Here is a 288,358-nt window from a genome sequence, read left to right on the forward strand (position 1 = left end):
GTCACATCATCAAGATAGACCACTATGCTCTGTCCAATAAGCCCACAGAAGGCGATGTCCGTTGTACATTGAAATGTTGCACCAACATTGATTAGCCCAAATGGCATCCGTTGAAATGTGAACGTGCCCCACTTTGTTTTGAATGTAGTTTTTAGTCTGTAAAGCTCTGCCAATAGAACCTGGTTGTATCTTGAATATTCGTTAAGAAAAGAAAACATTTCAGACCTCGATAATGTTTGGAAGTATTTTCTCCATGGACGACACGAGGTAGTTATCCTTATCTGAGGCACGGTTAAGATTCTAGAAATCTACACACAGATGGATCTCCCCTAACTTTTTCCTCACAGGAACCAAATTTGACACCCACATTGAGTGTTGCACCCTGTATATGATACGAGCATCCAAAAATTTTCTCAACTCATTTTGTATGAGAAGCTCAAGCGTTGGATGAAATTTCCTTAGTTTATGTTAAAATGGATTGGCCCCTTCCTTTATTGGTATTACATGTTGGATGATTCATGTGTCATATGTTTTGAGTTCATCGTAAGTCCATGCAAAGACATCACAATACTGCTTGAATAAGTGGATGAAGGCTTACCACTCTTGTGGTGTGCAACAAGTACCAAGATTGACATATTTTAGATCCTTCCTAGTTCCCAAGTTTATTTTCTCATGTGACGGAGTGGAACTATGGGTCTTGGCATTGACAAGTCCCCGGAAGTGGTTCTACAGATCATACAACTTTTCCAATGATACCACACCCTTGGGGATGAGGTTCCCTTTACTTACATTGGTTGCATCTTGCAGTTCCTTTTTGTGCTCATCCTCATCAATTATTACATCTTTGAACATGTCAGCGTTCGCCATAAAATACAGTATATGTTGGTCATCATCAAAAACATGTAAATTAGTGATATTATTCGAGATGGAAGGTTTATATAGAATTTCAATAGAAAAGATGCCCCTTAATGGTGACATCCTAGTTGCAGCATTTGCCAAGAAATTCACAACTGCATTACGCATTATTGGAACGGAAATAATATTAAAAGCTTAGAAATGTGAGATGAGTTGCCATAGCTCTTGTTGATAACTTTTAAGATGAGGTGACACATAATGTATGGTGTTACGTACCTGATGCACCACAATTTCTGAGTCACCTACCACTTTCATAATGGAAACGTCAATGTCGATGGCCTTATGTAAGCCCAAGATGAGTGCTTAGTACTTTGCAGTGTTATTCATGCACTCGAATTCCAAGTGGATAGAGATTAAATGTTTTCTCTGCAGCAGGTCTATTAAAATGCAATCAGGTCCAGAGACCTCCTGCATTTTGGATCCATCGAAATACATATTCGACATATCATACGTAGAGGGACTGCTAACTGCACTACTACTACTATTACTACTAACTGTACAAAGTTTGTTATCACTAGTTGGACAAGGAAGGAGATTGAACTGTGTGTATGGTGGAACTGGGGATGGCTCTACGAGATAACACCCCAACTGAGTTTCCAAAAAGTAATTGCCAAATAATAATTATGCAAAATCCATTGTCTCATTGTTTCCATTCAAGGGAGTAACCATGTGATTCATGTATCTCTCTGATTCTACTCAAATTTGATTGTTCTCACCCCTATACAAAAGCCATGGGTGTGATTATTCTGTGGAAAAGTACCCTTGAAGCATGCTAGACTAGTCTTTGCTCAGTAACACTTTGTATTCTTCTAGAATGTCCACAATCATTATGTTGATACATTGGTGAGATCATCCATGATATGATAAATGGATAATGACATCTCTGAGTTCACCAATTTCCTGGACATGATTTCTATACAACTGAATAATCTTTGCATTTGTCTTATCCCATTTAGCATTGATTTTCTTGGCAACAGATAATGGCATGACATTCATCGATGCACCCAAATCAACCAAGAAATTGCGTACATTGAAATTGACAATTTCGAACGTTAACAATAAATGATGGGCATAGTTTGTTTGCATCCATCATGAGTGAATTAAGTACATATGAAAGAGTATCAAGAGACTTACTAGATCCCTTGTCCGAAGAGGTAGCATTACCTATAGAGGTTTTGCCAAGTGCCTGTAGAAGCATGTCCCGTTGGCTCATGATCTTTGTGAGTTTAAACATGGAGATTTTTGCATGAACCTTCTTAATATCATCCCTAATGTTATTATCCACAATAGGAAGACTAATCGAGGTGTCTGGGGATGGAACTTGGTTTGTCATTTCTAGAGAGATGGTTCTATCCTTACCGCTGTCAGAAAACTTTTTTATGGAGACTCTTTCCTGGACTTTCTCTAAGTGTTCTGCACTGAGTTATAAGGTGGATTGATTTTCCTTAACAAGTTTTCTTTGAATTTTTGCTTCGGAAACTCAATTATGGTGGTTGACCCTTGACTTCTTAGGTTGTATCGGTTCTTCTTCTTCTAGGCTAGACCATCACTCAGAGGTTTCTTATTGAAAATACTCTTTTGGGTTGTGAGAATGCAATTAAACATGTTCACTGCATGCCCAACACTTGGAGCTTCATCAACTACAATAGCTTCTTCCTTCCCTTCATCAGCCCCAGGATGCTCCTCATTCATGATTGAATCAACAAACTGTGAAACCATCTTTCTCATGATTTGTTTCCATTGTGGGAACATATTTTGTGAATGATGCTCTTCATGAAATGTGCAATATGAATCTGTGCCAATTTTCTCAATATTCAAGACAATGTTGGAACTTCAAGCATACTTTGCCGACTGGTTACTGCTACTGCTAGAAGTTGAGTTCCTTATAAACAAGTACATGGAGGGCTTGTTTCTCATGGTAGTCTCACTTGTCCTTTGTAAGATTTTTTCCATTTCAGTGGTCAGGGACTTGATGAGACAAGTCAGACTTTCAAGATCGTTTGGTTCTTTCTCCTTAGCCTTTCTCAAGAAGGTCTGAGACCTCTTGTTATAGACATTTTTGTGCCTTGCATCACTGAGCATGAAATGTCGATAATCAAGGGATCCAAAGCCCCTAAACATGTTGTTCCTACCCCTAGAGGAACAAGGCCAGCAAACCACAGCACTTAACAAAAGTTCTCCACCTGAAAACACTCAAAAACAAGGCAATTCTGGATCATGTCAACTGCTCCACTGAGCATCTGCGCTGAATGTCAACTGCTCCACTGTCTACCTGCGTTGAATGTCAACTGGAAAGAAGGCTACCTACGCTGGGTGAGTTTGGACATGTGGCAGAGTCATTCCTCAAGGTGTCAATGCCCAGGAAGCTTCCAAAATGACACTTGGATCAGGGAATTCGACTGGTGATGAGTAAGAGGTTCCAAATCTCCAAGTGGAAGCAAGAACCTCCAAGTGGACTCAAGAACTGAAGTGGGAGAGGACACTAGTCAGCTTCATGCCAGCGTCAAGCTGACTCATCCTTTCTCCAAAACTCCTATATATAGATCTCTCTCATGAGGTCTAGGGAGGCTGGAATTTAGTATTTGCAAAGAATTACTGTTGGTTTGTGGCTAGAAATATTGGGTGTGTTATGCTTTGAAAGGAGCTGAAGAGGGAATTCCATTCTGCTGGGAAGGAGATGCTGGGTTGGAGCCCTATGGTAGCTTTTCTCTTGTGATCTCCTGGGATTCAAGTAGTTGTTCTCTTGATCAAGCGAGGAGGCAAGTAGCTGTGGACACACAAAGAGAAGAGGATCTAGTTCGAGGGACAACCGGAAGATAACGGTAAATCTACCGATCTCCTCTCTTTCATATTTCATATAGGAAGAAGTCATGATAGCTGTATTCGTTTGTTGCTAAGGCGCTGTCACACCTTAGGTGGATAGGATCGTCCTAAATAGGCAATTTTCCCCACAACAAATTGGCGACTCCGCTGGGGAAGAACTTGTTTATTCATTTCATTTGTGTTTCCGTCATTTGTTTACTTCATAGACTTGACAGCAACTCTTGAACTGCATCTTTCCCGGATGCAAAGTAAAAGTTGCTGCTTTGATCCAGTATGTTGGACTTGTCTATGATTTAAACTAGATCCACAAATGATTTGATTGATCCTTGTGATAGTCTTTAGTACCCTATCAAAGCATCCCTTTGTTTATACCTTGCTTATGTTTCTGATTTGGCCTGAAACAGTTGATTTTTGAGCATTTTGTGACCCAGAAACCAAGGGAAACGAGAGTTTCTCTCTTCATTGCAGGCACTGTGAAGGCAGTCTGCATTTCAACGCAGGTCCCGAAGGGGCTACCTGCGCTGAATGTCAAACTGACAGTGTTATACCTGCGCTGAACCAGTGTGGCCTTGTGTAGCTGGGGTTTTTTGTCCTTTTTGCCCTGTTTTGATCTCTGTTTTTGCAGCCTTTAACCAAGTATAGGTGCTGGTCTGATAACCCTTTTCTTTGCCTGAATTCCGCCCCAATTTTTGTACAAAAAGATTGTGAATGTTTTTATGTGTTTGTGGCGTCATTTACAGTCTTCCTTTGCATGAGTAAAGTAGTCTTTCTGTAGCCTTTGATTCAGATCTGATTGAAAGTGATCTTAGAAGAGAGCTCATTGGCTGTTTGTTCAGATTGATTTTACTGTTACTTTTGCTTATTGGTTTGAATTTGTTCTTTTCAAAGTATCAAAACAAGTCTTTATTTCGAAAATCGCAAAGTGATTGTAATCTCTTCTACCCTTGTTGATTTCGAAGAAAGTGAACTTGTTTATTTTGATCATTGTAAAAGAGAATTCAAATTTGTGCAAAAAGCTTTCTTTGTAGGCATTTATACTAAGAAAGTGAAAACAAACACCTGCATTGTGCATTTTGCATTTGATAAGTTTGCATGTTGGATTTAGGGAAAGTGCATTAGAGTGTGCTGATTGCTCTTTGAGAAAAGATAGTCGCTCTCTTTTCCTTAGTAGCTAGGATTTTCAAAGTTGAAAGATTGTAAAGCTTGCTTATCATCTTAGACTGCATTTAGGAATTTGTATCATACATCTCGTGGTGAACCTTGAAAGGCAAACTTTAAAAAGATCAACTTAAAATATATTGAATGAACCTAACAACGCTTTGCAACATAACGCTCATCGTAGAGGTCTAGGTAGAGACGTGTTCCGGCGTCGTTAAACGTAGTGACTGTCGATCTCTAAGAAGGTGGGTGATTCCTCCTGAGGGACGATTGCACTAATACGGACTTGTGCTCCCACGTACCGTCGCGTATATATTGGGAGACCCCTATAGGCATATATCTTTTATCCCTAGGAAGCCGTGTCGGCCGCCCTACTGATCGCAATGCAGTGAACACAGCATTCACGAAGATCGACCACCCGTACCGTAAAACGTATTCTGTGGTTTTGCGAAAGGTTTGGCACACCCTCTGCCTAGATCTCTAGAGCAGTTTCTTTTGGCCTTTTTCAGACTCTATAACAGAAAAAGTCCATCTGAGCATTTGTCACTTCGGGCTCGTTAAAACATCGAAGGAGACTAGAGTCATCTTTAGCTTTTTCTCGACTCTTTAAAACTGAAAAAGCAAGTTGTGTCTAAAAGCGTCGTTAACAATTTATTTTAAACGGAACAATCACCCTTTATTCCTGCGTTGATCTTCGAAGTTAGTCTACCTTCATCACAAAGTTCTTGTAGAATCGCTAGGAAATCTTTTGGATAAACTAAATATGTCTGAACAACCGACGACATCCAGGACTGTGTCATCCGACATAGCAGCGGCAGAGCCTCCTGCTGCTACTCCAACGATGTTCGCTGGTATACCATCTATCCCGGCAAATTGTCAACAACAAGCTGGAGTCCAATCAGAGACTGTTTCGACGACATGGTTAGTTCCTATTTCTTCATCCAGATTATCATCTGGTATTTCTTATGTTGAAACTCAACAACTTGATCCAATGTGTCTTCAAAGGCCAATCTACCCTTTAAGCACTGGATTGCCACCATATGGAGGGCAGTATGCTTTTTCATTGTTCCCCCCCGGAGAACAACCATATGGGAGTTTACAACAAATTTCAGGTCAAACTGGAATTACATCCAGCGGATGGGTACCAATACTGCCTCAGCAACCAAGGGTTGCATATTCAATACAACCAATCCACCCTGTGTCGAATGTTGCCACTATACCTGGTATGTTGATTGCGTCGCAAGTACAAGCGCTACCTGTTGTATGTCAACCCCAAGTTTCTCAGGTTGCCATACAACAGCCTCTTGTCTCGACAACTCAATCACAACCTCCGGTTAGTGCCTCCTTATCTGGAGCGACTCAGGCTCAAACAAGTACTATGACTCCTCATCTTGGTCAATCATCCAGTATTGGACGACAGCAAATGGTCCAACAACCGGAGCTGGTTCAAACTCAACAACCGCAATTCCAGCAATCATATCAAGGACCCGAGCAACAAGTCTTTGTAAGTAATGGGCAACCGTATAATAATGATTATGCCCATCAAACTTGTCAAAGTTGCCAGCATCAAATACATTATGCTGGTATGCAAAGACCCACTGCTCAGGCGATTCCATCTTATCCTGGGTATGCTCCGCCTAACCTGAATCAACAGTTGCCCTTTGTAGAAACTCTAGAATTACCAGATCTAAACCGGCTGACGAATGATCCAATTGCTTATGCCCCTTGGTGGCCAACGATTCCGCATAAACTTCCATCGGACATTCCTAAATTCAATGGAAATCCAAGTGAAGACCCATCGAATCACGTCATGACTTTTCATCTGTGGTGTTCGTCGAACACCCTAAACGATGATTCGATAAGGCTTCGCCTTTTTCAGAGGACATTGACGGGTCCAGTGGCTAAATGGTATATTGAATTACCTAGAGCCTCTTTCGACAATTTCAGTTCCCTAGCCACGACTTTCTTAACCCATTTTCAATTACCGATAAGGTATGAAACTGGAACGGAAATCTTAACCAACTTCAAGCAGACGACGGCCACACATATATCCGATCATATACATGAGTGGCGTCATCGTCGCAGGATGGTAAAGACTTACGTTCCAGATCAGCTGTTAGCTGAATGGTTTATAAAGTCGTTACTTCCTGCCATAACGGAAGATGTGGCCAAGGGGGGAGTCGTAACGGAGGAGCAAGTTATTGCTCGTGCACAATATCTAGACTTAGTATATACTCAATCCGGCACGCTCTATGATAAAATACCTGACGCCCCTAGACCGGAATTTTCAATTCCTCCTCCTCCTAAATCAAATAGTGACTCTCATGCCGGCGATGGCGTGATTGGCGCAACAGACATGAAATCGACAAAGGCTATATCTAAAAAGGCCCGTATGATTTCCGGTCAAAATGCAAATGAGGAACTTCTTGCCTCGGAAGTAAGTGCCGTGTCGGACGACAAGGGCAAACGACTGAAGCAACCAGGGGGCAAGAAGAAAAAGAAAGGGAGAAAAAGGAAACCCCCTACGGGGTGTCATATATGCGATGAGGATCATTGGACAGCAGATTGTCCATACAAAGCTGAGCTTAAAAGATTCTTTAAGAGTTCGAAAACCTTAGCTGTGTTGACTGATCTGTTTCCAAGCCCGAGAACCGAACTGGTTGCTAATCAAAATGCTTCCCGATCCCAAGTGCTTATGTTGTCTGTATCAAAGCAGCAAAATGATGCTTTGACGAGGAATAAGGATTACAGGAATCCAAAGCTGTCGAACAACAAGGCTAATGAACAACCTAGTAGTTCGACAACAACTTTGACCGAAGTTGTGCCACCCATCGTCCCTGAGCCAATGATAAAGTCGCAAAAGGGAGCAGTACACAAATCGACATTTAATCCTTGTGCGAAAATAGCACAGATAGAGGACCTGGCCCAATCGCCGTCCGTTATGTCGACATTTGAGGTACCGCAAAATTGCTTCTCCCAAGAGCAAGCTTTATTATCAGCAATAGGTGGAATTGACCCAATGGATTCCAATCTTGTGGCCTTTGATCATAAAGGATATGACCCTCAGTTACCAGCTCAACTAGCTTTCCTTATTCAAGTGAAAGCCCTCAACAAAACTGTTCATCGAACAATTATTGATGAGGGGGCATCTACATGCATTATGTCGATGAGTTGCTGGAAAACTTTAGGATCTCCAACCTTGTCGAGGTCTGCGACGACGTTAAAATCATTCGACGGAAGGACATATACCCCATATGGTATACTAAATAACTTGAAAGTTGAACTAGAGGGAAAAACGGTAGAAATAGATGTTGAAGTCATTGATGGGAATCTTGATTACAACATCCTACTAGGAAGACCATGGATATATGCCATGGCAGCTGTTGTGTCGACCTATTTTAGGAAGATTGCATTTCCCTTCCAAGGAGGAATTACAATCGTTGACCAACAAACTTTTCTCCCCAACAGTTCGCAAGTTACGGGAAGCATTCCAATGATCCATGGAAGGAATCATTCGCTCCAAGATATCGGAGTAGGTCTCCTAAAAGACCCTGCCTTAATGGGTACTTTTGCCCTACCGCCTCCGAGTAATCTGGCGGAAGTGGCCACAGTGGAATATGAGACCTTCTACATCTAATGGATTTGGACGCCGAGGATGGTTCTTATCTTATGTCAACCTCGTTAAAAAATGAAACAAGGAATCATGAGGATAGTTCTTTTACTGTGTCAACCTCATTAAAAAAATGAAACAATCCCCTTTCCAAATCTCAAAGGTAAACCTTCATTCCAACCACCGAGTTGAATGCAATGAAGCTTGGGGGGCATGCACCGCGTTTTGCGTTGTTATGCTGGGGGCATGCAAACTTATCGAGCAGTTTTAGCATAAAGTTCATGCTCGTTAAAAAGTAAACGCAAGATCCGAGCAGTTTTAATGTGGTCTTCATGCTCGTTAAAAAATAAATATAAGCAGTGAGCAATGTTTCCTCCAGAGTTTAAGCTCATTTTTAACTAAAAAATGAACCTATCCCAGTAAATAACCGCTGTGATCGTAAATTTATCAGCCATAAAAGCCTTGGTCGTGTTTACACCTGCCACCTCCACTTTCATTTGGCCGATCGTTCACCTCCATATGATTGTTTACCCATTTTGAGGAACAGCTGCGAAGAGTGATTTCACCTAGCCATCCTTGTGACACTGCCGTGATTGGAAAATTCCAACCTGTACCTGGAATCAGTGGCTATCCCTATTTATCACTCGTTCCTCAAAAGACGAGTCTTCTTTAAGCTCTTTTCAACTGACTCGTAAAATATGAAAAGATTGCCGAGTTTTGGCCTTCCAGCTCGTTAAAGGACCGGAAGAGCTATCCCTCCTCTAGATTTTAATCTTTTTGGACCTGAGGGATTATTGCACAAAAAGGTCGAGCGCTTGTTTTATTCGGCTCGTTAAAGTTATCGAAAACTCATCCCTTCTGTATTGTTTTATACTTTTTCGGACTTAAGGGATTAGATGACGAAAAAGGAATTTTGGAGTTAACTTTATGTACCTTTTCAGACTCTCTAAAAATGAAAAGGACCGAGTTTTCCTTGTCGTTAGACTCGTTAAAATGATTAAATAGCGACAAACTTGTCTTTAGACGAGAACGAGTTTCCCTATCGCTAGGCTCGTTAAAACGTAGCGATGGCCTTTCCCGAAGGGCAGGTTATAGAACAAGCATATGTTATCCTCCTCAAGCTTGACAAAAATAAAGAGGTACTGGTCAGCAATGACTGGGGAAAAATTGGGAAAGATCAAGAAAACTTTGATGGTAGCAGGTCGCTCTTGAACATGACACTTTTCCTTCGTATCACATTCGGGTTGGGTTGTTTCATTCATCGGTCACATCACCATGGTCTTGCCATACCATCCATATTTGGGGTAATGCTACCGATCCATCGCATCAGTGTCGCCATATGTTCAAGAGAAGTCGTTCAGAAAGAGTCAACCGGGTCCCATCCACTGCCATACATTATCCTTCATCCATTCATGACCGCCACCCTGAATCATATGTCACAGATTGTTTTCACCTCCATTAAAATCATGAGCTCCGTTCCGTGTCACTGATGTGGGATTCATTAAGGCCCTCCTTTGACAGATTGCTCCTTGTCGACATCAGCTCATTATCCAAGGAGTTGATCTAGGAACAACCCCTTCAGTACTTTGAAGCTTGCATGCCTCAATGGCAAGTTTCTCACTTCCGGCGACAGGTATACATCAATGACCTTCGACCAGAAGATTTTGCGTGATGTTCAACGTCAAGTCCTTTATTCACACCACGTGAATTGTACTGCAGTACCTTGAGGGTCATTATCATTATCGGTGATTCCTCTCGCGCTTGTTAACGGTTTACATCATTGACCGGTAATCAAGCGATGTCTTTCCATGTTCGACTTCAGCGCAATTCTCACATGGATCGACTTGTAATTAGAGTGAAGATCGAACGAGTTTGAAGACCCCGGATCTAGTTTCATCCATCCGGGCTGCGATATATATTCAGGAAAAATAAAGACATTTGACATGTACATCATTGCAGCAGATGATCATCCTACTCAAAGGATGATAATTTTCACCAAAATTATCAGTCTACCATCAGACGATCGTTTGTTCTATGTACAAAAAATGAATTTATAAAGCTGAGCATGGGAATGCCCGCCTTAGCTAGATCATGAAAGTAGAATGAATCATAATGTATTGTATTGTATTTTATTACAGGTCTCCTCCCAGCAGATGGATGAACTTCGGACCCTCCTGGATAAAGCATTTCACCCGATAAATGGCCTCATACTTTAGGGGGCAACTGTTATAGACATTTTTGTGCCTTGCATCACTAAGCATGAAATGTCGATAGTCAAGGGATCCAAAGTCCCTAAACATGTTGTTCCTACCCCTAGAGGAACAAGGCCAGCAAACCACAGCACTTAACAAAAGTTCTCCACCTGAAAACACTCAAAAACAAGGAAATTCTGGATCATGTCAACTGCTCCACTGAGCATCTGCGCTGAATGTCAACTGCTCCACTGTCTACCTGCGTTGAATGTCAACTGCAAAGAAGGCTACCTGTGCTGGGCGAGTTTGGACATGTGGCAGAGTCATTCCTCAAGGTGTCAATGCCCAGGAAGCTTCCAAAATGACATTTGGATCAGGGAATTCGACTGGTGATGAGTAAGAGGTTCCAAATCTCCAAGTGGAAGCAAGAACCTCCAAGTGGACTCAAGAACTGAAGTGGGAGAGGACACTAGTCAGCTTCATGCCAGCCTCAAGCTGACTCATCCTTTCTCCAAAACTCCTATATATAGATCTCTCTCATGAGGTCTAGGGAGGCTGGAATTTAGTATTTGCAAAGAATTGTTGTTGGTTTGTGGCTAGAAATATTGGGTGTGTTATGCTTTGAAAGGGGCTGAAGAGGGAATTCCATTCTGCTGGGAAGGAGATGCTGGGTTGGAGCCCTATGGTAGCTGTTCTCTTGTGATCTCCTGGGATTCAAGTAGCTGTTCTCTTGATCAAGCGAGGAGGCAAGTAGCTGTGGACACACAAAGAGAAGAGGATCTAGTTCGAGGGACAACTGGAAGATAACGGTAAATCTGCCGATCTCCTCTCTTTCATATTTCATAAAGGAAGAAGTCATGATAGCTGTATTCGTTTGTTGCTAAGGCGCTGTCACACCTTAGGTGGATAGGATCGTCCTAAATAGGCATTTTTCCCCACAACACCTCTTACTTGTGTCCTTAGAGTCTTTTGTTGATTCATCATCTGAGATGACTCTAATAGCATGCAAGTTCTTCTCAATGGAAATAGCCTCTTCGTACTTTTCGGTCAATGGTTCTCTCATAGTTCGCTTTACAAACTGTGGAATGTTTGCTGGCAAGGAAAACGTGCAGTAATCTATAGTGATGTAGTCATGATGTTTTGTATTGTCAAAAAATTTGTTCAAGGTGTGATTGAACCTCTAATTGAAATCTTTAACTTTTTCCTTTTGATCCATCTTAAGATTACCCAACTCCTTTAATAACATGGCAGGGGTTTTGTCTTCAGAAAATTTTTCAAGAAAGATCTTTTTGAATCCCCTCCAATTCTAGATGGATTTTGGAGGAAGGATGTGATACCATACAGTTTCTATCCAAGGTACATGTAAAAATTCTACGTGCAACATCATTGTAACATAACTCATGTGTTTGGATATGTAGGTAAATTTTTTCCAAGTGATCTTCATCCTTCAATATCTTATCAGGGTCATACTTCATCAAGATCTTCTTTGCATGCCTTGACATATTGTGTAGGACACCTGAAAGTGCTAGTGGGCCCTAATTCATCCAGTCCATATTTTGATTTTTCGTGTCTTCTTATTCATTTTCCTCCTCTTCCTTTTCCGAATCTGATGGTTCTTCTTCCTCTCCACCTATCCCACTAAAAGTTGAGCCTGAGAGTAAGGTGTTTCTTCTGTTACCATCGTGAAAGAGTGGAGGCTCTTCTTCCCATTCCACAAAGTATGCTAATTCTTCAACAGTGGTGAGAACCACTTCTTCAATGAATGAGAATACTATCAGTGTGGTGTTGGTATTGTTCTTATTTGGAGAATATGGAAGACTGATTACTCATGTAATCAATCCAATGACTTTTGCAAACTGATGGGTGATGGGGTAGATAGCTCAAATCTGATCATACGAGATTTCACGTTCAGGCTTGAGTTGGGAAGAGTTTCCAAATTCAGAAGCACGAGTAGGGGAGGTGGAATGAATGTTGCTTCCTTGACCAGAAGATGGAATAGTGGGTTCGGTGGGTCTATCTGTTAGGATATTCTGACACATAGGATATAGTTAAGTTCAACTTGGTCTAGTGTAGAGTTAGGTAAAGTGTGTTTCTTTACCGTTGTACATTTTGTAACTTACAATCCGACGGTCACGATATGTAGTGATCTGACGGTTCACTCTCTCCTCGGTATTACCGACACTTGATCCGTGGCTTGACACCCGATTGGTCCATGAGTTCTATTTAAAGCGCATGGAGGGTCATTGTTCGGGTAATTCGTGCATGAGAGAAGCTTATGTAAATTTTTATTCTTTGATTAATAAATTGCCTGTAGTAGCCACGTTGGCACAGGCCGTGGACTGTTTCCCTCTTTAAGGGTTTTAACCACGTCAAAAATACTAGTGTATTGATCTGTGATCTGGTTGTGAGCAGTGTCCTTTTGGTGTTCTTTCTGAGGAACTTACCCTGTAAATTCCTACATGGTATCAAAGCTATTTGAGGGCCGCGTCCGTTGGTGATCCAAATCGGAAGCCGGTAGAACTGCATGCGGCTGCCGTTTCCTAGATCTGCTATTTCTGACTGCTTTCGGGCTGATAGGACTGCTCTGTTGTGTTCAGAGCATCTGTTCCAGTGAGGAACCCCTTTCGTTTCACGCGAAAAGGTTTCCGATAGCCCTATCTGCGTCATTTTTAAGATCTGGAGGTATACAGTCTTTATTTGCAGTTTACTGTTATTTTCTCTCTGCTTATTTCGGTTTCGGTTTATTTATTTATTTTTAACCGGATCTATACCTTTCATTTCTGCGTATGCTCTTTGCCCTGCTACTCTGTGCGATCTGGGCAAATCAGAAACAGAAAGGAAGGATTTTTCTCATGTGTATGCTCTTTTCCCTGCACCTTAGTGTGATCTCGAAAAATCAGAAACATTGAGAAAAATATTTAGTCTTTCGGCTAAAGCTAACTTCGAGCCATAAGGTTCGTTTTCTTTGCATGTCCGTGTTGGGTTTTGTGTTTTGTGTTTTGTAGGGAAAAAGAGCTTTCTCAAGGCAAGCACGCAAACCAAGCCCCCCCCCCCTCTCTCTCTCTCTCTCTCTCTAATTTTTTGTATAGATCAATTGGGTCAAAGCTATTTTAAGAGAGTAGAGGTCTTGGGTTCAAGTCTCCATTTTGTGGGGGCGGATTTTTTCATTTCCGCACATTCGCGCACTTTTCCGGCAACTTCAACAATTTTTTTTCAAAAAGCCATAACTTCTTCATCCAGAAGCCTTTTTCAGAGCCGTTTTTTTTAAAACCGCCTAATTTTTCGAGATCTATCCATTGGAACACTTACTTTCAGCATCTTCAGCTTTAGTTTTTTTAAAAATGGAAATTCCATGCCAAGTCATTCTTGACAGCACTAACTACTTCCAATGGATATCCTACATCGAAGATTTACTTAGAAGTAAAGGTCTCTACAGAATAGCCACAGACCAAGAGAAGAAACCAAAAGATGAAGACAAGGCTGCAAAATGGGAAAATAGACAAGATCAAGCACGTGGTTTGATAGGGATGTCTATTTCTCCTGATCTTAGATTCCATATTGCAGAACTTGAGACTCCTCATGAAGCATTGGAATAACTCACTAAAGTTTTTGGGATTAAAAATGAAATTAGAGCCCATCACCTTGAAAATGAGTTGCTTACATTGGATCCTAATAATTTTTCTTGCATTGAAGATTTCTTGTCCAAATTCAAGACCCTTAGATATCTCTTGGAAGGTGTTAAGGTTAAGAAAGAAGATAGTAACCTTATTAATTCCATCCTTACTAAGTTGGGACCAGCCTACTCTGTATTTGTTTCCACCTTCCATTCTACAAGGGAAGCTTTCATTTGTCAGGGAAAAGACTACAAGGCCCCTTCCTTTGACTCTTTTTGTGATTCTTTAATAAGAGAACAAGAAAAACTCTTACACCTTGGTCTTCTTAATCTTGGAAACTCTTCCAAGAAAGCATTATCCGCCCAGCAGCAACCAAATTCAAAGAATCCTAAGAAGTCATTTCCTAAAAAGAATGGTCCTAAACCACACAAGGGTCCTAAGCAAACTCAGCCTCAAAATGAAAGATCATTTCAGCAAAATGATAGGACCAATAAAAACAAATGGAAGAAGACTGATAGACATTGTAACTTTTGTAATCGAGATGGCCACTTAGAATCTAAATGCTTTAAGAAGATGGAAGCCTTGGAAGCCGCAATGAAGAAACATAACATCCATGTGGAGCATTCTTCAACTTCAACTTCAACTTCATCTTCAGGAATGGCACTTTCTGCATGTCGTTGTCAATCATCTCAGTCTGGTTATGCATTAAATGTATCTTCTTCTTCTCATTCTCATGAGTGGCTCATTGATTCTGGAGCCTCTTATCACATGGCCAAAAACAAAGCCATGTTTTCTTCTTTAAATGATTGTAACACCAAAAATATATATGTTGGTGATGATAGATCTCTTAATGTTGTAGGGACTGGAACTGTTCATCTAGACAATGGTCAGTTTAATGATGTATTATGTGTTCCAACCTTATCCTGCAACCTTCTATCTATATATCAGATAACTCATTCAGGTGAAGGTAAAATTGTTGAATTTTCACCTCATGATGTTGTAATCAAGGATCTAAGAGATCCTAAACAGATTCTAGCTACTGGTATTGCTGATGATTCCACAAGGTTGTATAAGTTTCACAACTTTGGGTCATCAAATCTTCCCTCAGTATTTGTTGCTCATAATGATGAAGTGAGCAAACTTTGGCATGAGCGATTTGGTCACTTAAACTATCGCTCCCTTCAGCATCTATGTAAAGAAAATATGGTGACAGGTCTTCCTATGGTATCTTGCAGAGATGGTGTTTGTTCCGGATGTGTACTCGGAAAACATCATCGGGACAGTTTTGAAAAACGTGCCTCTTGGCACGCCTCAGCCCCTTTACAGCTTGTGCACAGTGATTTATGTGGTCCACTTCCTGTTGCTTCATTCTCTGGCTGCAAGTATTTCTTAACTTTCATTGATGATTTCTCCAGACGCACTTGGGTATACTTCTTAAAACTCAAGAGCGAAGTATTTAACACTTTTTTGGCCTTCAAAGCCTTTGTTGAAAAATAATCTGGACATCAACTTATTAAGCTAAGAACTGATAATGGTGGAGAATATGTTAAAAACACATTCATCAACTTTTGCACCGAAAATGGAATTCAAATGCAACATACTGTTCCATACACTCCACAACAAAATGGTGTAGCTGAAAGGAAAAATCGCACCTTAAAGGAAATGGCTAATTGTATGCTGCAATCTAAAGGACTCAGTCTTAGTTTTTGGGCCGAAGCAATTAATTGTGCAAATTATATAATAAATCGCACTCCTACTAAGTTTCTAAAGAATATCACTCCAGAAGAAGCTTGGAGTTCCATTAAACCAGATGTAAGTCACTTTCATGTTTTTGGAAGTGAAGCATGGGCCCATATTCCAGATGAAAAGCATAGAGCTTTAGAACCTAAGAGTGAGAAATGTACTTTTGTTGGATATTCTGAAGATGTAAAAGGTTATAGACTTATTCCATTTAAGTCCAAAAATGTTATCATTAGAAGAGATGTAAAATTTGATGAAAATAAATCGGCCTGCGAGCCTATTCCGGCGGATGTGCCACCTCTTCCTATCTCTTCTACTTTTGAAAACATTTCTTCTTCAGATGATGAAAGTGAGGATGACAATCCTCCCCCACCTTCTCAGGAGCCTCAACTTCCAAGATGGGTCCGTGCTACTCGGGATGCAGCAGGTGATCTTGCCGGTGATCCTACAGATCAGCGACGTACACGTTCTCAGTTTGAAAGAGCCTCTTCTTTACTGGCTCAAGCTCCAGTAAATCATGATCCTGACACTTTTGCAGAAGCTTCAGGTCATCCACATTGGGAAGCAGCTATGAATGAAGAATATCATTCATTGTTAACAAATGATACATGGGATCTTGTTCCTCTAGCAAAGGGACGCAAACTTGTTAGATGTAAATGGGTTTACAGAACCAAGTATGGACCAGATGGGAAAGTTGATAAACATAAAGCTCGTCTTGTTGCTAAGGGCTTTTCACAGGTTGAAGGCATTGACTACACTGAAACCTTCTCCCCTGTTGCCAAAATGAACTCTATCCGCCTTGTTCTTTCCCTTGCTGCCTCTTTAAAATGGGAAGTCCATCAGATGGATGTTAAATCTGCCTTCTTGCATGGGGACTTGCATGAAGAAATCTATATGGAACAACCCATTGGCTTCATCCAAACAGACTCCAGCCTTGTATGTCGACTTAAGAAATCTCTTTATGGTCTCAAGCAAGCTCCTCGGGCTTGGTATGCCAAAATGGATAGCTTTCTTTTAGAATCTGGCTTTTCGAGGTGTTATTCTGACAATATTGTCTACACCAAGAAAGTGGGTAGCTCTCTTATCATCCTTGTTCTTTATGTTGATGATCTTATTCTTACTGGTAGTGATCCCAACCTTATAAACCATGTGAAGTCCAGCCTTAAAAAGAAATTTGAAATGACAGACTTAGGACACTTACACTATTTTCTCGGTCTTCAAGTCTTGCAATCCAAGGAGGGTATTTCCCTTTCCCAGTCCAAGTATGCTTGTGATATTCTTCGTCATTTTCACATGGAAGACTTTAAGCCAACCCCTTCTCCCTTTCAGTCTGGAGTCAAACTTTCAGTCTCTTGTACTTCTCCTGAAGTTGATGCTACCTTATACCGTCAACTTGTAGGAAAACTCTTGTATTTAACCCATACTCGTCCTGACCTTTCCTTTGTTGTTGGCCTTGTTGCTCGTTTTATGCAAAACCCCCGTGAAAGTCATTGGAAAGTAGCTAAAATAATACTTCGTTATGTTTGAGGTACAGTACAGTTTGGGATTCATTACAGTGCCAAAGCATCTCCTCTATTAGTTGGTTTCACTGATTCTGATTGGGCTGGTGACCCTGATGATCGGAAGTCTACTGCCGGTTATGTCTTCACTCTTGGTTCAGGACCTATTACATGGGCTTGTAAGAAACAGGCTGCCATTTCTCTTTCATCAGCAGAAGTAGAGTATCGTGGTGCTGTGGAAGCTAGTAAGGAAGCCTTGTGGCTTCGTCAGATCCTATCAGAGTTTGGCTTTGAGCAGCAGCATCCAACCGCACTTTGGTGTGATAATCAAAGTGCCATTTAGCTATGCAAAGATCCAGTCCAGCATCAGCGCAGCAAACACATTGAACTACACATGCACTTCATCAGAAATCTCATTCATGACCATGTTCTTGAAGTGCAATATTGTTCAACAGATGATCAGGTTGCAGACATCTTCACAAAGGCTCTCACAGAGGCGAAGTTCACTAAACTTCGATATATGCTTGGAGTTCAGGAAGTTGTCACTAAGGGGGGATAGGCTCTAGTGCCTCCTTCCTTCTCCTATTGTGTCATATTTGTAAATCCTTCAATCCTATCCCAAGTTGTTCTTAAGGGGGGATGTTAGGATATTCCGACACATAGGATATAGTTAAGTTCAACTTGGTCTAGTGTAGAGGTAGGTATAGAGTTAGGTAAAGTGTGTTTCTTTACCGTTGTACATTTTGTAACTTACAATCCGACGGTCACGATATGTAGTGATCCGACGGTTCACTCTCTCCTCGGTATTACCGACACTTGATCCGTGGCTTGACACCCGATTGGTCCATGAATTCTATTTAAAGCGCATGGAGGGTCATTGTTCGGGTAATCCGTGCATGAGAGAAGCTTATGTAAATTTTTATTCTTTGATTAATAAATTGCCTGTAGTAGCCACGTTGGCACAGGCCATGGACTGTTTCCCTCTTTGAGGGTTTTAACCACGTCAAAAATACTGGTGTATTGATTTGTGATCTGGTTGTGAGCGGTGTCCTTTTGGTGTTCTTTCTGAGGAACTTACCCTGTAAATTCCTACACTATCAGCCATAAAATACTGGTGACCCTCCTTCTAGCGCCAGAAATTTCAATGGTGATGGAACCGTCAACATTCAGGGGATCTCCCTGATATGGAGTCCCAATCAGACCTCACACTATTTAGTTTAGGAGTCCAATCTGGTATAAATGCCTGGTTTCCAAATCCTTAAAGATTTTCCTTGTCTCTAGCTATCAGCACAAGAGAGTGATTGTTAGGTCCCTATAATACTAGTGTAACCCCTTATTGTTATTAGTGCAACCCCCTTATTATATTGTTGTGCCCATGTAGTCCCCATATTGTTATAATTGTGCCCCATAGAAGCCCACTATTGTTATTTTTGTGCCCTTACATTATTATTTTTATGTTGGCTCTGATTATATTATGGCCCCTTAGACTCCTATATATAGAAAGGAGGTCTTGTCATTTGTATCATCCAAGAATTGTTCATCTGTGTAATGTAAAGGAGGTTTCCCCCTCGAAGAGGTTGAATTCTAAGGCATTGATCTTTCTTTTCTATCTTTTTGTGAGTTGGTTTCATAACATTTGGTATCAGAGCTTCGGATTCTAGGGTTTCGCTACTCCAAATAGGTTGTTGTGGAATTTTCGCTATAACTTTTGTTCTGCGACATTTAAGAAGATAAACCAAACACCCATTTGCAATGAAATCATTTTGAACCTTGGGTACGAATTTTAGATCTTGTCTCACTATATTTTCGAAGATATGATCTGAGGAAGTTAGGGTTTTTGCAAGCTCCAGAATTCCATCTCAAACAGGTCATCGTGGAATTTTCACTATAATTTGTTTTCTATGAAGTTTTATATACTGCAATTAAAACCCATTGGAGCCGAAATATTGGTGAAGCTCGGGCATGAATTTCAGATTTTTATTCACTATATTTTCGAAGATACGGTCCAAGAGATTTAGGGTTTCTGCAAGCCCATGAATTACATCCCAAACATGTGACCTTGGGAAAATCATCATAACTCTCTCTCGGAGCCTCTGATTAAAATTTCGTAAAAAGTGATAGAAATATGATAGACGATATTTTTTTAGGTATTAGTTTTAGAACCTAACGTCGAAACTGTGAAACATGGCACGTCGTATAATTTTTCTCTACTAAACTAGTTTATAATTAGATCATCGCAGGATATTGGGCATACTCTTTCATCGAGAATCCAATTGTGATCAGACTTGTAGGGTTAGAAATAGGACTCAGAGGGCTATCACATGCCGATGTTTTAGAACTTAAAGATATGAAATTATAGAGTTATAGTCATTTCAAGATCAAGCTCCTAAAATCAAGAAAAAACGATATGAGGAAGTTTGATGGCAAAGATCTGGTAAATTGGATACTACAGATGGAGCAATATTTTGATCTACATTAGGTGCAACTGTTACAAAAGGTACATATTGCATCTTTATATTTAGAACTGAATCAATTTTTATGGTATAAAGGGCTTTGTTCTTGTAAACCACTTGTCACGTGGTCAATTTTCACGAAGGAAATGATAGCACATTATAAGGATACAAAGAGCAACACCTTCTTTATCCAATTGATAAATCTCAAACAAACGGGTTCAATGCCAGAGCACATTGAGAACTTTCAAAAAATTGAATATAAGGGCAAATGATATACTAGAGAAGAATAGGATGGATGTCTTCATAAGGACTTTAAAAGATAACATCCAACATAAGGTTCACCTATGGGAACTTGATTCATTGGAGAAGGCATACAGGTTGGCATGAAAAGTAGAAATAAAAATTATGGAAACAAGGAAGTCTACCCCTCACAACTATAAGGACGGAAGTGTTTCTTCTCCTATCCTTACACAACATAGAAGGTTGACACCACAACAATTGGAAGAAAAAAAAGCAAAAGGGCTTTGTTACAATTACGATAGCAAATACATTAAAGGGAATAAGTGTGCTGAGAAGAAATTATTTTACATAGATTGTGAAGAGGAGGAAGAAAAGGATCAAGAAACATCAAAAGAATAGGATATATACCGGGAACCAACCCTAGAGAAAGAACAAGTGAATCCAACCATATCTTGTACTACATTTGCAGGACTTACCACTCGTCAAACTCTCAAGATAGAAGGACATATCAAGAAGAAGAAGGTTCAAGCAGTGAAATATTAGGAAGAAAAGGATCAAGAAACATTAAAAGAAAAGGATACTCACTAGGAACCAACCCCAAAAAAAGAAGAAATGAATCCGACCATATCTTGTAATGCATTGGCCGGAATTACCACTCCTCAAACTATAAAGATAGAAGGACATATAAAGAAGAAAAAGGTAATAGTGTTGATTGATTTGGGTAGCACCCATAATTTTATTCATTGTAAGATAGCCAAGGAATTTAATTGCTTCCTATATACAACACCAAAGTGTCAAGTGACGATTGCTAGTGGAGGAACCATAAATTGCTCTGGAAAGTGCCATAATATCAAGCTATCCATAGGAGAATATGTATTGAATAGCCCAATGCTTTCCATTCCAATGGGTGGTGTTGATGTTATACTATGAGTCCAATGGCTACAATCCTTGGGTATACTAGGTTTTAATTTTCAAGAGATGAAATTTTTTTTTAGAAGGAAAGGAAGTTCAATTAAGTGGTATCACATGGAAACTGAGAAAGATAATCAGCTCTAACAGAATGACAAAGCTTCTAAAGAAATAACAATGAGGCGTAATTGCATAATTATGTTCGCTAGAGGATTGCACATCGTAATCATCTATTTCTCCAGATCTCCAAAAAGTCTTGGACAATCATTCCAAGGTATTTGAGACTCCCAAACACCTCCCACCTATTTGTGATCATGATCATGCTATTAATTTTATTCCAGGAAGTGTTCCTCCAAACATAATGCCTTATAGATATCCATATGGCCAAAGGAGTGAATTTGAATGTATGATTGTCGAAATGTTAGAGGTTGGTATAATTATCCAATGAAATTCGATAAATGAAGCAAGGGATGAATGGAAGAATGACGAAGTAGGGTGGGAACTCATTCAAAAGTTGGAGAAGATCCCAGTTCAAACAATATTGCGAGAACTTGACATGGAAGGAAAAATTATATTGGAACCTGAAGTAGTCACAAAACCAAGAAATCGACAGCTACGAAATCGATCAATTTCAGAGTATCTCATCAAGTGGAAGAACTTAGCCTCTAAAGATTCCACATTGGAGAAGGAGAATTTTATATAGAAGCATATAGAATTACTCAAGCGTTGAGGACAACACTTTTTGAAGGAGATGGGCATGGTAGGTCCCTATACTACTAGTGTATCCCATTATTGTTATTAGTGCAACCCCCTTATTATATTGTTGTGCCCATGTAGTCCCCATATTGTTATTATTGTGCCCCATAGAATCCCACTATTGTTATTGTTATACCCTTACATTATTATTGTTATGTTGTCTCTGATTATATTATGTCCCCTTAGACTCCTATATATAGAAAGGAGGTCTTGTCATTTGTATCATCCAAGAATTGTTCATTTGTGTAATGTAAAGGAGGTTGTCCCCTCGAAGAGTTTGAATTCTAAGGCGTTGATCTTTCTTTTCCATCTTTTTGTGAGCTAGTTTTATAACAGTGATGCAACGCTATCTTTGAAAAGAAAGGGGAGCATGCCTGGTGAGTTTGCAATGAAATTGTGTCAAGGTTCTTCTACTTAAAAGTGGGAGAGAAAATTGAGCCTCTAAGTGAGAGGTAATAGTACCAACCAGGAAGAGACACACATGAACCAAAAGGACACGTCTAATATCTAGTGGAATAGTCCACAACAGATGTGATGGTTGTTATAGTCAACAAACAAGGAAATATTTGTCTAGTACCCCACAGAATAGTCCACAAGGATGGGACAATGATAATAACCATTACAACACATTCTCAATAAGATAAGCACTAAAATAACCAAAATAGTTCAACTATCTTAGTACATGTGAAAGAAAACATGAAATACAAACATCCACAGAATAGTATTACAAACATTCATAGTCCATGCATGAAGAACGTGTTGGCCTTAAAAGGCTTCTGTTATTAAGAAAAAGTTCCAAGACACATGTTTACAATGTACATCACTAGCCCCAGTAGTGGGACATTGGAGAAACTCCTTTCTCCTCAAAGAACTAGTTGATCTCTCTAATGCCTTGCAGAAGGAGCTCAAATGTCCTTTTCTCATACAATGAGGGGGTATATATAACCAAAGGGGTGATGCTTCCCCCTTGTGACTCTTTGGCTACCCTCATGACTGTTCAAATTCCTATCACTTTTCAACTTACATGACTCTTCATATTCATGTGTATGCTTTGGATTCCACTTTACAATACATTTGATTACAATATACATAGTCCACAATAATGATGTGGCATATGAAAACTCATGACATGACTTGACATGATACTACTGATATGGACTAGCTTGATGATGTGGCAATGCCAAGTCACTGTTTCTACTAAGTGCTAGATGTCTTCTTGGATAGGATTTCCATCTCCTTCTCATAGCTTGGTGATGAGGGGTCTTCAATGACCTTAAGTCTTGGATGGTAGTTGTAAACTTGTGTCCCTTTGATTTATCTTCATAGATCCACTTGTAAGTTCAACTACAAGAGAGTCTTTAGGAATGCTTCCCTCCTCCTTCTCCTTCTTCATCATCTCGTCATGACTTGATAATGTACCTATTCCTACAATTCACTCATGACGGGACAACATCAATCCAAAAACTACCTAGTCTACGATGATGCATTAAATTATCCATGAACTGAGCTCAGGACAAGTGACAGAATGGGAGATAGGCCCCAGTGATTACACATTGTGTAGTTCCAGTAGATAGGGAGAGAGATTGATCACTGAGATTACGTAGTGTGCAACTCAGGCTTAACTAATGAAATTTTTTGCCCATCTTCACTAAGGAGAAAAATTCTGTAGTGCCCATTAAGGGACATAATTGTGCAGTTCAAGCAGGTAGTGGATGTTGCAGGATGGAGTCCTGGGAGAGCAAACTATGTAGTTTCAAGAGGCAAGGGGGAATAGGCAGCAGAGAGGCCTGAAGGGCAGATCTGCGTAGTTTCTGAAGGAAGTGAGCTTTGGCTAAGGCAAGGGAATTGAAAGAAGCATATGCGTAATTTTTGAGGCCAAGGGAGGCTAGGATCTATGGTCATTGTGCAGTTCCAACAAGTAAGGGAAAATATTGAGGGTTGATGGTGTGAAGTGCGCATTTCAAGGTGGACTGGGAGGCATAAATGTGCAATTTTGGAGGTCAAGGGAGGTTGTTGGACTCTGGAATTATGCAGAACAACAATTCTAAAGGACAATAACTATACAGTGCGCTATTCCAAGAAGAAAGGTCACATCCAAGAGGGCTAATACTGCGCAATGCACAGCTCAGTTGGGGCCCAATGAAGCTAAGTTTCCTAGTCAGAAAGATTTTCCAAAAATGGCTAAGTGTGGGAAGATAGATAGACTTGAGATGAAATTCAACTATGATCACACACTGAACATACTTTTTCAAAAATATAGATAATTGGAACAAAGAAACAAAGAATTCCCTTCTGTGTGACTACCTCATGACAAGATGCGACAAGTGTGACACTTAAGGTAGACTTTGAGATGACCGTGACGACACTTGTGCGATAGTGCTCAAGACTTTGTGTATGAGTGCGACAAATGTTTACATGGTTGCAGTAACTCATATACACAAAGAACGACCTTTGAAAACACCAGAAAAGGCTCACAAATATTATACAACAGTCAAACATGCCAAAAGACGACAATTAATCCAACAAGCAAAAGGGGCCAAAGAACTTCAAGAAATCTCATGAAATGAGCTTGAGTGTTTGCAACAATCAAAGAAAAGACCAAGGAAGGCTCCAAAATTTGAGTGCAAGCCAACATTTTGGAGGGTGTTGCAGTATCTACAACACTATTGTAAATATCGCAATAAGCTAAGCTATAAAGCTCCAATAAGCAGTATGGTTGTCATGTTGTCATGTTTTTCATGATGGTTTTGCTTTGAGCATGATGTTATTGTAAATACTGTAATGAGCTAGGTTATAAAGCTCAATACGTAGTATTGTTTTTCTTTCTAACAATTTTTTTGGGTATAGGTGTGGTTTAGCACTATGGACGATGTTCCCCTAAGGGGGAGGGGTCTCTAATAGCCCTAGGTTAAAAGATCATGTAATAAAATTTAATAAAGGTAAAATAAGACCACAGGCAAGGGACACTTATTCCAAGTTGAATGTTGGGTAAAATATCCTAGTGGGAATCACTTGTTGTGTTTTATGGTTAAAGGGAAATTGACAAAGGAAATGGCTAAGGATTTAGAAAGGAAAAAAGGTATTTTTGGCACATTATTTATGAAAATAATGGAAATTAGGAGAAAATGAAGGTGAAAGGTCACATGTTGCATGTGAGGAGGAAAATAAAGGAAAATTGAAGAAATTAGAGGCCTCATCAATAAAAATACCTCAGAGCATCAATTGGTAGCCTTTTATCAGCTTATTGTCAGTTAGTGTTAGAATTTGTCTCAAGAGTAGAAAGCACCAAGAGGAGAAATAAAGTAAGAAAGAAAGGAAAGAAAAGGAAAATCTAGGAAAGGAAAGGAAAAGCAAAGAAGGACAAGTAAAGTAAAGGAAGGCAAGGATCAAGTAGCTTTAGCGGGGATACTTGCAGGTAGCATATTGCAGGTGTGATTTCCTAGTTGATTTTGGCATGCATGGTATGTGCATGTTGATATATGGTTCTTTTGTTGTCACTGGCATGGATTTTGTTAGGATTCCACAGTGGATTTTAGCCCAGCCTTGCCATTTCCAGATATCCATGGTGTGATGGGATTTTTCTTGGTTTTGAGCTTTGGATTGTTGGATGTTTTTAGAATTTGGGGTGAGGTGGTCTCAGGAAAATTCCCAAAGGCATAGGAATCCCTTGACTAGTAATGGCTGGATACACAGTAAAGCCTGAGGGTTGAGACATGTAAATTCCTCAAGGATGGTGAATAAATTCTGATGCATCCAAGTTTGGTTCGGTTTTGTGATCTCGGCACCGATTTAGGTGTGATCACGATATGGAGAGGGTGGAGGTGGTTTAACCTCTAGATTACCTTGGTTTTCTTTGGATTGGTTTATCCCATGAGATCCCACATTCATGCTTGGAATATGACACGAGGGTGATTGGCTGAAAGAAAGATATGGTTCAACCAATCTATGGTCAGGTGGAACGTGGGAGTCCCGAACCCGGTTGGTAATTTCCTATGTTTAATAAAAGTTAAGTTTCTCTTTCTTTTAGTAAGGGAATTTACTGGTTATTATGTGGTTTAATGGCTATTCTCTTATGGTTATTTATCTGGTTGTATGCTGGTTATAAGCATGCTTATATGACAGTTCTCATTCATGGCTCTATTCATGTTTTTACTCATAATTGAATAAATAATGAATGCAAGACCTAATTCATTATATGAGAGCTAATGTGAGAAGGTAGAGACCCTACTTGTTAAACCTTAGCTAATTTTCCAGTCCCTTATGTTCATACTTGCATTCATGACCTATAGGTGGCATATCTACCAAGTGTTTGGAAAAATCTCAGTCTCGGTTGGGGATGGTCATGTCAAGTATTGGTTCCAGTTTTGGTTTGCAAACATTGTCTTCATGTCTTTTATGAGTTCTGTAAGTTTCATGGATTTATGGGAAGAGTCTTAGCCCCATCCCTGGAAAGTATCCTTAATTTTCACTGTCATTGGCAGAAAAAGGCCACAGTTGCACTGATGCAGGCCTATGGGAGTGACTGGGAACCATAGTCGCATGGAGGCCTTGGCAAGGGAGTAAGTAGGGCTCTAGGTTAGTGATCTAGGTGGATATTGGTGGCTACCCACCTATTCCACCTAGACCTCCAGTCAGTTTCATTTGTTTCCTTGTTTATTTCAACATTTACATTTTTTAGCAGTTTTTTCAGTTCTCGAACTTTGAGAGTAGTTTTGACCCCCTAAACAACGTTTTTTGAGGTTTGCTGCAGGCTCATAACCATAGATAAGGGTTTTTGGAAAAAAATGTACTATCGTATGCGCCAAACAGAGATAATATGACCAAGTTATGACCTCGGGAAGTTGGTTGCCCAACTAACCCCAACAGGGCCCACAAACTCTTGGCATTACATCTCTTGGGGTTAGGTTTTAGTTTTTTAGGGTTTTCTCATGTTTTAAAATAATAAATAGGCCCTTGAGCCTCATTATAACACAGTTCAGAGGCATGTAAGTGCCACATCTCTTCTTAGAGATAAGCTACCATCGCTCAAGCTAGTCTTATTTCCATTCTATTTATAAGCATATTTTTGGTATTTGATATTAATGAAATGAAGTGTTATTTCTACTGCATCTTGTATTTATGGTTATATCTATAATTTGTTGTGTTCCTATTTAAATTTGGATTAGTGGTATCATAGCGGTCTGCTCTTTCTCTATTTTTCTTTTCATGTCCCCAACGAGGTCAGGATATAAGGAGTTAGGGATTGAACTGGTCGAATTGTTGCAAGACTAGGCTCACAAATCCTGACGGACTCCCATGGCAAAAGAAAAGAAATATGATGGGGCAGAATATCCTTGCAAAATCTTGCTCGAAGAATCCCTTGAGTGACATAGGAATGCGATGATGGAAAACTTTGCTCATATCCTTCAGCAACTACCCAAGGGCGACACATCTACTTCCAACAGCTACTCTGGAAGCGCCACACCCTTTAAGGTACAACTTAACTTTTACATTCCCATATTTGAGGGTCAGATAGATGAGGATGCCATAGATAAATGGTTAAATCTGCTAGAAGGACATTTTCCTGGTCATGATTTTTCCAGCTGGGAATATATTACTTTTTCTCTTCTCAAAGGTGCCCCCCATGTTAAGGACTAGTTGGAAACCTACTATAAGTAGAAGGATGAAAATATGCCCTCACTATTTTTGGCCACACCCAATTGGGATTCGTTCTGGGACTCCATCAAGGATAAATACTACCCTGTTGGGAGCTATGAGGATAAATACATAAAGTGGACTACAATGCAACAGAGAAGGGACCAAGACGTGCCACAATTTACCAATGTTTTTCATACCCTTCACATGAAGTTGGGTATCAAGGATTCTAAGAAACATTCGGTATTGAAGCACTGTGACTGCCTACATGGGTAAATCCAAGATGACATGGAGTTCCTGGACATCTCCTCGCTTGGCACGACATACCGATACACTGTCAAGATTGAGGAGAAGCTTAAACAAAAAAAGCGAGACTTTGGATCTGCGAATCTGAAGCAAGGGAAAGGTGCCCCCAAACCACAGAGTAAATGGAAAATCCAAGGCAAGGCAACCGAGGATAACCCGCCAAAGCTACAAGCAAAGAAAAACAACACGAAGACAAAGAAGGACATGGGAAAGGGGTGTGAGTTCCATAAGAGCTCCACTCACAACATACGTGAGTTTCAGGCCAAGCGGTCACTGGTGGCCGAGCTGAAGGCTTCTGAGTTCAATGCATGTTCCGACTCTGAGTCATAACCTAACAAGGGGAATGAAAAAGGTAAGAAGATAATTGATGTAGAGCCCAGTGCCACTGTGGCCACCACCAATATCCAAAAGATTGAGCTTGAATATCTAGAAGAGGGGGAGAGCCTATTCCACTCATAGATGTGGGTGAAGGGTTGTCTGGTGTATTTCATTGTCGACAGAAGAAGCCAAAAGAAGCTCATTTCAGTAAAGGGCATGAAGCAGTTGGGCCTATCGACTATAACACATCCGCAACCGTACACCATTGGGTGGCTTCAACAGAAACAAGATATTCGTGTCAGCCAGCAGTGCCGCCTTCCCTACAACATCAAGCCCTTCACAGATGATGTACTATGTGATGTTTCTCCTCTTTAAGTTTGTGATGTATTATTAGGACAACCATACATATGGAAGCGACATGCTATAAATGAGTCTAGATCTCAATCTGCTATTATTTATTTGGGTACTAAGTTATATAGGGTATCGGAGGTAGCCCCACCTACCGCCATCTCTTTGATATCTGCTAAGCAATGCAGTAAGGTCATCTCCCATACTAGGAAATTTGGTTTCTCTTTGATTCACTCTCAAAGTAAGGGGAAGGTCTTGGCCACATCCATGGCCCCCGGGAAGGGTTCCTCTAAGCAGCATAAGTAGGTGGATACGGTCGTGGAAGAATACAGGGACATCTTCTCCTCACCCACAAGGGTACCCTTGCATTTTTAGGTCAAGCATTCAATTGATTTGACTCTTGGAGAACCTCTACCCAACGGGTTGATATATTGCCGCTCCATTTTGAAAAATGAAGATATCAAGTGGCAAATCGAGGAGTTGTTGCAAAAAGGGCACATTTGACCAAGTTCCTCACCTTGTGGGAGCTTGATTGTACTTGTACAGAAGAAGGATGGGACCTAGAGGCTCTGCATTGATTATCGAGCATTAAACAAAATCATTTTCAGGAACAGGCATCCAATCCCATGGATTGATGAGTTGCTGGACCAAATCAAGGGGGGCAAGTATTTCAACAAGATTGATCTAAAGTATGGTTATCACCAGGTTCCAATATATCCCATAGACATATGGGAGACAACCTTTAAATCCAATGAAGACCTTTTCGAATGGTTTTTTATTCCCTTTGGGTTGACAAATTCCCCTATTACTTTTATGAGGCTAGTGGATGACATTTTGCGACCCTTCACCAACTCGTTCATGGTGGTTTATATGGACACTATCATTGTCTTCAAAAAGAGTTGGGAAGAACACTTACAACACATTCAGTAGTTCCTTCAAACCCTTTGGTAGAAAAAATTGTGTTCCAACTTGGAGAAATGCACCTTTGGCATGAGCCAAGTCCAATACTTGGGTTACATCATAGATGAGCATGGCGTGCATGTGGAGCCGACTAAGATCCAAGTCGTTCAGGATTGGCCAGCCTCGACCACTCTAATAGAGCTTCGCAACTTTTTTGGCCTTGCAAATTTTTATCGGAGGTTCATGTTGGGATTCTCCCATATTACTTAGCATTTGAGTCAGATTACTAAGGGTGGGGAGAAAACAAAGTTTTCCTGGTCCAAGTCCCAATAGAAGGTGTTCGTTGAATTGAAGCACTGCCTCTCCTCTACATCGATACTCACCCTTCCATACCTACAACAACCATTTGAAATCGAGACAAAGACCTTAGAATATGCTATTGGTGTGGTCCTCACCCAACACAGGCATCCAGTGGCCTATCGTAGTGAGAAATTTTTTGATACAATTCAGAAGTACCCCACTTCTGATAAAGAGATGTATTCCATTGTGAAGACTTGCTGACAGTGGAAGCAATACATTCTGGGGAAGGAGACGATCATCCACACTGATCACCAACCTCTTTAGTTCAGACAGACACAGGGGAAGTTGCAGAACGATCACTATCAAAAGTGGTCTACTTATCTGCAATGATTCCACTTGAACGTTAAATACAAAAAGGAAACACCAATCATGTTGTAGGTTGCCTCAGTCGGCCCGCAGTTGCAACACTGATTAGTGTTCTCAACTCTTGTGGTCATGAGACCTCTAGATGACCACAAATATACAAAAATGATCTAGAGTTCACCTTCACATACCAGATGCTAGTAGATGGAAAGAAAGTTCTAGATATCTGCCTCCATGACACATTATTATGCTACCTGGGCCATATTTGTGTTCCTTCAAGCGAGCATGCCAAGCTAATTTCGGAGGCACACTACAATCATGTAGTAGGACACTTTGGTGTGGAGAAAACTGTGGATGTCCTACAAAATTACTTTTATTGGCCTAAACTCCGACTGGATGTTGGGAAATATATCAGATCTTGCACTGCCTGCACCATCGCCAAGCTAACCATCAAGAAGAAAGGCCTACACACTCCTCTGCCTACTCCCAACCAACTGTGGGAATCCATCTCCATGGACTATATGTCTGGCCTCCCTTCTACCAAGCATGTTAATCATCGTGTATTCATGGTCGTGGACATATTTTCTAATATGGATATACTGGCAGCCTACAAGAAGAGTATCAATGCTAATGACATTGCCAAACTCTTCTTTGAACAAGTATGGGTACATTTTGGGATCTCGCAGACCATTATATCAGATTGGGATAGCAAGTTCCTGAGCATATTCTGGTTAAGCCTCTGGACGCTATTGGACACCAATCTCACCAATTTGACTGCCTTCCATCACTCGACTGATGGCCAAACAGAGGTTGTCAATAGAATGATAGTGCACATACTACGCATGTACAAATCCAATCATCCTCAAACTTGGGATGAGAGTATTCCATATGTACAAAATAGTTATAATAGAGCTCTCCATAGCTCGACTAGACGCAATCCCTTTCAAGTGGATATAGGATTTCAACCATTGTGTCTGATTGATGTTGCCATGCCTCACGTGACTACATAGACATAATCCACACATGTATTATCCGAGGCTGATAAAGCAACCATATTTATTGAATGCATCTAACACATCCGCTAGTAGGTTCACGACATCTTGGAGAAGTCAAATGGAAAATACAAGTAGCGTCATGATCAATGTCGAGTGCTACGCAAGTTTAAGGTGGGAAAAAAAGTTTGGTTGCATTTGCAGAAAGAATGCCTTACCGAGTGATCTGAAAATCACTTGTGAGTGATCTCAGTTAATTAATGTAGGTATTACAGACTCATGTGCTGGTGTGTGTGTCTATTATCTTAGGCAACAGATCGATAAGATTGCAAAATAAATAGACACTGGAAAACAATAAGAGAAACACAGCAAGCAAATGCAAAACACAAAAATTTAATAAGGAGTTCACCCAATCCTCCTGGGCTACATCTCCTGGTCCAGCTTTCAGTGGTGGCCTTATTTTATTGTGTCTTTAAGCAGATTTTTTACAATGAGGAGCTCAATTTGAGTCTCCTGGAACAGATGATGCTTAGTAGGGTGGTACTTGGATTCCCCAAGCCACTAGAGTACCAGAATCCCCCTTACCAAGTCTCAACCTCAACTGGTCTTAATGGGATGAGTCCAATCTGGTACTCAGTTCCCAACCAATATCCTCATAGCGATTGCTCGAACCTCTCAAGCCTTCTCGGTTCTGTCTACTTGATGTTGCCTTAGCTTTGCAGGACAGCTTGACTTCTGTTCTCTGCTTCTTGCTTCACTCTCTGTTCTATCTCTTCTGTCTCACTGTATTCTTGTCTTCTTGTCTTCTCTCTCTCTGTTCTGTTCTTCGTTTATCCATGGCTTAAAGCCAATTCGTCCCTTGACTGTTCACTTCCCCTTCCATCCCTTCGGTTGGCCTGCCTCTGTTCGCTTAGAATTCCCTACTTCTGTGTCATCTCCACTATGTAACTTTTCACAGGAGGTGGCCACTTGTCCTCTTACGAATTGAGCGCCAGCTCTTCCTCAAATGGTTGTTATTTTGGTTACTTTGTGAAATGATTCATCTGCTAGATCAGTGGTCAAATCGGACTTCAAACCTTTATGCACCGTAGCTTATTTCTCCCTCCAAATCTGGTCTCCCATCGGGTGCAATCTCTGTTGTTAGATCTGGGGCCTCCAGATGCTATGGTTATCATTCTTATCGCAGAGTTGACTTTCTCAAACGTTAGCCCACGATGAGAGCCATTTTTCTCTCTCATCTACTAGACACACGTCACTCAATGTATGGAATTGCTTGGTCCTCTGACAAATCAACTTACCACTTGAAACACCTCCGATATTCCATTGGTTTTGGAGCACGGAACCCGCCGATCATTTTAGCACCTTTCCCACGGTTTCTTGGCTTCCCTTGCGACCGAGCGCTCAGGGATTTTCCTTTTCGAGGGGTTTTGCCCAGCGATGCACGATTATCACGCATTAGAAACAACCTCCGTTTTCTAATCTAGTCTTCCCAATTGCTAGTTTACACCACTGTGTGGTCTCCATGGGCCAACGATCAGCACGCTTTGACCAAGGTCCTCGTTGTTCCATGCTGGCTACAAACTGCCACTGTCCAGAGGTCCTTCCTGATAGCTCGTTGTTCATAAGATCTTGAAGTCTGTCATGATTTGAAATAGTCATAGAACTCTGATAATTTTCATGGATCTAATTCAGATCATGGCCTTCCCATTGAAAAAGCTTTTGGACCACCAAAAGTTGGTTTTCAAGCATCGACTAAGTGAGGGTACAATTGTCTCACTTGTCCAATCTCTATCCACTTTTCACTGCTCGGCTTTGAACCCTTGAGCCCAACTCTGAGGTACTCAACATCTCCCTTGCGCGTCGTTCTCACCTTCCTATCCAGAACTGTGTCTTCTTGCAATTCATTAAGATATTCAGGTAGCAGGTCATCAATAGAAGGCAATTGACTCTCTTCTTCAAGATCGTCAATTAGTGAAGGTTCAAACAATCTCAAGCTATCTACATTTATGATTGAGTAGATGTGTATGTAAGCTGGTAAATCAAGGCGAAAAGCATTCTCACCAATTTTCTCAAGTACCTTGAAAGGTCCATACCTGATAGGCTTTAGCTTTTTACCTTCACCTTGCATTCTTTCCTTACTGATATACAGCTAGACTTGATCACCAACTTGGAAACTATGCTCCATCTGATGCTTGTCATGCCTTGCCTTGTATTTGGCCTGGCTCTTTTCCAGTTGTTCCTGTACTACCTGGTGGATCTCTTGGATTTTTTCGATGAACCTAGTTGCCCTGTCCACATCGCTGTGTCCCTCAACTGTTGTGTCCTTACCAAAGACAAAATCCAAAGGTGACCTTGGTGTGAAACCAAAACAAGTCTCAAAAGGAGATCTCTGTGTAGAAGAGTGTTTGGCTCTATTGTAACCATGCTGCACATAACACAAATGTTCATCCCAAAGCTTGAGATGCTTATTGCAATATCCCCTGAGTAACTGGATCACTATCTTGTTGGCTACTTCTGTCTAGCCATCTGTTTGTGGATGGAAAGCTATGCTTTTCTTCAGTTTGGTGTCCATCAGTTCCCACAGACTTGACCAAAAATTTCCCTCAAATCAAGTGTCTCAATCAGATATAATGGAAGTGGGTAATCCAAAATGAACCCATACATGTTGAAAGAATAGTTTTGCAGTTTGTTCAGCTGTAATTTGTTTATTACAAGGTATCAAAATACACATTTTTCTGAACCTATCCACAACATATAGATAATCATGACCTTTCCTAGTTTTAGGCAGTCCTCCAACAAAGTCCATGGAAACACTTTCCCAAGGATGAGAAGGAACTGGTAATGGAGTGTACAAGCCTAGTTTTCTATTGCTGGGCTTGCTTTTAGCACACATAGTACACCCTCTTACATATCTAGAAACTGTTTCATTCATTTTTGGCCAATAACAAAATATTTGCAGCTGTGCGACTGTTTTACTTACCCCAAAGTGATCTGATATTAGAGAAGTGTGTGCTTCTCGAATTATCTTTACTCTTTCAGTTTGTGGAATGCATAACTTCCCACAATGATATAGGAGTAGGTCCTTTACATGATAATCCAATTCTTCTATTCACTTGCCTTGACTTAAAGTTGCATATACATCTTTAAAGTCTATATCTTGAGCATATTGTTTAATGTAGCTCTCATGTAACACAGAATTATGCTTAAGTATAGTAGATGCATTTATAGTGGGTCTAAATAGCATATCTGTAACTTTATTGTGTATGCCCTTTTTATATTTGATGACTACATGAAACTGTTGTAGAAAACCCATCCATCTATAGTGTCTTGATTGTTGCAACTTAGTTTGGGAGTGTAGATATTGAAGTGGTTGATGATTAGTATGTATTACTGTCTCTTTTCCCATTAAGTAAAGTTTCCACTTTTTCACACTCTGTACTAATGCATACAATTCTTTATCATATGTAGGATAGTTAACTACTGCATAATTAAATGTCTCAGAATGATAACATATGGGTTTACCGTGCTGTATCAACACTGCTCCCATGGCATAGTCACTGGCATCCATTTGGATCTCAAAGGGTCTTTGAAGATTAGGCAGTGCTAGTACTGGTGTTGTACTAATCTTTTCTTTCAAGGTGTCGAAGGCTTTCTACTGTTTTCCTCCCCACTAAAACACCTTGTTCAATCCTATTAAAGCATGTAAGGGAGCTCCAATTAAGGGAAAGTTAGAAATGAACTTTCTCCAATATTGTGCTGCTCCAATGAAGCTCCTAACTTCTATAGCAGATTTGGGTTTAGTCCAGTTTACGATGACTGCCACCTTAGAGGGATCTATCTTCAATTCACCACCCCTACTATATGTCCCAAATAATTCAAAGATGTTTTGCCAAATTCACATTTTGAGAGTTTAACATAAAGTTTTTCTCGTTTAAAAACATCTAGTGTCTGCTTGACATGCTTGAAATGTTCTTCCCATGTTTTGCTAAATATTAGAATGTCATCCAGGTACACAATAACAAAATCATCAAGAAAAGGTCTGAGTACATCATTCATTATTCTCATGAAAGTAGCAGGAGCATTAGTTAAGCCAAAATTCATAACTAGCCTCTCATACAATCCCTACTTTGTTTTGAAAGCAGACTTCCATGCATCTTGTTCTACAACTCTAACCTGATAATATCGACTATGCAAGTCTAACTTGGAAAATAAACAGCTTCTTTCAATTGATCTAATATATCATCTATTTGAGGAAGGGGATAACGATTTTTGATTGTTATCTTATTCAGTGCTCGGTAATCAATGCACATTCTCCACAAGCCATCTTTCTTTCTCACCAAAACAATTGGTGACCCACATGGTGATGTGCTAGGTCTGATGAACCCCTTCTCGAGCAACTCCTGCACCTGCTTCTTGATTTTTGCATTCTCTAAAGTGGACAACCTATACATTCCAATGTTAGGCAATGGAGCATCTTGCTGCAAATTAATTTCATGCACTATTTCCTTTTTGGGTGGCAGACCTTTAGGTTCTTGAAACAAGATATCATACTTTGAAACAACTTTTTCTAAATCAGCTTGTTGTTTAGCATCACAACCCTCAAATACATTGGTTTTATCAGGTTTCTTTTCCTTTACAACCATCAGTAAGAATTGTTTGCATGAATTTATCATTCGTTTCATCTTCACTGAGTTTATGAGAGTGTAATTATTCTTGAGCTTATGAGCTCTTACAAAGTATTTGATTAACGAGTAAATATTTGTTCTCAGCTCTATAGAAAATAACTTTTCTATCATACAAGTAAGGACTTCCTAAAACAATTCCACATATATCCAAAGGAATTATGTCTAACTCAACCTCGTCTACAAATGCTGACCCAAAAGAAAAATTGAGTTTGCATTGTCTAGTCACTTGTAGTTGTGCTTTATCATTTAACCATCCTAATGGGTATGGTTTCTTGTGAGGTGTGGTTAGCAATCCCAACTTCTTTACAATTGCTTCAGAAATTAAATTTACTTGTGAGCCACTATCAAACAAAGTATCAATCTTTTGATGTTTGGAAATAACTCGAATATGGAAAAGCTCATGTCTTTTTCTCTCATTTTCTTCATCAATAGTAGATTGTGCAGAATTACTAGTAGATGCTTCAAAATTCTTACCTTTTATACCTGTGGCTGCAATGGTTGTTTCATCTCCTGAGTCTGACCCCAAATCTTTCTGAATAGCTGCAACAATCTTCTTCTTCTTGCCTTCAAACTTCTTAGGTCTCAACTCCGGATGCAGAATCTGATAGTGCTCATTGTCATGCCCATCCTTCTTACAGTGAGTGCATGAAGACTTGATTTTCTGTGTAGTATTGGCCTTCCTTGCTTTCCATTTCTGTTTTCTTTTCTCCTTATTCTTGCTTGCAGTGGGTTGGGATGATCACCCAACTTCTAGATTTCCATTCTTTCCTCTAGCTTCTAGATGCATAGCTTGAACAGATACCTCATCTATAATATTGGGATTAAAAAAGAGGATAGTGTGCCTCATGTCACTGTGTAGTCCACCGATGTACTTCAACAGAGTCTCAGGTGAGTCTAATGAGATTCCTAGAATCAATTCTCTCTTCCTAAATTCTTGGGTGTAACCTTGTACACTTCATCCTCTCAACTGTCGAAGAGTTTGCCAGCTCATCATGGTTTGTTGCATGTAGGCCAGTGGATAGAACTACTTTTTGATTGCAGAAACAAGTTCACTCCAGACAGAAATAGTCTTACCATGTCTCTTCATGTCAGCTTGGGTCCTGCCTTCCCACCAAACTAAGGTAATGCCTCCAAGGTGCAGGCTGGCCAGTTGAATCTTGCTCTGCAATAAACATCAATTTGTATAATCCAATTGTCTAGCTTTTCTTCATTCAACTCTCCATCATATATTGGTAAATCGAATTTAACATCTAGTTTAATCAAAGATGTCTTCTTTTTATGTTTAGGGCTATTAGGAGGTGTGAGAAAGCTTTCTTCTTTCCCCTTGCCTTTTGAGTGGTCATGGAGGAGAGACTCTTCTTCTCCTTTATCTTGTTTGGAGCCTGATGAATCTTCATCCTTGTGTTTTCTAAAATCTTTATACATTTCCTCTACCATGGACCTTATGGCCAGGAAACTATATATAAATTGAGGGCCTGACCCCACAGAACCTTCCTCTGACATTGTCTTCTGAGGATAAACTCTTCCAATCTTAGGATTAGTTCAACCAACTCTCCTTCTCCTAATTTGAGCTTTGATCTAGTTAGCATTCAACAGCTAAATCCAGCACAAGCTTGTCTAACCTTAACAACCTAGGCGCTTTGATACCACTTGATCTGAAAATCACTTGTGAGTTATCTCAGTTAGTTAATGTAGGTATTACAAACTCATGTTCCGGTGTGTGTGTGTCTATTATCTTAGGCAACGGATCGAAAAGATTGCAAAATAAACAGACACTGGAAAACAGTAAGAGAAACACAGTAAGAAAATGCAAAACACAACAATTTAATAAGGAGTTCACCCAATCCTCCTGGGCTACGTCTCCTGGTCCAACTTTCAGTGGTGGCCTTCTTTTATTGTGTCTTTAAGTAGAGTTTTTACAATGAGGAGCTCAATTTGAGTCTCCTAGGACAGATGATGCTTAGTAGGGTGGTACTTGGATTCCCCAAGCCATTAGATTACACAAACTCCCCCTTACCAAGTCTCGACCTCAACTGCTCTTAATGGGATGAGTCCAATCTGGTACTCAGTTCCTGACCAATATCCTCATAGGGATTGCTCAAACCTCTCAAGCCTTCTTGGTTCTGTCTGCTTGATGTTGCCTTAGCTCTGCAGGTCAACTCGACTTTTGTTCTCTGCTTCTTGCTTCACTCTCTGTTCTGTCTCTTCTGTCTCACTATCTTCTTGTATTCTTGTCTTCTCTCTCTTTGTTTTGTTCTATGTCTGTCCATGGCTTAAAGCCAATTCTTCCCTTGATTGTTCACTTCCTCTTCCGTCCCTTTAGTTCGCCTGCCTCTGCTCACTTGGAATTCCCTACTCCTGTGTCATCGCCACTGTGTAACGTTTCATAGGAGGTGGCCACTTGTCCTCTCACAAATTGAGCACCAGCTCTTCCTTGAATAGTCGTCATTTCAGTTACTTTGTGAAATGATTCATCCGCCAATTCAGCGGTCAAATCGGACTTCAAACCTTTATGTGTTGTAGCTTATTTCTCCTTCCAAATCCGGTCTCCCATCGAGTGCAATCTCCGCCATTAGATCTGGGGCCTCCAAATCCTATGGTTATCGCTCTAATCGCACGGTTGACTTGCTCGAACATTAGCCCATGATGAGAGCAGTCTTTCTCTCTCATCTGCCGGACACGCGTCACTCTATGTATGGAATCGCTTGGTCCTTTAACAAATCCTCTTACTGCTTGAAATGCCTCCGATATTCCATCGGTTTGGGAGCATGGAACCCACTGGTCATTTTAGTGCCTTTCCCACGGTTTCTTGGCTTCCCTTGCAATCGAGCACTCGACGCTTTTCCTTTCCGAGGGGTTTTTCCCAGCGATGCATGATTATTGTGCATTAGAAACAACCTTCTTTTTCTGATCTGGTCTTCCCAATTGCTAGTTTGCGCCACTGCGCAGTCTCCATGGGCCAACGGTTAGTGCACTTTTACCGATGTTCTCATTGTTCTGTGTTGGCTACAAACTGCCAATGTCCAGAGGTCCTTCCTGATAGCTCATTGTTCATAAGATCTTGAAGTCTGTCATGATTTGAAACAGTCATAGAACTCTGATAATTTTCATGGATCCAATTCGGATCACCGAGCCCATCGGAAGCTTAGACCACTTGGATATGGTCCTTACACCATTACCAAGGCTATGGGAGACAATGATTTTGATCTTAGCATTCCCCCATTCCTTGGCTTGCAACCAGTGTTCAATGTGGACCGCCTTCGGCCATACTTCCCACCATTACTGGACACATCAGACATTGTAGAACAACTCACACTAATAGAGTTAAAACCAAATTTCATGGAACATGCCACACCTAATCAAATTATGGACCCACAGGTCAAGAACACTCGCCAATATAATATCCAACTATATTGGGTTGTCAAAGCTATCCAACTCCTGCACCAAGGAAAGTGGCTCACTAGGGACCAGGTTGAGTAGAAATTTCCTCACCTCATGCAGGCTCTGCATGCAATGGGGATCATTTATTCCTAAGGGGGGAGAAATTATCTAGGTGGATATTGGTGGCCACCCACCTATTCCACCTAGGCCTCCAGTCGGTTTCATTTGTTTCCTTGTTTATTTCAACATTTACTATTTTTAGTAGTTTTTCAGGTCTCGAACTTCTAGAGCAGTTTTGACCCCATAAACGACGTTTTTTTTTTTGGTCCACTGCAAGAACATGCCTATTGCATGTGCTCATGTAAAAAATTGTGGTACTCAGAGATACCTTTTCAACAAGGTATCATATGCACCAAACGAAGATAATATGACCAAGTTATGACCCTGGGAAGTTGGTTGCCCAACTAACCCCAACGGAGCCCACAAACTCTTGGAATTACATCTCCCGGGGTTAGGTTTTTGGTTGTTTAGGGATTTCTCATGTTTTTCAATAATAAATAAGCCCTTGAGCCTCATTGAAACATAGTTCAGAAGCATGTAGCTACCACATCTCTTCTCAAAGATAAGCTACCATCACCCGAGGTAGCCTTATTTCCATTCTGTTTGTAAGCATATTTTCAGTATTTGATATTAATGAAATGAAGTGCTATTTTTGTTGCATATTTGTATTTATGGTTATGTCCATAACTTTTCGCGTTCCTATTTAAATTCGGATTAGTCAGGGAAAAGGTGAGTTGTCTCAGGGCTTAGATACTTGGAGGTCCCGTGGCACCTGAGGGAAGTGAGTAAAGTCTTGTTGTGTCGACTCCATTTCCTTAAGGTCATCTAGGAGGTTGATTCATATCATAGTAAGTAAGCTGGAAAGAGTGGGTATATGTGATAGGAGGCAATGTTACACCTAAATTAGTTGTACTTTTAAACAAATTTCATCAAATCACAAAGAAATTTTTAGCCTACGTGTACATGGAGTGATAAGGGTAATTAACATTGATAAAACATACTAATATTTTTTTAAAGGACTAATAATATCTTACATTTCTCATATATATGTGCATAGATATATTAAGATTACACCAGTGTTTGAAATCAACATTCTTTCCAATCGTTACATTTTTTCAATAATACAATTTGTGTCAAGTGACAACATGACACACACTCATATCCTAAGCATTAGAAATATCAACATATGTAATACTTTGGATAACTTAATGTGTGTAGCGTAGGTTTTTGAGGTATTTACACCGTTTATTTTTTCATCCTTGCAAGGGACATCCCATTTGATGGGTTTCATGGTGTAAGAAGAATTGGAATGGTGTAATAATTACAGTGCACCAGTGCAATTGTATTGAACATATTTTTATGGGAAGATTCATGCATAATTACATCACATATACCATCTTTTTCTCATGATTCCAACATTATATAGTTGATTTTAGATCTAGTTCTCCCATGATTGGTCATGAAAATCGCCAAGACAAATCACTTAAAGCAATTTTGTTTTATCTTACTCCAACAAACTTGGCTAAGGAGCATCAGAGGTAGGAGGGTTCATTTGTAGAACGATTGATTAACTGAAATAATATCCAAGATTTCTTCCAAACCAACCTAATTATTTTCACTTAGAACGCTGTGTACTTTTTCCACATGGATACATTTTGCTGCAAAATTGTTCACCTTGTATCTTCCTCTAGTATATCTTTCACATCAGCATAATAAAACACAAAAGTGAAACTTGTGGATCTTCACACACAAGTTGTGGATCATTGGATGACCATATACTTCTAATTTTTACGAGTTACATGCCAATAACAGATAGAAGGATAGGATGATAGAAAACATCCATCATGTATGTCTCTCCATAGAAAATATCGTAAAACACATTGATTAATCTCATTAAACACACTCCATGGTTCAAAGCTCACATCAGTTCGTATAGGCATAAGGTGCATGTGGGTGGTGAGATAAACTTATGTAGGGTAAATATGCAAGCCTACATATAAGAAAACCTTAAGGAGCTAGATGAATTTTTCTATAGTTAAATGAAACCTTCACACATCTAAAAATAACTAGGAAGTTGGGTAACTTATTTTGGAACAAAATTCAATATTATTTAGACCATTAGGATATCCAATTTAAATATCAAAAAAGGGAATTTTTTTAATACTCTGGATACTAGAGGGAGGAATCAATTATTCACTACTACTTCATGGAACATACTCAATGAAGTCAACTAGATCTCAGACTACTTGATTGTATAAGGTAAAATGATCCCTATTCAAGATCAAGGTGAAATAAAAGTAGAAATAGAATTGCCTATGCAAGAATGAGGGGAAGAATAAATGCCCAACCCTTTTTTTATATCTTACTCATGCACACCATGTAACTATAGTGCATTATCACACTAGATTTCCTAGATTTTCTAAACTTTAATCTAGAAAGTCCATTTTCGATATAGAATTGTAAACCATGCTATATGCTTAGCAATGAAAAAAACATAGGTGAACAGATGCCCAATTACAGTGATGGAGAAATCCAAAATCTGTGATTGTGTTGGCTCAACTTTATAATGTATGCAAATGTGAAGATGGTTGATGGAGGGCTTAGGAAATAGTGCATCTATTGGAAATAAGGCAATAGAACTTCACATGTAAAAGAACAGAGGAATAAGTCTAACTGATCATTAACACAAAGAATGTAACTATTATACAAATTACTTAGAATACTTGTAAGGTCAAACTCTCCTTGCACTTAACACACATCCAAGAACCCAAGAAAGAAAAACGATAATTAAAACCAACTAACTGAATGTTGCAATAGAGCTAGAATAAATGAAGGGCCAAAGCATAATAGTATATTTTCTTTTTTCCCTCTTCTTGGAATTTATATTATTGAATGGATGCAATTATAATTCATCCTAAAGGATTATACAAAGTAAGGATTACATAAAAATTCAAGATAAGCTTTCCCCTACCTACTTAAGCAAGTAGAGAAAGAGAAAGTGCATGTGATCTACCTCCTACATATAGTTTTTTACAGTATTTTATTGATGTAATGAAATGAGATAATCATCATATACCATATAGCTATATAATCAAAAAATTATAACTCTTATCAATTTATATAAACATTTCTTTGAGCATATCTTGAAACGTCGTGGCAACTATTTCAACACAAAAAGTGGAGAACGATCACTGTGAAAACTTGCCAAACATTATTGAACAAATTGGAGGTAAGACTATGGTTCATATTTTCATCTTACTGTAGAAATTCCCACTGTAGATCAACAGATTATGCAATATACTAAAGCAAAATACAAGATTTACTTCTACAACAAACTTGCGAAAGCTTAATCGAATATGAGAAAGATCAAATAGAACACATATAACTGAGAATGAGAAAGCAATCACACATGAACACAAAAGAATACTCTAGGGAAAGCCTCAGCTAAAAACCCCGCTATTTGTATTATCATACAAGTGGAAATATCTCAGGATTACACAAAGCTTTAGCTCACAAGCTATCTAGATCTCAGTACAATCCCTCACTGCTTCTCATAGACAAAATAAACAACACATATGCCTTCCTTCAGTCCTCCAAGCCTCCTATTTTCTTGTGCAGCTTCTCATGGGTCCTCCAGCTGCAACCTATGTGATTCTCACCTCACACACAACAATGACCTCTGAAATAACTGCACAGTCTTGAAGGAGATAATTCCTTCTGCATGGATGAGTTTCCTTTATAGGAAAAATCATCCAACTAATAGTACATTGTTCCTTCCTTTAATCTCAACTGGGTCTTTCTATGAACTGACATGCATGAGTTATTTATGAGAGAATATTCAGTTATCTGAAGTGCAGCAGTTACATGCATGCATGCATGCATTAACTAACTGAACTCACAATTAATTCCACAAACTGTTAGAACTAATCTAACTAGACTTAACTTAGTTAACTGAGCTAACTAATTACAACTCAAATTACAACTCATCCTTATCTCTTTAACTGAGGGATAAATTCCTCAATCAATGGAGAAACTGTTGCATGTCTTCACATAGACTTCATGTTTGATTTTCTACAACTAATTAACTCAAGATGAATTAATTAATTATTTTACAAACAACTGCTAAGATCAAATTCAAATTTTACTTCTCAATTTTAGTTCAGGGACTAACTAAAATTGGAATCCATCCCGAAATGTTATTTATAGCAATGCTATTTTTAGCACTTCCATTTTTCATTCCTTGTTTCTATGTCCAACACTGGTACCCGAACTGCTATTTACAGCAATGCTATTTTTATCATTTCTTCTTGCCATTTTCAACACTCCCTCTCAACAAGAAAGGAATTCAACTTGAACCCGATCCTGAACCTTTGGAATGTTCTGCATGCAACACTTCTCCCAAGTGTTATTGCTCCAACAACTCTAGAAACAAAAAAACTCCCAACTGACCTCCCTGTTGGGCTAGAAACATCCTCTGATGCTGAAGCTTCCTCTGTCGCTGATAAGTGCTCCCTCTCTGACCTCTAAGCTGCTGCAACACTCCATGCATCTCGCACCATTGCACACCTCTCTGTGCCATCCTGCACTGGTGCAACACTCATGTGCCTCTCGCATTGTTGCAGCCTACTAGCTTTGCACTGTCTTGGGATTCCTGCACTGTAGCTCTCTCTGCCGCTCCATCCGCATCTGTCTCTACCCACTTAGCCAGTCCTGCTACTCCAAATCGAGGATCCCATAGCAAGGTCTAATCAAAGAGGTTGGGTACCTCAATGATCTTTCCCTTATTCCATCCTTCTTGGGACTATCACTCCACATCGCCCCACCTCCCACTTGGAGGTATGGATGCATGTGATCCCTCTGCCCACTTGGCTCGAAATTTACCCCTACTGGAGGTCTCTACATGAGTGGATGCCTCCACTCAGTCTCCTCTCAGCTTCTCTAGTTGTGGCTGCTCCACAACCTCCTGAAGCCGCTTCACCAACTGTGGCTCCACAATTTTCTGAGACTTCTTCTGGCACTGCATGTTGAGAGGTAATGTACTCTCCCTCTTAACCACCAAGTCTCCATCCACTGCCTTTCTCCTCAAGGCTTTGTATGCATCTTGAACCTTAAGAGCATATAGGTTCTTGACTCATGAACCGATCTGCTTCACCTGTCTTGTGGTGATGTGTCTAAGGAAAAACTTTCCCTTACTAAAGATTACATCATAGCCTTTGTCTTCTAGCATTGCAATCGACACCAAATTTTTCTTTAGTCTTGGTACATACTTGACATCGGTCAAGATAATGCGAGCTCCATGCTCCCTCTAAAAAACAACCATGCCTACACCTGAGACACCATACTTTTCATCATTACCCATCGCTATTAGTATATGGAGATCTTTCTCCTCCAAGGTACTGAAAAAACTCTTATCACCAGTCATGTGGAAAGAAGCTCCACCATCAAGAAACTAGCCACATCCCACCATGGATGAAACCATGCATGTGAAGAGGGTGAAATCCAACTCGAACTATGAGGCCAATGCCTCACCTTCAGATCCTTCCTTGGATCCCATCTTGGATTTTTTCAGTGGATAATTTGTAGCAAAATGGCCCACCTCATGACAATGAAAGCATCACACTTTCGATTTGTCAAACTTCTTCCCACCATAGGAAGAAATCGATTTGGAATGAGAATCCTTCTCCTTCCCTTTCTTTGCCTTACTTGCTAAGGCACAATTTTCTTCATCCTCCTTGGATGAAGAACCATCTCTGGTGCTTCTCCTTATCTCATCCTGCATTAGATCAGACCAAAGTCGCTCCCAATCTGGTAGTTTCTCTCTTCCTTTAACCGAGTCTTGGTAGCTATGCCAACTCATAGGAAGACCGAGGAGTGAAAGACTCACCATGTCATCATCAGCTATCGTGATCCCTACACTTACAAGCTCATCCCTACAAGTGGTGAGCTTGTTCAGATATGTAGAGGTCGTGTCACCCTTTTCACACTTGATTTTCCAATGCTTGTCTTTCAGTGCCAGCTTCCTCTAATCGTTGTTGTTTTGATATAGATCTTTCAATGTTTTCCACATCGAAAACGGTATCTCCTTCCCATGGAGACTCGAGACTATGTGGTCTCGAACTCCGTCTAGAAGGATTCTCCTTGCTCTAGCCACACATTTCTTCCATTCTGCCAATTCTGTAGCATCAATCGGCTTGGGGACTTCTTGATCAATTAAGTCCTTTAGACCGTTATCCTCTAATATTGTTTCCATGTGATCCTTCCATGCTATATAATTCGAGCTACCATCAAGGGCATACTCGAGTCTTAAACCGTTGAATTCCATTGGTGAAATTGAGATGTGATAAGAACTTGATTTCTATATTCAGGATCCTCAAACTTCAAACTTCTCCCTTCTTGTATACTGTTCTTCACTTTGATCACCTTTCCTCTGATACCATATAGAAATTCCCACTGTAGATCAACAAATTATGAAATATACTAAAGCAAAATACAAGATCTACTTCTACAACAAACTTGTGGAAGCTTAATCGAATATGAGCAAGATCAAATAGAACACATATAATTGAGAATGAGAAATCAATCAAACATGAACACAGAAGAATACTCTGGGGAAAGCCTCAGCTAAAAACCCTGCCATCTGTATTATCATACAAGTGGAAATATCTCAGGATTACACAAAGCTTTAGCTCACAAGCTATCCAACTCTTAGTACAATCCCTTATTGCTGCTCATAGATAGAATAGACAACACATATGCCTTCCTTCAGTCCTCCAAGCCTCCTATTTCCTTGCGTAGTTTCTCCTAGTCCTCCAGCTGCAACCTATGTGATTCTCACCTCACACACAACACTGACCTCTGAAATAACTGCACAGTCCTAAAGGAGATAATTCCTTCTACATGATGCGTTTCCTTTATAGAAAAAATCCCCCAACTGATAGTACACTTCCCCTTCCTTTAATCTCAACTGGGTCTTTCTCAGAACTGACATGCATGAATTATTTATGAGAGAATATTCAGTTATCTGAAGTGCAATAGTTACATGCATGCATGCATTAACTAACTAAACTCACAATTATTTCTACAAACTGTTAGAACTAATCTAACTAGACTTAACTTAGTTAACTAAGCTAACTAATTACAACTCAAATTACAACTCATCCTTATCTCTTTAATGGAGGGATAAATTCCTCAATCAATGGAGAAACTGTTGCATGTCTTCACATAGAGTTCATGTTTGATTTTCTACAACTAATTAACTCAAGATGAATTAATTAATTATTTTACAAACAACTACTAAGATCAAATTCGAATTTTACTTCTCAATTTTAGTTCAGGGACTAACTAAAATTGGAATCCATCCCGAAATGCTATTTATAGCAATGCTATTTTTAGCACTTCCATTTTTCATTCCCTTTTTCTATGTCCAACACTGGTACCCGAATTGCTATATATAGAAATGGTGTTTTTAGCCTTTCTCGTTGCCATTTTCAACACTTACTTGATAACATGGTTAAATGCTGAAGGATATCACTTATACATGATAGTTTAGAACCAAGCCCCATGCTAGATTTTCTACTTTTGCAACTAGAAATAAGAGAGTGATATTTATTACATTCAACAAAACCCCAGTGAAGAAATGAAACTAGACATTGCATCATTCAGAACACCATGGGAAGAGAAACTCTTGTAACTCTTGTGAGCTACAATAGGTAATGGATAGATTTGTTTTGTAAAGAGCCTTCTCAGAAGGGTTGTAAGGTCTTGAAATGTCTTACATCAGGATGGCTTGTAAATTCTACATGATACCAAAGTGCTGTAATTCAAGGCATATCAAAAAAGGGAACAATAGTCTCAATCTCATTAGCCTCAATGGGTTTTTGGGAATATTTCCAAACAAGTTCCTAAACATAGAACATACAATGTACTCTACTAGGCCTACATTCTAATAGCACAATTAGTCAAAGTGAACAATTGTTCATGAGTAAGTGGATGCTAGTAAATAGGTATTTAAATACAAATTTAGCAATGGTAGGATTACATGGTCAATGGAACTAGGGCATTATTATAGCCCCCACAAAAAATTTATTCCTCAAAGAAAAATGTAGTCATCACACATTTGTGACAGGGCCATTGAACTGATTGTCCTTTAAGTATTCCCTAGTGGTTGTACAATATAAATAACATCCCACCTCTTAATAGATGGTATACATGGACACTATCTCCAGGTATGATAGAAACATCTTAAATATCAATAAATAAAAATATATTTATGTTTGAGTCCTAGGATTTGCTCACTGAACAAAATACCCATGTAGGGAATAGCTTGTCTTTAGGACAACCAACACAAAGGAAAGAAAAAATAATATGCCTTTACTATTCATCCCTAAGATTCATGTAATGGCAAGTCATTATCCCTATGGACACAACCTGTGTTCTCTCTCAAATGTAGAAAATAAAAAATAGAAGCAAACAATCATTGCTGGTCCTCTAACATGGAAGAAAGCATCACACTTTTCATGTAATTATTTTTTGAAACAATACATGTCACCATTAAAAATTCATAGTTAGAGCTAGTGATGGTATATTTTGGAAACACAAATCCCTACTTCCTCTTAGAAGGGACTTTTTTTCATTATGTCCTCCAGTGTCCGTGATCAAGGTCCATCTCGGGAACATTTCAATGATCATTTTATTTGTGTTTTTTTCAAGAATTTCTTGATTATTGATTTGAGGCTTCTACGATTTGAGTTTGTGGTTTTATCTTTTGAAGTTATCACATTCATGTTTTTGGAATCGACGTTTCGAACCATCCTCTATGGTTCATCATCAAGATAGATCCATGAGTGAATAAGTCAGAAATCAGAAGCATCAATAAATAAAGGTAAGGGTTATGATGGGATGAATGACAACCGACAAGTTCTGAAGAAGGATTAATAATTTAATTCAAATTTAGTTTAATTTGATAATGATTTTAATTTAGTATTAGTTTTATTTTATTTTAATTTTAAAGATTTATAAAAAATTTGTGCAAGCTTATTAATTAATGATTAATATTAATTGATTGTAATCGACTGAACTTATTTTTCATTCTATTAATAATTAATTTTTCTTTTTCTTTTTATTAATTATTAGAATTTTAAAATTATTGATTTTTTTTTTTAATTTCTCATGTTTATGAAATCCCATAAAATTCTTATTATGTGTAGAATATAATTTTGAATTTTTATTAGAATTTTTTTAATTAATTTATTTATTTTAATTAACAATATTAGTATTTTGAATTTTTATTAGAATTTTTTTTTTTTAAATTTATTTATTTATTTTAATTAACAATATTTACTAACGAATAGTAATTTTTTTCAAAGTATGAATGTTTGTAATTTTTTTTTAATTTCATTATGAATTATAATTAAATTAAATTTTAAAACTAAAATTAAATTTTAATTGAATCTTGAAATTATGATTGAAGTTTTGGTTAAAATTAGTATGAAAATGATTATAAAATCTTGTTAAATTCTTAAAATTAAAATTAAAATAATGTAAACCAAATAAAAAATAAAAAATTAAATTAAATTTTAAGAATCTTGTTAAATTGTGAATTATTTAGAATCTTGTTGAATGTTTGATTAGATTTTAATTATTAATTTTTAAAAATATTATTTTAATTAATAATATTTCCTCACTAATATTAATGATTTATCAAACTTAAAATGTTTTGTAAAATTTCTTATTTCATTACGAATTATGATTAATAAATTTTACTAATGTAGGTTTTTCCACAAGAACATAGAATCGAATAAACCACTTTGTGACACTTAGGATCAATGGGATCTTTTACCAGTTTTAGGCATCTACTACTGGTGTTCATAGGTTTGAAGGTGGTTTTTATATTGTTCTTCTTTAAAATATGAGCAATCTTATCAGTGGTGCCCAATATATAGGGGATGTGAACATTACCAGCATGATCATCCATAGGTTGTTTATTTTTAGGATTGTCCGCCTTTTTGAAAGCTTTGATTCCTTGATGTCTTTTATATCCATTCTTTTTCCAAAACCTCCATGAGATGGTTCTTTTCCTGTTTAAAATGATCATGATCATAAATGCGAAGAACCCTAGTTTCTAGAGTGTTGAGAACCCCAAGTTTCTGAGCGGGATGATGATGAGAGTTAGCATGAAGGTAATGCTCTGTGCGGGTTTTCTTACGATATACCTGGTGAGATATGTAACCATCTTAGTTTCTTATGATTAGGATATCAAGAAAGGGAAGACTTCCATAGTAAATTTGATAGAATTAGATTGACTGTTAAGGTGTTCCAGGAAAATGTCTAATTTTTCTTTTCCATGAGGCCAAATAATATAAGTGTCATCGAAAAATCTTTTCCAAAGTTTAGGTTTTAATGGGGAGGACTCAATGGCTTTAGTTTCAAAATATTCCATGAACAGATTGGCAATGATGGGAGACAAAGGTGAACGCGTAGCTACACCACAATTCTGTTCATATATATCATCTTTAAAACTAAAAAAGGTTGAATTTAGACAAATTTCAACTAATTTGGTTGTGTCAGGATCAATTATTTTATGGACGACTTCCATGGCTTCATCTATGGGAATGTTTGTGTAGAGAGATTTTACATCAAAGGTAACCAAGATGTCATTTTGGTCTAGTTTTATTTGCTTGATTTAATTGATGAAGTGATTGAAATCTTTGACAAAGGAACTGGTGTTCCCCACCAAGGGCTTCAATTTCTTAGTAAGATATTTTGCAAGATGGTAAGTAGGACCTCCAATAATGGGTCTGATGGGGATACTGTCTTTATGTATTTTAGGGGCTCCATAAATCCTAGGGTTGTAGGGATTGGTTTCAATAATATTTTTAATGATGTGTTCTTTGTTGGACTTTATCAAGTTATTAACATTCCTAAAGATTTTTCTTATTGGATTGTTTTTTAATTTTATGTAACAACCGGTGTTGGTCAGGTGGTCTAGAATCTTCTCATTATAATATTTTGTGTTCATTATAACAATAGCACCACATTTTTTAGATTTTAAGACCACAATATTAGGGTTTTGGTTTAGGGTTTTGAGAGCAAGATATTCATGTTTGGAAATGTTACTTCTGGGTGCTTGGGAATTTCTGAGGATGACAGAACAATCCTGTCTAACAATTTCTTTAATGTTATCCAGTAGATCCTTAATCCCATACTCAATGTTGTGAAATGTCTTCTTTGGGGATGGCACAAGGGGAAATGGAAAAATTTAAGCCTCTTTCAAGGGGGCCTAGAGTGACTTGGTCAATTTGGGTGCTAGAGACATTCACGATATGTTTACCTTTCCCATCAATCAATATCGTTGTCCCATTCTTAAGAATGCTGATTTTCGTGGATGAAACCTCATCTTGACGCAATGTTTTGTCATCTTCCCTGAGCTCATTAGTGGAGAGGCATTCATATCTAGAAATTCATTTACTTGAAGCATCATGGATGCTGGACCCGACATTTATTACAGAAAAACCGTTGATTTCTAGTTCTTGATTGTTTTTTTGTTTGGCCTCTTTTCGTTGTCATGCACCCATCCCATGATGTCTGGAAAAACTGCACCATCACTATATCCACTACTAGACCTAGTTAATTCACCAAGTCTTATACCCTCTATCCACCTAAATAATATTAAAAATTAGCCGCCCAAAACAACCACCATGAATGTGGCTATCCGTTAATCAAGAAATAACACAATTCCTTTCCATCTATGTAGAAAAGGGTTAGCTACAAGCACAAAGAAAAATATAAGGCTTATACAAGCTACTATAATTGTTAGAAACCATTGTTACCAGTAAATAAAATGTAAAAATATATAATTGAATTGAAGTGCAACATTAACAACTGATAGAGTTACAAGACCAATTATTTCCCCTCACCATCTTGTACTTAAAGAGTTCAGCCACAATGTTAAGTCCCACTAACACAAATGGTTGAGGATGGGCCTCGTCAACAAGGTGACCTAGGATCAAACCTCACAGTGGGTGGTTGTGCCTTGTGCTAGGGGGAGGAGCCTTGCTAAAAAATCCAGTTAGCTAAGGGATGGCATGGCCCAAGTAGGGTGCTATTCTCGGGTGACTTTGACGGATTAGATGCCCCTTGGTTGTGGCTCCTCAAGCCATAGGTCAAGCCTGGAGGATCATAGACAGCTTGAAAAAAAAAAGAGTTTAGCCACAATAGTGGCTAGTAAAACCATAGGTATTGGTGGGAATGGATCCAAAACCTCCTTGGGCTTCATGCTTAGTGGAAAGGGTTGAGCCAAGCAAGGTATCCCCTGTAGATTGACTATTTTGGTTTTATACAAAGTAATGTATGAAGCCAATATAATGCATCACTACACTTTTATAATAAATACATGCTCTCAAATTTGTCAACATGGGTTTTATCTGCAAAAATTAATGTTTGTTTTGTTTTTACATTCACTGGCATAACACCTTTTCTGCTCACATAATTCCAAGTAATAAGATCTATAAGCATAACCATACTCTAGGAAAAGAAGTTAAGTCACAATGTTAGACTGTGTTAAACTACAATGTAATGGGTTTTCTTTAAGATCTTTAACATTGCACGATCTCCATAACATAATGACATGTGAACTAGTCCAAGATGATACACTCGAAAACATTGATCACTCTAATTCAACTAAAGAATGACAAACAAATGCACATAAAATAGGATTTTACTTACAGTTCTAGTGACTACTTCCATCTCTCCAAGTATACATGACAAAAGTGTAGATTTTCCTCAGCCCACATCACTAGAATGGCTATGAAAGATGAAGGTTTTACATATAAATTTATATTCTTAAGAATCAAACCTTCATCTTTAGGATACCACTTGAATGAGCCATCTATAATTGACAAAGAACATTCAGCTCCATCAAAAAGCTTCTCAATAGCCTTAGAATTCACCTCATCACGTTGAAGATATTTTTCATGTTGACGAAGAGAAACAACAACCTATGTTGCTACAATTATTACTTGAGGAAAAAATATCAGAGGTTCTTGGAGAATGAAAATTTAAAAATTGTAGTAAAAACTCTACCTGGAGTAAGCACTATCCGCATCAATACGCATGAAGAAAATTCTATAAAAAAAGACTGCAATAAGTGATAACCACAGTACAAAAATGGTTATATCAATGGTATACATAAACATAATTATCCAAATGTGTTCTTAACCACAAGCAACATCAACTTTCCTATGAAACCATTAATGAAATCCCTGCAACTTAATAATCTTCATGTTTCTTATTTCTTCATTAGTGACTTTCATATGGCCATATTTGGAAGATATTACTTGTGTCATATATTTATGTTGTTTAGAGGCTAGGAATAGAAAAATAACCAACACAATTAACATAGTATCCAAGCTAGCGAGCACAACAAGTCAAATCACGCCACAAGGACAATAAGAAATGTAATGAATATCTGAATTGGCATTGACCAAAGGTCATGAACTTGTACAACCACTTGAGTCACTATCTCCACATCAACTGACATATAGTTCACAATTTTCCCAATTCCATGGCTTTCCTGAGAAGAATTTTAAAGGCAATAAACCCTTTTGGTAAACTATAGAAAACAATGACAATTGCACCAACAAGCTATGTTTTCCAAAAAAAAGGTTGTATTGATGATCTATAATCACTCATAAAACTTAGCTAGAAACAATATAAATGCACGTTCCATCCCATTGTACCACAATGCCTTTTATTTGTGGCTTCATCTATGAATCTCTATATTATACAAGGGCCCACATACATCACAAACAATTTTACAAAATACAAAATAGCGATGAGGCTAAATTTCTTCCGAAAGGACTATAATATAACATATAAAGAGAACATCGCCTTCATTGCAACTTCGGTTGGAGCAAAGAAAAAATGCTTTCATTTCTATCTTGAGGTCTAAGCATAGGTATATGTTGAACATTAATGACACACTTTTTTACAGTGGCTAGAAGATAATTCAACTAGGAAAAATTCAACCTGGTTGTAAATCCTAAACTAGGATAACTTGTGAGGGTTCCATAGTTATGTTTTTGGGGGAGGACTATTTTATCAGTTAACATATTTTCAGAAAGTGGATCGCAAGCATTTGACAACAATCACCAAAATTGTTGATATTAGTGGAAGAGTCACAAACAATATGCAAACATCAAATATGCTATAAAATGAATGGGAGTCGTCACTCATGAACAAAAAAGCACATGAAATCATTTCATATACCTACAAGATGAAGCTAGAGACCCACTAACCTCTCAAAATAAAATGATGTGAAGATTGTGCATCCCTCTTTTCAAGATTGATAAGAAGAAGCAAAACTGACCAAGTGACAATAATTAGGTTTTGAAATCTTCATAGTGATCAGGGTTTTATCCATTCAACATCCTTTATAATAATTTAGACCATTTGGAAATGTGCTCACGCATACATTACTTGAAATTAAAAAAAAAAACTCTAGGATTATTTTAGATTATAGCTTTAAATGAATGATCAGTGTGGAGGCAAAGAAAATCTGAATTTTTGAGGATGAAAAATAGACTTTTCTAGCTTGTAATTATAACATCAAAACCAACAAACAAACAACAATATAGAAGGGATTCCATAGATATCATATTTCACCCAAATATATTGTTGAAAAACATTACAATGCAACCTTGGAACCCATGTTTGAAGGTTTTAAATTAGTGTTGGAATGTGATGTAGCAAATATGAAAATACTTCCAGTAATACAAAAAAAATACAATGCAGAGGTACTCTGTTTTATATATATCACATGTAGAAATCCCTATATATATATATATATATATATATATATATATATATATATATATATATATATATATATATATATATATATATATATATATAGATATAGATATATTTCCAACAAAAAAAGGAACCATTTGGCTTTAATATTAATTTTGCACAATAGCCCAAAAAGTAATGAGTTTGACCTGAAGGCTTGTGTTTGAATCTGAATAGGAACATGGCTAAAACAATGATTTGGGGTTTGAGCCTCATGTTCTACCCACGTATATACAAGCCATGTATAACAAAGATACGTCATACTCATGCAATCATAGCTCTAACCATCATTGACGTCAAACATAGCTTAGTCTCTACAGACCAAATCTTTTGCAAAACAATAACATGCAAAGCATACATGACAATGGGCTCATACCCAAAAACAAAATAGGGGAAATGACTTGGTAACTCAATATTGGGAATGCACATAAGTCACCCTAGCTACCAGTCACATAATATGTTACACACAATTAATGAAAGTCAAATATAGGTCATTCCATGTTCAAAGCTGACCTTATCCTCAATACTTGAGTTTGGTGTCAAATAAGAAGTGAAAGGACACAATCAAACAAACCAACATAGCTTCTGAGAAATCTGTGAGGGCCATGCACATATTTCCTTCAGACATCACTCAAAACTAGGTAAACATACCAGTGAACTCTCATCTTTAAGATTCCATTCCAAACTAACTGATCTCAAGCAGGGCTCCAAAGAACAAAGTTGAAATGACTAGTTGCATTAGGTTAAGTGCCATTGAAACAAAGGCTCAAGTTCCACACCATCCAAATGAGATTGAGGGCCATGTGGGGTGACCATTTAACACGATCATAACCCCCTCATGTAGAATCATATGTATTTTTACCATGACATTTGGGAAATTAAATTTTACTATGTCATTACAGTAAGTTGCAACATGTTGGCATCATGTAACCGTAGGCAATTTCTCAACTTTTATGTTTTTATTTCATGATGGAACATGATTGGCCATCATAATTCTAATGCAGAACATAGAATCTATTTTAGATATATTGAATTGCTAGCAACCTCAACCGATAGAGCACATTCAATATATTGAGGTGTTGGTTACAAATGAGTAGACTCATCATATTTATCTAATTTCTTTATATAACGATTGGAGTCATGATATATTGTGTTGACTGTTGGGCATGGATTTATGGTCACGTGCAGTGGAAGGTGCTTAACCATACCACACTATAAATAGTGTCTGCTAACTTATACTGTCACATTGTCATTTTACAGACTAGACCTCTAAATATTGCCAGGGATATGTAATAAGATCATGTCTGCTAAATCAAATAAGCATGCATATGCAATAGGAAGAGGCCTTACAATAACAACAATTTTATGAAGATTTTTAGGCTCCTGTAGGATGAGACCAGATGGCCCATTTGTTCCAAGGAAGTTGGATCACTGAGTATCCTTGTTGTCTTAAATATACAATCCATTAATGAATTTGAATAGTATGATTGTTGCATTTAATTATGCAAGGCGTTATTACTCTGTGATATCATGCCCGATTGAGATCACCAAACAACAAAGTAGAACGACTAAGATAATTTAATAATGATCCCTAATCCAGATGCCCATGCATGCAGTTTTGATGCAATTTTTGATGCTACAAAGTATGAGCAAGTACCTTGCCTCCTTGTAGTATGGTGAAGGGTTTTGGGCCTGATGCAAAATCCTTGCACTCCAATCAAGCGATCTCTTTCATCCACTCCCGATCCAAAGCCTACACACAAACACAATGAAACAAAGATGATAGTGATATTCCACATAAGATAGTCAACTCGAAACATCTAGAAATCACACATATAAATTACTGTAAAATTGATATAAGGGGAAGGAACATAGATTTTTATTAACCATATAAGTGAAAGTACATCAATATACCTTCAAAAAATAAGATCCTCTCCTCTAGCTTGTAGTATGGTCTCCTCTCCCAATACTGTAGAGCTCTTGCGCTATAGTTTGGATACTTACCTCCCTACCCCCTTTCCTCTTTGTGAGATTCTAAAGTCTCATTCTATCCTCCAGGAGAATGTATATAAACGCTTAGGGGCTTGAGAATTTAGGAAAATTATACAATAATGGACTCCTAACCAACTCATACACAAGTGGGTCAAGTTGATCTCCTTGGGAATGACAAATTCTAAAAACCTTTTTCACAAATATGAGTTTTTTCTCAATTATCTCAATTATGAAATAATTGTTATCTCATAATTATAATATTTTGGAAAATTAATTATGATAAGTAACTCAATCATGTAATTCTATCATTTTTTCATAGGAGAAATCTCACATAAGTAAAAGAAAAGGTGAAGAGGGATGCATTTTAGCCAAACAACTGATATAAGTTGATATTGGGTTTCTCTAACTATAATGGAGTGGAAAATAGGGTTATAACATATGTCCCCCTAATGCATGAGGTCAGAAGAGAAACTGATGGCTGAAATGCATTATAATAATACTCAATGCTCACAATGGGAGGAGGGAACCAAGACTATGAAGTTGGATTGGAGTAACTCAATTGCTGAAGTGTCAACTTTGTTGATAACATCGTCGAGGAAGGTATAGCCATGCTTGGTCATAAGAAAATACTGAACATGGCCGCCATAAAATACACTGCGGATCCATGACATGAAATGCTAAAACATGGCCACGAATACATACATAGTGGATCCATGTGACTCAACAGATAGAGCATAACCACCAACAAATACAATGTGGATCTATGTCATAGTATACATCAGTAGGACTATGGAAACATAAAATACATAGAAGTGTCTCAAGATAGTCCTCAAAGTACATGAATTATAAATAACTCTAACACAGCCTAGGAAGGATGCCATATAAGAGTGAGATGTCCCTAACCTAGGGTCTTTGACATAACCCTGATGGTATGAATATATGTCATGCAAATAAGTGATTTGGTGTCAAGCATGGTATAAACTGTTTGATTACCAACCAATGAGGTAAAATAGTAATAGATGTGAGGGAATCCACCAATGAGGAAAATGGACCTTAAGTACCTAGTACAGTTCACCAAGTGTGAATAAATGAGCTGACGTCAAACACCAGTGAACTTGATCAATAAGGAGAAAATGATGTAAACTCACTGTCGATCGTAAGGAAGCATGCCATTGAGGTCTACAAGCTCCAAGGTACTACTGGTTCCTAGATCAAGCTCCTGGACAATGATTTGAAGTCGATAGGAGAAGATCCATCAAAGGAGGGCCTTAATGTATCCCTCATCAATTGATGCAGAATAGACTAGGATGATGTGATGAATGTATGAATTCATGAAGTGATGAAGTACAAATTAAATAGGGATGGCCAACCCAAAAAGGTAAACAAGCTACTGCAGATGGCCGACATAGGCTAGGACTTCCCTTGAACAAATAGTGGCACAAAACAAGAGTGACTTGGTAGCATGACTAATGAGCACCATGTGATATCATGCAATGACACAGGAGGCATCGAAGCATGCTCCATATGACTAGAAGAGTAACATGTCGAAGGAGTAAAGAGACTCATATGGATGGTACGACTCATATGCAAGCTAAAACCCAACTATGAGATAATGAAATAGATAGTTGTCATGTTCAAGGGTGACACAACTAACACTTCCATTTCGATGACTATTGGACAAATCTGTTCCCTCCCTTCTCTTTTTATAATTTCCTTTTTCGTCAATTTTTCCCCCTAGTCTAAAAAAGAGATAAAAGTATACAAGGGAGAACCTCCTAGCCAAGTAGACTAGGGTATTCCATTTTTGTAACTAGTCTAGCCCAATCTAGAAAAGGGTTAAAATTATAATGGGTAGACAACCCTTCAAGTACTTTCACAAGCGTGAAAGAGACAAGTTCACTCGACAATATTTTCTAAATTAAGGAGTTTGAAAAGAGATTAAAGGAAACTCCTCTTGGATGAATGAGTGGTATAGAGGGTAGAAACTAGTTCCAGTAGTGTTGGAACTTATCATGACATAAATAGGACAAGAGGCTAGCTAATAGGACCACTCATTGCAATGGTTCCTCCAACAAAGGGTAAGCATCAAGTGAAAGTAGATGGTAGGCAAAGAAGATCCTGATGATGAAAGAGACAAAAAAAGGTTCATCATGAAAAAGTAGGCTGATAAAAGGTGGCAATCACAAGGGATAAAAATGGTGGAATCCTCTTGGGGTATAGCCAGAAATGAGATGTAGAAGAGGACATGTGGCTCAGATTCTAGGTCATGGTAGGTCAAAAGGAGGAATTTTAAGAAGGACTAAAATATGAATGCATGGACACCAACTCAGCAAAAAGGTGCTAACTAGGGTATCCATGAGTAGGTAATCTCTGTCGCCAAGCTACGACATGCATAAAGGAAGTGGCTAAAGTTGCAACTTGACAAGGTCAGACCTAAGGCATAAAAATGGTGCTAATGGTAAAAATGAAATATCAGAAAAAATGACCTACCCTTATATGCTAGGTTCAGATAAATGCACCTAGGGTCCAATGGATGTCGCAATAGAAATGCCACCCTATCTTGTAAAAAGCATCCAAAAATATTGGACCCATGGTTAAATCACATAATGAAAGACATCGATGAGGTACAAACAGGACCATGTATGTATATATATATATATATATATAGATATATATATATATATATATTTGTTTGAGTTTTTTTTTTTTTTTGGATTTTTGGCATAAATAAGACATGACAAATACTCGCATCACACACCAAACCAAAAAATAGATAAAGGATCACACTCCTATGTACAATATGTACAAGTGCAACACAATCTAGTAGGTCATGCTAATGGGTGCCCACAATTGGGCACATGCCAAGGGTTTCTATATATGAACTCATGGAGGGTGAGGGGACCATATGGATCACCGATGTGGGGCCATGCCAACGGAAGTCAAACTGCCTAATCCAGAAAGGTTGACTATGTTAGGGACATTCTAAAATAGTCGAACTCTTGAAATTGACCTGAGGACATAAGGGAGGATCAAGACATAAAGGAGGCACAAGATGCTCATTAATAGGTGGAGAGGAGTTGGACAATTCATTAGCAAGTTCGGTAGTAGAAGCCCAAGACTTAACTCGATTCAAGGGTGGAACTTCTAAGGAAATCTGAGGAGATGCCCCCTAGGTCAATTCAATATTTATATTGCCAAGCTCTACTTGTTTTGAATCAGGAAGAATAGAGGCAGAACGAGGCATAATCTTCCTATAATTATCAATGGGTATATCCATTAACTCCATGTTGACTAACCGGGGAGGCTTGTCATCAAAGGAGTCATATGGAACAAGAGGAGGGGCGACTTGTTTGGGAAAAGGATCCTAATTGTATTCCATATTGGGATGGAGTTTCTTACTAGCATTAGGAGGTACTGACGAGAATGTCGAAGAGAAAATCTCTTCCACAACAGGTGGTGAAGAATTATCACTAGCTCGATCAACTTCCATAAGATCAAGCGACACCACCCAAGGATGAGGAGGTCTATGGGGTCCACAGATGACAAAAGATATCATATGACATCGAGAAGTGGTATGAGTAGAAGGAGTGTTAGGTGGAAGGAGTTGAAAAACTCCCATAAGAGATGAAATTTTAAAGAGTCCAACTCCAATACTCTTAAATTGACTAGGGTGATCTCCCATGAGTGGTACATAATTCCCTATGGTGGAAATCTTGGTTGAAGGCACACAATATTTAAGATGATTGATAGTGATAATTTTTCCTTAATTAGGAAGAAAAGTAAATAGAAAATAGATGAGACGACTATAGTCATCACATAAAACCAACTACGGCCAAGGAGTAGGTTGTAATCTAACGTGGCATTGACAACTTCAACATCAACATATACAATTTTCCGTCCTAATTCAATGGAAACTTTTGGAAGAACCCCCTTAGGTACAAATTTATGTCCATCAAAATATTGGAGTCGTGTTGGGTATGATGAGCACTAGATAGCAAAGCACCTTTTGGCAAGATACAAACATAACACATGTGGAAGAGCCTTCATCCATTGAAGTGCGATGAATATTCTGATGGGAAATACGCACAATGATTTGAAAGGAAATCTGATGGGAAAGGTAAGGATAATATTTGCTGGCATTAAAAGAAATGAGACTAGAGTCAGACAGGTTAACTCCACCGATGGCAGACAATAAGGCTTTGCATTGCTGAGGAAAACTTTGCGAGGCCTCCAAAGAAGACATGGCACAAGGAGCTTGGGCAAGATCTTTAACAATATTGTAATGCTGAGCAACCCTGGTAGAAGGATTGTGTGTCATCTTCCAGAGAACACCCTTGGGGCGGTGACAAACAGGTTCCACGAGCTTATCCAAAATTATAGGTCCAATGGAAGGTAGTGGAGATGATGAGTCCTTAGAGGGAGAACTCGACTTAGGAACATTGTAATATTTGGCTCACGTAGTCACTTTGACATATTCCTTACACATGAAGATAGATGAAATATGAGGAGGATGGGAAGAAGATCCCTCATTTCCCCATTATGGAGGTCGAGGAGGTTGAGAAACCATATGTTGTTGGGGTTGTGCAGGGAACGAATGAGTCAAAATGACAGGCTTTTGAGTAGACAGTGGTGAAAGAAGCCTATGGACTTCATCCATTCAAGGGCATTCGTGAGTAAGGTGGTGACCTTGACAAATTTTACAGGGGAACTTGAATTTGCGATGATGTTTACTAGTACCCCCTCCCTGACTTTGAGGGTTGGGTTGGGACTCTTGAGAATTTGGGTTCTTTTGTTTATTCCTCTTATTATTCTTTTTACCACCTAATTTCTTATTGTTCTTTGGGTGAGTGGACTTCACCATGAGAAAATCAATGGACTCCTCAGGAGGGGGTGATTTAGCAGAGCCATATGCACTTGCTGGGGCTTGAGATGTAATAATCAATTTCCTAAGTTGGGTAGAAAGTTGGCTTATAGAATCAGAAAAAATCTTGATCATGCCATCGACATGTGGGTCAGGAACAAGTTTTGAAGGGTTAAAAGAAGGCCTAGGGGCATTAGGAAACACTTCATAGAGCATACTCAACTGTGAATAGATGAGATCCAGCTATTAGGCAGCTAAAATGGCTTGTTCCTTGGTAACAACTCGAAACATAGACACATCCTTAGAAATATGAGGTCGGAGAGATCAGATGAACCATTTACGTAATATCTCATTAGGTAACTTGGTTCTCACCAACCTCTTACAACAACACCACTCATGAATATGATCAGAAATTAATGTGGCATCGTCTTGCTTGAAATTAGATAAGAGTTCAAAATTGATTCCATACCGACTAGGTAAGTGGAAGTGTGTTAAAAATGTTTGAGATAGGGAGGAAAAGTCATTGTAGGATGCAATATCTAACTCGATGTACCACTTTGCAGCATCCCCAATTAATGTACGTTGGAATAAACAAAGTTTAATAGAATCACCCACCAAAGAATTAGATGAGCACCAAAAATGATAAGTGGTAATATGCATGGATGAGTTTTCCCTAGGCTTTCCTTCAAACTTGGGAATATATGATGGTAATTTGGAGGGCATGGGTGGTCACCAAGGATCATGATGGATGGGGTCATTAGTCAATTTTGCCAAATCTGGTAAATCGAGAGAAGATAAAAATGGATTATGAAGCTGACTAAATGGGTCATAGGCAGAAGAAGTCCTTGACCAACTGTGTGGTCCCCCCATATAAGGAGTAGAATGATGTACTTGTTAGTGAGGAAAAGGGTTCACCCCGCATAAGACTACTTCAAGCCAACATGACTGGTAAATGGATGTTTCCCCCTAAGGTAAGTACCGCTAGAAGGACCACTATGAGCAGTATGACCAACATAAGGAGGATAACCCGTGTGACAAACGGTACTGGAAACAGGGTTTCCCCCTAGGTAAAATAGCCCCTCCAGTAAAAGTACATGTAGTTGGAAACCCTTCAAAGAGCGAACTGTACCAAGCTTGTGACATACTAGAAGCAAAATTGCACCCAGGTTGACCAAGAGAAACTAATGATCCCCTGCACATATTACTAGAAGTAACCATGCCTAACTAAGGAACAAGAATATTTGGTTTGGAATAGTGTTGGCTTAAGGGGGCTTGACCCAAGTTCAGATTTATTCATGCCAACCAACAAAACACTATCTGTTGGCCCTTTCGGCAACAACCTGCACAACACATGCTTCAGTCTCACCCAAAGCAGTATTGGGGGATGCTAGAACCAAGTTTATGTATCCAGAGGCTTGTGTGATGGTCTTCCCGAGGATCTATAGCTTAGATCAGCCTTCGCACAAATCTATTCCTTTTGACTTTCAACTACTACAAATCTATTTAAACGACCTTCAGACCTTCGCGAAGGTACTTAACTGTACTTATTATGCATAAAAGACACCGATTTACTACTTTCACGCAATGAACTGTATATTCTGAAGCCTTTATGACCTAGATCTGCCTTCGCGCAGATCTACCCTTTTCGAACAGTAAACTACAACAGATCTATCTTACATCTTTCCTATCTCCGCGAAGGAGGTTAATTATACTTATTATGCATAAACATTACAGATCTATCCTTTTCACGCAAAAATAAAGCACTAAGTCATATAAATCAAATCATTGAGTGAAGATGCATAAACTTAAACAGAAATAGGAACAAGGCATAGATGCAATAGATTTGATCCAAAACAATCTTTATTAGATTTAGCATTCAGTTACAGACTCTTTCCGTCCTAAGCACTTAGCTGTAGGTTCTCGTACACTCAGATGCGGACTTACCAAGGTCTCTGCTCACTCAGTTGCAGGAGCCTTCCCCTTTTGCCTAAGGACATGAAACATAATTTTCCTACCTTAGCACCTTTCCCTTACAATGATTCTATATCAAAAGTTATTATCATTTTTAAGACTCACTAAGACTTAACTATATATATCTTTTTCAGTACAATATCATGGCCCACAACCCATGTGTGAGTCTCAAAACTGACCTATCACCTACCATACAAAGGACCAATGCCCCTTTGAATCTTGCATAGCTTTGTGTTCTGCTTCCTTATTTCACGGTGACTTTACATTTTTTTACAAAACATTTTACAAAAATTGACAAAATTTGACCCTAGGGATCCCATCCCAATAGGCCCCCAACACAAATATGGTGACTCGCCCTTGAGTCACTCAGCTTCCTTCTCCATTTTGTGGTAGAGTTCATTGAACTCCATCTTCAAGACTTCAAGGTCCGTTATGCTTTGTACAATGTCCTACTGCACTTCTTCAACCAGCTTTTCTGTAGTTGGCCCCTCCATCATGAGGCACATGGTCCTCTGTGTCTACTGGAACACCTTCAACTTCTCTTGGATAACTAGAGTAACCTGGATTTCTTCCTTTGTCCATGGTTGAAGTATATCCTTCAAAAAAATTTCTTTGTGCTGCAGCTCCTAAACCTATGCATGTAGCACCTTCATTTCCTGTAAACACGCGAAGTGCTGGATTGGTTCCAACATGCATGCAGTCACCCTGATCTCGTCGAATTTTTGTTGTGCCTCTTTGACCTCTGCACGCAATATTTGCAAGTTAGAGTACTCCTGAAAAGTGGTCCATAACTCCATCACATGTTCAAAGTTAGAATTATAGCTTGTTAATGCACTATCCAAGGTAGCCATATGTTCCGTAATGGCTGTGTCGTGCTGCTCCCTAACCTCTGACAGAGTAGTCGGCTGCAGTTTCAGTTGCAATTCCTAGATCTTCATCTGAAAATTGAAAGTAACTCAACCTACCTCTTCTTTCAACTGTCGCACTACAGCAGCCAACTTTTGAACCTTTGTTGACGTAGCCGCATCCTCTAGAATGTGTATCTTGGTATTGAGTTACACTCTTGTGTAATGGATTCTTTTAGGCTCTGGTTTGCACTTCGAGCTCTTATTTTTCCTTAAGAACGTGAACCTTTCTCAGCGAATATTGCTCATTGTTCATTTTCACTTCTCTTATCACCAATAGTGCATGTTGTTCTCTGATTCAAAGCTCATCTAAGAGCCCCTGATGAAGCACATGGAGGTTCTGAAGCTCTAGCAGAGGGAATTGACTATCCTCTGGTAGTTGCCATGCAACTAGTACAATAAAAAATAGGAGCTAGGCATAATGAAATTCCTTTCTCTCCTCTTGTGCTTTGTGGCAGTTTGCTAGGAATTCCTTGCAAAGATATTGCACCGCGTTTTACTATACTCCTTTTTCACGTTACGCAACCACTGAAATTACGGGCACCAGAACCTCGTCCGTGTGACAATTTCTCATGATTTTCCCGGCCAAAATCTGAGCGGAAAACTGCACCGCTTGGTCGGTAATTGAGTGGATGGAGGACCTGCTCAACTTCTTGACGAGCCCAAAATCAGTTTTCATTCTATCCGCAAGCTCTTTCTCTTTTCTCTTACCTCCAAACTCCTTAGCAAGGTCCGCCCCTTTATAGGGAAACTTCGTAATTTGATGGATAGACATATCTATTATGGAGATGGGTTCACCTAACCATAGACACACATCATGCACCAACGCGAGAAACTAAGGCACACATAAAATATTGATAATTGATTGGTAGAAGTGTGGCACACACAACATATGCAACAATCTGGCCTGCTTGACGCCTTTTACCCATTTCATCGGTTCTAACCTTGTGACCCCAGTTTCTTCATAATAAATCTTGGTCATATATTTATTGGTGGCCAAGTGAGGGAATTTCTCGTGGTCGGCGAGATCCCAATCCTCCAATTTTAACATTGGGATATGTGCTAAGAGTGCACCTTCAAATACTACTTCTTGCGGTAACAGTGGCGTAGAGACCATGAATTTTCCTGAATCCGGGTCCTTGGTTATCTTTTCTTTCCCTTTCCACAGAGGGATATACATTAGGAGCCTCGTGATAGGCTCACCTTCATCAGAATTTAGTTCCTCAATGCCATTGTGGAGTTCTTCTGCTTCCAAATCCGTTGGTTCCTCTGGCTACTTTGCCTTGTTTTCCTCTCTTTTTGTCGACCCTCCACTGGGTTCTTCCTTGGTGACTGCCTCACTGGTATAGGTTGTGGTTTTTCTATTTCTCCTTAGCATCTGATTGCTTCAGCCTAGGTGACCTCGACACCATAGGCATAGAGGGCATAGCTTCCATGGAAACAAATTTAGGGGTCTCTTCTTGAGAGACCGTGGCTTCTGAACTTAATGGAGAAGACATTTGTTCTAGGATAAGCTTCTGGATATACTCAGGCAGTTTTGTGAATTCTAGGCTTGCAATGAATTCCTCCCAAGTTTGTCAATTCATAGAGCGAAAATAAGAGGGCTTAAACCAATCTGTCAAAAATAAAATTGTTCTTTAGTAGACCAATATGCCATATTTATAGGCGATTTTGAATTCAAATCTGATTGGTCCCTCCATTTTCTACTTATAATTGAAGCCTTGGTGGTAGATCCTCAAATATTTTTGCCATAAATAACACCTACCCTCTCCTCCTAACGAGATTTTTGCTATCCAATCATGAACAATGACTTCAACGTCTACATTTGGACCCGGATGCCTGACATTACCCCTCATGGTGCAACTCGTCCATCGCAGTTTCTTTGGTCGCATCTTCTTCTGTCGCACCTTTTCTGTCCATTGCGTAGCCCCCATATTGCGATTTTCTCTTGTTCGGGTAGTGTAGTTTATAGTCCTGTGCTCTCTTTCATCTACCTAGAGTGCTAAGACTGTCCTGCTACCATATAGTCATTGCGCAGGGGTAGGATCCCCTATATACAACTTCAATTGACTTCCATTCACCCTTCCCGGGAACAATTCACCATTCAGCTTCATGAGCTGAACTGTGCCACCATCTGTGATTTCCTTGACTACATAGGGTCCCAACCAGTGCATTTGAAATTTACCTGGGAACTTTGTGAGCTTACTATCATAGAGTAGAACCAAATTGTTCACCTTGAAAATGTGCAGCTTAATATGCCTATCATGCTAGGCCTTCTCATGTTCCTTTTGCACTTGCTAGTGAAATCCTGCAGGAAATTGGTCATCTTCAAACTCCAATTGTGAGAGTTATTACTCCAAGGTCTCATGATCCATCATCTCTATCAAAGCCATAATGCACAAGATTGGCAAAATATATTCCATAGGCATCGCTGCCTCGATCCCATAAACCAATATGAACAGGGTTTGTCTTATCAACTTCTTGCATGTTGTCTTGTATGCCCATAGAACCGTTGATGCATACATCCCAATCGTTTCTCTTCGTGTTACAAACCTTTGTCAATGGATTCTCCAGAATCTTATTGAATTCTTCCATTGTACCATTGGCTTGGGGGTGATAAGGCGTACTCTTTTGATGGTATACTTGGAATTCTTTGAGAATCGTGCTGACTGTTTCACTCAGGAAATGCATACCCCTATCACTCATTAATACTGTAGGGCACCCAAAATACGTTAAGACATTTTCAAATAGGAACTTCGCAATGGTAGCAGCAGTACAATCCTTCACTGGTTGCACTTCTGCCCATCTGGTTAAGTACTTTGCCATAGTAATAATGTATTATGCGCCTGTCTTCCTTACTGGTTGTTGTAATAGACCTACAAATTTAATTGCCCTTTTTTCAAATACTTGTAGCGAAACTTGAGGGTTTAGGGGAAATTCATCTATAAGCGAAGGCTTTCCGTCCTTTGACAAGAATCACATGCTATAGAAAATTTCTTAGAATCTTTATGCACTATTGGCCACCATAACCCTGCATGCAGAATCTTCTACGCGGTCGCTTTACCTGCATAGTGTCCTCCTGCCACTCCTCCATAGGCCTGAGCGAGGATACTAGAGTGCTCAAACTCTGGAACATATTGGTGCAATATTTCATCTGCCCCCATCTTATACAAATGTCCCACTATAACAGAAAAATTAGTAGTGCAGACCACTAGTTCCTTCTTATGCTAAGTAGAATACCCTTCGGAAGTTATTCTAGTAGTCAGAAACTAAATTATATCCGCAAAATGATCATCGAAAATGTGCACAACAAAGAGTTGTGCCTCTGACAATCCTTCATCTATATTAGTTGGTTCTTCGCTTGTCTTGATTTGGCTTAGGTGATCTGGTCTCTCATTCAACTATCTAAGCTTCACAATCACTTCAAAATCATATTCCTGAAACAACAACAACCACTGACAAAATTTCCCTCCCAACATAGGCTTATTGACCAGGTATTTGAGAGCAGAGTGATCCGTGTAAATTTTGAAATGTGTGCCCAACAAATAATGGTGAAGCTTTTGCAGTGCATAGACCATTGCTAGGCCTTTGCATTCTGTAGTGGAATAATTATTTTCAGCTTTTCACAGTTTCCTACTTGCAAAGGCTATTGGGTGATCAATATCACCCTCACTCGGCTAGGTCAATACCACACCTAGTGCAATATATGACGCATCTACATGCACATGGAATTATTTCTTCCAATCTAGGAACCCCAAGATCGGCGCAATCAACATTTTTTCCTTCAACACATCGAGACTTTGTTGACATTGCTCATCCCAACAAAAAGTCTCATTCTTCTTTATAGTTTCTCCATCAATGCAGTTATCTGGGCATAAGACTTGATAAACTTCCTATAGTAGCCTATGTGGCCCAACTTTTTGCGTAGTTGGGAGCCTCTAAATTCACAATCACTGCAATCTTTGTAGTGTCCACCATCAATCCCTGCTTGCATACTACATGGCCTAGCAAAATTCCAAAAGGCACACATAATATACACTTCTTCAAGTTCAGGGTGATCTGGTATCTACGCCATGTATCCAGCATGAGGCATAGACTTGGAACATGGCACTTTACCAATCCGAACACATTCCAGTCATCAAAATATACCTCCAATAATTTATGAATTAACTCTTTGAACACTGCGATTACTACCCTAGAGAAGATTGCAGGCGCTTTCTTTAATCCGAATGGCATCACTTTATATTGAAAGAAACCCCACTTAGTTTCAAAGATTTTCTTGCTTCGATCCTCTGGTGCAATCTTAATCTGATGGTATTCTGAGAACCCATCAGTGAATGAATAAGCCTCCTATCTGCCAACATTCTCTAATACTTCATCTGTAAATGATGTTGGGAATGGATCATGCACACATGCATCGTTCAACTTTCTCAGATCTATGCATATTCTAATTTCCCCCTGCTGTTTCTTTTCCTAGACAACCATTGGGCTCACCCAATCAGATTCTTCTACTGGTTCAATAATTTTGGCCTCTAGCATCTTATCAAGTTCCTTGTGCACCTTTTCTTTATACTTTGGATTGAGCCGATAAGGTCTCTACTTGACAGGCTTCACATCAGGTTTCAAAGTAATTTTCATTATGCCCAGATCTCCTACGATACCCTTTAGATCTGAGAACTTTTTTGGGAATAGATCCTGGTATTCACACAACATTTTAGCAACCTTAGCAGTTGTATCTTTGTCCCAATAATCTCCTATCTTCACAAACATAGGCTCTGCATTAGATCCAATATTTACTTGCTGGGTTTTCAATGGTTTTGTTACATCAGGGTTCTCTAACTGAGGTCCCTCAACTCTACACTATCCCTCTGATTCTAGAATGTTAATATTCCGTAGACCTTCTTCTTCCTTCTCTAACATTCTAGTGCATGGTACAATTTTGTACTCCAATCTGGCTGAGTCCATTCTACCGGTTCCTTAGGTGTCCTGAAGATAATGACTTTTATCTCTTGAAGCACTTCATCAATGCATTCGAACCCATCCTCAAATTTGAACATCAATAAAAATCTTTCTCTTAAGATATCCCATTCAACTATCCCATGGTGAAGCTTTGTTTCGAAATACTAGTTCATTGGGAGTGTATCTAAGGTATGATAGAAGATGTGCACCCATTCTTGTTGTGGCTCCATTCCCCAAGCTCTAGTCCACTGTGGCAAATGTTCGTGAGGATCACGTTTCCCACTGTACTTCTCAGTCATCCTGGTATTAGCATATCCAAACCTTAATTTCATCATCCTTCTATATTCCTTCCAACTAGCAAAGTTCTCTTTATGTGTACCCCACCAACGGACAGGAATAGCACGCAGTGCCAATTCAAGCGCTTAGAAGTGACATTCTTCAGGCACTTCCTTTTTCAAATTCATCCAAAAATAGATCAAAGTCGGTCAAACCATCATAATTTGGAATATTTCTTACCTCAGTTGAGACACACCGTAGTGATTTGGTCATCATATTGCATTAGAGCGTAGATACTTCGTGCAACCGATTCTGCCAGTGTGTTGGGAATGGGTTCCCCCGAGAGTTAGTTTTGGGGCTAAAAGCCCATGTTTTGGTGAAGAAAGCCCAAATTTTGTAATAAATATGTAAATTCTCTACATTTTTTGGTTGTGGAGTGTGAAGATGTCAAGAGTCGTAAAGGGTTGTCCGCCCTTGTTTTGTAAAGTCTCATGTCGACTGTAAAGATCTACCCATGGTCCGCAAACCATGGGATTGTATAAAAAGGGAGTCTTAGAAGAGTCTAAGGTAGTGAAGAAGTAGTAGTGGTAGAAAGAGTTTGTGGCTAAGAAGTTCTAAGTGTTCTTGGGTCTTAGCACAGGTAGAGGCTCTACAGCTGAGTGCGTAGACCCCTGTAGCTGTGTGTGTAGGGTGGATAGAGTCTGTACTGAACTTGAGATATCAATAAAGAGAAGTATTATAAAAATCATTGTGTATCTTGTCTCTGTTTAAATACATCTAATTATATTATGGTACGATTTGGGTTTACATTATAATGCTTATTTGATGCGTGAATGTATTTGATTAAATCTGTTAATTGAATGCAAGCAAGAGTATAGGTTTATGCGAAGATAACTATAAATGCATGGTAGAATAAGTAACACTTAAGATATCTTGGGTACTTATATAGTAATGTAGCCATAGAGGTGCGTAAGTGCCTGGACTTTTGGTTAAGGTTGTGCGAAGATCAGTGGGGTACCTTCGCAGAGGTACTGAAGGACGGAAGAGAAGGAACATCGATAAGCCCTAAAGGCTTATCGATCTGCACGAAGGTAGGATCAGGAAGTGTAGATTGACATCACGATTATATCAGGGTGCAGAAACTTGGTTCTTGCATCCCCCCCATACTGCTTCAGGTGAGACTTTGGTTTGCGCTCCATGGGCTGATGCCGAAAGGGCTAGTAGCGTAGGGATTTTCTTAGCTGACTAACACTGAACCTGGGTTAGGGACCATCAATCAAACAAATGGTTTCATTTTTGGGACTGGGATCTGCATGAGAGATGTGTGATGTCATATCATTGGAATCCAACAAAGAAAGAAATCAAAACCTGGATGGATAGAAAGATTCACGAATTCGTGGCGCAAGAAAACAAGAATATGTGATTGATGAAAGAACAATGGTTGGAAAGATACCTGTACATATAAATACATGAAACCTTCTTTTGTTCCTTCCTGGTTGAGTTATACGAGTGGATTTCAAAGATGGCAGACGGTTAAGGAAGGTGGAGTCTTGACAAGCCGATTGTTTAGGCACCGAAGCTAGTAAGGAGTTTGGAAGCTTATGAAGACAAGATGGCATGCGTTGTCGACCATTGGATCGACCACATCATAGGAGGATTTGTGACAGAGTTTTTGGTCAATACCTCTGTCAGTTACAACAAAGCAGAGCACCGTTTCTTTAAAGGACCATGAGGTAAGTATTTAAAATCACTGAATACTTGGATTGAGATGCTCTTGTGTGAAAAGCGGGTTATGCGGTTACCTTGATTTTTGGAGCTACGCGAAGTGGAAAACCTTTTAGGGATAGAGGAAGAAAAGGTCCTAAGTATAGCCCACTGATCGGACCTCCTTTAAGTGATGACAAAGGAGCACCACAGACTTCTCCCCTGAGCACTAGTCAGTTGATAAGACAAGGGTTCCCACGAATACCTACACTGCCTCCACCCTCATTCCATCCATCCACACTGCCTCCATCCTTGCCTCCACTTGTTAAGTTATGGTATGTTCTATGCTTATAACAATTTACTTCTTTTTCTTATTATATTCCACAGATTAGCAATCACATGTACATAAAGTAAAGTGCAGATAGAACATTAAACGATTGACAGAAAACAAGCCAAGACAAGAGACACAAGATGTGGTGGCTAGCCAGGGACAAACCCCACAATGTGTGGACAAACCCTTTGATCAAATATTCTTTTATCTTCAATAATTTAGCAGAGAGAAATAGTACAATAAATCTAATTCATATCAGTAGTAGCAAACCTTAGATCAACAGCATCAGCATTAGCGGCTTCATTATCAAACTAGGGCAGACGATATCTCACAAATCGACCGTCAGATTGACTTCATTCCACCACCAAAATTTGTGGCTTCCAGAGGAGGTTCAGATGAATCTACAATGCAGTTCAGATGAGGAGATCTTTTAGGCCACGCAGGTCAATCTTTACTTCTGTAGTTGCAGCTTCAGTTTCAGTAGTTTCTGGCTTCAATCGGGGCAGTTGATATCTTGCAAACCGTTCATCAGATTGACTTCATTCCACCACCAAAATTTGCGACTTTCAGAGGAGATCTAGATGGACCTACAGTGTAGTTCCAAAGAGGAGATCTTCTACACCACGTAGGTCAATATTTTCTTCTGCAGTTGTAGCTTCAGGTTCAATAGCTTCCGGCTTCACATGTGTGAGAGAGAGACCCATTTCTGCGCAGTAGAGAAGAGACTCATTTCTGCGCAGTAGAGAGAGAGAGATGTGATGAGAAGAGTGAGTGCAAATGAGGAAAAGTCCTCTTATATTTATACACAACGTTGGTGTTTGAATAGAGGCGACTGTTGGGCTTCTGAGCCTACATGAGTTGTAGGTCGGCTTGATAATAATTCCATAATCAAAATAAATTAATATCTCCATGAATACTTATCAGAATCGGATGATATTTATATCAATCCTACACCTCTCGACGAGAGGAATCTAATAAAAATATTATCAGCAATGAATAAGATGATCCACATGAAGTTTTTCCTTGGTTTCCAATTTTAACACCACTGCTTACCCCATCACCCACACCACTGCCACCTCTACTGTCCAATATGGCAAACTCCGTAAAACTACCTGTATTCAAGGGCGTATGGAATGAGGATCTGAACCAATTTTGGTGTTGGCATTATGATACATATGTTGTACTTGATGGTAACCCACTCATCTCAGATGATAAATTATAGTGTAGCAAAGTTCATGCACTTTCATGAAGATAAAAGTTTCTTTCATGTAGAGAAAAGTTCGCGCACTTTCATGAAGATAAATGTTTCTTTCATGTAGAGAAAATTTCATGCACTTTCATGAAGATAAAAGGTTCTTTCATGTAAAGAAAAGTTCACGCACTTTCATGCAGAGAAAAGTTTCTTTCATGTAGAGAAAAGTTCACGCACTTTCATGCAGAGAAAAGTTTCTTTCATATAGAGAAAAGTTCACGCACTTTCATGCAGAGAAAAGTTCCTTTCATGAAGAGAAAAGTTCACGCACTTTCATGGTTGGCTCATGGTATTAGTCTGACAGTTTTTGATCCTATGGTTTTGGTCTGTGGTATTGCATCCAAAAGTGTTGACCCCAAGTATTGGGTTCATGGTATTGTGTTATTATGGTTTTGGACCGTGGTATTGTGAAAGGCCTAAGACTATAAAAGAGGAAGGAGATCATTTGGCAAGGAAATCAATCTGAATGAATTGAATATCTAATAAGTGCTAGATCTGAAATATTTGTGATTGGGGTTATGGTGCAAATCTGGATCAGAATGAAGGAGGAACCGTAGCGCATAAAGAAGGATAAGTTCTATTGATGGGTCATAATCTTTAAGCTTGAATAATAGTATCTTTGTATGATTTTGATCTGTTATATGAGGGACATGCTTGATCTATAAATCTGATAATCTGGGTTAATTAGTGTCTGAATATTTGAAAGAATGAATTATTCTTTATAGATCTGTAAGCAGGTTCAGTGAAGTGAAAGAGCGTATACACACTGGTTCAGTGAGTGAAAATGGCTATACGCAGGTTGGTCCAAACACAGGAGCATATGCACGCAGGTTTCAGGTTGTTGAAGTAGCGTATATATTTTAAATTATGATCTAGCTGCCTCTGTTTATTGCTGCAGTATTCTGGGTTCAGAATTTAGTGTGTGGTTAATGTTACTGTGTTCTGGGTACAGCTGTCAGAGAAGTGTTTACTTGATTCAGTGCTAATTGGGGAAAAGGAGATTGTTTGATGCAGATATACTTGATGATTGATTAATGTTCATGGATCCAGTGTGAAAATTTATGAAACGTGGTCCCTGGAAGAAAGAGAAGGTTGTAGCCTTCAGTAGGCCAGCACCTATGTACTAGTATCTTGGCTAGTACAAGAGCTAAGGGGGTTGTAGCTCCCTTCCAGGAGAAGCTGGAAAACGAGAGAGGGTTGTAGCTCTCTGCAGGTTGTAGCCTGCGTACTGGTAAAGGACTGCACCAGTACATTGTAAAAGGAAGTTTCTAATTAAAGAAAGATAGAGACGAATTGCAGCAGGTGGTTTTCACCCACATTGGGTTTCCACCTTATATCTTGTGTTCTTGTGTGTGACTGTCTTCTGTTCTGTTTTACTGGTCTGGTTACTGTCTATTTCACTCAGATACACAGATTAATAATCAACATCTGAAAAATAAAGTAAATCATAAGTTTTCATTGTATACGCTGGTTTCCTTCTACATAGTTGCTTATATACGCGAGTTTTACTAACTGAAGTAGCGTATATCCTCTGAATTTTAAAAAGGGAATATTTGGCTTGATAATACTGATTCACCCCCCCTCTTAGTATTATTTCCAACAATTGGTATCAAAGCAGGTCCTTCTGAAGAAGCTTGATCGCTTGGAGGAAAATCCATCATCATGAGCAACTACGAGAGAGAAGCATCTATCAGGCCACCGATTTTTGATGGGACAAACTTCGTATATTGGAAGGTAAGAGTTACTGCCTATCTTCAATCTCTTGGTACAGAAGTCCAGGATATCATCGATACAGGGTACACTTTTCCATCGGCAACTCCTACAGATCCGGATGAGAAGAAGAAATATGAAACAAATGCAAAGGTAGTCAATACCCTATTAGGATGTTTATCTCAATCAAAATTTGTCAAGGTTATGTAGTATAAATCCGCAAAGGAAATATGGGACAATATTGTTCTGAGCTATGAAGGAGATGAACAGGTAAAATGAGCAAAACTTCAAACCCTCAGAATTCAATATGAAAATCTCAGAATGCACAATGATGAAAGTGTGGCTAACTATTTCCTTCACGTAGATGAGATTGTTAATTGTATGAAAAACTTGCGTGAAGAAATAAAAGAGGCCGTTGTGGTTGAAAAAGTTCTAAGATCTTTGTCCCCTAGGTTTGAATCTAAAGTTTCTGCAATAGAATAAAAAGAGAATCTATGAAACCTTACCATGTCACAGCTGCAGGGGATTCTAACTGCTTATGAAATTAGGAAAGGAGGACCATCAGACAATAGAGAAGCTGCTTTCAAGGCTTCAGGCAAAGGAGACTACTATGAGTCAGGACACGTGTCAGAAGAAGAAGAAGAATCAAATTTTGTCAAGAATCTTCAACGGGTTGCTGGAAGATTTCGAGGTAAGTTACCTTTCAAATGCTTTGCTTGTGGAAGAGTCGGTCATTATGCTGCCAAGTGTCCTCATAAGGATAAGATTGACAAAGGGAAGGAACCTGTTAGATGGAACAAGAAACATAATGCAACTAAGAAAAGTTACTACACTCATGAAGACAGTGATGGCCTATGAAATAGTGACGAAGATGAACGAGGTAATGATTATAAACTTTTAATGGCTTTTGAAGATGATGATTACATGGACGCTATAGATGTAGATGGTTTTTATGAAGATATTTCTAGACTCAAAACATGTTTAGAATAAAAAGATATGATCATTGATACTCTGCAATTCCAACTTGATGAAGAAGAAAAATTTCTTGAGAAGTTATAATGTGAAATTGTTGGTCTTAGAAAAGAAATTGAGAAAACAAAGGCTCTTAATCTTAAATTTGTTAAAGGATCTGAAACTCTGGATGAGATTATCAATGTACAGCATTCTCCACTAATCAAGACAGGTCTGGGATATAATGGAGAAGCATCTCAAGCATCCACCTCAAAGAGTTATCTTGATGCAACAAGGAGGAATGAGCAAAAGCCCAATGGAGATCACCATGTAAAACAGGGACGAATTACATCAAGAATAAACAAAGACTACTAGGTAAACCAGGGGCAATCCATCTTAAGGGTAAACAAAAGCTACAACCAACCACAGGTAAAAACTTCTCAATTTGCTTCAAGAATGGATGACAATAGAAACTACAATCATTTGGCTGGTAGATTTGATAATCGCAGAAGTTCTTCAATGGCCAATGTTTCTCTTGCCATAACTTTGGTCACGAAGCAACTCAATGTGTTGCCTATAAGACAATCATGACTAGAGAAGCTCAAAAACAAAGAAGTATGACTGGGATTGTGAAAAAGACCTATAACAACTTTTCGGCCCTTGAAAATGAAATTGAATGTTCTATTTGTAATAACTTCGGTCATGAAGATTCTAAATGCAGGAGTAGGTTTCGGCAGACAAAGGAACAAGCCTCAAGCACCAGAACATGGAGAATAAAGGAACCACAACCAGAAAGATGTGGGATAGCTTTTTATGCAGAAGGACAGGAAAATATATGGTACATCGACAGTGGATGTTCGAAGCATATGACAGGTGATAAAGAAAAACTTGAATCATATAGTGTTTTAGAAAAGGGAAAGAAAGTTTCTTTTGGAAATGATACCCCTGCAGTCATAAAAGGAAGAGGCACTGCTCAGTTGAAAGAAAAGGTCAAAGCTGGAAATGTTTTGTATGTTGATGGCTTGAAGCATAATCTACTAAGTGTCAGTCAGATGTGCGATCAAGGAACCGAGGTAATATTTCGATCAAATGGATGTAGTGTTCGTGATCTTGATCCAGGAAAAAAGTGATCAAGGGTAGAAGAACTCAAAATAATTTATACATATTTGAAGAAGGACAACAACAATGCTATTTGAGCAAGGATGATGAACACTGGCTATGGCACCGGAGGTTGGGGCATCTAATCTTTTCACAAATAAGGAAAGCATGCAAATACCTGACAGTTCGTGGTCTTCCAGATATCAAAATTCCAGACAACACAATATGCAAATCATGTTAGTTTGGTAAGCAAACCAGAACTAACTTCCTTGAGAAGGAAGGATCAGCTAGCAGGCCTCTTGAGCTAGTCCATACAGATGTATGTGGTCCATTTAGGACAAGGTCACCTCGAGGAGAAGAATACTTTATATTATTCATTGACGACTTCTCCAGGATGGTTTGGTTAGGACTTATGAAGCACAAAGACGAAGCATTCGAAAAATTCAAATCCTTCAAAGCCTTGGTTGAAAACGAATCAGATCACAAAATTAAGTGCCTCAGGTCTGACAGAGGTGGGGAGTTTACCTCAAATGAATTTTTCGATTTCTGTGAAGAACATGGAATAAGAAGGGAATTCTCTACAACTAGGACTCCTCAGCAAAATGGAGTGGTGGAAAGGATGAACAGAACAGTCCAACAAATGGCTCGTGCTATGCTTGATGAGTCTGGAACTATAACAACCTTCTGGGGTGAAGATGCATTTGTTGCGGTTGTTATTCTCAAAAAAACAAATGTCCGAGTGAACAGCACTCAAACTCCTCATGAGCTCTGGTATGGTGAGACTCCTTCAGTAAAGCATTTCAAAATTTTTGGAAGCAAATGCTATATTAAGAATAATGATGAACAGCTTGGCAAACTTGAACCTAGAGCAGATGAAGGCATTCTCCTTGGTTATTCTCCCCACAGCAAAGCATATAAGTGTTACAATAAAAGACTTGGAAGAATTGTTGACAGCATTGATGTAGTGGTTGATGAAAAAGGATACATTCCTAGGCAAGTAAATTATGAAAATATCAAAGAGGATAAAGACTACTCTCCAAATCAGACTGATGATGAAGAAGAACCTCAAGAGGCACTAGAGGAACAGATAAGGATAGAAGAGAAGACTCCATCCAGGTACATTCAGAAGAATCATCCAGAATCTCAGATTTTGGGGCAGAAAGAGGCAGGTGTACAAACAAGAAGAAAAATTGCAGAAGCCTCAAGCTATTTGGCATTTCTCTCCTCCACTGAACCTCAAAATTTAAAAGAGGCATGCAAAGATGAATGCTAGGTCAAGGCAATGGATGAAGAACTTGAGTAGTTCTAAAAGAATAACACTTGGGAGTTGGTTCCTAGACCAAAATATAAGAATGTCATAGGGACAAAATGGATCTTTAAAAACAAGTTGAATGAAAATGGGGAAGTGATTAGAAACAAGGCCAGACTTGTTTGTAAAGGGTATGCTCAACAAGAAGGTATAGACTTCGAAGAAACTTTTGCTCCCGTTGCTATACTTGAGGCCATTCGAATGTTCCTTGCTCTCTCAAGCTTTCAGAAGTTCAAAGTATTTCAAATGGACGTGAAATCAACCTTTCTGAATGGAGACTTAGAAGAAGAAGTGTACATTGAGCAACCAGATGGCTTCATCCTTGGGAATGATCCAAATCTTGTATGCAGACTAAAAAAGGCTCTCTATGGTCTTAAACAGGCTCCAAGGGCGTGGTACTACCGTTTGGAAAAATATCTTCATCAACAGGGTTTTTCAAAAGGATCAGCAGATAGCAATCTTTATATAAAAATTGAAAATGAAAAATTTCTAATACTTGTTGTGTATGTAGATGATATTATCTTTGGCAGCAATGAAGAAGCTATGAGTCAAAGCTTTGCCCTGGTAATGTAGAAAGAATTCGAAATGTCTTTGCTTGGAGAACTAACATATTTTCTTGGATTGCAAATCCAACAAAATGAAGGCGGTATCTTTTTGTCTCAAACCAAGTATCTCAAGCAGATCTTGAAGAAATATGGCATGGAAGATGCAAAACTAGTATGTACCCCTATGGTTATAGGATGCAGCCTCAATGCAAATGATGAATCTGCAGCAGTGCATCAACCAAACTATAGATCCATGATTGGAAGTCTTCTTTATTTGACAGGTACTTGACCACACATCATGCATGCAGTGGGAATAGTTGGAAGATTTCAAGCAAATCCTAAAGAAGCCCATCTTCAAGCAGTAAAGAGAATTTTCAAGTATCTTCAAGGAACTCAAAGCTATGGCTTATGGTATCCTAGAGATACAGATCTCACTCTACATGCTTATACAGATGCAGATTGGGCTAGAAGAGTGGATGACAGAAAGAGCACAAGTGGTGGAGCATTCTTTATGGGTTCCAGATTAGTATCTTGGTTCAACAAGAAACAGAGTTCGATTGCTTTATCTACAGCTGAAGCGGAATATGTGGCTGCTGCATCTTGTTGCACTCAACTTCTTTGGATGATGCAAACCTTGCAGGACTTTCAAATCACTTGTACACCACCTATCTCCATCTTATGTGATAATACAAGTGTAATCAGCATTTCAAGAACCCAGTCATGCATTCAAAAACCAAGCGCATACCAATCAAGTATCACTTTCTCCAGGAACAAGTGTTGGAACAAAAGGTCAAGTTGGAGTATGTTCCTTCTAAGGAACAAGTTGCTGATATTCTCACCAAACCACTGCCCAGGGAGACATTTGAATACCTCAGATAGAAGCTGGGGGTAGTTGATGCATCATCTTGCTGTTAAATCTTGTCTATTTCAGAGAAAAATGGGTGTACGCGAGTTGCCTGAGGAGGATCCGCGTACATACGCAGGTTTGTGCAGATATAGTCGCGTATATGGATGCTTGATGACAGGCTCTGGTTATGGTGGAGATAATCTGAATTGGGTCTGACAGAGACCTTCTGGCATAGGTTCAAGGGGAGCAGATAAACTTCTAATGATGCATTGTTCGCATTATCTTAGAAGCTTTTGGTTCTAGTTCACAGTTGTTGTTGGTTTCAGGTGGAACAAATGCAGAGAAAGAATAGAAGGAAATCATGGCTGCTGATCTGAATGGTGATTAACAGATGCTGCTGCTATCAGTTTTTGGTGTCTTTCATAATTATTGCTCTAGATATTTCGTCTCTATGGTGTCAAGGTCATGTAACGGCCTATCTTGGTTTCCCCACTATGCCTGGGATGAAGATGTAATGTTTTTGGTTGTCATATGTACATTTCTGATGTATCCCCACTTGGTTGGGTGGATGATCCCCACTTGGTTGGGTGATGGATGTATGTATTGAGTCTTTTGGTGATAGGACGGTCTTTTATGATGTATAAGTCATCGTTCTTCTTGTAAAACATCAGCTTTCAGACCTTGCTTATAGTCAGGGGGTTTAGCATGTACTCAGAGGAAGCATGGACAAAGTGGTACACCTTGGCATATACAAAGGGGGAGCTCATTCAGAGATTTCAGCAAGTACTCAAGGGGAGTATGGGAAGTGGAAATTTTATCTAGGAAAGAGATTATCTTGGTCTACCCTTTGCCCTTGATGACAAAGGGGGAGAGTGATTGGTTGTTGTTGCCATCAAGTCCAAAGGGGGAGATTGTTGGCATTATGATACATATGTTGTACTTGATGGCAACCCACTCATCTCAGATGATAAATTATAGTGCAGCAAATTTCATGCACTTTCATGAAGATAAAAGTTTCTTTCATGTAGAGAAACGTTCACGCACTTTCATGAAGATAAAAGTTTCTTTCATGTAGAGAAAAGTTCACGCACTTTCATGAAGATAAAAGGTTCTTTCATGTAAAGAAAAGTTCACACACTTTCATGCAGAGAAAAGTTTCTTTCATGTAGAGAAACGTTCACGCACTTTCATGCAGAGAAACGTTTCTTTCATATAGAGAAAATTTCACGCACTTTCATGCAGAGAAAAGTTCCTTTCATGAAGAGAAAAGTTCATGCACTTTCATGGTTGACTCATGGTATTAGTCCGACAGTTTTTGATCCTATGGTTTTGGTCCGTGGTATTGCATCCAAAAGTGTTGACCCCAAGTATTGGGTTCATGGTATTGTGTTATTATGGTTTTGGACCGTGGTATTGTGAAAGGCCTAAGACTATAAAAGAGGAAGGAGATCATTTGGCAAGGCAATCAATTTGAATGAATTGAATGTCTAATAAGTGCTAGATCTGAAATATTTGTGATTGGGGTTATGGTGCAAATCTGGATCTGAATGAAGGAGGAACCTTAGCGCATAAAGAAGGATAAGTTCTATTGATGGGTCATAATATTTAAGCTTGAATAATAGTATCTTTGTATGATTTTGATTTGTTATATGAGGCGCGTGCTTGATCTATAAATCTGACAATCTAGGTTAATTAGTGTCTGAATATTTGAAAGAATGAATTACTCTTTATAGATCTATACGCAGGTTCAGTGAAGTGAAAGAGCGTATGCACGCTAGTTCAATGAATGAAAACGGCGTATATGCAGGTTGGTCCAAACACAGGAGCGTATGCACGCAGGTTTCAGGTTGTTGAAATAGCGTATATCTTTTAAATTATGATCTAGCTGCCTCTGTTTATTGCTGCAGTATTCTAGGTTCAGAATTTGGTGTGTGGTTACTGTTACTGTGTTCTGGGTACAGCTGTCAGAGAAGTGTTTACTTGATTCAGTGCTAATTGGGGAAAAGGAGATTGTTTGATGCAGATATACTTGGTGATTGATTAATGTTCATGGATCCAATGTGAAAATTTATGAAACGTGGTCCCTGGAAGAAAGAGAAGGTTGTAGCCTTTAGTAAGCCAGCACCTACGTACTAGTATCTTGGCTAGTACAAGAGCTAAGGGGGTTGTAGCTCCCTTCCAGGAGAAGATGGAAAACGAGAGAGGGTTGTAGCTCTCTACAGGTTGTAGCCTGCATACTGGTAAAGGACTGCACCAGTACATTGTAAAAGGAAGTTTCTAATTAAAGAAAGATAGAGACGAATTGCAGCAAGTGGTTTTCACCCACGTTGGGTTTCCACCTTATATCTTGTGTTCTTGTGTGTGACTGTCTTTTGTTCTATTTTACTGGTTTGGTTACTGTCTATTTCACTCAGATACACAGATTAATAATCAACATGTGAAAGATAAAGTAAATCATAAGTTTGCATTTTATACGTGGGTTTCCTTCTACATAGTTGCGTACATACGCGGGTTTTACTAACTGAAGTAGCGTATATCCTCTGAATTTTAAAAAGGGAATATTTGGCTTGATAATACTGATTCACCCCCCCTCTCAGTATTATTTCCAACATTTGGTTCATCATGAAGGTTGTATGGGAAGCTCAGGGCATCATAAATGATCACATGAAGAAGGCGACGTTGGTTAGTGCTTTGCAGGATCGCGCGCTAACCTGGTACATCAAGTACTCTAATGATAACCAGGCAGCTATGTTGGCAAAGATCCAGACCACGCTGAATAAAGAATTCAGTAGGCATAAGTCTGAAGCGCAGGCGATTGTGGGATTCAAGGAAATCGTGATGTATCCAGGTGAGACCCCTTGGGAGTTGGATCAGAGATTGAAGTGTAAAATCCGCGAAGCTAATATGAATTTAATGGATGGACAGCACCACGAATGGTTCGTGGCTTTGCTCCTACCTCACCTAAGGATTGCATTGTCACAACAGAAGATTACAACTCAGGAAGAAGCCTCGGAGATTGTAATGAGACTACATGAAACTCTGATGTAAGATCAGAATCTGGGGGTTCAATAGATTCATGCATAGTTTCAAAACCTTTGTCTTGAGATGCAAAGTCTGAAGCAGGATAGAATAGCTCAGCCAGAGGCATGCGAAGAAGTTTGGTGCATAAAATGCAAGGGTTAGGGGCATGACAAGGATCATTGCCCAGTCTTCACGAAATATGTTGCAGCAAGAGGACCAATACCTCTATGACCGGAGGCTGCGGTAGGGCCAAGTGCAGGGCCTGTGCTATGGTGTGCTATATGTCAGGTAGCAGGGAAACATATGACTGATAATTTCCATTTGCTGCAAAAATTCGTGTAGACACTACAACAACACTTTTGCAATTTCTATCAATCATTAGGCCATGATGAGCGCAATTGTTGAAGTTACAAATTGATGATGGACAGGACATCTGCATACAGGGTGCAGAAAGAAACACAGCCTCTAAATCAAGGCATTGGGGGAACGCGAGGTGAGTATTAGGGGTGCAGCCGAAGCCGAGGTGGAGGAGGGCCTAGGAGAAGTCAAGGGAAGCTGATTTGTTACAATGGCGGAGGCCCAGGACACTACGTGAGGGGCTATCCAAATCCGATGTGATTGTCATGTTGCTGCTATACTCAATTTGACCATGCGACTAAGGACTGCCCACTATTATTGGCAAAGATTCGCAAAAAGGGGGCGCAGCCTCTGTAGCCGATGTAGAACCTCTAGATGATGAGGATTAAGCCCCTCTAGGAAGACCCTAAGGTAAACATTATGCTGCGAAGCGGAACTACGACGGGGAAGGATAAAGACAAGCAGCCTGCAGAAGGTGAATGGGTCTGCAAAGCACCAGAAAAAGATACTGGGTTTGATCTAGAGCACGCAAAAGAAACATTTGTGGAAGAAAAGAAAAGCTTCACTGAGGCCTCTACCTCAGGAAATCAGGAGAAATCATTGAAGAAATGGACCCATCCATGATTACCACATTCTTGGAGACCTGCATGAAGCTGCTCCGTGACAGTAAGGTTGTGAAGGGCCTGCATGAACAGATCAATCGATGCACTGGAAAGGATGGTGCTACTGGTGAACCACACATGGTCAGGAAGCATGGTAAGCATAAGGCAAGGACCGAGCAGGAAATGAGACTCACCGCACAGATAGGGGAATGCGAGATGGACCAAGTTATCCTGGATCTGGGGTCCGATATGAATGTTTTGCCAAAGCAGACTTGGGAAAGAATGGGGAGACCTGCACTCTAGTGATCTCCGATACAATTAAGAATGGCGAACCAATAGAAAATTATCCCAATGGGGAGGATGCAAGGGGTCACAGTTGACATCGAGGGCACAAGCACACTAGCAGATTTTGAGGTAATAGAGATTGTGGATGATAGAAATCCCTACACTACGCTCCTTGGAATTGATTGGGCCACTGACATGAATGGGGTAATCAACCTAAACAAGTTGAAGATGATATTTGAAAGAAGTTTTTAAGGCATAAATCTACCTCAGGCTGAGAAAGGTAGGATCTAGGGTAACATCAAACCAAGCTTAACTTGGTAGCTAGCCCTACCAGGTCGGGAGAGGGCTCTCTCCTGTCAATCTCAGCAAAAATGATCAATGAGGCTTGAGATGACTTGAATGAAGACTGATTTTAGGCTAGGTATTTGTGCAAAAGGGTTTGATTGAATTTGATGATGTTTTGTTTGCTCAAATGGAAAGACATTTTTTGGGTCTTGGGAACGAGGCTCAGTTTTGCAGAGGTCTCAATGGGGCAAGGTAGACAAGTGATTTGATACCTCAAATTGAATGAAATGGAAATATTTGGATAGGCAAGGAGTTGAAGAGGGCAATAAAACCTCAAGGATCCTCTTCAAACAGCTGAAAACATCAATAACTAAGCAAACCCTAGGTAGAGCACTGCAATTTCAATGGATTTTGCCTTTATCCTTGTTTGTTTTAGTTAAGAAGAAGCAAGAGAGATAATGGCATACAAAAAACACATATAAACTTACATTTACAGAAGGAAATACAATATCAAAGCAACATGCCACATGAATCCCATAGAGTGCTACAAATCCTGGTCTATTCCTTAGCCAAAACTGCTGAGAAAATGTATACAATGAAGCTCCAAGCTTTCTCAAAAGTCCAACCATGCTAATGACTGAAAGAACATAAGATATAGGAAAAAAACAACTCATCCTAGCCTCCAGGGGTTGAGCTCATGAGTTTAGGAGTTGTTCCAACTAATTCCAAATTGAGAACTACAAATTAGGCAGTGGAACAACATGCATCTAAAAACTAGGGAACTTATTCATTTAGTTGCAAACTAACTTTTCATGGATGAATCTACCTTCATGAGTGAAAATTTGACATAATTACATCAAGATCCATCAATTTACAATAAATTACATCATAAGTTTGACATTAAGAAAGAGAAAAGTCAAACTGTCAAGGAACTAGGCGAAAAACAGAGTATACTTGGTCAAACTGAGCAAAATTTCCCCTATGCGCCGCGCTGATTTCTCTATGCATAGTGCCTATTTGCAACCACTTTTGGAGGCCTTCCCAGTGTCCAAATTTTCTCCAAGTGTGCTTTTTGGAAAGGTCTACCTATCTACTTTCCAAAAAAATTGGAATTTTTTAATTTGGCCTCCATTTTCCCCTCAAAAACGGAGTTCTCCCAACACTGCTTCCTGTGTGTCAAAATAGGGGCAATAAGGTCATTTTTTGGGTGTTTTTGACCTTTTTGGGGGCTCAAAAACTGTGAAAATTTCTTGGCCATTGGTAGGCATGGATATTTTTCCAATAAAAATCCAAAAATTATGAGTTTTAATCATTTGGAGGTCCCCATCAAAAGCGAGTGCGAGGTGGCATGACGCATTGGGCAGAAAATTCTGTGTTTTAGCCCAAAAATTTCAAAAATGCAAAAAGTGTCCCAAATTTTTTGAAATTTGGGTTGAGTTCTCTCCATCAAGTGTTGTGTTGGGCCAAGGAAGCCTCAGCCAAGATCTGAAGTTTATCTTGTGCTTTTTGCCTCCTCGATCTCTTCTTCAATTTTTCCTTCAAGCTCCTGATTCTAGCTTGGCACACCATATTCCTTGAAAGATAATGATATGCCATGTTTCTCAACATATTCTTTTCATTGATGGCTTTCTCTAACGTCCTCTCCAAGTGGATATTAGTCCTCTCCAACCAAGACTCACGATCAGCATTGATTTCTTGCTCAAGCGTTGTGAACTTGACTCTCCTCCATTTGGCAGCTTGCCGGTTTTCTCATATGTTTCTAAGCTCCATTATGGTTTTCTGATCCTCTAGTTGTTGATTTCTTTGTTCTAGGTACTTTATTATCCACTCGGCTCTTTCCAAGTTGAGGGACAAAGCATTGATGTCCGCCTGTTGCTCTTGGATGACTTCCTTGAGCTTTTAGTTTTGTGGGCCCAAATTTGTGTCATCATCCTGAATGGCAATGAAATCTGCCTATTGACCTCCTAACGGTTCCTCATCATGAAAGGGCTTATTACCCTTGTCCTGTACCTGCTCTACTGATGGCAAAAACGAAACCCCTTCCACCCTGGGTGGAGAAAGTACTCATTTTGCTGCTGCTGCAACTCGGCAAGTGAAGTGGGTTCCTCTCGTATATGTTTACCACCCTTGTGAGGTCTCCTTGGTGCATGCATTTGTTCTAGGAGAATCACTGAGTGTTTCCTCATCTCGGTCATAGGAAGGATCAGACTTCACATTTGCCAATGTTTGAGTTTTTTTTTTATGAGTATGAAGAGATTTATGGTGTCTTTAGATTTTTGCTGACAAGCGTATGAAAATGTATGAGGGACTATGAAGGGAGACAGTAAGAGGGATTTTGGGAATGTTGCTGACTGGAATTTTGGGAATTGAAGGGTTTTAGGGACAATTTTTAGGCTTTTGGGATAGCAATTAGGGTTTGGGAATTTTGTAGCTAGGGTTTGGGATAATGGGAATTGGGAATAGGGGTGAATGAATTTAGGGATATGGGGGATAGTAAAATGGGTTAATGAAACTAGAAAAGAAGTGAGGGAATAAAAAGGTGAGGGAGTGTGTTATGAAACCAGCTCAAGAAAAGATAGAAAAGATAAATCCACGCCTTAGAATTCAGCCTCTTCGAGGGGGCAACCTCCTTTACATTACATAAATGAACAATTCTTGGATGATACAAATGACAAAACCTCCTTTCTATATATAGGAGTCTAAGGAGTCACAATATAATCCAGCCGACCTAACAATAATAATATAAAGCCACAAAAATAACAATAGGGGGATTCTAAGGGGCAGAGAAATAACAATATGGGGGTAATAGGGGCACAACAATATAAATAAGGGGTATAACTACAATAGTAATGGGGTAATCACTAGTATTATAGGGACCCAACATGCCCCTCTCCTTCAAAAAGGTGTTGTCCTCAACGCTTGAGCAGTTCTGGATACTTCTGCATAAAATTCTCATCCTCCCATGTGGAATCTTCAGCAGATAAGTTCTTCCACTTGATAAGATACTCTGAAATTGATCGATTTCGTAGCTGTCGAGTTCTTGTTTCTGTGACTGCTTCCGGTTCCAATATAATTTTTCCTTCCTCGTCAAGTTCTGGCAATATTGTTTGAACTGGGAGCTTGTCGCCTATAACCTTCTTTAAACATGAAACATGGAAAACTGGGTGCAATCGAGAAGCTGCAGGAAGCTCCAATTTGTATGCCATAGTACCAATCTTTTCCAACACCTTGTACGGACCATAATACTTTGGTGATAATTTATTATCCTTCTTAGCTTGCTTTAGGGACATTTGCTTATATGGTTGTAGCCGTAGGAATACCCAATCACCTACATCAAAACTTCTTTCACTGCGATGTTGATCTGCCTGTTGTTTCATTCTATTTTGTGCCAACACGAGGTTATCCTTTAAGAGTTGGAGGACTTGTTGTTGATGTTCGATGTGATGTTCCACTGCCTGAACCTTAGAATTTTCTCTTAAATATGATGTGATTGATGGTGGTTGATACCCATAAAGTGCCATAAATGGGGTCATTTTTGTTGCTGTATGGAAGGAAGTGTTATACCACCATTCAGCCAGAGGCAACCATTTGACCCATTGTGTCTGTTTATCAGATACAAAGCAACGAAGATATCCTTCCAAACATTTGTTTACTATCTCAGTTTTCCCATCAGATTGAGGATGATAAGATGAGCTATGAGCTAACTGAGTACCAAGACAAGAAAATAATTTTGTCCAAAATTTCCAGTGAAAATGGGATCTCTGTCACTTACAATAATCTTTGGGTTTCCATGTAGCTTTTGAACTGTTTCCATAAATGCAGTAGAAACTGTACTGGCTTTAAATGGATGTGATAATGCACAAAAGTGTGCATACTTGGTAAGTCTGTCAACTACCACCATGATGACACTCTTTCCCTCAGACTTGGGTAAACCTGTGATAAAATCCATTGAAACCTCCTCCCAACGTTGGCTTGGAATGGATAAAGGTTGTAATAGACCCGGTGTCTTAATTGTTTCAACTTTATTTTGTTGGCAAACCAAACATTCCGCCACAAACTTTTGAATATCTGATTTAAGGCCATCCCAAAAAAATTCCTTCTTAACCCTGTGGTAAGTTTTTAAAAATCCTGAGTGCCCTCCTAAGGGAGAAGTGTGCAATTCCATAAGAATCTTTTGTTTTAGCTGGGAATTCTTACAGAGGTATAAGCGATCTTTGTACCATAACGAATCATTTTGCCAGCTAAATGTATCAGAAGTACTGGAATCTTGTTGTAGCTTTCGAATAAGTGCCCACACTTCTTCGTCATTCTTCCATTCCTCCTTGCTTCGTTTATCCAATCTGGTTGGATAATAGAAATGGCACACAACAATGCTTCCACATCCTCATCCTTTCTTGAGAGTGCATCTGCCACCACATTTTGCTTCCCTTTTTTGTAGATGATTTCAAAGTCATAACCCAACATCTTTGTGACCCACTTTTGTTGCTCTTCAGAGGATAATCTTTGTTCTAAAAAGTATTTAAGGCTATCATGATCCGTTTTTACCTTGAAGTGTCTTCCCATTAGGTAGGGTCGCCATTTCTTAAGTGCATGGAGTATTGCCAACATTTCCTTCTCATAAATAGCTTTGCTTAAAAACTTTCCCTTGATTGGACGACTTTCAAAAGCAATGGGTCTTTCATCTTGCATTAGAACAACACCAATTCCATTTCCTGAAGCATCACATTCCACAATAAAGGTTTTTGTGAAGTCCGGTGTAGCTAAGACCGGTGCTTGGCACATTGCCTCTTTAAGATGTTCAAAGGCCTTTGTTGCTTCCGGAGTCCATGAAAATGAATCTTTCTTCAATAATGTTGTTAGAGGTGCTGCTATTCTCCCATAATTCTTAACAAACTTGCGATAATACCCTGTCAACCCAAGAAATCCTCGCAGATGCTTTATGGATGTGGGGATTTTCCATTCCTTAATGGCTTTAATTTTGCTAGGGTCTACCTTAACTCCTTCATGAGATACAATATGACCCAAATATTCCACCTCCTGGACTCCAAAGAAACATTTGGATCTTTTTGCATATAATTGTTTCTCCTCCAATAGTTGTAGCACCTTGTCAACATGTTCAACATGATCCTTCCAAGACTTGCTGTAGATTAGTATATCATCAAAAAATACTAACACAAATTTTCTAAGGAATGGTTTGAAAATTGAATTCATCAAACCTTGAAATGTTGAAGGTGCATTGGTAAGGCCAAAAGGCATGACCAAAAATTCATAATGACCCTCATGAGTTCTAAATGCCGTTTTCGGAATGTCTTCAATCTTCATTCTGATTTGATGATATCCCGAACGAAGATCCAACTTGGTGAAGTAAATTGATCCATGCAATTCATCCAGTAATTCATCAATGACAGGAATGGGGAACTTATCTTTAATAGTGAGCTTGTTGAGCTCCCTATAATCTGGACACATGCGCCATGATCCATCCTTCTTGTGCACCAATACTACTGGAGCTGAGAAAGAACTTTGACTCGGTTGAATTATACCAGCCTCTAGCATTTCTGCAACCATACGTTCAATTTCACTTTTTTGGACATAGGGATATCTGTACGGCCTGATGTTTGGAGGAACACTTCCTGGAATCAGATGAATAGCATGATCATGATCACGCATAGGTGGGAGACCTTTGGGAGTCTCAAATACCTTGGAATGATTGTCCAGACTTTTTGGAGATCTGGAGAAATAGATGATTCCAATGTGGAAACATCTAGCGAACATAATTGTGCAATTACACCTCTTTGCTCCTTTTTTAGAAGCTTTGTCATGCCATTAGAGCTGATTATCTTTCCTGGTTTCCCTGCAATACCCCTTAATTCAACTTCCTTTCCTTCCACAGAAAATTTCATGAAAAGTTCTTGAAAATTAAAAGCTATTGTACCCAAGGATTGTAGCCATTGGACTCCTAGTACAACATCAGCACCTCCCATTGGAATGGAAAGCATTGGGCTAGTCAATACATATTCTCCCATGGATAGCTTGATATTATGGCACTTTCCAGAACAATTTATTGTTCCTCCATTTGCAATCATCACTTGACACTCTGGTGCTGGATATAGGAAGCAATTCAATTCTTTTGCTACCCTACAATGAATAAAATTGTGGGTGCTTCCTGAATCAATCAACACTATTACCTTTTTCTTCTTGATTTGTCCTTCTATCTTGATGGTTTGAGGAGTGGTAATTCCCGCCAATGCATTACAAGATATGGTCGGATTTATTTGTTCTTCATCTAGGCTTTGTTCCTGGAATATATCCTCTTCTTTTGACCTTTCTTGCTCCTTTTCTTCTTCCTCTTCACAATCTATGTAGAATAATTTCTTCTCAGCACACTTATGACCTTTTGTGTATTTGCTATCACAATTGTAACAAAGCCCTTTTGCTCTTTTTTCTTCCAATTGTTGTGGTGTCAACCTTGTAGGTTGTGGAAGACTATGGGCAACAACACTTCCGTCTTTATAGTTGTGAATGGTATGCTTCCTAGTTGCCATAATTTTGCTTTCCATTTTTCTTGCTAACCTGAATGCCTTCTCTAATGAATCAGGTTCCCAAAGGCACACATCATGTTGGATATTATCCTTTAAAGACCCTATGAACACATCAATCCTATGCTCCTCTGGAATATCTTTTACCCTTATGTTCAATTTTTGGAACTCCTCAATGTGCTCCATTATTGAACCCTTTTGTTTGAGACTTATCAATTGGCTAAAAAAAGTGTTGCTTTTTGTATCCTCATAATGTGCTATCAATTCTTCCGTAAAAATTGCCCAAGTGATAAATTGTTTACGAGAACAAAGCCATTGATACCATACAAACTGATTTGGTTCCAAATATAAAGTTGCCATACGTACCTTTTGTGTGTTTTGCACATTATTGAGATCGAAGAATTGCTCCATCTGTAATATCCATGTGGCGGGATCCTTGCCATCAAACTTCCTCATATCGATTTTTGGAATATGGTGAGTCTTCGATCCAACATTAGCGTCTATGGTATCATGATTAACATTTCTTTTGTTCTCATCATGAGTTTCCTTTACTACCTTTTCACCATTAGTGACACTTTCTTGTAGCAACTTCTTCAATTCTTCCATATCTGTCTTCAAATATGCCATGTCTCTCTTCAAATCTGTCTTTGAATCATCCATCTTAGCTTCCATGCCCTTTATCTTAGATTCCACGCCACTTATCTTAGCTTCTGTTAGCTTTTGTGAGCGTGACATTTGTTGCACTTGTTCTTGTAATTTTGATATATCATGTAGCATTTCTTCTTCTTCTTCATGAGTCATGCTAGAGCTTTCAGGTTCCTTACTAGGTGTTTGCATTTTCTTTCCTCAGGGCATCAGTTACCGATAATAATGCTTTACTATGCCCTTTGAATTCCGTTAAACCAAGCTTACAAAAATTAAAAAAAAAAAACTACACACCTTTTTTCACTTTATAGAAGCCTGATATTGAATCTGATGTATCTCTGTAATTTCGAATCATCCAGTTCTGAAATTGCTACCTGTAGTAGCCCTCTGCGTCCTCTTTCCAATGCCACAAGTCTGAGCCAAATTGGATTCTCCAAGGAAGAGTTATGTGAAATCTCCCACAGTGACTTTCTTTTAGACTGGTTCAGTAGAGCGAACTTGTACGACGTGCCACGAGTCACTGTTTCAACCTTTGAATCTGAAACACACATAGAAGAAACTACAGTCCGTCCTCTTTCTGTACCTTTTTACGAAATTTCAATCCGATCCTCAGAGAGAGAGTTATGACGATTTTCCCCAGGTCACCTGTTTTGAATGTAATTCAGGAGTCTGCAAAAAGGCCAACTTCCTCAGATCATATCTCCGACAATATCGCACGAAAAGCTCTGAAATTCGCACCCAAGGTTCAGCACCAATTCTTCTCAAATGGGTTTTTTTTGCGACTTCTGAAATGTCACAGAAAAAAAGTTATAGCGAAAATGCCACGATGACCTGTTTGGAGCAGCGAAACCCTAGAATCCAAAGCTCTGATACCAAATGTTATGAAACCAGCTCAAGAAAAGATAGAAAAGATAAAATCACGCCTTAGAATTCAGCCTCTTCGAGGGGGCAACCTCCTTTACATTACATAAATGAACAATTCTTGGATGATACAAATGACAAAACCTCCTTTCTATATATAGGAGTCTAAGGAGTCACAATATAATCCAGCCGACCTAACAATAATAATATAAAGCCACAAAAATAACAATAGAGGGATTCTATGGGGCACAGAAATAACAATATGGGGGTAATAGGGGCACAACAATATAAATAAGGGGTATAACTACAATAGTAATGGGGTAATCACTAGTATTATAGGGACCCAACAGAGTGATGGCCACAAAAACAAATTTACAAACCCTAAGTAATCATGTCTTGAGCAAAAATTGCAAGGAAGTAGGGTTTGAATTTTTTTTTACTAAATCATCATAAACATCTTAAGACATACTTTCATTGGCATTTGAAGAGTTGTTGACTTACATTGGACTGGAGGAAACCAAGCAAATTGAGAATTTGGATGAATTTGTGGTGAAAATGGCTTGCAGCTCATGCGCCGCACCACAAACCCAATGCGCCGTGCCTTCTGTATGCGTTGCACTAGTGTAGTTTTTGCACTGTGGAGGGCGGCCCAATGCGCCGCGCCAGTCCTATGCACTGCGCTAGTGACCCAATGTGTCGCGCCCCTGAAACTTACCCAAATTGCTGCAGTTTTGCTCTTTACTTTCAACCCAACTGTTCTCTTGTTCACTCCTTCTCCTTTGGATGCAAATGAACTCTTTAAACATGACAAATGGTTTATATACAAAAGATTTTAATTTTTCACTTATCAAAAACCCACTTTGGAATGTTTACATTTGAATTGTTTTTCAAATCTGTTTTTGGGTAGTTTGCTTTATTTTTGCCTGTGATGAATTGAATGCTTTGATTTTTTGTTTTCCTTGTAGGTGATGGAGATGCTGAAGCTTGGCAAGGTGACCAGGGTTTCCACTGAAGTTATTACATATGGAAAAACTGAAATTACATCAAATTTATACATAAAAACATAAAAAAACTCTGTTTTTCCTCAAAACAGGGTTTTGAGGAAAAATCAATCACTGAACATGTGATTATAGAAATTATTGTTGTTGAAACTTTATTTGTCCTCCTCATGCGCCTGCTGACCTTTATTGAGCATTTTGAAGACCTTTTTGACGAAACCCTAGACCTAATGATACCTAAACCCTAGAAATGACTCTTGCAAATTTAAAGATAAAAAGTGACTGCAAATGATCTTGATGAATTGAAATGAGCCGGCAGGTAAAGGACATGAGGGAAAATGTATAACAAGCCACTATCGTCAAATGATCCATGCTCTTAATGGAATGCAGATGACTGAGCGAGACACCTAATATGCAATGCAACAAGAGAATTTGATCTCTGACGGAGGGATGAAGATATTGACACTAACAGAAGTCACTCTGCGTAGTGGTGCCACTGGATCCCGCGGAGGGACCGAGTTATGCAAAACCAGTCCGAGATTATGAAAGTGATGACAATCTAGACCAGATTTACAAGATAACAATGCGGGACCAGGATTGGGTGAATCCAACAGTGGACAGACATATTGCATGGGATCATGAAAGCTCCTGTACGTCAGATTCGAATGAAGAATTGGAGCATTGGAAGAATCAGTTGCATGAGGTATCTACACTGTGTTGTAATATGATGACCAAGTCATTGTGCTGTGTGTCATCTGAAGTCATGGATCTGCCTCATTATGGTGGGCTAACTGATGTTGATTTCTTTTTGGATGCATTTGAAAGAAAAGTGCTGGAGAAACATCACTTCTAGGCCTTGGACTGGGTACTACGTGCTATGCCTGCAAGATGGTGGGGTATGCACAAGGATAGTTTTGGTGATTGCACGACTATAGGAGGATGAAGAGAACATGTTTTGGGTAGCCAAAAGTGTGGATGACTGATACGTATGATGGAAGGGATGACCCACGTGATCACCTGGCCAAATGGACTAAGGCTTATGGAGCAGAGCCTAAACCTAAATGGGTGCATTTGTTTTGTCATACCTTGGGCATCATACCAATGGATTGGTACTTGGAAACCACGCTCCGCCATGGCACTGAAGAATGGGACATCTTGCACGAGGGATTTTTAATGATGTTCAATTTTGAGGATGGGTTTGACTGTATTGACGCGGTGCTATAGGAGGTTAAAGTAGCGATCTTAAGGATACTGCAAGATCCTTTGGACTTGATCCAACCTGATTGGACTACCCAGCTAAGACATGCATTGGAATGCTATAACGTGATCATTGAAGAAGAAGACAAGGATCCCCAAAAAAATAATATTCCAGAAATTAAAGGTCACCACGAGGTTGAAGGTCTATAGATAGAGGATCCTAACATAACCGCGCTGCTGAAAACTAGGCAGGTCAACATTTACACAGAGGCGGAACCAAAATTTGCAAATATTGGGGACTATTGGGATGATGCGACAGTAGACATGGTCATTGAGCTCCTCTGCAAATATCAGTATTTGTTACCCACGAATTTTTCAGATTTAAAAGGGATAATAGGAGACCTGGGTGCATGAAGATCACCCTGAAATTGGATGTGAAGCCCATAAAGCAAATACCTTGCCGCCTTAATTCTAATTATAAGGAAAGGGTTCGCGCTAAGTTAGATAAGATGATCGTGGCAGGAATTATTGAACTAATGGAGGAATATGATTGGGTAAGCCCGATAGTGGTTCAGGAAAAGAAACTGAAAGAAGAAATAAGGATATACATGGATCTCCAAAAGCTGAATGATGCTTGCTTGCATGACCCCTTCCTGACCCCGTTCACTAACGAAGTCCTGGATAATGTAGGCGGCCAAGAAGCATACTCTTTCACTGATGGGTTCTCTAGGTATCATTAGATCAAAATTGCACCTGAGGATAGAAACAAGACGACCTTTGTGATAGAATGGGGATGCTTTCAATATACTTTAATGCCTTTTGGGTTGAAGAATGCACCAGCAATCATTTTGTGTGTGGTCATTGCAGCATTCAAAGACTTCATTCATAAGTTCTTGGAGGTGTACTTTGACAATTGGACAATGTTTGGATTGGTCAAGTGTCATGTGGAAAGTTTGCGCTTAATGTTAGATACATGTTGAAGATACCAGATTGCGCTCAATCTAAAGAAGTGTCTATTTTGTGTCCCTTTTGGGATCCTTCTAGGTCATGTGGTATGCAGATAAGGATTGATGGTAGACCTCACGAAGATCGTAGTGATAATCAACTTGGAGGCGCAAAGGAATGTGAAATAGTTATGCGCAACCCTGGGGCATACCAAATACTATAGGAAGTTCATCAAGAGCTATGCCCAAATCATCGCGCCCATGGAGAAATTGTTGAAAAAGGATGCTACATTCTATTGGAGTGATGAATGCTAGAAGATCTTGGACGTGCTAAAAGAGAAAATGCTCAGTGCACCAATCCTAGTCTTCCTGGACTAGAAAACAAAATTTCATGTGCACGTGGACACCTCCTATATTGCGTTGAGGGCCATGCTGACACAGGCAAGCAAGGGGGAACTAGACCATCTTATAGCATTCATGAGTAGGAAGCTATCCAAGACTGAGAAGAAATATTCGACTACAGAGTGTGAAGGACTAGCCACGGTATACGTGCTCGAAATGTTCAGGCACTATTTGCTGGGTGGACATTTTAAGATCTATACATATAATTATGTGTTGAAATACTTGGTTAATAAGTATGTGTTGGCGGGGAAAGATCTGCAGGTGGTTTTTATTGTTCCAGGAGTATGATTTTGAAGTTATTGTGAAGCTTGGGTGATTGAATGTGGGACCAGATCATCTGTCGCGCATCGAAATGGGAGAGGAGCCCACTAATTTGGAGGAAGGACTGCTTGACACACAGCTCTTTGCAGTGTGCATTGCGGACAGTCACTTTGAAGATATCATACATTTCCTGACAACGAGGACTGCTCCATAAGGGTATACGAGCCAGCAAAAGAAGGAGTTAGTAGTGCGTGCAACAAACTTTTCCGTCATTGCACGACACTTGTACAAAATGGGGTCAGAAAAAATATTGCAGCGCTATGTACATGACTTTGAGTAAAGAAGCATCCTCGCGGAGGCTCATGGAGGAGCTGCAGGAGGATATTATGCAGGAAAAGAAACAACGCAGAAGGTTTTGCGTGTTGGATTATGGTGGCCAACTCTACATAAGGATGTGAAAGCATATTGTAGGGCCTGTGACGCATGTCAAAGGACTAGCAGGCCATTGCGGAGGGATGAACTACTATTGATACCGCAGGGGACGTTACAACCATTCGAGAAATGGGTGATCAACTTTGTAGGCCTAATTCAGCCTTTAGGAAAGAAGACAGGTGTGTGGTACATCATCACTACGATTGAGTACTTGACCAGGTGGGTGAAGGCGTAGCTTGTGAAGGAATGTATAGGCGTGACAGAAGAAAATTTCTTTTTGAATACGTATTGACAAGATTTGGCTGTCCAAAGATCTTGATGAGCGATCATGGTATGCACTTTCTTAATGAAACAATCAGCACGTTGACCAAAGAATTTCAGGTGTCTCATCAGAAGAGCATGCCTTATCACCCGCAGGCTAATGGGATGGTTGACGCATTCAATAAGATACTGGAGAATGCACTGAGAAAGGTTTGCAATGCTCAAAGAAGTGACTGGGATGTGCGCGTACTAGCATTGCTATGGGCCTACAGAATGACTTGCAAGAAGTTGATTGGGAAAATGCCTTTCAGACTTGTGTGTGGCGAAGAAGCTGTGATGCCAATGGAATACATTGTACCTAGTCTACGAATAGAGGCACTCAAAGGAATGGTTGACCATGGAGCCTTGCAGGAGAGGCTCGCGCAACGAGTAGATCTTAAGGAGGACCGATTTCTAGCTGAATTTCATCAACAAGTTCAAAAGGAGTGCGAGAAGGCATGGCATAATTGGCAAATTAAACTTCGCACCTTCAAGGTAAATGATCTGGTTTTGTTATATGATAGCAAGTTTGATAAATTTCCAGAGAAATTTAGGATGCATTGGATGGGGCCCTATGTCATCAAAGAGATTATCGACGGTGGAGCAGTTTAGTTGGTTAAGTTAAATGGGGATCCCTTCCCAGGAAAGGTGAATGGTAGCCAATTGAAGCCATACACTGGTGATCTAGCTAGGTGACTATATGAAGGTAGAACAGTCTTAGTGCTATAGGCAGCTAAAAGGAGGCGTGGGACTATAAACTACACTGCTCGGGTTTGGGAATTGCACGATGAGGAAACTGCATGGAACGAGGAGATGTCTCAAAGACCACAAAAGAGCACAAAAGGATGTGCTACCAAGGAGAAAACTGCGCAAGTCAGCCGAAAAGTGACTGTTAAAGTCGCTGTTCATGATTTGACGATGGAAAAACAGCCAAATGGAGTGGGGTGGTGACATTTAAGACAAAATTTATGGGTGAGATCCTTAAAATTTTGCTGCCAATTTAGCATTAATGAACCAATTTTTGGGGGAATGGTCCGATTTGAATTCAAAATGGCCTATAAATTACATGTGGTTTCCCAACGAAGAACACTTGGCATTTTGAGCATTGAGATGTTGAGCTATCAGGCACGTATGAACCATGAATTCTTTGAAGCTATGATAGCGAGTTCGACATTTGAGCAATTGCCAAAGGAGACACAAGAATTGTTGAATTGCGTCATGTTGACACCAACAAAAACTGTAGATATTGGGGAAGCAGTGATTAACAATACTTAGATGGGTGTGCAATGAGAATCCACCATCGCCTCCATGATGAAACTCACTGACACGAATCAGTGCATGATTAAGGCTATGGAGGAATCATGCTGAATGGTCCCTGAGTTGGCCATTCATGAGGATCAGCTAGTAGATGTGCATGTTCGCAAACTCACTACAGGCATGCACAACGCTCGCATAGAGTTGGAAAAGGTTCAGTTGGAGCTGAACCTCCAAATTGCAGAGTTACAGTTGAAAGCCCAGCCTTTGACTCCACCGGAAGTCAAGGAGAAGCACGCAACTGCTATAATAGAGGTGATAACAGCAGTAGAAAGTGCAGTGGCGGACTGCACAATGTTTTTCGAACAATCGTTCGAAGTACTAACTAACCTACAAGAAGACCCCGCTATGCAGAGGCTGGAAATAGAGGTGCGAGAGCTGTAGACGACAAGGTAAAAGGGACAGTGCGTACTGTCACCCTCACACAGAGACTCGTGAAGCTGCTGGAGGCCAATGCATTGAAGGAATAAGTAGATGCAGCTTAGCACAAAGAGGCAGTGCTAAAGGTGTGCTTGAAGCCTTGGTTGGACAAGGCCTACTTGATCGTGACCTCCATTAAAGGTAAGTTGGCTAGTCTGCAGGAGACTCAGTAGAAGCTTTAGGTTGACAGTGCAGGGCCAAAGACAGAGTAGTTGGTCAAGGAAGTAAATTTGGCGGCCGCACAATGCACCATTGAGGTAGTAGTCGTACAGGTTGAGCTGGGGGCTCTTCGCACCAAGATCTCTGTGCCCACAGAGTGACTCAAGGGCGAGTCACCATGTTTTTTTTGGGGGCTTGTTGGGAACAAGTTCCCCCAAGAGTCAATTTTGGGGTTAAAAGCCCATGTTTTGGGGCAGAAAGCCCAAATTTGTAATAAAGATGTAAATTCTCCGCATTTTGTGGTTGTGGATAGCGAAGATGTAAAGAGTTGTAAAGGGTTGTCCGCCCTTATTTTGTAAAGTCTCATGTCGGCTGTAAATATCTACCCATGAACCATGGACCATGGGATTGTATAAAAAGGGAGTCTTAGAAGAGTCTAAGGTAGTGAAGTAGTAGTGGTAGAAAGAGTTTGTGTGTAATAATTTCTAAGTGTTCTTGGGTCTTAGCATAGGTAGAGGCTCTACAGCTGAGTGTGTAGAGGCCTAGGGCAGAAGGCCACAATTGAGTGTGCGGATCCCTATAGCTATGTGCGCAGGGTGGATAGAGTCTGTACTGAACTTGAGATATCAATAAAGAGAAGTATTCTACAAATCACTATGTATCTTGTGTCCATTTAAAGGCATCTGATTATATTATGTTATGATTTGGGTTTACATTATAATTCTTATTTGATGTGAACATGTATTTGATTATATCTATTAATTGAACGTAAGAAAGAGTATAGGTTTACGTGAAGATAACTCTAAATGCATGGTAGAATAGGTAACACTTAAGATAACTTGGGAACTTATACAGTAGCGTAGCCATAGAGGTGCGTAAGTGCCTAGACCTATGGTTAAGGTTGCGTGAAGATCAGTCGGGTACCTTCGTGGAGGTACTGAAGGACAGAAGAGAAGGAACATCGATAAGCCCTAAAGGATTATCAATCTACACAAAGGCAGGATCAGGAAGCATAGATTGACATCACAACCATATCAGGGTGTGGAAACTTGGTTCCTGCATCCCCCCATACTGCTTTGGGTGAGACTTCGGTCTGCGCTCCGCAGGCTGATGCTGAAAGGGCTAGTAGTGTAGGGATTTTCTTGGCTGACTAACGCTAAACCTGGGTCAGGGCCCATCAAGCTAACACAGTGCTTGAGATCTTCATCTAAGTTTGAGGTACAAGAACTATCCTTGTCCCACACAATTCATCCATTTACCATAGGATTGATCCAACCTTCGTCGTGCACTGCGATTTTGTATATCTGATCTAGATCATCATCATACTCCACAAAGTTGGGAATAGGTTCAGTATAGCGCACTCCCTTAGTAGGGTCTAGTGGCACTATAACTATGAGCACCTTCCTTTCAAAATTCATCTTCTTTTTCTCAAGTTGATTACTGCGTCCATGTAAAAATCCCAATCAATTCCTAGTAGCATAGGATACATATTATTATCATATACTATCTCTATTACTTCAAAATCCGCTAGAGCACTTTCTCCTTCAATATCTACCATCACACCATATAATCGCCCCATTGGAATAATCTTCTGCTGATTGGCCATGCATAGCTGTATAGGAGACCATTGTAGTGCATGTCTCCCCATCCTTTCCCACATTTGTTTAGGCAACACATTTGCATCTGACCCCAGATCCAAGATTACCTAGTCCATTTCATACTCTCCTATCTGTGTAGTCCGCCTCATCTCATGCCATGTCCAATTCTTATGCTTACCTAGCTTCCATACATAGCGCTGCTCTGAAGGAAGCTTAATATTACCTGTGCAGTTATCTAATAGTTCTTGGAGCCCTTCAACTACCTTCTTATTGCGCAAAAAATTCATACAGGTCTTAAAGAAAGTGGCTAACAGTGACGGATCCACATCGTGTACTTCACTATTTCCAACTGATTTCTCTGGACTCCTAGCTGTAGAAGCTTCAAAAAAATTATTTTTAGCCTCCATAAAAGTTTCTTAGCCCAGTTGAGGTCAAACCCGACTTCCTTTTTGGTAGCCTTGAACACCCATCCTTCGGTCTCTGGCTATTTTCCCTTATCTTCACCAGTGGCCATACCACTACACGTTACTATATGAACATTGTGATATTATCTGCGTAGTTCCATCCTCATCATTTGGATATTCTACATAGGCTACTGGGGATGTGTCTTCTTTTCTTGCATCTTTTCTATAAGGATCAAGCAATCTTTGATCACATGGTCGAACTGTCTGCAATATTGACATGATGGATGTGTTGGGTTCTAACATTCATGTCTAAAATGTCTAGCTTCACCACAGTTATAACAAATCACTTGTCCACGACCTCTACTAGCCCCTACTCCTCTTCCTCTTCCATGACCTTGAAATCCTCCACAAGCTACCCCTGTGCCCTGATCTTGAGGCTGAGTTTTTGCCTGCATTCGGTAGGCCAGGATCTTATCCATCATGAGTTCATAACTTCGACAATGGTGCTCATCATGGCCTACAAACTTGCAGAAATTACAAAACAACTGCTGAGGGGTCTGTACAAACTTCTGTAGCAGATGACAATTGTTTGTCATGTGTTGTCTTGTAACTTAACATATAGCGCACCATGGTGCTACTCCTGCACTTGGACCAGCGGTATTTTCTAGCTTCAGGGGAATATGTCCTCCCCCAATAAGATAATTCTGATAAACTGGACAATGGTCCTTATCGTGCCCATGGCCCTTACATTTCAAGCACCAAACTTTAGCGCGCACCTCAGGCTAGGCTTCCTTTCCTTTCTTCAGGCTCTGCAACTCCAAGTGCAGGATTTCCAACTATGAGTGAATTTGTTGTACTCCAATGTTTGTATCCTATATTAGTGAGGCTTCCAACCTCATCACAATTTCAATTTCCTCTTCTTGGGTTGTTATCTTTTGCTATGACAGTGGCAATCTTAAGTGTGGTAAAAGCGACATGATATACTAGTCCTAATGTTGGGAATATGTAATCACCATATTGGCCTGCCTGATTAGGAATTTCAACCTCTGATCAAAATCCTAGGATGACTCAGTTACATTTTGTCGAATTTATTTGAACTCAGTTACTGACTGTACCTCTGACTTAGGCTTTCTAAATTCTTTATTCAACGCCTACTGGGTTTCTGCCAACATCGCGTTGGGGTTATCAGTGTAGTACTTGATGTACCATGTTAATGCTCAGTCTTGTAAGGCCATGACCAGCTACACTTTCTTGATGTTATCATCCGTAATATGTTGTGCTATCCACACAACACCTGCAATGAACCAGAATTGTTCGGGGTCTTCTCTCCCTACCCCTTTAAAAATCGACATCTTCATTGAGTTCACCATGTTGAATGGTGGAGGTGGAGGTGGAGGAGGAGGTGAAGGTGTAGGTGTATGCGGTGGAGGTGGAGGTGGAGGTGGAGTGGATGGATGAGTTATTTGTGGGATACCCTACCTAATCAATTATACCTCACTCTAGGGTGTACTTAGGACTATCCCTTCATCATCACTCGAAGGGGATCTAATCAACAAACTATACTTAGAGCCTGATTATTCGTTCCTTCTGAAAGGTTTTTCACTTTATGTAGTCCCAAACATCAAGGTAATGGCATAACCCATTTTTCACATAACAACATCTTAATCCAAGTTTTTAGATATCGTAAGTACTTACCTCATAGTCCATCGAAGAGCCTGTGCTCTGCTTCATTGTAACTGACAATTGTATCGAACACGAATTTAGTCACAAGTGCTCCAAGTGTTTGGTCAATCCAGTGATCAACGACCCATGAGATGTTGTTTTCTGAAGCTTCTAAGTGCCTCACCAGCTTTGTAGTACACACAATAGGGCTGTTAAGTCTCCACATACCCTGGCTATCCACTAATCTAGACAACCACTCGTACAATTCGCAAGGGAAGAAACATAAAAGGTTCTCGGTTCATCTGAGTATAAGTATCTAATCAACCATTACTCCTTGGATAACCATGGATTTTTTTTCTCCCTAGATGAAAATGCATGTTCCTTTCGATCGAGCAACTTCTCAATTTCCTTCTTGGTAGGGAACCACTTATTCGACATCACACATTCCTTAGATTGATCTCGGTCCCAGCAATGGAACCATTTTTTGGCTTAAGGTGGCCTGACCCAGGTACAGAGTTATTCATGCCAACCAACAAAACCCTAACTTCTATCCCTTTCGGCAACAACCTATGCAACGTAGGCTGTAGTCTCACTCGAAGCAGTATTGGGGGATGTTAGAACCAGGTTTCTACATCCAGAGGCCTGTGTGATGGTCTTCCCGAGGATCTATAGCTTAGATATACCTTCATGCAGATTTATTCCTTCTGACTGTCAACTACTGCAACTCTATTTAAACAACCTTTAGACCTTCATGAAGGTACTTAACTGTACTTATCATGCATAAAAGACACTGATTTACTACTTTCATGCAATGAACTGTATATTCTAAAGCCTTTATGACCTAGATTTTTCTTCGTGCAGATCTACCCTTTTTGAACAATAAACTACAATAGATCTATCTTATGTCTTTCCTATCTCCATGAAGGAGGTTAATTATACTTATTATGCATAAACATTATAGATCAACCCTTTTCATGCAAAAATAAATCACTACATCATATAAATCATATCATTGAGAGAAGATGCATAAACTTAAAAAAAAATAGGAACAAGGCACAAATGCAATATATTCAATCCAAAAATGTATTTATTAGATTTAGCCTTTAGTTACAGACTCTTTCCCTCTTGTGCACTCAGCTGCAGGTGCCTGCGCACTCAGTTGTGGACTTACCAAGGTCTTCGTGCACTTAGCTGTAGGAGCCTTCCCCTTTCACCTAAGGACAGGAAAGATACTTTTCTGGTCTTAGCACCTTTCCCTTACAATGATTCTATATCAAAATTTATTATCATTTTTAAGAATCACTAAGAATCAACTATATATAGCTTTTTCATTACAATACCATGGCTTGCGGCCCATGGGTGAGTCTCAAAATTGACCTATCACCTACCCACACAAGGGACTAATGCCCCTTTTGATCTTACTTAGATTCACACTCTGCTTCCTTATTTCGTGGAGAATTTACATTCTTTTACAATTTTTTTTACAAAAATTGAAAAAATTTGACCCTAGGGATCCCATCCCAACATAAAGTGTGGTGCAAAGATTCCTGAACCTACTGGCTGACTAGGTTGAGGCACCATGGTTGACATAGGAGATGGTGTGGGCATAGATATGTTAGAGAAATTTGTGGGAGTTATAGAAGAAACTGGTGGAAGGCCCTAAGAATAAGTGAGAGGCATGGACAGAGGAGTGCGTATAGCCAGGCTAAGAGGTGGAAATGATGCCATGGCAGTTGATACTGCCGATGAAGAAGGTAAGGAATTATCAGACTCCACCATAGGGTAAATCACAAAAAAATACACATAAGTATAGACTAGTGTAGAACCACCAGGGTTTAGCTGCAATAACTTAGGTCCTAATGGATCGGTCAAAGGTGGATTGGCAGGAGCATTAGAGTCATCCACTAAAGTCTCAGTAGAAATCAGATCGCTACCAAAAGGACTAGGTATAGGCTCCAAGACAATGTGTTGATCTAATTTTTGAGCACTGACAGACACTCTCCATGCAGGAGTAACAAGTCCACCTCGTTTAGGAGGTAAACCATGAAGATGATGTGACCATCGATGAACAAATTCATCCAGGGTGATAAATTATAATTTAAACACAATTATGTTAGTGAAAACACCGTAAGGCCAAAACTACTGACTTAGACCAAACAACACACACTAGAAACGTCCTAGAAGATATCACACACAAACAAAAATACAAAGAATCTGGCAGTGGAACAATTATACTAGTGACCTGCTTCCCAACCCTTTTAGCTGTGAACTCGGCACAAGTTCCCTCACAAGATGTGAAACACCCCTGAGAGGACTGAGAGAGTATGACTAATATCTATACCAGGTACAGAGAAGACAACTTCAACCTTGCACCTATGTATTAGCCCTAAGAAGATAGGCCACTATGGTCACCACCGACAATAACACGACTTGGGGGGATAGTCACAGGACAAATCCACACACAAGGGCAGGACACTTGAACCTAAAAAAGGAGCCAAGACCGAAACCCCCTTGAGAGTTACCTCCCAAGTGATCCCAAACTACTATAGAAAACACTAATCACACCATTTGTATGCATGAAAATTCCACCATATCGCGCCACTCGAAACTAATACAAATGTCTCATGTCACCCTACCTAGCCCAAGTGTGACCTCATGCTTAACCCTTTTGTGAGGAGGGATACCTAGACTGCACTACTACAAATGGATTTAACTCCCTACCACAAGTTTCTAAGTTGATTTTGTAGTCTTGGATCAGTTTAACTCACACTCGTATCTCCAAGACCCTAGCCTACGCTAGTGTTGGTGTACTAACAATAAAAATAAAAGATGAATCTAGTTAATTTTATTATCACGTTGATTTTAAGTGGTTGTTATTTACATAAGTGGGATGCGGCGTGAAACTGAGATGGTGCGAATGAATCTTAGTTAGCCACCCTAATGTAGTTATATGAAATTTTTTATTTTTATTTCGATGAATGCTAACTATAGGAGGGTGAGATCCTTCTAACACACCAATGCCTATTATGACGCACCTCTTCACTAAATATTTTTAAATGAAAATTATCCCAAATTTTGTGAATTAATGACCCAAAAAAAACCAAAAAGGAAAATCAAAGAATTGAAAATAAACCAAATAAAAATTTCCCAAGCAAGAACGCAAAGCACTCCACAAGCATCACAGCTAGGAAAACAAAGGCCAATCAAAGAAACACACTCAAAGTGATCAAATAGAAAGTCAAAAGTGAAAGAAGGAAGGCCATGCCTACAAGCTAGGGTTGTAGGATAATGGCTTAACCAAGGCCAATGTTCTACAAAGGTCGAATCCAAACCCTAGATGCAGGAAGGCCTAAACAAGATCAAATCAGGGTGATAGAAATCAGTCAAAACACACTCGAGAGAATGTTTCTAGATGAGAACTGCATAACCAATCACAACACCACCAAATGTGACAAAAATGACCCAAAGAGGAAATAAATCACTCAACAAGAGGCAAAAAAAGTGAGTGGGAGTGACAAAACTCTAAAAATAAGGTGTAGATCAGGTCTCAACAGTCGCTGACAACAACTAATCAGATCTGAAATTGAAATTTAGAGGCGAGACTCAAGCCTCAAATGAAAGCATCCAACAATACTTCAAGAACAATTTGAAAGGCTAAGAGAAATGGAAGACCTTGGACAAAATATATCAAATCAGACACACATATGAGTTGATCAACAATAGCAAACCATGAACCACTCCAATATATTAGCGAACAACGAGAGGGTCTAAGCCCAATCAAATAAAAAAAATGAAAAGTGGTCGATCTAAGGAAATTAAGCAAACAAAAGTAGATATGGACCAGATCCAATAGATGAACAAGAGGCCCAAATTGAGTAGGAATAAAGGTAAAAATTTCAGAAATGAACATTGGCTTTTGAATGGCTAAAATCTCGAACACTGACACAAAATTAAGATCAGAGTGTCTATGAACACTCTTAGGACAACTGCAAGGGAGCATCTGGGATCTCCCAGATGCACGAATGACTCCCAGTGGGAGTGTATAGGGAAAAAACTTTGAATAACTAATTCAATCAACCATAAAATCCTCATTTGGAATTTGTTTCCAGTGATTTTTTTGGACGAAATTGCGAGAGGAATCTAGATCTACGGTCAATTCAATCAAATTATGTACAGAAAATTCCATAATTTGATTTTAACTGCATGATCTATTCTTCTCCCATAGAAAAATAAAAAATAAAAGTCCAAATCTAAGATCAGCTTAGATATGAAGCAAGTAAAATCAATGGAGATCAAAATGAATCCAAAAAAGTATAGAGAACTCAATGCAAACAAGAGAAAAACAAAAAAGTTAAAGAAGAAGAGGAGATCTAAAACAAAGAGGGCAAAAGAAAAATGCTCTTATTGAAAGAACCACTTCTATTGCATTTAATTATTCAAGGATCTATTGCTCTACAATCTCATGCCCAATTGAGATCACCAGACAACAAAATAGAATGACTAAGACAATCTAATAATGATCCCCAATGTAGATATCCATGCATGCAGTTTCGATGCAATTTTTGATGCTACAAACTATGAGCAAGTAACTTGCCTCCTCATAGGTTGGTGAAGGGTTTTGAACTTGATGCATAATCCTTGCGGTCCAATCAAACTATCTATTTCATCCACTCTCAACCCAGATCCTACACACAAACACAACCAAACAAAGACAATAAGTGATCTTCCAAAGAAGATCATCAACTCAAAACATATAGAAATTACACATATAAATTACTGCAAAACTAATATAAGGAGAAGGAACATAAATTTTTATTAACCATATAATTGAAATTACATCAATATGCCTTCAACAAATAAGATCCTCTCCTCTAGCTTGTAGTATGGTGTTGGGACAGGGTCCCCTAGGGTCAATTTTGGGGAAAAAAGGTCAAGTTTTGTTGTATAAAATGTAAAGTCTCCGCAAGTTGTGGTTGCGGAGCGTGTAGATAGTAAAGTGTCATAAAGGATTTCACCCTTATTTTATGTAAGTTGGGTCGACTTTTATAGATATACCCATGGTCCACGGACCATGGGATTGTATAAGTAGGAGAGTCTTAGAGAGTTTAAGGAAGTAAGTGATAATAGAGATGAATGTAAAGGGTCAGTAGGCAGAAAAGTGAGGAAGTCTTAGAGTAGAAGAGAGGCTCTGCAACTGTGTGCTTAGAGGCCTAGAGTAGAGTCCGCAGCTGAGTTCGCGGACCCCTACAACTGAGTGCATAGGGAATTCTTGAGTCTGTAAGTAGAACTGAAGTATTAATAAAGAGATTATTCCAGAAATTCCTGTGTTTTTCTATTTACTTCTGTTATGAATGAATGCGCTATTATGTTATGATGAATGATGGGTTTATGAATTAATATTGTATTGATGCACAACTTTACATGATTTATATTTTCATATGAATGCAAGTAATAGTAATTATTTATGCGAAGAATATCTTGTTGCATGTTAAAGTTATCGAACACTTAAACCGATCTGGGTAAATATGGGATTAAGGGTAATCACAGAGGCACGTAAGTGGTTGATTCACCTATTTAGGGTCCGTGAAAGACAGTCATGAATATTCACGGAGGTATAGAAGCTAATTAAGGGAAGTTATATTGATAAGCCCTAAAGGCTTATCGATCTGCACGAAGGAAAGTTTAGGGCATAAAATGACATTACACTAATCTCTGGGTGTGGAAACTTGTTTCCAGCATCCCCCCATACTACTTCGGCTGAGACTTTAGTCCGTGCTCCATGGATTGATGCCAAAAGGGCCAGTAGTGTAGGGGTTTCTTTGGAAAAACAAACTCTGAACCTAGGTCAGGACCCACTAAGCTAACAAATGGTTCCATTTCTGGGAGTGAGATCTGAATAAAGAGATGTGTGATGTCACATCACTGGAATCCGACTAATAAGGAAATTGACGAGTGGTTGGGTAGAAAGATCAATGAATTTGTGGAACAAGAAAATAGAAATCTGAAACTGATAAAAGAACAGTGGTTGTATAGGTATCTATACATAGAGATACATGAAATTTCCTTATGTTCCTTCCCGATCAAACTATAGGTGTGGATCGCTAAATTGGCAAAAGGCCAGGGAAGGTGGAGGCTTGATGGTCCAATAGTGTGGACCCTAGAGCTAGTGTGGAGATTGGAAACCTCTAAAGATAAGATTGCACATGTTGTCAATCACTGGCTTGATCGCAGCATAGGAGGATATGTGACAGAATTCACGGTCGATACTGCGGTTAGTTACAACGAAGTGGAGCGACGCTTCTTCAAGGGACCACGAGGTAAGTATTTAAGATCTTTGAATACTTGGATTAAGATGCTCTTGTGTGAAAAGTAGGTTATGCCATTACCTTGATGTTTAGAGCTACACGAAGTGGAAAGTTCTTCAGGGATAGAGGGAGAATAGGTCTTGAATATAGCCCGTTGATTGAGCCTCCTCTGAGTGACGACGAAGGAGTAGCACAGGCTTCACCGCATGGCATTGTCTAGTTAATAAGGCAAGGGTTCTCGCAAATACCCTATCTACCTACACCACCACCACCTTCACCTCCAAAGAATACACCTTCGCGCACGCTGCCACCACCTCTGCCAATGTTCAATATATCGAATACAATGAAGTTTCCCATTTTCAAGGGCTTCAAAAATGAGGACCAAGACTAGTTTTGGTTCTTTGCGAAGGCTGTGTGGACAGCCTAGAATATTACAGATGATCATATGAGGAAAGTGTTGTTGGTTACTACTCTATAGGATTGCGCGTTGACATGGTACATTAAGTACTACACTGATAACCTGGTGGCATTGTTGGCAGACACTCGAGCCGCGTTGAATGAGGAATTTAGTAGGCCCAAGTCTGAATCACAATCAGTGATTGGATTCAAGGAAATCATGATGAGGCCTGGCGAAACACCCTGGGAGTTGGATCAAAGATTGAAATGCTAGATCCATGAAGCTAACATGAATCTTACGGATGGACAACACTGCGAATGGTTTGTAGCTTCACTCTTGCCTCACCTAAGGCTTTCTTTATCACAACAAAAGATTGGGACCCAAGTGGAAGCCCTAGAAATTGTGATGAGGTTACATGAGACATGGATTCAAGATGCTACTTTGGGAGTTCAGTAGATTCATGCGGAGTTGTAGAATATTTTCCTAGAGTTTCAAAGCCTGAAGAGGGATAGCGGCTTGGCCAAAGGTGCACGAAGACGTTTGGTGTCTGAAATGTAAGATTCAGGGGCATGATAAAGAACATTGCCCTGTCTTCATGAATTATGTTGTTGGAGGAGGGCAATGCCTCTAAGGCTGGAAGCTCAAGCAGGGCTAAGCATAGGGCCCATGCTGTGGTGTGCTATCTATCAGGTAGCTGGAAAACATGTGACAGAAAATTGTCACTTGATGTAGAAATTTGTGCAGACATTGCAATAGCTCTTTTGCAACTTCTACAAATAAGTGAGCCACAATGAGCGTAATTGTCATAGCTGTGAGTTTATGATGGAAATAACTTCCGCGTATTGAATGCAGACAGAAACTTGGCCTCTGGATCAAGGTGCTGGGGGAGTGCGCAGAGGATATCAGGGGTGTGGATGAGGCCGAGGAGGAGGAGGCCCTGTGAGAGGTCAGGGAAAAGTTATTTTCTACAATTGTGGAGTGCTCGGACACCATGCACAGGAGTGTATAAGTCCGACATGCCTATCGTGCCGATACTGTACTCAATTAGCCATGCAATAGAAGACTACCCTGTATTAATAGCTAAGATGTAAGAGAAGAGGGCATCGCCTCAACAGTCTACCCAGAACCTATAGATGATGAGGGCTGAACCCCGTGAAGCAGATCCTAATGTGAATATCGTGCTATGAAGTGGAATAATGACTAGCAAAGATAAAGGAAAGCAACCTGAAGGAGGTGAGTGGGTCTGCAAGGCTCCAGAAAACGAGGTTGGGTTTGATTTGTAGTGTGTGAAAGAAATGTTCATGGAAGCGAAGGAAAGCTTCATCGAGGCCTCTACCTTAGGAAGTCAGGATAAGCTGTCTGAAGAAATGGACCCCTCCATGCTTACAACGTTCTTGGAGACATGCATGAAGCTGCTATGCGATAGCAAGTCCGTGAAAGGATTACAGGAGTTGATAAATAAATGTGTCGGTAAGGAACATGCTCTTGAAGGACCTCACGTAGTCAGAAAAATCGGTAAGCATAAGGTGAGAACTGAGTGTGAGATGAAGCTCACCATGCAAATAGGATAATATGAAATGGATCAAGTTATTCTGGATCTTGGGTCGGATGTGAATGTTTTGCCTAAACAGACATGGGAGAGAATGGGGAGACCTGCGCTGTAGTGGTTTCCGATTCAATTGAGGATGGAAAATCAACATAAGATTATCCCCATGGGAAGATTGTAAGGAATGACAGTAGATATTGAAGGCACGAGCACGTTGGCCCATTTTTAAGTGATATAGATCATGGATGACAACAACCCATACCCTGCGCTCCTTGGGATCGATTGGACTATTCACATGGATGGGGTAATCAATTTGAAGAAGCAGATGATGTCATTTGAAAGGAAATTGGTCAGCATAGTAGTACCTTTGGACCTTGCAGAAGGATCACGCTATAATGAACCAGTCCGCAATTATGAGGAAAGCAACGATGATCTAGACCAGATTTATAAAATAACAGTGGGAGTTAAAGATTGGGTTAATTCGACAACTGATGGATGCATTGCTTGGGACCACGAAAAGTTCCTGTAACTCAGATTTGATGAAGAGTTGAAGCACTGACATAATCGTTTGCATGAAGTATCTACGCTGTGATGTAACATGATGACTAAATCGTTGCACTGTGTATCATCAAAGGTATGGAGTTTCCCTTATTATGATGGTCTAATTGACGTAGATCAATTTTTGGATACATTTGAAAGGGAAGTACCAGAGAAGCATCGCTTCCAAGCCTTGGATTTGGCACTGCACGCTACACCTACAAGATGGTGGGGTACAGATAAATATAGTTTTGATGGATGGCATGAATATAGAAGAATGATGAGGTTGTGGTTTGGTCACCCAAAATTTTGGCTAACAGAGAAATATTATGGAAGGAATGATCTGTGTGATCATTTAGAAAAATGGACTGACGCTTATGGGACAAAACCACAACCAGAGTGGGTGCATTTATTCTGTCACACTTTGGATGTAATACTGATGAATTGGTACCTAGAAATAGAGCTCCACCATGGCACTGACGAGTGGGATATTTTGAGACAAGGATTTTTGTTGACATTCAGCTTTGAGGATGGATTCAAATGCATTGATGAGGTGTTGCAGGTGGTCAAGGTAGTGATCTTCAGAATACCACAAGACCCCTTAGATCTGATTCAACCATATTGGACCACCCAGTTGTGCCATGCGCTAGAGTGCTACAATGTGACTACTGAAGAAGAAGAAGAGGATCCAAATAAAATTAATATCCCAGAGGTAGAAGGTCACCGTGAAGTTGAGGGACCGCAAATAGAGAATCCAGATATCACTGCACCGCTAAAAAATAGACAAGTGAACATTGGAACAGAGGTGGAACTGAAGTTTACGAAGATAGGGGACTACTAGGATGATGCTACGTTGGATAAGGTCACTAAGTTTCTCCGCAAATACCAGGATTTGTTTCCCATAAAATTTTTGTACTTAAAAGACATCATCGATGATTTGGTAGTAATGAAAATAACTTTAAAACTGGATGTGAAGCCTATTAAGTAGAGACCACGTTGCCTTAATCCCAAATACAAGGAAGAGGTCAATCTGGAGTTGGACAAGATGCTTGCATAAGGTATTATTGAACTAGTGGAGAAATATGATTGGGTGAGTCCAATAGTTCATGAAAAGAAGCAAAAGGATGAAATCAGAATTTGCGTAGATCTCAGGAAGCTCAACGATTCCTCCATTCATGATCCTTTCCCAACTCATTCACAGATGAGGTATTGGACAATGTTGGAGGACAGGAAGCATATTCATTCATTGACGGGTTCTCTGGGTACCATCAGATTAAGATCGCGCCAGAAGATAGGAGTAAGATGAACTTTGCGACTGAGTGGGGATTCTTTCAGTATACGGTAATGCATTTTGGGCTAAAAAATGCACTAGAAATATTCTCACGCGTAGTCATGCGATGTTCAAAGAGTCCATTCACAAATTCTTGGAGCTATACTTTGATTATTGGATAGTCTTTGGACTAGTGAAGCGCCATGTATCTAGTTTTCACTTGATGTTGGATACATGTGAAAGGTATCATATCATGCTGAACTTGAAGAAATGTTTGTTCTGCGTCCCTTTTGGAATCTTGCTGGGTCATGTGGTATGCAGACAAGGATTAATGGTAGACCCTGCTAAGATCATCATTATAATTAATTTGGAGGTGCCAAGAAGTGTTAAACAATTGCGCGCAACTCTAGGTCATACTAGATACTATCGGAAGTTCATCAAGAGTTATGCCCAGATTACCGCACTGATGGAAAAGCTATTAAATAAGGATGCTACATTCTGTTGGGATGAAGAATATCAGCCTAGATGTATTGAAGGAGAAAATGGTCACCGCGCCGATCCTAGTCTTCCCGGCTTGGAAGAAGGAATTTCACGTGCATGTGGATGTGTCATGTATTGCGTTGGGAGTAGTGCTGATGCAAGCCAGTGAAGGAGAATTGGATCACCCTATAGGATTTGCAAGCAGGAAGTTTTCTAAGGCTAAAAAAAATTATTCAAAGACAGAGCACGAAGAGTGTTCTATGGTGTATGTGCTCCAGAAGTTCAGGCATTACCTACTAGGCAAACACTTTAAGATGTACACAGGCCATTCTACATTAAAAAACCTAGTCAACAAGCCTTTGTTGGGGGGGAAATATGAAGATGGTTATTGTTGTTTCAGGAGTACAACTTCGAGGTCATTGTGAAGCTAGGATGATTGAATGCAGGACTAGACCGTCTATCATGCATTGAAATAGGAGAGGAGCCCACCAATTTGGAGGAAGGGTTGCCAAATGCATAGCTCTTTGTGGTGTGCATAATAGATAATCACTTTGCAAACATTATCCACTTCCTGACTACGGGAATGACTCCATAAGGATACACGAGTTAACAGAAGGAGGAATTAGTGGTGCATGCAATAGAATTTTATGTTATAGAAGGCCATTTGTATAAGATAGGCTTAGATGAGATACTGTGATGCTATGTGCCTGATTTTGAACGAAATAGTATCCTTGTTGAAGCTCATGGAGGAGTTGCGGGAGGCCATTATGCAGGAAAAGAAACAACGCAGAAGATTTTACACGCCGAGTTATGGTGGCCAACGTTGCATAAGGATTCCAAAGCATATTGTAGGGCATGCAATGCATGTCAGAGGAATAGCAAGCCATCGTGGAGGGATGAGATGCCTTTGAATCTGCAAGTACCATTACAGCCATTTGAAAAATTGGCAATTGACTTTGTAGGATTGATTCAGCCTTCATGAAAGAAGACTAGTGTGTGGTATATCATCACCGCGACTGAAGATTTGACCAGATGGGTGGAGGCACAACCCGTGAACGATTGTACAGGGGAAACATTAGCGAATTTCTTATTTGAATATGTGTTGACTAGGTTTGGTTGCCCAAATATTTTGATGAGTGATCGCGATACACATTTCCTCAATGAAACGATCAGCACGTTGACAGAAGAATTCCAAGTTTACCACTAGAAGGGTAAGCCATATCATCCTCAGGACAATGGGATGGTTGAATCATTTAATAAGATATTGGAGAATGCACTGATAAAGGTTTGCAATGTGCAAAGAAATGATTGGGATGTGTGCATACAAACAATATTATGGGCTTACAGAACTACTTGTAAGAAGCTTACTAGTCAGACACCTTTTAGGTTGGTCTATGGCATAGAGGCTGTGATGCCTATGGAGTAAATTGTGCCTAGTCTACGCATAGTGGCGTTCATAGGAATGGCGGACCATGAAGCCTTAGAAGAAAGGCTCGCACGGCTAGCAGAGCTCGAGGAACATAGATTTTTGGCTGGATTCCATTAGCAGGTTCAAAAGGAACATGAAAAGCCATGGCACGATTGGCACATCAAACTGTGCACCTTCAAGGTAAATGATTTAGTTTTATTATATGACAGTAAGTTTGATAAGTTTCCAGGAAAATTTCAGATGCATTGGTTGGGGCCATATGTTATCAAAGAGATTACCGATGGTGGAGCAGTTCAGCTTGTGAAATTGAATGGAGATCCATTTCCGGGAAAGGTAAATGGAAGTCGATTGAAGCCATACATCGGGGATTCGACCTGATGACTACATGATGGTAGCATAGTCTTAGCACTCCAGGCAGCTGCAAGGAGGCGCAGGACTATAAACTACACTGCCCGGGTTGTAGAGCTGGACGGAAATGGGTCTGTGTGAAATAGGAGGGTGTCAGAATACCAGAAGCATCATAAAGGGAGCTGTGCTATAGTAGGAGAGACCGTGCAACATAGCCAGAAAGTGACCATTACTGTCATTTTTCATGATTTGACTACGAGGAGACAGTTAAGAGGAGCAAGGGGTAAGAATTTAAGGCATTTAAGGCTGGATTTAAGAGTGAAATCTTTGGAAATCTACCACCAATCTAGAATTTATGGATGGATTTTGGGGGAATGGTTGAATTTGAATTCGAATTTGCCTATAAATTAAGCATGGCCATCCAGCAAGAAACACTTTGCATCCTGAGAATTTCTGTGTTGAGTTGTCAAGTGTTTATGAATCCTTAGTTTTACACGAATTTGGTCATCGCTTCTGTATTTGAGAATGTACTTGCATACACCCAGCAGTGTATCCACAACATAATGTCTGCACCAGCAGAGACCACTAGTACTTGCTATAGGGATTAATTCACATGTGTTTGGTGATGTAGAAAGCCTCAAGGATCTTTCCAAGATCCTTGGAAGACAGTTAGATTAGTTGCAGCAATCACAAAGATGCATGCATATCTATTCTTAACAAATGAATATCAAAGCGAGAAGGAATTATTACCTCAAACCTTAGTGTGTTGTTGCTTGAGAGTGCAATGTAGCTAGGCGAAATACCCCTGAGCTAGCTCTACATCAAAACCTGCACATAGAAAAGATATGCGTAATATCACAACATAAAACCTTGATAATCAATGCATGAACATATAAAGATATCTAATTGCATATATCTAAGCCACTCATGATAACAATGTTGCCTAAACATATAAACAAGTTATACTACCAACATCTAGGAGTGGAGAACACAATTGCAGTTTTATATTGATGTAGAAAGAGTGATTACAACCACTGGTTGTATCAGCCTTCCCTTACCCCTCCAGCTCCTCTCTCTCTCTCCCTTCTTAACCTCTTTTGATGCCTTAGTCTGAGACTCTGCTTGATAATCAAATAGGAAATCCTTTCAAATGGTTTGACCTCTTTCATAATGGCCCTAGCCTTGCATATATAGCATGTGAGGATAGGGTTTCCAAGTCCTTCATGAGTTCCATTGTGAAAAAGAAGTGATGTTTCCATGCCTTTGTTCTCTTTCCCATTTGCATACTCCATTAGGAATTCGTAATTCCCCCAAATAGGTCGAGTTTTAATGTTTCCCTACTTTCATGAGCTGACATAGGAGAGAATATTGGGATATTTGTCAGTAAACTTGTTCTCTTGACCCATAGAAACTCATTAGGGTTCACTAACGCTCTTCCTAAGGTAACAGATAGAGTTACTGTTATGAAACCAGCTCACAAAAAGATAGAAAAGAGAGATCAATGCCTTAGAATTCAGCCTCTTCCAGGGGGAAACCTCCTTTACATTACATAAATGAGCAATTCTTGGATGATACAAATGAAAAGACCTCCTTTCTATATATAGGCGTCTATGGGGTCATAACATAATCAGAGCCAGCATAACAATAATAATGTAAGGGCACAATAATAACAATAGTGGGCTTCTATGGGTACATCAATATAATAAGGGATACAACTACAATAGTAATGGGGTAATCACTAGTATTATAGGGACCCAACATGCCCCTCTCCTTCAAAAAAGTGTTGTCCTCAATGCTTGAGTAGTTCTAGATGCTTTTGTATAAAATTCTCATCCTCCCATGTGGAATCTTTAGCGGATAAGTTCTTCCACTTGATAAGATACTCCGAAATTGATCGATTTCGTAACTGTCGAGTTCTTGTTTCTGTGACTACTTCTGGCTCCAATATAATTTTTCCTTCCTCGTCAAGTTCTAGAATTATTGTTTGAACTGGGATCTTGTCACCTATAACCTTCTTTAAACATGAAACATGGAAAGCTGGGTGCAATCTAGAAGGTGCAAGAAGCTCCAATTTGTATGCCATAGTACCAATCTTTTGCAACACCTTGTATGGACCATAATACTTTGGTGATAATTTATTATTCTTCTTAGCTTTCTTGAGGGACATTTGCTTATATGGTTGTAGCCATAGGAATACCCAATCACCTACATCAAAACTTCTTTTGCTGCGATGTTGATTTGCCTGTTGTTTCATTCTATTTTGTGCCAACACGAGGTTATCCTTTAAGAGTTGGAGGACTTGTTGTTGATGTTCGATGTGAAGTTCCACTGCTTGAACCTTAGAATTTTCTCTTAAATATGATGTGATGGATGGTGGCTGATATCCATAAAGTTTCATAAATGGGGTCATTTTTGTTACTGTATGGAAGGAAGTGTTATACCACCATTTTGCCAGAGGAAACCATTTGACCCATTGTGTCTGTTTATTAGATACAAAGCAACAAAGGTATCCTTCCAAACATTTGTTTACTATCTCAGTTTGCCCATCAGATTGAGGATGATAAGATGAGCTATGAGCTAACTGAGTACCAAGACAAGAAAATATTTCTGTCCAAAAATTTTCAGTGAAAATGGGATCTCTGTCACTTATGTTAGTGTCAGTCTTTACAGCCTTCCTCCAGTGATCAAACATGCTCTTACAAAGTGATTTTAAGGTGTCAAGGTCAAATTTTGTCATTTCAGTGAGTCTTCCAGTAAAATTTGGTCACTAGGTATTAGGTCTAGGGTTTTCTTTTACTCCTGTCAAAGTTGTCCAAATGTTGGTCCATGTCACCATTCAGCTGAGTGTACCATCATTCAGAGGGTTGTCATCATCATGTCAAGTCCCACTGGGTCATTTTACACCTTGTTCATGCTTCAGTTGTGCCTAGGTAAGGTTCATTTCCCTCTCCTAGGGTTTTGAAGGAAATTTCTCTTGGATGGTCAAATCATCAGCAAAAATTGCATCCTAATGTTCATACACCTTCCCCTAAATGTACCTTATTAAACACTTCCCATCATTGAAATCCCTCAAATTCCTCATTTTTGCACAAACCCTAGTTTCTTGCTACAACTTGGCAATTTTCTAGGCTAGACCTGTGTTTTTCCCTTTTGGACCCCTTCTCCTCACTCAATATTTGAAATTCCACTTTCCCCTACTTCCTAACATCCCTCCCTACTTCCCAAAATTTTCTCAAGAATTTAGAAGCCCCTTATCCCCTTCATTTCGCTTCATTTCTGCAAATCCCCTGTTCCACACATCAGGATAGGTTTTACTACAATGATGTTTCTGAGCAATAAAAGATGAATTTGGGAAAATTGAGAGATTTTTTGTTCAAAATAGGCCAAGGAATAAAAAATTCTTTCACTTTTTACACAGGTGTCATGGTTTTAGAGAAATGTCAAAAATACAATTGCCTCGGGAGAATTGATGCACCTCTGAAGTGACCTTGGGGAAATCAAGTTTTCTCCTAGCTTGGTTGGCCAAATGACTTACTCGATGAGTCAAAGGATAACTAGACACAAATATCTTTCCAATGAGATATCATGAGCTCAATTTGGAATTGAGGAAGCCCTTCAAAAGTTGACTGCAACAGCACTTTGCCTTTAGGCAGCCTCATTTGGCACATTTTGACTAGTCTTGGGAGATTTGATTTTTTACAAGGAAAATGAACTCGAAATTGAAACATTCCAGTTGGGTTGGAAATTAGGCTCAAATAAATTTCCAACATGCTATCCCACACCCAATTTGGATACCGGAAAGGCCTCCAAAAGTCTCCTGCAAAAAGCGCTACTCACTGGGTGGTGGCGCGGCGCATTGGGTTTGTGGCACGGCGCATAGAGCTGCCAAGCCCAATTTCATCCTAAACTCTCTCAAGTTGCCAAAATTTCTTAAATCTTCGAATGTGCAAGTAAGTCACCATCTCTTCATTGCTAGTGGAGGAGTTTTCTTTAAGGTTTATGGTGATCATGTAAAGAAAAATCAAACCCTACCTCTTGTATCTCTCAAAGGAAATAGTACCTAGGGTTTGCACTGTTGTTTGGCTGCCAAGTCATTCCCTTACCTTTCCACTCCCTCACTCATTTTCCTAGTTTCTTCCCCTATTACCTAATTCCCATAATCCCAAAACAAAATCATATATCCCTATCCCCAATCCTATTTTTCCCAAACCACAAAAATCCCTAAACCCTAATTGCTTTCCCAAACTCTAAATATCATTCCCTAAAACCCCCTCATTCCCTCAAAAGCCCTACAAACAATCTACCCAACCTCTCATACACAGTTCTTCCACATTCCCTCCACAGCCCCTCATACAAACATACCTTTGGCAGCGAAAACCTAATCACCATAAATCTCATCAAGAAACCTCACACATTAGCAAGCATTGGGAGTCTTGGCTTGAAAGAGTCAACATTCATCTTAAGAAGCTGTTGCCGAAGGCAAACAAGGACAAGGACATGCTCAGGCACATGAAAAGCCATTATTGGGCATGAACTCATGTTTGCAAAATGAGGATCAAAATCCTGAAGGCAAGACTAAGGAGGGCACTAAAACGATGCAAAAGGCATGATAGGCTCCAAATCATGGCCGAAGATTCTTTGGCTGAGCATGGTACTTGATGATGGACCTTCAGTTCAAATTGCAGCAAATTTGAAGAAAATTTTGTCAATTTTGAACTTTTTGGGCTTCAAAATAGATTTTCCTGCCCAACGCGTAGCGCCACTTGGCACGCGCTTATAACTGGGAGATCCTCTCGAGGAAAACTTTTCATTTCTGGATTTTTTATGAAAATTTATGCATGCTCATGAATTACCTAAGGATTTCATCAAGTTCTGGGTTGCCTAAAGGGTCAAAAACACACAAAAAATGACCTCTCTGCCACCTTTTGCACCCACAGGAAGCAGTGTTGGGAGATTGGATTTTTGGAGGGGCAAATGGACACCAAATCTAGAAATTCCACTTGGGTTGGAAAGCAGACAGGTAGGGCTTTCCAACGAGATATCATGAGCTCAATTTGGACTACGGGAAGGTCCTCAAAATTAGCCTCAAAGTTGTGCTACACATACAGGTTTCAGGCGCGGTGCATAGGGAAATTTGGCCTATTTTTCACTCAGCAGCTCAGAATTTCGCCTAGTTTTGACTAGTTTCACATTTTCATGTAACTCTTGATTTATCTTGATGTAAATTCATGACTTTGATGTAATTTTGGCACATTTTTACTCATCCATGTAGATTCATTCACTAAAAAGTGAAAAGATAGTGAATGAATCAGTTTCCTTTTATATAGAGGCAAGTTGTTTCATTGCCTATTTTTTAGTTCCTTGTTTAGATATGGTCGAAACAGCTCCTAGAATGATGAGCTCGACCCCTAGAGGCATGGGAAGGAGTTAGGCTTGTCTATATCCTGTAATTGCTCTGTCATTTTCAGGGTTGGACACTTGGGATTGCTTGGCACTCCATTGTACATTTGATTTCTGCATTTTGGCAAAGGAAAGACTAGGGTTTGCAACACTTTTTGGGATCCTTGTGGTTGTGTGTTTTGATGGTGTTCTTCTCTATGTAATTTGTGAGTTCACTGATATTTATGTGTACCATTTCCTTTCTTTTTTGCTTCTGAAATTAAATAAATGAGTGACAAAGGTAGAATTCATTAGCTTGTTGTGCTCTGCCTTTTAGTTTTGTTTAATTTTCAATGTTTTCTTCAGTTTGAAGAGGATTCTTGATACCCTCTCGCCCTCTTCAGCTTCTCACCAGTTTGAGCCCTCCATCTTTACAAATCAAAGCATCAAAACGATTTCCTTTCTTGCCCCAATCAGAACTCTGCAAAACTGGCCTTCATCCCGAGACCCAAATTTTCCTTTCCCTTGATTCCAACAAAACCCCCAAAAAATCAAATCAAATCCTTGCACTTCATACCTAGCCTAAAATCAGAAGATATTTCAGTCATCTCAAGCCCCCATAGATCATAATTTGCTGAGATTGACCCGAAGAGAGCCCTCCCCTGACCTGGTAGGGCTAGCTACCAGGTTGAATGTGGTTTGACGTTGGCCCTGGATCCTACCTTTTCAGCCTGAGGTAAATCTAGGCACTAACAACTTACAATAATCTTTGGGTTTCCATGTAGCTTTTGAATTGTTTTCGTAAATGCAGTAGAAATTGTACTGGATTTAAATGGATGTGATAATGCACAAAAGTGTGCATCATTGGTAAGTCTGTCAACTACCACCATGATGACACTCTTTCCCTCCAAGGATAATTTTAGGGGCGAATGTTCGCCCTTTGGCGAAATTAAGGGGTTTTAAATTTTTAGTGGGCGAATATTTTGTATCATAGTACATTTTTACAAATCACCTCAAATAGCCCACCTTATTTTAAGGGAGAGGATAAAAAAGGTAAATTTAGCCCTTGAAATTAGGACTTACAACCTTCCGTTCGCCCATTTTCAAGAATAGGTTTTATTTAAGTGAATCCATTCACCCATTTTCAAGAATAGGTTTTATTTAAGTGAATCCTATGGGCCAAATACCATATTTATAAAAGAGGTATGGTAAATTAATAAAAATATAAATAAATGAGAGGTATGGTAAATAAATAAAACATTTTTTATATTTACTCCATAAGTCACCTTATATACATGTAAGGATGTAAACAAATAAAAATATAAGTAAAGTGGAGGTATGGTAAATAAATAAAACGTCTTTTTATACTTACTCAAAAGGTATGGTAAATAAATAAAAATATAAATAAACTAGACGTATCGTAAATAAATAAAACCTCTTTTTATATTTAGTCCATAACCCTCGTTCTATTTATGAAGGCTCAAGAAAGAGGTTTTATTTAAGTGAATCCTATGGGCCAAATACCATATTTGTAAAAGAGGTATGGTAAATTAATAAAAATATAAATAAACGAGAGGTATGGTAAACAAATAAAACATTTTTTTATATTTACTCCATAAGTCACCTTATATTTACCAACACTCAAAAAATAGATTATATTTAGGTGAAACCTATGGCCAAAATACTATGGGACAAATACCATGGACTAGATTGTTATTAATACCATGCAAAAAACCATTATTAACCCTAATTTTAGAATTAATAAAAATAAAAATGGCACATGGTATTGACCCATGGTATTCACCAAAATGGCACATGGTATTGACCCATGGTATTCACTTGGAATGTAGCCTATTTAAACGGGGGAATTAAACCAGCATGTAGCCTATGCTAAGACTTTACAAAGTTTTATTATTTAGTGAAAGACTCGCCAAGATCTTACAAGATTTTATAATTGAGTAAAATATTCGCCATGCCTGGTGAGAGATTCGCCAAAAAATTATATATACATATTATATTATTGATAAAATCGCCTTCCACTTTTCCTATATACCATGGAGATTCGCCCATTTATTATATTTATAAATTTAGGAGGGGTTCTTAAAATTTTCCCTGTTTCCCTCAGACTTGGGTAAACCTGTGATAAAATCCATTGAAACCTCCTCCCAACGTTGGCTTAGAATGGATAAAGGTTGTAATAGACCCGGTGTCTTAATTGTTTCAACTTTATTTTGTTGGCAAACCAAACATTCCGCCACAAACTTTTGAATATTTGATTTAAGGCCCTCCCAAAAAAATTCCTTCTTAACCCTGTGGTAAGTTTTTAAAAATCTTGAGTGCCCTCCTAAGGGAGAAGTGTGCAATTCCATAAGAATCTTTTGTTTTAGCTGGGAATTCTTACAGAGCTAAATGTATCAAACGTACTGGAGTCTTGTTGTAACTTTCAAATAAGTGCCCACACTTCTTCATCGTTCTTCCATTCCTCCTTTTCTTTGTTTATCCAATCTGGTTGGATAATAGAAATGGCGCACGATAATGATTCCACATCCTCATCCTTTCTTGAGAGTGCATTTTCCACCACATTTTGCTTCCCTTTTTTGTAGATGATTTCAAAGTCATAGCCCAACATCTTTGTGACCCACTTTTGTTGCTCTTCAGAGGATAATCTTTGTTCTAAAGAGTATTTAAGGCTATCATGATCTGTTTTTACCTTGAAGTGTCTTCCCATTATGTAGGGTCGCCATTTCTTAAGTGCATGGAGTATTTCCAACAATTCCTTCTCATAAATAGCTTTGTGTAAAAACTTTCCCTTGATTGGACGACTTTAAAAAGCAATGGATCTTTCATCTTGCATTAAAACAACACCAATTCCATTTCCTGAAGCATCACATTCCACAATAAAGGTTTTTGTGAAGTCTGGTGTAGCTAAGACCGGTGTTTGGCACCTTGCCTCTTTAAGATGCTTCAAGGCCTTTGTTGCTTCTGGAGTCCATGAAAATGCATCTTTCTTCAATAATGTTGTTAGAGGTGCTGCTATTCTCCCATAATTCTTAACAAACTTGCGATAATACCCTGTCAACCCGAGAAATCTTCACAAATGCTTTATGGATGTGGGGATTTTCCATTCCTTAATGGCTTTAATTTTGCTAGGGTCTACCTTAACTCCTTCATGAGATACAATATGACCCAGATATTCCACCTCTTGTACTCCAAAGAAACATTTGGATCTTTTTGCATATAATTGTTTTTCCTCCAATAGTTGTAGCACCCTATTAACATGTTCAACATGATCCTTCCAAGACTTGCTGTAGATTAGTATATCATCAAAAAATACTAACACAAATTTTCCAAGGAATGCTTTGAAAATGGAATTCGTCAAACCTTGAAATGTTGAAGGTGCATTGGTAAGGCCAAAAGGCATGACCAAAAATTCATAACGACCCTCATGAGTTCTAAATGCTGTTTTCAGAATGTCTTCAGTCTTCATTCTGATTTGATGATATCCTGAACGAAGATCCAACTTGGTGAAGTAAATTGATCCATGCAATTCATCCAGTAATTCATCAATGACAGGAATGGGAAACTTATCTTTAATAGGGAGCTTGTTGAGCTCCCTATAATTCGGACACATGCGCCATGATCCATCCTTCTTGTGCACCAATACTACTGGAGTAGAGAAAGAACTTTGACTCGGTTGAATTATACCAGCCTCTAGCATTTCTGCAACCATACGTTCAATTTCACTCCTTTGGGCATAGGGATATCTGTACGGGCTGATGTTTGGAGGAATACTTCCTAGAATGAGATGAATAGCATGATCATGATCACGAATAGGTGGGAGACCTTTGGGAGTCTCAAATACCTTGGAATGATTGTCCAAGACTTTTTGGAGATCTGGAGAAATAGATGATTCCAACGTGGAAACATCTAACGAACATAATTGTGCAATTACACCTCTTTGTTCCTTTTTTAGAAGCTTTGTCATACCGTTAGAGTTGATTATCTTTCTTGGTTTCCCTACAATACCCCTTAATTCAACTTCATTTCCTTCCACAGAAAATTTCATGAAAAGTTCTTGAAAATTAAAAGCTATTGTACCCAAGGATTGTAGCCATTAGACTCCTAGTACAACATCAACACCTCCCATTGGAATGGAAAGCATTGGGCTAGTCAATACATATTCTCCCATGGATAGCTTCATATTATGGCACTTTCTAGAGCAATTTATTATTCCTCCATTTGCAACCATCACTTGACACTTTGGTGCTGGATATAAGAGGAAATTCAATTCTTTTGCTACCTTACAATGAATAAAATTGTGGGTACTTCCTGAATCAATCAACACTATTACCTTTTTCTTCTTGATTTGTCCTTCTATCTTGATGGTTTGAGGATTGGTAATTCCTGCCAATACATTACAAGATATGGTCGGATTCATTTCTTCTTTATCTAGGCTTTATTCCTGGAGTATATCCTCTTCTTTTGACCTTTCTTGCTCCTTTTCTTCTTCTTCTTCACAATATATGTAGAATAATTTCTTCTCAACACCCTTATGGCCTTTAGTGTATTTGCTATCACAACTGTAACAAAACCCTTTTTCTCTTTTTTCTTCCAATTGTTGTGGTGTCAACCTTATAGGTTGTGGAAGACTAGGAGCAACAACACTTCCATCTTTATAGTTGTGAGTGGTATGCTTCCTGGTTGCCATAATTTTTCTTTCCATTTTTCTTGCTAACCTGAATGCCTTCTCTAATGAATCAGGTTCCCAAAGGTGAACATCATGTTGGATATTATCCTTTAAAGTCCCTATGAACACATCAATCCTATGCTCCTCTAGAATATTTTTTACCCTTATGTTCAATTTTTGGAACTCCTCAATGTGCTCCATTATTGAGCCCTTTTGTTTGAGACTTATCAATTGGCTAGAAAAGGTGTTGCTTTTTGTATCCTCACAATATGCTGTCAATTCTTCCGTAAAAATTTCCCAAGTGATAGTTTGTTTACGAGAGCAAAGCCATTGATATCATACAAACTAATTTTGTTCCAAATATAAAGTTGCAATATGTACCTTTTGCATGTTTTGCACATTATTGAGATCGAAAAATTTCTCCATCTGTAATATCCATGTTGCGGGATCCTTGCCATCAAACTTCCTCATATCAATTTTTGGAATATGGTGGGTCTTCGATCCAACATTAGAGTCTATGGAATCATGATTAACATTTATTTTGTTCTCATCATGAGTTTCCTTTACTACCCTTTCACCATTAGTAACCATTTCTTGTAGCAACTTATTCATATTTATCTTCAATTCTTCCATCTTATCATCCATGCCATTAATTTTAGCGTCCATGCCATTCATCATAGCTTCCATGCCATCCATCTTAGCTTCTACGTCTTTATTTAAACAATCCATCTTAGCTTCTACACCTTTCTTTAAACCATCCATATTAGCTTCTCCATCATTCCTTAAACCATCCATCTTAGATTCTGTTGCTTTTTGTGCAAGTGACACTTGTTGCACTTGGTCTTGTAATTTTGATATATCATGTTGCATTTCTTCCTATTCCTCATGAGTCATGCTAAAGCTTTTAGGTTGCTTACTAGGTGTTTGCATTTTCTTTCCTCAGGGTATAAATTACCGATTCAAACTAATTTTTCAAACCAAGCTTATGCAAAAATTAAAAAAAAACTACACACCTTTTTTCACTTTGTAGAGGCTTGATATTGAATTTGATGTATCTCTATAATTTCGGATCATCCAATTCTAAAATTGCGTCCTGTAGTATCCCTCTGTGTCCTCTTTCAAATGCCACTAGTCTAATCCAAATTGGATTCTCCAAGGAAGAGTTATGCACAATCTCCCAACATGACCTGATTATAGACTAGTTCAGTAGAGCGAACTTGTACGACGTGCCATGAGCCACTGTTTCAACCTTTGGCTCTGAAAAATATATACAAGAAACTACAGTCTATCCTCTTTCTGTACCTTCTTACAAAATTTCAATCCGATGCTCAGAGAGAAAGTTATGATGATTTTCCCCAGGTCACTTGTTTGGAATGAAATTCCGGAGTTTGCAAAAAGACCAACTTCCTCAGATCATATCTCCGCAAATATAGCGTGAAAAGCTCTGAAATTCAGACCCGAGATTCAATATGATTTATTCTCAAATTGGTTTTTTTTTAGCTTCTGAAATGTCTCAGAAAAAAAAGTTATAGCGAAAATGCCACGATGACATGTTTGGAGCAGCGAAACCCTAGAATCCAAAGCTCTGATACCAAATGTTACGAAACTAGCTCACAAAAAGATAGAAAAAAGAGATAAACGCCTTAGAATTCAGCCTCTTCAAGGGGGAAACCTCCTTTACATTACACAAATGAGCAATTCTTGGATGATACAAATGAAAATACCTCCTTTCTATATATAGGAATCTAAGGGGTCATAACATAATTAGAGCCGACATAAAAATAATAATGTAAGGGCACAATAATAACAATAGTGGGCTTCGATGGGTACATCAATATAATAAGAGATACAACTACAATAGTAATGGGGTAATCACTTGTATTATAGGGATGCAACAGTTACTTTGGGCACTAACACACCCTTAGCCTTGCTAGGAAGCTTTATAAAGTAGGTTGCTAGTGTTTAGACAACATTAGCTTGACAACTGGGCCTGTGAACTTGGTCAGTCCTTCAGTCATCATGTGTTTCTCCTTTGAGCTAATGAGGAGGTCATTTTCCTATATAATAAATGCCCCCCAAAGTGTGAGATCAGAAGCTATGACGATGGCCGAAATACTTTATATTTAACTATCCTTTTCTTTGGAAAAAAAGAGAGAGAGGATCGGATCTTCGGGTGGTATAAGAAACCTGATACAACACATATAAAAAACAACTAAAATCATGTCCTAAGTTGGGCATTCCCATGCTCAATAACTATGTTAGAGTGATTTTCTCAATAAAGAGATATGACGATGCTAGCCGCCAATAAGCACAATTCGGAACCTGTGTCATAATAGGATCATTCTGATGAACTGCCTTCAAAAAACAATAAACGCAACTTGGGAGAGGAAACAAGGCTGAGTGATGCAAGCCTCTACCCAAGGTATTGATATCTGTGTCACCGCAACAACATAGATCAATACATGTAAATATAGGCATTGAGGTCGAACATGCGCGAAATCGTCTGATTACCAGTCAATAATGGAGACCATTAACAGACGCGAGGATGGACACTGATAATGGTGATGGTCTCCAAGATGCACAGTACAATCTAGCGAGTGTGAATAATGTTTTTGTCATCGAACACTCATAGAATTGTTTAACCAGGAGCCAATAATGAAAACCCCTGACCAAACACAAGGTGACCTACCACTGATGTTTGCAAGTACCAAGGCACTAAAGTGTTTCTGGTTCTTATTCCTAGATAGAGTGTTGAAGTCGATAGGAAGAGACCTGTCAAAAGGTAGGAAATAAGGTGTCCTACATCAGTCAATACGAAATGGGACAAGAATGATTTTTTTTTGAGGAATCTTTTGAGCATTGGGTCAAAGCTATAGAGGGTGTGATGGTAGGATATGCTTAATGGTTTGATGGAGGAAATAGAAGATAAAGGTTTTCCCTTGAACAATAGAAGGCACGACAATGGTTTTAACCATGCAATGCTAGAGTCATGAACACCAAAGAGTGTTAGGATACAGAGATGCAAGAACATCGGGGTATATAGGCTAAAGTCATAGGATGGTAAGATTCATATTGAGAAGTCATCACAAGGAAGTTTTATCTGAGGGAGTGCCATGTTCAAGGGAGCGATTGCTGCCAAAAACTATTTTCACAATATGGAACACAAAGAAATTGTATTTTCCACTTCCCCCATCTGATTAGTTTAGTGAGTCTAGATGGGTAAACTCATCAATCTTTTCATTTTTTAAGATTCTGAAAAGGACCGTTAAAAGAGCGACTCTATGCCCTATCTGATTAGTTCAATGAGTCTAGAAAGGAAAACTCGTCGATATTTTCATGTTTTAAGAGTTTGAAAAGGATCATAAAAAGAGTGGCTCTATTCCTCGTCTGTTTAATTTAAAGAGTCCAGACGAGACAACTCGGTGGCCTTTTCATAGTTCGAGAGTCTGAAAAGATCGTAAAGAATGACTTTAAGGTGGTCCCTTTGTCATAGTTTTTAACTAGGTGTGACAAAGGTTTAATAGTATACCTGGAATAGATTCTTTTCTGTAAGTTAATCTACTGAGTCTGGATAAAGAGAAACCTATGCTCAATAGATGTTTTCCTCATTTTGTTACGAGTACGAGGAGACTGAGTAAACTCGATATTTGTCGTGAAATTTTAATGAGTCATGTGACGACAAACTCAATAGACCTTCATCAAATTTTAACGAGTCAAATGAAGAAAAATTGATGTATATTTTTTAGTTTAGTGAGCAAGGAAAAAGAGGTAAAAGAACTGCTCATTCCTTCTTTGTAGATTTAACAAGCCCGAAGAAGGGCAAAACTCAGCGTATCTTTTTCAATTTAGTGAGCGAGGAAAAAGAGGTAAAAAAAAATGCTCATTCCTTCTTCGTATATTTAATGAGCTCGAAGAAGGGAAAAACTCGGGGATTTTTTATTTAAGAGAAAGAATAGTCCCAAAAACGAAAGCGCTCATATCATTGTCGTAAGTGTTTAGCGAACATAATGATGAAAAATTGGGGTTATTTTGATTTAATGAGTGAGAAAATTTCCTAAAAAGATTTCTCAAAGCTTCTTCATAAGTTTTTAATGAGCCTGAAGAAGGAACTTGGGGTTTTTTCAATTTTATGAGCGAGAAAAAATTCCCAAAAAAGAATGCTCAGTCGATCTTTTTCAGTTTAGTGAGCTAGAAAAAGAGGGAAAAAGAGTTGCTTGGACCACTGTTATAAGTGTTTAACGAGCTCGACGATGAAAAACTGATGTATTTTTCAGTTTTAGAGGTATAAAACATCCCATAAAAGAAATCACTCATTGAGAATCGAACATGGTCATTTCTGTCATTCAATCCTGAAAGTTATTTCATCAAAACATGAGCAATTTTTGCCAATATGGGGTCATAGCACATGATAAATATCATTGGAAATGGACTACTACTTTAATGGCTTCAATTAAGATAATTCATGTCTCCAAAGTGACTATAAGGGAGTTCTTGAGCCTCCACTTTCACCATTTTAATTATTTGAGAGCTGTGAGAGTGTTTTTGGAGCTAAAGAGGAGCAAATTTTCCATGGACAATTGTGGGAGATCCAGATGACCATTCGAAGTGCCATTAGTCCTAGGTAGATGCCAAAAACCTGATCTTGCATTATTCAACCTTTTTTATCTACTTTCGGGGCGATTTTTTGGAGATTTGGGGAGCCCTAGATCATTAATTGTGCATAACGCCCCTTTCCAGGCCTGTATGGAGTGTTAAATGGCCTTTACGACCTGGGGAAGGGCATTAATCCTCCCTGTTTGTCACTAGGGGGGGCGTTAGTGCATGAGGGTGCACCCCAAAACCCCAGGCAATGATTAATGAGATTCTTTTCCCCATTTTCACTGATTTTTGGGTTGATTTGTGCACTTTTGAGTCATTATGACTAGTCTATGGAGAGAGTGGACCCATGATCAACAAGAATGACTGATGTGAAAAGATATAGCTTGCATAATTGCATTGCGCCGTTGTGGGTTGATGAAGTATGTATAGTTGGACTTGATGAAAGGTTAGGAGGACCTTTTGAGCTGGATTATTCAGTGTTGGGATGAACGCGAACAAGTGTTCAGTATTGGGGATCATGAGTTGGCCATTGACCGAGATGATATATATTTCTTGACAAGTTTCTCATGTAGAGGAGCACGGGAAAACCTGATCGATGGTAAGCCTGATCCCCGATCCACCCTAGAGATGGTTTGAGCTTACTACAACCCTGAGAGTGGACTCGTCAGCAACAGAGTCCCTATAGAGAGGATTATATCCAGATCTATGAGGGCCATTTTATGGGTGATTGTGCGCTTGGCGGGGTCGAAAAGTCCCCATGTTGCGACAAAGGCCCAACTATTGCTTGCCGCTGACTATATCTAGTTGTAGATATTCAACTGGTGTGAGGCAGTGCTTCGTCAGTTGAAGGAAGATTTGACCACATGGAAGACTCAAACCCAATAGAGTTTTGGGTATGGAATTCTAATTGTCTCCTTCATACTTGAGAGGGTGCCAATTATGCGCCTGCGGATGAGCTTACGTCCCCTCGATCTGAGGGAGCCTAGACAGAGGTGATGGGAATCGCTTGATCCTCACACAGGGGGAGGATACATTCGACATTCTTTTGAAGAAGATTTCTTCAAATGGCTCAGTGGCCAGATTGTGATGATCGACGACTATGCCTATGAGGGCATGGACTTCACAGGTGACCCTGACTTGATTTTGCCACCTGGTACAAATTGGGGGCCTCAAGGTAAGAATAATTTTGAGAGTACTTAAAGTATTTTTAAGCTTTTAAATGTTTATGTTATGTTTTTGTTGATTTTATGGGTGAACTAGTACTGACATGAAGCTTTTTTCTTGACACAAATGTAGCATCAGTATGACCTACAGGTGAGCCTTGCCAAGTGAGGCAAGGAGGCCAACTACCTGAAGGGGGGGTGATGTTGAAAGTCTTTGCGAGGTTCTAAGGAACCTGAAGGGCTTGAGCATGGGTGTGCCCCCCCTTCCGATGAGGGAGATCTCCGCTCATATGTAGTGACACACAGTGAGTGTGCCTGCGCGATTTCCAGTTCTTCTTCGGAGGATAGCTAGAGAAGTGTTATCTTTTCATGAGTAGTATGCTCTATTAGCAAACTCGTGGTATAGCCAGTGGGTGTTTATAGCTAGGCTTAGTAGCCATTTTGTACTTAAAACACCCAAGTTTTGGGAAATTTTATGATGTAAAAGATTGGATTCGGTATATATATATATCTACAGATATTTTGGTATTTTATGATGTAAATGTTTTTTATGTGTTTTTGTAAATTTTTAACTATGTAAATATTTACTTTCATACATGTATCTCTAATGAATGAGACAGATGCCAATCTAACACATAGTTTTCCAATGAATCAGCAACTGCATTAAATTCTCTAGGAATGTGTTCACATGTGATAACCTCAAATTGATGTTCCAACAATCGTACCCTTAAATAATGACGTAATAAGATTGGATTATGAATGTGATAATGATTTGTCAATTGCATAACAACAAACTAAGAGTCTAACCGGACCACCAGATTGGAGATGTCCCTTGATGATGCTTCAGTGAGAAGTGAAATTACGAACATGTACTCAAAAATATTGTTGGTGGCAGTACCAAGAAAGACTTCCTCAGAGCAAAAAAGTTCCAACTCAGGTGTGTAAATGACCCAATCAACTGATGCAATGCGCCGTGTGTGACGACTGGCATCATTCCCGTATCCTACATATGCTAAGGGTAATGAAGACATATACATAACGAGAAATATATATGAGACAAATACTTCAAGAAATACCAAAAAACTGGTGAAATCAAAAAGAAGAAAAACTTATAAATACATAAAATTACAAATCACATGCCTAGTGCAGTACTAGGCATCATACTTTTCCAAATAGAACCCATTTCGGGGCTCAACGAGTGGGACTCCTTCCCAGTCTTGAAGTTCATATGTCCCTTTTGAGCGGGCTTTTTTGATGACATATGGACCGATCCATAAGGGTTCGAGTGTTCCTTCCCCCAAGAGGTCATTTTTTTATTGTAGAGTAAACCAAGATCTCCCTTTCGGTAAGAATGAGGCTTGACCTTTCTTTCGTACTGGGCTTTGACCCGATGCTTGTGAGCTTTGAGTGCCAATTCGACATCTTGATGGGTTTCATTTAGTTGATTTAGGTATAGCAGGCTCTCTTCTTCAGTAGTGGTGTTAAGAAAGAGTTCAACGACGATTTGTAGGGAAGGAATTTGACACTCGATTAGTAAAACTGTTTCCAGGCCATAAGCTAGTTGAAAAGGTGTGAAGATTATAGCGATTTTTACTGAAGTTTGGTATGCCTACAGTGCAAGATATAACATTCGATGCTAGTGGGTTTTATGATTCCATACTAACCTGTGGATCATAATAGTTAAGATGCCATTGATGGCCTCTACTTGACCATTAGCTTGGGGGTGGTAGGAGGATGATTGATCTTAGCAAAAACTGAGCAACGATGTTAAGTCAGAAATAATGTGATTCTAAAAATGAGACCCATGGTCTATAACGATCGTGTGGGGTACACCGAAGAAAAATTTGACCTGATTAAATAGGAATAGTGCCATAGTTTCTCCGTCGGCCTAGAAGGTGGGAAGGGTTTCAACCCATTTCGTGAAATAGTCCACATCTACAATAATATAGTTATGTCCAACAGAGGAAGTGGGGTTGCAAGTTACGAAGTCTATCCCCCATTTGACAAAGGGGCTGATAGAGATAACCAGGTGTAGTAGGGCTAGAGGAGCACACATTTTCTTTGTAAACACTTGACAAGGGTGGCACTACCAGATAGCCTTAATACAATCTATGAACAAGGTTGGCCAGTAGTAACCTACGTGCAAAATTTTTTGAGCAGTAGATATGCTAGAAAGATGACCGCCACATGCCCCAACATTGAATTCATTTAAAACATGTTTCACCTCCTCATGAATGAGGCAACTTCGAAGAACTATATCAGTACCATGGCAATATAATGTGTCATTAAGCAATAAATAGTGTCATGCTTAGTGGAAGCTGTGACGATGGTCACCTGACGATAGTTCAGGGAGAAAACATTGCCCTCAGAGGTAGACAAGAATGTCACCATACCAAGCATCTGTAGAGTTGATAAGATAGACATATTCATCCACAAGAGGAACATGGGCTATCTCGTTAGGATCAACAATGGGAAGATCCAACAAAAGTTCGGCGAAGACTAAGGAATTTTTCGCCTTGGTAGCAGTGAAAACCAAATCAAATTGTTGGAGGATCACTATCCATTTGGAATATTTTCCTCCAATGACTTGACGAGACAAAATGTGTCTGATGGGATTCTCCAAGGTAATGATACTAGTCTGTCGTAGCAGTATGTAATGTTAGAAGTGGTTGAAAACAAAGACAACTACCAAGGACAAATTTTCCACATGTGAATATCTGAGTTCGAGCCCAACGAGGCCTTTCGACAGATAGTATATCACATTCTCACTCTAGTCATTGTGAGTTTGAACCAAGACCATTCCTAGAGAGGATGGCGAGGTTGTCAGGTATAGAAGAAAGTCACGCCCATAGTTGGGAGTGCTAAGGAGTGGGCCTGATATAAGCACATTTTTCAAGGAATCAAATGATCATTGAGCTTGATTATCCCATAGATACAACACTCCCTTATTAAGTAGGCACATAAAGCCTTTCATCAACTCAACATAATTTATGATGAACCGTCGTAAGAATTTTGCTTTCCCCAGCAGACGTTGGAGCTCCAAAATGGATTGTGGTTCAGGCAATTGAGTAATTGACTTTACCTTATCGGGATCAACCCTAATCCTGTTCCTGGAGACAATGCATCCATGTAAGCGTCCAGAATCGACAAAGAAAATGCAGTTACATAGATTCAGATGTGTGTTATAGAACCAACACCTAAGAAAGATAACTCTTAAATGATCTAGGTGCTGTGCTCCCTTCTTGGAATGGGATGGAAGGTCATCCAAGTAAGATTGAACGATATTTCTAATATCATGAAATGTGTAGTCCATGGTCCTTTGAAATGTTTCTCCATCATTCTTTAAAATGAATGGGATTTTTCGATAGGCAAATATTCACCACGGGAAAATGAAGGCGGTTTTGTGTTGATCTTTTGGTTTTATGGCAATCTGGTTGTAACCTGAGAAACCATCCATGAATGAGAATGATTCGCAACCAGTGCAATCATCGATGATTTGGTCGATGAATGGTATTAGATAATTATCCTTCGGACACGCGACATTCAAGTCTCAATAGTCGACAAATACACGGATGGTTCCTTGTTCCTTATCGATAGGAACCAGATTGGAAACCCATTCCATTAAGGGAACGGGATAGATAAAACCAACACATAATAAATTTTCCACCTCAGTCTTGATGACTGTCATTTTGTGGGGGTGGACTGGTCAAATCCTTTAGTGGACAAGTTTAGCATTGTTGTATATCTTGATCTCATGCTCGACAATAGATGGATCTATGCCACAAATTTTCTCGTAAAACCAAGCGAATACATCGCAGAATTCCTTAAAAAGGTAGGTGAAGCTTTCAATTTCCTCAGGAGTGCAATCTTCTCCAACCTGGATGTTTTCTACGATGCCTGTTGTGATAGAAATATCGATGAGAAATGTCTTTGAAATATTTCCCATGTTTCCCTTCGAGTCCAAAGTTTGGATAGTCGTATAAGGCAAATAAATGATTTTGGGTGCATCAAATGATAGCATTTGAAGAGGCATCATGTCCGAATAAGATATCAAAACACGATGGTGAGAGTCCTCCCAAGGTCGCTGTTCTAAACACATGATCTCTCTAATAGCTTCGTCTGAAGGTAGGACTTGATTGAGGAGATAGAAAGAAGGAGAAATTATGGGAGGGGAGGTGGTACCGTTGGCCATGACCAAAGTGACCAGAGATTTGGATGTATATTGAATGGCATGGTAGGCCAATTCAGCTGGTGACAACAACATTTGTTCTCTGTAAGTGTTAATGTCTAAAGGGGCTGGGAGGATCCAAAGATCAGTCGCTTCATGAGGAATGGATGAAACCATGTTGACCATTTGTGGAACCGTGGGCGACGGGAGAGGGAAACAACCCATTAGGGAAGAGCCCTTCAATAAACTGGTACCGACACTGATGTAAGAGTCAGGTACACCACCCACTAAGGGTACAAAGCCACTAGGTAATAGGGAATAATCAGGGGTGCAAAAGGACAACTGGTCCACTGTGACTATCTTTCCATCCAATGGAAATAGGATGATGTGAAAGACAGTAGACACAATGGAAGTCATGGCGTAAGTCCAACTGTGACCCAACAATAGATTATAGATAAGATTTCTATCTACAACTTCGATGTCCATCGTTATCGTTTTCCCATTTAAGGTGATGGGGTACCTAGCTAGGTAACATTTTGGGATGAAAGTGTGGTCATCGAAAGCTTTAAGGGAATTCGACGGTGGGAATAGGGTTGGAGAACCCAAAGCGAGCCAACATGAAGCTGACATGGCATAGGTTGAAGCACCTTCGTCAATGATAGTTCTATGTATTCCTTGCCATTTCAAAAATATTTGCACTTGAAATGCAAGCTGGTGTGAAAGGGAGATTTACATTTGTCCATGTCGAAAATTGCAAGCATGGAATCCTGAGGGTCGATACCACAAATTGCTGAAAGCAGAGCTTTCATTTGTGCTGGACAGGTTTTTAATACCTCTGATGCCGACATAGCTGATGGTGCTTGCACCAAATATTCTACAATACTGTAGTTCTGGGAAACACGTGCATATTTATTATGCGTTGTGTGATGAAGTGCCCCTTTTGGGGGGCGAATCACAAGACCAGCAACCGACCTTTCAATATGAATATTGTTAGACGGCAGCGGGTTTTGACTCGAGGAGGCTTCCTCAGCATTAGCGATTGGAGCTCCATAATATTTGGCTTTGGTTTTCAGATCTACTGTTTAAAAGGTGTAAATGGTAGATGGTCCCTCACCAGCTGAAGGATAATGTGAACTGTCATTGTCCCCTTGCTGGGGTTGGGGTTGGTTTGCAACAAGGTGTTGCTGCTACTGAGGAGGGAAAGGATTATTTAGGACCTCAAGGGTCCTATCGGTGTCCTTTTTAGCAATGAAATCTGTGCATTCCTAAAGACGTGGAAAACGATATGTCATGTGGTCTTCCGCACAAATTTTTCAAGGGAACCGGGCAGATTTGTCTTTTTCATTGTCAAAAGGCACAACATCCTTCTTCTTTGGTTTGTATTTCTTTGTTGAATGCTCTTCAGAAGGAGAGGTCTTTTTCTTATGCTTCTTGTTCTTAGCACTGAGTTTTTGTGTAGACTGCACAGAGTTTATCACGGTGGTAGGAAGAGCAGTCAATTTGGTAGAGAGGTCAACTGACAACTGGGCAATGTGATCACTGAGTTGTTTTACAATAGCCCTGGAGGTTGCACCGATAATCCCATTGGCATGCACTCTAGGTTGCTGAGTAGTGGGAGCATTGGAGTTGTGAAGGGCAGTGGGAATGATGTCATATAAAGTACCAGACTGCGAATATATCAAATCTGAGTGTTGGGCATGACAAATGGATTGGTCTTCCATGACCATACCACCTAAGGTGACATCTTTACCGATTTGGGGTAGTAGAGATTTGCAGAACCAATTGTCTAATAGATAGTCTAGGAGGGGAGCTTTGACTAGCCTCTGCCTACATCTCCATTCATGTATATGATCAGAGATGTGGGTGGCGGTGTCCTGACGTAATGAAGTGAGGAGTTCTGTCAGAGTTTCATAGTGGATGGGTAGTTGGAAGTGCTTTAAGAATTCCACCACTAAAGCACCAAAGGTATTGACTAACGCATGTAGTAACTCGATGTACCATTTGGCTGCATTACCAGTAAGCATGTGGGGAAAGATCCGTAGCCAGATACTATCATCCACCATGGAGTTAGAAACACACCATAAATGATAGGTGGTAATGTGTGTACCCAGATCCTCCCCTTATTTCCCTTTGAACTTCGGGATGTCGGTCAATATTTTATGTGGGATTGGTGGCCAAAATAAGTTGTGATAGATGGGGTCATTTGCGAGTTTGTACAATTTGGGTATATCAAGTGTTGCCAAGAAAGGCAAGGTGTTTTACGCCCCCAAATTGAACCAAGGCAATGACATATGGCTTGAGGAGCCTTGCGGTCCTCCCATCGTGTTGTTTCCAATATTATACACAGGTTGTGTTGTATAGTAATTGCCTTGGGATATAGTATTATACTGTGGGTTTCCATAGGGGTTGTTAGACCAGGGTTTGGAAGTGCCCCTAGGATAAGGAGTTTCCCCTTGACTCATTTTAGGTTGTGAGTAGGGTGCCCATATGGATTGATTGGGACCTTGTTGAGGGTTCCCACTCACCACATAACTAACTATAGGTCCTTGACTGACATAAGGAGGGTTCATGTCAATCAATGACTGACCCTGCATACTTGTAAATAGAGGGGGAACTGTTACGTTCCCAGTCGGTATATGCATATTGGGAAATTTGCCCCAGGCATCTAAACCTGAGGGTTAGAACTAAACAATGGATTCCAACCATAGGGTTCATTGAGAGGACTCGTGCCAACCATGCCATATTGAGCGTTATAAGGAGTGCTATTAGCACTTGTTGAAGGTCCAGGGGTTGACACAAAAGGGGTGGAACCCAGAATGTACTAGGTTCCACTCATGGTGGGTTTCACGATAGGGTTTGAACTTGGGATAGATGGGATAGCATGGTTTGCCATCAGAGGTGTGGTACTGACTCTCAACTGGGGAGGTGGTGGTGAACCAAAAGTGTCCACAAAAGCCCATGACCCATTAGTTGTTGATGGGATGGGTGGAAATGTTCCAACAGAAGACAAAGGAGGTACAAATGCAATGAGAATCAAGAATGGTCCCAATGGATTCATGATCAGAGGATTGTATGGAGGAAGGAATCCTTTAGTAAAGAAATCTTCCGGTAAGATTGAATCGTGGGATGTCCAAACTAATTCCATGTTAGATCTTGGAGTCTGATTGCCCAAAGATAGGGAATCTGGTTGACTGGGGCTCAGCGGATCCTACACAATGAGTGGGGGCAAACCTAACAACTGTCTAGATTGACAATGAGGGATGGATGTAGCCACGGTGACCAATAAATCTTATTAGTAAATTTTATAGTGATGTTTATTAAAGTCTTGGTGATAACAGTCTGGCAATTTAAAAAATAAAAAAATACACTAAGGAAATCAATCAACAAGCAGAGGGAAATGACCTTGTTTGATAAGAAATGATCATTGGAGATGAAACCCAGTATCACAATGAATAACATAGAGAGTTGGCCAAATGTACAATTATGATTACTCTTGAGCTTCGTCCAAACCTCAGATTAAGGGGCCAAGTACTCTCGTGAAGATGAGCACCCTCCCAAAACCGAAGACAGAGTAAGTTCGTCTCTTCTAGGTACCAGGGTAGCCCACCCCAGTCACCTTGTGTTCGTCCCTAAAAGTATGGCCACTAAGGATACCTCAAATCACAGATACTATTAAGGGGGGACATAGTTGTAGACAATACACTGTGTGGATGGGTGTGGATGGGATACCTGAGTCCTCGACTCAGCTCCGATATCCCTAAAGGGATCCCTGATACAAAAAATACCCAAAAGAGATGTAAGAAAAGGCAGGCTACCTTCACTTACAGTCTGATGTTGTCTTGTATTTAGCTCTGCTATTATTGGAGTGGTTCCGGATAGTATGAGTGCAGAAGGATTTTTCTCTTTAATGACACTAGTTTCGGTGTATGATCTTGGGAAGTTAACTCACACTACCTATCCCAAGATCCTAGCCTAAACTAATGTGTGTTTACTCTAAAAAGAGTTGTTGATTTATTTTATTAGGTAGATTTTAAATGTACTTCGTTAGAGTCTTTGGTAGGGGTGTTGATGTATGAATTTATATGGGATGCTGACTCAAATCATGCTAAAACAATACTTGTAAATTTTCACTTTCGATGAATAAGTTTTTTCTAAAAAGGGAGAGTCATTCATACATCAATATATACCATTAATCCTACTCAGTAAAACACTAGCATAATTGACAGAACTTCAATGCTCACTAACAACATTTTAAACCAAATAATGCAGATCTAACCAAGTAGAAAACAGTAAAAATTTTGTATTTTTTCTTTAATGAAAACAAAAACTTTAAGAAGTAAACATATTTTCTTAAAAAACAAATTGTTCAAGACACAAATCAGTCAAACAAGTGCAACTACAGATCCCTTATCAGTCTACAAGCAGATTTCCCAACCCATGAGGTCACAGAGCAAGTTGTTTATCAAGAAATGGTTGGCTAACGCTCTATACTAGAGGCTACAAAGAGTTAGTTTCAGCACTAATGCACTATTTTTGAGGATACAGTGCTTTATAAAGCATTATTTACACTAGCAGACAATGTTAGTGAGGAAAAAGGCTCAAAAAATAGGTTGTGGGGATCATATCTAGGGCTGAGCACTGAGAGAAGGGTGTTGTATAGTCCTGATTGGTCGGGAATGAAGAAGTAAAAGAAGGCCTGGAAGTGTAGTCCCCAGTGGAGTCACTAATTCTACTATACGGAATAATGCAAAGGTGTTTGGTGATATAGAAACCCTCAAGGATCTTCCTGGGATCGTTGGCAGACAGTCAAATTAGCTGCAGCTGTCACAAATATGCATGCATATCTATGCTTAACAAATGAATATCAAAGAGAGAAGGAATTATTACCTCGAGTCTTTGTGTGGTGTCGGCTGGAGAGCACAATGTAGCTAGGTGGAAAACCCCTTGGCTAGCTCCAGATCAAAACCTGCACATAGCAAAGACAAGCATAATATCACAACATAAAACCTTGATAAACAATGCATGAACATATAAAGATATCTAGTTGCATATATCGAAGCCACTCATGCTAACAATGTTGCCTAAACATATAAACAAGTTATACTACCAACATCTCAGAGTGGAAAACACAATTGTAGTTTTATATTCATGTAGAAAGAGTGATTACAACCATTGGTTGTATCAGCCTCCGCTTAACCCTCCATCTCCTGTCTCTATCTCCCTTCTTAACCTCTTCTGATGCCTTACTCTGAGACTCTGCTCGATAGTCAAATAGGAAATCCTTTCAAATGGTTCGACCTCTTTCACAATGGCCCTAGCCTTGCATATATAGCATGTGAGGATAGGGTTTCCAAGTCCTTCATGAGTTCCATTAGGAAAAAGCAGTGATGTTTCCATGCCTTTGTGCTCTTTCCCGTTCACATACTCCATTAGGAATTAGTAATTCCCCCAAACAAGTCGAGTTCTGATGCTTCCCTACTTTTGTGAGCTGACATAGGAGAGAATCTTGGGATGTTTCTCAGTTAACTCATTCTCTTGACCCATAGAAACTCATTAGGGTTCACTAACACTCTTCTCGAGGTAACATAAAGAGTTACTTTGGGCACTAACGCACCCTTAGCCTAGCTAGGAAGATTTATAAAGCAAGTTTCTAGTGTTTAGATAGTGTTAGCTTGACAACTAGGCCTGTGTACTTGGTTAGTCCTTCATTCATCATGTCTTTCTCCTCTGAGCTGATGAGGAGGTCATTTTCCTGTATAACAGTACTGGGGGAGCTATCACCTCTGAGGGAGTTGTTCCATAAGTGATGAATATGGAGGTTCTAGCTGCTGTGCCTATGGCGCTAAGGTGGAAAAGTCTGAAGCCTATGCCGGTCAGGGAGGTCCCCAAACCAAAGAAAGACAAGCAAAAGAAGTTGGTGCTAATGCGCGAGTTACCGTGGAAACATGCAATTACCCAAGCCCAAAGGAAAGAAAATCTGAGTGCGAAGGAGAAGGGGAAGGTGGTAGATCTGTAGGCTAAGGAGGGCATGAAAGATATTGAAATTGAGGGGATGGACCCTATTTCTAAGTTACCATAGTATATCCCTCCATGCAAGGGCAAGGTGAATGTCTCGAAGGACCCAGATGTAGGACAATTCCTCCTCAACACACCCTTGTTTTTAGAGAACATCACCTTTGAAGGTCTACACTTAGCTGGGATCTCGCACTTAAAACTCAAAGATTGGGATTTGGCATACCATGGGCGGTTCCCCCACCTTGTGACCAACACATTCATGCAGAGGGTCTTCTACAAAGAGTCTGGTGTCACCATGTGGGAGCTTGAACCTGTTGTGGGTGCCGCACCATCATCACTCAAATATAAACTTGATCGTCATTAAGCAACTACTATTCCTGGTGGATGATGGGTGCTTATGGTTAAAAGCATCGATCCCCATCATTGGCATGTTGATCCATCGAAACATGCTATTTCCCCATTCAGGATTGAATCTGACCAAGGAATTTGGCAGAAAGATGAGTGAGTGAAACCTCGCTAAGAAGATGAAGCACAGGTGCAATTTTGTGAAGAAGTCGTCTGGATACTTGATTACATCAATTAGTCACCCCATAGCCAAGACTTCCATGCCGATTCTAGCTGGAAAAGCTATGAGAGAGTGTCACGCGGACGAGGTGCGCGCTACCTGAGCAGTGAGTCCTCGCGAACTGCAGAGAGGCACATAATGACAGTAAGACATTCCACTATTTGTGGTTGTTGCTTTCGATAGTGCTCATCGCCTAGGATTTGCTAGAGGACAGATAGTTTCCTCCAGTGGAGAAGGATTTATCGGAAGCCACCAAGTTTGCATCTCTCTGGGCCACCAAAGATGTTGTGCAGGTCGCAGAGAGTAAAGTCTTCTGGGTCCTGATGGAGGCAAGCATTTGCATGGCCATCAACCAGAAGTTGTTGTTGCCACCAATCTTGTTTGAACAACTTTTAGGGTACATGGAGTTCAAAGCGACTTCCACCATGTCTACATCTGGGTGCAAAAGGACTGTGAGCAGAAATGGTTCAACCTACCATACCTTTGCTATGAATGATGCTATTGAAGAGGTCATCAAGTGTTGGCCAACAGAGTGGCATTCTCCTTCTGACCTAGCTGTAGGGACTAGCAAGTCCATGGAGAAGAAGAAAAAGGAAGCGCCTAAGTAGAAGGTTCATCAGTTGGCTGAGAAGAGAAAGAAAGAGGTTGAGGAAAAGGCCCAAGTAGAAGTAGAGCACGCCACAAAGGAATAGGAAGAGCATGGCTCTAAAAGAAGTCAGAAGTCTCCTTCACACCAAATGGAGGCAGAAGAACAGTCAAAGCAAGGCAGCAGTTAGGAGTAGGAAAGGACTCCATTCCGAATAAAGCAGTACAGGGAGGAAGAAAAGGAAGGACCAAAAAAAAAGATGAAAGCCACCAAGTCATCACTAGATCTGATTACTTTGATGAATGGCGACTTGGATGAAATTGGAGACAAGGTCTGAGATACAACATCAAAACTGCTACAATAGTTTTAGAAATAGAAAATTAGGCACTAAGCACCATCCAGACAGGTCTGCGTGAGCTACAGATCCAAATGACTAGACTCCAGGCAATTGTGGGATAGAGCAGTGCAACATCAACCAGTTTGGCACCGAGGACCACTCAAGTGGTAGAGATGGTTTGCTCATTGGATCTCTAGGTAGTCGCACTGCCTAATGGAGCTTTGAACATGGAGGCGGTTGCTAAGAAGGCTATTTTCAGCACTTAGAAGAATATTGGCCTCAACCTAGATGCGCTCCCTAACGAGTTTCTTCACACACTACAAGCAAGTGTGATAACATAAGTTAAGGCCTGGGAGCAGTGTGTACTGAGCCTGATCAGCGAATACAAAGTCAACAACGAATAGATGTTCATGGAGAAATCAATAGCACTGGAGGCCCAAAAGAAAGTTCAGGCATAGAATGACCAACTTGCAGTCGTGGTCTGAGGCATGGAGAACAATCCCTGAACTGCATATCCTAGAGGAAGTGCCATTGGAGGCGAAGATGAGGAAGTTGGTTGTAGGTGTGTGCAACGTGAAGATGGAAGTGGCCAAGGCTTAGTTTGAACTGAACCTGAAAATAACAGAGTTAGAGTTGAAGTCACAGCCTTCGACTCTGCTAGAGGTTAGAGAACAATGTGAAGCCACTGTGAAGGATGGAGTCGAAGCAGTGGATGCCACAGTGGTGGATTGCATCGCACTCTTTGAGCAATCCATGGAGGTAGTCATGGCTCTATAAGAAGATCGTAACTTGCTTAGGTTAAACATAGAGGCCCGTGAATTGAAGCAGCGATATGATGAAGCGAGAGAGACGACACACATCATCGCTATAGCATAACGATTGGCCAAGCTTCATGAGGCAAAACAGTTTCTTGAATAGGTGGAAGCAACGCAGAGGAAAGAAGTAGTCCTCAAGGCCAAATTTGGGCCTTGGTTGAATGAGGCCTACATTATCTTCGCCAACACTGAGGAGATGTTGGCAAGCCTATAGATAACGTAGTAGAAAATCAAAGAAGACAACATGGGACCAACAACAAAGCAGCTGGTGGAGCAGATCAAACAGGCAGCCACATAAAGTCCGACTGAGGTAGTAGTGGCACAAGTAGAGTTGGGAGGTCTCCGCAGTAAGATCTTCGTGCCAGCAGAGTGACTCGAGGGCGAGTCATGATATTTGTGTTGGGGGCTTGTTGGGACAGGGTCCCCTAAGGTCAATTTTGGGGCAAAAACCCAAGTTTTGGGGAAAAAAGCCCAAGTTTTGTTGTATAAAATGTAAAGTATCCACAAGTTGTGGTTGTGGAGTGTGTAGATAGTAATTTCATAAAGGGTTTCACCCTTATTTTATGTAAATTGTGTTACCTTTTATATATCTACCCATGGTCTGCGAACCATGGGATTGTATAAGTAGGAGAGTCTTAGAGAGTCTAAGGAAGTAAGTGATAATAGAGATGAATGTAAAGGATCAGTAGGCAGAAAAGTGAGGAAGTATTAGAGTAGTCTTGAATGCGCAGGGAAGTCTTGAGTCTCCAAGAAGAACTAAAGTATTAATAAAGATATTATTCCAGGAATTCCTGTGATTGTCTTTTTACTTTTGTTATGAATGAATGCGCTATTATGTTATGATGAATGATGGGTTTATGAATTAATACTATATTGAGGCATGACTTTACATGATTTATATTGTCATATGAATGCAAGTAATAATAATTGTTTATGTGAAGAATATCTTGTTGCATGTTAAATTTATCGAACACTTCAACCGATATGGGTAAATATGGGATAAAGGGTAATCACAAAGGCACATAAGTGGTTGATTCACCTATTTAGGGTCTGCGAAAGATAGTCGTGAATTTTCGCAGAGGTATAGAGGCTAATTTAGGGAAGATATATTGATAAGCCCTAAAGGTTTATCGATCTGCGTGAAGGCAGGTTTAGGGAATAAAACAACATTACACTAATCTCTGGGTGCGGAAACTTAGTTCCAGCATCCCCCCATACTACTTCGGGTGAGACTTCAGTCCACGCTCCATGGATTGATGCCGAAAGAGATAGTAGTGTATGGATTTGTTTGGAAAAACTAACTCTAAACTTGGGTCGGGACCCACTAAGCCAACATATGGTCTTCTCTCCCAATACAGTAGTGCTCTCGTGCTATAATTTGGATACTTCCCTTCATACCCCCTTTCCTCTTGGTAAGATTATAAAGGCTCATTCTAACTTCTAGGATAATGTATATAGACACCTAGGGGCTTGAGAAGTTAGGAAAATTCTACAATAATGGACCCTAGCCAACTCATACACAAGTGGGTCAATTTGATATCCTTGGGAATGAAAAATTCTAGAAACATTTTTCACAATTATGAGATAAAAATTATTTCATAATTGAGATAATTGAGAAAATTGAGATAATTTGATGTGAAATGATACAACTTGCATACTTGCATTGTGCCGTTGTGGGTTGATGAAGTATGCACAATTGGACTTGATGAAAGGTCAGGAGGACCTTTTGAGCTAGATTATTCAGCGCTGGGATGAACACGAACAAGTGTTTAGGATTGGGGATCATGAGTTGGCCATTGACGAAGATGATATATATTTCTTGACATGTTTGTCATGCATATGAGCATGGGCAAACCTAACCGGTGGTAAGCATAATCCCCAATCCATCGTAGAGTTGGTTCGAGCTTACTGCAACCCTGAGAGCGGACTCGTCAGCAACAAATTCCCTATAGAGAGGATTAGATCCAAATCTATGAGGGCCATTTTATGGATGATTGTGCACTTGGAGGGGTCGAAAAGTCCCCATGTTGCGACAAAGGCCAAACTATTGCTTGTAGTTGATTGTGTCTAGCCGCAAATATTCAACTGGTGCGAGGCAGTGCTTCGTCAGTTGAAGGAAGATTTGGTCGCATGTAAGACTCAAACCCAACAGAGTTTTGGGTATGAAACTCTAATTGTCTCCTTCATACTTGAGAGGGTGCCAGTTATGCGCCTGTGGATGAGCTTAGGTCTCCTCAATCTGAGGGAGCCTAAACAAAGGTGATGGGAATTGCTTGATCCTCACATAGGAGGAGGATACATCCGACATTTTTTTGAAGAAGATTTATTTGAGTGGCTTAGTGGCCAAATTGTGATGATCGACGACTATGCCTATGAGGGCATGGGCTTCACAGGTGACCCTAACTTGATTTTGCTACCTGGTACAAACTGGGGGTCTCACGGTAGAAGAATTTTGGGAGTACTTAAAATATTTTTAAGCTTTTAAATGTTTATGTTATGTTTTTATTGATTTTATGGGTGAACAAGTACTGACATGAAGCTTTTTGCTTGACACAGATGTGGCATTGGTACGACCTATAGGCAAGCCTCGCCAAGTGAGGTGAGGAGGCCAACTATGTGAAGGTGGGGGGGGTGGGGGTGATGCTAAGAGTCTTCACGAGGTTCTAAATAACCTGGAGGGCTTGCGCATGGGTGTGCCCCCCCTTCCGATGAGGGATATCCCCACTCATATGCAGTGACACACAGTTGGTGCGCCTGAGTGGTTTCTGGTTCCTCTTCAGAGGATAGCTAGAGTAGTGTTATCTTTTCATGAGTAGTAGGCTCTATTAGTAGACGCGTGGTATAGCCAATAGGTGTTTATAGCTAGGCTTAGTAGCCATTTTGTACTTAAAACACCCAAGTTTTGGGAAATTTTCTGATGTAAAAGACTGGATTCGATATATATATATATATATCTATATATATATATATATATATATATATATATATATATATATATATATATCTATATATATATATATATATATATATATTTATATATATCTATATATTTACAGATATTTTGGTATTTTATGATGTAAATGTTTTTTGTGTGTTTTTGTAAATTTTTAACTATGTAAATATTTACTTTCATGCATGTATCTATAATGATGAGACAGATGCCAATCTAACATATGGTTTGCTAATGAATCAACAACTGCATTAAATTCTCTAGGAATGTGTCCATATGTGATAATCTCAAATTGACGTTCCAGTAGTCGTACCCTTAAATAATGACGTAATAAGACTGGATTACAAACATGATAATGATTTCTCAATTACATAATAAAAAGCTGAGAGTCTAACCTGACCACCAGATTAGAGATGTCCCTTGATGATGCTTTAGTGAGAAGTGAAATTGTGGACATGTACTCAATAATATTGTTGGTGGCAGTACCAAGAAATACTCCCCTGAAATAAAAGAGTTCCAACTCAGGTATGTAAATGACCTAATTAGCTGATGTAATGTGCCGTGTGTGATGATTGGCACCATCCGTGTATCCTACATATGCTAAGGGTAATGAAGACATCTGCATAATGAGAAATATGTATGAGACAAATACTTCAAGAAATACCCAAAAATCCAGTCACATCAAAAGGAAGAAAAACTTATAAAGACATAAAATTACAAAGAGCATGCCTAGTGCAGTACTAGGCATAATAATTTTTCAGATAGAGCCCATTTCGGGGCTCAGCGAGTGGGACTCCTTCCCAGTCCTGAAGTTCATATGCCCCTTTTGAGAGGGATTTTCTGATGACATATGGACCGATCCATAAGGGTTGGATTTTTCCTTCCCCCAATAGGTCATGTTTTTTATCGTAGAGTAAAACAAGATCTCCCTCTCAGTAAGAATGAGGCTTGACCTTTTTGTCATACTGGGCTTTGACTTGACACTTGTGGGCTTCGAGTGACAATTCAACATCTTGATGGGTTTCAGCTAGTTGATTTAGGTATAACAGACACTCTTCTTTAGCAGTTGTGTTAGGCAAGAGTCCAACGATGATTTGTAGGGAAGGAATCTAACACTCGATTGGTAAAACTGCTTGAAGGGCATAAGCTAGTTGAAAAGGTTTGAAGCCTGTAACGGTTTTACTGAAGTTTGGTATGCCCAGAGTGCAGGATATAACATTCGATGCTAGTGGGTTTTATGATTCCCTACTAACCTATGGATAATAGTATTTAAGATGCCATTGATGGCCTCTACTTGACCATTAGCTTGGGGGTGGTAGGAGGATGATTGATCCTGGCGAAAACCAAGAAACGATGTTAAGTCAGACATCATGTGATTTTGAAAATGAGACCCATGGTCTATAATGATCATGTGGGGCAGACTGAAGCAAAATATGACCTAATTAAATTGGAATAGCATCGCGGTTTCTCCATCGGCCCCGAAGGTGGGAAGTGCTTTGGCCCATTTCGTGAAATAGTCCATAGCTACGATAATATAGTTGTGTCCAGCAGAGGAAGTGGGGTTGCAAGTTACGAAGTCTATCACCCATTTGAAAAAGGGGCTGACAGAGATAACGTGGTGCAGTAGGGCTAGAGGAGCACGCATTTTCTTTGTAAACACTTAACAAGGGTGGAACTGCCAGATAGCCTTGATACAATCTTTGAACAAGATTAGCTAGTAGTAGCCTGCACGCAAAATCTTCTGAGCAGTAGATATGCTAGAAAGATGACTGCCACATGCCCCAGCATGGAACTCATTTAAAACGTGTTCTGCCTCCTCAGGAGTGAGGTAATGTCGAAGAAATATATCAGCACCATGGCAATATAATGTGTCGTTAAGCACTAAATAGTGCCATGCTTAGTGGCGGTTGCGATGACAATCACCTAATGCGAGTTCAGGGCGGAAACATTGCACTTGGAGGTAGACAAGAATGTCACCATACCAAGTGTCCATAGAGTCGATAAGATAGACATCTTCATCTGGAAGAGGATCGTGGGATATCTCATTAGGATTGATAATGGGAAGATCCGATAAAAGTTCGACAAAGACTAAGGACTTTTTTGCCTTGGAAACAATGAAAACCAAATCAAATTGTTGGAGGATCACTATCCATTTGGAATATTTTCCTCCAATGACTTGATGAGACAAAATTTATCTCATGGGATTCTCCAAGGCAATGACAGTAGTCTATCGCAGTAGTATGTAATGTCCAAAGCGGTTGACAAAAAAGACAACTATCAAGGACAAATTATCCAAATGTGAATATTTGAGTTCGAGCCCAATGAAGCCTTTCGATAGATATTATATCACATTCTCACTTCAATCATCATGAGTTTAAACCAAGACCATTCCTAGAGAGGATGGCGAGGCTGCCAAGTATAGAAGAAAGTCACACCCATAGTTGGGAGTGCTAAGGAGTGGGGTTGATACAAGCGCCTTTTTCAAGGCATAAAATGATCATTGAGCTTCATCATCCCACAGATACGACACTCCCTTCTTAAGTAGGCACATAAAGCCTTTCGTCAACTCAACATAATTTACGATGAACCGTCGTAAGAAGTTTGCTTTCCCCTACAAATGTTGGAGTTGCGGAATGGATTGTGGTTCAGGAAATTGAGTAATTGACTTTATATCGAGATCAACGCTACCCCTGTACTTGGAGACAATGAATCCAAGTAAGCATCTAGAATCGACAAAGAAAACACATTTACGCAGATTCAGACGTATGTTATAGAATCGACACCTAAGAAAGATATCTCTTAAATGATCTAGGTGTTGCGCTCGCTTCTTGGAATGGGCTGGAAGGTCATCCATGTAAGATTGAATGATATGTCTGTTATCATGAAAGGCATAGTCCATGGTCCTTTGAAATGTTTCTCCATCATTCTTTAAACTAAAAGGGAGTTTTCGATAGGAAAATATTCCCCATGGGCAAACGAAGGTGGTTTTGTGTTGGTCTTTTGGTTTTATGGCAATCTGGTTGTAACCTGAGAAACCATCCATGAATGAGAATGATTCGCAACCGGCGCAGTCGTCATTGATTTGGTCGATGAATGATGTTAGATAATTATCCTTCGGACATGTGGTGTTCAAGTCCCAATAGTCAACAAATATGTAGATGGTTCCTTGTTTCTTATCGACAGGAACTAGATTAGAAACCCATTCCATTAAGGGAACGGGATAGATGAAACTAGCATGTAACAACTTTTCCACCTCAATCTTGATGACTACCGTTTTGTGGGGGTGGACTAGTCGAAGCCTTTGGTAGACAAGTTTAGCATTGTCGTATATCTTGATCTCATGCTTGACAATAGATGGATCTATGCCAAGTATTTCCTCATAAGACCAAGCGAATACATCGCGAAATTCCTTAAAAAGGTAGGTGAAGCTCGCGATTTCCTCAGGAGTGCAATCTACTCCAACCTGGATGTTTTCTAAGATGCCTGTTGTGATGGAAATATCGATGAGCAATGTCTTTGAAATATTTCCCATGTTTCCCTTCAATTCCAAAGTTTGGATTGTCATATAAGGTGAAGAAATGATTTTAGGTGCATCAAATGATAGGATTTGAAGAGGCATCATGTCCAAATTAGATATCGAAACACGATGGTGAGAGTCCTCCAAAGGTCGCTCTTCTAAACACATTATCTCTCTAATAGATTTGTCCAAAGGTAGGACTTGATTGAGAAGATCAAAAGAAGGACCAGTTATGGGAGGGGAGGTGGTACCATTGGCTGTGACCAAAGTGACCGGAAATTTGGATGTAGATTGAATGGCATGGTAGACCAATTTAGCTAGTGACAACGACATTTGTTCTCCATAAGTGTCAATGTATTAAGGGGCCAGGATGATCCAAGGATCGGTTGGTTCGTGAGGAATGGATGAAACCATATTGACTGTCTGTGGAACCATGGGCGACGGGCGATCGAAACAACCCATCAGGGAAGAGCGCTTCAATAGCCTGGTACCAATACTGATGTAAGATTTAGGTACACCACCAACTAAGGGTACAGAGCCACTAGGTAATGGGGAATAATTAGGGGTGCAAAAGGGTAACTAGTCCATTGTGACTATCTTTCCATCCAATGGAAATAGGATGATGTGAAAGATAGTAGACACAATGGCAGTCATGGTGTAAGTCCAACTGCGACCCAACAATAGATTATAGTCGAGCTTTCTATCTACGACTTCGATGTCCACCGTTATCATTTTCCCATTTAAGGTGATGGGGTAGCTAGCTAGGTAACCTTTTGGGATGAAAGTGTGGTTGTCGAAAGCTTTAAGGGAATTTGATGGCAGGGATAGGGTTGGAGAACCCAAAGTAAGCCAACATGAAGCTCACATGACGCAGGTTGAAGCACCTTCGTCGATGATAGTTCTATGTATTCCTCGCCCTTTCAAAAATATTTGCACCTGAAACGAAAGCTGGTGTGAAAGAGGAGGTTTGCATTTTTCCATGTTGAAAAATCAAAGCATGGAATCCTTAGGGTTGATACCACCAATTGCCAAAAGCAGAGCCTTCCTTTGTGTTGGACAGGTTTGTAATACTTTGAGCACTGACATAGCTGACAGTGCCTGCATCGAATATTCTACAATGTTGTAGTTCTGGGCAACATGTGAAGATGTATTATGCATTGTGTGATGAAGTGCCCCTTTTGGGGGGCGAATCACAAGATCAACAACCGGCCTTTCGATATAAAGATTGTTAGATGGCGGTGGGTTTTGACTCGAGGAGGCTTCCTCAGCATTAGTGACTGGTTTGTAATACTTTGAGCACTGACATAGCTGACAGTGCCTGCATCGAATATTCTACAATGTTGTAGTTCTGGGCAACATGTGAAGATGTATTATGCATTGTGTGATGAAGTGCCCCTTTTGGGGGGCGAATCACAAGATCAACAACCGGCCTTTCGATATAAAGATTGTTAGATGGCGGTGGGTTTTGACTCGAGGAGGCTTCCTCAGCATTAGTGACTGGAGCTCCATAATATTTGGCTTTGGTTTGTAGATCTACCATTTAAAAGGTGTAAACGGTAGATGTTCCTTCACCAACTAAAGGATGATGCAAACTGTCGTTGCCCCCTTGCAGGGGTTGGAGTTGGTTTGCAACAAGGTGTTTCTGCTACTGAGGAGGGAAAGGATTATTTAGGACTGCATGGGTCCTTTCAATGTCCTTTTTAGCGATGAAATATGTGCATTCCTAAAGACATAGAAAACGATATATCATGTGGCCTTCCACACAGATTTTTCAATGGAACCGGGCAGATTTGTCCTTTTCATCGTTAGAAGGTGCAACAACCTTCTTCTTTGGTTTGTATTGCTTTGTTGACTGCTCTTCAAAAGGAGTAGTATTTTTCTTATTCTTCTTGTTCTTACCACTGGGTTTTTGTGTAGACTGCGTAGAGTTTATCACTGTGGTGGGAAGAGCAGCTGATTTGGTAGAGGGGTCAACTAACAACTGGGCAATGTGATAGCTAAGTTTTTTTACAACAGCCCCAGAGGTTGCATCGATAATCCCATCGGTGTGCGCTCCGGGTTGCTAAGTAGCGAGAGCATTGGAGTTGCGAGGGGCATTGGGAATGACGTCATATAAAGTACCAGATTGTGAATATATCAAATCTAAGTGTTGGGCATGACAAATGGATTGGTCTTCCATGACCGCACCACCTAAGGCGACATCTTTAGCGATTTGGGGGAGTAGAGACTTGCAGAACCAATCCGCTAATAGATAGTCTGGGAGGGGAGCTTTGACTAGCCTCTACCTACATCTCCATTCATGTATATGATCAGAGATGTGGGTGGCAGTGTCCTGATGTAATGAAGTGAGGAGTTCCATCCCAGTTTCATAGTGGATGGGTAGCTGGAAGTGCTTTAAGAATTCCATCACTAAAGAACCAAAGGTATTGACTGACGCACGTGGTAACTCAATGTACCACTTGGTTGCATTTCTAGTAAGGGTGCAGGGAAAGAGCCGTAGCTGGATACTATCATCCACCATGGAGTTAGAAACACACCATAAATGATAGGTGGTGATGTGTGTACCCAGATCCTCCCCTTGTTTCCCTTCGAACTTCAGGATGTCTGTCAGGATTTTATGTAGGATTGGTGGCCAAAGTAAGTTGTGATAGATGGGGTCATTTGTGAGTTTGTAAAATTTGGGAATATCAAGTGTTGCGAAGAAAGGCAAGGTTCTTGATGCCCTCGAATTGGACCAAGGCGATGACATATGGCTTGAGGAGCCTTGCGGTCCTCCCATCGTGTTTTTTCCAATATTATACATAGGTTGTGTGGTATAGTAAGTGCCTTGGGGTATAGTATTGTACTGTGGGTTTCCATAGGGGTTGTTAGACTGGGGGTTAGAAGTTCCCCCAGGATAAGGAGTGCCCCCTTGAATCATTTGAGGTTGTGAGTAGGGTGCCCATATGGATTCATTTGGACCTTGTTGAGGGTTCCCGCTTGCCACATAACTAACTATAGGTCCTTGACTGACATAAGGAGGGTTCATGTCAATCAATGACTGACCCTGCATACCTATAAATAGAGGGGGAATTGTTACATTCCCAGTCGGTATATGCATATTGGGAACTTTGCCCCAGGCATCTGAACTTGGGGGTTAGAACTAAATAATGGATTCCAACCATAGGGTTCGTCGAGAAGACCCGTGCTAACCATGCTATATTGAGCATTATAATGAGTGCTATTAGCACTTGTTGAAGGTCTAGGGGTTGACACAAAAGGGGTGGAACCTGGAATGTACTAGGTTCCACTCATGGTGGGTGTCACGATAGGGTTTGAACCTGGGACAGATGGGATAGCGGGGTTTGCCATTAGAAGTACGGTATTGACTCTCAACTGGGGAGGTGGTGGTGGACCAAAAGTGTCCATAAAAGACCATGACCTATTATTCATCGACAGGATCGATGGAAATGTTCCAATGGAAGACAAAGGAGGTACAAATGCAATGGGAATCAAGAATGGTCCCAACAGATTCTTGATTAGAGGATTATATGGAGGAAGGAATCCTTTAGTAAAGAAATTTTTCGGTAAGCTTGAATCGTGGGATGTCCAAACTAATTTTGTGTTAGATATCTGAGTCTGATTGCCCAAAGATAGGGAATATGGTTCACCAAGGCTCGACATATCCTACACAATGAGTGGGGGCAGACCTAACAACCGTTTAGATTGACGATGATGGCCGGATGTAGCCACGGTGACCGATAAATTTTATCAGTAAATTTTATAGTGATGTTTATTAAAGTCTTGGTGATAACAATCTGGCACTTTAAAAAATAAAAAATACACTAAGGAAATCAATCAACAAGCAAAGGGAAATGACCCTGTCTGATAAGCACCGATCACTGGAGATGAAACCTAGTATCACAATGAATAACAGAGAGAGTTGGCCAAATGTATAGTTATGATTACTCTTGAGCTTCACCTGAACCTCAGATTAAGGGGCCAAGTACTCTCATGAAGATGAGAACCCTCCCAAGAACTGAAGAAAAAGTTGGTTTGTCTATGTTAGGTACTAGGGTAGCCTGCCCCAGTCATCTTGTGTTCGTCCCTAAAAGTATGTCCACTAAGGATACCTCAAATCACAAATACTATTGGGGGGGACATAGTCACAGATAGTACGTTGTGTGGGTAAGATACCTAAGTCCCCAACTCAGCTCCGATATCCCCAAAGGGATCCCCGATACACAAAATACCCAAAGGAGATGTAAGAAAAGGTGGGCTACCTTCACTTATAGTCCAATGTGGTCTCGTATTTAGCTCTAATTTTATTGGAGTGGTCTTGGATAGTATGAGTGTAGAAGGATTTGTCTCTTTAATGACACTAGTTTTGGTGTATGATCTTGGGTAGTTAACTCACACTGCCTATCCCAAGATCCTAGCCTAAATTAATGTGTGTTTACTCTAAAAAAGAGTTGTTGATTGATTTTATTAGGTATATTTTAAATGTACTTCATTAGAGCCTTCGGTAGCGGTGTTGACGTATGAAGTTATATGGGACGCTGACTCAAATCATGCAAAAACAATACTTGTAAATTTTCACTTTCTATGAATAAGTTGCTTCTACAAAGGGAGAGTCATTCATACATCAATGTATATATCATGAATCTTATTCAATAAAACACTAGCATAACTGATAGAACTTCAATGCTCACTAACAATTTTCTAAACCAAATAATGCAGATCTAACCAACTAAGCAAAAAACAATGAAAATTTTGTATTTTTTCTTTAATGGAAACAAAAAACTTTAAGAAGTAAAGCTATTTTCTTAAAAAAAAAATTGTTCAGGACACAAATCAGTCAAACAAGTGCAACTACAGATCCCTTATCAGTCTACAAGCAGATTTCCCAACGCATGAGGTCACAGAGCAAGTTGTTTATCAAGAAATGGTTGGCTAATGCTCTATACTAGAGGCTACAGAGAGTTAGTTTCAGCACTAACACACAGTTTGTGAGGACAAAGTGCTTTATAAAGAACTGTTTACACTAGCAGACAACATTAGTGAGGAAAAAGGCTCGAAAAATAGGTTGTGGGGATCAGATCTAGGGCAGAGCACTGAGAGAAGGGTGTTGTATAGTCCTGATTGGTTAGAAAGGGAATGAGGAATTACATGAAGGCTTGGAATTGTAGTCCCTAGTGGAGTCACCAATTTTTCTATAGGGATGAATGCACATGTGTTTGGTGATGTAGAAACCCTCAAGCATCTTTTCGGGATCCTTCGCAAACACTCAAATTAGCTACAACCGTCACAAATATGCATGCATATCTATGCTTAACAAATGAATATCAAAGCGAGAAGGAATTATTACCTCGAATCTTTGTGTGGTGTTGCTGGAGAGTGCAATGTAGCTAGGCAGAAGACCCCTGAGCTAGCTCTGGATCAAAACCTATACATAGCAAAGACAATTGTAATATCACAGCATAAAACCTTGATAAACAATGCATGAACATATAAAGGTATCTTGTTGCATATATCTAAGACACTCATGCTAACAATGTTGCCTAAACATATAAACAAGTTATACTACCAACATCTTGGAGTGGACAACACAATTGCAGTTTTATATTGATGTAGAAAGAGTGATTACAACCATCGGTTGTATTAGCCTTCCGTTAACCCTCCATCTCCTCTCTCTATCTCCCTTCTTAACCTCTTCTAATACCTTAGTCTGAGACTCTGCTCGATAGTCAAATAGGCAATCCTTTCAAATGGTTCGACCTCTTTCACAATGTCCCTAGCCTTGCATATATAGCATGTGAGGATAGTGTTGCCAAGTCCTTCATGAGTTCCATTAGGCAAAAGTAGTGATGTTTCCATGCCTTTGTGCTCTTTCCCGTTCACATGCTCCATTAGGAATTAGTAATTCCCCCAAACAGGTCGAGTTTTGATGTTTCCCTACTTTTGTGAGCTAACATAAGAGAGAATCTTGGGATGCTTCTCTATCAACTCATTCTCTTGACCGATAGAAACTCATTAGCGTTCATTAACACTCTTCCTGAGGTAACAGATTGAGTTATTTTGGGCACTAACGCACCCTTAGCCTTGCTAAGAAGATTTATAAAGTAGGTTGCTAGTGTTTAGATAACTTTAGCTTCAAAACTAGGCCTGTGAACTTGGTCAGTCCTTCAGTCATCATGTATTTATCCTCTGAACTGATGAGGAGGTCATTTTCCCATATAACAAAACTGGGGGAGATATCGCCTCTTAGGGAGCTGCTCCATAAGTGATGAGTATGGAGGTTCTAGCTATCGTGCCTATGGCACTGAGGTCACCTAGGCCGAAGCCTACATCGATGAGGGAGGTCCCCAAACCAAAGAAAGACAAGCAAAAGAAGCTGGTGCCAGTGAGCAAGTCACTGAGGAAACATGCAACTACCTAGGCCCAGAGGAAAGAAAAATCGAGCACAAAGGAGAAGCGAAAGGTGGTGAATCTGGAGGCTAAGGAGGGCACAAAAGATATTGAAATTGAGGGGGTGGACCCTATTTCTAAGCTACTAGAGTATATCCCTCCATGCAAGGGCAAGGTGAATGTCTTGAAGGACCCAAATGTAGAAAAACCCTTCCTCAACACACCCTTGTTTCCATAGAACATCATCTTTGAAGGTCCGCACTTAGCGCAGATCCCGCACTTAAAACTTGAATATTGGGATTTGGCAGACCATGGGTGGTTCTGCCACCTTGCGATTGACACATTCATGCAGAGGGTCTTCTACAAAGAGTCTAGTGTCACCGCGTTGGAGCTTGAACCTGTTGTGGGTGCCGCACCATCATCGCTCAAATATAAACTTGATCGTCATTAAGCAGCTGCTATGCTTGGTACATGGTGGGTGCTTATGGTTAAATGCGCTGATCCCCACCAGTGACATGCTGATCCATTGGATCATGCTATCTCCCCATTTAGGATTTAATCTGGCCAAGGAATTTGGTGGAAAGACGAGTGAGTGAAACATCGATAAGAAGATGAAGGATAGGTTTAAACTTGTGAATAAGTCATGCGAATACTTGATTACTTCAATCAGCCACCCCACAGACAAGATTTCCATGTCAATTATGGCTGAAAAAGTTATGAGAAAGTGCCACACAGATGAGGTGCCGACACTAGTGGTTTCATTGGCAGCTCATTGCTCGGAGGGCGTACAGTTCAACTAGGAATTCTACCTGTGGAGTGAGTTGCTCGCAAACTGCATAGAGGCACAGAATGATAGTAAGACATTCCACTATTCATGGTTGTTGCTTTCTATAGTGCTCATCACCTAGGATTTTCCGAAGGATAGACAGTTTCTTCCAGTGGAGAAGGATTTATCAGAAGCTACCAAGTTTGCATCTCTCTGGGCCACCAAAGAAGTTGTGCGGGTCACAGAGAGTAAAGTCTTTTGGATGCTGATGGAGGCGAGCATTTGCATGGCCATCAACCAGAATCTGTTGTTGTCACCAATTGTGTTTGAACAACTTTTAGGGTACGTGGAGTTCAAAGAAACTTCCACCATGTCTACATCCGAGTGCGAAAGGACCACGAGTAGAAATGGTTCGACCTACCATACCTTTGCTATGGATGACGCTATTGAAGAGGTCATCAAGTGTTTGCCAACAGAGTGGCATTCTCATTCTAACCTAGTCGCAGGGACAAGCAAGTCCACGAAGAAGAAGAAAAAGGAAGCGCCCAAGCAAAAGGTTCATCAGTTGACTAAGAAGAGAAAGAAAGCAGCTGAGGAAGAGGCCCAAGTAGAAGTAGAGCGTGCCGCAAAGTAATAGGAAGAGCATGGCTCTAAAAGAAGTCAAAAGTCTCCTTCACCCCAAACGGAGGAGGAAGAACAGTCAGAGCAAGGCAACAGTGAGCAGTAGGAAAGTACTCCCTTCTGAATAAAGCGGTACAGGGAGCAAGAAAAGGAAGGATCACAAAAAAATACGAAATCCACCAAGTCGTCGCTAGATTCGATTACTTTGACGAATGGCAACTTGGATGAAATTGGAGACAAGGTATGAGATACAACATCAGAGCTGCTACATTAGTTTGATCAGTAGCAAAAGCAGGCACTGAGCACCATCCAAACGGGTTTGTGCGAGTTGCAGATCCAAATGACTAGACTCCAAGCAGGTGTAGGACAGAGTAGCACGACATCAACCATTTTGGCACCAGGGACCACTCAAGCAACAGAGATGGTTTGGTAATTGGATCTCTAGGTAGTCATGCTGCTTGATGGAGCTTTGAGCGCATAGGTGGCCACTGAAAAGGCTATTGTCAGCACTTTGAAGAATTGGCCTCAACCTAGATGTGCTCCCAAACAAGTTTCTTCACACACTGCAAGCAGGTGTGATAACAGAAGTTAAGGCTTGGGAGCAACGTGTGTTGAGCCTGATTAAAGAGTACAAACTCAAAAACAAACAGATGTTCATGGAGAAATCAACAGCACTTGAGGGGCAGAAGAAATTTTAGGTGCAGAACAACCAACTTACAGTTGTGGTAGTAGAGGCATGCAGAACAATCCTTGAACTGCATATCCCAAAGGAAGCGCCATTGGAGGCGAAGATCAGGAAGTTGGCTACAAGTGTGTGCAATGCGAAGATGGAAGTGGCCAAGGCTTAGTTTGAACCGAACCTAAAAATAACAGAGTTAGAATTGAAGTCACAACCTTCAACTCTGCCAGAGGTTAGAGAACAACGTGAAGTCACTGTGAAGGATGGAGTCAAAGTAGTGGATTCCATGGTGGTGGATTGCACCGCTCTCTTCAAGTAATCCATGGAGGTAGTCACAGCTCTACAGGAAGATCCTAACCTATAGAGGTTAATCACAGAGGCCTGTGAATTGAAGCAATGGTATGATGAAGTGAGAGAGACGGCACACACCGTTGCTATAGCACAACGACTGGCCAAGCTTCATGAGGAAAAATAGTTGCTTGAATAGGTGGAAGCAACATAGAGGAAAGAGGCAGTCCTCAAGGCCAAATTTGGGCCTTAGTTTGATGAGGCCTACATTATCTTCACCAAAATTGAGGAGAAGTTGGCAAGCCTATAGAGAATTCAGCATAAAATCAAGGAAGACAACATGTGACCAACAACAGAGCAGCTGGTGGAGCAGATCAAATAGGCAGCCACACAGAGTGCGAATGAGGTAGCAGTGGCACAAGTAGAGTTGGGAGGTCTCCATAGTAAGATCTCTGTGCCAGGAGAGTGACTCGAGGGTGAGTCATGATATTTGTGTTGGGGGCCTGTTGGGACAGGGTCCCCTAGGGTCAATTTTGGGGCAAAATCTCAAGTTTTGTTGTATAAAATTTAAAGTCTCTGCAAGTTGTGGTCATGGGGTGCATAGATAGTACTGTCATAAAGGGTTTCACCCTTATTTTATGTAAGTTGTGTCAGCTTTTATAGATCTACCCATGGTCCACAGACCATGGGATTGTATAAGTAGGAGAGTGTTAGAGAGTCTAAGGAAGTAAGTGATAATAGAGATGAATGTAAAGGATCAGTAGGCAGAAAAGCGAGGAACTATTAGAGTAGAAGAGAGACTCTACAGCTATGTGCTCAGAGGCCTAGAGTAGAGTCTGCAACTGAGTGCGCGGACCCCTGCAGTTGAGTGCGCAGGGAAGTCTTGAGTCTATAAGCAGAACTAAAGTATTAATAAAGATATTATTCCAGGAATTCCTGTGTTTGTCTATTTACTTTTGTTATGAATGAATAAGCTATTATGTTATGATGAATGATGGGTTTATGAATTAATATTGTATTGATGCACGACTTTACATGATTTATATTGTCATATGAAAGCAGGTAATAATAATTGTTTATGCGAAGAATATATTGTTGCATGTTAAAGTTATCGAACACTTCAACCGATATGGGTAAATATGGGATTAAGGGTAATCACAGAGGCACGTAAGTGGTTGATTCACTTGTTTAGGGTCTGCGAAAGACAGTCGTGAATGTTCGCGGAGGTATAGAAGCTAATTTAGGGAAGATATACCAGTAAGCCCTAAAGGCTTATCGATTTGCACGAAGGAAGGTTTAGGGAATAAAAAAACATTACACTAATCTATGGGTGCAGAAACTTGGTTCCAGCATCCCCCCATACTACTTCGGGTGAGACTTCAGTCTGCACTCCGTGGATTGATGCCAAAAGGGACAATAGTGTAGGGATTTGTTTGGAAAAACTAACTCTGAACCTGGGTCAGGACCCACTAAGCCAACATATGGTCTCCTCTCCCAATACAGCAGAGCTCTCATGCTATATTTTGGATACTTCCCTCGTTACCCACTTTCCTCTTGGTAAGATTATAAAGGCTCATTCTATATTCTAGGATAATGTATATAGATACCTAGGGGCTTGAGAAGTTAGGAAACTTCTACAATAATGGATCCCTAGCCAACTCATACACAAGTGGGTCAATTTGATATCCTTGGAAATGAAAAATTCTAGAAACCTTTTTCACAATTATGTGCTTTTTCTCAATTATCTCAATTTTGAAATAATTTTTATCTCATAATTATAATATTTTGGCAAATTAATTATGATAAATATGTCAATCATGTAATTCTATCATTTTATCATGGGATAAATCTCACATAAGTAAATAAAAGGTGAAAATGGATGCATTTTAGCGAAACAACTGAGGTAAGTTGATATTTGGTTTCTCTCACTATAATGGAGTGGCAAATAGGGTTATAACACCTAATCCAAGGAGTACCATGTTGCATACTTTCGATGGACCCTACTACATGAAAAATGAGAAATACATGTAAAAACGTTATTTCAATCACATTTTTCATGTAGCGAGGTCCATAGAGAGTATGAAACATGGGTACTTCTTAGATGAGAAATTAAATTCTGCATCCAATGAGTGCTCCCACTCGAAATTTGAGTAAACCCGTAGGGAGACAAGTTAAAAATACAAGTTGAAAACATAGTTTTTTATTTTTTAATTTTTTAATCTTTTTACCTTTAGAATCCAAAAATGGTGAATCATCCCCCATGGTTGAAACCATCATATTAAAATCTTATTGGTTCTTATAAATTTTATTTTGGTTGTACATTTTTGTTTTGAGTCCCATTTTATACCTCAAAATTTCTCTAATGGGTATATAAGATATGGAAGACATTTTCACTACTAGATAATTCTCTTATGAGGTATTCATAAATAGAATCACTAAATACAACCTCAAGTAACATATTATGGATCCCTAAAAGCAACAAACAATGTTGATACCCATGGTCTCATTGGAGAAATATGTACAAGCCCTCTCCTAGAGCACATGATAATATCATGTCACCATGGAAAGGTTATTTCCCAATAAGATTAAGATTATTTACTCATTTTATGAAATTTGGGTATCTTATGTTTAGGAAGTGTTGAGGATCCATCTAGAAGATCCAATCACACTATAGTAGTAGATTCATTTTCATCACTTAGAGTTACAAAGAATTTTTATTAATTGTATTTGAAAATACTGAGAATTTAAACAGATTGTAACTACGAGTCATTAAAAGCCCAACAGTCCCTAGGGTAGTTACTAATGTCATCTATAATGATGTAAAATATTTTTAAGATGGACTTTTGAATGCCTAACCTTATTTACTCCTAAAATTTCTGGTCCTAAATAAAATTTTGCGAAATTTAAAAGAAAATACCTAAGAAGTGGGTGCACTCTTTATTCATAGATATATAATATTTAGAAGCCTTGAAGGCCACAACCATAATTTGTGACTCAGTGTACATTGTGCTTGTTCAATTAAATATTCTTAAGTACATTCATCTATGTGTGCATTTTGAAATATTTTATTGTTATTATCTAAGAGACTATTTTGTGAGCTTGATACATCTTTCTCATGTTTTTACTAATTATTCATTGTTTCTTTCTTGAATGAGCACTTGTTAGATTAAAAACTAACTATTTTTTATTTTTTATAATAAGTTAAACATTTTAATTTGAGGAAATAAACTAACTACATTATTGATACAACTATTGTTCTGTTTGGTCACTCATTTCTTCCTATCCTTATTTACATTTAGTTAGTTTACATTAGTTTTATTTTCATAATTAGAAGCCTTAGTTTAGTTTGCATACACCTTTTTTGTGATGATCATTCAATATATTGCAACATTAAATAAAGTGAGCATGGTTTCTAGACTAGATTCTATTTGGGTCTCTTATCCCAAATTATGTGAGGTATAATTGGAACCTCATACTAGAGAGAACCCATTGTGACTGTTGCTAAGTCATTCATCCCTATCGTCAATTAATTCGGTGCTAGAAGGAGGTATTAAATTTCATGGCTAGTAAGAATCCTTATTCGTACCAAGCAAACATTCCTAGTAAATATAACCATACCCAACTACTGCATTCCCCTCTTACCTATATTAAGCATATTCAAAGCAAAAATAGTTATGATGACATTCTCTGTTGGGTCCCTATAATACTAGCGATTACCCCATTACTATTGTAGTTGTATCCCTTATTAATATTGTTGTGCCCCTATTGTCCCCATATTATTATTACTGTGCCCCATAGAATCCCTCTATTTTTATTTTTGTGGCTTTATATTATTATTGTTAGGTCGGTTGGGTTATATTGTACTCCTTAGACTCCTATATATAGAAAGGAGGTTTTTTCATTTGAATCATCCAAGAATTGTTCATTTATGTAATGTAAAGGAGGTTGCCCCCTCGAAGAGGTTGAATTCTATGGCGTTGATCTATCTTTTCTACCTTTTTGTGAGCTGGTTTCATAACATTTTCTCTGAACATGAGAACAAAAAACCTTCTCACAAATATTTTCACTCGGTCTCTCCTACTGAAGTGAATGCCCTAAGGCATATTACTCATGCTTACACTAGTATATTGGAAGACTTATTGTAGCTTCTCAACTCCCTAAGAAAAAGTGTACCATAAGACCAATCATTAAAGACAATGTCCTAGTTGAATCTATTGAATATCAAGTTATATAAGGTCATTTTGATCAAATAACTCCAACTCAAACTCCATGTAGTTCTCCCCCTCTAGTCATGCATTATCATATACTAATGGTGAAGTTGGTCAAATTAACATAACTATTACTCCTTTTATTCTAAAGATGAATTAGAATGACTGAAAATCCCCAACCTAAATGGATGTTGTAAGCATCCCTTAACCTTGCAGGAAATCTACATGATCTCTATAGATGAACATAGAGGCTCCTGCCAAAATTTTATCCTAATAAGGTTGCTACTCTCGAAGACCACATAAATAATTTGTATCTATCCTTACATTTGATAAATGTGCAATACGTAATTTGATCTATAGGTTGTTTCCTTATAACTTTAATAACAAATTATACACATGGTATGATAATCTACATGCCACTTCAATAAAAAGTTGGGATGCCTTCAAAAGGGATTTCCTCAATAAATTAAGTAAAGAAGAATAACCTACTACTCTTCTCAAGGAACTAATTGAAATCAAGATGGAAAAGAAAGAAAAGGTGAAATATATTAATCAACATATCACTACTTCATTGAATAAGATCCCAAAATATGTCACCCTATAGATCCCTTCACCATAAAATATTGCACTTGAGCCTTAAAACCCTCTATAGCCATGTTTGTCTTGAGAGAAGAAAAGAACCCCCTAGCTCGAAACTATGAAGAAACTATAAAAATGGATAAGGAAATGATATCCCTAGTAGGTAATATGCCTAACAAATATCTTAATACTAGTGGGAAGAATCCTTTGGTGTTAAATAAGTTGGTAGAGAAGAGGTTATTGATTTGGAGAGTTTGTTCCAAATAATTAAGAAGCTATCTAATGAAGTAGCTAACTTTAATAAAAAATTAATGGGAATTTCATCTTGGAATGGACATATCCATATTTTTTAGAAGAAAGCTAAAAACAAACCAAAGCCTAGTGATAGTTCGAGTTTGAACCTAACCTGTATGTTTTTTGTATGGATGATTTTTTCTTCTATCATTATGCCAATCATTCTAAGAAACCTTCTATTATTGGGTAAAATCCATCACATTAGTTATTAATCGTCTCTAGGAATAACCATCAATATTTGATGACTTTGTTTAAGAAGTTGAGGATGCACCTAGACTAGTCGAAGAAGAAGCCAATGGTCAGTAATGAACCTATGGGATTGGGTAGTGGATTCCAATACATAGAACATTGGGAAAATTTCCTTAGGAGAAAACCAATCCACCCATGTAGCCCCAAGAAACTATAATCTTGTAGTAGGGGACCCATCTCTAATGTTACTCAAATTTCTAAAGGTGAACCTATATTAAGATAGTTGTTGGCACTTCAAACTCCTAAAAAAATAGCTAATTTTATGACAAAGACAAACCTTGGCCTTGCAGAGTGATGTGCCTCCTAAATAAGTACAACTTAACGCCCATCTAATTATCCTTATGTAGATTTAGCCTTTCTCTATGCTCTTAATAATGTATTTTTTAGCTTTAATATGTACTTAGGAGGGTTAAGAGATGATTGCCATATCTTGTTTTCCTAATGCATTTATTATGTGAGATATTGAGGATATATTATATAGATCACACAATAGTCTAGCTAGAGAAAGATGTGGATTTTGTCCCTTGCTAAAGGATAATCAAAACTTGGTTGGCTCAAGGAAATTATCACCTCCCTATAGCTGCAAAGTCATTAGGGAACTAAAACCTACTTTTTAGGGTTTTTTGAGGAAATTAGTCTTCTCTTCAACAAGGATCCCCCTCAACCATTTTTTGTATAAATAAGGAGCCTTAGTATCCCATTAGGAATTCAAAACTTTTGGAGAAGATAGTAAACAATAGAGAAATAATTTTTTCATGCTATTTTAGTTCTGTCATATGTCATGTATGAGCACATTTGTTGATTAATGAAAAGAACTCTTTGGTTTCTAATATGATTTTCCTTTAAGGGACCTAAGTATCCTTAGGTTAGGGCCCAACCCAGGTGCTCAAGCCCCCTTCTTGTATCTTTACTTTCCATGCATTTAGTTTAGTCATGCATTTATGCAAATCTCATCTCTAAAAAATATTTTCTTTGTAGGGTTAGTGAATAAGCTTCTATCTAAGTTTTTTTTATTTATTTATCTTGATTTGGCGAATTTAGAAATAGTTTCTTTCATGCAGTGATACTCTTCATTTAAAATTCAACTCATCCTTTCTATTGTTTTATTTTCTGTAGCTAGTAGTTTATCAACCATTCATGCACTTTGATTTTACTAGTCAATCATGCATTTTTATTTTAGTTAGAAAATCATGCTTAATAGGTATAATTAGTATTAATTTTTGTGCAGTTGGATCGCTTATATCATCAAATTTTCACTCATTGTTACACATTTCTGTAATCTATTAGCAAGTTAATTTTTGTTTAGATGAGCTATGTACAAGAAACCCTACATCTTCATGTTTGATACATGAATCATCCCATAAAGGGCACCCAATATTGGGAAAGACTCCTTTACCCTTATACAACCTCCTTCACCTTCTTCACCCCTAAGACCACATATAGAACATATAAATTTTATCTCGGTTGCTTCTTGTGGTAAAACAAGGGCATATTGTAGTAGTATGAATATTGTGCTAGAACACCTCCAAATTTGCACTCAAATATTGTTTATCAATCATTAGCACATCACAATGAACATCAAACCCATGAGATAGATTTTAGAAGTTGAGAGGCCCCTTAGAAACCTTACCCTAGTAGTTGTAGCAATAACTACTTCTTCTTTTTTTTTCTTTTTTTTTTTGTAATTAGGGTTTACTATTTGAATGTCCTCTTTCAGCTGTAGGTTGATTTATCATGCATCATAGATTAGACTTGATCTTGCTCCAAATTTATTGAAATGATTTATTTCCTTTCCTTTAGTTAGCAAAGGTTTATTTTCTATCCTTTTTCTTTCTTGCAAAAAATGTTAGGTTTATTTTCTGTCATTTACTTTTATGCAAATAGAGTAGGTTTATTTTGTGTCATTTACTTTTCTGCAAATAGAATAGGTTTAATTTCTGTTATTTATTTTCCTGCAAACTCAAGTAGGTCCATTTTTTGTTTCTTGTTTTTATGGGCATTTATTGTAGCCTAGATTGAAAAAGTGGTCTTTTTACATTTTATCTTCCCTTTAGCTTCATCAGATCAACCAAAGGAGAATACATTACATGTTGCACACACAATGCTAACCCCTCTTAAGTTTGTACTATTGGCGCTTGAAATTTCACCTCAGGCTGAAAAAGGTAAACTCCAAGGCAACATCAAACCACTTAGCCTCGTAGCTAGCTCTACGGGGCAGGAGAGGGCTCTCTCTGGTCTATCTCGATAGGGATCTTCAACGGGTGAGATAACCAATGAGGAAACACTGATTTTAGGCTAGTAAACTGATAAAAGGTTTGATTTTGGGATTTTTTAGGGTTTTGGTGGAAAATTGGGGAAAGGCAATTCTGGGTGCAGGGATTGGACACAGTTTTTGCAGGGGGTTCTTTGGGGCAAGGTAGGAGACTGTACTGATGTCTTTGAATTAAGTGAATGGATAGGAATGACCGATGAGTAGCTAAAGAGAGCAAGAAACCTTCAAGGGTTCTCTTTAGACAGATGAAAACTTAAATATTAAGCAAACTTAAAAGCAGAGCATGGCAATCATGAATTCTACTTTAACACTTCATTTGCCTAATTTCAGAAGAAAAAGAAAGAGGATGATTTCACATAACACACTTACAAGTACAAAGAGAAGCACGCCATCAATACATGTAACCACAGGAATCCCAAAAAGGACTGCAAAACCCTAGTCTTTCTTCCTTTGCCAAAATTGCAGAGATACAATGAATAATACAATAGAGCTTTCTCCCTCAAGAGTCCAACCATGAAAATGACCAAGAAAGTACATAATATAGGCAATATAACATCTTTCCTTGCCTCTAGGGGTCGAGATCATCCTTCTAGGAGCAGTTTCAACCAATTCTAAACTGAGCACTAAAATCTAGGCAGTCAAAACAACTTGCCTCTATAAGCTAGGAAACCAATTCATTCATTAAATGTTTGCTATTTCATGAATGAATCTTCTAGAATAGGTAAATAAGTGTCATATCAACATGAAAATACATTAATTACATCAAAGAGGGTGAAAAATCCCATCCCAAGTCAAAACTGGCCAAAGCTGGGCGAATTCCTGAGCTGTAGGTGAAAAATGATGAAAATTGCCTGATAGGTCGTGCCCTAATCCTGATAGGTCACGCTTCTTTGGAGCTCCGTTTGAGGCACTTCCAGGTGTCAAAATGAGGCAAAAGTGGGCTTGTTGGAAAGGTCTAGATGTCTACTTTCCAACCCAACTGGAATTTTTGAATTTGGTGGCCATTTGCCCCTCCAAAATTGCAATCTCCTAAGACTGCTCCCTGTTTGTCAAAAAGGTGGCAGAAAGTCATTTTTTGCATGTTTTTTGACCTTCTGGAGGCTCAAAACTTGATGAAATCTCTTGGTAATTGTTGAGAAGGTGTATCTTTGCATGAAAAATCTAGAAATTCTGAGTTTTCCCAAAATGAAGTTGCCCATCGAATAGGTCGCGCGCGGCGCGCGACCTATCAAGGAGAAAAACCTGTTTTTTGCCCAAAAATTCATAAGTGACCAAAAATGCTCAATTTTTTTTTGAAATTTGTGCTGCAGTGAGGTCATTTAATATCATGCTCCTTCAAGGAAGCCTAAGCCAAGATGTGGAGGGGATCGGGCCTTTTTCGTCGTTTTAGTGCCTTGGCCAACCGCCCTTGAATCACCTTCATTTTAGCCTTGCATATGTGCATTCGGGCCCAATAGTGGTTTTTCATATTTCGGAGCAGGTCCTTATCTTTGTTTGCCTTAGCCAGCAACCTCTCCAAATGAGCATTGACCCGGAGAAGCATAGCCTCTCGCTCAACGGGTACCAAATCGCCGAGTCTCTTTCGAGCCAAGTTGCGGTCCTCATGAATCCTCCGCAACTCATCAAGAGTGTGCTCATCCTCCAACTGCTTGTTGCGCTACTCTAAATATGTGATCGTCCATTGTGCTCCTTCCAATCTTCGCTGCAATGAATCATTTTCAGCTCTTAGGTGCTGAATGATCTCCTTTGACTCTAGACTAGGAGAACTGATATCAAGGTCAACAATCTCTATGTCTAGAACACCTGATGGCCCCTCATCAATCCTGGGCTGTTTGCCCCTCTCTGATACCTGTGCTGCTGTCGGTGACGAGGCCCCTTCCACCTAGTGTGGAGATAACACTCGTGGCGCTGATGAAGAAGGCGAGACCCCTTCCACCTGGTGTGGAGATAATACTCGCCTAGCTGATGCAAATAAGGCTCTGTGGCCTCTCTGATAAGTGACCAATGGAGGAGAGCTGACATGTCTGGTCTCAGGACTATCATGCTGCTGTGAAGGCCCTCCCTCCTCATGAACAACCTCAGGGGGAGATGATGCTGATGCTGTGAAAAAATCCCGAGAGATAAAATTCTCCCATGGGATACCCTGCTGAGCCAACTGATGCATGACCACAAGCTGGATCAAACCATAATGATAAATGCTCCTATGTTGCTGTGTTGGGCTCCTTCTCTGCACCAAGGGCACCATCCTCTCAATATCCCAGCACATGAACCATGGTATGTTCATCATTCGTACCCGTGTGAAATGCATCAACAAGCGAATATGGTACGAATACAAATATGCAAACCTGCCCTCACAGGTGAAATAGAGCATGATGAGCCTCATCAAGGGAGCATACTCATCCCTCAAAAATCTGAAAGGAAACATACCAGTTATGGACCTCATGTAGGCAGGTTTAACGAAGGGCTCATACTGAAATCTGTCCAACACTTTGCGTTTTTTCCACTCTTCTCCCACATTTGGTATTCCTGTTGCTTGAGCAATACTTTCAGATGACAATATAAAATCCACCCCTGCAAGATTTACATGCCCATTATGCAAATGCAAAACAAACAAGCGATCCAACTCCCTATGATGCTGAATTTGAGAAATCCTCTCGCAAAATTCATAACATGAGAGGTAGCGAAAACATGTGACCGCAAGTGGACAAGCCTGCAAATCGCTCAAAGAGGTGGGCTCCTCTCTCTTATGGTGACCACTCTTACCACCCCTGTGAGGCCTCCTTTGTATCTCAATTTCTGGTGTTGACTCACGGTCATCACTTTGCTCATAGTCGGTTTCAGTTTCTGACATGGTTTCAGGAGCAAAGTGGCTGAAATGTACTGCTGCTTCTGCTCAAATGACCTGCTGTTTTTCCCTATTTGTAATGTTGTTTCAAGGGGACAAATAGCACAAGGGAAATGTTAGGGAAGGGAGACTTTGAAGGGAAATTGGGAAAAATATATGAAATAGGGAAATAGGGAGTTAAGGGGAAGAATCATGACATACATATCATCATACAATTCCATTTGCAAGGATGTTATAGGAAGTAGGGTTTAGGGTTTGATTCTTGATTTTTAGGAATAGGGGTAGGGTTTTAGGGGCTTTTGATATTTTGGTAGGGAGATTAGGTAGAAATGATATAGGAGGTGGTAAAGAGAAGTGGGGAAAAAGTGGGGTGACAAGGATGACCTTGAAACAACAAAACAAACCATAGTTCTACAAGCATTTTGACATTTTTAAAGAAAATATACATGAACCTCTCATTTCAATTTGACGACATTAAAACACCTTTCCCATGCTCATTTTTCTTTATCAAGTAAAATACTTTGATGATCAGAGGCCTACCTGCAATCTTGAAGAATTTTGGGGTCGTTTGGGAGTTTACTGGCGGTTTTTGTAGATGAATTCCCAACAGGTCGCGCGCAGGTGCTGATAGGTCACGCGCGCTCAATAGGTCGTGCCAGTGTAATTTTTCAACTGGATGAACCCCCCTGATAGGTCGCGCCGGCTCAACAGGTCGCGCGCAAGTGTTGACAGGTCGCGTGCGGGCTCAGCTTGCCAATTTTGCTCAATTTCTCTCCAAATCGTCCAAATCGCTCTTCACTATTGCTTTGAGGAAAATGATGATCAAATAGAAGGAGAGAGGGGCTTTATAGGCTTGATTTAAATTAATTTCTCCTCAAACCCTCTTTCTAATGTTTTTAACTTGACACTTTTTCAAAATTTAAATGCTGCTGACTTTATGGTTTCCTTTTGTCCTGAAATTGTTTGAATTGATGCTTTGTCTTGAAAATTTTTGTAGGGAAAGCTTCTGAGGAATCTTGGCAAAGGGGACCAGGGCTGCATGCTGTCTTTGAAAACTTTTGAATTTTTACAATTTTTTACAAAAATGAGGAAAAAGACCTTGTCTTTAAAAACAGGGTTTTTAAATCCAAGGTTAAAATTAGTTGTACAAGATGAAATCTTTGAAGAAATCTTTGAAGAAAAACTTTGATAGTCATCCCTCTGGCCTGCTGGCCATTTATTGACCTTTAAAGACATGACCTCAAAGACAAATTGGACCTAAACCCTAGACCTAGGACTTTAACAAGACAAGGGACCTTGAAAGAATTTATAGACTGAAACAACTTGATCCAGCAGTGCCAAGAGGGGAATAAAGACACCAGCTCCTCCATCAGGGTTATGGCATGCCTAATGGAATGCAATGAAATGACACTGATGAGACACCTACTTATGCAAATGCAAAGAGTTTTGATCGCTGATGGAGGGCTACTAGACCGACTCTAACCTGTACGACCCCTGATTTTATAATTAAATTTTAGATCCTCAAGAGTTTCAACATTCTTGTTGTAATAATGGGTTTCAACACTTTTTAGTTCCATTGTTGGGGAGGTGTCAAAATAGGTATTGCTTTCTTCTCTAATTTGATTCACTTTCATTCATTTCCTAAAAAATACACAAGAACTTGCATCAACATTTCTATCTAAAAACAAAACAAAAAAAATTATTCCTTTCATGCCTTGTAGAGTTAGGGATAATGCAAGAAAATTTCTATTTAAAACCCCCACTCTTAAAAGCAACCAGTATTCACTTGAATACTTTGGGCCTCCCACTCTATCTGTGGATATATAGAGGTCTTTTTAAGTGAGCAAACCAATATTTTTGAGGAGCTTATAGGAGGAGAAGAACCTCCATCACCCACTAATACCATGGTTGGAAATACATAGCCTAAACATTTACTATCATGGAGGAAAATGTAGAAGCTAAAATGAAAAATATTAGCTCCACTACTCTTACACATTTACATGGAATGAATCCTTAGGTCCCTTAAACCTTCATGTTTGAATTTTGTGTAGTCTTCAGGACTTATGATTATACATCATATGAGTAGAAGCTCAAATTGTGTCCTTCTACCCTCAATGATGCATCCTTGTGTTGGTTCATGAGCTTATAAGGAGGAAACATCAATACATGGGGATAAATTCAATAAGAATTCAACATCAAATGCAAGGATTATTAGAGAGCAAGAGATATAGGGGATGAAATATTCAAAATGACCCAAGGGCTAGATGAATCACTAGAAGACTATGAGGAAAGATTTCAACTGAGATATAGGAGGGAACATAACTGCACTATTGATCTAAATTCATTGAAATTATTATTACTTTGTGGGGTGAGAGAAGAACTTATGCAGACCCTTAATATGTTGGCTAATGGAGATATTTATCAGCTCAACTATGAATACAATAAAACATTTTTAAAAACTATTATAGAGATGCTAGAAAATGAGGTAGATCCATATAGGGTTTGGTAAGTCCTTCATCCTTTAAGAATGAATTGGGAGGTATGTTAGAATATTTAATAGTGATATCTTACACAACATTTCCCTGTAGATGGATACACTACAGATTAAGAAGAAACAATAGGAAGCAGACAGGGAAATAACCATATTTTATCTTAGATGCACTAAGAGGAATCCTAGGAATGAGTGCCCATTAAATGTTATAGAAATTTTTTCTGCATGTGAAGAGAACCAGTCAATTGACAAATATTCAACTTTTCCATGATTGAAAGTAGTGTACCAAGGAGAAGGATGCATGGAGAAACTCTTCTTTGTTAACCAGAAAAGGCCATAAGGCCCTAAACCATATCGGTAAGGTATGAACTATCTCTCCTATTTCAATACAAGTTATAATTCGTCATTTCAACCTTGGTATCCACCTAACACCCCACCTTGTTCTATGCCTACTCCTTGGTCCTATCCTACCCAACCTTGCATTTCTCCTTCTAAACCATACCAACACCAACCTCCTCAATGGAGTAATCCATCATCAAGGTTGAGGCCTCAAGAATCCTATTATGAAACCAGCTCAAGAAAAGATAGAAAAGATAGATCAACGCCTTAGAATTCAGCCTCTTCGAGGGGGAAACCTCCTTTACATTACATAAATGAACAATTCTTGGATGATACAAATGACAAAACCTCCTTTCTATATATAGGAGTCTAAGGAGTCACAATATAATCCAGCCGACCTAACATTAATAATATAAAGCCACAAAAATAACAATAGAGGGATTCTATGGGGCACAGAAATAATAATATGAGGGTAATAGGGGCACAACAATATAAATAAGGGGTATAACTACAATAGTAATGGGGTAATCACTAGTATTATAGGGACCCAACATGCCCCTCTCCTTCAAAAATGTGTTGTCCTCAACGCTTGAGTAGTTCTGGATACTTCTGCATAAAATTCTCATCCTCCCATGTGGAATCTTCAGCGGATAAGTTCTTCCACTTGATAAGATACTCTGAAATTGATCGATTTCGTAGCTGTCGAGTTCTTGTTTCTGTGATTGCTTCTGGTTCCAATATAATTTTTCCTTCCTCGTCAAGTTCTGGCAATATTGTTTGAACTGGGAGCTTGTCGCCTATAACCTTCTTTAAACATGAAACATGGAAAACTGGGTGCAATCGAGAAGCTGCAGGAAGCTCCAATTTGTATGCCATAGTACCAATCTTTTCAACACCTTGTACGGACCATAATACTTTGGTGATAATTTATTATCCTTCTTAGCTTGCTTTAGGGACATTTTCTTATATGGTTGTAGCCGTAGGAATACCCAATCACCTACATCAAAACTTCTTTCACTGCGATGTTGATCTGCCTGTTGTTTCATTCTATTTTGTGCCAACACGAGGTTATCCTTTAAGAGTTGGAGGACTTGTTGTTGATGTTCGATGTGATGTTCCACTGCTTGAACCTTAGAATTTTCTCTTAAATATGATGTGATGGATGGTGGTTGATACCCATAAAGTGCCATAAATGGGGTCATTTTTGTTGTTGTATGGAAGGAAGTGTTATACCACCATTCAGCCAGAGGCAACCATTTGACCCATTGTGTCTGTTTATCAGATACAAAGCAACGAAGATATCCTTCCAAACATTTGTTTACTATCTCAGTTTGCCCATCAGATTGAGGATGATAAGATGAGCTATGAGCTAACTGAGTACCAAGACAAGAAAATAATTCTGTCCAAAAATTTCCAGTGAAAATGGGATCTCTGTCACTTACAATAATCTTTGGGTTTCCATGTAGCTTTTGAACTGTTTCCATAAATGCAGTAGAAACTGTACTGGCTTTAAATGGATGTGATAATGCACAAAAGTGTGCATACTTGGTAAGTCTGTCAACTACCACCATGATGACACTCTTTCCCTCAGACTTGGGTAAACCTGTGATAAAATCCATTGAAACCTCCTCCCAACGTTGGCTTGGAATGGATAAAGGTTGTAATAGACCCGGTGTCTTAATTGTTTCAACTTTATTTTGTTGGCAAACCAAACATTCCGCCACAAACTTTTGAATATCTGATTTAAGGCCATCCCAAAAAAATTCCTTCTTAACCCTGTGGTAAGTTTTTAAAAATCCTGAGTGCCCTCCTAAGGGAGAAGTGTGCAATTCCATAAGAATCTTTTGTTTTAGCTGGGAATTCTTACAGAGGTATAAGCGATCTTTGTACCATAACGAATCATTTTTCCAGCTAAATGTATCAGAAGTACTGGAATCTTGTTGTAGCTTTCGAATAAGTGCCCACACTTCTTCGTCATTCTTCCATTCCTCCTTTGCTTCGTTTATCCAATCTGGTTGGATAATAGAAATGGCACACAACAATGCTTCCACATCCTCATCCTTTCTTGAGAGTGCATCTGCCACCACATTTTGCTTCCCTTTTTTGTAGATGATTTCAAAGTCATAACCCAACATCTTTGTGACCCACTTTTGTTGCTCTTCAGAGGATAATCTTTGTTCTAAAAAGTATTTAAGGCTATCATGATCCGTTTTTACCTTGAAGTGTCTTCCCATTAGGTAGGGTCGCCATTTCTTAAGTGCATGGAGTATTGCCAACATTTCCTTCTCATAAATAGCTTTGCTTAAAAACTTTCCCTTGATTGGACGACTTTCAAAAGCAATGGGTCTTTCATCTTGCATTAGAACAACACCAATTCCATTTCCTGAAGCATCACATTCCACAATAAAGGTTTTTGTGAAGTCCGGTGTAGCTAAGACCGGTGCTTGGCACATTGCCTCTTTAAGATGTTTAAAGGCCTTTGTTGCTTCTGGAGTCCATGAAAATGAATCTTTCTTCAATAATGTTGTTAGAGGTGCTGCTATTCTCCCATAATTCTTAACAAACTTGCGATAATACCCTGTCAACCCAAGAAATCCTCGCAGATGCTTTATGGATGTGGGGATTTTCCATTCCTTAATGGCTTTAATTTTGCTAGGGTCTACCTTAACTCCTTCATGAGATACAATATGACCCAAATATTCCACCTCCTGGACTCCAAAGAAACATTTGGATCTTTTTGCATATAATTGTTTCTCCTCCAATAGTTGTAGCACCTTGTCAACATGTTCAACATGATCCTTCCAAGACTTGCTGTAGATTAGTATATCATCAAAAAATACTAACACAAATTTTCTAAGGAATGGTTTGAAAATTGAATTCATCAAACCTTGAAATGTTGAAGGTGCATTGGTAAGGCCAAAAGGCATGACCAAAAATTCATAATGACCCTCATGAGTTCTAAATGTCGTTTTCGGAATGTCTTCAATCTTCATTCTGATTTGATGATATCCCGAACGAAGATCCAACTTGGTGAAGTAAATTGATCCATGCAATTCATCCAGTAATTCATCAATGACAGGAATGGGGAACTTATCTTTAATAGTGAGCTTGTTGAGCTCCCTATAATCTGGACATATGTGCCATGAATTATACCAGCCTCTAGCATTTCTGCAACCATACGTTCAATTTCACTTTTTTGGACATATGGATATCTGTACGGCCTGATGTTTGGAGGAACACTTCCTGGAATCAGATGAATAGCATGATCATGATCACGCATAGGTGGGAGACCTTTGGGAGTCTCAAATACCTTGGAATGATTGTCCAGGACTTTTTGGAGATCTGGAGAAATAGATGATTCCAATGTGGAAACATCTAGCGAACATAATTGTGCAATTACACCTCTTTGCTCCTTTTTTAGAAGCTTTGTCATGCCATTAGAGCTGATTATCTTTCCTGGTTTCCCTGCAATACCCCTTAATTCAACTTCCTTTCCTTCCACAGAAAATTTCATGAAAAGTTCTTGAAAATTAAAAGCTATTGTACCCAAGGATTGTAGCCATTGGACTCCTAGTACAACATCAGCACCTCCCATTGGAATGGAAAGCATTGGGCTAGTCAATACATATTCTCCCATGGATAGCTTGATATTATGGCACTTTCCAGAACAATTTATTGTTCCTCCATTTGCAATCATCACTTGACACTCTGGTGCTGGATATAGGAAGCAATTCAATTCTTTTGCTACCCTACAATGAATAAAATTGTGGGTGCTTCCTGAATCAATCAACACTATTACCTTTTTCTTCTTGATTTGTCCTTCTATCTTGATGGTTTGAGGAGTGGTAATTCCCGCCAATGCATTACAAGATATGGTCGGATTTATTTGTTCTTCATCTAGGCTTTGTTCCTGGAATATATCCTCTTCTTTTGACCTTTCTTGCTCCTTTTCTTCTTCCTCTTCACAATCTATGTAGAATAATTTCTTCTCAGCACACTTATGACCTTTTGTGTATTTGCTATCACAATTGTAACAAAGCCCTTTTGCTCTTTTTTCTTCCAATTTTTGTGGTGTCAACCTTGTAGGTTGTGGAAGACTATGGGCAACAACACTTCCGTCTTTATAGTTGTGAATGGTATGCTTCCTAGTTGCCATAATTTTGCTTTCCATTTTTCTTGCTAACCTGAATGCCTTCTCTAATGAATCAGGTTCCCAAAGGCGCACATCATGTTGGATATTATCCTTTAAAGACCCTATGAACACATCAATCCTATGCTCCTCTGGAATATCTTTTACCCTTATGTTCAATTTTTGGAACTCCTCAATGTGCTCCATTATTGAACCCTTTTGTTTGAGACTTATCAATTGGCTAAAAAAAGTGTTGCTTTTTGTATCCTCATAATGTGCTATCAATTCTTCCGTAAAAATTGCCCAAGTGATAAATTGTTTACGAGAACAAAGCCATTGATACCATACAAACTGATTTGGTTCCAAATATAAAGTTTCCATACGTACCTTTTGTGTGTTTTGCACATTATTGAGATCGAAGAATTGCTCCATCTGTAATATCCATGTGGCGGGATCCTTGCCATCAAACTTCCTCATATCGATTTTTGGAATATGGTGATTCTTCGATCCAACATTAGCATCTATGGAATCATGATTAACATTTCTTTTGTTCTCATCATGAGTTTCCTTTACTACCTTTTCACCATTAGTAAGTATTTCTTGTAGAAAATTAGTCAAATCTGTCTTCAAATCTGCCATGCCTGTCTTCAAATTTGTGTTCAAATCTATCTTCAAATTGTCCATCTTAGCTTCCATGCCATTCATCTTAGCTTCCACGCCATTTAGCTTAGCTTCCACGCCATTTATCTTAGCATATGTTAACTTTTGTGAGCGTGACATTTGTTGCACTTGTTCTTGTAATTTTGATATATCATGTAGCATTTCTTCCTCTTCTTCATGAGTCATGCTAGAGCTTTCAGGTTCCTTACTAGGTGTTTGCATTTTTTTTCCTCGAGGCATCAGTTACCGATAATAATTCTCTACTATGCCCTTTGAATTCCTTCAAAATAAATTTTCAAACCAAGCTTAAGCAAAAATTTAAAAAATCTACACACCTTTTTTCACTTTGTAGGAGCTCGATATTGCCTCTGATGTATCTCTGTACTTTCAAGTCATCTAGTTCTGAACTTGTGATTTGTAGTAGCTCTCTGTGTCCTCTTTCCAATGCCACAAGTCTGACCCAAATTGGATTCTCCAAGGAAGAGTTATGCGAAATCTCCCACAGTGACTTGATTATAGACTAGTTCAGTAGAGCTAACTTGTACGACGTGCCACGAGTCACTGTTTCGACCTTTGGATCTAAAAAACACCCAAAAGAAACTAAATTCCGTCCTCTTTCTATACCGTTTTACGAAATTTCAATCCGATCCTCAGAGAGAAAGTTATGACGATTTTCCCCAGGTCACTTGTTTTGAATGTAATTCAGGAGTCTGCAAAAAGACCAAATTCCTCAGATCATATCTCCGAAAATATTGCGCGAAAAGCTCTGAAATTCGGACCCAAGGTTCAGCACAAATTATTCTCAAATGGGTTTTTTTTTCGACTTCTGAAACGTCACAGAAAAAACGTTATAGCGAAAATTCCACGATGACCTGTTTGGAGCAGCGAAACCCTAGAATCCAAAGCTCTGATACCAAATGTTATGAAACCAACTCAAGAAAAGATAGAAAAGATAGATCAACGCCTTAGAATTCAGCCTCTTCGAGGGGGCAACCTCCTTTACATTACATAAATGAACAATTCTTGGATGATACAAATGACAAAACCTCCTTTCTATATATAGGAGTCTAAGGAGTCACAATATAATTCAGCCGACCTAACAATAATAATATAAAGCCACAAAAATAACAATAGAGGGATTCTATGGGGCACAGAAATAATAATATGAGGGTAATAGGGGCACAACAATATAAATAAGGGGTATAACTACAATAGTAATGGGGTAATCACTAGTATTATAGGGACGCAACAAATCCCAACCACCTCCCCTAATTCCTCCTCCTCCTCAACCACAAATACCCCAAAACAATCCTTTGAAACAACCATAAATTCCTACTCAACCAAATCTTAACCCCAATAATAAGCAATCCCAACTAGTCTACATTGGAGAGACTTATTATCCTACCTATACTATAGAAATCCAAGAAATCAACCTTAGGTTTGGGAAGGTACTTCCTAATGCTCACCCAACTTCTTCGATAGAAAATATTGAAGAAGAGAATGAAGAACTCACTCCTCAAGCAAACAAACTTCCCTATCCTGAATTGTTGATCCATCCTAAAACACACCCAAAAGAAGCTAAACTTTTGGGAGAATTGAAAAATATGTGTGTAAAAATTCTACTCTTACAAGCCATCAAGGATTTTCCTATATACAAAAAAATCATTAAAGAGGAATGTGTTATGAGGTCAAGAAGGAGAAGGAAATATGCCCATGCTATCAATGTTATAGGGGAACTAGTTGATCTCATGCTTGGGAAGGTCACCATCCAAAAGTATTTGGATGTTGGTAGCCTGGTAATAGATGTGCACATTAACAGCATTGTATTTCCTAACACCCTCATTGACTTAGGGGCTGAAATCAATTTCATGACCAAGGATACTATGCTCAATCTTAATCTACAAGGATCCCTAAGGAAAACCACCATGACATTGCAACTTAATGACATATTGACAGTAGCACTAGAGGGCACCATTGAGGATGTCATGGTTTCCATTGATTTGTGGGAGTACCCTACTAATTTCCTTGTTCTTCAACTAGAGACCAAGTTTAATGGCTATCGTATTATCCTAGGAAGACCTTGGTTGAACACTATTAATGCCTACATCAGTTGTAGGGTTGGAAATATGACAATCACAAATGAGTAGTTAAGAAAACAATTTGTAATATATCCCCATGCTCAACCCCTTATTGAGCATGATTTTCATGTGTGGGTAGAAGAAGAATAAGAAGAAGAATATGAAATTTATCATTCATCACCCTACCCCATATGTACATTATAAAACACTAATGGTAGCATACAATTGGATGAGGACAAGTTCATTAACAAATTTATGCAAAATAAATATCTTGCTCCCATGAATATTGATGGTTTACAAGAATAATATTTAGGTCTGACAACCTTCTCTCTCTCAAGATATATCATGGGAATATTTAATCATTGTTGGTTTTGACCAAAGTAATGTAAAAATCATAGAAACCATCCCCTCTAAAACCTTGAAAAGCAACCCCTTTATTTCAACTGTTTAGGAAGAAAAATTGGTCATTGTCTTGAGGCGGAATATTGATGCCTTTGCATGGGATTACAAGGATATGAAGGGATTTCACCCCTCTTTATGTACTCATCATATATACATTAAGGAAGACCATAACTTTTCTCACCAACCTTAGAAAATAATGAACCCTACACTAAAGGACATTGTAAAAGAGGAATTGTAGAAATTTTTAGATGTTGGTTTTATCTGTCCAATTTCAAACAGTGAGTGGGTGTAACCTTTAGTAATTTTCCCTGATAAGAATGGAAAATTGAGAGCCTACATTTATTACATATAACTTAATAAAGTCACCAAGAAATATCGTTTTCCCTTGCTTCATTGACTATGTTTTGGATGTTCTTGCAAGGAAGAAGTTCTTTTCATTTCTAGATGGTTTCAATGGGTATAATAATATCCAAATGAGTCTTGAAGACTAGGATAAGAGTAATTTTACCTACCCATGGGGGACCTTTTGCTACATGGTCCTTCCATTTGGCCTATGTAATGCCCCTCTACCTTCCAAAGAGTGGTATTGAATATTTTTTCTGACCTTGTACCTAACTCATTAGAGATTTACATGAATGATTTCAAACCTTTTGGATATGATTTCCAAGAAGCTCTCTCCAACCTATGTAAGTTTTAGCAAATATGCATAGAGATGAATCTCTCCTTGAGACCTATAAAGTTCCATTTTTTTATGAATGAAGGAATTTTTTAAGGGAACTTCCTCTCTAGAGAAGGAATTCGGGTTGATCCCAATAAAATAACCACCATTTTTATAAAATCATTCAACACTCTTGTATGCCTGATGCTCCTTTATGGCCCTAGGCAGTCCCTTTTTCAATGCAGACTTGACTTTATACTAAAAAAAAATATTTCAAAATCCAAAAATGACTCTTCCCATACAAAAACGTGTACATACATGGGTCCCATAATACTATACATGTGTATACATTTTTAAATATGAAAAAATAAAATAAAATGCTATTTTTCGAGTGGGGTTTATAGGTTTTACTAAGAGCCCACCTACAGGAGTTTGTCACCTAACTAAAATAACCAATTTGAGGTGGTATATATACACCCCTTGGGTAGGCCTAATTAACATAAGAAGAAGGATATCTAAATTATACTTGATTTCTCCTAGATCAAGTCTTCTTTTCCCATGCCTCTTGCATTCCCAGTATCTAGGAAACCCCTGTTTCCTTTGCAGAGATGATCAACATCCTTATCTAGCATATTCTTGCACTTATTAGAGACGTTTTCTTTGTGGCTCGGGCTGGATGGATCTGGAGGAAGGATTCATCAGTGCCTTTCACCTAGATCAGGTTGTATCTATCTTGTACTTACTATTGTTAATCAATAAAGAAGCTCATGTATTATTCTTGATATATATTATCGTCTTATGAATGTAGTCTAAATGGTTATACATGATGATGTAACATATTATTATGTATGCACATTGAATTATATATTATGTATATTTATTTGTGATTGATTTGTAGGTCTACACATCTTGGAGGAAGCAAAGGGTTTGGACCCTACAAGAACATCTTCAAATGTAGGACCCTTGGGTATGTATCCAAATCAAACTTTGATAATTCGAATGTTTGGCATGCTTGATAGAGTGTTCTTTGTTAATTATTTTATATTTTTTTGTTGAGGTTTTCAAGCCTTGCCTTAGGAAACTTTTCCCACCAATAGAGTTGGCGACTTCACTGGGGAAAACCATTAAGTATTTCATAGAAGGGTTATTTTTATTTGATCTAGGTTTATTTTGTTGTTTATTGGGTTTTTCTAGCCTTCTTGAGTCCTAAGTGATTTGGTCATTCAGCCTAATCTTTCATATCTATACACAACTGATACACACGTATACACAACTGTGTGTGAAGAAACACACGTATGCCTGAATTGTGTTCCAAATCTTATTGGTGAGGTATCTAGCTATTCCATGGCTCTAGAAAAGATCTTGTTTCTCTTAAACTTGTTGATAACACAATCTTTGATTTTCTACTTTTGTGACTTAAAAGTTGGCTTTCTTTTGCATTCTCTTTCTTGTTTTCGAAAAGGGGCTTGTGATTCTTGGATGAATGAGAGATTTCAATTCTCTGGCGTCTTTCTAATTTCCAGTATTTTATATCTTTCTAGCCAAATTATTGAAGCATTTAGTCTCTTATTTGCACTAGTCGTTTAATTGTTATGATCATTTGTGGTTAGGTGAATTTGAGTCTTTTTCATTTCTTTGGTCTTAAGATCATTGATTGTTTTCCATTTCTGAATTTTAATTTCTTTAAATCTTTAAAATATTTATTTATTTATTTGTTGTTTCTTTTCTTTTGTTTCTTGGTTTTGTAGTATTTCGGGTTTTTGGCAAATGTGTGAATTCTTTTTATAAGGTTAAAAGTGTTTTTGCTTTGAGGAGTGCCTTTTCTTTTAGGATTTGCTTCTCTTTGCTTGTTGAATTGGACTTTACCTTTGTGATCACATTTTTTTACCTTTAAGACTTTTTTTTGAATCTTTCATTTACATTCTAGCATGAACTAGGTTAGATGCATTTTATACATCATGTAGTCCTTTTTGTTAGATTTTGAATCTGTGAGTGCTAAATTGGAAAAGAAAAAGAGTTTTTTTCTTTCTTAGGTTTCTCGTAGAACCTTTGTAGAAATCTCTTTCATTGAAGAAAAATAAGTGTTGCATTCTCATGTAACCTAGGTTTTATACTAATTTCTTTTGCATCAGAACACCATCAGTTACACTTCTACTTCCCTTGTATTAAATAACAACCAACTAAAATGAGTGCTTAAAATTAAAATGAAATAGACTTTTTCTTTTTTCATAGAAACGTCAACTAGTCTGGGGCATTTAGGACCCATGAATAGGTGTGGAGAGTAAACTCTCCAAGGTCACTTAAATTGAAAGTATGTAAGTTTATTAATGAGTGGAAATATAGTTTCGTTAAGTTGTCCAGGAAAGTTCCTCTAACACAGGAGTCAAGCACGAGGACATGTGAAGATAACGAAGAGAGATACCCCCTCTCCTACTTTTTGGATCACACATCCACGACTATTCCACCTGGCTTATGATCACAAGATGGTGACCTTAGTTGATTTTCCTAGGGACCACACAGGTCACTGTGGGGGAAAATGCCCGTGGTACTTGAGGTAGACATTGCATCACTTTCATATTACTTTTGGAGGGTACCCTTTCGAATCTTGGGTACTTGTACCGAGAAATGCTATCATCTGGAGGTCATTGTAACTGCTTCCAATACCTTCGCCGATAATCGTGGGCCCTCATCATCCCAAACTACCTTTAGGAGGTCATTTTCTTCACTTAGGACATTTTTAGAGAGTTTTCTTTGCTCCTAGCTTGCCTCAGGTGATTTCAGCCTTTAATTTTTATTTATATATAAAGGTGGTTGATCGACTAGTTCGTTGGTCTACAAGGCTTCGTGGAATTTCACTGATAGGTGAGAGGTTTGTGGATGATTGTTGAGAGAATTATGGAGTGATTTGTGGAGTTATTGATTAAGAAATTTGTGGATTTGACAAAATCCCAATACCTCTCCTCATTTATAAATATACCTCTATGTTAATGAAATAAATTGAGTTTCTATGTGAGAGTTGTGCATTATTGTTGAATGTTTTATGCTTTATAATTTATATTTTACAGTGTTGTTTTATCTTTCATTTGGTATCAGAGCTTGAAAATTATGTCTTAAGACATTTCACCTCTTGCTACAACTAATATCAAATGTAGTTGTAGAAAGAGGTGAAATGACTGAAGACAAAATTTTCAAGCTCTCCTTTCATTCAATTAATTCACAAAGTTTGAATACAACAAAAGAAGAAAATAGTAAGCTTTGGAACTATAGGATGGGACATCTAAATTTTTAGAGTTTGGTGTTGTTAATAAAGCAGAACATGGTGAATGGTCTTCCTTATATCAATTTGGATGATGATGTATGTGAAGGGTGTATTTTTGGGAAACAACACAGGGAAAGTTTCTCATATAGAACATGGAAGGATAGAGAACGTCTAGTGTTGGTGCATTCAGATTTGTGTGGTCCAATGGAGATTGTGTCTATTGGAGAGGAACTCTATTTTATCACTTTCATTGATGATTATTCTAGGAAGACATGGGTGTATTTTCTGAAATAGAAGTCTGAAGTGTTTTCTCATTTTCTTAAGTTTAAGGCTTTAGTTGAAAAAAAAAGTGGTCTACAAATTCTCACCCTAAGAATAGATAATGGGGGAGAATAAAATTCAAAAGAGTTTTTGAATTATTGCAGGAAGAATGGAATAAAGTGAGAGTTTACTAATTCACGTTGGAAATAATACTGGGGGGGGTGAATCAGTATTTGCAATTCAATAATTTTTCAATTCCCAATTAGATTTATATGCGCTATTTTAGTGAAGTGAACTTGCGTTTGTACGCAACTGTGATTAAGGAAACCAGCATATACCCAGAGAACTTTTGATTTAGTAAATTTATCATGTGTTGATCTTTATTTAATGCATCAGTATCTTAATATACAATAACTATGTGCAGTAATAACATAATAAACCATCACACATAAAATACACACATGAACACCAAGATTTAAGGTGGAAACCCAATGCGGGAGAAAAACCACCTATTGTTGTCATCTCTTTCCTCTTTTAATATAAATAAAATTTGTTTACAATCTTGTAGTAGTGCGACTCATACCAGTACGCAGGCACCCACCTACAGAAGGATACAACCTTCTCTCATTTTCCAGATTCTACTGGAAGGGAATTACAACCCCCTAGCTCTTATACTAGCCAATGTGTTTACTAGTACGTAGGCGCCGACCTACAGAAGGCTTCGACCTTCTCTCTTCTTCCAAGGAACACGTTTCATTAATTTTCAGATTGGATTGTCTTGGTACACAACAATGCAGTATGAAGGCCTCGTTTCATCAAATTTTCACACTGGAGCCATCAAAAATTTGAAACTCAAATTGCATCAACCAACATTCAGTTAATCTAAATAGTTAGATCACTGTCACCAAAACACTGTGCTGAATCCAGAAACCTACATCATCATTCAGAACTAGCTGCAACCTCAAAATTCATACATCAGAATGTATACACTACCTTACTGAACCTAACTTGCATGTATACGCTACTTCCTTTAACCAAACCCGTGTATACCTTCAAAACTACTAAAACATTAAACTTATGAATCAAGTCTGTACCAATCGGAAATATTCTGAATATCTACTTTCAATTTACAGAGCTCTAGACAATTAGTAGAAGAGATAACCCTTCTCACTTAAACAATCAATCAATCAGGCACAAAACTCCTTATGCATTCAGTTTTACATTCAAATCTAAGAAGACTTCATTGGCAGATAGTAGTGAAATAGTAGCACTATCAGATAGATCAACCATTTATGAAGAATAGGCTTTTCCTTTGCATACACTACTTGGAAGAGTCGAACCTGTGTGTATACGTGCCTTTATTGAGGCAAAAAAGCGTATAGATCTACAAATATTAACTCCCAACTTCGCTGCTATTCCAGACGTCAGACATTTTTTTTCCGGGGAAAAAAGCAAAACTTTCTATTATGGTGATAAAAAGTTTTTACACATTTGTTCTTAAGCCATGCTGGGCTCATTTTTACAATCACAGCTCAACCCTCAGGGAGCTTTCTGCGGAGTCTGTCCTGTATATGTCTTCCTCCCGGAAGGAGGAATTAAAACCATAAAACAAAAGTACACTAATACATGTGATACCCGGGGTCTCCTTCAAAGAAGGAAAACAACCCCATTCTGTCAAGTATGTCCACCAGTCATTTTAGAGCCAAAAAAAAATTATAGAGGTCTGAAAGCTATGATCTAAATGCCGAAAGTTCACCCTGCTATGGATAAATATGTACAAAAAGTAAACAGAAAATATAGAAAAACTGTAATATTTGCCGACAAAAATGGAGCCAATCAAGATCTGTCATTACTGTTGCTGCTCATAAGGAGGCTGTTCTGTTCGGTGAGACTGTCCCTGATATATCTCTTCTATCGCCCAGCTGCCCGAATCCTGTTGAAGACCAGCCTTAGATAACTGATCTGCTTCTTCGTTCTTCTCCCTGTAGATATGGCATAGTGAGAACCTGTTAAAGTATGTCTTCAGATATAGAATCTCTTCAACAATTGTCATCAAAATTTGATTTTGACAAGCAGCTAAACCATTGATCCAATTTATAACATTAAGAGAATCCCCAAAAATCTGAATGGTGTTGATGTTTTTGTGTTGTAGCCAGCATAATAGGAGACGTAAGGAAGAGAGTTCCGCAAAATTATTAGTTCCTGTACCCAACCCAACCGAGGCTTTTAGAGTATGTTCTGAGTTGATATGTATGCACATGCCTGCACCAGCCCTATTGTTTTGTGATGCCCCGTCAAAATAACCACAAGGGATATCCTCCTGTATGATGATGTTGTTTTGTTTAGGTCTGGATTTTTTTTCCTCAGGGGGAGGTAGAGCAGAGTAAATGGCAATAATATTAGATGCAATAACAGAAATCGGTGTATTTTGATCTTGGAACAAACTCCAGACGTCAGACATACCTAGATCATGACATTTAAATAATAAAACATGCGTAAGAAATTAGATCTAGCCCAATCAATATTAGATCATACAATGATAAGTCAATTTAGGTTTCATGACCTTGATCCAACATTGTATCCAAGGTGCACAAAATATTTCAGTTCATATCATAACCATAGCCCCTGCAACATAAAATATACTTCAGATAGAATTATTCCTCAGAAACCCTTTCACTTGCACACCTAGCCCTTTGATATTCACCTCCTTATATAGTTTTGGCCTTCCTCAATACCTCGGACTAAAACAACACTTAGAGCCTGTGGTCTTCTTGGACGGGATCAAATAGTCGTTACTTCGCTCAAACTTGTGGGCTAATACCATGGTATTGACCCTTGGTATTCTGTACTCTTGAATTTTCTTGATTTTCCAACCCATACGTGCATACGTATACTCACTTTTTGTTCTGTGAACCTGCGTGTATATGCCTCTTTGTCGAGCTGAACCTGCATATACAACTTAAACTATCTGAAAACATCCTTTTCCTTCAACTTCTTGATTCTGATCAGTAGAACTTTGTTCCAACTACTTGCTCTTCTGCACTAATGCCCTGTTACCTCTGAATTGACCTATTACACTTTGAGTTTCCTTTTATGAAATCTGAGTTGATCTGTGAGTGAGTTGCCATCAAGGACAACACCTGTATCAAAATGCCAACATTCTCCTCAACAAAATGGTGTTGCGGAGAGGAAAAATAGAACCATAGTTGAAATGACTAGAAGCATGTTAAAAACTAAGTCACTTGGAAATGAGCTTTGGGCTAAAGCAGTACACACAAAAATATACACTCTTAACCGATGTCCTACAACGGTAGTGTTGATTTTGACTCTAGAAGAAGCATGGTTAGGATACAAACCAAGTGTTGCACATATGAAAGGTTTTGGCTATACTTCTTATGCATATGTTCCTAAGGATAAGAGGAAGAAATTTGATGATAAGAGTGTGGAGTGTAGCTTTATTGGATATAGTATTGAAACAAGAAGTTATAGGTTGTTTGATTTTTGGGGCTTGGTTTTGCCCAATTTTGATTCCCTTTTCTATACTTTACCTCTCCCATTTTGAATTATCTTTAACCCCTATTATGCTTATTTCGGTTATAATACTTAGGTTTTTTCCAAAAGGGTTTCGTATGCTAAAGGTATGCAAATTAACATAAAAAATCATCTTTTACCTTAACTCTAAGTATTCTTTACAACTAACTGTTCTTTATTTAATTACCATGCCAACTAATCTAGAGTTCTTGTGCAGATTTGTTTTGATTTGAAAACAGGCCCGCATTTCTTGTAGACATCTCTGGGATCCTATTTCCTGCAAGCACTCCGGAATTCCTGCAGCTACAGATTTCATGTAACCACCCAAATTTCCTACAACAACTTCAATGATTAGCTATTGTCCACGAATTTCTATGTCAAATGGGAACATCGGTTTTGTGGGAAATTTATCACATATGGATGCTATCATGTTGGCCATTTCAGATCTGCCAACGATATCACCCAAATTCATAAACCTTCTCTCGTTGTCCATATGGAGGAAAACTACAACCATGTAACGAATTTCGTCTAATCCATGCTTTCAGTCATGGATTAGACCCAGTATGGCTAAATTTGATATTTTGTAACAGGACTGTTAGCCAATGGCTTAGATTAGTAGTCTTCCTTAATTCGAGCCATATATGGGCTTTTGTAATTGTATAAATTTTGTTCTAGTTTATATGATAGGGGGTTGTTAGGTTGGTTTCAGCTAAGACTATATATCAGATTGTACTTGACTATATCTTTTTCAGATTAATACAATATTATATGTTCTATCTATTTCATTGAGAAAGCTCTTCTAATTTGAAGGGGTTGTGAGTAAGGGAGGGCCCCCTTTGCTCACAACTCTCGTAGTTTAGTGTTTATGCATTTTATTTATGTTACATAATAATAATTTGTTTTTACCGCTAATGCACCCCTTCTGATATGTCAGTGGAAATTGATTGAATGAACTAGTTTCCTATTAATGTGTGGAATTTATTTAATTAAGATTTGATTTATAATGTTGAGTGAATTTTTGAGTTTGTTGTATGTTTATTTCTGTATCTTTTCCTAATCATCATCAGCAATCTTAAGAGTTGTGGAGGGATGTTTGATCCACTCTATATCCTTCTCTGCTAAGTGATTGATGTAAGAAAGAGTCATTAGTTTTGTATGATTGACTAGCTAGATTAATCAGCACTCATAGTGTTAAGCCTACATATATTTTGTGCAGCATCTCACAAGCTTACCTGCCCTGGGTTGATGATTTATGTTAATCAAATTATAAGGTTATAATTTGACTCAACATTTTGGTGTCATTTTCAAGGAGGTGTTAAAGGGATAATACTAAAGTGTTTTTTTATTACATTCATTGTTTGGAATTTTCAGGACTGGGGGAGTCGAAGTGGTAAGACGAAGGGCAAAGCCTACACGCCAGAGGAGGTCATAAATTCGCTAAAGTTGTGTCATAATTGTTTGGTAAGTAATTTCTTTTAAATTTGTTTGTATAGTATATGATAGGGTCCAACATATACAAATGTCTTTTGTGGTGGTGTGAGCACCACTTCATTTACTAATACACTGGAAAGGAAAAATGAGTTTGCAATATATAAGGCAGCAAGAGAAGAAGAGTCTAGACAGGAGATCTATGGTCCTGAAAAGAGCTCAGAACATATTCCTGCTTCTATAGTAGCAGCTTCTGTAGGAAAATATTCTGTTGCTGCCCATTTTGAATCTCCTCTCACAAGGAAAACAACATCTTTGCTTAGTGGTCAGCCTGAAAAGGAATTCCTTGTCAATCCTATTCAAGAACTAGAATTTCAAACCATTGATTCTGCAGAATCTATAGTTTACAAAGGCCCCACTTCATTTTGGTCTAGAATGGCTCATGAAGAGGGGACTGGTCACACATATGGATATGATGAGAAGGAAGAAGAACTGGTCACATTCGAATTCCCTATCAAGGAGGCTAGTGGAGCTACTCAGATGAAGAATATTCCTCCTTCAGCATTGCCTAAATTTTGTGGGGTTCCCAATGAAGATCCTGATGCCTTTTTATTTGAGTTTGACATGTTATGGAGAAGCTATGACTATTCTTCCAATGCTCAAAAGTTGAAGTTGTTTCCTGCAACATTGAAGGATGCAGCTCTCAGGTGATTTATGGGGTCGGCTTCAAACTCCATTACAACTTGGGAGGAAATGACAAAGGTATTCTTAAGGAAATATCAAGATTATTGCAAGACTAGGGACCTCAAAGAAGAAATTTTTGGCATGACTCAGAAGGAGGGGGAGAGTCTTGAGGAATTGGTTGAGAGATTTCCATATAATATGCAGAGATCCAAAATGAATGAACTTAGCAAGGATACTAAGAGAAAAATTTTCTTAGAGCAATCAGACTAGAATCTTTGGAGATTTTTAACTTAATGGGAGGAGGTGACATATCAAAGTTGGGCTATGATGAGGTATGTGAGATATGTCAATGATCTTTAAGAGAAAATTCTAAAGTTAGAGGAGGAACAAGAGATACTTCTTCCAGGCTTGTCAAGTTAGTTGCTGGAGCTGGAGTAACTAGATTTGAAATTGGTAATTTATTTGAAAATTTGAAAATTGATATTCTTAGCACATTATCTTCTCAATTGGATGTTTCGAAGATTAAGAAGAAACAGGAAAAACAAGAGGAACTAGAGAAAGCCATGGCAGTGTTCTGTTTGAAATGCAGGAAGAAGCATGTTAGGATATTCCGACACATAGGAAATAGTTAAGTTCAACTTGGTCTAGTATAGAGTTAGGTAAAGTGTGTTTCTTTACCGTTGTACATTTTGTAACTTACAATCCGACGGTCACGATATGTTGTGATCCGACGGTTCACTCTCTCCTCGGTATTACCGACACTTGATCCGTGGCTTGACACCCGATTGGTCCATGAGTTCTATTTAAAGCGCATGGAGGGTCATTGTTCGGGTAATCCGTCTATGAGAGAAAGCTTATGTAAATTTTCATTCTTTGATTAATAAATTGCCTGAAGTGGCCACGTTGGCTCAGGCCGTGGACTGTTTCCCTCTTTGAGGGTTTTAACCACATCAAAAATACTGGTGTATCGATTTGAGATCTGGTTGTGAGCGGTGTCCTTTTGGTGTTCTTTCTGAGGAACTTAACCTGTAAATTCCTACATGGTATCAGAGCTATTTGAGGGCTGCGTCCATTGGTGATCCAAATCTGAAGCCGGTAGAACTGCATCCGACTGCCGTTTCCTAGATCTGCTGTTTTTGACTGCTTTCGGGCCGAGAGGACTGCTCTGTTGTGTTCGGAGCATCTGTTCCAGTGAGGAACCCCTTTCGTTTCACGCGAAAAGGTTTCCGGTAGCCCTATCTGCATCATTTTTAAGATCTGGAGGTATACAGTGTTTATCTGCAGTTTACTGTTATTTTCTCTCTGGTTATTTCGGTTTCTGTTTATTTAGCTTTTTTTTTATTATCGGATCTATACCTTTCATTTCTGCGTATGCTCTTTCCCCTGCGACTCTGCGCGATCTGGGCAAATCAGAGACAGAAAGGAAGTTTTTTTTCTCATGCGTATGCTCTTTTCCCTACACCTTAGTGTGATCTTGGAAAATCAGAAACATTGAGAAAAATATTTAGTTTCCGGCTAAAGCTAGCTTTGAGCCGTAAGGTTCGTTTTTCTTTGCATATACGTGTTGGGTTTTGTGTTTTTTTTTTGTAGGAAAAAAGAGCTTTCTCAAGGCAAGCACGCAACCCAAGGCCCCCCCCCCCCCCCCCCTCTCTCTCTCTCTCTCTCTCAAATTTTTTGTATAGCTCAATTGGTTCAAAGCTATTTTAAGAGAGTAGAGGTCTTGGGTTCAAATCTCCATTTTGTGGGGGCGTTTTTTTTCATTCCCGCACATTCGCGCACTTTGCCGGCAACTTCAACAATTCTTTTTCAAAAAGCCATAACTTCTTCATCCGGAAGCCTTTTTCAGACCGTTTTTTTTAAAACAGCCTAATTTTTCGAGATCTATCCATTGGAACACTTACTTTCAGCATATTTAGCTTCAGTTTAAAAAAAAATAAAAAATGGAAAGTCCATGCCAAGTCATTCTTGACAGCACTAACTACTTCCAATGGATAGCCTACATGGAAGATTTACTTAGAAGTAAAGGTCTCTACAGAATAGCCACAGGACAAGAGAAGAAACCAAAAGATGAAGACAAGGCTACAAAATGGGAAAATAAACAAGATCAAGCACGTGGTTTGATAGGGATGTCTATTTCTCCTGATCTTAGATTCCATATTGCAGAACTTGATACTCCTCATGAAGCATTGGAACAAATCACTAAAGTTTTTGGGATTAAAAATGAAATTAGAGCCCATCAACTTGAAAATGAGTTGCTTACATTGGATCCTAATAATTTTTCTTGCATTGAAGATTTCTTGTCCAAATTCAAGACCCTTAGATATCTCTTGGAAGGTGTTAAGGTTAAGAAAGAAGATAGTAACCTTATTTATTCCATCCTTACTAAGTTGGGACCAGCCTACTCTGTATTTGTTTCCACCTTCCATTCTACAAGGGAAGCTTTCATTTGTCAAGGAAAAGACTACAAGGCCCCTTCCTTTGACTCTTTTTGTGATTCTTTAATAAGAGAACAAGAAAAACTCTTACACCTTGGTCTTCTTAATCTTGGAAACTCTTCCAAGAAAGCGTTAGCCGCCCAGCAGCAACCAAATTCAAAGAATCCTAAGAAGTCATATCCTAAAAAGAATGGTCCTAAACCAAACAAGGGTCCTAAGCAAACTCAGCCTCAAAATGAAAGATCATTTATGCAAAATGATAGGACCAATAAAAACAAATGGAAGAAGACTGATAGACATTGTAACTTTTGTAATCGAGATGGCCACTTAGAATCTAAATGCTTTAAGAAGATGGAAGCCTTGGAAGCCGCAATGAAGAAACATAACATCCATGTGGAGCATTCTTCAACTTCAACTTCAACTTCATCTTCAGGAATGACACTTTCTTCATGTCGTTGTCAATCATCTCAGTCTGGTTATGCATTAAATGTATCTTCTTCTTCTCATTCTCATGAGTGGCTCATTGATTCTGGAGCCTCTTATCACATGGCCAAAAACAAAGCCATGTTTTCTTCTTTAAATGATTGTAACACCAAAAATATATATGTTGGTGATGATAGATCTCTTAATGTTGTAGGGACTGGAACTGTTCATCTAGACAATGGTCAGTTTAATGATGTATTATGTGTTCCAACCTTATCCTGCAACCTTCTATCTGTATATCAGATAACTCATTCAGGTGAAGGTAAAATTGTTAAATTTTCACCTCATGATGTTGTAATCAAGGATCTAAGAGATCCTAAACAGATTCTAGCTACTGGTATTGCTGATGATTCCACAAGGTTGTATAAGTTTCACAACTTTGGGTCATCAAATCTTCCCTCAGTATTTGTTGCTCATAATGATGAAGTGAGCAAACTTTGGCATGAGCGATTTGGTCACTTAAACTATCGCTCCCTTCAGCATCTATGTAAATAAAATATGGTGACAGGTCTTCCTATGGTATCTTGCAGAGATGGTGTTTGTTCCGGATGTGTACTCGGAAAACATCATCGGGACAGTTTTGAAAAACGTGCCTCTTGGCACGCCTCAGCCCCTTTACAGCTTGTGCACAGTGATTTATGTGGTCCACTTCTTGTTGCTTCATTCTCTGGCTGCAAGTATTTCTTAACTTTCATTGATGATTTCTCCAGACGCACTTGGGTATACTTCTTAAAACTCAAGAGCGAAGTATTTAACACATTTTTGGCCTTCAAAGCCTTTGTTGAAAAAAAATCTGGACATCAAATTCTTAAGCTAAGAACTGATAATGGTGGAGAATATGTTAAAAACACATTCATCAACTTTTGCACCGAAAATGGAATTCAAATGCAACATACTGTTCCATACACTCCACAACAAAATGGTGTAGCTGAAAGGAAAAATCGCACCTTAAAGGAAATGGCTAATTGTATGCTGCAATCTAAAGGACTCAGTCTTAGTTTTTGGGCCGAAGCAATTAATTGTGCAAATTATATAATCAATCGCACTCCTACTAAGGTTCTAAAGAATATCACTCCAGAAGAAGCTTGGAGTTCCATTAAACCAGATGTAAGTCACTTTCGTGTTTTTGGAAGTGAAGCATGGGCCCATATTCCAGATGAAAAGCATAAAGCTTTAGAACCTAAGAGTGAGAAATGTACTTTTGTTGGATATTCTGAAGATGTAAAAGGTTATAGACTTATTCCATTTAATTCCAAAAATGTTATCATTAGAAGAGATGTAAAATTTGATGAAAATAAATCGGCCTGCGAGCCTAGTCCGGCGGATGTGCCACCTCTTCCTATCTCTTCTACTTTTGAAAAAATTTCTTCTTCAGATGATGAAAGTGAGGATGACAATCCTCCCCCACCTTCTCAGGATCCTCAACTTCCAAGATGGGTCCGTGCTACTCGGGATGCAGCAGGTGATCTTGTCGGTGATCCTACAGATCAATGACGTACACGTTCTCAGTTTGAAAGAGCCTCTTCTTTACTGGCTCAAGCTCCAGTAAATCATGATCCTGACACTTTTGCAGAAGCTTCAGGCCATCCACATTGGGAAGCAGCTATGAATGAAGAATATCATTCATTGTTGGCAAATGATACATGGGATCTTGTTCCTCTACCAAAGGGACGCAAACTTGTTAGATGTAAATGGGTTTACAGAACCAAGTATGGACCAGATGGGAAAGTTGATAAACATAAAGCTCGTCTTGTTGCTAAGGGCTTTTCACAGGTTGAAGGCATTGACTACACTGAAACCTTCTCCCCTGTTGCCAAAATGAACTCTATCCGCCTTGTTCTTTCCCTTGCTGCCTCTTTAAAATGGGAAGTCCATCAGATGGATGTTAAATCTGCCTTCTTGCATGGGGACTTGCATGAAGAAATCTATATGGAACAACCCATTGGCTTCATCCAAACAGACTCCAGCCTTGTATGTCGACTTAAGAAATCCCTTTATGGTCTCAAGCAAGCTCCTCGGGCTTGGTATGCCAAAATGGATAGCTTTCTTTTAGAATCTGGCTTTTCTAGGTGTTATTCTGACAATACTGTCTACACCAAGAAAGTGGGCAACTCTCTTATCATCCTTGTTCTTTATGTTGATGATCTTATTCTTACTGGTAGTGATCCCAACCTTATAAACCATGTGAAGTCCAGCCTTAAAAAGAAATTTGAAATGACAGACTTAGGACACTTACACTATTTTCTCGGTCTTCAAGTCTTGCAATCCAAGGAGGGTATTTCCCTTTCCCAGTCCAAGTATGCTTGTGATATTCTTCGTCATTTTCACATGGAAGACTGTAAGCCAGCCCCTTCTCCCTTTCAGTCTGGAGTCAAACTTTCAGTCTCTTGTACTTCTCCTGAAGTTGATGCTACCTTATACCGTCAACTTGTAGGAAAACTCTTGTATTTAACCCATACTCGTCCTGATCTTTCCTTTGCTGTTGGCCTTGTTGCTCGTTTTATGCAAAACCCCCGTGAAAGTCATTGGAAAGCAGCTAAAAGAATACTTCGTTATGTTCGAGGTACAGTATAGTTTGGGATTCATTACAGTGCCAAAGCAGCTCCTCTATTAGTTGGTTTCACTGATTCTGATTGGGCTGGTGACCCTGATGATCAGAAGTCTACTGCCGGTTATGTCTTCACTCTTGGTTCAAGACCTATTACATGGGCTTGTAAGAAACAGGCTGCCATTTCTCTTTCGTCAGCAGAAGCAGAGTATCGTGGTGCCGTGGAAGCTAGTAAGGAAGCCTTGTGGCTTCGTCAGATCCTATCAGAGTTTGGCTTTGAGCAGCAACATCCAACCACACTTTGGTGTGATAATCAAAATGCCATTCAGCTATGCAAAGATCCAGTCCAGCATCAGCGCAGCAAACACATTGAACTACACATGCACTTCATCAGAAAGCTCATTCATGACCATGTTCTTGAAGTGCAATATTGTTCAACAGATGATCAGGTTGCAGACATCTTCACAAAGGCTCTCACAGAGGCGAAGTTCACTAAACTTCGATATATGCTTGGAGTTCAGGAAGTTGTCACTAAGGGGGGATAGGCTCTAGTGCCTCCTTCCTTCTCCTATTGTGTCATATTTGTAAATCCTTCAATCCTATCCCAAGTTGTTCTTAAGGGGGGATGTTAGGATATTCTGACACATAGGAAATAGTTAAGTTCAACTTGGTCTAGTATAGAGTTAGGTATAGAGTTAGGTAAAGTGTGTTTCTTTACCGTTGTACATTTTGTAACTTACAATCCGACGGTCGCGATATGTAGTGATCCGACGGTTCACTCTCTCCTCAGTATTACTGACACTTGATCCATGGCTTGACACCCGATTGGTCCATGAGTTCTATTTAAAGCGCATGGAGGGTCATTGTTCGGGTAATCCGTCTATGAGAGAAAGCTTATGTAAATTTTCATTCTTTGATTAATAAATTGCCTGAAGTGGCCACGTTGGCTCAGGCCGTGGACTGTTTCCCTCTTTGAGGGTTTTAACCACGTCAAAAATATTGGTGTATTGATTTGAGATCTGGTTGTGAGCGGTGTCCTTTTGGTGTTCTTTCTGAGGAACTTACCCTGTAAATTCCTAAAAAGCATGCCTTGAGGGAATGACCTATAGATAGTATAAAGGTATGCTGAATTTGTGAAGCATAGCATTCCACTAATCAATGTCCTTCACTTCCTAAAATCAAAGTAGCATATCTAGTAGACCGAGGATTTGTCAATGCACTTTATGCAATGGCACCTCAAAGACCATGGCAACCATGTGTTGCAGGTATGTCTCAGTTGCATTATCAAGTTCCTTATACTCAAAATTAGATGTGGAATATTCCAATGCCCTGGCAGCCTTGGCCTCCACAACAGCCTTGGCAGGGGAACTTTTCTTACCCTACCACTCAGAATTTTCCTTCTCAAAATTTTTATCCACCACAGCCCACACAACAACAAATGGTTTAACCTCAACAACAGCAACTTCAGTTTCCTGCCCCACCAAATCTACCTCGTCCTATGCAACTTCCTTCCTAGCTAGTGTCTAACCCTAACAATAAAACCATCCAACCTGCTCATAACATTGGATTTGTCACTTATCCCACTTTTCCTACCTACTGTATTGCACCACAATCACTGCAAGAAATTTTTGTTCATGTGTTACAGGAATTTCCTGTGTCACTGTAAGAAATCCAGCTTCTGTCCAAAAAAGTGGTGACTCAACCCAAAAGAATTGAAGAGATTGTAGAGGAAGATACTTTAGAAATTCTTGAAGTTGAAACCACACCTGAACCAATAGAACAACCTACTTCAAGGTTACAAGAACCTTCCTCATCCCATACGATCCAACCTCCTTTTCCAAAGAAGTTGGAAATGAAACTAAAACATCCAAAGTTTGATCTTGCGTCTAAATTGAGAAATGTATGCATTAAGATCCCATTTCTCCAAGAAATTAAATATATCCCAATCTATGCCAAAATAGTAAGGGATCTATGTACCAAGAGACCAAGAAGACAAAAGAAAGAACTCTCTACAATTCAAGTAGGTGGGAAGCTTGCAAGTTTAATGTCTACTTGATTTGTTACTGAAAAATATGCAGAGCATGGAATCCCTGTGGTTACCACCTTTATCAATGGACGGCCTATAAAAACAATTTAATTGATTGGATGCAGCCATTAATGTGATGACTATGGATACCTTATCTAGAATAGGAACCATTGACTTATTGCCTACTCATACCATGTTAGAGCTAGTCGACAGGTCTAAGGTAAAGCTAGAGGGGGTATACATTGTCATCTCATTGGATTCCTAGAAGTATCCTCCAATTTTTTACATTCTTCAACCCAAAACTAACTTAGGAGGGCATCCTTTGATCTTGGGGAGACCGTGGTTAGCCACAACATGTTAGGATATTCCAACACATAGGAAATAGTTAAGTTCAACTTGGTCTAGTATAGAGTTAGGTAAAGTGTGTTTCTTTACCGTTGTACATTTTGTAACTTACAATCCGACGGTCACGATATGTAGTGATCCGACGGTTCATTCTCTCCTCGGTATTACCGACACTTGATCCGTGGCTTGACACCCGATTGGTCCATGAGTTCTATTTAAAGCGCATGGAGGGTCATTGTTCGGGTAATCTGTGCATGAGAGAAGCTTATGTAAATTTTCATTCTTTGATTAATAAATTGCCTGTAGTACCCACGTTGGGACAGGCCGTGGACTGTTTCCCTCTTTGAGGGTTTTAACCACGTCAAAAATACTGGTGTATTGATCTGTGATCTGGTTGTGAGCGGTGTCCTTTTGGTATTCTTTCTGAGGAACTTACCCTGTAAATTCCTACATGGTATCGGAGCTATTTGAGGGCCGCGTCCGTTGGTGATCCAAATCTGAAGCCGGTAGAACTGCATGCGGCTGTCGTTTCCTAGATCTGCTGTTTCTGACTGCTTTCGGGCCGAGAGGACTGCTCTGTTGCGTTCGGAGCATCTGTTCCAGTGAGGAACCCCTTTCGTTTCACGCGAAAAGGTTTCCGGTAGCCCTAGCTGCGTCATTTTTCAGATCGGGAGGTATACAGTGTTTTTTGCAGTTTACTGTTATTTTCTCTCTGCTTATTTCGGTTTCGGTTTATTTAGCCTTTTTTTAAACTGGATCTATACCTTTCATTTCTGCGTATGCTCTTTGCCCTGCGACTCTGTGCGATCTGGGCAAATCAGAAACAGAAAGGAAGGATTTTTCTCATGCGTATGCTCTTTTCCCTGCACCTTAGTGTGATCTCGGAAAATCAGAAACATTGAGAAAAATATTTAGTTTTTCGGCTAAAGCTAACTTTGAGATTTTTTTTAAAAAATTTCTAGTTTTTTGGCTAAAGCTAACTTCGAGCCGCAAGGTTCGTTTTTCTTTGCATATTCGTGTTGGGTTTTGTGTTTTGTGTTTTGTAGGGAAAAAGAGCTTTCTCAAGGCAAGCACGCAAACCAAGGCCCCCCCCCCCCCCCTCTCTCTCTCTCTCTCAAATTTTTTGTATAGATCAATTGGTTCAAAGCTATTTTAAGAGAGTAGAGGTCTTGGGTTCAAGTCTCCATTTTGTGGGGGCGGATTTTTTCATTCCCGCACATTCGCGCACTTTGCCGGCAACGTCAACATTTTTTTTTCAAAAAGCCATAACTTCTTCATCCGGAAGCCTTTTTCAGAGCCGTTTTTTTTAAAACCGCCTATTTTTTCGAGATCTATCCATTGGAACACTTACTTTCAGCATCTTCAGCTTCAGTTTTTTTTAAAAAAATGGAAAGTCCATGCCAAGTCATTCTTGACAGCACTAACTACTTCCAATGGGTAGCCTACATGGAAGATTTACTTAGAAGTAAAGGTCTCTTCAGAATAGCCACAGACCAAGAGAAGAAACCAAAAGATGAAGACAAGGCTGCAAAATGGGAAAATAGACAAGATCAAGCACGTGGTTTGATAGGGATGTCTATTTCTCCTGATCTTAGATTCCACATTGCAGAACTTGAGACTCCTCATGAAGCATTAGAAAAACTCGCTAAAGTTTTTGGGATTAAAAATGAAATTAGAGCCCATCAACTTGAAAATGAGTTGCTTACTTTGGATCCTAATAATTTTTCTTGCATTGAAGATTTCTTGTCCAAATTCAAGACCCTTAGATATCTCTTGGAAGGTGTTAAAGTTAAGAAAGAAGATGGTAACCTTATTTATTCCATCCTTACTAAGTTGGGACCAGCCTACTCTGTATTTGTTTCCACTTTCCATTCTACAAGGGAAGCTTTCATTTGTCAAGGAAAAGACTACAAGGCCCCTTCCTTTGACTCCTTTTGTGATTCCTTAATAAGAGAACAAGAAAAACTCTTACACCTTGGTCTTCTTAATCTTGGAAACTCTTCCACGAAAGCGTTAGCCGCCCAGCAGCAACCAAATTCAAAGAATCCTAAGAAGTCATATCCTCAAAAGAATGGTCCTAAACCAACTCAGCCTCAAAATGAAAGATCATTTCAGCAAAATGATAAGACCAATAAAAACAAATGGAAGAAGACTGATAGACATTGTAACTTTTGTAATCGAGATGGCCACTTAGAATCTAAATGCTTTAAGAAGATGGAAGCCTTGGAAGCCGCAATGAAGAAACATAACATCCATGTGGAGCCTACTTCAACTTCAACTTCCGGAATGGCACTTTCTGCATGTCGTTGTCAATCATCTCAGTCTGGTTATGCATTAAATGTATCTTCTTCTTCTTCTCATTCTCATGAGTGGCTCATTGATTCTGGAGCCTCTTATCACATGGCCAAAAACCAAGCCATGTTTTCTTCTTTAAATGATTGTAACACCAAAAATATATATGTTGGTGATGATAGATCTCTTAATGTTGTAGGGACTGGAACTGTTCATCTAGACAATGGTCAGTTTAATGATGTATTATGTGTTCCAACCTTATCCTGCAACCTTCTATCTGTCTATCAGATAACTCATTCAGGTGAAGGTAAAATTGTTGAATTTTCACCTCATGATGTTGTAATCAAGGATCTAAAAGATCCTAAACAGATTCTAGCTACTGGTCTTGCTGATGATTCCACAAGGTTGTATAAGTTTCACAACTTTGGGTCATCAAATCTTCCCTCAGTATTTGTTGCTCATAATGATGAAGTGAGCAAACTTTGGCATGAGCGATTTGGTCACTTAAACTATCGCTCCCTTCAGCATCTATGTAAAGAAAATATGGTGACAGGTCTTCCTATGGTATCTTGCAGAGATGGTGTTTGTTCCGGATGTGTACTCGGAAAACATCATCGGGACAGTTTTGACAAACGTGCCTCTTGGCACGCCTCAGCCCCTTTACAGCTTGTGCACAGTGATTTATGTGGTCCTCTTCCTGTTGCTTCATTCTCTGGCTGCAAGTACTTCTTAACTTTCATTGATGATTTCTCCAGACGCACTTGGGTATACTTCTTAAAACTCAAGAGCGAAGTATTTAACACATTTTTGGCCTTCAAAGCCTTTGTTGAAAAACAATCTGGACATCAAATTCTTAAGCTAAGAACTGATAATGGTGGAGAATATGTTAAAAACACATTCATCAACTTTTGCACCGAAAATGGAATTCAAATGCAACATACTGTTCCATACACTCCACAACAAAATGGTGTAGCTGAAAGGAAAAATCGCACCTTAAAGGAAATGGCTAATTGTATGCTGCAATCTAAAGGACTCAGTCTTAGTTTTTGGGCCGAAGCAATTAATTGTGCAAATTATATAATCAATCGCACTCCTACTAAGGTTCTAGAGAATATCACTCCAGAAGAAGCTTGGAGTTCCATTAAACCAGATGTAAGTCACTTTCGTGTGTTTGGAAGTGAAGCATGGGCCCATATTCCAGATGAAAAGCATAAAGCTTTAGAACCTAAGAGTGAGAAATGTACTTTTTTTGGATATTCTGAAGATGTAAAAGGTTATAGACTTATTCCATTTAAGTCCAAAAATGTTATCATTAGAAGAGATGTAAAATTTGATGAAAATAAATCGGCCTGCGAGCCTAGTCCGGCGGATGTGCCACCTCTTCCTATCTCTTCTACTTTTGAAAACATTTCTTCTTCAGATGATGAAAGCGAGGATGATAATCCTCCCCCACCTTCTCAGGATCCTCAACTTCCAAGATGGGTCCGTGCTACTCGGGATGCAGCAGGTGATCTTGCCGGTGATCCTACAGATCAGCGACGTACACGTTCTCAGTTTGAAAGAGCCTCTTCTTTACTGGCTCAAGCTCCAGTAAATCATGATCCTGACACTTTTGCAGAAGCTTCAGGCCATCCACATTGGGAAGCAGCTATGAATGAAGAATATCATTCATTGATGACAAATGATACATGGGATCTTGTTCCTCTACCAAAGGGACGCAAACTTGTTAGATGTAAATGGGTTTACAGAACCAAGTATGGACCAGATGGGAAAGTTGATAAACATAAAGCTCGTCTCGTTGCTAAGGGCTTTTCACAGGTTGAAGGCATTGACTACACTGAAACCTTCTCCCCTGTTGCCAAAATGAACTCTATCCGCCTTGTTCTTTCCCTTGCTGCCTCTTTAAAATGGGAAGTCCATCAGATGGATGTTAAATCTGCCTTCTTGCATGGGGACTTGCAGGAAGAAATCTATATGGAACAACCCATTGGCTTCATACAAACAGACTCCAGCCTTGTTTGTCGACTTAAGAAATCCCTTTATGGCCTCAAGCAAGCTCCTCGGGCTTGGTATGCCAAAATGGATAGCTTTCTTTTAGAATCTGGCTTTTCTAGGTGTCATTCTGACAATACTGTCTACACCAAGAAAGTGGGCAACTCTCTTATCATCCTTGTTCTTTATGTTGATGATCTTATTCTTACTGGTAGTGATCCCAACCTTATAAACCATGTGAAGTCCAGCCTTAAAAAGAAATTTGAAATGACAGACTTAGGACACTTACACTATTTTCTCGGTCTTCAAGTCTTGCAATCCAAGGAGGGTATTTTCCTTTCCCAGTCCAAGTATGCTTGTGATATTCTTCGTCATTTTCACATGGAAGACTGTAAGCCAGCCCCTTCTCCCTTTCAGTCTGGAGTCAAACTTTCAGTCTCTTGTACTTCTCCTGAAGTTGATGCTACCTTATACCGTCAACTTGTAGGAAAACTCTTGTATTTAACCCATACTCGTCCTGATCTTTCCTTTGTTGTTGGCCTTGTTGCTCGTTTTATGCAAAACCCCCGTGAAAGTCATTGGAAAGCAGCTAAAAGAATACTTCGTTATGTTCGAGGTACAGTACAGTTTGGGATTCATTACAGTGCCAAAGCAGCTCCTCTATTAGTTGGTTTCACTGATTCTGATTGGGCTGGTGACCCTGATGATCGGAAGTCTACTGCCGGTTATGTCTTCACTCTTGGTTCAGGACCTATTACATGGGCTTGTAAGAAACAGGCTGCCATTTCTCTTTCGTCAGCAGAAGCAGAGTATCGTGGTGCCGTGGAAGCTAGTAAGGAAGCCTTGTGGCTTCGTCAGATCCTATCAGAGTTTGGCTTTGAGCAGCAGCATCCAACCACACTTTGGTGTGATAATCAAAGTGCCATTCAGCTATGCAAAGATCCAGTCCAGCATCAGCGCAGCAAACACATTGAACTACACATGCACTTCATCAGAAAGCTCATTCATGACCATGTTCTTGAAGTGCAATATTGTTCAACAGATGATCAGGTTGCAGACATCTTCACAAAGGCTCTCACAGAGGCGAAGTTCACTAAACTTCGATATATGCTTGGAGTTCAGGAAGTTGTCACTAAGGGGGGATAGGCTCTAGTGCCTCCTTCCTTCTCCTATTGTGTCATATTTGTAAATCCTTCAATCCTATCCCAAGTTGTTCTTAAGGGGGGATGTTAGGATATTTCGACACATAGGAAATAGTTAAGTTCAACTTGGTCTAGTATAGAGTTAGGTATAGAGTTAGGTAAAGTGTGTTTCTTTACTGTTGTACATTTTGTAACTTACAATCCGACGGTCACGATATGTAGTGATCCGACGGTTCATTCTCTCCTCGGTATTATCGACACTTGATCCCTGGCTTGACTCCCGATTGGTCCATGAGTTCTATTTAAAGCGCATGGAGGGTCATTGTTCGGGTAATCTGTGCATGAGAGAAGCTTATGTAAATTTTCATTCTTTGATTAATAAATTGCCTGTAGTACCCACGTTGGGACAGGCCGTGGACTGTTTCCCTCTTTGAGGGTTTTAACCACGTCAAAAATACTGGTGTATTGATCTGTGATCTGGTTGTGAGCGGTGCCCTTTTGGTATTCTTTCTGAGGAACTTACCCTATAAATTCCTACACAACAGATGCTTACATAGGGTGTAGGTCTAGAAACATGACCATCACTCATGGGACTGAAATAAAGAACATTAATTTGTATCTCCCTGCTCAACCTCTTTGAAGATCAGAAAATACACATTGGGTTGAAGAAGAAGAGCATGATTTAGAATGTACCTGACTAGTTTTGACAATCACCCAATCCATGAGCCTTAAATAAAATTTAGAAGAAAATTTGATAAATTGTTGTATTTCTAATCCTAATTTTTTGCAGCAAGAAGAAGGGCAGTCTAGTCATAATTAATATTTCTTTACTAATCTGCAGGATTTCATGAGCATAGTACAACAGTCGAAATACATTTGGCCTTATTATCTGCATTTCCTGCATATTCCATGACTGAATGGGGGAGTAAGGTAGTTGAAATTTTTCCTGAAAAACATTTGAATATTAATTCTGCCTTAACCCCTGAACAGGAAAAATAGTTAATTCAAGCATTGAAAATTTTTTCAGACACTTTTGCTTGGGAATACATAGATATGAGAGGAATTCACCCAGACACATGCATTCATCATATTTATATAGAAGAGAAATCCAGGCCTATGAGATAGCCACAAAGGAGGATGAACCTCACTTTAAGGGAAATTGTGAAAGATGAATTGCAGAAATTGTTAAATGTAGGGTTCATCTATCCTATCTCGGATAGCCAGTGGGTATCTCCGTTGGTTATTGTCCCCAAGAAGAATGGTAAATGGCAAGTGTGTGTGGATTACATGGAACTAAACAAGGCTACCTTGAAAGATCACTTTCCCTTGCCTTTTATAGACCAAGTACTGGACACTTTAGCAGGAAAAAAATATTTTTCCTTCCTAGATGGGTTTAGTGGGTACAATTAGATTAGGATAGCTCCAGAAGACCAGGAAAAGACTACATTCACATGTCCCTAGGGCACCTATGCATATAGGGTATTACCATTTGGTCTATGCAACACACCAGCCACATTCCAGCGGGCGGTCCTTGGTATTTTCTCTGATCTTTTGCATGATTGCGTAGAGGTTTATATGGATGACTTTATAGTCATGGGTGATACTTTTGAAGAAGCTTTACATAATCTTGAGAAAGTTTTGCAGAGATGTAGAGAAACTAATCTCTCATTAAGTAATGAAAAATGTTTTATGATTATGAATGAAGGTATTTTTTTGGGTCATCATGTTTCTGCTGCAGGAATTAAAGTTGATCCAACAAAGATTGAAGTCATTGAGAAGCTGCCACCACCAACCAATCAGAAGGGAGTCCTAAGTTTCCTTGGACATGCTACAAAGGTAGCCTCTCCATTATTTAAATTATTGACTAAATAAGTTGCATTTCATTGGGATGATGAGTGTCAAGCCGCATTTGATACACTCAAGGAACTTCAACACCAGTCTTGAGAGGCCCAGATTGGAAATTGCCTTTTCATATTTCCACTGATGCCTCTGATTCAGCCATAGGAGTAGTACTAGGACAATATTGTAACCCATGCTACTTACTATGTTAGTAAAAATTTAACTCTTGCAGAACTAAATTATATGGTAACTGAAAAAGAATTCCTTGCTATGATTTATGTTATTAATAATTTTAGACATTACACCATGGGCTATGAAGTTTTTGTACACACTGATCACTCTGCCATTCGATATCTCATGAATAAACCAGTTACTAATGGCAGGATTACTAGGTGGATTTTGTTGTTGCAGGAATTTGACATCACAATATTGGATAGGCCTGGAAAGGAAAATCAGGTAGTTGATTTCTTATCTAGACTCAACCATGCAGATGAGGATGTTCTCGTTAATGATAGCTTTCTTGATGAAAATTTGTTTGTTATTTCTGTTTAAACACCTTGGTTCACAGACATGGCTAGTTACCTTGCTATAGGAAAGTTGTCTCCTTACTTTTCATCTAATCGGAAAAAGAGAATTATTAGGAAAAGTGTTGATTACTCTTGGATTAGGGGAGATCTTTTTTTCACTGGACCTGATTTGATTATTCACAGGTGTGTCAAGGAAGATGAGATCTATGAAATTTTGAGAGCCTGTCACGATGAATTGTGTCAAGGACATTTTGCAGACAAGCGGGAAGCTTACAAGATCCTTCACTTAGGTTACTATTGGCCAAGTCTTTTCAAAGATGTAAGAGAATATGTCTGGAAGTGTGACAGATGCCAGAGAATGGGGTGGCCTGTACAATTAGACGAGATGACTTTGCAGCAACAGGTTCTCATAGAACCTTTTGAGAGGTGGGTTCTTGATTTTGTAGGTCCCATCAACCCTATGTCCAAAGGTAAGAAGTATATTTTAGTTTGTACTTATTATGTTAAAAGTGGGTGGAGGCAAGAACATTGACTAGAGAAAGAGAGAAAACAGTGGTAGATTTTGTTTTTTCTAATATTTTTGTAAGATTTGGGGTACCTAGGGAAATAGTCATTGATCAAGGTACTCCGTTTTTGTCAAATATTATGTAGGGAATTGTGCAGAAATATCAAATTACTCATCGAAAGTCCACCCCTTACCATCCACAGGCCAATGGCTAGGTGGAATCAGCAAATAAGGTGTTGGAGACAATCCTTACCAAGATAGCACAATTACATAAGAAGGATTGGTCTGACCAACTTCCTGAAGCATTGTGGGCCTATAGGATCACATGGAGAAATACCACTGGATTTTCTCCATATGAATTGGTGTATGGAAAAAAAGTTTTATTGGCCATTGAATTTCAGATAAAAACTTTTAAAATGGTAGCAGATTTGGGTATAGGCCTTGATGAAGCTGAGTAGCAAAGAATCCTACAACTCAGTGAGTTGGATGAAATTAGGCAAGATGCTTTTCGGCATACTGACTTGATTCAACAACAACGATCTAAATGGCATGATAGATACATTAAAAAGAATAAATTCAAAGAGGGAGACTGGGCATTGTTGTACGATTCAAAAATTAAGAACTTTAAAGGAAAATTTAACACACATTGGATGGGCCCCTATGAAATTGAGAAATTTTTTGATAATGGATTTATTGAAGTTAAAACCATTGATGATGGGAATGTTACCTTCTTGGTGAATGGGCACACACTCAAGTTATATCGAAAACCCCAATCCAAGGAGGAATTTGTGGAAGAAATTATGAAGAAAAGAGAGCTGGAGATGGTGAGAGAAGGGATCATTCCTTCCACCATCTCTTCCTAATTTCTTGTTGACACAACGAGCTCACTCTGTTCCTCCTCATGCTCGGTAAAACATGAAAGGAATGTCTATTGGGTATAGGTTTATTCCTTTTTCTGGGCCCAATGGATTAGTTACAAAAAAGAAGCCCCCTCAGAGTCTTCTTTTCCAAGTGTTTTAGACTCTCTAAAATTGAAATCTGGAGAGCATGGAATGCCCTGGGCTTGTTAAAATTATAGATTAGTAGGTTATTTAGGATCCTCTCAATAAATTTTGTTTTCAGTTAAATCTAGATTGCTCGTGTTTCACTGATGTGGGATTTCTTAAGGCCCTCCTTCCAACAATCTTGGCCCATTAACATTAGCAAGTTATTTGGGTGCAAGATCAGAGTCTTATGATGCCTTGAAGCTTATATGCCCTAATGACAGGCTATCTCGCCAAGAGAAATGGGGAATCACTATGGTTCCTTGATTGCTGGATCTTACAGAGGGGTTCGACAACAGTTCATTAATTCACACCCAATAGGATGCATCAGGGTACCTTGGTCCTCAGTCTCATTAAAGGTGATGGGCCTAACAATCATTAAAAAATGACCTCAATGGCTGGTGATCCAATGAGCTCATTACACATTCGACATTAGCACCTTTATTCATGTGTAGTGAACTGTACACAAATGAGGGAGAAGTGTTGATTGATGGTTCGATTTCCTACAGAAGCTCCGCAAGTCATGGTCTGATTTCCTACAGAAGTTCCAAAAGTCATGGTTTGATTTTCTATAGAAGGCTTAGTAGTCACGGTTCCATTTCCTGCAGAAGGCTTAGCAGTGTCGGTTCCATTTCCTGCAGCTTAAAGTACTGACAAATTTTAATTACTAGTTGAGGCCATGAATTATGAAGTCATATATTTCATTTAACTATTAAGTGGGTTATCATCTCAAGGACAGGCACGTGTCATCCAAAGGACTAGACCGTTGGAAGGTAAGAATGGTAAAGTACGGTTGACAACAGGACACTTGAGGTAAAGGGTAATTAACGCTTTAATTTTTAACATTTGTATGATTTTTCGACTATGGTCAACCTTGCGGCAAAATGAGGCCATAATTCGATGCATTATAACTCTAGCTCCATGCTCGATCGCTGTGATTCTGACATGATGAGTAGACATACTCCCCATATATTTCTGCATGTTGGATCATGATGATAATCATGATCATGAACTATCTCTTGAAAAGCCCATGCTTTTTGATAACTTTCTATAATAAGCCCTCCCTTGTTGCGTGAGTCTGTTGCAAAACGTAACCTGATATTTTCAAAGAAGTGCATGCATCCTGTCTTCCAGTTTTCACCATGTCGAAATTGCATGCCCCCGTCTGCTTCGAGCCACAAGGACCTGAGTTTCTGGAGGTCGACCCTCACAGTAAGGTGAGATTGGAAAAAGCAGGGTGGCTGCCATTTTTCCAGCGATTCAGTAGCCACAACTCGGAAGTAACAAAGTCTTTCGCCCTGAACCTGAATGGTGATAAGGCTCAAGTTGGGGATGTCCAATTCAGGTTGACCGAGGGTTTGGTAGTGTGGGCATGCAGAATTCCATAGCTGGGAGAACGTTGGTTTAAAAACTAGTGTTTCAACAAGGGATTGTGCATGTTTTTCCTTCGTAAATAGCATTCGGACCCCGATTGGAGTAAGGAAATTTTGTAGGATTTCTTGAAAAGTAAGTACTAGAACTTATTGTTTTTCTTGCAGAAATACATAACATGTGAAGGTCACTTCGGGCTTGTATTATTGTTTCACATTTGGCTCCTCATCCATTTTCATGACAAGTCGTTAAATTTGCCATATTACTTGATAATGTCTCTAATGAATATGAAGATGTCGACGGCTGTGGGGGGGGGGGGGGGGCAATTTAGAGGAAAATCTCTATCACCACGGGCTAGTGAAAATCATCTTGGTGGAGGTTTTGAAAGACAAGAAGCAAACATGGGAGGAGTTCTTGGCCGAAAACTACTTTGTAGAAAATGAGGATTTTGATTCCTTAGATTCCATGGAGGAAGCACCAGCAGAAAAACTGAAGAAAAAGCCATGGACATGTGGGCTACAAATAAAGGAAAAAGAGGAAGATAAAAAATCTGACCCTTCAGAGTCTACAGAGGAAAAACCAGTGGAAAAATTGAAGAAGAAGTCACAGACTCATGGGCCACTGGTAAATAAGGAAGGAAGGGATGACCTTGACTCTCCGAAGCCCACCGAGAAGAAGCCTGTAGAAAAACCAAAGAAGAAGAAGCCTCAGACCCTTGGGCTACAGACGAAGGAAGAAGAAAGAGATGAGGAAGTGGTGGTGACAGGGGAGACTGTGGGAAAACAACCTAAGTCGAAGAATGGCACTTCCACCTCTGCAAAAAGATTTACCAGAAGCCAGGTTGTTTAGCTGGCTATAAAGGATACTGCAGATGCAGAAGTGTTTCCCGAGACACCAGACAAGAAGAAGGAGAAACATCATGGCCCACCCAAAGGTAAATAAAAGATAGAGTCAACCAAGTTCATCGGTGAAGAAGAAATTTCCTTTTAGGACTCCCCACTGCATGGAAGCAAGAATGACACAACAAGAGAACAACAAGTAGAGGAGGACCTTGGTTCCCCTCAATCCCTCCAAGGACATCAGGAAGGGGAAGTAACCCCCCAGAAGAGACAGTCTGCAGGAATTGGAAGAAATCATCATCGAGCTCACCATTTCGGAAAGAGCATTGAGAAAGGAAAAAAAGACCCTGAAGAAAAACAACATGTGTATACAAAAAGAACACAAGGAGTGGGTTCAGAAGGTAGCCTAAATTATGAAAAAGAAGCAGGCTAGGATCGATCATTGAAAAGAAGAATGAATTATATAAGGGTGAAATTCCTGTAGAATCTAGTGGTAACCAATTGGACTAGTTGGAAAAGGTAGCAGATCAGTTGGCTGCAGTAGTTGCAGCTTAGGGTAAGGAATGATTTCCTTTTTCTTTTTCTTTTTGAGGAAGACGCAACATTTTTTCTTGCATAAGGGGCATGCAAGAAGCTAGGTGTGGGGGAGATGTTTGGGCTTGGTTTTGCCCAATTTTGACACCCTTTTTCATACTTTACCTCTCCCATTTTGAACTATCTTTAACCCCTATTATGCCTATTTTAGTTATAATACTTAGGTTTTTTCCAAAAGGGTGCCATATGCTGAAGGTATGCAAATTAACATAAAAAAGCGTCTTTTACCTTAACTTTAAGTATTCCTTACAGCTAGTTTTTCTTTATTTGATTACCATGCCAACTAATCTAGAGTTCTTGTGTAGATTTGTTTTGATTCAAAAACAAGCCCACATTTCCTACAGATAGTTGTTCAATCCTATTTCCTGCAAGCACTCCAGAATTCTTGCAGCCGCGGATTTCCTGTAACCGCCCATATTTCCTGTAACAACTTTGGCAGTTAGCTATGTTCCATGAATTTCTAAATCAAATGGGAACATGGCTTTTTTGGGGAATTTATCACATATGGATGTTGTCATATTGGCCGTTTCAGATCTGCCAACGATACCACCCAGATTCATAAACCTTCTCTCGTTAGCCATATGGAGGAAAGCTATAGCCATGTAACAAATTTCATCTAATCCATGCTTTCATTCATGGATTAGACCCAGTATGGCTAAATTTGATATTTTGTAACAAGACTGTTAGCCAATGGCTTAGATTAGTAGTATTCCTTACTTCGAGCCATATATGGGCTTTTGTAATTGTATAAATTTTGTTCTAGTTTATATGATAGGGGGTTGTTGGGTTGGTTTCAGCTAAGATTGTATATCAGATTGTACTCGACTGTATATTTTTCATATTAATACAATATTATATGTTCTGTCTATCTCGTTGAGCAAGCTCTTCTAATTTGAAGGGGTTGTGAGTAAGGGAGGGCCCCCTTTGCTCACAACTCCCATAGTTTAGTGTTTATGCATTTTATTTTTGTTATGTAATAATAATTTGTTTTTACAGCTAATGCACTCTTTCTAATATATCAGCAGCAATTGATTGAATGAACTAGTTTCCTATTAATGTGTGGAATTCATTTAATTAAGATTTGATTTATAATGTTGAGTGAATTTCTGAGTTTGTTGTAAGTTGATTTCTGTATCTTTTCCTAATCATCATCAGCAATCTTAAGAGCTGTAGAGGGATGTTTGATCCACTCTATAGCCTTTGCTACTAAGTGATTGATGTAGGAAAGAGTCATTAGTTTTGTATGATTGACTAGCTAGATTAATCAACACTCATAGTGTTAAGCTTGCATATATTTTGCGTAGCATCTCACAAGCTTATCTGCCCTGGGTTGATGATTTATGTTAATCGAATTATGAGGTTATAATTTGATTCAACATTGATCCAGAGGAAAAGAAGGTGATAATAAGAAGAGATGTTGTGTTTGATGAGAAGCGAATCTATCATCCAGAACAAGTACAGTTTGAATTGAAGAAAGATACAGTGAATATTGGTGATGGATCAAATTCCAAGTTAGTAAAAGAATATGAAGTTAAGAATAAGCCTAAGTGGCTTCAAAGGAGTCATTCAGAATGCAGTATGTTGGATATAAATTTTGAAAGAAGGGTTACTATATCTCAAAGTTCTCTAGTGAATTATGCACTTATGGGATAGGTAATGAAAATGGATGGACCATAGGATTATGCAAAAGCATCAAGAAAGAAAGAATAGAATGAATCTATGGAATCATAAATGAATGCCTTGGTGAAAAATGATGCATGGGACTTGGTCAAAATATCGAAGGGAAAAGATGTAATTGGCACTAAGGGCATTTATAAAACCAAGTATAAATTAGATGGCACAATTGATAAGTATAAGGCTCATTTAGTTGAAATGAGCTATGCACAAAAAGGAATTATTATAGTGAGACATTTTACTTAGTGGAAAAATTGGAAATCAGGATGGTTCTTGCATTCGCTGCACAATACAAGTGGCGAATTTTTCAAATGGATGTTAAAACATATTTTCTAAATGATTATGTGGATGAAGAAATTTATGTGGAGTAGGTTTAAGGTTTCAAAGTGCTAGGAAAAGAAGATTATGTTATTAAGCAAGCGCCAAGGGCATGGTATTCAAGAATTGATAAGTATTTTTAGGACCATGTCTTAGTTAAATGTTTATCTAAGCCAAATCTCTATATCTTTCAGTTAGGACATGACATTCTGATAGTTGTATTATATGTTGATGATTTGATCTACATAAGGAACAATACAAAACTATTTCAAAGGTTTAAGTCACAAATGATTGCTGAGTTTGAGATGACAGATCTAGGTGAATTGCATTATTTCTTGGGTATTGAAGTTTGTCAAAAGGAAGATGGTATTTTCATGTCACAAGCCAAGTATACTTGGGACATTTTAAAGAAGTTCAGAATGTTGAGTTGTAAGCCATGGGAAACTCCTTTGGAAGTTGGGTTGAAGTTATACAGACATGATGACTCTAATTCAGTTGATGTTACTTTGTATTGTCAATTGGTTGGTGATATACTTAACTACAACTAGACAAAATATTTCTTTTGCAGTCAGTATGGTATCAAGATTTATGGAAGAACTAAAGGAAATACATTGGAAATAAGTAAAGAGGATTTTAAGATATCTACATGGAACAATTGGTTATGGTTTGGTATACAGGTCTACATAAGATTTCAAGTTGATTGGTTATGCAAATTTAGATTGGGTTGGATGTATGGATGACAGGAAATCAACTTCAGGGTATTCATTCAGTATGGGTTCAGCGACAGTTTCTTGGAGTACTAATAAGAAATCCAAAATTTCTCTCTTGACAATAGAAGCAGAGTATAAGGAGGCAACGACAATATCATGTGAAGAAGTTTGGTTAAGAATAATTCTAAAGGATCTACATGAACAACAAGAGAAACCCACTTAGTTTATGTGTGATAATCAAAGTGCTATTCAAATGTCCAAGAATCCATTTTTCCATAATAATACCAAGCATATTGATATTCAATATCATTTTTTTCGGGGTCTAGTTCAACAAGGAGTGATCGAGATCGAGTATTGCATAACAGATATACAAGTAGATGATATATTCACGAAAGCACTGTCTAAGGAAAAGTTCTGAAAATTTAGAGATGATCTTGGAATATTTCCAAATGACCATTATGGGGGAGAAATGATGGAATAATGGATAATTTGTCAAATATTAAATAATTAAAGTTTTTGTTTTTTGTGAGATATTTATGAAGAAATTAGTGGAATGACAAGTGAGAGATTTGTGGATGATTGTTGAGATAATTATGGAGTGATTTGTGGAGTTATTGATTGACAAATTTGTGGAGTTGACAAAATCCCAATACCTCTCCTCATGTATAAATATATCTCTATGTTAATGAAATAAGTTTAGTTGGTATGTGAGAGCTTTGCATTATTGTTGAGTGTTTTATGCTCTCTAATTTATTTTTTATTGTGTTGTTCTATCTTTCATTCACCTACCAGTTTCGAGCCTTCACTTATAAGGCATAGAAGTACTTCTACTGGTTCTTTTAAAACAGTACCAGCTAATGCAATGGAGACAAATCCTTCACCGAGGGCTCTTATTTCACAGGGTGAACCTAGTCTACTCCATAATCTGGGTGGAAAGACACCAGTCCTCGCTAGAGTACTCTTCTAATTGGAAGAAGAAGTAGAAATTGAAGATGTTTTAGAGTCCCATACAAATCCTAAGAAACCTCTTCCTTATCATCTTCCTTATGTTGTATTATACATGGGTGCTCTGACTCATAGGATGGCTAGATTTGTTCGCTCTCCTTCTTTCTTCTTAATGGCCAATGTTAGTGACACAAGTATGGATGCCAATATGGTTGGTGTGCATACTCCTTCAGATATAGGAGGAGTTATTATTTCTATCTCTATTCTTACACCTAGTACAGTTTTTGTTGGCTCTACCTCCATCCTAGGTTCGAGTGGGGGCACCCAATCTTCTGCTCCTTTCACTAGTGCTTATCCTTTTGGAATTCCATTTAGTGGGATTACCTTAGTATCATCAACCTTAACTTCTGTTGATTTCATATCTATGAATTCGATGGCTAGTAGTTCAACATATTTACAAGGTTTTACATTTGGAAGTGGACATATTCCCCCTTCTAATCCGTCGTTGAATGTAGGATCAATTCCTTTCTCTGGCTATGATCAACACATTAATCCTTTTCAAGGGAGTCAAGATTGGTACATCCTTATGTTAGTGGTTTTGGGTCTTAGAATCTCTCTCATTTTTTTTTTCAGCAAGGGAGTATGCCCTTACCTACTACTAGTACTTCACAGGTTTTTCCTCCTTTAACTAGTGCTTGGAACCCTTACCAAGGGATCTCCACTTCATATAATGTTCCACTAGGAGGAAGTTTTCCTATGACTAGAAATCTTGCAGTAGGGGGTGGATACCCTCCATATAACATTGGACTAAAGTTTTTCCCTTATAGTTCAATTGCTTCTATGAGTAATCCTTGGTAGCCTGGTGCCTCCCAAAATCCAAGGTACTCTTTTTCGAATGTTGGAAATTCCACTCTCAAAGCCTGGAATTCTGCAGTCTCTCCATGCTTACCATTCCTAGCAACTCTTAAGTTTCCATATCTTTTTAAATTGACTAATGAACTGATCCATTACAACTAGGCTTGGCCTTCGGTCCCTACCAAATGTCCATCTAATATACCTAAATTTGAAGGAAAGTATGGTGAGGATCCAACAAACCATGTAATCACTTTCCACTTATAGTTCTCATCAAATTCCTTGATTGATTATTCAATTAGATTGGGACACTTTCAACACAACTTAACTGGAAATGTGGCGAAATGGTATATCTAATTAAATGGTGGGTAATTTTCTACGTTTGGTGGGTTGGCCACAATTTTTCTCAACCATTTTCAATTGCATGTATGTTGTGATGCCAGAACTAAACTTCTGGCCAATATTGAGCAAGACAAGGCCACCCATATTTCTAACCACATTCAAGAGTGGCATGGAAGGAAGAGGTTGATCAATTATTATATCCCTGATGAATTTCTTTTTGAATGGTGTTTGAAATCATTACAACCGAAGATATATAAGGATGTGTCACTTTCAGGAGTGTTCAGAAAAGAACAGACTATCTTATAGAGGAGACATCCTATGCTGATGAAGTTGTAGGATTGATCAATAGTAATACGAATGATTTGTTAAATCAATTACAACAATTGTCATTACAATCTAATTTTGTGACGCGGACTATGTTGTCAGTGTCTCCTCCTTCTAAACCTTTAGGGATTAATGTTGTTAATTCCTCGAATCCTAAAGGAAATAAAAAATATGATGGGAAGAATAAAGGGCATGGGAAGAAGAAATATAAGGGAGGGAAGGGGAATACGAATAAGCTTAGGGAGGAAACTGGTGAGGGAAAGAAGGAGTCTAAAAAGAAGGTTAAATTCCATGCAAGTTATGTAGTGGGGATCATATTACTCATCTTTTCCCCAAGATTCAATATGATCAATGCTTGTTAGCCCAACAAGGTTCTTATAGTTCCCATGTTGTGCTTACTAACCCTTTTCCCCAAGGGAACCAGTGAATTTCTGGCGCAAATTCTAATACTCGAGCCCCTACTATGGGAAACCAAGAAGGGGAATCCACATCAAAAGTGTATATGGTTAAGACTCATGTTGATATTTCAACTAGATCTCATGCTTATGGAGAGCCAAAATGTTCTAAGGCTAAAATTGCTTTTGATACTCAAGAACCTTTTCATATAGAGAGGCTTGCAGTTGAATCTATACCATGGATGTTGAAAGGATCCTCAAAATGATTGACTTATAATCCAAATTCTAAGGCTGATCAGAAATAATCCATTGTTGAAGATGTAGCTTAGAGCCCCTATGCTATGTTAGCGTTGGAGGTACTCCAGTTGTGTCCTACGCAAAGGAGTGTTTTTCTCATTGTGATCAGAACAATTGACATGAAAAACTATCTGGTGATTACATTTGATATGTCAAATGTAAAAAATAGACTCCCTCATCATATGGATTTTCATATTAAATCTATGTATCATAAGAATGCCATATTTCTAATCGTATTTGATGAAGGGGCTTCTACATGTGTCATGTCTCTTTCATGTTGGAAATTTATTGGGTCCCCTAAAGTTGTTCCTTGTCCTACTCTTTTAACCGCATTCGATGGTCATTCTCATAGGCCTCATGGGATTATGCTTGCCTTCCCTATTTGTGTAGGGGCCAAGGTTGTTAACGTGGAAGCAGAGATAGTCAATGCTAATCTTTATTATAATATTTTGTTGGGTCGGAACTAGGTTTATGTGATAAATGCCATAGTATCATCTTTATTTTGCTTCCTATGTTTTCCTCATGAAGGGAGAATTGTTACGATTGATTAGTTAGCCTATTCTCCCAATGACCCTAATGCATTTGTTGACTCCACTATTCTTATCACCAAAAAATGATCACCTAGCCATTTCTAACTAGGTGGATTGAAATACACTATGTAGGATTAATTTTACCATACAAAATCACTTTCACCATAGGAAATAATTTAGTAAACCATTTTTCTTAAATTATTTTTCTGATCAAAATTACAAAACCCGATGAGAATAATTAGATAAATCATTATTTATTTAATTTTTTATAGGAATAATTATTAAATCATTGTTTAAATAATTATTCCTTGTCACATTTGACTAAATCCCCTAGGAATAATTAAATAAATCACTATTTATTTATTATTCCTTATTTCCATTATTGGAATAATTGTTAAATCACTATTTAATAATTGTTTCAATTTCACACCATTCTTAATCCTCACAAAATAATTAATAAATCATTTTATTTGTTAATTATTTCTAAATAAAGATATTTGACCATTTTGAATATATTTTCCCTCTCCAAAAAATATAATAAAGTATTCCTAATGGTTAGATCTTGATTTGGTCAATATTATTTTATTATTCTTGATTTTCAAGATTAACTCAACAGTTTTGTTATAAATATGAGGGTTTTCCATTCATTCTTCACCATGATCATTAGCATTGTCACCATTATCGTCTCTTTTCTTTTAAGCTCTCATGTGAGTTCTTCACATTGTTCTAGTTTTTTCACATATTGAGATAGAAGATTGATTACTGAAGCATCAAGAACATCAAAGGACCCATCCCACAGAGGGGGATTTGCATACCCTTTTGTAGATCTCCTTCATCAAGTGTCATCAATAAAATAATTTATTCATCTTAAAGTATTTCCATTTTGGTTATTGCATTGGATATCGATATCGTTTTTTGTTGTTTTGGATCGTATATATTATTTTTGTTGCAGGTTTTTCCACTTTGTATCGCAGATCTAAAGCGTAAGAAGCCACAAATTGTTGTTAGTGTCACGTGTCACCTAGTGACTTAAGTGACGTGTTTTTGGTACACCTTCCAAGAAATTTTACACTAACAAATGGCGACTCCACTGGTGTAATAACAACATTCTTGGGTGACTGGAGTTTCATAAAATATCAGGGTTTTTTATAGCTATTTTTAGTGTCTCAATTTCTATTTATAGTATTATTTCCTTTTTTGTCAAATTTTTGGATTCTACTGGTTTTCTGGTTCTTTCTACAGGTCACAGGTACCGACCGAGTAGGATATGACAAAATCTATGCATGATCTGTCGACTGAGAGACCCGGGAGAAAAAAAACTTTTCAACCCCATATATGTGTTCCAGGGCACACGTTTTGGCCCAAAACCTGTGTTTTCTACTGTTCTAGGTTAGAACCTACATTTTGGAAATTTTCTGGATTTTTTCATAAAAAATTCAGATTTTCCGAGAGTGTTGTGTGTAACCTCTGTTTTTAGTCTTCCCTAGGCCTAGATTCTCTTAGATTTTCTCTTTGAGGAAGGAAAAATCCCCCATGGGTTTAAAGTACACCTCCACATTGTTAGGAAGAGATTGGTTGAGTCAGGAGTCTAGGGTTTCAAAATTTTCAACCACTGGTTTTCAGAGTCTGATCCATTACTTTTCAAAAAAAAATTGATAAGTTTATTTTACCTTTTCTCCCTTTAGAGTTTGGGTTTTGCATTTTCCCCCTTAGGATGCCCTTGAGCATCCTAGGTTTTAGAACTCCATACCTATCCTTTGCAACATTTTCCACCTTTGGTTTTTGTTGTTTATCTGCACCATTTATAGCAGATTAGTGCCTCTAGATATTAGTCCCTTTAACATTTGGTATTTTAGGAATTTTATGTCTCTTTGAGTAGCTTGGTTTCCCTCTCTTGCTTAGCTGCTTGATAGCCTTTTTGGGTGGGGTTTTGTGTGCTTGATTGGTTGTTTATTTTTTTGTTGTTTCCAACATTATTTACAGTATTTCAGCACTTTATGTTCAGTAGCACATGGCATCATAAAACATGCTCAATTAACTCATCCACTTGACACATTATTTTTACACACTCACATCCTAAGCGAACTTGAGCTTGGTTAACACTACCAACCCAAGACTTGAATAACTACACCTTAATAACTCAACATACATAGATTGAGCCCACTTGGGCACTAGATCCAAACAATATTTGTAGTTTGGGTGTAGGATCAGTGGGATAAGCTTCCAATAACACACATTGACCGCTTTCATTGAGACATAGAAGTTTCCATATTAGGGAGCTTAAAATCCTTCACCATCCCATGGTCTAAAGCCATAGTCCATCAAAAACTCAATTCAAAGGGGGTTAGGTTAGGTCATCATGCGAGAGGTTCTCCTTGGGGCTACCCAACTTGTGGCAAGGAATCCCATGCGTTGGTTGATCACCAAGAAGCTCAAGCCTCAACCACCCCCATGGGATGAAGGTAACTATAGAGACCAATATTAGGAAAACACCTTATAGGACTAGTTGTGGGAAGCAATTGGTTCTCAACCCTACCTTTCTTTGGACAACTCTACTTGTGAGGATGAGATTATGTCAATTAAGAAGTTCTTTAGAACGGCATCTGAAACAATATATTTAGGAATGTTTGAGGATTTATACCACCTAGAGGCTAGAGATATTTTTTCTTTGATAGGATGTGTTTGCTTGTTTAGAGTAACATCATTAATATAGCTAGTTTACACTTGGCAGCATTGCACTTTTTATTGCTTGTTATTTATTGCTATTTTATTCCTATCATCATCTTTTAGTCCTTAGAGTCATTAATGTATTTACATCATTGTGCCCCCTAGGCATTTGTCGCGGAGAATTCAAGGTATTCACCCTCAGTTCCCATTAGGACACATTACTCCTCCCCATTGAGTTAGATTACATCCTCCCAGTCCTCCATCGAGTCGTCTTTCTGATTCTGATTATACTGATTCATCTAGTTCTTCCTTTGATTCCGTGTCTTCTCAACCCCTTACTGCCACCATTCCATGAACCAATGTGGGTGCGGGAAACCAAGCTGGTAACCTAGGTACTGACCAGGGTAACCCCACTAGTGGAATCCCCACAGGTGTGGTCACTCCTCCTCCATTACTTCCTTTTATGGCTGGTTTGAGTCTCCCTGATTCTAGCCAGCTCATCAACGATCCTCTTCTTGATGATCCCAATTGGCCAGCTATGCCTACTAAACTTCCTTCAAACATTCAAAATTTTGAAGGCAATCTTGGAGAAGATCCCACTAATCAGGTTCTCTCATTCCACATGTGGTTTTCATCCAATTCTATAATTGAAGACTCCATCCATCTTCGCCTGTTCCAACACACTCTTATTAGAGCTACTGCTAAGTGGTATGTCAATCAACCTAGAGCCACTCATTCCACTTTTTTGACTCTTGCCAAATCATTTCTTACCTATTTCTAGTTACCTCTCCATTATGACATTGGTACTAAACTATTGACTTCTTTCTGTGAAACTTTTTCCACCCGCCTATTCGACCATGTTCGGGAATGGTGTAGAAGGAGAAGCATTTGTAGAGCTCCTAAATTCAAAGGCTGTGTCTATATGGATTGGTTCCTTAGATTTATTTTGGTCCCCATTACTAAATATGTCATGTCACACTTCCCCCAGTTTGAGGAAGATGTGCTCCAAATAGCCTTAAATTTTGATCTGATTTATGCCCAGTCAAGTTATGTTTATACTATCATGCCTAATCTGTGTCAGCCTGGTGCTGCTAATGTGCTGAGGGCATGTCATGCCAAAGACGACATAGTTGGAACCATTCCAGACCCTCAACCATGTTAGAAAAATTATATATATGAAAAAGAAATGCAAGACGTATAATATGTGGAAAAACACAAACACATAAAAGTAGAGAGACACAAATATACGTGGTTCACCCAGTTTGGGCTACGTCCACCTCAAATAGCCAGTCCTTCCTTTCTATTATCTAGCAAAATGAAGAGACACAACCTACAACAAATCTGCTGTAATATCCTCTGTTTTCTCTCACAGTCTCACCTCTCTGTTTCTCGCTTAGAGAATACACATCTATTACCCAGCCTCAATACCATGCCCTCATACAAAGAGAGGGGTTGCCTTCTAGGGAAAAAAACCTAAACTAAACATAAATTCTACTGTCAGATCATCCGCCTAATGAATGGCCCAAATTGACTAGAAATTACTATACTTTTACAAGGCAATTTCAAACCCCCGAACCCCCGCGGGGGGGACAAGTCCCCCCCGCACCCCCCTCGCATGGAGGGGTGTAAAATATTCTTGGGATATACATCTGGCTGAAACAAAGACCTCTAAATAATCATGCTCCACACCCAACAAATCATATGATCCACCTATGATGAGTTATGGTCAACCTCAAGGAGGGACCAGTTCCTCTTCATTTATCCCTAATCCTCCACATGGCAACTCTTATTCAAGTCCCAACATGCCATACACATATCCCCATCCACATCAATAGATTCCAAATACATCTATTGCTCCACCTATTTATCCCAATGTTCTCCCTTATTATATGTATGCATCACCTAGCACTCTAACCCCTCTGGCACCAACACCCCAACCCCACATGTCTGCTCCCGCTCTACCACAACAACAACCTTCTCCACATGGAAACTCTTATTCATGTCCCAACACACCATGCACATATCCTCATCCACATTAATAGATTCCAAAGCCATCTATTACTCCACCTATTTATCCCAATGTTTCCCCTTATTATCTATATGCATCACCTAGCACTCCAGCCCCTCTGGCACTAGCGCCCCAGCCTACCATCCCTTCTCCCCCTCTACCATAACAAAAACCTCCTCCACAAGGTCAAGTGTATGTTCAGCAGAGCATACCCAATCCCCCTAAATCCAAGAAAAGGAATAAGGGGAAAGGTAACTGGAACCAACAATCTCAAGGTAATCAAGGTAGCCAAGGTCCACCACCTAATGCACCTCAGGGAAAACAACCTAATCCTACAATCCAGCAACAGGGCGGACAACCCAAGAAAAACAAGGGTCTATATACAAAAAATTCTTGTGCCTGTTTCAGACTCTATGGCCATTATACTCATGAGTGTCCCCTTTTACCTCAGATGTGTCAAGTATGTGAAGCTCAAGCAACTGCTTCCCGAGGACTTCAACCCATAACTCCTCCTCCCCCTCCTCCTTCATCTCAACTAGTAGTGCTTACCTATCCTTTTCCTCAACAAGGATATATTGTTTCCCAACCTACACCAGGTCACACAACTCCGCTAGCTCCACCATCTGGGGACCATGATTATCATATTCTTATGATGAATTTTGATGATAAGCCACCTGCTAAGTAAGTGACTGAGTCCCAACCTGAAGTTTCCACTGAGCCTTTGTCATCATCCAATGGTATCTTATAGATCCCTCTGCCTAAGGTAGAGGTTATTACTAAGATCCCTAAAGGTCCATTACATCAAAACACTTCTTCCGCTAAAGCCGCCCATACCTATAGCATAGTAGATGACTTAGCATAGTCTCCTACTGGCATGTCAATGCTAGAAATCCTCCAAACATGCCCATCCCAATGGAAATCTCTACTCTCTTATTTTGGTATTGTGGATCCCAAAGACGATCATATGATTGTCGTTCACATTGACAATTTTGAAAATCCTCCCCTACCTACATCCATTGAATTTCAAATACCTGTCTCCATTAGAAACGCCACTATTCAGCGGTGTATCATAGATGAAGGCACCTCCACCTGTGTGATGGCTGCTAGTGTTTGTAAGCGGCTTGTGTCCCTAGATATATCTCTGTCCATCATAACTCTCTCTTCTTGGGATGATCATCCTTCACAACCCCTTGCTTTATATCATAACTATCCAATCACTGTTTCTCGCAAGACTAGCTCTATTGATATTGAAGTCATTGATGCCCCTTTAGATTACAACATCCTTTTGGGACATAGTTATACCTATGATATGTCAGTTGTCACATTTGCGGTTCAGCATAATATGTGCTCTCACCATAATGGAAAGTTCGTCATCATTGATCATTTGACGTACTATGATCCCAAATCTCAAACTTCACCTCAGTCCAACATCTCCTCTATGATTGATAATAAGACTATCTCATCCCTCACCAATGTTTGTCCTGGAGTCTACAAAGATTCCACTCTACTTGGTTCTTATTATGGTCCACCATCTATGCCTTTTGAGCCTAGATCATCTAGTTTTTGTATGCTTCAACAATCATCGACCTCCCACAAATGGTATGGTATTCCCTCACAGTAGCCAACACCTCTAAAACCTATTGTTCCTAACTCAACCTAGCCTTTCGGTACTACTCCTCAAGGGCCTTTTCCTTCTGCTGGTATCTCTCCTAATCATTTCCTGCCTGGAACTGTTCCCCCAGGTATTAACCATCTCAAATAAGTCCCCCCAGGCCATTACCCTTCTAGTCAGATATCATTCTCATTTCCACCCCCTGGAGTTTATTCTACACTGGTCATGTCCACGTTGAGTTTTCCTAGAATTACCTTGGGGATACTAGTCTCGATTATTGATTTTACCACAAACACTCCCCCCAATCAAATCAAACCTTACACTGCTTTGACCCTGGTCCAAGCTATTGTTCCTACCCCTATCTTTGCTCCAGTTCCATAACGACCTCGACAAGAACCTACTCCTATTATGAAAGCATTTGGTTGGGTGGGAAAAGCCTAGAAAAAGGGAACCAAAGACAAGGCACTCCTTGCAACTCCAGCTCCTCCTAAGCTGCCAAAGCCTATTCCTCCATGCACTTTGTGTGATGTTGTTGTACATGCCACCAATAATTTTTCTAAACTCCCTCATGTCAAGAATTTGGTCTCTGATACCTTCCCTGATTATAGTATTCCTAAGGTCCATGTCACCTTACTCATAAGGAATCATTACGCACGAATCACCCCTATGGTTTATGTGATAATTATGGAAATTATTCTCATCATTGTCCCCGTCTCAAATATTTTTGTGATACACTTCAAGTACTTCAAAAATTAGAGGCAACTCGTAGTGATTCCACCTCTCCTATACCTGTAGATTCTGGTTCCACTCCTACACCAGAATAGGATGTCTCTCAACCACCCATTGTGATCCCTCCCCCTAATGTCGAGATGATAGATAGTACCACTACCATTCTATACCTATCACCATCCATGAGATCGATGCATTGGAACTCCCTTGACGTCTCCTATTATGATTCTATTGAACCTTATTTGATGAGAACCTTGGCCTCAAATTAGTAGATCTTCCATCTACTAGTCATATGTCTCCCAATCCTCATGATGCATATGTGAAACTTGTCTGTCATGAAGATTCCTTAGGTATCTCTTCTTCATCATGTGGTCCCTCTTCCTATAGTCCCCCCATCTTCCATTCTGATGAAGACATCACGGAAGACATGACCACTCCTGATTATCCTTGGGATGATATGCACCTGGTCATGCATACTTCCTTCCACAACAAACTGATAATCAATATGCTATGGATTCCAAAGACTTCATTCATGGTGAATTCGATTGGTTTAGAAATCCCATTCCTACATTAGATGCTTTTGAAGAAGGAAATATGGCTAACATTTCCCCTGCCTTCAAAATCAACATTTCGAATAAACCAAGGATCAAAGAAAATATCATATTGGGGGCACAATCCACCCCGAAAGAAATTGATGCCTACACCATGTTATTCAAATAATTCTGTGATGTTTTTGCTTGGTCTTATTCTAAGATTCCTAGACTTGATACTACAGTTTTCGAACATCACATCGACAGTTGGCCTAATGCCATCTCTGTCCACCAAAAAAAAAGTGTTATCCATCCTTCCAAACATGAAGCTATCAAAGCTAAAATCGATAAGCTCAAGCAGGCTAGTTTCATCTATCCCATTGAATACACCACATTAGTGTCCAATCTTGTTCCACATGGGTGTGCACAGACTTTCACGATATAAAAAAATCTAGTCCTAAAGACAACTTTCCCACACCTTTCATAGATCAAGTCATTGATGAGTGTGCAGGGCATGAGGTTCTCTCCTTTATGGATGGATTCTCTGGAAATAACCAGATACATATTCATTATGCCAATCAACTTTAAAATTCCTTCATTAGTCTGTGGGGAACTTTTTCTTTTAAGATCATGCCTTTCGGTTTAAAGAATTCTTGGGCCACTTTTTAGCATGTGATGTCCTACTATTTTCACAACCTTGCTCATAGTATCCTTGCATATCTAGACAATCTCACCACTCGTTCCAAACTTTGGTCACAACACCTTCATGATTTGTGTACCATGTTTCTTCGATGTCGCAAGTATAACATTCGCCTTAGAGCCCTTAAGTGTGTCTTTTGTGTTCCTTCCAATTGAATTTTGGGCTTCATTGTGATCAAAGACAATATCGCTCTTAACCCTCTCATAGTTCAATCCATTCTCAAACTTCCTCCTCCTCGCACCCTTTGCTAGTCATAAAGCCTCCAAGGCAAAACTAACTGTCTTTGTAGGTTTGTTTCTGACTATGCCACCACGACTCATGGTTTTCTTAGACTCCTTCGATCTAAAATTCCATTTTTTTGGGATGAACAATATCAACAGTATTTCGATACCCTCAAACGTGCTCTCACTTCTTCTCCCTCGATTAATCCACCAAACTTTGAGATGGATTTCGTCTTTTACATCTCTGCATCCACCTATTCAGTTGTTAGGGTCCTCATAATGAATATTTTTAAGGAAATGAGCATGTCATATATTATTTCAGTAAGAACCTTAATGGTCCCCCTGCATCCTATTCACATGAAAAAAAGTTGGCACTAGATGTTGTGTTCTCTGTTTAAAAGATTCATCATTATATCCTTACGCGTACCACCAAAGTTGTGACCAATTCCAACCCCATGGCTTTCCTGTTGAGTCGATAGATCATTAATGGGAAGTATGCCCGTTGGATCATTATCCTTCAATAATTCGATCTTGAATTTGTCACACCCAAGAGTAAGAAAGGTTTATCCCTTGCTGAACTCATTTCTGAATTTCCCACTGGTATGCCTGATCCGCCGGTAAATGATGATCTTTTGGATGAACACTTATTTTCCATTACCTTGGATGATCCTTGGTATGGTGACATCCTTACCTGTTTGAGAGCCCAGAAGTTTTCCCCCCACCTCACTCGTGATGACCGATGACGTATTCAAAATCAAGCCCCTAGCTACCTCTTCATCGGTGACAATCTTTATCATCACGGCATCGATATTTTCCTCCGTCATTGTCTCACCCATGTTATATCTAAGCAAGTTCTAAATGCCTTCCATGACGGCACTTGTGGTGGTCACGTCTCTGAGATGGCCATTACCCAAAAAATAATGTGTGCAGGTTACTTTTGGCCTTATCTCTTTAGCGATTGTATTAAGGCAGTCAAACACTGTCCCAATTGCTAGTTATACACACCTAAGGTGTGAGATCCACATGCTCCCCTCCATCCCATTGTCGTAGTCGGTCCTTTCTGTAAATGGGCTATTGAATTTATGGAGTTTCGAACCCCATCTACTAATAACCACAAGTATATTATCGTGGTCACTAAATATTTCACAAAATGGATTGAATCCATGCCAACGTTCAATAACACCGTGACTAATGCAGCCCTCTTTTTATTTAACCATGTTATCGCTCTATTTGGGGTTCCAACTCTAACCATGGTCGACACTTTGAAGATCAGATATGGTGTGAGCTATGTTCTTTCTTGGGCTTCGAACACCAATATTCATCGTCTTATTACCCCAAAGGAAATGTCCAAGTTGAAGATGTCAACAAAATCCTTAAGACTATGCTTCAGTAGACGGTGAATAAACACAAGACCAACTAGCATTTAATTCTCTTCCTTTCTTTTTGGGCCTATAGAACTTCTATCAAGACAGCCACCGGGTTCACTCCCTTCCATCTTGTTTTTGGAGAGGAGGTAGTCTTACAATTCAAGTGTGAAACCCCCTCCATCCACCTTATCGTCGAACTCCTACCAGACACCCAACCTTTAGAAAAACAACTTATCATGCTTGAGCGTGCCAGTGAAGACCACCGTGTTGCATTGCAAACCATTGAAGCGGCCAAAAATCACACCAAAGCTCAATATGACCAAAAATTCCACCCTCGTACCTTCCATGAAGGTGACCTTGTTCTTGTTTATGACCAAGCTCATGATGTCCTGGGGCATGGGAAGTTTGAACCATTATGGCTAGGACCTTATATCATCTGTAAGTGTTTGGGAAAAGGGGCATACCTTTTAGAGGGTCCAGAAGGAGAAATCCTTCCTAACCCTCGCAATGCACTCTACCTAAAGAAATTTTACCCATAGAATTTCCCATTGAAATGTGTGTATCTCTTTCCTTTTTCTTGCATTTAGGTAGTTTTCATCCCCCACCATCTTATACATTGTCTTCTTGCATCTTTTAGATGGATCCATCATCCACACCTTATATCGGTTATGTCGATGGTGTAAGTCACTTCACCAGGAATCTAGCCTCGACAACTTGGGCCATTTTCACCCCCTTGCATTCATTAGTCCATTCCAACAATGCTTGCATTGGATCCGGGACCAATAACCAGGATGAATATGACGCTATGATAGGTTTTTTAGCCGATTCCCTTGATAGTCTCATCCTTCACCTTCATGTTTGTCTTGATTCCTTGCTACTTTTCATGTAATTGAATAGTGTTTATCATGTGCATAATCATGTCCTATTTAGAAAATATCTACGAGTTAAGGTTTTGGTGCTTGAATATGAATACATTACATTCAGTCATGTTCCTAGAGCCCAAAATTACTATATAGATACCATTGCAAATAAAATTCTAGATTGGCATTTATCACATGCATATACAATAAGACATCCATAAACAAATGGTGAACCACAATCATCATAAAAGATGCATAACCATAAATATGTATCATAATATAGTGTTTTGAGTCCACTACTCTAAATACATCTAAAATGCTCATTCACATGTTATCATAAGACAAAAATGGGGACCCACATGTCCCTATGCCTAATCAGTATCATCTGGAGGCTCCCGAGCCAATGGATCCATCCCACTAGCCCATAGATCTCACACTGCCTTACTGACCATAGCAATGTGTTATGTGATTCCTCACCACTCTGAGGGAAGACAGGTGCACTCATCTGTATATCGATATTCTAACTCATGCCACTTATGCTCTGTCACCCTAGTCAGTAACATGTCGAATCTACATCAGAGATCCTCTAGTAGAGCATCACTACTTGATCTTTGTTGTGATGTGGCCCCACCTTGATCTACAACCCCAGGCACTACAGCTCATCTTGTGTATCATGTCAGCCTCATCGTTGTTGTATATGCATCCCAAAAAGTTTAGAAATCAGTACCACATACACATATTTATTAAACTATAAATGCGTCAAATATATATAAACTTTCACTTACCATCTAGACCCCATGCTCATCCTGACAGAAGAGGTAAGCCAGGATCCCCTTGATAGTTCATGCCACTATATGGATATTCATTTATGCATAGTGGCATATGGTCCTAATGAGAAAAAAACTTAGGTTAGAACACTTGTCTGAATCCCCTCCCCCACCTCATCGCAGTAGCTACCCCTAGTGGCACATCTTGGGCTCCTGTGGACCCCCATCACAGATTTGTACCCAACATCAGATAGTAGGGATCTTCTCAAAGAAGAGGGAGCATACCATTGTCACAAATGAACAATTATCATTGGTCCTCCATTTTCATATTGTTAATTGTCATTTCAACGAAGACAACATCATCTGGGCCCACCCATAGTAAGTCCCTACCAACACACTCTCCATCAGCATCATCTGCCCCTAGTGATATGGTGGAAGGCATGACTACCCAATATCTAAAACACTGTTGTGGTTGTAGCTCGTGTCTCAAGCCTCTCTAGGCCATTGAGCTAGATAGTCATGCCCTTTGCACAAACCCCTAGTACACAGTGATGAAAATAAAACTCACCTATATGCCTCCCATGAGGCAACACTGGATGTATCTCCCCTACCACCCCCAAGGGAGGAAATCATATTTGAAAATATATTCCTTGGATCGTGATCTCGATCATATTCCATTTTACTACAAAGGCCTCCTGATCTGGGTCCTAGTAACTCACAATCCTTGACAAAAAGGGCTCACCAACCCTCATCATAGGGTTCTCTAAGAAATTTAGCATGCCATATCATGCCAAAATCCCTCTCACTGCTTGATCCCCCTAAATCTCAGCGTGGAGGGGTTCCAAATCTTGTTCTCGCCATACAACCTTTAGCTCTGCCATACCTACAAAATACCATTATGTTTTTTTAGCTCAAAGTCAAAGGCATGCATGTCTAGTACTTAGCTTCATCTCACCACATACCACTAGTCTTGCTTCTCTCATCCCAGAGTGAAGTTTTTTCCCTCAAAACTGCATTGGACACACATATGAGCTGAGTTTATGCATTTTAGAATGCATAATGGGCCCCTTAAAGTGCGTTGCGACCATGAGGATGAGCAGGGGTCCCCCACAGTGAACTGAAGCCCTAATTTGAAAGTCTAATCCACAAAAAATGATGAGTAAGGTTAGGCCACCTAACTCCAACTTGCAGATCCTAATTCTAATAGTCGGTTTCTCTGCTATGATCTCCACAAGATTAAGGACCTTCTCCTCCTCTCCAAATTATTCACAGCTCACTATGCAAATGAATTGGATTTGGGGGAAAAAAGCCCTTTTATAGGAAAAACGCTAGTTATTCCATCGCCCATTGTGAAAAAACCGTAGCTCTGTTTGATGAAACGTCAACACCGTTGGAAATATCTCACCGAGTTATATAATGGGTATCCATTTATTTTTGGTAATTTGAAAATTCACTAGGAAATCATTTTTTCCATGAAGTCTCACTTTGCTACTTATTAAAATTGAATTTCTTCATTTGAGCCACACGTACTCTAGTACCACTTTACTCCTGCACTAGTTGAATCACGCATTAATCTTCTTCATGAGTGACCATCATTTACTCATGTTTTCATGGTCCCCTCCGGGCCTCCCCTATGTGGTAGCATCGTTTAGTCACCCTATTTAGAGCATGAGAGATGAGTCACCCTTGTATCTATGGAGTCTATTCTGAGTCCCCTTGAGTCCAGTTACAATGTTCCATACGCCATTGTATCACATCCACCCCATTATATTCATATTTTTCCTCCAGCTCTATTGCTCCGTCTTTTCCAAAACCTTGTTTGGGTCATTGATCACCCCCTCCATAATCGAGTCAGTATTTTCCCGGTCAACCATACATATCATGCTCACAAGGGAATTCATCAATTCACCACTCATCTTGTTTTCCTCCATCATCATCCCTAGTGTCAGTCCATTAGTCACTCTACTATGATACCTCATGCCTTTGTTAAGGATTCCTTATTACCTTAACTTTGGCAGGCCTTCTTTGTTGGCTTGTTGGGGCCTGACCCAGGTTCAGAGTTAATTAGCCAAACAAATTTGTGTACTATTGGCCCTTTTGGCAACACTCCATGAAGCGCGGACTGAGGTCTCACCCGAAGTAGTATGGGAGGGTGCTAGAACCAAATTTCGCACCCTTGAGATGTCTGAGAGGTACAACTAGTTCTCTGTTTGTTCCTGCGTGCAGGGCCCTTCGTGCATTTCTTGTTCCTCGCAGCCTGATACACTACCTTTGCGCAACCCTAACCAGGGGCTGTGCCATGCTCTACGCTATTACCCGAGATCTTAATTATCTTTCAGTGTTAATTAATTACCTTTGCCTACTTGAATGTCTTAAGTTACAATTAGCAATACACAATATCATACACGATCATGCAGTAAATAAACAATATACTTGCAAATTATATCCAATCATGCATTAAACCAGGAAAATATACACAGAATTATAGCAAAACTTCTCTTTATTGATTCTCACTCGACCTTCCCTCTGCACTTAGCTGTAGAGCCTTCTCCTACTCTACGACCCATAAAGACACTTTACACTTCGACTCAATCACTTAGACTTATCATACTTTTCTTCTATTCATTTCTTCAGTTTTGTTAATTTCTACACTTAGAGCCTTGCTCTATTTATACAATCCCATGGTCTGCGGACCATGGGTAGGTCTATCCATCCGACATTACATTACAAAAACTAGGGTGGACAACTCTGTGACTCTATTATACTTTCACAACCCACGACCGCAATTCACAGATCTTTTACAAAAATATTCGATTAAAACTTGGGCTTTAAACCCCAAAACATGCCTTGGGGGGATTCCATGCCCAACAGGCCCCCAACACAAATATCGTGACTCGCCCTCGAGTCGCTTTGTTGGTGTGGATATCTTTGAGCAAAGTCCCTCCAACTATTCTCGAACTGCAGAAAGGTTAGTAGTGCACTGAGCTGCTGCATACGTTGTTCCGAGACCATTGTGTTGGAAGTGCTTCTCTACATCAGTGCATGCATCCCCTACATATGTGCAATCTTTCCTTCAATTTTTGCTGTGATTGTGAAGGCCTCATCGATCCAAGGCTAAACGCATGCCTTCAGGACTGCTTCCTTGTGTCGTGTCACGTCCACCTACTCTTTTAGCGCTTTAGCCTATTGCATTCATGCAAGCCTCTAAGTGAGGGCCACCATCTATGTAGTTCCTTTGACGTTGTCATACTACTATTGGAGTTCTCGCGCCTCTGTCTCTAAGTGCTGGATTTTGGGGTCCTCTTGCAGATTTGTGAGGACCTCAAAGGATTCTTCCCACATGATGGTGCAATCTTGCACTGCACTGCCAATTTCGTCCAATCCCACTGTGATAGTGCTAGTGCGCTATTCTCTGACTTCTGGAGGGGTGGATGGTTGTGCCTTTAACTGCAACTTGATGATATGAAGGTTTAGCTCTAGCTAAAACTTTGTCATTTCCTTCCGCACCTCACACACCCCTGTCGCTAACCTGTGGATGTGTGCCTCTACTGGTATGTCTATTTGGATGGCTAGCTCCGGGATGCTTTAGCAAGCTTTGTCTATTACCTGCACCAGCTGTTGATTTTGCAACACCACTTTTTTGTGCTGCAAGCTCAATTGTTCCATATTGATTTTCTACTCGCTGAGGACTTGTAGTGCATAGCTCTCCCTAGCTTGTAGCTACGCAGTTATCCCATCCTACAAAACATATAAGGTCTCTCATGGGAGTGCAACCATATTGATACTGAGACCCTTTAGCCCGCTAACCATAGGCCTGTCAACCTCATTTGTTGTCACTAGTGCCCCTTTCGGCAACCCTATGGTATTCATCATCTGTGCATGCAACATTTGTTCTATTGTCATTGTGCCGACTGCGAGGCTGGTCAAAAGGGTACCAACTTGAGGAGCGTGCACCTGTAATTCCTAAAACTGTGCTTTGAGGGTCCCCAACACAATCTGGTTCTCCTACATGAAATTTTGGAGGGCCTCAGAGGTGACATCACGCACTGTCTCGCTGATGTCATGCAGATCACCCTCGATTAGGGTGATCAGGTCAATAGACAAATTCAATGCCTTTAACTTCTTGTGCGACCCTGTCCGCTCAGCTGGGTGCTAGTGCTTCAACTGTGCTGACACGATTTGCGGGTCTGCACCTCCCTCTTCTTCCTCTGCTTCCTGCCCATGCGAAGGTGACGTATGGCCCTTATGCGCCTTTGTGGCTACCTCATGTGCTGTTGCTACTACTGCTGTGGCCTTTTCTTGTTCAGTTGCCATCTGTGCAACGTCTTGCACCGCCCACACTTCTGCTGCCGCTGCCTCCTTCCTTCTCTTTTCTTCCAACTGTGCGATGTGTATCTTAGCCTCAGTTTTCTTCCTTTGTGCCACCGACTTCTCTATCTCCACGATGTCTAGAGCGTGCCACTCCAACGGCCATGCTTCCAGTATGTTAAAGATGACGTCGTTCATGGCTACAAAGGGTAGCTTTCTCCATTGTTTGGTTGGGTCCTTGTGCACTTTAATGTAAATGCTATGGATGTTCACTTTAAATTCCACAAAAATCTGAAGGCTATTATAGACAGTGGGCGACAAATGCAGCTTATGGTTGATCCCCATTCTAAGGTTCATCTCCATGAACACCCAGAATATTTTGCTGTCGCAGATCCTATTGGCATCCTTTGTGGCCCAGAGCAAAGCGTACTTCGCGGCCTCTGGCAGATCTCTATCAATCATGGGGAATTGACTATCCTCTGGTAATTCCCCTGCCACGAGCACTATGGATAACAGAAGCCATGCATAGTGGAACATTTTGCCCTATTCTTGAGCTTCGTGGAAATTCTCTAAAATCTCCTTGCAGAGGAACTCGGACCAGTTAAACTGGACCCCCTCCGTGCACTGCTCAGCCAGTGCTACCACCGGCGTGGGTACCTCGTTTGTGCAGCACTTGCGCATAACCTTACCAGCCAGTATTTGGGTTTCCACTTTCACTGCTTTGTCACTGATGCTGGATATGGCATAGCCCCTTTTCTTCTTCACCAACTTGTATTTTTTCTTCATGGCCTCCGTGATGGCCAAGTCACTGCTTTTCCCTTCCGAGATGTCCGCGGGGTCCTCTCCTTTGCATGGAAGCTGGGAAATGCAGTGAATCAAGTCTATCGTGATGGGGATGGGCTCCTCTAGCCACAAACACCCATCATGCACCAGGCAGAGTAGCTGCCTGATGACAAAAATGGTTATTGGGGCGTGGTGGAAATGCAACACCTAGAGCAGGTTCAGTAGCCCAGCCTTTTCCACTTCATGCAACCACTTTCGTAGCACTAATTCTGTAACCCCCACTACAGTGTTCTACTTGGGCTTTATGAGGTCCGAGGTCCCAAGGTGAGGGAACTTCTCGTGGTCAGCGTGGTCCCAATATTTGAATTTTAAGCTTAGAACACATCCCAGGTGCGTGCCCTCAAAAATAATATTATCTGGGAGGAGTGGGGTTTAGAGTGAACTCTTGGTCTCATCAAGGTCCTTAGGTACTCTAGCCTTTCCTTTTTGCGGGGGGACATAGGTGGGCAGCTTTGTCGGGGAGTGCACAAGCTAAGTTTCCTCCTCCATGCCTTCATCCTCGTCCTCTGTGATGCTAAGATCCTCCAGTTCTTCTTCTTCATCATCGGTCTCTATGGTAATGCCTTTCCCCTTCTCCTCCATTGACAACTTGGTGCACAGCAGGCTCGGTGGGGACACACGTATGGGAACCATTGCTTGTTTGTCCTTCTTGGGTTTTGGTGTGCACAGTGACTTCGGGATTTATGCCTCAATCCTGGCACCTTCCAGATCATCCCCCACAGTCAGGGCCTACGCAGCTTCTTCGGTGGTCAATTTTGTTATCTCGATAATGTCCTTAGCTATCGCCATCATGTCCATCCAAAAATCCAGCACTCACAAACTCAAGGGCTCAATCAACGCTTGACACACAACAATCAGGCCTATACTCAATAGCTCAATTCGCAAATGACCAAGTGTTGTTTTTTGGGCAGCCCTTTGTAACTTATAGTGCTTTTTTAATTTTAATTCGACCATTGCCCCCAAATCTGGTTCATTAATGCTCCATTGGCGGCAATTTTTTCCAAATACTTCCCATAAATTGTGTCTTAAATGCATCCCACCCACTCCATTTGGTCTCAAGTTGAGCATCCCATCATGAATAGTGACTTCAACGGTCACTTTCTGACCAACCCGTGCAGTAGCGCAGCCCCCCTGCGTGGTCGTAGACCTTGTTACTCTTTTCTTCTGCGTGCAGCTCCAACATCGCGCAGCTCCCAAACATAATAGTTTATAGTCCCATGCTTTCTTTCAACTACCTGGAGTGCTAAGACTATACTTCCTTTGGCTAGTCAGGTGGTTGCACCACCCGTGTGAAGTTTCATCCTATCATCCATCATGTTTCCAGGAGAATACCCACCTTTTGTTGTTATGGTTGGCATCGTGCACTTTACCATATGAAATGCGCTACCCTGGTCAATAAGCTTAGCGATGTGCATTCAAGCCAAAGCTTCAGACTGATCAATCTGCGGCGATAGGCCTTAAACCTGTCATCGCGATTGTATGCATCCTGCCTTATCACCCTAATCTTTTTACCAAGAAAATATTCCTTTATCTCGTCCTCCAACTTCTTGACTTCTGTGTCCACCAGAGCGCTTTTCTTCCTTAATCGTACCCTTTCTTCTTCAAGTTCTTGGAGTCTAAAATTTCTCTATTGGATTTTTGCTTCCAAAGTTCTACGAATCGTTGTATCTACCAGTGCTATCATGCGTGGTCTAAGCTCTCCAAGTACTATAGGGCTTATTGCAGTTGCTTCATACTCTAGCCTTGGTAATGCCTGCACTATCATGCTTTTGCACGTGGTTCTATAAGCCCAGAGAACTGCTGGTACACACAGGTCCCAGTTAGTCTGCTTCACATTGTGGACCTTGTTCAATGCTTCACATACTTTGTTAAAAGCTTCTGTGTTGATATTCTTCTACGCACTTGGTCTTTCCATACTTTGTGGTCCCAACTGGAGAGGTCGTTTGCGCCATTTCCTTACCCGTACCTGCTTATTGACAATGTCCCCTACCGCAAGGACAATGTGCATTCGTAAAGGTTTCACACCATATGCTTGTATCCACCTGAATAGGTGGGTGCGCGAGCCGGTTTGCTCAATAATTTTGTCTGTTAATCACATCGGAGGCTTCCCAAACCACATGCACATCATCCTTCTACATTCGCACCAATTCTCAAAACTTCTTTGGTTCGTACCCCACCATCTTGTGGGTGTAGCTCGTAGTACCCACTTCAGAGCATCGAAGCACTACTGTTCCGGTACTCCTCGTTCAAATTTGTTCAAGAATTCATCCACCTCTCTTAACCTGTCATACGTATGCAGATCTCTTACCTCTATCGCTACGCATCATAGTGGTCTCGTCATCATGTTACAATTGAGCATGGTTACCTCATGTAATCGGTTCTGCCATCGTTCTATCTCCTCGTCAGAATCTGATGTGCAAGAGCTTTCGTGCCCCCAAGAGATTCGGCCATCCACGGTTGGATTTACCTAATCTTGCTCCCACGCAGTTATTTTGTAGATGTAGTCCAAGTCATCATCGCTATTGTAGTCACGCACCGGCTCCGTGTAGCGCGATCCTTTTGCAGGGTCTAAGGGTACCACTACGCGCAGTGACTTTTTCTCAAAGATCATCTTGCGCTTCTTTAGATTTATCACTCCATTCATGTCAATGGCCCAATCTATTCCCAATAGCGTGGGGTAGGGATTTCTATCATCAACAATCTCTATTACTTCGAAATCCACTAGTGCACTTGCTCCTTCAATATCTATTTTGATTCCCTCTAATCTCCCCATAGGCGGGATCTTTTGCTGGTTCGTCATTTGTAGTTGGATAGGACACCATTACAGTGCAGGCCTGCCCATGTGCTCCCATGTCTGCTTTGGCAGGATGTTTACGTCCGATCCTAGACCCAGAATCACTTGGTCCATCTCATATTCCCTGATCTACGCGAACAATCTCATTTCCCTTCTTATTTGCATCGTGCTTCCCGAGTTTCTAGACTACGTGAGGTTCTCCTGGCGTGGTCCCAGCGCATCTAGTTATAAGTTCTTGCAACCCCTTTACCGCCTTGCTATCATGCAGCAACTTCATGCATGTCTCCAAGAATGTAGTGAGCATCGATGGGTCCATTTCCAACTTTAGTCTATCTTTACTTACCAAGGTGGAGGCATCAGTGAAGCTCCTCTTAGCTTCCATGAAGGTCTCCTTAGCACGCTCCAAATCAAATTCTGGTTCCTTTGTTGGAGATTTGCGAACCCAAGTACTTTCTTCAGGTTGCTTGCCTTTGTCATCCCCTGTTGTAATACCACTTCGGAGCACGATATTTACATTAGGGTCTTCCTCTCACACCTCAAACCTCATCATTTGCAGCTTCTGAGTCGGGGGAGGTTGGAGTGCTCCTTTATTGTGCAACCTCGCTATCAGTGTGAGACAATCCTCTGTCTCATGGTCAAACAACGTACAATACAAGCATGATGGTCGCGTTGGATTCGTACAATCATGGGCATAATGCCCTAGCCCTTCGTAATTGTAACATATCAGTTGTCTATGACCTCTTCCCAGCCCCCCTCCACCTCAGCCTCATCCGCGCCCTTGAAATCCGGTTCATGCCATCCCTACATTCTAGTCAAGGGGTCACGTTTCGGCCTGAACTCTATAGGTAAGATTCTGATCCATCATTAGCTCATAACTTCTACAGGTGCACTTGTCATGGCCTACTGATCTACAGAAATTACTGAACAACTGTTGTGAATTCTGCGTATACTTTTGTAATAGATGGTCGTTATCTGTAGCATGCTTTCCTCTTATTTGACAAATCTCGCACCATAATGCAGGCACCGTGCTTGGTCCTTCTTGTGCCTCTGGTCTAAGTGGCATTGGCCCTCCTCCCACAAGGTAATTCACGAACACCAGGCAGTGATCCTTGTCATGCCCCTAGCCCTTTCATTTTATGCACCATACCTCATCGCGCATCTCTGAGCAGGTTGTCCTGTCTTGTTTCAAACTCTGCATCTCCAGGCATGAGTTTTTCAACTGCGCATGAATCTGCTAAACTCCTAGGTTAGGATCTTGTATTGGAGTCTTTTGTAATCTCATCACAACCTCCAAAGCCTCAGCCTAAGTGGTTAGCCTTTGTTGCAACAACGCATTCCGTAGATGCGGCGTTAATGATGCTACAAGCCATTCATGGTGTTAACCATATGTTAATGTCATGTTCGCTTCACAGATTGTGCACATCAGTCTTTGATCTAATTCCCACAGGGTCTCGCCTGGTAGCATTGTGATCTCCTTGAGTCAAATGATCGACTGTGCCTCGGACTTTGGCCTGCTAAATTCTTTGTTTAGCACAGCTTGGATATCTGCGATCCCTACATTTGGATTGTCATTGGAATGCTTAATGTACCAGGTCAGCGTGCGATCTTGCAGAGCACTGACCAATGTTTCCTTCTTTATATTGTCATCCATGACACCCTGTGCTTCCCATACAACTTTTATTATGAACCAAAACTGGTCTAGATCTTCATTCCCTACTCCCTTGAACACTGGTATCTTTATCGCGCTTGCCATACTGCTTCGTGGTGGTGGCGGAGGTGGTATGGGTGAAGATGGGGGTGAAGACAGTGAAACTGGTGGTGGTGTGGGTGGGGGTGGTATGCACGGAATTCTCTGCCTTATCAGATTGATCACACTTCTTGGAAAGACCTTCATGATCTCTTCTTCACCCCCTCGTAGAGGTGAAATCAAGAGGCTAGTCTCTAGTTCTGTGCTACCTTCATTTCTGTAGATTTTCCCACTTCACGTAGTCCCAAAAATAAATTTATTCACATAACCCGCTTTTCACACAGTAGCATTTTAATCTAAGTGTTCAAAGATTTAACATACTTACCTCGCGGTCCCTTGAGGAAGTGTCATTCTGCTTCACTGTAGTTGACTGAAGTATCTACCAAAAATTCAGTGATGAATCCTCCTATGATTTGATCAAGCCAGTGATCGACAGCACGCATGAACTGATCTTCTGATGCTTATAGTCTGCGCACCAATTCTGGAGTCCACACAATAGGTTTGTCGAGTCTACACCTTCCTTGGCTATATACTATCTTCGTGATACACTCGTACAACTCAGTGGGGAAGGATGCATAGAAAATTTTCATGGATCTTTGTATACAAGTAGCAATCTAACCACTCTTCCTTTGATAGTCGTAAATCCCTGTTTTCCTGCACCACGAACTCGTGAATCTTCCTGTCTAACCAATATTCAATTCCTTTCTTTGTCGGATTCTAGTGATACGACATCAGACACCTCTATGTAGATCTTGGTCCCAGCAATGGAAACATTTGATGGATTGTTGGGACCTAACCTAGGTTTGGAGTGAATTAGCCAAACAAATCCCTGTACTACTGGCCCTTTCAGCAATAGTCTGTGGAGTGCGGACTAAGGTCTCACCCGAAGTAGTATTGGAGGGTGCTAGAACTAGGTTTCCGCACCCTTGAGATGTTTGAGAGGTACAACTAGTTCTCTGTTTGTTCCTGTACGTAAGATGCTTCACGCACTTCCTGTTCCTCGCGGTCTGATACACTGCCTTTGCGCAGCCCTAACCAGGGGTTGTGCCACACTCTGCACTATTACCCAAGATCTTAATTATCTTCCAGTGTTAATTAATTACCTTCGCTTACTTGAATGTCTTAATTTATAATTAGCAATACACAACATTCATACACGATCATGCAGTAAATAAACATTATGTTGGCTTGTATGGGCCTTACCCAGGTTCAGAGGTGATTTAGCCAAGCAAATACTGGTACTACTAGCCCTTTTTGCAATAGTCCATGGAGTGCGGACTTAGGTCTCACCCAAAGTAGTATGAGAGGGTGCTAGAACCAGGTTTCTGCACCCTGGGGATGTCTAATGGGCTTCTGGAGGTTCACGGTCCGACCTGTCGCTATGCGCACTTGCTATTCCTTCGCAACCTGTTTTTTTGTTTCCGTGCAGCCCTACTCGTAGCGCGACCCATATAATACCTAAGTTCCTTGCTAATTAACCAATTACTTAACTTGTGTGTGTAATATTAATGGTTATTACAGCATATTCAACAATCATATCAGTGCATGCAATACATAAACTAACATAAACATAAAGAAGACAATGCATAACAAATACATAGAAATAAGAATCAACTTCTCTTTATTAGTCTTCAATCCTGATTACAGACTCGACACCACCCTATGCACTCAGTTGCAAGGGTCCGCGCACTCAATTGTGGACTCTACTAGGCCTCTGCACACTCAGCTATAGAGCCTCTTCCTACTACTATGACCCAATACACTTAGAATCCTACTCTAAGCTCGAACCGTTCCTTCGCTACTCCCTTCTCTATAAACTTAGAGCCTCGCTCTATTTATACAATCCCATGGTCTGCGGACCATGGGTAGGCCAACATGACTTTACATTACGATACATTACTTTAGGGCAAACAACCCTATGACTTAACCTCTACTTCGCACTCCGTGCCCGCAATTCGCAAAGTCTTACAAAACCTTTAACCAGAACTTGGGCTTTGAGCCCCAAAACACACTGTGGGGGGATTCCATGCCCAACACATTATACTTGAAAATTATATATAATCATGCATCAATCATTTCACAGTGCACGTCGCCTTTCCTGCTGCTGCGCTTTGTTTTGATTCCCTCTTTTGGGGCTGGTGTGTGCTTGTGCGGGTTTTACAGTATATGTTTGTACCCATTGAGAAAGGTGGGCATGCAAGTTGTTCTACCCCTATTGATTGACTTGCATTTGAAGCTGGGGTTTTCCAAATTGTAGGTGCATCATCCTTCTGCATCCACACCAGTCCTTGAAATTTCCTTGATGCGTACCCCACCACTGTGTGGGTGTTGCGCATAGTGCCCATTTCAGTGCATGAAACCGCTGTTGTTCTAGTACTACGCTTTCAAATTTTCTTAGAAATCCATCCACTACTGTTAATCCATCATATGTTGGCAACTCCCTTGCATCTGTTGTCACACAGCACAATGATCTAATCGTCATGTTGCAGTTCAGCGTCGTTACTTCGTGCAGCCGATTCTACCATCGCTCTATCTCTTCATCTGAATTGAAAGTGCATGAGCTTTCACAATCCCATGAAGTCCTTCCATCTATAGTTGGATTCACCCAACCCTCTCCTTGCATAGTTATCTTGTAAATACAGTTGAGGTCGTCATCACTATCATCGTCGTGCACCGGTTCAGTGTATCACGCTCCTTTGACTGGATCTAGTGGTACTACCACACATAGTGACTTTTTCTCAAAGATCATTTTGTGCTTCTTCAGATTTATGACTCTGTTCATATCAGTAGTCCAGTCTATTCCTAGTAGCACGGGATATGGATTGTTGTCATCGACAATATCTATCACTTCAAAATCCACCTGCGCGCTCGCGCCTTCAATATCGACTGTCACCCCTTGCAATCTTCCCATGGGCAAAATCTCCTGTTGGTTCGCCATTCATAACTAAATTGGGGACCATTGGTTTTCTTTGGTAGTACATTCACATCTGAACCTAGATCCAGGATTACCTGATCCATTTCGTACTCACCTATTTGCGCAGTCAACCTCATTTCCCTTCTTGTGCGCAATGCATGCTTCCCAATTTTTTGGACCACGCGCTATTCTCCTAACCCCGCGCACCTAGTGATAAGTTCCTGAAGCCCTTTGACTACCTTTCTATCACTTATTAGTTTCATGCATGTCTCCAGAAAGGTAGTGAGAATTAAAGGATCCATCCCTGGTTCTAGTTGATCTTTACTACCTGAAGTGGAGGCCTCCTTGAAGCTCTTCTTAGCTTCCATGAATGTCTCCTTCACGCCTTCGAAATAAAACTCAAGTTCCTTTGTAGGAGCATTGCAAACCCATGCTCTTTCTTTTGGCTGCTTCCATTTATCATCTTCTATGGTCATACCACTCCTGAGCATCATGTTTACATTTGGGTCTTCTTCGCGCAACTCATACCTCATCATTTGTAAATTCTGGGTCGGAGGGGGCTGGAGTACCCCCTTTTCGTGCATCCTCGCTATCAATGAAGGGCAATCTTTTGTGTCATGATAAAACTAATTGCAGTACCAACATGATATTCTAGTCTGGTTTGTACAATCATGGGCATAATTCCCTGGCCCTCCGCAATTGTAACAAATTATTTGGCCGCAGCCCCTTCCTGGTCCCATTTCGCCTCGACCTTGACTGTGCCCCTGAAACCCAATGTGTGCCATCCATGCATTTGGGTCAAGGGCCCCCGTTTCGGTCTACACCCTGTAGGCAGGAGTCTGATCCATCATTAATTCATAGCTTCGACAGGTGCATTCGTCATGGCCTACCGACCTACAGAAATTACAAAACAATTGTTGGGATGTCTTCGTATACTTCTGCAACAGGTGACAATTATCCATGGTGTATTTTCCTCCTATTTGGCAGACCACGCACCATAATGCAGACACCGTGCTCAGCCTTGCCTGTGCCTCTGGTGTTAATGGCATTGGCCCTCCTCCTACCAAGTAGTTTGCGAACACTGGACAGTGATCCTTGTCGTTCCCTTGGCCTTTGAAGTTTATGCACCATACTTCCTTGTGCACCTCCAGCCGAGGTTTCCTATCCTATTTCAAAATTTTCATTTCTAGACATAGATTTTGCAGTTGCACATGGATTTGTTGGACTCCTAACCTAGGGTCTTGTATATGGGTCTCATGCAATATCATTGCCATCTCCAATGCTTTGGTCTGGGTGGAAAGTTTTTGTTGTCGCAGCTCCATCCTTAAGTGCTACGTGAGTGAGGCCACAAACCATGTGCGATGTTGTGCATCTATTTATGTCATATTGGCTTCACGGATCATACTCTTTAGCCTTTAGTCCAGATCCCAGGGGGTCTCGTCTGGGAGCATTGCGATCTCCTTAAACCCGATGATTGATTGTGTCTTTGATTTTGGCCTGCTAGTGCGGCCTGGATCTCTACAATTACTATGTTCGAGTGGCCATTATAATGATTGATATACCACGTTAATGCGCGATCCTACAACACGATTACCAGTGTAGCCTTTTTAATATTATCATCCATGATGCCCTGTGCTTCCCATACTGCTCTTACCACAAACCAGAATTGGTCTGAATCTTCATTTCCTACTCCTCTAAACACCGGTAGTTTGATCGCACTCGCCATACTGAACTATGGTGGTGGCAGAAGTGGAGTGGGTGGAGATGGAGGTGAGGGGGGTGAAACAAGTGGTGGTATGGGTGGAGGTAGTAAACGTAGAATTCTTTGTCTTATCAAACTGATCGTGCTTCGTGGAGAAACTTTTGTTAGCTCCTCCTCACTTTCATGTGAGGGTGAAATTAAGGGACTGTTTTCCAACTCTTCACTACTTCCGCTTATGTAGATCTGCTCGCTTCGCATAGTCCCAAACATTAATTTATTTTCATAACCCGATTTTCACACGATAGCATCTTAATCCAAGTGTTCAAAGATTTAATATACTTACCTCATGGTCCCTTGAGGAAACATCGCTCTGCGTCACTGTAGCTGATGGTCATGTCTACCGCGAACTCAGTGATAAATACTCCTATTATTCAGTTGAGCCTATGGTCCACAGCTCGCTCTATCTTATCTTCTGATGCTTCTAGTATGCACACTAATTTCGGAGTCCACACTATTGGTTTTTCAAGCCTACACCTTCCCTGACTATCTACTAACTTTGCAATCCACTCATATAGCTCAGACGGAAAATATGCAAAGAAAATTTCATGGATTTCCATATACAAGTAGCGCTCCAACCACTATTCCTTAGATACTCACGGATTTTTGTTCTCTTGTGCTATGAACTCGTGAATCTTCTTGTCCAACCACTCTTCAATGTATTTCTTGGTTGGATTCCAGTGGCACGACATCAGACATCCTCTATGCAGATCCCGATCTCGACAACAAAACCATTTGCTAGATTGTATGGGCCTGACCCAGGTTCAGAGGTGATTTAGCCAAGTAAATCCCGGTACTACTGGCCCTTTTGGCAACAGTCCACAGAGCATGGATTGAGATCTCACCCAAAGTAGTATGGGAGCATGCTAGAACCAAGTTTTCGCACCATAGGGATGTCTGATGGGCTTCTGGAGGTTAGCGGTTTGACTCGTCGCTACACGCACTTGCTATTCCTTCGCAACCTGTGCTGTTGTTTCCACGCAGCCCTACTCGGGGTGCGACCCATATAATACCCAAGTTCCTTGCTAATTAACCGATTACTTAACTTGTGTGTGTAATATTAATGGTATTATAGCATATTCAACAATCATATCAGTGCATGCGATATATAAACTAACATAAACATAAAGAAGACAATGCACAACAAATACACAGAAATAAGAATCAACTTCTCTTTATTAGTCTTGAATCTCGATTACAGACTTGACACTGCCCTGCACACTCAACTGCAGGGGTCCACGCACTCAGCTGCGGACTCTACTAGGCCTCTGCGGACTCAGCTACAGAGCCTCTTCCTCCTACTACAACCCAATACACTTAGAATCCTACTCTAAGCTTGAACCATTCCTTCGCTACTCCCTTCTCTATCAACTTAGAGCCTCACTCTATTTATACAATCCCATGGTCCGCGGACCATGGGTAGGCCGACATGACTTTACATTACGTTACATTACTTCAGGGTGGACAACCTTATGACTTAACCTCTACTTCGCACTCCGCACCTGCAATTCGTGGAGTCTTACAAAACCTTTGACCAAAACTTGGGCTTTGAGCCCCAAAACATGCTGTGCGGGGATTCCATGCCCAACACATTATACTTGAAAATTATATCCAATCATGCATTAAACCAAGAAAATATACACAGAATTATAGAAAAACTTCTCTTTATTGATTCTCCCAATGGTTACAGACTTGACCTACCTTGCACACTCAACTATAGGGGTCTGCGCACTCAAATGTGGACTACTAGGCCTCTGCGCACTCAGTTGTAGAGCCTTCTCCTACTCTATGACCCACAGACACACTTTACACTTCAACCCAATCACTTAGACTTCTCATGCTTTTTTTCTATTCGTTTCTTTGTTTTTGTTATTTTCTACACTTGGAGCCTTGCTCTATTTATACAATCCCATGGCCATGGGTAGGTCTATCCAACTAACATTACATTACAAAAACTAGAGTGGACAACCCTGTGACTCTATTATACTTTCGTGCCCCACACCCACAATTCGCGGAGCTTTTACAAAAACATTCGGTCAAAACTTGGGCTTTAAGCCCCAAAACATGCCTTGGGGGGATTCCATGCCCAACACTCTTCTATCGACTTCAACACATTTTTTCAGAAGAGTGGTCTAGAGGGAAACATACTTTGGTTCTATCCTTCATTCTTGTTCGGTACCTCATATAAACCAAAGGGAATCATCATTTCCCTTTGAATTTCTTATTTCTCACATGCTAAACTCCAACTTGTTATCACACGATTTAAAATTGTACACTTGGTGGTTCGATGATCATCCAGACGATTGTCCTGGTGATTCCCAGTTTTGTGTGAGATGTTTCAAACCCCATGAGGGGATGGCCCTTTAGGTAGACCCCCACATGCCTGTATGTTCGCCGATGTTGATCCAGCCTCAGATGTAGTTTCATAGATGTGATGGGCTCAGTTTTAGCTACTTGCAACACTCACATCATGCATGTATCCTTTAGACGATCCATTCAGATCTTTAGAGACATTTCCTATTCCCCAGGGATTCTTGGGTTTTGATCCCCCCTCGCCACGTCAGCTTGAGGGACATTATATCTCATGCAATCAGATTTTATTGTATATAGTCCTAACTTACATCTTTCCTGACGCATTATGTATATGGGATCCATTGTATTATTTTATGGCCCATTGATGCCAACATATCATGTATCATGTACTTTGTACTCATTTATGTCAACGGGTACGGGTATGCCTCCCCCGCCTAATTTGAGAACATGTACTCCAAGATAAAATGAGACTTCTATCATTTTAGTAGGTATTGCCCCCTCCATTTTTGTCCTTCCTTGCATTTCTTCATTTATCTCCCTTTATCTCTCTTTGACTCCCCTTTGGTGTCTCGTGGAAGTGTAACCTACAACGTATCTCAGTCATACTATTTTCTCCTAACACTCATATGTTGGGGGGAAATCTGTGATCACCAAAAATTGATCACCTAGCCATTTCTAACTAGGTGAACAGAAATACACCATGTAGGATTAATTTTAGCATAGTAAAATCACTTTCACCATGGGAAATAATTTAGTAAACCATTTTTATTAAATTATTGTTTTATCAAAATAAAAAACCCCATAAGAATAATTAGACAAATCATTATTTATTTAATTTTCTCTAGGAATAATTATTGAACCATTATTTAAATAATTATTCCTTGTCACATTTGACTAAATCCCATAGTAATAATTAAATAAATCACTATTTATTTATTAATCCTTATTTCCATGATTGGAATAATTGTTAAATCACTATTTAATAAATTTTTCATTTTCACACCTTTCTTAATCCTCGCGAAATAATTAATAAATCATTTTTTTTTGTAAGTGTAGGTGGTGCCTTCCTTTTCTATTTATACTATCCAATATAGCTAAATACATCATTTTGGTGGCCTCAACTTGCCCCAAAGGGAAACCAAGTATGTTGGCCACCTGAGTTTGTTATAAGCAGTCCAAGAACAAAATTTCACCAGTCTTTCCATCTAGGCTATATGCACTAAACAATTGAAAGTACTTAACAAACTAAGAACTATCATATAAACAACTAAAAAAAGAGTTGTCCGCTAAAAGCAGAAGAAGCATTGAGGGATTATTCCTTCTGGTCATCAATAATCAGATCAACATTGGTAGGGATTGCCATAGGTTTCGTGGGAGCTTGAGTCATCTGAGCCAGTCTCTGTTGGAACTCATCCAACTTGCTATCCTGCATAATCATAATCACCTACAAATTCTTCATTTCCATTTTGAGAGTTGGCATCCCTTGGGAAATTTCGGCCATTTCCCCAGCCACCTGCTCTAGCACCTTCGCTAGAAGTCGTTTTAAAACCCAGTAGACATGAAGAGCTTGCTAGTAGAGCGTCATCCATCCACGAGTGTTGCCAGGATCTTGAATTATGTTTGCCCACTCCTCTATCTCAGGGTATTACTACTCTTCCATCACATTTGCCTCCATTTCTTGTATTATCTGGCAGATGTCTTCATCCATTCCCTCTTTGTAGGCTCTCACAGCTTCCTGGACAGCAGTCAGCATGGATCTCCTCCCCCTCCGTTGGCTAGCAGGCATTGCAGTTGACGGGTCAAATCTATTCTACTGGCTTGGACATCCTCTGCCTCCACACCCCCTTCCTCGGCCTAGGCATGCCATCTTTCCTTTTATTGTTTCCTGTTTACAATTTTCATCAATAGAAGTTAGATTTCGAGGATTTACAAACTTGCCCTCCTTCTTAACTTTCTTGGCTCTTATCCCACCTCCCCTGCTCTCATCACCTTCATTTCTCTGGGGTTTCCGGTTATTATCTTCTCTCGGATGCAAGAAGGTAAGTAGACCTTCTGTCATACTAACCAATGCCTGAGCCAGGTGCAGAGTTTTCATGTCTTGCCTCTCTACCTCCCTCGTACCATTCGTCATGGGGTGAGCGGTTTGGTCCTCAGTATTTCTCCCCAGAATATCTTTTGGACCACACATTCTCCACCCTTCTTGTGCCACTCCCTACTTGAACCCCATTTCTGCTACACAGTGCATGGCAGAGTAAAAGGCTACCCCGCGTCTGCTCTCTTCTTCCCTGGAGGCAGCTAGCATCCCTCTTTCTTCTATCATACCATTCAAAACAAAGAGAAAATCAGAATAAGGTCCAGAGATGACATAATTGAAATCGCAATTTCCCGTTGAGGCTCCCACCGGTTGCGCTACTCTCTGCTCCTCTTCCTCTCAATGTGGCTTACCTATCCTTCTCCACTTTGCCTCCTTCAAATAATACAACCCACCTGTCCCACTTCCTATCCCACTTCCGCTGCCAATTTTGTGTTTCTCTCTCATCCCACTCTTTCCACTCCATTTTCTCAAAATTCACACTGACATACAGTACTCTACCGTGGCATGTTGGGCAGTGCTACGCATAGGAGGTGATCTCTCTCTCCTACCACACTCATGATTTTTCCTGCTGCCCTCACCTGTTCTCCTCCTCACCCCAATTGGGGGCCATCTGTATCTGTTGTCTTTAGATCATGTCTTCATTATGGTCTTGAGTTAATATCAATTTAAGTGGTTCTAATTCTGGCTTCTCTGAGTGAGTCGTCCAGATACTATCCAATTTTCCTCCTTGTTCCTGACTTCCCCAATTTGCGAGAAAATCCGCTGCTCTGTTGCCTTCTCTTCTTACATGCTTAATGATCATGTACTCGAATCTCTTTAAGATAATTTCCAGATCTTGGATCAGGCTAGCCGTCCTCCAACTTTGAGTAACTTTGTCCCATGAAGTCCCATTAATAAGTTTTTTAATTATGTGCATGACCATTTGGGAATCTCCTTCCACTTCCAGATTGTTGTAGCCATTTCTGATTGCTATCTTCAGTCCTTGATGTACTGCCATCAATTTGGCTTCATTGTTGCTCATGATGCTGCCATTATCTGAGTAAATCCATCTTGTTCTGCCTTGGTCGTCTCGGAAGAGGCCGCCAATCCCCGCCAGGCCCGGGTTACCTTTGGATGCTCCATCAAAATTTAACTTTATAAATCCTGCCGAGGGGCGAGAGAAGTGAATGGGGTTGTTGCATCCTATACTGGGTTGTTTCCACATTTGCGGAGCAACCATTCCTTGTTGCAGATTTAGTTTTCTTAGAATTTGGTCTTCTTTCAGAGTCATTTTCCAATCCTTTGTGCTCTAAGTTTCCACTAATATGGTCTCTCGAATATGACTCAGTGTTTTTCCCTAGACTTTCTCTTTGGACATCTCTTTATTTTGAAAGATTCTCCAGTTTCGTTCTTTCCAAATCATCCACATATTCATGCCTACTGGTAGACTCTAGGCTCATCTAACCATAGGGCACATAAATTGGCCTCATCCCCATTGTTTAATTGTTTCCCTAATGTTCTGTTGATCTCTGTTTGTCCTTCCAAAGAGTCTCCTTACTTCTTCCCATTGCTGTTGTGCTCCACTACATGAATTTAAGAGATGTTCTTGCGTTTCCTGATATTGTTTGTAGAGACAACATCTGGGGGGACCCTGAATACTATGCTTTTGAAGTTGGTCCCAGGTTAGAATGCGGCCTTTACATACCAGCCATAGGAAGTGGGTCACTTTTGGCCACCAGTTTCTCCTCCAAATTTGTTTCCATATAACTACCATATCATCTTGTTCTTGCTGAGTGGAGAGATGGTATGCTTCTTTAATCGTGAAGTTTCCCTTCATTGTATAACCCCATCTCAATATGTCTGGTCCTATTCTTATAGGTATTTTCCTTGTCTGCATTTCTTTTATATATATTTCTCTTTGCTCCCTATCAATATGTCCATTCCATTCTTCTGAGTTTTTCCAGTTTCTCCATGATTCTTCTTGGCACCCTTCATTCAAGAAATCCCTTACATAATTCATCCCTTCCTCTTTTGCCTTTTGACATATGTCACTTAAAGCTTGTAACCCATTCAATATTTCTCTTTGCTGCCAGGCTTCTTCCCAGAACTTGGTTGAACTTCCATTCCTGATTTCCTAGAAAGCATGTTTAGTTATTATCTCCCTGTTTTGACTGGCCAGATTCCATATTGTAGAACCTTTCGGGGTGTCCCTTATTCTTAAGATTTCCTCTGGACTTGTTGGCATATTGTATTTTTTTGTCCATATTCTTTTCCATAGGTCATCTCCTCCCTTCATCCATCTCCACCAAAGCTTAGCCCCCATTACTTGGTTCAAGGAGTAAGGATCTCTGAGGCCTAATCCTCCATCAGTTTTACTTTTCACCAAGCCCTTCCAGGATACCAGTGCCCATTTTCTTTGTTGCTTCGGTCCGCCCCAAATGAATTTTTTAAAAATCTCCACCATTTTGGCACACACACCTTTAGGGGCAGCCATTGCCGAGAGTTGATAGATCGGAATCGATTGTAGGACTGCCTTGACCAGTACTGCTCGGCCTGCTATATTCAGTGTTCTGAAGGACCAGTTGGCTAGTTTGCTTGCAATTTTCTCAATGGTTTGTTGCCAATTCATCATTCTTAGCGGATTCAAAGCTAACGGAGTGCCTAGATATTTTGTGGGTAGCTCTCCTGAGTGAAAACCCAATATTCTTGTTAAAAAATTTCTGATGTTTCCTGTTGTATTAAAGAAATAGGTACAAGACTTTTCCTTATTAATTTGTGTACCAGAAGCTTCCATAAAGAGGTCTAAGATCTCTTTTATTCTTCTAGCTTCTTTGAGAGACACAACACAAAATAGCATGATATCGTCAACAAATTGCTGGTGAGTGATTGGTATGTTACTGCCCCATATCTGAATTCCTCTAATCTTCCTTTCCCTCAATTCTTTTTTGATGTATCTTCCTAAACCTTCTGCTGCAATTATGAATAGGAAGGGAGACAATGGATCTCCCTGATGGAGTCCTCTGGAGGCCTTAAAAGTTTGAGAAGGAACTCCATTCACAAGGATGGAGAAATTGGGTGAGGAGATCATGGCGGAGACCCATTCGATCCATTGATTACAAAAACCAAAGGCCCTTAAAACTGATTTCAAATAATCCCAATTCAAGCGGTCATAAGCCTTGGAGAGGTCCAGTTTAATCATCATACCTGCTTCCTTTTTTGTTTTCAGAGAATGCACTACTTCTTGAGATACAACAAGACCATCCAAGATTTGGTGACCTTCCACAAAACCTGTTTGTTCAGGGGAGATAATACTAGAGAGAATAGGCTTAAGTCTTTTAGCCATTAGCGTAGCTACAATTTTATATATAACATTGCACAGAGCAATGGGTCTAAAGCCTTGGGACTCTTCAGACTTAGCATCTTTAGGAATAAGAGATAAGAGAGTTGAGTTTAAGCCTGTACTTACCTTCTGATTTCTTCTTGATTCTTCCACCATGTCCAAGATATCTTGGCCCAAAAATTTCCATCCTGCTTGGTAGAATTCCACTGTAAACCCGTCTGGTCTAGGGGCTTTATTCTTCTTCATCCCTTTCACAATCTCTTCTACCTCTTCTAGAGTAGCTGCCCTCATGAGAGCTAGATTTTGATCCCTTGTAATCATGCTTGGAATCTCATTGCATATTCTCTCAGTGGCTTCTCTTCGATCTACATTAGATTCTGTAAGGAGTTCTTTGAAGTGATTTACCAGAATTTGTTCCATTTCTTCATGCTGAGTTACTCATAGTCCTTCTTCATTTTTTATGGAGAAAATTCTATTTCTCTGTCTTCGCTAGATCATTTCCTGATGGAAGAACTTTGTATTCCTCTCCCCTTCTCGTAGCTAGTTCACTCTAGATTTTTGTCTCCACAGAATCTCTTCTTGTTTCCTTCTTTCTTCCATTTGTCCTATCAGGATCCCTTCTTCTCTAGCTAGATCCTCACTTTTGCCTACAATTATAATTTCTTGTTGGATTTTCTTCATCTTCTAATCTAGAAGTTGTTGGTCCTTAAATATGTTTCCAAATTCCTCTTTGTTCCATTTTTTGATGTTTTCTTTTAGTTCCTTTAATTTTAGCTGGAAGGTCTACATCCTGTTTCTTCCCCTTTGTTGACTTTGTTTCCACCATTCTTCTACTTTCATCATAAAATTTTGATCCTTGAGCCAGAAGGCTTCGAACCTGAAGGGCTTTTTCTTGGGGCTGGCTTTGATGCCAAGTTCTATTTTGATCAGCCAGTGGTTCGATCCAATTCCAAGTAGAATAATTGCTTCAATGAAAATATCTCGATTTATAATCTGTTATGACAGTAGAAATCTATCTAGTCTGGAGGCGATTTGGTGTCTACCTCCCCTTCTATTGTTCCATGTGTAGATCCCATTTGTTGTCTGAATGTCTACCAGCCTTTGTTCTGCTATCATATCTCCAAAGGCTTCCATATCTGCATCTGTTCTTCTGAGGCCTCCCCTTTTCTCCTTTAGGGATGTGATCATATTGAAATCTCCTCCTACAATCCATGGAGAGGCTGGAAACATGGAACGTATAATTTCCAGGTTCTGAAGGAAGTTCCTGCGTTCACCCGGTATATGAGGACCATATACATTAGATAAAAGAACCCATTCTTAGGATCCTATATTCCTGAATCTTCCTAAAAGAATTTGAGATATACTGATCTAGTCTTCAAATTGAACCTTGTCCGAGTTCCAGAGGATTGCCACACCTCCCATGCTACCTATAGCATCCTGACCAATTATCTCATAATGTGGCTTGAAGTTGCTCATAACATCTTTTAGTTTTTGTTCTCTAATTTTTGTTTCTTGAACTAGCATGATATTGGGTTTATCTTTTTGAGTCTCTCTTTCAGATATCTTTGTTTCCCCTTACTATTCAGCCCTCTAATATTCCAGGTTGTGATGATCATTTCAACAATTTAAGGGGTTGCTGGAATACCTCCGACAATGGCACCACTCTTCCTGAGTTTACCAGCATCTCTCCAACCATTTGGATGGTCTCGCTCATAGGTCTTCTTCCTCTTTTCCTTCCTCCTTTCCCTATAGTACCTACTTTTGTGCTTTGTCCTCCTTGCGTCCCTAGCTGTTCTGGCTGATTTGTTATTATTGTCCCTCATTTCTCCTTGTATCTTTGGAACATGTCTTTGTATAGTTGTTTCTAGTCTTCGGGTATGAATCTTTCATCCAAATGCCACCATTCTTGCAGAAGTCTCTTCATAACCTGTTCTTCTTCTCCTTCTTTGTCCTGTTGTGGGTCTATCTCCATTTGGTTCTGTTCTTGAGGTCGATCTGTCTTCTCCCCCTCCTTTTCTATCTCCATATTGTTTGGCACCTTATTTTTTCCTTTGTTTTCTTTTATATGCTCCACTGTTTCATCTTCACCATCCTCACCTTCCGCTTCCATTTCTTCTTCTTGTAATACTTCAAACTGGTTCTGACTTTTTTGAGTGCCTTCTAGAGAGGGTGGGTTTTGTTTAGTTTTTTCTCTTTGGGGTTTTCTTCGCCTCAATACTTCTGTAAACCCTTCATTGTCTCCTTTGCTTTTCCTTTCCTCCTGTTCAATATTCTCCTTTCTTCCCCCCAAATCTGTTGGTGTTTCATTGTCAATCATCGGAAAAGATTTATACAGATGGCCATATTCATGGCACCGTCTGCATCTAAATGGAATATGTTCATAATCTACTGGTTGTTGCCATACCTCATCATGGTATTCCACTTCAATATAATCTGGAAGAAGTTCTATTATATTCATGTAGACACAAATCCTGGCATATGACGTATATCTGCCTCTTTTGGTAGTCTCTGCCACCTTGACGAAGGTCCCGATTGAATTCCCAATCCCCTCTAGAATCTCTGGATCCCAGAACTCTATTGGAAGTCCAAAAAATCTAACCCATATTAGTGCTGCTAGCATTTTCTCTTTGTCTGTATTATAGCATTCTTCCCATTGCCTCATAAAAAGGCCTGCATTATTGAAGAAGTATGGTCCCTCCTCAAAGATCCTCTCCTTATCTTCCAGGTTTGCAAATATTACCGTGAAGAATCCTTTTTGTGCCTAGTTTTAGGTCAATATCTCCCTTGGGCTTCCATCTCTGTTGTATCCATTCAGTCAGGTCTTTCTCGGATGGCCATGTGCCTACAAACTTACAAATGAGAGCATGGTCTTTCATATATCCTCTGTACTCCTCAAGTTTATTGTTTGGAATAACAAACCTAGGTTTTTTTTGTTGCTCTCGGCAGACATTTGTTCCCCGTCCTTGCTTACCATATTGCCCCCATGACCGCGTATCCTTGCTATGTCTCCTTGAGCCGCCGCTCGATCCATTTCGGCTTGTTTCTCCTGCTACTACATTGTTATAGGAGGGGATCTCTCGCCACCCCCCCGCCCAGTTCTGTCATCTCTTTTGTTAGTCTTGTCTATTTTCGGGGTTTCTTCCTTCAATCAATTAATAAATCATTTTATTTGTTAATTATTTTTAAATAAATATATTTGACCATTTTGAATATCTTTTCCCTCTCCAAAAAATATAATAAAGTATTCCTACATCTTTGATGGCTTGTAAGAAGGGAATCTTAACAGAAAAATTAGTTCTCCAGAAGTTCAACTTCTTCTGGTGTGTGTGCTTTGTGAGTGGTCAACCTTTCATGATAGGGAGGTTTGTTGACTTGAGGTGTAAGGTATTCCTTCTCTTAATTTATATTTTCCATTGGAGAAGGTGGGTGAGAATTCAAAAGAAACTTCCTAGACATAAGGTTGATTTCTTGAATTTATACAACATAATTTGGATAAGAGGTTTCTCCACTGTAGACAGGTTGAGCCTGCTTACTCTTACGATTTAGGTTCAATAGCATAGGAACTTGAGGTTTTTTTGGAAGATTATTTTGGGGCAATTCTGTTTGATGAGGTGGAGGAATTAAGGAAGGTGGTTGGGTTGCCTAAGGCCTACATCCTAAATATGGATTACTCGATTGAGGAGGTTGGTGTTGATATGGTTGAAAAGGAATAATGGAATTTTGTGGAGGATAAGACCATGGAGTAGGCATACACCAAGGTGAAGAGTTAGGTGCATACCAAGGTTGAAAATGTGCATTATAACTTGTATTGAAAGAGGAGGGGTAGTTCATAGCTTCTTGACATTGTCTAGAGCCTTATGAACGCTTTTGATCGACAAAGAAGATTTTCACCATGCTCCCTTATACTCCTTGGTACACATCTTTCAATCTTTGGAAAGATGGAAAATTTTCAGTTGGGTGATTTTATTCACATATAGAACGCATCTCTATGAAATCTAAGGGGAACTCATTCCTATGATGTCTTTTGGTGCATCTAAGGAAAAATATAGCTAATTCCCTTTCTTCTTCTTCTTGTTTTCTCTTAATTTATAGTTTGTTCTTATGAATAGAAAAGGTGTTTAATATCTCAATTTTTAAATCCACTAGCATATCTCCTATCTCATTCTTTTTAATTGTGGTGGAGGAAGAGGAACTTACCACAACCTTGTTTATTCTACCTCTTTTTCTAGTAGCTCTAGAATGCTTTTTTAATTTCCTTTAGATGTCTTCATAGTTGAGCTAATGAATATCTCCATTGTCCAACATGTTGAGGGTATTCATTAGTTATTCTTTGACTCCCAATAGCAATACTAATTTTAAGGAATCAAGATCTAGAGTGAAGTTGTGTTCTTTTCTATAACTTAGCTGAAATATTTCCTCAAAGTCTTCTAGGGATTCATCTATCTCTTGGGTCATTCTAAATATCTCATTCTTTGTGTATCTTTCTCTACAATATACCTTTTACTTGGTGTTAAAATATTGTTTCATCTTTCCCCATGAAGTGATGCTACCCCCTTCTAGGTTCATGAACTAATGAAGGGTTGCATCCTTGAGGGTAGAAGGGAACAATTTGATCTTCTACTCATCTATCATGTAATCATATGTCCTGCAAACTACAACAAAATCAAACATAAAGGTGTTAAGGTCTTCAGTAGTGAAACCATGGAAGTGTGGGAAAGCAGATGGGCTGATATTTTTCATTTTGACCTCCCTATTTTTCTCCTTGATAGGAAAAACTTCAGGATGCCTATTTACATCCATGGTATTACTCGGTGATGGAGGTACTTTTCCTTATACAAGCTCCTGAGAAATCTTCACTTTCTCACCTAAAGAGGTTTCAATATCCTCTATGGAAAAAGTAGGAGGCTCACAACTAGCAAGAGAAGGTTGGGTGCTTGTGGAATTGGGGGTTTTTAATAAATAATTATTGTGTCATCCAAAATCCTATGAGCCATAAATAAAGATATATTTTTTTGTTTTTTGTTTTTCTATTATTTAAATGAGAATGCTTATGTAATGTCTTATTTGTTTTTGAAATGAAAAATTCCTAATGCATATATATATATATATATATTTGCAGAAAATAAAAGAAGTGAATCAATTAGGAATAAAACAATGCATACTTTGACACCTTCCTAATAATGGTGCCAAAAAGTGATGTCCCTTAATATTATAGCAAGAATGTTGCAACTCCCAAGGGTCTCGACTTTAATTATCAACCTAGGGTTTGTACAAACTTAAGAGGGATCAACACTATGTGTGTAGCATGTATTATCTTCTTATTTTGTTGATCTTATGCAAGTGAAAGAAACTAGGGAGAAATTGAGTTACACAAAAACCACTCTATTGGATATGCTACAAGAAATATTCAAAATTGTAGGAAATGAAGAATAATAAGAAAACCTGCACTACTTGTAGAAAATGAAAATAAGGAAATTCAATCATTATGAAATAAAATCAAGTCTACTCTATTGTGCATTGAAAACAAACTTGCATTTGAAACAAAGCATATATAACATCAAATCGTAATTGACAGAAAAAGGCATTTTTTCTACAACAACTAGATCAAAGGATCTATGAGGTCTCTTGGTTTCAAAATCTCATCCTTAGGGTCTTAGGTATGTTGTAACATGTGAGTGAAGGATAACCATGCTTTGGATGTAAATCTAGATGAGTTTTTGATGTAAAACATGGGATGCTACATGAGTCAATATTTTGCTATAGGAGACAGTCCAATGAGCAACAAAGTGTGCCATGGAAGGCTGAAGTATGGTCAATAAATATTGTGCATGTTCTTATTCCTCTAATGGAAAATTTTATTCAGTGAACGAGAAAATCTATGGTTTCTTGTAGCTCTACAAAATAGGAAGTTGTGAAATTAAAAATATATCGAAATTCATGAATAGTAAATAAAGAATAATAATAAAAGTAATATAATGCATGGAAAGGAATGCTAGCTTCATAGAATAACCATTACTAATGTCTACTAAAACATGATGTAGAAAAAGACCTTTACGAAAACTAGTTTACTAACCCTGCGAGAAACAATGTTCATAAATTACATTAAAGAAGTGACTAACTAAACTGATGCATGAAAAATAAGAGTACAAAGATGGGTCTTGATCATCTGTGGTTGGCCCTAACCTAAGGAAGCTCATATCTATGAAGAGATAGTATTCTAGAAACCAAAAATGTCTTTCATTGATCAGAAAATATGCATATACATGGAAAGTTACAAAACTTGAGTTCTTGGGGTAATGCCTCTACTTGAATACAACTCACTTTCTACTTCAAAACTTGACTCCTAATACTCAAGCCATTTATTTATACAAAATAGATTATGGTAATACTCCTTGAAGAGAGGGATACTTTCCCTCCAAAATCCCTATAATGTAGGATCTTTCTCCTTAAGTGACCTCACAACTACAAGGAGGAGTAATGATTAGTCAATCCAGTCAAGTTTTGTCATCCTATAGCAAAGGAAAAGTCCCATAATTCTCTCTTGGTTGGATTTCCTTGTGATTTGTACCAAATATCCTCAATATCCTTCATAATAAACATATTAGGTAGACAAATTATGATAAACATCTATAACATTCCTAATAACTTATTAAAGTTGATAAACAATTTTTAAAGTACAAACGTAGAAGTTTAATGTGCATAGGAAATTTGAGATAGGCCTTATATTGTACCTAATTTGGATGTCCATCCCTATTATATTTCGAGAAATTTCCAAGGGTCTTTCACATGTCCAAGATCATGACCATGTTATTCATTTGCAACTTGTAAGTGTACCACCTAACATCAAGCCTTACAAATATCCACATGCACAAAAGAGTGACATTGAGTGTATGGTTCAATAAATTTTAGAGGCAAGCATCATTCAATATAGAAAAACCACTTTCTATTCACTAACGGTGATGGTTATCAAAAAGGATGGTTCATGGCATATTTTTCCATATTACAAACAACTCAATAAAATGACAATCAAAGATAAGTTTCCCATTCCTATCATTTATGAATTATTAGATGAATTACATGGAGAAATTTTATTTACTAAGTTGGATCTTCGTTCTAGATATCATCAAATTAGAATGATGCAAGAAGACATTCCCAAAATGGCCTTTATAACACATGAATATCATTATGAGTTTTTGGTTATGCTATTTGGACTTACAAATGCACCTTCGAAATTTCAAATCTTGATGAATTCTATTTTCAAACCCTTCCTTACAAAATTTGTGCTAGTATTTTTTATGACATACTAATCTACAACAAACCTTGGGAAGATCATGTACAACATGTTGACATGTCCTTGACTCTTTTGGAAGAGAAACAACTATATGTAAATTCATCCAAATGTGCCTTTGGTGTTCAAGAAGTGGAGTATTTGGCTCATATTGTATCACAAGATGTTGTCAAGGTGGATCCTAACAAAATCAAATCTAGGAGGGAATGGGAAATCCCTAATACCTTGAAAAAAATCGGAGGTTTATTAGGATTGACATGATATTATTGCAAGTTTGTTAATAATTATGGTCAAATAGAAACACCTATAACAAAATTATTAAGTAATGAAGCATTTCCTTGGACTAAAGAAGAAACTAAATATTTTGAAGAACTTAAGGAGGATATAAGTACAAGTCTCATCTTGGCGACATGTGACCTTAAAAAAATATTCATTGTGGAGTGAGATGCCTCATCCCATGGCATTGGTGTAGTTTTAATGCAAGAAGGAAGACCCCTTTCCTTTAAAAGCAGTGAAGTTAAAGGAAAGAACTTACTCAGACCCATCTATGAAAAAGAAATGTTGGTCATACAATATGTAGTTAAGAAATGGCATTCATACCTAATAGGAATACACTTCAAAGTAAAAATAGATCATGATATTATAAAGTACTTCTTGGATAAAATACTATCTTAAAAATAGTAACAAAAATGGGTCACAAATATGTTAGGTTATGACTTTGAAATTATCTACAAAGGGGGGGAAAATGTGGCAAATGCACTCTCAAGGAAAAATTAAGGTACAAATGGCTTACTATGTGTTATTTCCATTCCATAATATATTTAGGTGGCAGACGCAAGGATAGAATGGTAGCAAGATGAAAATATATGCAATATCATGCAATAGATACAAGAGGACCCCTACACAGTATAAAAATTTACATGGAAAAATGATTTGTTATGCTATCAAGATTAGTTATACTTATGTAAGAATTTTCAACTCAAATAAAAGGTCCTTTTAGAATTACACACTTCTCCTATAGTAGGAAATTTATGGTTCTTCAAGACATACCATAGGATAGGATAAGGATAGGATTTTTTTTGGAAGGTATTAAAGCACATGTGAAAAATTTTGTGGTGGAATGTGTTGTGTTCCACGAAATAAAGGAGAGACTATCAAGAGACCGAGTATCCTTCAACCATTAGTCATACCAAGCTAGCATTGGGAAGAAGTTTCAATGGATTTTATCACAGGTTTACACAAATTTGATGGAAAGATTGCCATTATGGTAGTGGTAGATCAAATGAAAAATTATGCTCACTTTTTTTTCTCTTTCTCATCCTTTTAAGGAAATTATTGTGGCAAAATCATTCATGTAAATAATCCAAAAGCTACTTGGAATACCAAAGATTATTGTAAGTGACAGAGGTTTGATTTTCACTAAAAACATTTGGATAAAATTAATTTCTTTTTGGGTACTTAATTGGCTCATAGGTCATCCTACCATCCTCAATCTGATGGGAAAATTGAGATTATGAATAATTTTTTAGAAATATATCTATGCCGATTTACATTTGATAAACATACACAATGGTTCAAATTTGGAAGAATAGTGGTACAACACATCCTTCTGTACTTCATAAAAAATGTCACCATTTATGGAACTTTATGGATATCATCCTCCGTCCATCACATCACACTTGAAAGGGACTATAAAGGCTCAAGTAGTAGATTACCACATACAACAATAATAATAGGTTCCAAAAATAGTTAAGGGGCATTTATTTATTACACAAAATAGGTTGAAGCAACAAGAAGATCAACATCATAGTGAAAGGGAACTAGAAGTGGGGATTGGATGTTTGTGAAACTACAACCATATAAATAGATTTCCCTCAAGCAACAAAATAACGACAATAAATTAGCTCCAACTTATTTTGGCCCTTATGAGGTATTCCAAAGGATTGGAAATATGAATTCCAAATTGAAGTTGCCTCCATCTTCACATGTGCATCCAATATTCCATGTTTCTTACTTAAAGAAGGTAATTGGTGACAATATGCCATTCCAAACTATTCTACTAGATATAAGGAAAATAGTACTAGAACCATAATTTTTTTTGGAAACAAAGACTAAGCAAATGACAAAGCAAGCAATTACTATGTAACTCATTAAATGGAAAAACCTACCAGTGGAAGAAGTGACATGGGGAGATTAATTATTCATGCAGAAACACCCATAGATAGTCAATTATTGAGAACAAAACTTATTTAAAGGGGAGGGGCATGCTAAGACCTATATAAACCCCATGTTGACCCAAAAACCCCTTATTAAGCCTTATATATTGAGTGATTAAATTTCTATTGTTATGTAGGCTAGAACCCCTCATGGTCACATTTTATTACAATTGTACCCTTTCTCTCCTACATATACACTAAGGAGACCTAGTCTTAAGATCAATGAATATTGTATTTTGCATTGTATTCATTGTAAAAGGATTTTTCCCCCTCAAAGAGGACAATAATTATTGGTTTCTTATCATTTTTAAGGTGCAAGGATCATAACAACCTCATTTATTTAGTGTTATTGAATGTCAAGGGTAGTATAGTATAGAGGGACTCCCACATAATTTTAAAACTTTTATGAGGGAGGGTGTTATCCATGCCTCCCTCATATATTGCATGAGGTCACCTCCTCTTTTGATGGTCTCATCTACACCATCCTAGGCTATGATGCAACTTTTATTTGCATGAGTACCCCACTCCTTTTGTAATAAATATATATAAACATAATTCAAATATATATCACCTCATAATCCCCTTAGTAAATGGAAAGTATATTAACTATGTTCAACATTTCACATGCATATCTATAGAAGTGTGCACATGATATAATCTCACTGCCTAAATATACATTTATTAGCACTTATAGATTTATAACATCAACTACTCATTCTGTTAATTATACTAATACATACATATTGCAAAACTAATTATATGCCTCAATGCATCTATTCACTATAGTGCATAGACAACCTCTATTTTTATTTGTTTGGCCAAACTTGGCTCCTTACTACAAATTCTCTCACAAAATCTATTTTTCTCCATCTCCTTCCACATTGTTTTATTTATCTTGGATTTTTCTACAATGTTCTATTTCTTATCCTTTTGGAAATCCTCACTCATCGCCATCCCTATCACTATTGCAATTTTACATTCCATTGTTGTATAATGCATAATAGTTCATGTTCTAATGATTGGTGTTATATACCATAGGTTCAATTCAGCATATGTTTGGCCTACTTCATGTCTTCTAGTACTCCAAATCACCTACCCATGTGTGTCGCTTCATAATTTTATTTTCTCATATATGCAAACCTTCATTGGAATAACATATACCCATTGAAAATAATGCCTTCCAACATTAACAAAATACAACAACAAATATCCATTCTCTTTCTTTGTACAATCAATTATAAGGGATCTATTTTGTTTATCATAAATTCCATTTCCTCAAAGTACCTAAATCTATAAGAATAATTTGCTCATGCTTACAATGTCAATTGCATTTCTTTCTTTTTTTCCTTCATCTTCCATGACTGTTATCTTCTCTCTTTAGTTCATCCCTATTATCTTCATCTAAATATCCTCTCATATTCATGCAACTTAGCTTTTATTTCAACTCAATCTCAATCTCATGTTCACAAGGCATAACCTCTCAATCTATAAACATATGAAATATCTATATTTATTTTTTTGGCTAAAATTAGTTCTCTATTATAATTTATCCCACAAAATCAAGAGTTTCATATATCATTTTGTGTTCTTATATTTATCTTGGATTTTTTTTGCAATGGTCCATTTCTTATGCTTTTGGGTTCCTTCCTTATTCACTTATCTATAAGTAATATAATATTCCATTCAATGGTTTTATGCTACATATATTTTATGACATAATAACTGGTATTGGTTACTACAAATTCACTTCAATTTATGCTTTCCCCTGTTCATGTATTTTGGTACTTTAAATCACTAATCCATATGTGTTGCATCATCATTCTATCTTCTTGAATATGTAAGCAGACATTAGAATAATGCAAATCAAGTAAAATAAATTCTACCCAAGGTTAACAAAATACACCAACAAAAATGTTTTCTCTTCATTGACATGATCACCCTGAAGTATTTTCTTCAATTTATTATATATGCCACTACATCATACTAACCAAGTTAATTTCATGCCTTATCCTCATGCTTACAATGTTTTTTCTTTGATAGGTAAGCACCCACGGGGGATTTGAACCAGTGACCTATCGCAAGAAGTGCCTTAACAGTGCACCTATTCACCATCAATCCAAATCCCCATGGGATGTCATGATTACAATGTTAATTGTGTTTCTTTCTTCATTTCCATCATCTTCCACATATATTATATTTTTTCCTAAGATCATAATGACTATGTTCACTCAACATCTTCTCATGTTTGTATAAATTCATTCTTGTTGCAACCCACTTTTTCTACTAGTACCATCTCTATCTCTCCTTCTTCATAATCATATCATCATCATTTCTAAGAAATTGTTAGCACTTTAGTGTTTCCATTTATGTCACTTGATGTATGCTTTGTAATCTTGAGATTTATGCCTTGTACTGAGTCCTATGTATGCTTTCAAAAGGTTGTCATGGTGTCTAATTGATTGAATAATTTTGTCATGATGTCTTAAGTTTACTCATGAAGTTGATCCACAAATTCATTTGAAGACGGTTTCCTTATATGGAGTAATGTAGGTGATCTATTGAAGACATTGTTAGAAATTAATTAATAGAGAAAAGAAATACAAAAAATATTGCGAAAACACAATTATAGAAATGCATAAAATAAGAGAGACACAAATATATGTGGTTCACCCAATTTGGGCTACGTCCAGAGAAAATAAACTAATCCTTCCTTTTATATGATCCAAAAAAAATGAAGAGATACAACCTACTACAAATTCGTTGTAATTTCCTCGTTTCTCTCACACAGTCTCCTCTCTCTTTCTCGCTCAGAATAATAATACACATCTACAATACAATTCCCTCATATAAATTGAGGGGTTTCCTTCTAGGGAAAAAAAACTTAAATTAAACATAACTTCTACTGTCAAATCATCCATTTAATGAACGACCTAGATTGACTATGAAATTACAATATTTTACAAGGAAATTTCTCATCTCTTTTTAAGGGGAACTGCCTCGAAACCCTTCCAAGGGGGGCTCCAAACATGTATCCTCCCCCCCTGGACTCCCCAGGTAGCAATAATGGGGGGAAATCCCTCCACACCCCCCGTTGTGGATTGGGATCTAAACGTGGTTGAAACAAGACCTTTGAATCAAGAAGATAATCATGCTTCACATCCAACAATCTCCCACTTGGAGATTGATTATATCAACTCCATCGTTGCTTCACTTGCTGGAAAATGCTTCCACTTTGGACTTGGTTGTTTCTCATCTTCATCATCATTCTTGAAGGCCAATTGAAATTGAGTAGCAACTCAATTTCTCCTTGGTTACAACCTTTGTCAACATATCTACAGGATTTTGGCTAGTGTGTATCTTTTCTAGCTTCAATTGTCCATCATCCAAAACTGACCATATGAAATGATACCTGAGTTATATATGTTTAGTATTAGAATGAAAGGTTGAATTCCTTGCAAGATGAATGGAACTCTGGTTGTCACTATATAACTTGTTCATCTCCTACTTATTTCCCAAACCATCCATAAACCTTTGTAACTAAATCATTTCTTTACTAGCCTTTGTAGCAACAACATACTATTCTTCCATTGTTGAAAGTGCAATAATGTTTTGCAATTTTGAAACCCAACTAACAATTGTTCCACCTAGAGTAAAGACATACCCTGTGTTGCTCCTCCTATTATCTCTATCACCTGTCATATTCGCATCAATATCCCTGTAGACCAATGTTTGAACCAACAAATCATAATTCTTGATTGGTGGTACCTCTCAAATACTTGAGAATCCACTTCATTTCCATCCAATGCTCTTTTCCTGGATTATTCATATACCCACTTACAACTCCCACTGCATGTGCAATATAAATCCTTGTGCATACCATTCCATATATTAAGCTTCCAATTGTTTATGCATATGGAGCTCTACACATATAATCCATCTCTTCCTGGGTCTTGGGACACATCTCCTTACTTAGTTTGAAATGGCTAGCCAAAGGTATATTAACTGGTTTTGTATTCATCATATTAAATATTTCCAACAAATTTTCTATGTACTCACTCTGACACAATTCTAGTTTGCGATTTTTCCTCTCTCTAGTTATTCTCATACCAAGGATTTGTTTTGCAGAACCCAAATCCTTCATTGCAAATGAATTTGCCAATTTTCCTTTGAGCACATTTATTCCTGTATGTTAGACCCTACAACAAGCATGTCATCTACATACAATAATAACATAATGTAGTTTCCATAATTTTTGTTTTTAAGATAAACACAATGGTCAGAGTAACATCTAGTATAACCTTGTTCAGACATAAACCTGTCAAAGTTTATATACCACTGCCTCAGAGCCAATTTTAATCCATACAAGCTCTTCTTCAATTTTCACACTAAATTCTCCTTCCCTTTGACCACATACCCATGTGGTTGTTGCATATATATTTATACCTCCAAATCCCCATGGAGAAAGGCTATCTTTACATCTAACTGCTCAAGATGTAAATCTTCTGCTACCACTAGACTTAAAATAGTTCTGATTGAAGTCATTTTAACAACATGAGAAAAAATCTCATCAAAGCATATACCTTTCTTTTGTGAAAAACCCTTCAACACAAGTCTAGCCATATACCTTTGTTTACCTCCATATTCTTCCTTCAACCTATAAACCCATTTATTCTACAATGATGTTTTACCTGTAGGTAACTTGACTAAGTCCCAAGTCTGGTTATGCATCAAGGAGTCCATCTCTTCTTACATGGCTTGCTCTCACTTCTTCTTGGTTTCTACTTGTATTTCTTCTTCATATCTTTCTAGTTCATCATAATTAGTTAACAATACATAATATAATGAAGGAGAGTATCATTCAGGGGATCTACTTATCCTGGTAGATGTTTTAACACCTGTTTCAAGTGTTCAAGGTGCATGTTGTTGTTGTCGTTGTTTATCATTCTGATTTTTTAGGCACCTTTACTTTTTCTGTGATCTCATCAAGCATTGTGTATTCTTTGTTTTCCTTTTTTTCGTTTCTTCCCCTGCATCCGATCCTTATACAAGACCTTTTCATTGAACATAATTTACACCATATTCAATAAAAGTACATTTCTTTGATTTTTCTTCAAGCTTTGTTCTATTTTCTTTATTGATGTGGACAAAGTCTTCACAACTAAAATCCTTCAAAAATGATTAGTTTACCTTTTTACCTATCCTTCCTCCTCTGAAATACCGCCACCCAAGGAACTTGAATGCCCTCCATTTATTAGATAAAAAATAGTAGCTACAACATCTACCCAAAATTGTAAGGGAGATCCTACATGAAATTTCATGCACCTTGCATGCTCCATGATTGTCATGTTTATCCTTTCTGACACACCATTTTCATGTGTTGTTTCTGGAATTGTCTTCTCTTTGCAAATTCCATGCTCTAAACAGTAGTTATCAAACTATTTTCTACAGTATTCACCTACATTGTCTGGTATAATACACTTCAACTTATTTCCTATCTCATTCTCAACCAAAATTTTCCATTTCTTGAAAGTATCAAATACATTATATTTATTTCAAATATAATAAATACAGTTTTTCCTAGTTACATCATTAATAAAAGTAACATAATATCGAGAGCCACCAAGAGATGATACCTGAGAAGGTCCCCATACATCTGTATGCACAAGCTCTAATTTTTTTCTCTTCTTTTCCTTCCCAACTCTAATAAATCTGACTTTTTTTTCTTTTCCATAAACAGAATTTTCACAAAAATCCAAATTAACATGCTTCAGACTTGGCAACAAATTTCTTGAGTGAAGAATCAACATCCCCTTCTCACTCATGTGCCCAATCCTATGATGCTAGAGTTTTGTATTTTCTCCTGTGGATTTTAAAGCATTAACACAATTATAAATACTATTGCATAAATACAATGCACCAACCTTTTCTCTTTTTGATATTACCAAGTCTCCTTTAGTGACCTTCCAGGTTTTTTCTGTAAAATTAGATACACAACCTTCACCTCCCAACTTCATTATTGAAATTTGATTTTTCTTTAGATATGGAACATGCCTTACCTCTTTGAATAGTCATTGGTTTCCATTATGTTTCTTTATAAAAACCTTACCCATTCCAATGATTTTACAGGGTTTATCATCACCCAGATGAACCTCTCCAAATCTCCTTGAACATAGTCATGAAAATGTTTCTTATCAGGTGTGGCATGGGATGAGGCCCCTAAATCTACCACCCATACATCAATAACATTATGTAATGAAAGAATCAAAGCATCTTGCAACACATCACCTATCACATTCTCTTTATGATTGTTCTCTTGTTGTCCATATCCTTCTTTTCCCTTATGAAATTTGTAGTCTTTCTTCAGGTGTCCATTATTCCCATATTTCCAGCACATTATCCCTGATCTGGATTTGGATTTGCCTTTTCTTGACTTACTGTGATTTCCTGGAATCCTTTCTCTTTCCATTTTTCTTCCCCTAGTCTCTGCAATCAAAGCAATACTTGATGTATCATTAGAGATTTTTCGTCGCATTTCCTCACTAAGGATGGCACCAACAACATCATCAAACTTTAAAGCACTAGATCTAGAGACAATGTTACTAATGGTCGTAACCAAACCATTCCAACTTTCTAGTAATGAGCACAGAAGCAATAGATCCCTAACTTCATCATAAAAATTTACCCCTACAAAACTTAACTAACTGGTAACTATATTAAACTCATTTATATGATCAACAACAATTCCACCTTCTGACATATTCATATTAAATAAATGCTTCATAAGAAATACCTTGTTTTAGGTTGAGGGGTTTTCATATATTTTGGCCAATGCCATCATTAAACACCATGTTTTCGTTTCCTTTGAAATGTTGAATGCCACTGACACTACAAGGCATAGCCGTATTGTTCTTATAACCTTTCTATTGAGAAGATGCCATTCTTCATTCGACATATTCATCGACTTCTTTGTCTTTCCACTCAATGGTAGGTAAATTTTCTTTTATTTTATTTATTTATTATCTATTTATTTATTTATTTATTTTTACTTTTTTTACAGATAATCTTCCATCTGCATCTTCCACAATTGCTAGTTTTGGCCATCTTTTGTCACTTCTCTCACTCAAACCAAGAACCATTCTCTCTTGCGAGTTTATCAACCAAATAAACCTTCAACTCTAATACTAGTTGTTAGAAATTAATTAACAGAGCAATGAAATACATAAAATATTTTGGAAACATAAATTTAAAAAAATGCTTAAAACAAGAGAGACATAGATGTAAATGGTTCACCCAATTTGAGCTACATCCACATAGAAATATCTAGTCCTTCCTTTTATATTATCCAACAAAATGAAGAGATACAACCTACAACAAATCCGTTGTAACTTCTTCTTTGCTCTCACATAGTCTCCTCTCTCTTTGGTGTCTTCATGTGATGTTATTTGTGCATGATTATATGCTTATGTTATTGAATTTTGAATTCTAAAAAGTTGTTATTTTTTAGAAAATTTGAAATATTCATGCAATATTGATTCACCCCCCTCTTCATATTGATAGTTCCTAACAAGTGGTATCAGAGCCTACTTCTTTGATTGCAGCTTAACCATTGAAAGGAGAAATAAAACGGGGATCATTGTCGGTCAAGAGTTTAAACTTCCTATTTTTGATTGGGAGAACTATAGTTTATGGAATATCAAGATGAAAGGGCATTTGATGAGCCTAGGTGTTGATTTCTATGCCACTGCAGTGTTAGGATACACTATCTCTGAAACTCTTTCTATAGATCTAGATGGGAAGAGAGTTTATCAAAATAATGGCAAGGTTAAAAATTCCATTTTGGCTAGATTTTGTGAGAATGAACTTATTAAGGTGATGCATTGCAAATTAGCAAAGGATGTACGAGACAATATATAGAACAAATATCAAGGAAATGAAAAGGTGAAGAAGGTGAAGCTTCAAACCAACATAATGAGGTTTGGGAACCTAAATGTAACAACCTTGGTGAAAATTCCATGTAATAAAAGTAAATAAAGGAAAAATAATAACTACAGATGATGGGACACTTATTCCAAGTTAAATGTTGGGAATAATCCTAATGATGGGGATCACTTGTGATTGATTATGGCTAAGGAAAATGGAAAAGGCAATGACTAAGGCTTTGGAACGACAAAATGGAATGTTTGGCAAATTTATTTGTGAAAATAATGGAAATTAGGAGAAAGGGAGGTGAAAGGTCATAGGTTTCATGTAAGGAGGAAATTTAAGGAAAATAATGGAAAATGAAGAAAATAGAGGCCTCATTCATAAAATGGCTTATGAGGATATTTTGGTAACCTTTTGTTAGTTTAGTTTTGGAGATCTCTCATTATTCTCTCTCTCTCACATACTCTTGGGGACTTAGAGTTTTCTTGTAGCACCCTTGGAGGGCGTGGTATACTCAGATTCTTGGAGAAAGAAGGCAAAGGAAGAGAAGGAAATCACAAGAAGGCATCAGGATCAACAACTACATCATATTCGCTTGTAGGTGTCAAGTTTCATGTATGTATCTTTCACAAGTTTTGGCATACATGGCAAATGCATGTGGATTTTTGGTTGTGATCTATCATTGGCATGGAGGATGGCTAAGATTGATAGTGGATTTCCTAGCCTTGTCGTTTCCTAGATAGCCATGGTGATTTTGGGGTTATTTTCATTGTTGTGTTTTTTCTTGGTTCTCATGTTTCTTTAGCTTGGGTTGAATTACTAGTCTTGGAGCCTTAGTTGGAAAAAAGCTCTAGAGCCCTAGAACAACTTGGGTTGAGTTACTAGTCTTGGAGCCTAGGTTCAACAAATGCTCTGGAGCCCTTGGTAGGTTGGTTTACTAGTCTTGGAGCCTTGGTTGGACAAATACTATGGAGCTTGGTAAAAGTTGTGGGTTGAGTTACTAGTCCTAGAGCCTTGGTTGGACAAACACTCTAGAGCCCTGAAAGGGTTGCATAGAGATCGATCTGATGATGGTTTGTGATGTACGACCATGAGTTGGAATCAATGTTTGATGGGTTGAGGTGGATGGCCTCTAGAATCCATGGATGGTTTTTATTGATGTATTCTATGAGATCCCACATTCATGCTTGGAATATGCCATGGGGGTGAATGGATGAAGAGGGATTTCACTCAGCCATTCTATGATCGAGTGGAACATGGAAGTCCCGTCCTGAGTTTGGATTTTGCATCATTAATGAAAGGTTATTTCTCCTTGTATTTCTATGAGCATTTTGATGGATTATATGTGGTCTATATGACTATTCTTTCATGAATATTTATGTTGCTATTATGTTGGTTATGTATGTGTTTTATGACAATATCCATGTGTGGCTTTCATCATGTTTTTACTTGTAATTGAATGATTAATGTATCTATGACCTAATGGATGGAATGCCAATTTATGTGTTGAGGTATCAATGGTTCTTAGCGATTCTCAACTAAGTATGAGACACCTATGCTCAAAATGTTAATTACTCTTGTAGATTACACATTTGCAATATGTTTTACAAAATTCCTATCATGGATAGTAGGGGTCCAGTCAAGGTATTAAACAAGTTATTTCTTTAGTACTGTCATTTCCATGCTATTTTGCTAATTTTAAGATATTTTTCAATTTTGGGTAGTGACCTAGGCTCTGGGCCTGAAAAATTAGATCAAATCCTAGAGTCGATGGCATAGCACTAACAGTTTTTTTCTCTGGTCACTGGCAAGAAAGTCTGTGAGAGTGAATTTGGGTTGTTGGTCACCCTCATGCCTATAGCATGGGAGTGATTGAGGCTTAAGTTGTCCAAAAGATCAGTGGGACCCCAAGGAAAGTTGTCTAAAGTATTGGATTGGTTCATGGGGTCCTATAGCTGATGATTAATGTCTGTATGGTGTGTTTATGTCAGTTCCACTTCCCTAACGTGACTTAGGAGGTTGAATCATATCATAGTGGCCTCTCATCGCATGTTTACCCTAGCTGATCGGTTGCTTGGGTAGATTTGGGATGAGGGTGTTATAGAGTGGTACCAGAGTATGGTTCACCCATCGACTAGATGGGCTATGTGTTGGTAAATCATGCATGTCAGTTGCATGTGTGCTTCTCATACTTGCATTCCATGTGCATGTTGCATTTACATGATGTTGATCATGGTTGTAGTGATGTCATCATGTGGAACCTGAGGTTGTTGTACTAGAATGCAAAATTGTGAGTGTATGATTGGTTACATGTCAATTTATGTCGCTTACATGTATTGTTGTAGTATGTGTGGTTACATTCTTTCATGTTTGGTTACATTCTTGTATGCTTGGTTGCATGTATAATTCTTGTAGGTTTGATTTCGAGTATCGTTCACTCATGCTTGATCATATGTGCTTATGCGTATGTGTGGATGGTTATGAATTGCTTATGCATGTTCATGTTTTCATGTGGTCAAGTGTACAGTGATGTAGTGGTGGTTTTCATGCATGAGGTTGTGGTGTGTGTTGTTGTTGAGGTCATGCATTAATGACTAGACCCTAGCTAGAATGATGGTTGCATGGTCATATGCTTATGTTTCATGTTTCTATATGCTGTCATGTTTATGTTATACATGTATCATGCTGATTTGTTGTTCTTGTAGATAAGGTATCCTCCCCGAGCTATACTAAGGTATGTTGGTTTATTGTGATTTGGTTTAGCTGACTTGATACACCTTGCAGGAATAAATATCAAATGGCTAGCAAGATGGTTGACTACAAAGACTCCCCCTATGAATCAGAAAAGAAGTATGGTGTTGGGAACTCTTCTGACTTGGAAATGACATTGAGAAGTTTAAAGGAATAAATAAGGAGTTGTAAGGAAGATCATGACATAATCATACATGCACAGGAATAGTTAGTAGAGGTAAATGCAATCATAATTCAAATCTTTAGATTTACTGTGACAGGGACCGCTTCAGATCAACCATGAGCAGGAGGATAGAACTAATGGGGCATATGGCAGTAGATTACATGGTGGTCACATATTAGATAGAGATGACACAATCAAATATGGAAAATTGTTGGACACTCCGGATAGGAGAAGGGATAGACATAGGTATGATTCTAGTTCTGATTTAGATAAGAACTATGATCGTCATCGGTATCATCCTTATAGGATGAGTGATAAGGGGTATTTTCTAGATGAGTTTAAGAAAGCAAAGACACCTACTTTTGAATGAGAGGTAAAGTAATCACAAGATACAGAGGCATGGTTGCTAGGAATGAATAAGTTATTCAAATTGTATGACTATTCAGAGAACATGAAAGATAGAGTGGCCACATTCAATCTCAAAGGAAAAGAATACATTTGGTGGGAAGACATGAAGAGTGTTAGAGGTATAAATGAGGAAGATTTGACTTGGAGTGAGTTTGAGCGGCTATTCAAGAAGAATTATTTGTCGGAAATATACTTTGACGACAAGGCGAAAGAATTCTATGAGCTGAAGATGGGATCCATGACAAATGATGAGTACACTTGGAGATTCTTGGAGTTGCTAAGGTATGTGCCTTACCTCAAGGAGGAGAAGGATAAGATTTAGAGATTCATTTGTGGGTTACCGGTTGCATTCAAAGATAAGATTGAGTTCGACGAGCCTAGATCATTGGAGGAGGCCATATGAAAACTGAAGCATTTCTATGTACAATCGAAGTGTAGAAATGAGACTAAGCCAGACTGGAGAGGTAATGCAAAGGAAAGTGGGACAAGAAGAGTGTATGACCACATGACATAGGTAACAAGGAGAATTATGCACCAACTAAAAGAGGTTCAATGCATCAGATAGGGGACAGGGACACAGATCTAAGGATCAGAATAAGGATCCCATGTGGTGTTGGACTTGTGGAGGAGATCATCACAGGAAGAATTGTCCATAATACTAGAGTGGTAGGCCTAAGATATACAGTACAAAGAAGGCATAAACCGTTGGAGATGTTGGTAAGAGTATTCCACGTATCTATGTAGCATTAGATAACAAACAAGAAGAGCATTAGGCATCTATCATTGAGATGGATGGTAAGCTTTGTGATCAAGTTATTTCTATTTTGATTGACCCTAGATCTAATTATAGATATGTTAGTCTTGACTTGGTGGATAAGTGTGGTTTGAGTAAGGAATTTCATGTAGAGTCTTGGTTAGTGTAGTTGGCTACAGGTATGAAGAAGCGAGTTCATCATTGGGTGAGAGCTTGTGCATTTGATTTAAATGGTATACCTACCACATCACCTCTGAATGTATTACCATTAGTGTTATACAATAACTTGTCACACTCCCAGTCTCATATCCTAAGTGTCACACTTTCTGTCATCAACGTCACAAATATAGAAAAGTAACGAAAACTATGAATTGTATTCATTATGAGACACATACTAAAACATCCCTGAAGAATGGAATAAAAACTTCCCTGAGTCAATTCTGGAGAAAGTTGACTGAAACCATAAATTTTAGACCAACGCTCTTTCCTCCTTTGCATGCCTGTGCTGATGGCAGGCTGCAATTTACAGAAACCTTTCGTTAGGGGGGAACGAGCTTTCACCCGTCAAATAGATTTTTTTCTTACTTCAAATAGGCATTTCAGGAGCGAATCCTTAGCCTGCGTATCGGTACTAAATCCACGGTTGCTGTTTGGTGAATAGCAGTTAGTCCTATAGTGGCTATAGTCGCAGTCAGAAGTACTTTGAGAATTCTAGCTCCAACTACGGAATATGAAGCGTTCTCTTCGACCCCAAACCCAAACTCTTTGACCGGGTGACTTGTCATGCTAGGTTCATCCAGAGCATGCATGGGACGATCGAACCAAGAGCATGGATAAGCTCACGCACGGCCAACTTCTCTATCTACCTGTGCAGCTCACTCATTCCTTTCACCTGTATTCAATGGTCGCATGGAATTTGGTGTGGCTCTGGGACTGTATTCGGCGTGACTCCAGCCGGCATAACTACAAATCTATAATCCATCCATCGGGTGGTCCCTCGACACGACCAATGGGCTCTTTGACCTTGTGCTACCAAAGCATGGGTTTTGACATGAAAAGTCACATTGAACCTATTATGGCAAGTTTTCTCAAAATGGAGGAGAAGCTTCGTATATTGGAAACTTCAAGAAACAACAAGTTGGATGTTGTTGGGTAGAAGTATGGTCGAGCTCTCCCATCTGGAGCTCTTGATCCTAACTTTAAGGGCCTTCCCCTTGAGATTTGGAACTTCCTCCCCCTTTAGTGGATGCCTAACTCCCTCTCCCATCCTATAAATTAAATCCCTTCCATCCCCAAATGGTTGGTCATTGATTTCCTACATTCCTATGCTGAGATTATGCCTAAATGTTGCCCATCTAACTTGGAGAAGGAGTGCTTGAAGAGTCTTGGCTTGGACTTGGACATCCACCAAAAGGAGGTCTCCAACATCAAGGCATTGGTTGTATGCTTCCCTTTTTAGTTTATTAATATATACATATGATGTTCACTTTCCATAAATGTGTAAATGTTTATGCATTTAGCTTAATACTCCTTGATCTATTAAGTAGTTTATGTTTGATATATGCAATTTATGATCTTGTATCTTGTATTGCCTTTTGATCTCTCTTGTAGGTATTCATACGTAAAGAACAAGCAAGGAGAAATCCTAGAAGCTAGGAGGTTGAAGCCATCACCAAAGGACATCTTGCATGAAGGATTCCTATTAATATTCACATTTGAAGATCATTGGTGGGATACTATTGATGATGCGCTACAAGAAGTAAAAGAAACTATCTTCAAAATACCCCAGCAGCCAATGGAAGTGCTTCAGCCGAAATGGGTGACACAACTGAGCTGCACATTGGTGTGTTACAATGTAAATATTGAGGAGGATGATGAGGACCCACAGAATATTAACATTACCGAAATTGAAGGTTGTTGCAAGGTTTGAGGACCCTTGATCGAGGATCCCAACATCACCACGCTGTTAAAAATGAAGAAGGTAAACATTGGGACGGAGGTGGAACCAATGTATGCAATGCTCGGTGACTATTGGGATGATGCCACGGTGGATAAGGTCACTGAGTTACTCCGCGAATACCAAGACTTATTCCCGACCAAAATTATAGATTTAAAAGGGATCGTTGGCGACTTAGGGATGATGAAGATCACCCTAAAACCCGATGTGAAGCTGGTCAAGTAGAGGCCTTACCGCTTGAATCCGAAGTACAAGGAAAAGGTCCACATAGAATTAGACAAAATGCTCGCAACAGAATTATTGAGCCGATGGAAGAATCCGACTGGGTGAGCCCTATGGTAGTATAGGAGAAAAAGTAGATGGGCGAAATAAGAATATGTGTGGACCTTAGGAAGCTAAATGACACCTATGTACATGACCCATTCCCAACACCATTCACAGATGAAGTATTGGAAAACGTTGGCGGACAAGAAGCATACTCATTCACAGATGGGTTCTCAGGGTACCACCAGATCAAAATAGCGCCAGAAGACAGGAGCAAGGCAACCTTCACAATAGAATGGGGCTACTTCCAATACACCTGTTGAGCCATGCAATAGGTATGTATTTACTCTTTATCACTATCTTTTTCCTCTTTTCTTACCCATTTTGTTCCATGATATAATAACATAATGATAGGATTTTGATAAGGAATGAATGAATTGCTCTTTATACAATTTGACTGTCCAAACTAACTCTCATTGCTTTTTATGTAGAAAAACAGCAAATGGAACAACTGTTGTTCCAAAGTCAGAATAGAAAAAGCTAATCAAGGGAAATGAGACATGTCGTGTGCGGTCGAACCAAGGAACGAATCAAGAAGATCAGCGCAAGATGAAAGAATTGTCTGAAGATAGCATTTAGTTGTGAATCCCTCAGGATCTCCTGATCTTGAGGGATCACATTTATCTTTTTCCTTTTGACTATAAAGGGGAAAACTGAAGAGGGATCTCTCGTCTTTTACTTAAATTGTAATTTTAATTCACAAAAGCATGATTCTGAAAAACGAGATCGTATTGTAATGACAAGTGACTTTGATGATTAATATATAACTTTCGTTGTTGTTCATTCGGATATTCTGAAGTAGCTAAGCAGTATTCGTTGGTGGCTAGGGCCTGGTCTCTAGTGGATCTTACTACTATTCCTTGTTTTATGCTTTTTTCATTTCTTGCAAGTTTATTCTGCTTTACATCTTTACAGTTGATTTATTTTTGTTAATTCGGATTTCTGGTGTTCATTTCAGTAATGCGCAATCCTAGTTGGTTTTATTTATTGATGTCATGGATTGAATTATTTATCAGTTAAAGAATCATTTCTAGTTAATTAAAGAATATAGAGTTAATGATTAAATGCTTTCCTTCTATCCAGTAGTTTAAGTCCAACTGAAAGAGCTCAGTTAATGCTACAGTGCTCTTGGTTGATTATCATTCGAATTGGTTGATTAAGATTGAATTATGGTTTTGTTTGAGATTGAGTCATGATGCTTAGATGAATTGTTTCCCTTAAAGTTACAAGCTTAAGATTTATGATTGCATCTGTTTACTCTTGTATTTAATTTAATAAATTATTTTAAAGCATTACTCTCTAGAGTTATAGCTTGCACATATTGTGTACACTCTTGGAATAAAAAAACTTACCCAGGTTGATAATTAATATGAGGAAATTAGGAGTTTTAAAAGACACCTTTTAGCACCAAACATTTTGGTGTTGTTTCTAGGGAGAGTGTTGCCATTTTACAAAGAGTGATGTATGTTTGATGTTTGTCTGCTGAGAGAGAATTGGGTATTAAAAATGGAAGGTAAGAACCTACGTAACGAACAAGTAAAATGCTTGCTCCTTCGCTCGCTTTCCAACAAATTGCGTAGGAATTTAAAGTAGAAATGAACATTTATATTTTTGTATGAATGACTAAGAAGAAAAGACCAGAAAAAGATATAATTCCTCCCCCCAAACCTGAAAAATCTAAGGGATTGGTGACCCTTGGACGATCAACCTTTATTGACGAAATCATAAGAAAAGCTGAGTCTCAGTCATCAGTAGGACCCCGAACTATTGCTACCAGACATCCTATTGTTTCCCTTCAGGCCACAGGATCACCATCTATAGCTAATGCTGAGATTCACAGTAAGATTGAAGGGTCTGAATAGAGTTTTCAAGATATTGAAAATTCACAACCACACCCTTCACAAGAAGGGAATTCTTGCAACCTCTATGAAGGAGAAGGAGAAATAGGTAATCCTGAAATTAAATCATCAAAACCTAGATATCCTAAAGTAGTGATTGAATAGAGGACACCCAATATTCTGGATAGAGGTAGCGCTGTTAGAATCATTACAACCTCTTCTGGACATCCCAGGAACAACTCTCTAGCTCTAGAGATCCCTGAAGGATAGTGACATATTTTTGACCAAATGGCCAATAATTAGTGACAACCCCAAAAATATAAATTACAATACCCTCTTGTGGACACAGTTTTCAATGCCCCCATGAAAGCTATCCCATTACAGAATATTCCTACCTTTCATGGGCTAACTTCAGAAGACCCCGATGCATTCCTTTTCGAATTTCATGTCCTATGTAGGGGTTATGATTACACCACCGACCCCAAGAAGCTGAAACTGTTCCCCTCTACTCTGAAGGGAGCAACCCTGCATTAGTTTATGGGACTTGGTGGAGGTACCATCAATGACTAGGAACAGATGAAAACATCCTTCCTTAAAAAATACCAAGATTATTTCCGGACTAGAGAACTAAAAGATGAAATCTTTCAAATGGTAGCTAAGCCTAACGAGACTCTGGAAGAATATGTGGAGCATTTCCAATATAATCTGCAAAGATCTCCTTATGCAAATCTACCTGATAATGTTCTAAAAACCACAATGATTAAAGGTATGAAAGACCAATAGGTATAAGCACTGAATATAATGGGTAAGGGTGATATTTATCAAGAAGATTATGACAATATTATAGACTTGTGCATCAGGCGCTCAAGGGGCAGTACAAGACTGAAACCAGTCGGACACGATGCGATCACCAGAGACAGCAAAGCCTCAGAAGGAAGCATTACAAGAGTTGAAATCGGCAATCTATTGGAAGATTTCAAGACTAATATCCTAGGGACCCTTGTAGGAATTTACAGGGTAAGTTCCTCAGACAGAACACCAAAGGACACCGCTTACAAACAGGTCATAGATTAATACACTAGTATTCTTGACATGGTTAAAACCCTCAAAGAGGGAAACAGTCCATGGCCTAAGCCGACGTGGCCACTTTAGGAAATTTATTAATAAAAGAATGAAAATGTACATAAGCTTCTCTCATGAACGGTTTGTTGGAAATAATACAGAGAGGGGGGGTGAATCAGTATTATCAAATCAATTATTTTTCATTTCACAATCAGATTTGTATACGCTACTTCAACTATGGGAAACTACGTATATATGCTATTGTGTCTAAAGAAACCAGCATATATCAGAAAACTTAAGATTCATTAATTATTGATCTTTAATTAGTGCATCAAGACTTCATTAATCATAAGAACAGTAAACAAGAGCAGTAAAACAGAATAGATCATCACACACATGGACACAAGATATAAGGTGGAAACCCAATGTGGGTGAAAACCACCTACTGCAATTCGTCTCTATCTTCTTTTAATTAGAAACTTCTTTTTACAATGATTTTGTACTGGTGCGGTCTTATACCAGTATGCAGGCTACTACCTGCAGAAGGCTACAACCTTCTCTCATTCTCCAGCTTCTCCTAGAAGGGAGCTACAACCCCCTTAGCTCTTTCACTAGCTGAGGTACTAGTATGTAGGTGCTGACCTACAGAAGGATACAACCTTCTCTTTTCTTCTAGGGACCATGTTTCATAAATTTTCAGACTGGATCCATGAATAACATCAATCAAATATCAAGTATATCTGTGTCAACCAATCTCCTTTGCACCAAACAAAACTGAATCAAATAGTCACTTCTTTGAATGTTGTTTCCAGAAAATAGTAACAGTAACCAGACACCAATTCTAAACCCAAACCACTACAGCAATAAACAGAATTAGCTAAAGCATATATCAAAAGACGTATGCTACTTCAATGTGTACAACCTACATGCATATGCTTCTGAATTAAGGCCAACCTATGTATACGCTATTTTGAATTACAAAACCAGCGTGTATACGCACCTTTGCTTCGCTGAACCTGCGTACATATCTATAAAAGATAATTCATCGTTTTCACTTATTCAGACATCAGTTATACTCAGATTATTAGATTTATAGATCAAGTCATGTGCCAAAAATAACAGATCAAAATCACACAAAGATACTACTATTCAAGCCTTAAGATCTTGACCCATCAATAGTACTTATCCTTCTTCTTGCGCTCAGGTTCCTCCTTGATTCAGATCCAGCTATGCACCATAACCCAATGACCAGTATTTTAGATTTAGCTCTTCATCAGATATTCAATGCTTAAGTCAATGTTCATGCCTAATGATCTCCTTCCCCTTTTATAGTCTTAGGCCTTACACAATACCATGGTCCAAAACCATAAAGAATCAATACCTTTGACCAAATACCTGGGTTCAACACTTCAGACGAGATACTATGGTCCAAAACCATAGGTCCAAATAACAAGGACTGAATACCATGGACCAAAAATAAGTTTTCCCACATGTACTCGCTTTTTCGTGCATGAAAGTGCATGCATACGCATACGTGAATTTTGATCAACAAGCCCACGTGTATAAGCAACTTCATCAAAGGAAACCTGCGTATATCTCTTTTTCTTTCATTCTGAGAGCTTGAACAATGATCTGCCATCTGAGTGAGTTGCCATCAAGGACAACACCTGTGTCATAGTGCCAAACCTATGTCAAAATGCCAACAATCTCCCCCTTTAGACTTGACGGCAATCCCAAGTCACTGAAAGTCATTCTCCCCCTTTAACATCAAGGGCAAAGGGTTATGCTCCCCCTGAGTTCATGCTGAAATCTCTGTTGTGCTGTGCTGTCCATGCTCCCCCTAACTGTAGGCAAGGTCTGCAAGTATATGTTCTACAAGAAGATACATAACTTTATACATCATAAATGACCTTCCTACCACCAAAGACTCATACATACATCCATCTCCCAACCAAGTGGGGATACACCAAAATTTTACACAAGATAAAACAAGAACATTGCATTATCCATCCTAGGCATAGTGGGGAAACCAAAGTAGGCCATTACATGACCTTAATAAGAAAAGAAATACGTGACATATAGACGAAATATCTACAACCAAAGTATGATAGTTATCAACAACTATCATCAACAGCTTCTGTCAATCATTCAGACCAACAACCATGTTCTCCTTCTGCACCTATTCCCCCTGAAACCAAAACACTGTGATCTTGAACCAAGATCTTCTAGGATAATGCCAACAATGCATTATTAGAAGGATATATATGCTCCCCCTAAACCTATGCCAGATGGTCTCTATCAGACCCATATCAGACTCCTTTCATCCTAAGCCTGGCCCACGATTTATCTTCAAACCAACATATACGTGATTGTATCCACATAAACCGGCATATGTACGCAGATTCTCCTCATTAAACTCGCGTACAACCACTTTTCTCTGAAACAGACAAGTTTCAACAACAAGATGATGCATCAACTACTCCCAGCTTCTGTCTAAGGTATTCAAATGTCTCCCTGGGCAGTGGTTTGGTGAGTATATCAGCAACCTGTTCCTTGGAAGGAACATACTCCAATTTGACCTTTTGTTCAAGCACTTGTTCTCAAAGAAAATGATATTTGATAGGTATGTGCTTGGTCTTTCAATGCATGACTGGATTTTTTGAAATGTTGACTGCACTTGTATTATCACATAAAATAGAGATAGGTGGAGTACAAGTGATTTGAAAATCTTGCAAAATTTGCATCATCCAAAGGAGTTGTGTGCAGCAAGATGTAGCAGCCACATATTCTACTTCAGCTGTAGATAAAGCAATTGAACTTTTCTTCTTGCTGAACCAAGAGACTAATTTGGAACCCATAAAGAATGAACCACCACTAGTGCTTTTTCTGTCATCCACGCTTCCTACCCAATCTACATCTGTATATGCATCAAGTGTGAGATCTATATCTCTAGGATACCATAAGCCATAGTTTTGTGTCCCTTGAAGATATTTGAAAATTCTTTTAACTGCCTGAAGGTGTGCTTCTTTCGGATTTTCCTGGAATCTTCCAACTATTCCCACTGCATGCATGATGTCTAGTCAGGTACCTGTCAGATAGAGCAGCCTACCAATCATGGATCTATAGGTTGGTTGATGTACTATTGCTGAATTGTCATTGGCGCTGAGGCTGCATCCTATTACCATAGGGGTACATACTGGTTTTGAATCTTCCATGCCATATTTCTTCAAGATCTCCTTGAGGTACTTTGTTTGTGACAAAAAGATACCGTCTTTATTTTGTTGGACTTGTAAACCAAGAAAATATGTCAACTCATCAAGCAAGGACATTTCAAACTCTTTCTGCATCAGCAAAGAAAAATTTTGACTCATGGCTTCTTCATTGCTACCAAAGATGATATCATCAACATACACAACAAGTATTAGCAATTTATCATTATCAATTTTTACATATAGATTGCTATCTATTGATCCTTTTGAAAAACCTTGTTGATGGAGGTATTTGTCCAGACGATAATACCAAGCCCTTGGAGCCTGTTTAAGACCATAGAGTGCCTTCTTAAGTCTGCATACAAGTTTTGGATCATTTCCAAGGATGAATCCATCTGGTTGCTCAATATACACTTCTTCTTCCAAGTCTCCATTTAAAAAGGAAGATTTCACATCCATTTGAAAAACTTTGAACTTCTGAAAGCTAGAAAGAGCAAGGAAAATTCTTATGGCTTCAAGTCTAGCAACCGGTGCAAAAGTTTCTTCAAAGTCTATACCTTCTTGTTGAGCATACCCTTTACAAAAAATTCTGGCCTTGTTTCTAATAACATCTCCATTTTCATTCAGCTTGTTTTTGAATATCCATTTTGTCCCTATGACATTCTTATCATTTGGTCTAGGAACCAACTCCCAAGTGTTATTATTTTCAATCTGCTCAAGTTCTTCATTCATGGCCTTGACCCAGCATTCATCTTTGCATGCTTCTCTTACATTTTGTGGTTCAGTGGAGGAGAGCAATGCTAGATAGCTTGAAGCTTCTAAAATAGTTCTTCTTGTTTGTACACCCGCCTCTTTCTGCCCCAAAATTTGAGTTTCTGGATGATTCTTTTGAACGTACATGGATGGAGTCTTTTCTTCTATCCTTATCTGTTCTTCTAGTGCCTCATGGGTATCTTCTTCATCATAAGTTTGATTTGATGTTGAAGGATAGTCCTCATCATCTTCAAAATCTTTGGGTTTTACCTCCCTAGGAACGTTTCCTTCTTCATCAACCACTACATCAATACTTTCAACAATTTTTCCAAGTCTTTTATTGTAACACTTGTATCCTTTGTTGTGGGGAGAATAACCAAGGAGAATACCTTCATCTGATCTAGGTACAAACTTGCCAAGGTTTTCATTAGTTCTTTTGATGTAACATTTTCTTCCAAAAATCTTGAAGTATTTAACTATGGGAGTCTTACCATACCAAATTTCATGAGGAGTTTGAGTGCTGTTCACCCGGACGTTTGTCTTGTTGAGAATAGTAACCGCAACAAATGCAGCTTCACCCCAGAAGGTTGTGGGAGTTCTAGACTCATCAAGCATAGCACGAGCCATTTTTTGAACCATTCTGTTAATCCTTTCCACTACTCCATTTTGTTGAGGAGTCCTTGCAGTAGAGAATTCCCTTCTTATTCCATGTTCTTCACAAAATTGAAAAATTCATCCGAGGTAAATTCCCCTCCTCGATTAGACCTGAGGCATTTGATTCTGCGATCTAATTCATTTTCAACCAAGGCTTTGAATGCTCTAAACTTTTCGAAAGCTTTGTCTTTATGCTTCAGAAGTCCTATCCAACACATCCTTGAAAAGTCGTCAATGAACAATATGAAGTATTCTTCTCCTCGAGGTGACCTCCTCCTAGTTGGACCACATACATCAGTATGGACAAGTTCAAGTGGCCTACTAGCTGATCCTTCCTTCTTAGGGAAATTAGTTCTGGTTTGCTTCCCAAACTGACATGATTTACATATTCTATTGTCTGGAATTCTGATGTCAGGGAGATCACGAACCGCTTGATATTTGCATGCTTTCCTTATCTGAGAGAAGCTTAGATGACCCAATCTTCTGTGCCATAGCTAGTGTTCATCATTCTTGCTTAGATAGCATTGTTGTTTTCCTCCCTTGAGTATGTATAGATTATTTGGTGTTCTTATGCCTTTGAACACTATTTCTCCTGTATCAAGCTCACGAACAACACATCCATTTGATCGAAATATTACCTCATTTCCTTGATCACACATTTGACTGACACTCAATAGATTATGCTTTAAGCCATCAACATACATAACATTTCCAGCTTTGACCTTTTCTTTCAAAAGAACATAACCTTTACCTTTTATGAATGCAAGGGTGTCATTTCCAAATGAGACCTTCTTTTCCTTTTCTAAGGCACTATATGATTGAAGTTTTTCTTTATCACCTGTATGTTTCAAGCATCCACTGTCGATGTACCACTGATTTTCTTGCCGTTCCGCATATAAGGCTATACCACATCTTTCTAGTTGTGGTTCTTTCTTCCTCCATGTTTTGGGACTCAATGAAGCTTGCTCCTTCTGAGTTGTTTGCTGAAACCTACTCCTGCATTCAGAATCTTCATGACTGAAGTTGTTACAAATAGAACATTCTATTTCATTTTCAAGAGCAGAAAAGTTATTATAGGTTCTTTTCATGATTCCAGTCGCACTCCTTTGATTTCGTGCTTCTCTGGTCATGATGGTCTTGTAGGCAACACATTGAGCTGCTTTATGTCCAAATTTATGACAAGAGAAACATTGGCCATTGAATAAATTCCTACAATTATCAAGCCTTCTGTCCAGGTGATTGTAATTTCCATAGCCATTCGTTCTTGAGGTAAATTGAGAATGATTTACCTGTGGTTGGTTTTAGCTTCTGTTCATCCTTGAAGTAGATTGATCTCGATTCACTTGGTGATCTCTGTTCATTCTTGAAGTAAATTGTCCCTGATTTACTTGGTGATCTGCATTGTGCCTTTGTTGTCAATTGTCAACCTGTTCACTTCTCCTTGCTGCTTCAAGATAACTTTTGGAGGTAGATGGCTTTTGTGCTTGAAATTATTCTTAAGTATACCCAAGACCTGTCTTGATTAGAGGAGAATGCTGCACTTTGATAATCTCATCTAAAGTTTCAGATCCTTTAGCAAATCTAAGATTAAGAGCCTTTGTTTTCTCAATATCTTTTCTAAGTCCCACAATTTCACATTCTAACTTTTCATTGTGTTTTTCCCTTTCAGCAAGTTATAATGTTAGAGTATCTATAATCATATTCTTTTCTTCTAAACAAATTTTAAGTTTATAAATTTCTTCATAAAGACCTTCTTCATCTATAGCATCCAAGAAATCATCATCTTCAAAAGCCATCAAAAGTCTATAATCATTACCTTGTTCATCTTCATCACTATTTGAAAATCCATCACTGTCTTCATGTGTATAATAGCTCTTCTTGCTTACATTCTGTTTTTTGTTCCATCTAACTGGTTCCTTACCTTTTTCAAGCTTATCTTTATGAGGACACTTGGCTGCATAGTGACCGACTCTTCCACAAGCAAAGAATTTAAAAGGTAACTTACCTCTGAATCTTCTAGAACCCCATTGAAGGTTCTTGACAAAGTTGATTCTTCCTCTCCTTCTGACATATGTCCTGAATCATTGTATTCTCCTTTTCCTGAGGCTTTGAATGTAGATTCTCTCATGTCCGATGGTCCCCCTTTTCTCATTTCGAAAGTAGTTAGGATTCCGTGCAACTGTGACATGGTAATGCTTTGAAGATTCTGCTTTTCTTCTATGGCCGAAACTTTTGATTCAAACTTAGAAGACAAAGATCTTAGAACCTTTTCAACCAAAGTAGCTTCTTTTATCTCTTCTTCCAAGTTTTTCATATAATTAACAATCTCGTCTATACGTAAGAAATAATTAGCCACACTTTCATCATTGTGCATTTTGAGATTTTCATATTGGATTCTGAGAGTTTGTATTTTTGCACGTTTTACCTGATCAACTCCTTCATAGCTTAGAACGATCTTGTCCCATATTTCTTTTGTGGTTTTGAGCTGCATAACCTTGACGAATTCTGATTGAGATAAACTCCCTAATAGAGTATTGACAACCTTTGCATTTGTTTCATGCTACTTCTTACCAGTCGTATCTGTAGGAGTTGCTGATGGAAATGTGTATCCTATTTCCATGATATCCCAAACTTCTATACCAAGAGATTGAAGACAGGCTATGATTCTTACCTTCCAATAGACGAAGTTGCTTCCATCAAATATTGGTGGCCTGATAGATGCCTCCTTTTCGTAGTTTCTCATGATGATAGATCTTCCTTCAAGCGATCAAGCCTCTTCTGAAGGACCTGCTCTAATACCAATTGTTGGAAATAATACTAAGAGGGGGGGCTGAATTAGTATTATCAAATCAATTATTTTTCATTTCACAATCAGATTTGTATACCCTACTTCATCTATGGGAAACTGCGTATATATGCTACTGTGTCTAAAGAAACCAGCGTATATTAGAAAACTTAAGATTCATTAATTGTTGATCTTTAATCAGTGCATCGGGACTTCATTAATCATAAGAATAGTAAACAGGAGCAGTAAAACAGAATAGATCATCACACACATGGACACAAAGATATAAGGTGGAAACCTAATGTGGGTGAAAACCACCTGCTGCAATTCGTCTTTATCTTCTTTTAATTAGAAACTTCTTTTTACAATGATTTTGTACTGGTGCAGTCTTATACCAGTACGTAGGCTGCTACCTACAGAAGGCTACAACCTTCTCTCGTTCTCCAGCTTCTCCTGGAAGGGAGCTACAACCCCCTTAGCTCTTGTACTAGTTGAGGTACTAGTATGTAGGTGTTGACCTACAGTGTTGGGTCCCTATAATACTAGTAATTACCCCATTACTATTGTTGTTGCATCGATTATTATTACCCCATTACGTTCCTTTTCAGACTCTCTAAAATTGAAAAGGACCGAGTTATCTTTGTCGTTAAACTCGTTAAAATTTTAATAGCGACAAACTTGTCTATAGACGAGAACGAGTTTCACTATCGCTAGGCTCGTTAAAACATAGCGATGGGTTTTCCCGAAGGGAAAATTATAGAACAAGCATATGTATTCCTCCTCAAGCTTGATAAAAATAAAGAGGTACTGGTCAGCAATGACTGGGGAAAAATTGGGAAGAAAACTTGAAGAAACTTTGTTGGTAGCAAGTTGCTCTTGAACATGACACTTTCACTCCGCATCCAAGTCGGGTTGGGTTGTTTCATTCACCGGTCACATCACCATGGTCCCATCATACCATAAACATTTGGGGTTAATGCTACCAATCCATCACGTCAGTGTCGCCGATATGTTCAAGAGAAGTCATTCAGAGAATTCACCTGTGTCTCACCCGCTACAATACATTCATACTCCATTCTTTCATGACCACCACCCTGAACCATATATCATCAGATCGTTTTCACCTCCATTAAAATCATTTTCTCCATTCTGTGTCATTGATGTGGGATTCATTAAGGCCCTCCTGTGTCGGATCACTTCTTGTCGACATCAACTCATTATCCAAGAAATTGATCTAGGAACACCCCATTCAGTACTTTGAATCTTGCATGCCTCAATGGTAGGTTTCTCACTTCCAGTGATAGGTTTACATCAATGACCTTTGACCGAAAGATTTTGCGTGGTGTTCTACGCCAAGTCCTTTATTCACACCACGTTAATTGTACTGCAGTACCTTGAGGGTCATTATCATTATCGGTGATTCCTCTCGCACTTGTTAACAGCTTATATTATTGGCTGGTAATCAAGCGATGTCTTTCCATGTTCGACTTCAATACATGTCTCACATGGATAGACTTGTACTTCGAGTGAAGATTGAACGAGATTGAAGACCCCGGATCTAGTTTCATCCATCCGGGCTGCGATATATATTCAGGAAAATAAAGACATCAAATGTACATCACTGCTGCACAGATAATCGTCCAATCAAAGGGATGATGGATCTATCAGAATCATCAGTCTACACTCAGACGATTGTCTGTCCTATGTACATGAAAATGAATTTATAAAGCTAAGCATGGGAATGCCCGCCTAAGCTAGATCATGAAAATATTATCAAGATAATGTATTGTATTGTATCTTATTACAGGTCTCCTCCCAGCTTGAAAGAACTTCGAATCCTCATAATAAAGCATTTCACCCGACATCAAAAGATTAACGACCTCATGCTTTAGGGGGCAACTGTTATAGACATTTTTGGGCACTACAACCCCAAGCATGAAATTTCCATAAACCAAGGGCTCCTAAGTCCCTAAAAGTGTTGTTCTAACCCCTAAAGGAACAAGGTCAACTGATTACAGCTTCTCCCAGAAGTTCTCCATGAAAAACTGCTCAGAATTGGTCAAAACAGGATCATTTCAACTGCTCCACAGGCCAGGTGCGTTGCATCTCACCTAAGTACACTGTGTGGGCACGTTGCATTTCAAAAAGCCCTTCTATGGGGTGCAATGGGCGAGAAATGACAAATGGCAGTGTCATTCCGCGAGGCGGAGAGGCAATGGAAGCTTCCAGAAACTTCTCCTGTGACACTTGCCTCTCTGAATTCGACCAAGGATGAGTAAGAGATCATCAATCTCCAAGTGGAATCAAGAACTATCAGAGGGAAGACACTAATCAAATCATAAGCTGACTCATCTCCCTTACAGATATCTATATATGGATCCCTCATCCCAGAGATCCAGAGGCTGGAATTTTGCATATTGTAAGGAATTGTTGTTGGTTTCTTGAGACAAACATCAGATTGTTGGGTGATCTAAGCTTTGTATGAGGTGAAGAGGGGCTTCCTTGCTGAGAGGTTGATGCTGGGTCAGAACAACTGTTTGTAACTCCTCTTGGCTTTTTCTTATTTATCAATAAAAACTATTCAAGTTTTCCTCCATACTCTTGTGTCATTTATGTTTGCTGCATTTGTATGGTCAATTTACATCTGATCCTAGATTGTTTATGATTATAGATCCATGTATTTGTATAGTGCTATGCTATTGTGATCTTACAGGTACTCTGTGAAGCTGGGCGTGCAAGGGAACAAGTAGTGAAAGACTATCAAGGAAGAGAGGAATCAAACCAGGAGATTAGCGCAAGACAGAGGTTGGTCTCCTTTGTTCCTCTCTATCTATACTTTATAAAGGAAAAACGAAAGTAGCTTTACTCTGTTTGTTTCTAAGGCAGCTATCACACCTTAGTGGGATAAGCAGTTCTGAGTAGACACTTTTCCCTGTAACAAGAGTCTTGGCTTGGACTTGGAAATCCACCAAAAGGATGTCTCCAACATCAAGCCATTGGTTGTATGCTTCCCTTTCTAGTTTATTAATATATACATCTTATGTTCACTTTCCATAAATGTGTAAATATTTATGCATTTAGCTTAATACTGCTTGATCTATTAAGTAGTTTATGTTTGATATATTCCATTTATGATCTTGTATCTTGTATTTCCTTTTGATCTCTCTTGAAGGTATTCAGACATAAAGAACAAGCAAGGAGCGAGCCTAGAAGCTAGGAGGTCGAAGCCATCACCAAAGGATTGAGTGATTACCATTAGATCAAGGTAGATTTCTCCTTATCTCTCTATTTTTAAACATAACTTAAGAAAGTCTGCATTAGTTTGTTTAGTTTTTTGCTAGACCCACTCATTGGGCCAGAGAGATCGCCTCTATCTGTAGAGGGGATTTATCTTCACAACAAAATGGTGACTCTGTTGTGGAAGTTATAGCCTCTTCAATCTCTTTTCTTGATTTGGGCTTTTGATCACTTTAACTAACCATTGAGTTCTTAGTTAGTTTGAGCCTATATAGGTGTGCACATTCATTCATTGATACCTTAGAGTGCTAAGTCTGGGTTGTTTTTTGAAATATTTCTTATTTTTTCCCATATTCCTCACCCAACGTGTTTTTTATTTGCACATTTGAGCTGCCAGCGCATTTTGACTTGAAATGGTCACGCTGATCTCCATTTCAGCACAGATTTGGCTATTACAATCGTGCTGATCTCAGATTTTTGGAAGAAATTAGGGTTTCTCTATCAAAATCTAGTGTGTCTTGGCCCCTAAGGTCTTTTTCATGTCTTTTGTGATTGGATTCATTAGTGTTTTGTCTGGTCATCTTCGTTAATTAGCAATTTTTTGTCTCTTTGGATTTTCAAGTGCTTGGAGTGAAATTGGATTGATTCTAGGGTTTTTAGGTCATTTGATTGTCACTTGCTGCTTGTGAGTGTCACTGAGATCTTGATTTGTTGGTTGATTAGATCTTGTTTTCTGAAGAAGTCATTCAAAACATTGATTTGCATTGGTTTTTTCTTGTCGTTTGAAAATTTTCTTTTCTATTGCATTAGGTCATCTTACATTTGGAAACCATATCTGTTTTCTGTCAAGCATAGATTACATTGTTTAATTTACAAGCTGACAATAGTGCATTGTTTATTTATTCAGAAGGGAAAAAGTGAAAGTTATTTTTATTTAAGTAATTTTGAATTCGAATTGGTTTTGCTTTGATTTATGCATTAGTTGCATTAGAGGCATTTGAATGAAATTTTCATTTTTCTTTAGTTTAATGCTTTAGTTGCATTTGAGCATTAAAATAATCAAATAAAAACATCATTTACATAAGTGAATCTTAGTAAAGTAAACATCATTTTTCTTTTGATAAGTTGCATTTAGGATATTGAAAAGTGGAAATCAATTTTAGTTTTGGGTATTGCATTTTGAAAGCGAAAGTGAAAGCTAGTGGAAGGCATATTGTTTGATACATTATTGATTGAAAATTATTCCCTTGAGTAGTCTAGCTTTCATTGAAATGAAAAGTTTTCCTTTTCTCATATAGTTGCCTCTTAGGGATTTAGGTCACATCCTTTTGAGCCCAAAATTGAAACATAATTCAAGAAAAACATTAAAATTTACTCAATTAACCTAAGGAGCATTTGGAACTTATCGAAAGCATTTAGAGGTATAGTCTAGAGACGTGTTCTGACATCTATAAACCTAGCAGTTGTTGTCATCTGCCAGCATTGTATCTTGGGGGTGACATCCTGTTCTACGTATGAAAGTATATAGGATCATTCTCCAGTACTCTTGGGTATATCAGAGGTGATCCACGTATGGGAATTAGATGTGAATGCTCTCATCGAATGGTTATGCATTAGACATCACTAACACAGACTTGTGTTCCCCATACCGTCGCTTATATATTGGGATACCCCACTAGGTTGCTATCATTTAGCCACAGGTAACTAAGCCAGCTGCCTTGTAGACATGATACACTGAATACAACATTCAGGGAGATTGACCACTGTATGTTAAGTCCTTGGTTTCAGATAAGGTGTATATAGCGGTTCACGAATACTTGGTAAACCCTCTTGCATAGCTTACCCCTTTTTTGGTTTCGTTTTGTTAATTTCTAATATAAATTAATTGGCAGTGGAACAACATCCTTCCTGTAGAAATACTCCTTAGTAGATCTTAGGTTGATACTGATGGCAACATTTACTGAGTCTACCAGTCAAGGAAACCCCTCTGATATGAATCCTAGTCCTTTTCCTTCTTTTGTAAATATTGTTGCTCCCTATATGGCAACGTTGTCCCTTCTTGGTTTTACTATTGGTTTGCCAGTCTGGTTATTTTCGGCGTCGGTGATTTCGAGTGTCCAAACTTATTTTCAACCAAGTTCGCCTACACCTAAACAACATCAACCTCATGTTTATCCTAAATTTGATCCCTCGTCTTATTCACCTATTTCTTCACCCTGTTCTTCCTCTTCGCCTGGTGAAATTATGGATTCTAGTAACCAGGAAACTAAGAAAAATAAGAAGAGGACAAAGAAGAAAAAGAAAAATAAATAAGGGGGGAACCAAATATCCATTTCTACAGATGCAACTGATGTAGAAAAATCTTCCAATCAGCCCCGGAAAGTGAAATTCCATTTCATGTTGTGTAAGGGTGACCATCTTCTTAGAAATTGTCCTGGTATTCCCAAAGTCTTAGAAGTTTGGTCTAGAGGTTCACATCGACCTTTGTCATCAGCCTCTGGATTTCATGCTGGTGGAAAATCCTCAACTAGTGATAGTAAAGCTCATGGGAAAAAGGGAAAAGTCAAATTTTCTTGTAAATTGTGTGAAGGTAATCATCCCATTCACCATTTTCCTCTTATGGATGAAGCTTCCAAAGAGTTGGAAAACCTTAATACTTCCCAACCTTGTCTTCCAAATAGTTATTGAAAGCTTTCCCCTGATCCTCCACCAGTTGATCCAGTGATTGATCAAAATTCATCTTTGGTCAACCCCGCTCTCTCCGAATTTGCATCTCGTGAGTTTGTTCTCAACCAACCATTGGTTTAGAAAACGGTAGAATTGACTCCACCTTTAGTTGAACATACCTTTCAGGTAGAGAGTGAACCTCATACCACTCACGTTCTTTTGGTGTCTTCAGTTTCAAATGAACTAGAGGGAAATCCTCTCATTCCCGAGGTGCATGAGAGTAGTTCTCTTGTTCCCATAGTGCAAGAGGGTAGACCTCATGTTCCTACGACACCCCCTGCAAGTAGTTTAGTCACTTCTTTTGATTGGATTCGACTGGCAGGATATCACCTTCTGTCTTATGTGCCTTTCCAGATTACAATACATGCTTATAGTATGGTTGTACCAAGCACAATCTTAAACTAGGGCACATATGTTAGTATTATGTCCTCAATTGCTTGGAAAGATTTAGGTTCTACACAACTTGTCCCTATCACCCAAAATATGTTAGCTTCTAACAGAAGAACTAGTCAACCGTTAGGGATCCTTCCTATGTTTCCTATTACTTTGGGAGGAAATTTTGTCTATATAGACGTGATGGTTGTCCAAGGTCCATTGGATTTTAATATACTCCTTGGTCGTGACTAAATTTACATCATGGGATCTCTTGTCTCTTCCCTCTTTTGAGTGATGTGTTTCCTGCATGAAGGAAGCATTGTCATCATTTATCAACTTACATTCATTGGTCCTGAATGAAATGAAGCTTGGGGG

This window comes from Pinus tabuliformis, chromosome 9 (genome assembly GCF_031772625.1).
Source record: "Pinus tabuliformis cultivar Carrire ecotype Pingquan chromosome 9, CPIR1, whole genome shotgun sequence".
NCBI classification, from domain to species: Eukaryota; Viridiplantae; Streptophyta; class Pinopsida; order Pinales; family Pinaceae; genus Pinus; species Pinus tabuliformis.